This window comes from Protomyctophum bolini (genome assembly GCF_963924005.1).
Source record: "Protomyctophum bolini genome assembly, chromosome: 8".
Lineage (NCBI taxonomy): Eukaryota > Metazoa > Chordata > Actinopteri > Myctophiformes > Myctophidae > Protomyctophum > Protomyctophum bolini.
The window spans coordinates 37,096,352-37,384,709 of NC_137869.1; the positions used below are offsets into that span (position 1 = coordinate 37,096,352).

General features: G+C 43.5%; 6 protein-coding genes across 19 annotated transcripts; 3 read left to right on the forward strand and 3 right to left on the reverse strand.

The window, feature by feature from the left end:
• Positions 1-37,123: 37,123 nt before the first annotated feature.
• Positions 37,124-83,587, reverse strand: ect2 (epithelial cell transforming 2). 3 transcript variants are annotated; one of them, XM_080771117.1, is made up of 25 exons: positions 83,546-83,587; positions 81,418-81,585; positions 79,872-79,948; positions 76,973-77,071; positions 75,523-75,702; positions 74,086-74,175; positions 73,796-73,903; positions 72,546-72,619; positions 71,356-71,486; positions 69,621-69,736; positions 67,853-67,915; positions 67,006-67,228; positions 64,099-64,223; positions 61,445-61,564; positions 61,207-61,275; positions 58,830-58,940; positions 57,978-58,074; positions 57,140-57,221; positions 56,235-56,313; positions 54,733-54,852; positions 50,763-50,901; positions 49,264-49,418; positions 47,791-47,898; positions 45,451-45,579; positions 37,124-38,615 (listed from the first exon to the last, which is right to left on the reverse strand). In XM_080771117.1, exons 2-25 carry the CDS (start codon positions 81,548-81,550, stop codon positions 38,526-38,528), a joined length of 2,718 nt encoding a protein of 905 aa, XP_080627243.1. In that variant the 5' UTR covers positions 81,551-81,585; positions 83,546-83,587; the 3' UTR covers positions 37,124-38,525. The 3 variants fall into 3 exon arrangements, with proteins under 3 accessions (XP_080627243.1, XP_080627242.1, XP_080627244.1); XM_080771116.1 differs by having other exon boundaries at positions 83,233-83,562; XM_080771118.1 differs by lacking the exon at positions 76,973-77,071 and having other exon boundaries at positions 83,233-83,562.
• A 2,728-nt stretch (positions 83,588-86,315) lies between these two features.
• mcf2l2 (MCF.2 cell line derived transforming sequence-like 2) lies at positions 86,316-208,323 on the reverse strand (the record flags this gene model as incomplete). Of its 11 annotated transcripts, none has more annotated exons than XM_080771238.1 (33): positions 208,044-208,323; positions 182,864-182,947; positions 177,750-177,864; positions 175,690-175,780; positions 173,980-174,099; positions 171,224-171,340; positions 169,783-169,932; positions 168,136-168,260; positions 167,693-167,807; positions 164,873-164,992; positions 163,723-163,914; positions 162,406-162,597; positions 161,304-161,481; positions 160,723-160,826; positions 160,247-160,335; positions 132,503-132,569; positions 130,491-130,606; positions 126,360-126,429; positions 124,672-124,764; positions 124,041-124,133; positions 122,924-123,046; positions 121,218-121,298; positions 120,378-120,518; positions 118,849-118,941; positions 118,064-118,142; positions 112,088-112,133; positions 111,838-111,935; positions 101,597-101,671; positions 100,557-100,667; positions 99,840-99,949; positions 97,668-97,783; positions 91,272-91,357; positions 86,316-90,034 (listed from the first exon to the last, which is right to left on the reverse strand). In XM_080771238.1, the coding sequence occupies exons 1-33, from the start codon at positions 208,057-208,059 to the stop codon at positions 89,943-89,945; spliced, it is 3,498 nt and encodes a 1,165-aa protein (XP_080627364.1). In that variant the 5' UTR covers positions 208,060-208,323. The 11 variants fall into 11 exon arrangements, with proteins under 11 accessions (XP_080627364.1, XP_080627363.1, XP_080627362.1 ...); XM_080771237.1 differs by lacking the exon at positions 208,044-208,323 and adding an exon at positions 191,690-191,992 and having other exon boundaries at positions 173,986-174,099; XM_080771236.1 differs by lacking the exon at positions 208,044-208,323 and adding an exon at positions 191,690-191,992 and having other exon boundaries at positions 101,597-101,668.
• On the forward strand, positions 142,026-150,230 carry b3gnt5a (UDP-GlcNAc:betaGal beta-1,3-N-acetylglucosaminyltransferase 5a). The gene is made up of 2 exons (XM_080771245.1): positions 142,026-142,418; positions 148,188-150,230. Exon 2 carries the CDS (start codon positions 148,793-148,795, stop codon positions 149,984-149,986), a length of 1,194 nt encoding a protein of 397 aa, XP_080627371.1. The 5' UTR covers positions 142,026-142,418; positions 148,188-148,792; the 3' UTR covers positions 149,987-150,230.
• Positions 208,324-225,948: 17,625 nt separating the features above from the next.
• Positions 225,949-233,855, forward strand: rfc4 (replication factor C (activator 1) 4). The gene is made up of 11 exons (XM_080771151.1): positions 225,949-226,088; positions 226,897-227,035; positions 227,744-227,822; positions 228,538-228,617; positions 228,977-229,096; positions 229,322-229,465; positions 230,479-230,599; positions 230,729-230,854; positions 231,008-231,088; positions 231,271-231,384; positions 233,133-233,855. Exons 2-11 carry the CDS (start codon positions 226,920-226,922, stop codon positions 233,226-233,228), a joined length of 1,077 nt encoding a protein of 358 aa, XP_080627277.1. The 5' UTR covers positions 225,949-226,088; positions 226,897-226,919; the 3' UTR covers positions 233,229-233,855.
• A 614-nt stretch (positions 233,856-234,469) lies between these two features.
• LOC308319887 (eukaryotic initiation factor 4A-II-like) lies at positions 234,470-246,917 on the reverse strand. Its single transcript, XM_080770111.1, has 11 exons — positions 246,730-246,917; positions 246,109-246,169; positions 241,597-241,729; positions 241,257-241,408; positions 239,522-239,690; positions 238,189-238,298; positions 237,043-237,186; positions 236,557-236,694; positions 235,711-235,800; positions 235,486-235,565; positions 234,470-235,303 (listed from the first exon to the last, which is right to left on the reverse strand). Exons 1-11 carry the CDS (start codon positions 246,756-246,758, stop codon positions 235,159-235,161), a joined length of 1,251 nt encoding a protein of 416 aa, XP_080626237.1. The 5' UTR covers positions 246,759-246,917; the 3' UTR covers positions 234,470-235,158.
• A 1,175-nt stretch (positions 246,918-248,092) lies between these two features.
• On the forward strand, positions 248,093-265,872 carry cherp (calcium homeostasis endoplasmic reticulum protein). 2 transcript variants are annotated; one of them, XM_080769750.1, is made up of 20 exons: positions 248,093-248,237; positions 250,439-250,612; positions 252,580-252,618; positions 254,335-254,501; positions 254,771-254,908; positions 255,482-255,633; positions 255,757-255,868; positions 256,339-256,428; positions 256,823-257,057; positions 257,561-257,724; positions 259,043-259,291; positions 259,993-260,224; positions 260,753-260,994; positions 261,308-261,441; positions 261,976-262,062; positions 262,171-262,311; positions 262,652-262,864; positions 263,336-263,430; positions 263,595-263,792; positions 264,928-265,872. In XM_080769750.1, the coding sequence occupies exons 1-20, from the start codon at positions 248,213-248,215 to the stop codon at positions 264,963-264,965; spliced, it is 2,925 nt and encodes a 974-aa protein (XP_080625876.1). In that variant the 5' UTR covers positions 248,093-248,212; the 3' UTR covers positions 264,966-265,872. The 2 variants fall into 2 exon arrangements, with proteins under 2 accessions (XP_080625876.1, XP_080625875.1); XM_080769749.1 differs by having other exon boundaries at positions 256,823-257,087; positions 264,928-265,871.
• Positions 265,873-288,358: the final 22,486 nt, after the last annotated feature.

Consider the following 288,358-nt stretch of genomic DNA (forward strand, 5'->3'; position numbering starts at 1 on the left):
TTAGCCCGCATCACTTTCCCTAGCCTCGACGACCTTGCAGGTGTATACAAAGGCTAAGATTATGTAATTTAGATATCATATTATGTAGTTCTATAGTGTATACTTATAGTTTCATTGTATAGATATTTTACTGTTAGACGGATGTTGTTAAGCTTGTAATAATAATAAATAAGATACATAAAACATAATGCGATGAATATCATGCCATAATCAAACGCTTTGTGTGTGTTGAAATCAAATGTAACAATGTGCTTGAAAAATACACGAAGGCTTGAATATATTGTTTTTGGTAGCCTGAGAAACATGCATACTCTATCCTTCAGTTAGTAAGGCCGGCGGTCTATTCTTATTCATTTACTGGATTGGATTACTTGTCCAGTTGTGTTGTTTACTGGTGCACTGTTTTCTTGCATCATATGCAGTAAGTATATTGAGGCCGACTTGTGATTTTAATATTGACTGTGAATGAAACCGGAAACAAAGCTTCAAGCGGTTGTAACTTTAAACTAAAGTTTTGTAAGATGCTTGCATAAAGATTTAATTGACATATATGTGCCTTTTGTTTTGGATTTGCAACTATATGTTATTCATTTACAATTTGATTACTTGTCTCGTGTTGTCTGCTGGCGCACTTACATCATGCAGTATGTTTATTCATGATTGAGGCCGACTGCTGTCGCTATTGGACGGTCAATGACTTTATCACCTGGATGGATCCGCCTCCCTTTCTAATTGTTGATTGACCATGTCTGTGTTATAACTGCCTCCCCAGCTGGCCTGATGGAGGGGAAAGGAACTGGTTGGAATAACGTGTACCTTCCACGCTCTACGTCCAACCAGGGAAACTACCCCCTGCCAGGTGATATGAAGCGGCTTGGACTCCTCATGCATTGAAGGAAACGTGAGGTCAGTCCTCCCCCCCTATGTATAACAAATAGTCACCCATTAACAAAGGCTGCAAGTAGGCTACAATTAAAATATGCAGCAGCAGCACCAACAACAAACAAAGAAATACAAATATGTTGAGCATTATAATGTCTTCTGCATGCATATATTACCTTGTATTACTATTAACTATTAAATTAATTTACAATAATCATGGAGAACATTAAAATATTGGTAGGGTAGGGTACTATACTGGCCAATCTGGACTGGAGGGGCACAAATCCAAATGCCCCCCTGTAGAGACGGCACTGTAAGGACTCGTTTGTATTTGTACAGTTGTTCAGTATAGTAGTAACCAACAATGCAGCTGGAACGTTATCGCAACATAATGCAAATGTGAATGCATGCCATTCACTGATCATATGATCATATCAGTGGTACCTTGTATTGTGTGACACCAGCAGAGCTTGTAATATGAGAAAACAATTTCACTGAGTGGTCAGTCACTGATCCCGTTACATATTTAATTGGATTTTCAGTCCATTTGTACATTTATGACCTATTCATTTATTTAGTGTCACATCATTGTTTTGTTTTGTTTCAGTATAGCACAAGGTGACCTTATTGCAGAAAACAGGAAAGAAGCGTGACAGCATTGCATTAGACAGGATTTAAGTCCACTTATTCACAATGAATACACCGTTTCCTAGTCAGGCATGTTAGCATATAGCCTTGGATAGTTGGATGGCACCCGCCTTCTAATGAGAGCGCCAAATCTGTCTTGGAAGAGCCACCCATCGACTAATCTAATATACGGCCAGTCACTGCCATGCCTCACAGGTGAGGAGAACACATGACAAGACATGGTACTGGCAGCCGGAAATTGTAATACAACACATGAAAAGTATACAAGAGCACACACTGCGTAGCAACATGTGTCACAACAAGGCATTGTGAGCTTGTAAATTATAACTTTAGAAAAACAGGGATGCCATGCAGGCTTAATGTGGTTAACACATTTTTTATGAAGTTGTTAAACTGTGATATTATCAAACCCAAACATCAGATATTCTACATTTCACAAAAAAAAATGCATGTATTTCAGTCCAGGGAACCAGGGATAACCCATAGCCATAACTCCACTGGCGATAAAAATGAGGAGGGGGGTATCAAAAACTCTCCTGCACGCGCGTGCACACACACGCATGCAGCACACACGCACACACGCACGCACACACGCACGCAGCACGCACGGACAGGGCTGTTGGAGCTGCTGGCCGCACAAGGTGGTGAGGGAGTAATGCTCACTAGGGCTGTCAAACGATTACGAAGTTTTAATAATTAATCTCATTCGCATTTAAGGATATTTTCATTTGGAACCCATCAACAAATAAATGAGGAATGCACGCAAAAAAAATATATCAAATTCAATACTGTACAGTTTGATAGTCGAACATCTGTTTCAGGTTTTAAAATGAACAGTAGATTTTATAAATAAATTGTGAAACAACAGAGAAGGTAATATGAATGATGTTTCAAGTCGTCTTGACCTAGTCATAATAGGGAAAAGATCCCCTGGTACTCCTCAATCAGTGGCCTGCAGGCAAGTCACACCACAAAAACACAAATAAAACCCTTATTGGCTTTATTCTCTTTATCCTACTATAAATTATGCAAATCTCTGCGTGTGTGCAACAGTCCTTTGCATATCTCGAGAACCGTTCAACCAATGGACTTCGCATACTGCTGTGAATACCCAACAGAGTGTGGTGCCTGGTGTTTATTGTTGTTTATTAACGCGCTAACCATCCACCCATCTATCTTCAACCGCTTAGCCTGAATCGGGTCGCAGGGGCAACAGTTCCAGCAGAGACTGCAGATAGCTGCAGCCTTCCTTTCCTGAGAAACATTATTAACTCTTCCCAGTGGGACATGCAGCAAGGACCTTCCTAGGAAGACACCAGGGAGGCATCTGTAACATTTCAAATTAATCCAATTCTCCTTGTCATTCAAGCCTTTGTCCAGGTGGTTAGAGCCAGACAAATGGTGACTAGCAGCAGCTTTACAGGTGTCAATCACAATCACCTCTACGCCATGAACAAGACATGGCCTGCGCGCATGTGTGTGTGTGTGTGTGTGTGTGTGTGTGTGTGTGTGTGTGTGTGTGTGTGTGTGTGTGTGTGTGTGTAATTGTATGTTGCCTCCCTTTACCCCACATATATAAACTCTAAGTTCATCTCTTCATCACACATTCACTTTGATATTTTCTTACTTCCTCCTCTCTCTCTCTCTCTCTCTCTCGCTCTCTCTCTCTCTCTCTGATATGAAGGAGGGAGGTGCTGAAGCCAAAACAAGCTGGTAATTGCATCCCCGTTGGACGGGGGGAAAGAGGGACATTGGGAGGAAGAAAGGCGGGGAATGGAGATGGAGGTTAGGGATACTCAGGAGAGAGAGAGAGAATGAGAGAGAGAGATAGCACGAGAAGAAGTAGCAGAATGAAGAGAGAGAAATGGTGGGAGGGTTGGCTCCCAAACAGGCAATCAATCCATAACCTTCTGTACAAACTGCTTCACTCCGCTATAGATTACGAGCGGAATGGAAGATTTCTCTAGTCTCTGCCACTGAGTTCCTGCATGGTTTACACTGTTGGACTGGACAGGAACAGAGAGTGGATGAGTACATTCCAGGCAACCAGTATAGGGACTAGGGACCTACAGTAGGGACTAGGGACCTGCATGCAAGGTGCACTGAGTCTGCCCACAGTAGGGACCTTGGAGTGCCTTGGAGCCAAGAACAGTTGTTGACTGAAGCAGCTGCAGGGTCGATACTATAGCCTAGGTCCTACTCAGACAGAGGTCAAAGGTCCTACTCGGACAGGGGTCAAAGGTCCTACTCAGACAGGGGTCAAAGGTCCTACTCGGACAGGGGTCAAAGGTCCTACTCGGACAGGGGTCAATCGTTGGTCTTTGCCGTTGTTCTGCAGTTGTTATTCTTACTTTTTCACATTGCATTTTGGGAAGTCGGTCAACTGTGGCTCATTTTTCCACTCAGGATGTTTTAGTACACTCCAGAGTCCAGAATGGCCTGGCGGCGTCTCTTGTTCTTAGTAGAGGAGGGACCTAAACAATACGTTAGGATAACACTGTAGGGCTTGGCTAATGGCCTGCAAGGACAGACAGAACAAAATAGTTGAGTTTCTATCTTCTCTGGCATCTTGCTAGATTGGTATATAGACATAATCCTGACCTTGCCTTGCTAGGGCAGAGAAAACCCCCAGGATCTAGAACCATCCATGTGCTCTGCACTGTGGTCCAACACAGCTTGAATTCAAATTCTTGTTGATATAAGCCATATGATGCGGGATACGGTCTAGTGCTACTCTGCACCACTACAACACTATCATTATCTACTGTACATGCTGTGTTATTTTAATTGGTGGGCATTAGGCATCATGTGACCTCTCAAATAAGGTGTACTGTCCATCCATTAGTGCAGTTAACGTGCTATAGTACTTTACAACCAGGGGGGGGGGGCTTTATCACCCTCTGGTGGAGGCTTAGCCCCCCTAAGCCCCGTCTCCCCACAAACCTAGCCAGCCCCCTCATAATCCACCCCAGTCACAATTTTCTGGAGCCGTCGCTTATATTACAGTTGGGAATATCACAACCTTTTAAAATAGAATGTTATGTTTGTGGTGGCCTGGTGGGTGTATACCCAGTTTGTTTTGTCACAGTGCAATGCTTCAGGCTGTATTTTCACTCTGGGACTCTTAAGACATGAAACCAGCAGTAATGAAATGAAATTCCCCAACTCTAACCTAGAGTTTCACTAGATTCAGTGGACATGAACCAATCATCTGTATCTGTGTTCCTCTGACCATGTGCACCTAACTGCCAGTGTGTGCGTGCGTGCGTGCGTGCGTGCGTGTCTAGTCACTAGACTATAGAGGATGCTTTCTGTACTCTAATGTGTATACTGTAAAAGAAGCAATTAAGTGAATGTCACTGTGTGAACATGGTTCAATACTTTATGATTTAGGCTATCAAGTGCTAGCACTCATAACCTTTATTTAGATCTCAGAAGTACAACTGAGGGGCTGGCCCACTCACGCACGCATACTAGAGTGAAAGAGGAGTCATGCATTGTAGTAAATCTGGGACTCAGACTCGGTGGAGAAAGGATAGGGTAGCAGAGGGTGATGGCCGATTTTGTTGGAGGGAAAACAAGCTTTTTCACGGGCCCTCACTGAATGGATGTGTGCTGTCAGTCAGTGCGACTACTACTACTACACATACAGCTGTCTACAGGGTATACATGCAACAGACACACTCAAATAAAACACTTTCTCCTCTTGCCCTGCCTCTCTCTCTCTCTCTCTCTCTCTCTCTCTCTCTCTCTCTCTCTCTCTCTCTCTCTCTCTCTCTCTCTCTCTCTCATTAGCACAAAGTTACAAACATACCAGTGACTCAAGTGTGACATACTGTACAGACACTATCTCGTGCACATAAACAGCAGTGCATCTCGCAGCTCACATGGGACAGAGTAATATCCATAAGATAGGATATTACTCCTTCAAAAATCATGCAAATCGGTACACAGTATCTCTATAGTCATGTTTCCAAAGTTTGCAGGATAAAAAAAATGCCTCAATTATCCTCATCCACATTCATGATTTTATAATTTTGGTCTGACAACTCACAAAAAATCACACTCGTCACATGCTCAGCCAATCAAATCAACACAAAAGTAATTCCGGCCAATCACTTTTGGCATCTTCACTCTTCTGCCCTCACTTGTATCCTCAATATGTACTTTGCTCAGCCAATCAAATCATCGCTATGGGGTGATCATGCCAATCACAAGCCAATGTTTGTGTTCACACAAACACACAAAGCTGGGGATAAAAATAAATGAACTGAGCACAGCTCACACGTCAACCCGCGGGTTCAGCTCCACCGACCCCACCCACCGCAAAGTCATGAATATTCATAACAATCTATAGAAGACGAAGAAGACTCGCTTGTGTCTCAAAAGTTTGCACGTGTTTTACTCCTTTCCAATCTTGTAGGACGCTGCTTGACCCGACCGCGGGGCTGTGCTCCTTGTAGTGAGACGGGAACGGGGCCAGACCGCAGGGAATCAGCTCCCACTGGGGCCGACAGGCGCAAAACACCTGCTATCCTTTCATCTTCTCTCCACTGACTGCCCGTCTGCCACAGCTGTACCCCCAGCATTCTGACAAATGTGCAACCAACAAGAATCCGTCATCCGGGGAAATGCCCCCCACTGTGGTACTTACTGCAAAGTTACCCGTCGGCCGGTGAGAGTCAGACAGCGCCAGTCAATCAGAACAAAGTCCTCAAGAACTTCTTGGGGTGGGCTATAGTATATCCTATAGTACGGGCCCAGACGGTCTGGGCACCTATAGGCTGCTAAGCCAGCCTGACGGCGTGCCGACGGGTTCGACTCCCGATCCCGGCGGCCTTTGCCGTGTGTCTTCCCCCACCTCAGGTTGCTGATGTCTGAGGTGGGTGGGTCTTTCAGTACCTTCATGATGCTCAGTGACATCATAATGTTGCTGATGTCTGAGGTGGGTGGGTCTTTCAGTACCTTCATGATGCTCAGTGACATCATAATGTTGCTGATGTCTGAGGTGGGCGGGTCTTTCAGTACCTTCATGATGCTCAGTGACATCATAAGGTTGCTGATGTCTGAGGTGGGCGGGTCTTTCAGTACCTTCATGATGCTCAGTGACATCATAGAAGGTTGGTTTGTTTCCCTTCCCACATCCCTGTTTTTTTCTACAGGCAGGTATTAGAGTGAATTTCACCCGTGTTTTGTGATAAAGTGATACTACAAATACCATACACCCACATTTTTCTTTTACCTCAAGTTGCCATGTATTGCTGTACTTCAATATATTTAGACGAGAAATATTTCTTAGAGGAATTGTACAAAATTCCCTATAGTTATCTTTTGCCCTTTGTGTGCAGGCCTTTCAGGCACCTCGTAATTCTCCAGGACCTAGCTCATAGTTTGGTTCAGGCTCCTGTATGGGCACCCTCAGTTCAGGACCCCAAGTTGTTTACTGTGCATCTTACATGCATAGGCTACAGACAAACAGAAGCAAAAGAATGTGTTCTTGAAGAAGTAGGTTACAATATAAATGTATTTGCAAGATGTATGAGTTTATATACATATACTGTCCAAAGATCGTTTTTGTATGTTATTACCATGCTAAGTAGCTAATATTAGCTTCCTGATTCCCTGCTACATATACTGCCCAAAAAAGATCGTTTTTTGTATGTTATTACCATGCTAAGTTGCTTATTAGCTTCCTGATTCCCTGCTACATATACTGCCCCCAAAGATCGTTTTTTGTTAAGCTAATTACCATTCTATGTTGCTAACACTAGATTTCTGATTCCCTTAGCTCATGAGGCTCCATTTAAGCTAACTTTGAAACATGACTTGCATATGTCTGTAATTCCTTAGTATGTGTTTCAGTGTGCTAAAGTTACATTACTAGCCTGTTACCTATAGGGCCTCTATTGTTAATACCCAACTGTATTTATTCCATATGCCATATCTGTCATTTCTGTCACTATTTCAGATACCATTCACTTATGATCACCCTGCATGTCTGTACTAAACTAATAAACACCGTCAAAGTCATCCTTGTCCAAGCTCCCTGACCAGAGCCCTGTGGTGGGCATACGCATCAAACACCCTAAGCCTAGACAAGCTGCTATTTTTTACATGGTCCTTCGAACCCGGATGCTACACCTACCACAGCAAGATGGCAGAAGATGGTGACTCCAAAATGATACGCCAAACACCATCCCACCTACTACAGTACCAGGTAGACCTTCCCCATTACCAGCTGCTAAGCACCTCACAGCCGGTCTACCAGCTGCCAAGCACCCCACAGCCAGCCTACCAGCACCACCAGCTGGCAAGCACCCCACAGCCAGCCTACCAGCACCACCAGCTGGCAAGCACCCCACAGCCAGCCTACCAGCACCACCAGCTGGCAAGCACCCCACAGCCAGCCTACCAGCACCACCAGCTGGCAAGCACCCCACAGCCGGCCTACCAGCACCACCAGCTGGCAAGCACCTCACAGCGAGCCTACCAGCACCACCAGCTGGCAAGCACCCCACAGCCAGCCTACCAGCACCACCAGCTGCCAAGCACCTCACAGCCGGTCTACCAGCCGCCAAGCACCTCACAGCCGGTCTACCAGCTGCCAAGCACCTCACAGCCGGTCTACCAGCTGCCAAGCACCTCACAGCCGGTCTACCAGCCGCCAAGCACCTCACAGCCGGTCTACCAGCCGCCAAGCACCTCACAGCCGGTCTACCAGCCGCCAAGCACCCCACAGCCGGCCTACCAGCTGCCAAGCACCCCACAGCCGGCCTACCAGCACTACCAGCTGCCAAGCACCTCGCAGCCGGCCTACCAGCTGCCAAGCACCCCACAGCCGGCCTACCAGCACCACCAGCTGCCAAGCACCTCGCAGCCGGCCTACCAGCTGCCAAGCACCCCACAGCCAGCCTACCAGCACCACCAGCTGCCAAGCACCCCACAGCCAGCCTACCAGCACCACCAGCTGGCAAGCACCTCACAGCCAGCCTACCAGCACCACCAGCTGCCAAGCATCTACCAGCCGGCCTACCAGCCTCAAAGCGCCGCACAGCCGGCCTTCCAGCCGGCCTTCCAGCCGGCCTACCAGCCTCAAAGCGCTGCACAGCCGGCCTACCAGCACCACCAGCTGCCAAGCACCGCACAGCCGGCCTACCAGCCTCAAAGCGCCGCACAGCCGGCCTACCAGCCGGCCTACCAGCCTCAAAGCGCCGCACAGCCGGCCTACCAGCCGGCCTACCAGCCGGCCTACCAGCCGGCCTACCAGCCTCAAAGCGCCGCACAGCCGGCCTACCAGCCGCCAAGCACCGCACAGCCGGCCTACCAGCCAACAAACATCACTCCAGCTTACCAGGTAGACCTTCCCCACTCCTTGCTGCCACCCCCAGCCCCTACCAGCACAGCACTGATGAGGCCAATCAGTGGGCAAGCCGAGCTTGCCCCGACTGCAGACCAATACTCAGCTATGCCAAGGCACCCTATGCAACACCAGGCCACTGCTCCAATGCAACACCAGGCCACTGCTCCAATGCAACACCAGGCCACTGCTCCAATGCAACACCAGGCCACTGCTCAAATGCAACACCAGGCCACTGCTCCAATGCAACACCAGGCCACTGCTCCAATGCAACACCAGGCCACTGCTCCAACGCAATACCAGGCCACTGCATCAATGCAACACCAGGCCACTGCTCAAATGCAACACCAGGCCGCTGCATCAATGCAACACCAGGCCACTGCTCCAATGCAACACCAGGCCACTGCTCCTCTGCAATACCAGGCCACTGCTCCAATGCAACACCAGGCCACTGCTCAAATGCAACACCAGGCCACTGCTCCAATGCAATACCAGGCCACTGCATCAATGCAACACCAGGCCACTGCTCAAATGCAACACCAGGCCACTGCTCCAATGCAACACCAGGCCACTGCTCCAATGCAACACCAGGCCACTGCTCCAATGCAACACCAGGCCACTGCTCCAATGCAACACCAGGCCACTGCTCAAATGCAACACCAGGCCACTGCTCCAATGCAACACCAGGCCACTGCTCCAATGCAACACCAGGCCACTGCTCCAATGCAACACCAGGCCACTGCTCCAATGCAACACCAGGCCACTGCTCCAACGCAATACCAGGCCACTGCTCCAATGCAACACCAGGCCACTGCTCCAATGCAACACCAGGCCACTGCTCCAACGCAATACCAGGCCACTGCATCAATGCAACACCAGGCCACTGCTCAAATGCAACACCAGGCCACTGCATCAATGCAACACCAGGCCACTGCTCCTATGCAACACCAGGCCACTGCTCCAGCGTACCAGCCAACGCACGACACTCCAGCGTACCAGCTAACGCACCACACTCCAACATCACCAGCTTCCAGCCTCTACGCAGCCAGTATACCAGCTGCACCCAACGACAGCTTCAGCACCACAGTTTCTCCAGACCGACCCCTGCCTGAAATCAACCAGCTCACCTTGCGGGAGGCATCGGTCGAGGCAGTGTATCAGTCCCTTCACGGGGCGGCAGCGCCAGATGGGAAACTGCCTCGGCCAGACGACAGGGAAGCAGAGGCAGTCACCCTGAAGAGCTCCCCAAGAGACTGCTTCCCAGAGGAGGTCAGAACCTCATCAGATGTTGCCGACACAGACCCTGTGATACCCAATATGCTGCTCATGGGGCGGCGAGATGCTTCCTCGCCTCAGCATACTCCAGACTACGGCTATTATGAAGAGGACGGAGACAGCTAGAGGACTGATACCGATAGGGAATTTTTTGTTTTACATATTAGTCTTACTAATCTGGGGGCGGCTGTACAAAATTCCCTATAGTTATCTTTTGCCCTTTGTGTGCAGGCCTTTCAGGCACCTCGTAATTCTCCAGGACCTAGCTCATAGTTTGGTTCAGGCTCCTGTATGGGCACCCTCAGTTCAGGACCCCAAGTTGTTTACTGTGCATCTTACATGCATAGGCTACAGACAAACAGAAGCAAAAGAATGTGTTCTTGAAGAAGTAGGTTACAATATAAATGTATTTGCAAGATGTATGAGTTTATATACATATACTGTCCAAAGATCGTTTTTGTATGTTATTACCATGCTAAGTAGCTAATATTAGCTTCCTGATTCCCTGCTACATATACTGCCCAAAAAAGATCGTTTTTTGTATGTTATTACCATGCTAAGTTGCTTATTAGCTTCCTGATTCCCTGCTACATATACTGCCCCCAAAGATCGTTTTTTGTTAAGCTAATTACCATTCTATGTTGCTAACACTAGATTTCTGATTCCCTTAGCTCATGAGGCTCCATTTAAGCTAACTTTGAAACATGACTTGCATATGTCTGTAATTCCTTAGTATGTGTTTCAGTGTGCTAAAGTTACATTACTAGCCTGTTACCTATAGGGCCTCTATTGTTAATACCCAACTGTATTTATTCCATATGCCATATCTGTCATTTCTGTCACTATTTCAGATACCATTCACTTATGATCACCCTGCATGTCTGTACTAAACTAATAAACACCGTCAAAGTCATCCTTGTCCAAGCTCCCTGACCAGAGCCCTGTGGTGGGCATACGCATCAAACACCCTAAGCCTAGACAAGCTGCTATTTTTTACAGGAATATTTTACATGGTTTAGTGATGGTCTGACAAAATGAGGAAATCAGTGTTTTGTTTTGTTCACAGCACTGCACACCCTTGGTGGGTCATCTGCGACACACACACACACACACACACACACACACACCATGCTCGGAAAGTCATACAGAAATACAAGTGCGCGTATATGCACGCACGCACGTACGCACGCGGTCTCATTCCTGACACTATGGTCTGACCTTCTGTAGGCCTACTTTCAGTTTCAGTAGGCCTACATCAAAATACTATGTGCAATTACTGTTCATTTTCATGTGAAATTGACCGTAAGATATAATAATAGTTTGTCGTCATAGTGATGACAACAAGGTGCCTCAAAATGTTTGTCCAAGTGATAAACATGCCACACTGCTTTCTGTTGTGTTCACTGTCCAACGATTTGTGTCCATACAGTTACAATTTAGGCATTTAGCAGACGCTCTTAATCCAGAGTGATTTACAGTAAGCAAGAACAAAAACATGTTATATGTACATCATGATCAAATACATGAAAAATAGTCATCATGAATCATACTGTAAGGTCGTCGAGGCTAGGGCAAGTGCTACGGCAAGTGCTATGGGCTAAGATGGAGTCTGAAGAGGTGTGTTTTCAGACTACGGCGGAGGATTTGGAGTGAGTCTGCAGTTCTGATGGCATTGGGAAGTGCAGATCCATATGGAGCCAGAAGGGAGAAGAGTTTGGGACGTGTGGAGCGTTGTCCATATTAGCCCTCCTGCTCTGGTTTGCAGCATAATGATGTCATGACAGTCATTTTTCAGGGGTTCTCGACCCGTGGGTTATTCAGATACATTTCAGATGATATATTTCTCCCCCCCATTGCCCTGAAAGATGGAGGGAGTAGCCGTCGAGGAGACCATGCCTCCTGGTGGAGATTTGCCCTCTAAACTGAGTGCACTTTCTAGTTTTATTTTTACAATTTAGAAATAATCGCTTCTGAGACAGCCCTAATTAATGCTGTGCTTTGATAGCTCTCAGAACAAAGGACCAAAAAAAGTCTTTTTTTGTTGTTTATTAGAATACTATACTGTAAAATATCATGCATGTCTACATGAAATGACTAGACTAGTGGTCGTATTAGACTAGACATACAAAGCTAAAAGCAGGCTCATGTTTTTTTTCCCGTTCGTGATACTGAACATAATGTATGTAAAGGCTGCAAAAATGCAGCCCTTGGAGGTCAAGTCATGTGCCAAGCTATCACTGGCACATGTAGCCTCATCTCACGAAGACATGAAACATACTCTTACATTTCCTTCCCTTGCTCCTTTCCTCCTACGTATATCACCAAGTCTGAACTCTGTCTCTCTCCATCATTCATCCATACTATTCATCCCTATAGCTCTCGCTGCTCGTCCTCTAAGCCTTCCCTCTCATCTCGTTCTCCTCAAGACCATTGCTCTAGCCTGGCAAATATAAATGGACTTTCGACAGCCTCTCTCCCTCTCTGTCCTATTCACCCTTCTGTCCTCTCCCTTCCCCCCTCCTTCAATGACCCTTGGCTCCTTAACTGCTTGCTTGTTTAGATCCAAGGTCTCCAATTTTAACATATTATATGATAAGAAAATGCACTTTAACCTTTAAGTTATATAGACATTAACCGGTAGGGCTGTATGTGAGAATACATGGCCAACTCAGTAAAAGACAACTCTGCGTAAGTGTTGTTTCTGCTGTTGTTGCCGTTTGTTGTTACTGTTGTTTATGAGACCGAAGACAAATTTCCACATTGTGGACAATAAATGAATCTAAGATGCAACGTCCTTGACGCTTTAATGTCTGATTCAACGCAAGCAGTCTGAATGCACTAGGCGAGCAAAAACAGTGGTCGAGGCAGTCATATTATATAAGACTTCAAGCTTCCACGATCAATGGCTCAAGTCAGCAAAACATTCTTAAAACACAAATTATGCCTCTTTCCTACCATGGCAATTGCAGATACAACATAATGTTTCAGACAGTCCCTGCTCACTCAGTCACAGCCGACTGTGCGGTTTAATCTCTTTACCGTAGATAACAGATATTGGTATTATTGCAAATTTCAGATGAACACTCTTCAATGTCTTTATTTTTTAGGACTAAACGAAAACAATACAGGGTCGTTCTCGGAAATAAAAGTCCATAATCGTTTCATTCCATTGCCTCGTGAAAAAGATTGCCTCATTGTAAAGGATGACAAACATTTGGGCTATATCCAGCCTTCATCAGTGTGACTGTATTTCTGCCTCCATGCTTTAATTTGTTGAATTTTTCTTTTGTACAGCACTAACTAGAAAAAGTGCCCAGGTCTCCACCAGGAGGATAGGAGAGAGTGTGTGTGTGTGTGTGTGTGTGTGTGTGTGTGTGTGTGTGTGTGTGTGTGTGTGTGTGTGTCTCTGCCTCTGGCAGCTCTGGCATTCAGTGAGTGTGTGTGCAGAGTATGGCTGTGATCAAGCCAACGGTGCCAGAGATTAGCTATCCACAGACGGACGGACGGACGGACACACGGAGTGCAAAACATACTCTCTTCAGCATGGTGGAGACAATACGTGTTTAGAGCGCAGTGGCAGAGTTACGTTTATTTATATGAATACAATGTACTCCCCCTTCTGTATTCCTTTATCTACAGTATGCACCCTTATTATAAACATCTGAGTGTGTGAAATACACTTTTAGTACACATGCGATAAGGGTTTGATTGATCTGTATTCACACAGTCTTTATAGGGGTTGGTTGTGCATGCGTGCATCAATGTGGGAACTGTCTGGGAAGCAGCTAGCTCAATTCCTATGCATTTCTCATATTTATATCAGTAATCATAATCAGTAATCAACAACTCCATCACAAAAAGCATCAGTCCTGTCTCTATATATAGATGAATCCACAGAGGGGTGCCCTGGGTGCAGCCATTACTGAGGTGTACCATTAAGCTGATTAGCTACACCTGGCCTACAGGGCACTGCTCTGGGAGTTTTCTCAGCGGCCTCAAATGATAATGGTACACCAGTTGCTACTTAGAAGAAAAGCTTTTATTGACCCAGACGGGATCCTCAGCGGATCAAGGTCAGACGAAGCAGAACCAGACTCCAACCTATACTATAGTATATATGTATACTATAGTAGGCCAGGTGTAGCTAATCAGCTTAATGGTACACCTCAGTAATGGCTACGCCCAGGGCTACCCCTCTGTGCCCTGGGCGTACATGCAGATCCGACACACCAAAGGTCTGACATGCGGAAACAGCGGTCAGAACTAAAGCCTGCACCCTATCCAACATGCTAAAGCAATCTAAATATGTGCACCTACAGTATAAAGAACTCAAACCACAAAGAGGCTCCAACTGCTCACTGTAGAGATTCCATCATCTGCCCTACAGGTTAACGTTCTCCTTTGTACTCGGAATCGGGAAAACAGAGTCTGGTAGCCTCTATAGCCGTGCGACTTCACTACAAGAAACATTTGCCCGAGGATTCGGGCATGGCCTAACAGGCATCCATCTTCTGTTTCTAACAGTCAGCTGAAAACATCCCATTCTGCACGGCGCAGGCACGCGCCATGCCCCGTCTCGAAATGATGCTCGCATGGGCTGCTGTGAACCGTGTGAACCAGCTGGCTCAGACCCTCGTTGGCATGCATCCATGGTCCTTCAGAGCGGTCGATACGTGTAAGGGGGTGAGAGTGTGTGAGTTAACAGTGGGAGTAAGCCCTCGCTGTCACTCAAACACACACACACACACACACACACACGCGCAACACGCGCACGCCGCACTCACCGTGTCACTCACTCACTACATGGCTGCTACAGAATCATCGACCCAGTGGACAGCCATTGGCCACTCAGCAAGCCGTGTTCCCCCGGGACAGCCAATCGCACACTGCCGCATGGGTGGTATCGACAAGTTCTGATCTCTCTCTCTCTCTCTCTCTGTGTCTCTCTCTCTCTCTCTCTTTGGTTCTCTGGTCTCAAATGTAAGCAGAAATTGCCACGCTGTGCAATTCATCTACAATAATTGATGTAGACACACTGTTACGCCAACACTGACTTCTAACATTATCCAATTGGCATCATCATCTCCTGATATATAAGAAGTGTCACCTATGGAGCCAAATGTATAATACAGTACCTTGTGTCATGCCGCTGTCGCAAAAGCAGATGGACATTATAAGCTCTCAACACGTTGCATCGCAAGATTGTACATGTAGATACATTGTGCACTGTAATCAGGCTATAATACTGTGCACTCATGTCTCCTTCTACCCTTAATCTCAGTGTCGTCGTGATCACATTTGACTGACAGGCTGCCATAGTGCAGCCTCCAGCTTTTCACCAGAGGAGAAAAACTGCTTTGTTTTTGTTAATAGCACAGCCAGACTCTTTCTTCACATACTAACTAGACTAGAGCATGTCTGAAATAAATGTCTGAGCTGAAATCGACATGTAAATATGAAATCAATGCTAAAACATGTAGCTAGGTGGAATGTTATAGGATCCACAGAAGTGAACATTTCAATTTTCAAGCCTGTTTTCTCAACACTCCGTTTCTCTGCAAGTCAAGACATTACTCTATATAAGCCATATCTCCAAAACTGGTGGGTCAAACTGAACAACCAATGTCAATTTGATTCCCTGCTTTCATATGACACGGGGGGGGGGGGAAAGGAGAAAATGCAATGATTTACTGTTTATCAAGGTGGGTCACATTATGTGCTCTCTGAGAAAGGGTATTAGCTTTGTTAAAACCTCCCTCTATTTCCATCTCCATTTACTCTCTCTCTTTCTCCTCCACACTGTCTCTGTCTCTGTCTCGGTGTCTCTCTCTCTCTCTCTCTCTCTCTCTCTCTCTCTCACAGCCTCTCTGTCTCTCTCCCTTCCCTCATCCTCTATGTCTAGGTGCTATGGGATAGCGTTGACACCTTAGGAGATGTGTGCAATGTTGCGATCAGCAATATGGGCAAGCATTAATTTCACCGCTGAATAAATTAGTGGCGTTTTATTGAGTGGCGCGACGTGGGGGGGGGGGGGGGGGTTCTACGTTGGCATTGTTACCGTATTGGCATCTTAACCCATTCTGACCTGAGATCAGATTCATACGAGGTTTCCACTGGACACACACTGGGTCTGATCAACCCATTCTGAGCTGAGATCAGATTCTAAAAATGTCAAGTCGTTCTTCGATTTTTCAAAAATAGCAGACCTACAAGCTCGTAGCGCGCCACTCGGTGGCGCGCTATGAGCTTGTAGATCTGCTATTTTTCAATAGCTAAAGCATAACATGATGCCAACACCAAAACGGGTTCCCGTTCAGAATGGGTTAAAAAGATTAATTACGCCCAAGGTGCTTTCACAATTGGTAAACAATTATTATAATTCCGGAAGCTTCATGTATAATTAATGAACGGATTAACCCATTCTGACCGGGCACCCATTTTGGTGTTGGCATCATGTTATGCTTTAGCTATTGAAAAATAGCAGATCTACAAGCTCATATCGCGCCACCGAGTGGCGCGATACGAGCTTGTAGGTCTGCTATTTTTGAAAAATTCGAAGAACGACTGACATTTTTAGAATCTGATCGCAGGTCAGAATGGGTTAATCAGACCAGTGTGTGTCCCGTGGAAACCTCGTATGAATCTGATCTCAGGTCAGAATGGGTTAAATGGCTGATGCATGGCATCCGTTGGTTGCCTGGTTGAGTAAAATAACAGAACACAGTCTTGTGTAGGTTGGGAGAAGACTATTCAAATTATATTTACATCAAGTGCATTTTCAATTGTCGCGTGCGTGCGTGCGTGCGTGTATTTTCTATTTTCTATTATATATTACATTTTTGCTGCTTTTCTTTTCACCCGACAGGGGGAGCTTCCCTGGTTGGACGTACAGTAGCGCGTGGAGGAACGTCATTCCGACCAGTTCCTTTCCCCTCCATCAGGCGCCCGGGCTGGCCAGGGGGAGGCAGTATAGAGACCAGTTCCTTTCCCCTCCATCAGGCGCCCGGGCTAGCCATGGGGGAGGTATAGTTTAGAGACCAGGATTACTGCATGTTTTTGTGAGGGTACCTACCCTATAATAGGGGACACGGGGAGAACATGCAACCGCCACACAGAAAGGCCCTTTCGCCAACCCCGTCTCGGTTTTGGGGCACTAATGATGCAGAGGAGAGAACGCGCCCACAGCGTCCCCAGCGGGAATCGAACCCAGGACCTTCTAGCTGTGAAGCGACAGCACTACCGACTGTGCCACCGTGCCCCTCAGTTTGAGTTAAGTCATTGTTTGAGTTCCAGGTATATTCACCATGCAATGTTTTCTGGAACAGAACTACAGGCAGAATAGCACTGGACACAGCACACACTTGCACACTTGTCAAAGTGACCACCCAGTCGTGTCATTTGCCTAAGGTGGGTGGTTTATGTGAACCTATACACAGCATACAAATTACACCACAAGAGGGGAGATGTTATTTCTGTGTGGAGCGGACGTTCACTTGTCTTCAGTCTCTTCAGTGAGTGAGATATGTCTCTAAAATTGCTTTTTTTAAATTGAGAGAGAACTCGAGAGCGGTGACTTCAACAGATCTTTGACAAGGATGAAGAAAAGTTTCAGTTAAATAACGGCACCTATGAAATACTTTTTCTAATGCCTCTGCTTCTTTGAACGAGTAAGCAACCAATGGCCTAGAATATAGGTAAAACAAAAGGCACTATAATATTGAATTTAAATTCAATAAATTAGTAAATATTAATAAAAGTTGAATCAGCTAGGAGCCCCTTTGATATGAACAGGAGGAGGGGATTTGATTTGGGATTATACTTTCATGTATGTACTTTTGAAGGGTATTCATTCACCTTTGCGTGCCATAATGTCTCTAAAAATGAAATATCAAAGCCAGATCAGTATTTCATTTTTGCAGCTATGGACACCATCAGTTTTGTATGCATGAGCTTATGACATTCATTTCACATTTACCAGGGAGAATACTAGTGCTCTAGGGGCCGCAAGCCCGCAACGAAATAACACTTGATACGGATACGCAAATCACTGCAAGCCTGCATCAGTATAGTATTGTGATAATTTGCCCAAACGTGTAGATCAGGCATGTCAAACATACGGCCCGCGTACCTATAGCATGCACAACAGGAAGAAAAACAAAGCCAAGTGACAGCTGTGTACTTAAACATGCATGAGCATGCTTGCAGTCCGCGACTGCATGGTTGCACCGCTCTGGCCCTCATGAAGTCACATTTCGTCCACCCCCACCCCAAAATGAGTTCGACATCCCTGGTGTAGATTTTACAACTTTCAATAGACGTCCAAGCTGATCGAGGCTGAAAACCATGGCCGGAACAGTAAGGGTTCATAAGTTCCATGTTGGGCTGACCCCAGTAAAATCTGTCGCATGTCGCTGTAAAAAAACAACAAGAATGTAATTTGTGATAAAGCTGACCAACTCTTCTGTCTGACTGCATGGCCTTCAAAGTACAATGATAATGGGAACTGCACTGAGAACTCCATCGGACGTGTAATGTACAACATGTGTTGCATAACACAAGCATGCGTTTCAAACGCACAAATACAGACAGTCCTCGATCCACATACCACGACATAAGCAAACTGCATTGAGCACACTGACAATAAATGAACAGACATTGTATAACCAAGGGCCATGCAGCCTCCGCAGGCACCACCGTGAAAAGAACACCTTGTGCTATGGAAGACACAAGTGGCCGATTCATTTTCCATTATATCGTACTGTGTCTGACAGCGGCGTTGCGTAATGGAAAGCCATCTGTTATTAAGTACACGCACACGCGCCTACGCACACACACAATAACCAACCAATCGCAGAGTGAGTGGTGAGAGTGTGTAATAACTTTGTATGTTCATATTGCATCACTACATCACGTCTCCCTTTGAAGCGGCTTCACTGGGAACGCTGTTCTGATATTTCAGAATTCTGATATACAGAGTGTGAAACACTGCATTGCTAACGGAGGAAGCAAGTGCAATCAGACTTCTTCTCGAGCCCTCTCTCTCTCTCATGTGTGTGTGTGTGTGTGTGTGTGTGTGTGTGTGTGTGTGTGTGTGTGAGATTGTGTGAGATAAAGAAAACAGTAATAGTAAACTATACTTTTCCTTAGCTGCCTGGGCAGTCCGTGGCTCAGCGGACTGGTAATCCAGTCTGGCAGTGTGCCGCGGGTTCGACTCCCGATCCCGATGGCCTTTAATGCATGTCACCCCCCCCCCCCCATCTCTCTCCCCCATTTCCTGTCAGCCTACCGTCTGTCCCTCTATAAAAAAGGGCAAAAAACATAAAAAATAAAAAATCCCAAGCACAAAAGTGGAGAGTGAGGGTACTTCATGGGTACTTAAGCCTCTTTTCTCACCGTGGTCGCATTGAAGAGAAGGGTGCAGGCGGGAAGATGATGATGGTCATTTGAATGAATTCACAATCACACTCATTAAAGCTAATCTGCATGATATGATCAGATTCATTATTCTGGTTTCATTGCTTAACCATAGGGCACAGTCATGCGCTCCTATTTTGGGAATGTCATTATAGACGGGCATTTTGTCAAAAATAAAATAGTTGAACATTAGGCAGAAACAGCAGATCTAAAAACGATCAAAGCTTATCGATTGACTATTTTTTTGCAGAGATAGATGTTGTAGAGGCCGGGAAAGAAGGAGAATTATATACAACAGGATGTTTTGAGGAAGCAATCTGCTTGGTTGAAACTACTTTCTAGCCATGCTTAAACCAGGATAATGGAACAGCTATTCAAAACGTGCTTTTCTCACAGAGTGCGGTGGTTAGGCTAGCTAGTTTCTTGGGACATCGTATACATCTGTCATTGAAAAAAATATTATTTTTCAGTGATTATCTTAGTTTGAATTAAACTCTCGTGTAATATTGCTTAAGTATGAGCTAGCTATAGAGGCCATGCTGTATCTTACACCAGGGTGATCAGATCCAAACTGTTCATTTGAGGGACAGAAGTATCGATTGTGTGGGACAAGTTGGACGAGTTTCTTCTTGAGGGTCATAGAAATGCCAGTATACCAATAAGATGTACAGGCATAGTCAAATTGACATTGTACAAGAGCCCCAGCCAGGATCGTTAGGGTGTTTGTATCTAAAAGGCTAGATATTCTAGCAAAAAAAAATGTTCTTTGGCTTACCTTTGAAACTACTTTTTGTGCCATATTTTCTCCTGAAAGCTTGTTGTCACAGGGTCACAGGGTCGCTCAGGGTTTATCCTCTATACTAGGGAGCATGAATGCTCAGCAAGTTTCATGGTAATCCATCCTAGCGGCCATTCAATTTGGAGATGTATGCAAAGTGTAGCAATGACACTACAGGCGAATGGTTACTGGGTTCATCCTACAATTTGCAAATTAAATTATGAGATATATCTTGTGTAGAAGGCATAGAAGACATTTTCCCCGGAGGGTGGATCTACACTACAGTATGGTTACGGTTCATCATCCGTACATTTCCCGAAGGAAGGGATAGGGATACACTTTACAGAATTTATTGAATTAGAGTTAGAGTTTGAGTCTGTAGGATTAGTGGTGTGTGTGTGAGTGGATGTGTGTGAGAATGCTGAATGCAAAACAAAAGCATAGTCTAACACGTACATGGAAGGGTGTAGGAGAGTTATAAGCCTTGTCCGACCCACCAGACCGAAATCATGGGACAATAGATTAATCGTGTTATCAATTGAAATTGATGATGTCATTATGATGATAAAGACACATTTAATTACTTTGAGGAGCACAAGGCTCGTACTGTACGTGCCAATTGTGGTGAGTAAGTCGAACAGAAATGACATGCTGGCGTCGTGCAAATGTCTTCTAATCTATAGGTATTGATAATAAATGACGGCGAACCGCCCGGTTCATTTCCGGTTATATCCGTCGCCTAGCAACCTAGAACCAGTCATGCGTTGGCGAACAGCGGCATCTATCGTGAACCATTGAAAAGACCATTGGACGTTAAAAAGCCATCGACAATGAGAACATTGAGTGCGGGACAGTCTTTATAACAGAAAGGACAACACACCAGACAGAGATCAATGGCCCCCTTAGAAACCCAGCAAGAGCGAGGAGAAAATAGCGGTGATTAAACAGTTCAGTGAAATGAAAGATAGCATGGTCTGAAGTCTCAGAGTCACTGTTGGGAAATTGAGTTCTAAAAAGTCAAAAATGTCTCTGTGTGTGCGTGTACTGTACGTGTGTACATCTGAAATCCACGTATCTCGAGAACCGTTCGCCCCACCGACTTCAAATTCGACACACGTGTTCCACACCCCCACAGGGAGTGCAGTGCCTGGTGTCGAGTAGTTCAGACCCACGGTTGTCCAGAACCGCCACAAAAGGCCTCGGCCCGGGCGAGACTCCATATTTGGGCATGCCTAACAAAGAACATCACTTCTGACATCACTGCAAAGACTCCATATTTGGGCATGACACAAGACATAATATCTGGGTGGGGCCAGATTAATAGTAAGAGAGTGGCGACACTAGAGTTGACTCCCATTGTAACAATGGAATGCGGAAGTGCTCATTCTATCTCAATGGGATAGTTCCACTTCCAGCCATAGGAGCAATGTTTGGAACTATAGCCCATAGGCACCCGCTTTGCGGCGAGATCAAAGCGTGTAGCTATACTCTACACTCTGGGTGGGGCATGCATTTCCAACTTGCATCGTTCCACGTAGGCCAGTGCCCAACGGGCACCACTCTAGTTACCATAATTAGTCAACACCACCCAAAATAAAAGACCATGCAACATGCTAAGATTCTAAATGTCAAAGTAAAAGACCATGCAACATGCTAAGATTCTAAATGTCAAAGTAAAAGACCATGCAACATGCTAAGATTCTAAATGTCAAAGTAAAAGACCATGCAACATGCTAATATTCTAAATGTCAAAGTAGGCCTTTAACAGCTGTGCCATCATAACGTTTCTACTTTCTATACACTATCCAGCAGATCCAGCAACAGATTATCAATTCATCACATCTTTACAGCTATTTGGGCGGACAGCCAGACACTATGCAAGATACTGTAGTGCAGCCCATTCTGCCATTGTACAGTAAATTGTCCAGTACATCGAGATCATAGTAATGATCTCAAATCAATAATATTCTGAATACATTTATTATTGATTTTCATTTTATCTCAGCCAGCTCTGCTATTTGACACTATATATGCATAGATTTAATGGAAACTGTGTTGAGCTCACAACGCACTGTGAGCTTGTAGATCGGCTATTTTTCCATATCAAAATAAAATAATTTTGCTTGACCCCACTTTAAGTAAACACTGCACTCCAACAACAAACAAGGTGTGTGTGTGTGTGTGTGTGTGTGTGTGTGTGTGTGTGTGTGTGTGTGTGTGTGTGTGTGTGTGTGTGTGTCTTCGCTTACGTCTTGGCAATGGTGTTGTCAGAACAGGCCTATAATTAGGCTTTTGTCAAACAAATCCAGACAAATCAATCAAACTGTGCATCAATCGCTCGGCAAGAGAACGATTGAAGATGTTGGAAGATGTCCACGGTGCCCATTCATTCCGTAGATGTGTCTAATGACTGAAATGCATGGTTTCAACAAGGAATAAATAATTGGCGCCATTAGCATGTTAAACATGAGAGTCTAATATAGATTATTTAATGTTCGTCAGTAACCACTTTGTTGGCTCTTCTCAGTGTTTCCCCCGTTTTGCCTCATCTCCCTCCATTTTCTCGCCTCCACATCTCTGCTTCTCTCTTCTCGGCCTGCCCTGTTCAGATCCTTTGTCTATTCAGTCTCTATCTCTCCCTCCCTGTCCTTTGCTCGTCTGCCCCTGAAAGCAGGTCCTTATCACTTCACACTGGAATGAATGCATTCCAAGCTCATTTGTGCACAATCTGTGTCGCCCGGTACACAATAGAGCACACAATGCTACTTCACTCCACTCTGGAAAGTTTCTTGGAAGAGGCAATTACCGAAGAGGAGATTGGAGCAGGGCCAACACAGAGAGACACACAGAGAGAGAGAGAGAGAGAGAGAGAGAGAGAGAGAGAGAGAGAGAGAGAGAGGTCATAAAGGGATATGGCAGAGGAAGGTGACAGAGATGGAGATGAGATGGCAGGGAAGGAGAGAAATTAGGTGGTGGTGGTGGCGGTAGATGTGGGGAGTATAGTGTGAAAGACTTACATTAGTATATTATTTTACTTCAATAGAGGTAATCAAATATTCACGTCATGAGGCCTCGTGCTCTGATTACCAAGTCTCTGACAATCTTGATTTTTTACAGACAAGAAGTTCATTATGGTACGTTGCTGTTACTTTGTACAAAGGATGCATTAGCATGCAATTGTAACTCTTAATTGGCAATAATGGGTCTTCTGTGTAGGCCCTATGGCTCATTTCTGAGTCAGGACCGATTCATACTCCTATTTTAGAGCCGAATAAAAGTCGGTTCGGCTCTGTAGAGCCTACAATGTGACGTCATTTGAGGTTCGGGGGGGCGGGTACCGTCCTACTGTCGACTCTACTGAAAATTACTGACGAGCCGAAATCATTTCGACACTACAGCGCCGAAACAGCGGTAAAATAGGAGTATGAATCGGCCCTTACTCCAGAGAGCTTGTTCAGGGAACCTTATAAGACCATTGCTGTCCAAAGTGGGATGTGGACAGAGGATTTTGACGAGGTCTCACAGGTTTCTTGGTAACTTAATTTGACCAGTGTTGAGTCGGTCGTCCAGAACCACCTGATATGGACTGATAGGCCCTTTAGAAGAGATCATATTGCGTACTGCATCTGGAACCGCCTGACCAACTTCAATGCATGCTGCATATTCACAACCTGACTCGAGCCTTCGTGGCATTAAAGACATTAAATTAAGAATTCCAATCTTTTATTATGTGAGAAAATGGGCATGTAATTGTTTGATTGATCGTGATCATGATTGACATGCCCATTTTCTCACAAAATAAAAGCTTAGAATGTTTCATTTGATGCTTTTAGGACTTGTCTAAATAGAACAATACATACCGTAGAAATATTTTGAGTCTGTATTTTGTGAAATAAATGCATTGTTGAGAGTCTGAACAAGAGAAAGAGTAAAGAGTAAAATTATGTTATGACGATGTAATTCAGTATAATCTGTTTTGACAACAACAACTGAGAGGTTTATACAAAATGAGAAAGCTCGTTTTGGGAAATACAGCTTTTATGTTGCTCAGTGAAGGAAAATGATTGAATACATGTCGTCAGTCCATTATTATCAATCTGCATTTTGTGAATTAGTGACATTTAGCCATTCATTGTGACAACAGCATGATGAAACATTAGATGCTGATGCTGTTATTCACAGGAGCAGCATTATGCTTAGGTTTTGTTTGGTCATGCATGTGTAAAAGCCTTTTAATAGTCATGTATCTTCTTTACGACTAAATTACAGGATCTCTGTATAAAAGGCGGCTTAGTTATGACTGCAATGTCAAGGCCCTTTGCTTGAGGGCTGATATTTTATAAAAAGAATGTACCCGTCTGTCCGGATCTAATCTCGTACAGTCAAACACTTGCTCTAAAAGGATAGCCCCAATTTTGCCAAATTTATACAGAGTCGAGACACATGCTAATGAAGTTGTTCACTGTGGAACTCATTTGCATGTTCAAAACACGGTTCAACAGTTACAAATATGAGATGATGATAATGATGATGATCATCACAGTTCACGCTATGAATAAAGCATGAGCACATGAAATAAGCTCACGTCACAATGTCCATCGAACCCACGCAGGTATAAATTAAGTCTCAGGTTCGGCAATTGCCTCGTCTTTGTTCGTGTCTAAGCCAGAGTCATCACCACATCTAGTTAAATCAGAATAATCAATCAGCCCCTCCAGGACTCACACAATCAATAAGATATTAGCATCCTTCTGTCTCGTCTCTCACTAGCACGCCACACACACACACACACATTCTGAAGACAGGTGGTCTCACTTCATGCCTAGAAGAACACACTTCTGCAGGTCTCCACAGAGAACATTCTCAGAGTCAGAGGCTTCTATGCAACAGGAAGAAGCAGCCTACGTAGATGCTAAAGGCCTATTCATAGTCTGGATTTTCGGTGGTGAGGTGGTGAGGTGACCACCGGAGCTGGAATAACGTTGAGCGGTGGTGAGTAAAAACAGAGAGAAGGGCTGGGGCGGTGGCGGTGGTTTGCTCTTCACCGCGGCTCGTGACGTCATGTTGTAGTTCGGTGGTCACCTAACCACCGAAAATCCAGATTATATATGAGCCTCAAGGAACTACATTTCACAATTTATTTTGTACAAATTTCACTTTGTGTAGACTGTAGACTGCCAGGAAATGGAGAGAGAGAGAGAGAGATGGTGAGTGACACGCAGAAAAGGCAGTTGGTATCGGGACTTGAACCCGCAACACGCCGTCACGCTGCCTATATGGTGCCCAGGCCGCTACGCCGCGTAGATTAGTTCTCTAGAGATTCTAAAAAGATTATCAAATGGGGGTTGGTGGCCTAATGCTAATGCAATGCATATCAAACTGGCGGTCCTTGAAATGAAAAAGTTGTCGCCTGGTGCCAATGCACTGTGCCGATGACAGGTCAATCTGTCTGCTGCCTCTCTGCTTCCATCTTCACTAACTCCCCTTCCTGAGAGCTCTGACCTTTACCCACCCACTCATCTTCCAGAGTTTGATGCAAAGACACGAGCTAAGCAACAAACTCTGTCTGCCCGTAAGAGCCAAGCAGGTGGAAGAAACACTTTGTGTGTTGCTGATGGAACAGAACAATACTTCGCAGGGTGTTAAGAGCATTACAACGGAGTGTGTGCGCCGTGTGTGTTCAGCGTATAATAATAATAATACACTTTACACTTATAGAGCGCTTTTCAGAACAAAATTCACAAAGTGCTTTACATTGCATAGTATACAAAAGAGGCCTTTGATGGGATAAAACAACAACCAAACATCGTTAAATCATTGAACAGACAATAAATAAAATAACACCACATAATAAACTACAAACAGGCTATCTATGGGAAAGCCTGCGTAAAAAGGAAGGTTTTTAAAAGTGTTTTGAAGACAGCCACTGAGGTTGAGTCCCACAGGTTTTGGGGTAGGGCTGCGAAGGCCCTATCACCCCCATGGCAACGTGTTTTGTTTTAAGAGGAGTCAGTAGACCCCTGCCTGCCCATCTGAGGGTACGTGCAGGGTCGTGGGGCTGTAACATAGCTAAAAGGTAACTTGGGGCCAGCCCTCGCATGGCTTTAAAAGTATAGTCAATACAATCTTAAAATCAAATCTAAAAAGTACTGGCAACCAATAAAGAGAGGCCAGTACTGGGGTAATGTGTTCACACCTCCTATACCCATTCTTGGCGGGAACCCCTTTTGGTGTTTGAAGCATTATGTTATACAATAGCTATTGAAAAATAGCAGATCTACAAGCTACAAGCTGCCGCACTACAAGCTTGTAGGTCTGCTATTTTTGAAAAATCGTGAAAATGTGGCGCAAATCTTTGAATATATATTCTTTCAGAGCGAACGTTTTTAACTCAAAACTTTGTTTCTGGAGGGTCCCTGGCTGGAACAACACATTTTCAGATGGGGGTCGGAGGCCAAATACAGATCATTCTGGGGTTGAGAACGACTGACACATATAGAAACATGAGGTTTTTCAGAAAACGATCAGGATTTAGAAGACATTTTGTAGAATCGTCCTCGGGTCTAAATGGGTTAAAGTAGGGCAGAAAGTATAGTTGGTCAATACAACCTCAGTGCTTAGACTCTGTGTGCTTTATTTCACACAAGAGCTTCAGACTAGCACATGTTACCGTATATGTACAGTAAAATCTATTATTTTACAGCTGTCTCAAGTTCTCTCAACAGGTGAATCCATGTGGATTCTCACACACACACACACGCACACACGCACACACACACACACACACACACACACACACACACACACACAACCTAACTGGTTTCAATCTTCAATGTACTACGGAATAGATTGTACGTCTCAAAACTCAAACTCTGCTGCCTAGAGCAGCTCTCCAGGGCAGTCCCTGCGGGTGCGAGCCGCTGCCATTTAAAGAGCACATTGGATATGGATGGGTTTTCAACATGTGCACACTGCTTGCAATCGAAACCCATCCAAAATGTTCAACATGCGGTAGATGGAGTTGCTGGGGCACTAGAGTATTAAAACACATTATTTATTAATATTATTATTTTTGCCATGCTCAGAAATGGAGAGAGAGAGAGAGAGAGAGAAAGTTTACAGTGCAGTAACCTGCACTTATATACGAGAAATAAGAGAAACAATAAATGCTTGTTGTGTAAGAATGCTTTGAATACATTCATCCTTCATTTTGTCTCTATTCTCAAGCTCCACAGTATCAGTTCAGGTCATCCACATTTGGGGCTTCATGCGATCATGGAGCAGTCTGTCATTATTATAACCTATACTGAGAATGAGCATGTTATGAAGTTGATATATGTCAAGATACCACAGATGTCTATCTGTCTCTTGGACATAATTCCTTTCCAGAGCTTTTGTGTCTCCGCTATATGATATTCTATCACATTATAGTCTTTAATACCAACATTATCCATTATCTAACAAAAATGTTTTGCTGTGTACGAAAAATAATAAAAATCACACCCGTGTGAAGTGAGTGGTGCAAGAAATGAGAAGTTACCGTGTGGGGCTCCCTCTACTGTACTGTAATGTACTGTGTCACTGTACTGTACTGGCACACCCGAAATCATCATATATATATACAGTTAATATGTGCGTGTGTTTTAGGTTGCGCACAGGTGGTGAAGGCAGCCAGGCAGCCACACACATAAGGGAGTGGTTGCACCACTCAAAATAAAATGGTGACGTAATGACGATAGTAGTCATTATGTCATACGCTGGCACCGCACGGCACATACGCATCAAACAGTGACCAACGGAAACTATTAATGAGCCTTAAGGTCCTCCAGAACTCTGAGAGTGTACAAATGGAACCAACCAGACCCATACCAGGGCCCAGGACACCTCACCAGCACAGACACAAACACTGTTTGTTTACTCACTCAGTATGCCACTGTGCATACTGAAATACTGCCTCTATGCTTATTAGTTTGTGTGTTGCTTGGTGCTTTGTTTTAATAAAACTTGCCGTTTGATTTAGGTATGTTTCTTTTATGTGAAAGTTTCAACAAACGTCTCATGGGGTGTGACATTTATTTGTTCAGGGTCACTGGTTGGCGTACCTCCTGGCTGTGGCCTATGCTTACTAATTTATCAACTACAAGGTGAGAACATCATTCATTAACAATGATCCACATCTTCATTTATACACCTCTTTTATCTCATTTCCATTTACCAGTACCCAACTAATTTGCACTCCTCTTGCAAGCTACCCTTCTGTGCCTCTGTGCCCACAGTAGCCAAAAGTAAAAGAAAATATTGACAGGGAAAATAGAAATGCGTCAGAGAACGATCCACTATGACTCCTTCTCCACCGGTTGGTTCCCAATGGGAACCGGTTCAGTTCTTTTTGGTTCTTAGTCCATGAGCCAGAGCTCCCACTCCCCCTTAATAAAAGTTACAGGTATGCCATAATGAAAGTAATCCTTAATCATATTCAAGCTTTGGCACATAGAGTGTACAAATGGGGAGTGTACAAATGGAAACATTACTCAGAGTTAAGTTGACATTGATTTTACAATATTAAAATAAATAAATGTTGTAATAAATTGAGGTCCCAGATGGCATTAAATGGGGGTCAGTAGCCTATGCAACTGGGCATCCTTCAAATTAAAATGATGAGAATCACTGCCATATTTTTTGGGGTCTTGCCCTGAAAATGTCACACTCTCAAGAGTTAGAGATCTATAAGGGTCCATTTGGTTACCAACTCTCCATCATTTAGCTGGGGACCACCTGGAACCCCCTCAAGGACAACTGGTTGAAAACCACTGTTCTACATCTATTCTAAGCTTAATTAATTAATAAACATAAAACAAAAACAATTTTTCGCACGCACAGACTCGGCCTCCAGCCTGTACCCTGTCACAACTCACCACCAACAACAGCTTGAATCAAATCAGTATACTACACACACACACACACACACCATACAAGACAAGCAGCAGCTGCAGCAAAATAAATCCTACCTTGAGCAGTCTTCTTTGACTTCAACAGTTGACATAAAGATGATGTCCAGGGTAAAAACTCATAATAGAGAGATAGAGCCCCCCTCTCTCGGACAATAAGCCCCCCAGCGGTGTCTCCGTCCTCCGTATATGTGGCCTCGGTACTTCCCTCCCCTGCTGGGATGCTCCAGGTGTCATGTGGCAGTGACCGGTCAGCGTCATTCTCCCCTGCTGGGATGCTCCAGAGTCCAGGTGTCATGTGGCAGTGACCGGCCAGCGTCATTCTCCTATCTTCTCACTCACCCTTGACAGCCAGCCACCCGTGGTTGATGTTTTTTTTTTTATTGCACATAGAATTCACATTGGCCAGGGACTCGTGGATAAGAAGTTGAGCTTGATATGATGGGGGGGGGGGGGGGGGATTTTTCATACACTATGCCCTTCAGACTGAGCCCTCCATTTCCCACTTTTGTCACTTAAGTCTTGCGGAGGGAACCCAAAAGCAGAACAGCCAGCCAGCCAGGCAGGTAGTGATCAAAAACCCATGGTTGGGTGTTTTAATAAAAAGGTGAACAAAACAGCTAACACAAACTAACATGACAACAAACAGTGATCCAAGTGGGACTGACTTGGGACATGACTAATGTAATGAGGGGCAGCAGTGGCTGTGATAATGGCAGCCGATGGTCGGAGGCTCCAGGAAGTAGACAGGTCCACAAGTACATTTCAGGCATTTTATTTTCCTCCAAAAGTGCCTTCACAGTGCAAGCCGGCGACAAAGTACAAAAATAAATAACTTGAAAACTATAATACTCAGGAACTGTTACAGGCTTTTTCACCTTCAATGAGGCCCTGGCTCAGTCACAGCTCTCCCCTGATGTTGTCTCTACTAGCCTCAAGACATACTGAACTTCCTCACCTGCCTCTTAAACAGGTGGGACAAATCAAGCACAATCACAGTAATTGGTATCAATTATCTCACGCAAAGGCCAATCCAGGCCCATGAGTTGATCTACTGATTCACTTCTATACTTCTGTTCACATAAATACCATTCGATACATATTTCAGGCGCCAAACACATACAATGAAAAGTGAAAAATAAGAGGGAACAGTTTGGCACCCTCCAATCTAGAGAGGAGTGGCAGCACTGCAGAGGAGAGACATTGCATATTACGGTTGTAGCAAAAAATAGCCGATCTACTTGTAGATCAGCTATATGAAATCCTGAAATCATTTAAAATTCAGGATTAAATACATTTTGGAATTGGAATACTGAAAAGTATTTTAGTAATTAAAGCCGGTCACATTTGCATGATTGGAATTATAACGGCTGAAATAAATACTTTATCAGTATTCCAATATTAACCTGAGGGCCACATTAAGTGAAGGTGGGGGCAGGCAGTTGCCCATGCATGGTCTAGTGCTAGGGGCACGGGCTGCCCTGTGACAGTGACCGGATAGGTTCCCAGTTCGAACCCGGGTTCCCTCAGAGTTATAGGCCCCAATCCCAATTGCCTCCCTCAAGCCCTGAGCCCTGGACCCTCATTGCTGTAAGTGCTTGAGGGTGAGAGGCTGCAAGGGCTCCAAATTGTTGTGAAATAAATGGGACAGCACTTTGAAGATGAGTCCGCCATTCATGGCAGTTTGCATCACTTCATAAAAACTGTCCTTATTCACAGCCAGTGCCTACTGTACCTACATGCTTGGCCTATTTATACATGTCTATCACGTCTATTTTAGTATTTAAGCTGATCGTTTTCTTATTAGTTTCATAAATACACTTTCCTGTGTGATTTCCTGGGTTGTAATATTCATAATAATATTCATTATAAATTGCATTTCTATATTCTTTTACTTTGCTCATTAGTCATTTCTCATCATGTTTCCCTTATTATTGTTATTAAATATATAGCCTATCCTTCCATTCCGTCTCCCTTTGAGAACAGTGAGAAAGCACTATTGTGTTTGTTGACATTCTAACCACGATACATAACTAATTTGCATACATAAATGATTGACGTTCAGAGGATCCCCCTCATTCCCCTGGTAACGCTATGAACTTGTGGGTAATTTCTTTGCCAAAGTCAGCCAAAGTCAGCATCGATGCTGACTTTGGCAATGGGCACATAAAGGGGCGGGGCTGAGCCCTCACTGACTTACCGATTTCAAATGGGTCATCCCTCAAGCCCTCGCAGACTTCACATGAACGCGCAGCAAAGTCAGTGAGGGCTCATTGAGTCAGCAAGGGAGTGGACTGGGATTGGGCCTTGGAGACACTGAACCCCTAATTGCTCCTGATGTGCTGGTTGGTGCCTTGCATGGTTTCCACCGGCATCGTGTGTGTGAACACTGAATGAGTGAATGTAATGCACAATCTATGGAAAGCGCCTTGGATAAAGGCGCTTTATAAATGAACCATTTACCATGAGGGCTGATTACACATGAGATACACCTGGGGAAGACAATAACATACTGTATAACTATGAAATCTAGAACATGAACATAACACAGAACCACTAGACCTATATGCAGGCACAGTCTGACTGCTGCGTTGACTCGTAAGGGCCAGGTATTTAAAGTCGATTACTTCTTTCAGGGCATTGCCTCCTGTTGTCATTGGAGGTGGATGGTCTGTGAGTGGGTTATAGGTGATAACATTGGTTTTCCTGGCATTTATTATCACAAAAACAACCATGGAATGTGTGTATCCACTCTGCTACGCACGCACGCACACACACACACACACACACACGAGCGCACGCACACACACACAGACAGGAGGTAGAGCAGGTCGTCCAATGATCCATGGGGTTCGGCGGTTCGAATCCCGGCTCCTCCTGTCTAAATGTCGAAGTGTCCTTGGGCAAGACACTGAACCACAAATTGCACCCGATGTGATGGTACCTTGCATGGCTTCCACCGCAGTGTATGAATGGGTAAATGTAATGCACAATCTATGTAAAGCGCCTTGGATAAAGGCGCTATATAAATGCACCATTTACCACACACACACACACACACACACACACACACACAAACAAAATATTTCATATGCCAACAGATGTCTATGAGAGTTTTTCTTTAATCTAATGACCCGAAGTTAATTCTCCAGTACAGTATTTGTTCCGTCATTGTGAATAGCGCCCTTTCAAGTCCTTGACAGGTGAACGCTCACATCCAGCTCACGTGGACTGCTATAATTCTTTGCATAATTACCACTGAAAAGCAGCCTTTATCCTTTCTTGAACCAGAAAGCCTCAGTCATAACTGTCATTTCACTGAGGATGTTCATTCATTTCAGCCATTGAGCGGCTTAAGGTCCTGTAACCTGTGGTAAATACTGAGCCAACATCCAGGATTACACCGCATGAGGTTTAGTCACTTCATGCTACAAAGCTTATGTAAATAGACATCTGGTTATAGCCTCACGCTGAACACAGTGTCACCCCCGAGGGAAAATGCATCTCTTCCCTGCTTCTAATTCCTTGATGGGGACGGCAGTGGCTCAGGGGTAGAGTAGAGCGGCCGGTTTGATCCCGGGCTCCCCCAGAGCTGAACCCCCAATTGCACCAACCCCTGATGTGCATGTTTGGGCCCGGCATGGTTTCCTCCGCCTGTCCGCCATCGGTGTATGAATGTATGTGTGAATGGTTGAATGTGTACTGCACAATATATGTAAAGCGCATTGGATAAAAGCACTAAATGCATCATTTAGCATTTTGATGAAAATAAAAATAAACAATCCCATTTTCGGTCCATGTAGCAGGAGTGACTAGGCTACCCTCCCCTGTCAGATAAAGCTACAATAAACTTGTTTTTCCTTTTCAAAACAGAGTTATAAAGTGCCTTACAAAATGTTCAAGTAAATGAATACATCACTTAAAAAGAAAAAAAAATGAATTTGCATTCCATATGTAATTAATTTAGCCCTCTATTTGAAGTCAAACTTAAAAGAGTGATGCAGTGGAGAACCGAGGAGAATGGTGGCGTGTTGTCATCTCCCTGAGCAATGTGGGCTTATCAAGAAAACACCAGAACAGAGCTGTAATGTGCACATGTGCTCAAACAAACTATTGCTGTGCGTGTATGTGCGTGTGTGTGTGTGTGTGTGTGTGTGTGTGTGTGTGTGTGTGTGTGTGTGTGTGTGTATGTGTGTGTGTGTGTGTGTGTGTGTGTGTGCGTGCGTGCGTAATGTAAAATGTTGTGAGAAAAGGAATGAGAATGGAATGTCCCGGTCCTAGCATTACTATGGTAAAACATGTAAATAACCTTAGCTTCCTTCAGCCTTTGATGTCGTCTATTGTAAGTAAACACTCGGCTTAGGGTAAAGTCGATAGCATTTCTCACCTGTTAGTGGGCCATAAATAACAGGAATCCATTAATTGATTCAGCAGGCACAGCTTTGTTGCGAAGACGCTCCACTACTTGATGAGAATTCACTTTGCTCATGCCACAAACAGTATTCTTTTCGTATGTGTTGAGTTGCCACAGTTTTGTTTGAAATGCAATGAAACAAAAATCTAACATTCAGTCCAAACAAACCTATGATCCGAGTGGGCAGGGAGTTCAGTTGCAGAGGACGCCGTGTCTGTAGAGGGGGTGGCAACTTGACACCAGAGACTCACACAGACACTTTTTGATCTGTGTTTTCCATCGCAAAGGAGGTATTGGAAATTCAGAGGCTGTTCCTTCAACAATTGGAGGCGACTGACCACCAGTATGTGGCTGTGCAGTCAATGGGCAGACAGATAAAACACCAAAAGGGGTTCCCGCCCAAAATTGGTTAATATTGAGCTGCTGGTATTATTGCAGCATATTGTGTGTTCAGGTATTAGAAATGACTGACTCTGCGGGAGTCCACGCTCAACCACCACTCGCCAGAACACCAATTCATACGGGCACACACCCCAAAGTACTGTTCGTCTGCAAGGCACTGAACAGTGAACACTGCAGATTACATGCCTGCAAGAACGGCTCCCATTAGTATAATTTGCACGTGTCGAACACTAATTACACCAATCTGTAAATGGCCAAAGAGTTCTTCTGGCTGTGGGTTTGATTTGATTTGATATTTGCATCATTGCATGCCTTTTTACTTTTTATATCGTACCTCCAATTGTCTATAATAAAAGGTTTGAAACATAACTTGATCGTTTTGATTTGAGTGCTTATTTCATCGTCAAGTGATGACACTTTTTAGTTCATCCAAGACAACCCATGCGTGCACCAGCACTTCCATTGTTCAACGTCCTTTTAAATGGTGTCATCATTTCACTTTTCTAGCAAAAGGTATTTGCAATCAGAATCCTCTAGATTAGCACACCCCCTTCCCCAGCCCTTTTCAGAATTACAAGCAATTCGAAACCAATTATTGGTCTGGGTAGTTGTAAGTGCATTTTGCCTCTGGAGGGCACACATCATGAGAGAGATAGAGAGAATGTGTGTGTGTGTGTGTGTGTGTGTGTGTGTGTGTGTGTGTGGGGGGGGGGGGGGGGGGGGGCATGCCGTGTGGCTGTTGGGGCCCGGGGGGGGGTGTGGGGCTCAACTCCTATAAATCCGGAACTGTGTGCGTGTGTTTGTGCATGTGTGTGTGTGAGAGAGTTGAATCATTATCCTAAGAGTCAATGAAAGAAATTGTTTATGGTTGAAAAGTTACAAGGCAGTGGCCTGTTATACTGTCACTATGAGGCCTTTGTGGAAAGATGTGGGGTGAAGGTTCTTCTCTGGTCTACTGGGAGGAGTATGCATCAAAATGTCAAGCAGTGAAAAGTTAGCTGATAACGCAGGCAGTGCATTACATTACATTCACACACACACACACACACACACACACACACACACACACACACACACACACACACACACACACACACACACACACACACACACACACACACACACACACAGTATACCAAACATCACACGTAAAGTGACATTTCTCTGCTGCCGGGCCTTGGTAAATGCACATAGCAGTGAATATAGCCTCTGTATATTTGTCAGAAAGAAATATATTGAAGTACTTCAGTGACTAGATTTTGAAGATTCCAGTGGGTCAGCATTTGAACAGTACAGTAGGAGGCGCTTTGTTAACAAGCCAGGGGAAATGGTCAGTTTGGGTCAGAGCCTGGGGATAGGAATGAACTGCAAGAGCCTCAATTTCAGGCAATAATGGTGGTAGCTAAAGAGTCAGGATTTCTCTGGAATAAATCCAAAGTCCTAAAGAGACAACCCCCAAGAGAGCAGTGGGTCTGACTCTGAACTGATATTTCCACAGATGTGTTTCCCATTCACTGTCACGGAAGCCGTGTTTTACATATTTTTGCCATTAAAGAGCTGCTTCTGAGTTCCTAGGATCCTTTCACTTCAGGAAAGACTTTGTTATGCTCATCTGAAGATGGCAAATGTCTCTTTTCAAAGCGTTTATTTTTGGGCTTTTATGCCGTTATTGATAGGACAGTATAGGCTGACAGGAGAGACGGGGAGTACATCTCATGGGCTTAGATCAGATGTGACAGTCCAGCAACAGGCCTTGATCTGCTTGCACGAACAGTCCATCCTTCTCACCCCTGAAAAGCCCCTTGAGACACTTTGAAGTGGAGGCAAGAGAGTGAATGTCCTCTATGAGGAAGTGTCTTTTTAATGTGAATATTCCCTAGTTTGTCCCTCTACCGGCAGACTGGCTGCTTGGCACATCTGCGCCTTATCCAGGAGAACGAGAGAGAAATGGAGAGAAAGAGGGAGATTATCTCCTAGTCCTTTGAAGGGGTTGGATGTGAAGAGGACAAAACAGAGGCTCTTCTATACAGCCTGCTGCCATGACACAAATACTAATGCGGATCAAATTAACGGCACCCTATTCAAAACACACCTTGATCCAGTGTGGGTAAGTCATCTAGCACAGGGCTAGGTAAGGCGATTATACCCAAGCTAAGGGCAAAAGGACATTCTGCAGAGGTCTGGCTGTGCGGTGTGTGTGCACTCAGTATACAAAGCACCAGTGCCATATTATGCAGACTAATGTCTCATTGTCCAAAGGACAGCGACGTCATTCATTGTGACTGAGGCAGATTTAATAAGTCTAATAAACCAGTAAGACGCCAGAGGGCGAGAAGCGACCATCGATGTCGCGTGCACGCATCCGCCTCGTTGACGGAAGACTGCTGCGCGAGCACTGGCGCTTGGCATGGAGGGTCTGATCAACATGGAATGAATTCTGTACTGGCCATAAATATGGAGCATGTCTTGAGTGTACAGGGTTTGATGAGGTCAGATCAACATATGGAATGTCAGAACAGGTCACTCCGCTCCATACAGTATATGGAGAACCATAAACAACACACCGACAGGAAAAGCACGATTCCAGTTACAGTACCTGGTGGTGAATCCAGGTGAAAACTGTACTGTACGTTACTAGTTTAGCTTGCACCACATGCTGTATATATATATATTCCATGATAGCGTTCTCCCAAAGGCTGGTGTTAAGAGTCAGTTTGAGTAACAGTTTCTGATATGGGAGATAATGAAAAATTAATTCCTGAAGATGATCCTAGTGATCAAAATGTTGAATTAAGCAATATTATATTGCTTGTGTGGTTATGTGTGGTTTAACGTGATTATTGCCACGACAGTGATGCGGTCAGGAACGAGACGTAAAGCATATACAAGTGTGATATATATATATATATATAGCGAGATGTGTAACTTAGTAAAATACAATTTCATCCATAACAGAAGTGACAATATAAGAAATGGGTAAAAACATTATTCATCTTTGAGGTGCATTTATTAAAAGAAACTCCATGCAATAACGGGCAATTGGACATGACAGATGACAGACAAAAAGATATGTACATAAATACTGTAGCACAAAAATAAAAACAAATTAAAACATTTATTCCAGAGAATAAAGAATAAATATGCACTGTGATGCAGCTTAAACTAACAAAACGAACCCTACGGCCAAACAGAAAGACAGGAGAGAGAACATAAAGAGTGATATAAGACCATGGGTAGCTTTGTGTCACATCACCATCTCTAGCTAAACCTACATAAAACACAACAGGAGCTTTATAAAAGCTGAAACAAGAGATTAATTTGATTAATTTTAATTAGGAGAAAGTAAGTAAACCACTAAAATATATTATAAAATGTCAGTGAATATAATAATATACCCTCGCTAATTATTCTTGAGACGGTTAATAATTAAAACAAAAAGGCAAGGAACATTCAAGGCCAACATCGTAAATATATTCATATGTACACAGCAGAGCATCCTTCATTTGTTTAAGGAATAAACTTTGAATTGTACTTTAACTCCATTTTGTCTGACCAAAGCCTGGGTGAGCTGGCAAACCTTTTGAAATGACAATTCAATAAACTGGAAAACATTTGAGCAGAGGAGTGGAATATCTTCAAACACATGTCATACATGTTTTTTTTCTCTCATGTGAGAAATTAAGAGTACCAGAGTACAAGAAACGTGGTAGACATACATTCCAGTTGCTGCATTCCTTCAACAAAGACGAGCGCATCCTTCAATTTTATGTTGCATAAGATAAATTAACAGTACAGTGCAGTACCATTGCAGTGGGCTTGGCAAATGACTAAGCAGGAAAAACGTAGTGTGTTCATTTAACTCAATTCAAATAAAAAAAGGACCATTTGAACACCGAAAAGAGTTAAATTATCACTCAGGAATTTACCAAGTAGTGAAACGACAGTGGCACACCAGTTAAGACGTGGTCCATGTTTGAGACATGCTCCAAGTTGCCTATTAAAAGACAAAGATTAATAGATATTTTCCCTTCCACGTCACGGACAGCAAAGACAAATATGGACTAAGCCTCACATGATATGGGCTTAGATCTGACGTGCAACCATCATGTTTTGAGAGCTAAAACATGACCTCTCTGACACAGTCCAATATCAGCTTGACGCGACTTCCTTCAGTGCATTATTCCAGTATGGCCTAATGTCAGTTTGCCATAATTATCCGGATGTGGCTTCAACATACAGTACAGTACAGGCTAAATGATAATTTGCTATATCATACCGATATGGCTAGCTTCAATGCAATATTCTTATTCTAGTGTTCTGAGATTTTGCAAATCGACTGCAGTCCAGAGAAGCATGTACGATCCTGGCTGTCCTGCCCACTGCTGCTTGTCCACAGCAGTGAGGAGATCAGTAAAGATGGGTGGTGGATCGGCTGAATGTGTGGTACTTCCTCTCAAACATGGACGGTAAATTGACCATAGATGGTGAATGGATGGCCTGAATAAAATAGAGGGTGATAGAAGGAACAGTATAGAGGGGGTAAAGGAGAGGAAAAAAACAAAGGTAAACAAATAAGTAAATAGAATAAAGTAATTCTGAACCACCAGAAACTGTAGTTAGTATGTGATCGAGGTATTGAAAGAATCAAAAGATGTGAAAGAGGTTGACTCAGCCATGTGACGGTCCCACAACATATCTTGACTTTTCCAAGGTGAGCTTTTAAAAGCCTGTGCGAGATTGATTGTCAAGTAGGCTTCCCAGCAGACTGTCGAGTGTGCGTGAGAGGATGTGAGCATGAGCAATTTGTGAACACAAGGCCATTTTATGTGCTCCAGTCTTATTTTAATTAAGCAGCACGGCCTGGCCACACACGCACAGCCTCTGTGCTTTCAGAGCCAAACCTCCGCTGTGAACGAATCAAGAGAGTGCAACCTGTCTCAGGACAATTGCACTTGTACACAGCGGTTCTTTCTAAGAGACAGAAGCACTTTCTTTCTGCCCTCTGTTCTTGTTTTGGTTTGATTAATGAAATCCACTGAAAGGATCCTACACAAACTGTAATGGATATTTTAGAATGCCAACTACCGGTATATTATTCTGTATTTGTCAATGTCATTCAATGTGAGTCAGACACTCCTGCAGCTGTCAAACAGCTGACCTGACTTCCCCATGCTTACGGTCACTATGTCAGTGAATGTGTACTTGGTGTAACTATTTGTGTGTCGCCCTTATCTTTAGAATATATCCTTGTATGAACATTTAGTATAGCATCTCTGTTAACAGTTTGACGGCCGCCAATTGTTTAATCCAGGGTTCCACCGTGCGTAAAACGCTATACCCGACATTTGTTTAATGCGTTTAATTCGCCGTTTTTAAATAATTAAAAAGAAACGGCAGATTTATCTGGGACCTGGTGACGAGGCCGTCAGGTTATGACGACGAAACAGGAAATCAAGTCAACCTCTGGGCTGCTAGGGCTTCTAGGAAATTGAGCCCAATGCAAGTGGACGGGCCGTTTGTTTAGACTACAACTTGCTCTGCTCTGTGGTTTTGTATCGCATTGTCGGATTTTCGTGGTTGAAAGCTGCAAATACTTCAGCGTATGCTCTAAAGGTAATAAAACAATCTCGTCAGCGTGGAATATTTGATTAAATGGGTGGGCGGGTAAAGCGTTTTAATGCCGTCAAACTGTGGACTATAAGAACCCCTGAGAACAGGGTCGGGGAGCCTTGTGCCCGGAGGGGCTGCCGGAATAGGCAAGGAGGATTGTTCCTATGATCCGTTTCTTCTGCCTTCAACCTGAATGGACATTAAAATATCTCAGTAAGGCTACAGACTACAGAGATAATGTGAGGAGTGCTCTGTGAATGAGCAGATTAACACTGCGGATTTCCCTGGGAGGAGGTACAGGGTAAAGGGCAGCGCCGCAGCGCTGGTCAAAATGCTAAACATATGACCCTCATTACACACACTTGCCATAACAAGGCATGCTTGCTAATGCATGTTTGCTCATTCCAGCGTTTGTCTTTTAGAGAGTACTCCAGTGGCATTCTTTCTCTCAACACTAAAAGCTACACTCCTACGTCTACCTACCACGTTGTGTGGTTGTGGTGCAAATTAAGATCGGCCGGTCACAATGCTGTCACTGCATCCTTCCAGCATCAGCTTTATATGAGCTGTACATCAGACTTAAGTGACAGTCATTGCGGCAATGGTAGGTGACTGAGACCAACCGTGTCTCTCTGGGAAGCTGTGAAAGGCAGAGAACTTCAGCTCCGTGACCGTCACAAAGTAGATCGTGTCCGTTTTGACCAATAAAGTAAAGATGCTTTCGCTGGTGCCAGGACCAAATGCTGAAGGCTGTAGGCCTTGCCACCAGCAGAGATATCACTCATGGAAAGGCAGCCCATCCACACAAGGTGTACTCCTGCTTCTATTACAGCAGTGGAGGAGTCAGCCCATGCAGGGTGTCAGCTGGGTTCCTGGATAAAGTGCAAGGCTGACAGCTGAATGTTCATCCAGTCAGCCCCCCCCCCCCCCCCCCCTCCCCCTCGACACCCCTGCAGTGACAACAGTTAAGCCAAACATTATGCAGGTGGCCTAACACACCGAGTAAGGCGGTGACGCTGGAGAGACAACTGTTTTCGAGTGCAAGCCAAATACGATGACTTGGCTATGAAGTGACAAGAGCGAGTGTGGCATGTGTAACAGTGTGTGCCCGTCATGGCTGACTTCAGAGGACCCACGGGCCAGTGCCTCTGTAAGGCAGTGGTGAACAGCCATGTTCCTGGAGTTACACGGCCCTGCATGTTTTCGCCATCTCCCTGCTCCAACATGGCTGTTATTACCGCGTCATCAAGCCATTGACGAGCTTCAGCTGCTTGAAAATGAGGTAAAGGGGCTCGTTACAACGTAGCGCTGTGTGCCAATGGTTACAGGTACACTACATACTAGAGTAGAGTTGTTTAGCTGCTTTCCTAATTTGTGCACAGGACATCCCCTGCTTCCCAGCAAAGCTCGTCATTGTCAGAATCAGGAAAATGAATTGCTTGCATCATGTCAGACAGGGCAGGTTTAGGATTCAATCATTTTGGGAATGGTCAAATGGCTGATGTGTATATGGAGCATAGTTGTTGTAAGCGGTTAAGACGACAGATAACCATTAGTTAACCACAAACCCACACCCAAGACTAAGTGAGAAGCCAACTGCAGTTAAAAGGGGGCCTCAACAGGGAAGTGCACTTTAATAAAGCAGACAGTGACATTTTGGAGTTTAGTTTTGACAGTATTCTACACCAAAAATGTCAGAATGGGGGAAGTACAATAAATGACTAAAAAGCTAAAACATACATTGGTCCATTAAAATGTCTTGACATTCATAGTACCATACCATATGGAATGGTCAGAGGTACCTGTGCAGCACATTTTCCACCAGTAGCTTTAAGCACTTGGCAAAGATACAATGAGATCTTCAAAATGTCAAGGTATGCCCTTTATTACAATTATCCAGGGGAAAACCATGTGGTCAAAGACCTCCCAGGTGCAAAAAAGACTAGGCAGTGCACTCTAGTATTAACAGCAACCACCAACACCTTGTGGATACCCAGCCACCACTTGGTTTATACAAACGGCATAAACTTGACCTGTTCCAAATCAAGCCTTGAAATCTCCACCATAGAGTAATCTCAACTAACTAGACCCAACATGTTTTAATAAGCCTGGGATCAGTAGCAAGATTATACTGTACATTAATAATTTGGTTTGAGAATTTACACTGCTCTATTATTGCGATGGTTTAAGGATTTGATTTGGAACTAGCGAGTGCACCTAGGTGATGGCTACCATACAAAGTGGATTAGAACTTTACATGACTAAAATCTAATACCAAGCAATTCAAAGCTCAATTTGATATTTTAGTACTGTGGAGAGATTGGATCATGTAAATATTCTTTGTCCTTCCATAATACATTTTAGACTGTACTTTGTATCGGATGTTAGTTCATGTTTAGCACTCTGAATTGCTATAGCCAATAGATTTTATTTTTATTTCAATCAGTGCACTCCCAGTTGAACGTTGCTCATATTAAAGATATGCTCACGTCAGAATCCTGGCATGAGGCTGAGCTTCGCTGAGTGGCCTAGAGTCTAGTCTCCCTGCGGGGACTGGCCGGAGCTTTCTTGACAGGCTCAAAGCTCACTACAGGGATGCTTATCCCAGACGACTGTCTGCCCTTCGAGGAAGTAAAACTCTTGGGAGGAGGGTGGAGAAACAAGCTCTGGAGGGGTGGCGTGTTAGGGTGGAGAAGCGCTGTAGAAGATGGGAGTCTGAGGCTTACACTGGCAGAATGCATCGATTTTGGGCGAGGGTTGGCGGAGGTGGGGTTGGCCAGGTTACGGACGTAAGCTGTGTGATTGGGATGGGATGAAAAGGTAGCTGGTTGTTGGGCAGCAGGGGCTCTGGTACTACTGGGTCTGGGTGAATGGAGAATGGACTTGGGATGATCTGAGCTGGTGATAGATGAGTGATAGATGGAACGAGGGCGATGACCTGGTGACCTGGCATGGTCAGGTGTGGGGCTGTGGCGAGGGCCAGGACTGAGCATGGGGTTTGGGGACGGGCTGTCAGGGCCACGTTTACTGTGGCTAGGGCCAGGACTAAGCACAGGGTTTGGGGACGGGCTGTCAGGGGCACGTTTACAGACAGGGATCCTGGCTCTGACAGGAGGATGGTCCAAAGAGTTAGAGCGCTGCACCGCAGCACTGCTCTTGGTAGAATCATTCAGACTGAAGGTAGAGGCGGAGCGGGACATGATCTGGATTATGGAACAATAGATGCACACACACAAACACAGAGGGTACAGACATGTCATGAAGAGATGCACACACACACAAACACAGAGGGTACAGACATGTCATGAAGAGATGCACACACAAACACAGAGGGTACAGACATGTCATGGAGAGATGCACACACAAACACAGAGGGTACAGACATGTCATGAAGAGATGCACACACAAACACAGAGGGTACAGACATGTCATGAAGAGATGCACACACACAAACACAGAGGGTACAGACATGTCATGAAGAGATGCACACACAAACACAGAGGGTACAGACATGTCATGAAGCGATGCACACACACACACAAACACAGAGGGTACAGACATGTCATGAAGGGATGCACACACACAAACACAGAGGGTACAGACATGTCATGAAGAGATGCACACACACACACAAACAGAGGGTACAGACATGTCATGAAGAGATGCACACACACAAACACAGAGGGTACAGACATGTCATGAAGAGATGCGCACACACACACACACACACACACACACACACACAAACACAGAGGGTACAGACATGTCATGAAGAGATGCACACACAAACACAGCTTAAATGGTAAATGGTGCATTTATATTAGCGCCTTTATCCAAGGCGCTTTACATACTGTAGACTGTGCATTATATTCACAAATTCACAGTTCACACACACATTCATACAGCGATGGCGGCGGAAACCATGCAAGGCACCAACCAGCACATCAGGAGCAATTAGGGGTTCAGTGTCTTGCTCAAGGACACTTCGACACCAACTCTGGGGGAGCCCACAGGGTTCGAACTGGCAACCTTGCGGTTACCATCCAGCCACTCTACCCCTGAGCCACCGCCGCCCATCAGCTTAGATAGGGAATGCTCAAGAAGAAAATATATATCATTCTGGCAACCTGAAAAGAGGGAGGTTATGAAATAACTATTTTGAACATGATCATGATCAAGTGGACCTGTACAGTATTATGCTCTTTAACTGTCCCTCGTACAGGTTCTTATTATCGTACATTTGTGTGTTGTACAGAGACAGTCAGGTTACGGCTTCAAGTTTACATTAAATACGTTATTTCAACGTTATGGTTGAACAATCAATAATGAAAACAGTAATTATAGGCCTACTCTTGTATTCCCCTGAACTGCTGCAATTGAAATAGTCGATTTAATTTAGTCGAACACAAAAGAGCAGTGTAATCATTGTAGCCTGCCCTATGCAAGTCAACCAAGACAATAAAAATGACCTCATGCCATCACCACCATTTTAAGACATTACTCTCCAACCACCGGGCCAGTAAACCGGTAAATCTAATTAATTTAGCCTCTTAAAAAGAAGCTCCATGTTTGAGTGTTTCGTGGTAGTTAGAAATGATTAACTAATGCTTTGATGGAACGTGTGGATATACGCATACATAATGCACACGCAACCTAGATGTGGAATATTTTGGCAATATTGCACATTAACAGAAACGGGGATTGAATTAGCACTGAACACTGGCCTACACACAAGGCAAAATGGCCTACACACAGACAGCACAACTTGACATTTAGGATGTATTAGGGGGAAAGGTCAATTCAAAGCTGACTCACTTGTTTGTACGCATCATAACGCATGACTCATGAATCCACTCCAACAAAACAGTGGCAAAAAAAACGACGACAAACAGAACTAAGGGCCGATTCATACTCCTATTTTACTGCTGTTTCGGCGCTGTAGTGACGAAATTATTTCGGCTTGTCAGAAATTTTCAGTAGCACCGAAGAGCCGACTTAAGGACGGTTAAACCCCCCCCCCCCCCCCCCGAACCTCAATTGACGTCACATTGTAGGCTGTAGCCGAACAGTCTTTTATTCTGCTCTAAGGCCCCTAACTACATTGTTTGCCCAGCCTCATGGAACGCCAAAAGCTGCTTTCAACCAAACACATTTAAAACGTATGAAAAGCACTCGTCCATGGACTGATGCAGGGATCAATGGCTGGATGAGATTCAAGGGGATAAAAGGGACGGATGGGACAGAAAGGAAATGAAGACGGATGACGGGCAGATGGATCAACTAGCTTGCATTAATATGCACCTTATTGTTTCCAAATTCACAGCCAGATGGCCATGAGGGCCTCAGCGGTATATATTGATTGACGGGTGAACAAACAACTGAATTAGATTCTGTTCTAACAGGAGGAAAGAAAGTCAGCCACCATCTTGTCATATTATCATTTCGTAAAAAAATAAAAACCTTTAGCAAGGTGAGGAAAAAAAAGAAATGATTAGAAGATTATAACACGATGCCATAACAGGACCCCGGACGTTCTGTGTCAAGCGGATCTATGATAATCGGAAAGATGGATTTGTTCGTTTGTTAAACTACGTAGAGACTTATCTACGTATTTCAAGTTGATCAAATATGCTGCCTATATGTCAGATCGTGTTATTTTCAGTTACACAGACCGTTAACAAAGACAGATTACTTATTGAGAGAAAAAAATGAAATACTCAACGGTCAAAGTGGCGCTGCTGCCCACGCGGTGTTCAGACGTCAGCCTTGGGCTGTCTGGCGTGCTACCGGCCATGAACGCTCTCTGGAGAACCCGCTTCGGAGTCTTTGTGAAAGAGAACGCCCTCGTCACCTAGGAAGTAGAGCACACACACACACACACACTGTGAAAGAGAACACCCTCAAGTGTACAAATGGAACCAAATTTGGAGCCATTTGGTTCCATTTGTACACTCTCAGAGTTAAATTAACAGTGGTTTTACAATATAAATTGGGGGTCCCAGTCCCAGAGATAGAAATTACATTAAATGGGGGTCTGTAGACTAATGCCTTTAAATTAAACGGGTTGAAAAACACTGGTAGAGCTGTCAAAATCTTCTCTTATGGGGGGTCCCTGGCTGGGATATCTTTTTTTCAAATGGGGGTCCGCGGGCTCATCAGTGTCAATTTTGGGTTCCTTGACATGAAAAAGTTTGGGAACCGCTGACCTAGGAAGTAGAACACACACACACACCAGTCACCACTAGAGTAAGTCTATCACTAAGTAGTCTAGGAAAATTGGCCTCAGATCCTGTGCAGCAGTGGCGTGGCCCAGTGCGTTGCGTTTCAAATGAAATGCGAATCAAAAGACAGGGGCGGGTTCCACATGGAGTGGGCGCTACATATAAATAAGACGGAAGGGAAACAATTGCTCCTTGAGCGGTGGTGGCCTACTACAATTCAATTTGGAATTGGATTCCCTTCGGACTATTTTCATGGTATGCACAGTGCTTCAGACCGGAAAGGGGAGTGTCCGCTCAGATTCTGAGCGCAACGTACTTCCCTCACAGGGATACGTTCCTTTTTTCCCAGAAGTTCCTTTTTTCTCGCCCGCCTAGTGGCGAAAAATAAAACTTCTGGGAACTCAGATTAATCAATAAGAGCTTTGGCTTTGAAATTGTACCATTTTCCAAATGTACTTTGGCAAAGTACATTTAGCATTTCAAAAAGGTTCCAACTTTCCAATAGGCAAGCAAGTTCATTGGTATGGCATATATATATCTCACACATAATAACTTGCATTGCAACTGCTGCAGCTACGGCCAGCACTTCACAATTCTAGTTACCGCACTGTGCTTATTTACAAAAACATATCACTTCGTGTTGTTATACTGTACTGCTGCATATTCTGCATGACTGTCATTATTATCTTCGGACACAGGCCGAAGATAATAACGGCCGTTCTGATGTGTATAATATGCGAGATTGCTAACAACAGTCCTACTAGTATTTAACCCATTTAGGCCGGACGTCGTCAAAATTCTGACAGTTTTCTGAAAAACCTTGTTTCTGTAACATTTCATGTCAAGGACCCCAAAAACTACATGTAATTGGCCTCCGCCCCCCATCTAAAAATATGTTGTTCCAGGGACCTCCCCAGAAGCAAAGATTTGAGTTAAAATGTTCACTCTGTAATAATTATATATTCAAAGATTTGAGGCACATTTTCACGATTTTTCAAAAATAGCAGACCTACAGTACAAGCTCGTAGCGCGGAACTCGGTGCCGCACTAAGAGCTTGTAGATCTGCTATTTTTCAACAGCTAAAGAGGGGAGCTAAAAACACCAAGAGGGGTTCCCGCCCAAAAATGGGTTAAACTACTTATGGGAGACAACTCTGATATTATCATGTATTACTTGTGTTTGTGTCTATTCGGCTCTGCCAGCCAGCGGTGTACAGTCAAAATTAAAAACATTAACATTGCTGTTATTCTGTATATATCAGCAGTGCAGCACTCATAGAATGCCTCTTGTCCAACCTTTTATTTAACCAGAACTCTTCTCCCCTCTTCTAAATATAGTATAGCCGCAACATTTCTACACCGTTTTTCCCCTCACCATTTAGTAATTATGCCAATTATTGCCTCCCCACAGCTGTTGTACTCTAGCTACTGGCTCCCTGCCATGCAACGACCCCCCATTGGGTCGACGTTGCATCTCCGCGCTACTTGACACTGACAGCAGGTGACTGCCTGCCCATAGGAGTATGGACAGCAAACAAAGACCCCCCGCCCGCCCTTCCCAGCTTCCCTCCTCCATACACAGCCAATTGTGTTTTGTGTATTTCAAATGTTTGAAGGCAGCATAATCCGTATAATATCGGAATCGGTCAGAATGGGTATCGGCAGATCGTGCACCCCTAATTCAAACCGCTAGACTCCGTGGTGGTGGTGGTGGGCGTGACCCAGAGAACAAGCATTTTGAGCGATGAACACTGTAATGCTGACAGGTTGTAAAGAGATAAAGCACTGATTTGGCTCTAGCCTCCATCCGACTCCGACTGGCCCAACAGTTAGTTAGTTACCTTCTTGGAAGTCTTCTTGATGGCTCGGGAGGCTTTGCTCAAGGTGCTGTCCATATCCTTGGTGCTCACCTGCAGAGAGTCAGGATCCGTGCACTGGATAATGTCCTCCTGGGTTTGAACGAACACAAAGGAATACAATCATATACATGTGATCAGTCTTTATCAGCATAAGTATTGAATTCAATTCACATAGAAATAAATCAGCAGTTTGCTTTAGGAGAGATGTATTGTAGGGGATGTACAGTACACGTACTGTATATATACACACACACACAGTCTTTATTCCCTGCTCTCTAGCCTTCCCCTCCTCTCTGCAGTCAGTCCACTATTAACAAGCAGGGTCCTGACTCCTTGGTATTCACAGTGCAGCACTGACCCAGTGAAAACGGCATTAGGATTGCAGCTGTGTGCTGCCTGGCAGACCAGAGGCCAACATCGCCCCCTGCTGCCGACTCTACAGAGTACAACTGGTGGCCCAGTCGCTCACCTCCAGATCCTCTAGGCTGATGACGATCATGCTGCTCTTTAATTATGAACAGAATTATACGCGTCGGTCGAGACCACTCAATTACTGCTAAGCTCAGCCGGCCAATTACAACTTGGCTACCATAACTCTACGCCCACACACCCCCATCCTTTTTCCCTCAAGCCTCCACTCATTGACTTGGACTGGTCGGATTTAGAGGCAGCTCCAGTGCTACACGTGGCTAGGCTTCTTAATTCACTCCCAGGGAACTATTTTGTAATGAGACCTTCCCTGGGCTCAGGGAATGTGTGCCTTTGTAGTTGCTTTTTTTTTTTTTTTGGAAAGGTCTAAAACCGACGAAGGGTTACGAAGGGACCAAGGCCATACTTTTCTAGGAGGGCAGAATAATGCGTTCACTTATGCAACATTATGTTTCGTTTTGTTTGTGATTATATTGCTCCCACTTCCTACAGTAGTCCTACTTGGTACCATAGTATGCTCACATTCAGTAATATATTGAACACATACAATAGAAATTAAACATTTCCATTGTACTACTTTCCACTTTGATTTGTTTCCATCTAATAACACGAGACATACCTCACGGATATGCAGTAAACAAGCATTTATTTTAACACATTCTAGACAGGAACCCCTTTTGGTGTTTTAAGCATTATGTTATACTTTAGCTATTGAAAAATAGCAGATCTACAAGCTCATAGCGCAGCACAGAGCTACAAGCTTGTAGATCTGCTATTTTTGAAAATGTGTCGCAAATCTTTGAATATATATTATTTCAGAGTGAACGTTTTTAACTCAAATCTTTGCTTCCGGGGGGCCTGGAACGACATATTGGGGTTCGCGGCCAAATACAGATAATTCTGGGGGTCCTTGCCATGAAAAGGGTCGAGCACCGCCGACATAGAAACATGGGTTTTTCAGAAAACCGTTAAGATTTAGAATGGTCCTCAGGTCTAAGTGGGTTAAAGTGTGTATGAACCACTCACAGCGTCGGCCCTGCAGATGGTGTTGGCGACGCAGCGAGAGAGCGAGCGCAGCCAGGTGCTCTTGACCGTCTCCTCCGCGGTCAGCTGGAAGCTCACCAGCATGTTCTCCTGCTCGGTGGGAGGACGCACCAGCAGCGCAAACGCATTCACACAGTCTGGAGAATAGAGCAGAGAGAGCACAACAACACAGCTCATTTAACTCCCCAAGATTGCACATTTGGTTCCATTTTACCGTGCAGACACCACAATAGATAGAGAGAGATGCACAGGGGAAGCGGGTGGGAGGGAGGTGAGAGGGATAAAGAAAGAGATTGAGGGAGCGACAAAACCAGATGAAAACTGTGGTGCCAAGTGTGAGAGGGAAAAGCACAACATAAAGGATTAAAACAGGGAGAAAAGAAAGACTTGTTGGACAGTGAGAACACAGAGATGAGAAACAGAGGGACGCCAGCAGACGGAGACAGTCCATTGTTGTTTTTGTAATACAGTCTGTACAGAGATATAAAACGTTAAGCATCCCAAACATAAACATCTCTCTTCTGTCTCTGATAACACACTGTGCTTGCCATATTGGATTATTGTGTTCGCAAGAGGCTCCTTTCCCTGTGTGTATGTGTTACCGAGAGAGAGAGAGAGTGTGTGTGTGTGTGTGTGTGTGTGTGTGTGTGTGTGTGTGTGTGTGGGGGGGGGGGGATAGAGTAAGAATAAAAACGTCTGCACACCAATTTCAGCTGCCAATAACAAGTAAAGATTATTGGGAGATGAAATTGGTGTGCAGACCTTTCTATTCTTACACTGTTTGTGTGTTCCAAACACCCAGAGTGAACATTGACAGGGCGTGTTTGTCCCTGTCAAAGAGCTGGAGGTGCTGCAAACAGACAGTCACTGTTAACTGTGTCAGACACACACACACACACACCGCCCTCACTTGAAAACATGCATGCCCTCATGCGGTTATGAAGATGACTACCATCTGTGGGGGTGAGAGGTAGGTGTGTGTGCGTGCGAGTACGTTTGGGGTGTTGATTAAATGTTTGTGTATAGTCTGTGCGTGTGGTCTGTGCCTATGCGTGTCTGGGTCTGTGCCTGTGTGTTGTCTGTGTGTGTGGTTTGTGCCTGTACGGTCTGTCTGTGCGTGCGTTTGTGGTCTGTGCCTGTGTGTGGTCTGTGCCTGTGTGTGGTCTGTGCCTGTGTGTGGTCTGTGCCTGTGTGTGGTCTGTGCCTGTGTGTGGTCTGTGCCTGTGTGTGGTCTGTGCCTGTGTGTGGTCTGTGCCTGTGTGTAGTCTGTGCCTGTGTGTAGTCTGTGCCTGTGTGTAGTCTGTGCCTGTATGTAGTCTGTGCCTGTGTGTGTGCCTGTGTGTAGTCTGTGCCTGTGTGTAGTCTGTGTGTAGTCTGTGCCTGTATGTAGTCTGTGCCTGTGTGTGTGTGCCTGTGTGTAGTCTGTGCCTGTGTGTGGGCAGTCTGTGCCTATGCGTGTGGTCTGTGCGTTGTTGGTTTACCTTCGGTGTCCTGCAGGTCCAGTACTCTCCGGATCTGAGACAGAGGCCACAGTGCAATGTGTTTGAGGTGGGCTGGGGGTCTCGTCTGCCCCACTGGACTCTTAAACGTATTCAGCACCTTGTGACGTTTCCTGGCAATCTGCGCAGAAGCACAAACATGGATGGAGACGTCATGGTTCAGCTATAATATAGACACAGGAACATTACAAGTGCAAACAATAATCTAAGCACTAACTTCCAGGACTCCTAGGACTCGTTATCCTTACACAGTAAAACAGTCATTGTCAATTTAACGATTAAAACAATCTGCATTTAGAGTGTGTCCAACACTACTTTTGCAAAAACAGCTTATTATCTGGGCTCATCATAACGAGGTTTATATTTAATCTCTTAATTAGCCATGCGTGCCTTTTAGACACAACATGAATAAAGCCAATCAAGATGTGCCAGGTATATTGTTATTGGAACGGCGGAGGAGGAGAATCCAATGGATCTGCTCATGTGTGAAGGAACGAGCTACAGGAGGTGAAGCAGGGGTGGGAGGAGAAGTTCACCATTGTGTTCTTATACTAGGGACAGTCTTTAAAATTATAACTAATTAAACAAGGTTTAATTTGGGGGGAGGGGGGCGGGACGCACAACAGTAAGCATGATCGGTCTGTGTCTTAACCCATTCTGAACGGGAACCCATTTTGGGTGTTAGCATCATGTTATGCTTTAGCTATTGAAAAATAGCAGATCTACAAGCTCATAGCGCGCCACCGAGTGGCGCGCTACGAGCTTGTAGGTCTGCTATTTTTGAAAAATCGAAGAACGACTGACATTTTTAGAATCTGATCTCAGGTCAGAATGGGTTAATCAGACCAGCGTGTGTCCAGTGGAAACCTCGTATGAATCTGATCTCAGGTCAGAATGGGTTAACAGTAAGGCAGAGCGACATGCAAGTCTCAAGCGACCAATACGTGCTATTTCACTGTGTTTGGGTGAGACCGGGTTGCTCAAGCACACACACACACACACACACACCTCTCTGAGTTAGACCTACACTGAGGACACTATGAAGGAGAGATTTGTAGGAATTCAAAATGTACAAAGAAGTATATAAATGAAACATTACGTTGGCTCAGGCAGGGCACTGAAGTTGTGCGTGCATCAGCCCTGTTGACCCCCGTTTGACAGCTTATCAGCTGATCGTACTCGCCGACTCTCATTTACCAATTACCTTCAAATAAGTCAATGTATTTTCAAGCTGACACACTCACTCTGCTAATCACTCAAGTTACTGAAGTGGTATTAAGTTGCTGCAAATTCCCTCCACCGCCCCCAACCTCCTCTTGAGGTTATTGATTCACAGATGTGTGCAGGCTTTCTTTGAATTTAATGTATATGTGTGTGTGCGTGGGGGGACAATCTTCTCAACTGGCACAAGAAGCCCTGAAGTGCTTTTCATGGCCTCTTGGCTTCCTAAAGAAATGCACAATCTTAATATTACACCAACATCTCTTGCATGTTCCACAGCATATTCCTGTAGAAACATTTGCTAATGCTGCCTAAACCTAAATCCATTGATTGTCTTTGTTTTTTTTTAAAGACACTTTATGGGTGAAATGGCCCTTTAATGGTGGCCAATTACCTCATTCCTCATTCATGTAGAAATATTGGCACCACTCTTCCTACCGGGGTGTGTGTGTGTGTGTGTGTGTGTGTGTGTGTGTGTGTGTGTTCAGACTGTTCACATTCTGAGCTTGTAAATCTGCTATTTTCGGTGTACAACACCATGATATAGTGACGCATAAAGCATTACTTGGCATCGAATCAATGGAGTCTTCACAAGTGAAAGATCCCACTCATTAACGTCAGGATAATTAGCGTGTGCGCCGTGTGTTGTGTCTGAACGCTGAACCGTTATAAGTTAAAGACACACATACCATTGTTTATTGATAAAGTAGGTTAACCCATTCTGGGCGGGAACCCCTTTTGGTGTTTTAAAGCATTTGTTATACTTTAGCTATTGGAAAATAGCACCAAGTGCCTGTGTTTATGTTTTTAATAAACATTTCCATGGGAAAAGATGAGAATCGTCATCTCAATTCTTGTGGAGGAAAATCAAGATTCAAGAATTGTGTAGCACTAATAACGTGTGGATATGGCATGCCCTTCGTTTGCGACAGTGTGTATGTGTGTGCATGTGTGTGCGCGTTCCGTCCATGTGCCACACAGATAGAGCTCATTAGGAGGGGACACTGATGCTCCTGAATCATCCTCCAACCCCATCTCTTTCTTGAATGCTTATCCTGTTCCAATGCCAGCCTTTTGCTAATTAAGACGTACACAAACACACAACCTGTGTCAGCAACGACAAATTGTCCACATAAATTATTCACACTTTCTCTCTCTAACAAAGCCGTCGCCGCTGGATTTCCCCCTTTTAAAAGCATTTCAAGTCACCGAGATATTTATACTGAGCGAGTGGCAGAGGCAAACGAGGAGTGTTTAATGAAGTTTAGCCTTCTGGCTACATAGAATCGATTTTTAACACTTTGAGGGCTTTACTGTATATTAATTTATGAGGTATACCGATGCTGCCGGGATTGTTTAATTACCTTTGCGCCTTTGATCCATGAAAATCCGCTTGAAAACACACAAAAGCCACTTCCGTGATCCGGGTCACAGACAAAGAGCAAAGTGAGCTAAGATGGCCCCTACACCCTCGATCACTTTGCATTGGACTCAGTTTCCCAGAAGCCCTTGCAAGCCGGCGGTTGGTTGATTTCCGGTTACGTCATCATAACGCGTCCGCCTCGCCACCAGGTCCGTGACAAACACCAAAACACCAATATTTATTTAAAATTATTACAAAACGGCGAATTAAACACATAAAACAAAAAGCGGGTTTAGCGTATTACGCAGAGGGAGAACATGGATTAAATAGCTTCGTACACGGGTTATGCCGTTAAACTGTTAAGGTAGGTTAAGTGATATTCTTACTTCTTAGGTTTTAAAGTAACAAAGTTTTTTTGTTAAAAGGTTAATGAATATATGATAGTAATCATTGCTATAGTGTAGTGCTGCACGATTCTTTTCCGAATATTCAATCTCCATTTTCACGATTCTCATTTTTCCATGAAAATAATAATAAACACACGAGTAACTACTAACTAAAATGAATTGGACAGCCAACTAGTGCTTCACGATTCTTCACTAAATAAGATTGCATGGGTGTCTGTCTGAATCTAGATATTTTTTTTATTAATTGTGCAGCACTACTATAGTGTCTGTTCAATAACAGGGGTCTCTGCACTGTCTCTCCAGCTCTTTATAAATAATACAAACAGAAAATACTTTTTCCAGGTAGGCGACAACATTTCAGCCAATCAGGAGAAATTTGCCATATATATCAGCTTAATGTTTAGAGTGTTCGAGTTCCAATTTTGTCTGCTCATTTCTTCACTTACAATTCCACTTGTTTAATCTGTATCCTCCTGACTGAGTTCTCTATTCCTGTTTGGATAAAATTGGTATCCAGACCTGAAAATGCATTTTCTGTTCAATAAAAAGCTGGGGAGACATGGAGACTCACAATATAGAAGCTTTTTAACACTTAACACAAGCTTTTTAGAAAATCACTTACCCTACCTTTAACATAATTTAACCTACTCGGGAACATTATTCTAGAGAGGGAACACAGAATGGAGGTTACACCGATGAGGAAACAATCTGCAGGGTTTTTTATCCTCACTAGAGGTTGGGCTCACATCTAGACAGAGTCTATGTCACACTGCTCACACTGTTTATTTTCGGGGAATTCTAAACCCTCGCACGGCAGTGGGAAAATTGCTAGAGAGCAGTGGATGGATGGGTGTCCGCCTGTCCGGCAGGGCGTCAGTGAGAGAAATTTGGTCAACAAACATTGTCTTTATACACTTTATTTTAGCACCACTGTCCGTATGTGTGTTTGTGTTACCGTTACCTCAAGGCAGTCGTTGAACAGGAAGAGTGTAACTTGTTCTCCGCGGTCACACAGCTGGTCTCCCAAAGCGATGGTCTCCACACGGCACACCAGACTGCGATGAGAGGACAGCAGGTTGGCCTGCAGAAGAGAGAGAGAGAGAGAGTACATGGAATAAAAGCTGAATAAAATGTCATGACTGAAGGTTTCATGATGGATGTTTAGGTATTATCATTCTGAGCCAACCGGTTGAGGAAATCAGTTTGAGGCTTTTATGGCATTTCTGACACCATGACCGTAGGTTGCATTTACTACCAGTAAGACGCGCAAACGCGGGAAGCGAACGCAGCTGAGACCCTGCAGATCATGTCTTTCTGTCTGTGTGTCTGTCTGTCCCGCTGTTACTGTATATGTGGACCTGGACCCTTTTGTGCCGATATATGGAGCTGATGATGCAACACACTCCATATTTGGACGTATAGCGGGACAGACAGACAGACAGACACACACACACACACACACAGACAGACATGATCTGCTAGGTCTCATAGTAAGTGCTCACTGCGTTCGCAATTAAAACCTGCATCTCCCATCTGTTAGTCACGCCTCGTGACATCACACCTCCATATATGGTCACGCCTCGTGACATCACACCTCCATATATGGTCATGCTTCATGGCATCACGCCACCATATATGATCACACCTAATGACATCACACCTCCATATATGGTCACGCCTCATGGCATCATGCCACCATACTGTATATGATAACGCCTCGTGACATCACACCTCCATATATGGTCACTCATCTAACCCTGGATAACCATACATGGAGAAGACTGGATCATCACCTAGATCTGCATATATGGAGCCGGCCAGCAACTCTACATCTGACCTCAAACCTCAAAACCTTAGGCCTTAGATCTCCATATATGGAGCTGACCTGTTGTGACATTCCGTATGTTGATTCTTCCCCACCCGTCCTTCCTGTTCCAACACGCTCTATATATGGCCAGTACAGAATTCATTCCATATGTTGACCCCATTCCAAAGCACCAGCAGTCTGCCGTCACCCAGGCGGATACATGCACTTCTCAGTCAGTCACAGGGACTAACCTCCAATTCAACCCTTGATAAACAGATTCTCTTAAAAGCATCTAAAAACAGCAGTGCTCCAGAAAGAGTGTTTTCATGACAAAGTGCATCGTTGTTTACTTGTACGTTGGTCAACTTGCTTTCAGTCAAAGGATTTATTTAGAAGGAAAGAAATAACGCTTATTTTTGCAGAAAATAATGGAGGGGGACTTCAATATGGAACTTACAGAATATTGAAAATAAAGTTTCTCTATGTGGATGCAACTGCCTGTCAGACAAGAAGCAAAGTCTGTGAGCTTGGCCATGGCTATTTGCTCTCGAGTCTCCTGGAGTGAATGCTGCTTGACCTCAACTGGCTTAGAATTGCCCATATATGAATAGCCCAAACAATGTATACTCCAACAATCCAATAATGTTCTAACTTACAGGAACGCCGTCTACTTCATACACCACATCAAAGAACTGCTTCTGGCCTTCTGTCATCCTCCTGGCCTCATTGATGTGGCTGGGGAAAGAGAAAAGAAAATTAGGATGGAAGTGATGAAGTAAATATCACACCCGTGTGAAGTGAGGGGCGCTAATATTAAAGCCACTCAGTGGTTCCCAAAGTGGGGTCCAGGCACCCCCAGGGGTCCTTGGGAGAGTTCCAGGGGGTCCCCAGCTAAATGATAGTTTGGAACCAAATGGATCCTATAGAGAGAAATGCTATTTAAATGGGGTCATGACTAATGCATGTCAAACTGGGGGTCCTTGAAATTAAACGGGTTGAGAATCACTGCTAGAGCCGTAAAAATGTTCTTATATGGGGGTCCCTGGCATGTCTTTTCAAATGGGGGTCCGCGGGCTAATTAGTATCAATTTGGGGGTACTTGACATGAAAAAGTGCCAATCAAAGTGAATGTACTGGTCAATCACTGCGTGTCTTTTACGGGACTTGGCAAAACACAACTGTTTATTAGAAGCAAATAAACTATTGCCAAAAATAAATCTTAAAACTAAACTTCTGTGACACAACATTCATTCATATTTCACACATTTGTAGTGGGTGTTCTCCTCCGACTTTGCTGCCGTTTGGTGGAAATGCATTCTGGGATACTCGATTGTCCCAGGTTCACTTAAGTCACCTCCCAACGCAACAAATATACATCCATTCCAGGCATTTGGACTGAACTTGGCTAGATGCAAACTTTTGAAATAGTAATAGACAGTACTTCGCCTGTCACCGATGACATTTTCAGAGTACTCAAGTACAGTTATTGAGAAATGGCCATAGTAATAAATAACGCTAAACCATCAGCCAAGGCATCACAGATACGGTCACGGTAACTTACGTCAAGACTTCTTTGAGGGCATCGATGGCTTTCTCCAAAGATATCTTGTCTGGGTTGTCATCCGATGTGTGCTTTTTTATGTCTAATGTCGTGACGAGGGAGGGGGCAGATGAAGAGAGTGTAAGAGCAAAGGAGAGAGAAAGAAAGATGTGGTGAAGGAGGAAGAGAATAAAATTGAGTGGAGAAGTCAATAAAAGGAACAGATGAAGAGAGATTTTCTTATGACTGAATAATCAAAAGCCCACAAAATACTATAAATAAATATAATCGACAGAGCGCTGCAGCTTGCACGATGGGAAACAACCGATAGCGGGGTTAGGGCAAACGATCAATGGAGTTTTGCACCAGAGAAATGATAGGCCTCATTCACAATTATTCTTAACCACTTTTCAACCCATCTTCAATTATTGGTTGAAAAGTGGTCCTTTAAGAATAAAAAAATTGATGTTTTCTTACTTGAGATTCATTATTGGTTATGAACAGAATCTTCTGTGCGCACTAAAGAGCACTCTTACGCACATTTGACTGCCGACATGATGCAAAAATAATTGGATGCTGGGTTTTCTTCAATTCTACAGCTGTATAATATAGAAGTTTATAATAATTGTATCCTTTATAATATGTTTTAATACAGTTATCATTAGAGTTATCAACGGGTCGGAAATGTACGCACGCACTTAAAGAACATGTCATGCATCTCACTGGACTTTTCTTAGGAAATGTCTTGCGCACAATATTCTGCTCAACAAAAGGTTTGGATGTGTATGGTTACTTGTAAAATTATGGATGCATCTTTCTGTTAAGTCAGAAAAGAAAAGAAGGATTTTGTCTGTTTTACCATTGAGCAAGAGGTTCAAGCTCGGCAATCTCTGTACGGGTCTAATAAGAAGCTCGACTAAGGACTGTCTGCCACACTCCGGCTTGCTCTGGTTTATCTAGAAGGAGAAAAAGAGGGAGAGAAAGAGAACGGTGATACAAACACTGTGGCGGTGGATGATGATAACTAAGGCATGAAATTGCCACCAGCCAGATAATAGCTTTCCCCGTCAGTCAACTCCCTCTACTATGTTGGCTGGTAGTCAACCGGTGTTCAGACGATCATACAGCTGAACTGAATGGTTCGGAACTTTACGCCTTGTTCACTGGATTGAGATCCTAATAGTCTGCGAAGCCAGATGATCAAATATCTAAATCTACTGATATGTCGTCTGGTGACATCAAATTCAGTGAATGGGCTAAAAGTAGCTGTAAATCTATTTGGAAATTACAAAAATAACAGCTTCACAGAACCAATGAAAGACGCTGGGACAGAACTATTTCCCTTAGTATAATGTAGACTTGGGGTGATGTAAGTGCCATTGCTTGGCTTGAAGGCTTCAGAAGATTTGGGCTATATATTGTATGGACTGGCATAAATGTATGGTCTTTTTTACTCTAAATGTATGGCCATTGGACACGATTAACTTGTGTTGGAGAAAACTAATGCAATGTTTTGCTGATAAACTCCTTGTGTTGGCAAACATCCGTTTAAAGTGGCATAAGGGGGTGTAGATACTAGATAATGACGAGTGAACCGTTCTGTGAAAATGTTACCATGCTTGTCAAACACATGCATCAAACACATGCAGTTGTGCGGCTTGTGCCTTGTGCTCACGCATGCACACACATATACAGTACGTTCACATCCTACCTTGAGGAAAGCGTGGAAGCGTGGCTTCTGTCTTTCACACCTGACAATGGTTTCCTTGCTCGCTTCAAAAAAGTTAACAAAGGCCGGGTAACACCTGACCAGGTCTTTGGACTGGGGAGGAGAGAGAGAGAGAGAGTCAGTCAGAAGGAGAAAAGTGGGTTTCTTTTATGTGGTCCTCTGCACAGGAAAGGGATATCTAATCTTATACTTCCTAAAAGAGCGAGTTCACAGTCATCTGTTTTTGAATGAGGTCGTATCTTTTCTTATTCAGCCTAGCCCATCACTGGCCAGAAGAGACTAATCTTAGCCCACAGAGCATAGCAGTAACATTGTGAGGGTTAGAGACTCCGTTCCCTGTGTAGCTCAGTGAGAAGAGTGCCATATTCTACCTCCTGAGTTACATAATTGCACGTGATTTTGCCAGGTTTAGTTTTCTCTTTACATTTCGACTTAGGCCCGACGTCGAAATTATAAAAAAAGGTCTTCTAAATCCTGACAGTTTTCTGAAATACCTATGTTTCTATATCAGTGGTTCTCAAAATATTTATTGTCAAGGACCCCCAGAATTATCTGTATTTGGCCACTATTTTTCAAAAATAGCAGACCTACAAGCTCGTAGCGCGGCACTCATAATATGAGTGCCAATATTATTGGAATAACGTGTTCCTTCCACGCGCTACGTCCAACCAAGGAAACTCCCCCCCTGTCAGGTGTAAAGGAGCGACTTGGACACTCAGGCATGAAAGAAGCATGAGTTCAAGTCCGTTGCTCTCACCATGTCCCCCATATATGGGGACTAGGTTGGCGGAGGGTGTCTAGAGCCCAGGATCACATTAGATCATTCACACAGGGGTGAAAAATGGGTTACAAAATCGTGGGATAAAAGAAAAGCTAGAAGCAAAAGAGTTGGCTAAAAAAGGACTCATTAGTACGTCAACTGTCACATCACAGGCTCTGAACCACGTAAACAATAGCATCCATATTCTTGGCATGTCATAACAGATTGTATAAAAATAGCACATGTATAATGCATTGCATGCAACACATGGTGAGCTTGTAGATATAGATATATAATATAGCTATATTTTCAGCAAATAATTCTGGGTTTATGGAGAGAGAAGTACTACCGTAGCAGACAACCCGCAGCACTCCAGGTTCAAACAAAATCCTTAAAGGTGCAAGGCTCGAAAATATAAGGCCAGCACTCATTATATTGACTTTATTTACCTCCGAGACTGAAAACGTACATGTTTCGGGCTCTCAGGCCTCAGCGTTTGACAAACGCTGAGGAAGGAACAGACAGGCCGAAATGAGTGCTTCATCTTATCTCAACGTAAATTCAAAATGAACCTTTTTACACGCTGATCTGTTGTGCTGCATGCCCAGACCTCACCCCACAGCCCTTCATTTGATCTCTAGAGTCTAGTGCTATAATAATGCTACTGAGAAAAATAAGTTTGCCGAGGCTGGGCAAGATAAGTGTGAACAGCTTCCATTCTTGTGTCCTTCCTTAATAACAATGAACGGAAAAAAAAAAACTATGAGCTGTAGAGAGCTGCATCTTATGCCCAAGGAATGGATTCTACAGTTTTGCGTACAGCTGCAACCACGATGGACAGAGGTGAGTTGGGGTAAGGAAGATTGATGAGCAGGTTTTGGCCGCAGCAAAATAATGAACAAAAAGCATGTTTACATCCAATTACCTCTGGATTTCCTGTCCATCAGATGATAGGCTCTGTAAGGACTAAACTAAAGCCTTTATTGAAACAGCATTTGACATGAATTCTATTTTCTTTTGATTGGTCTCTAGCTGAATACAGCAGAATTGTATTTTATTTTCCACGTACGACACAATTCACTCTCAGTCGTGACTCAACTAAAAAAAGTAACACAAGAAAACAATGTAATGTATATTGTATATACATTTAAATAAAACACAATTGTTTAATTTAGTGATTGAAAACAAAAGTCCATCCAACTAGTTCACAACTAGTTCATCTTTGCATAATCTGAATATATCTCAAAGGGTATTTATTTTAATAGCTTTACCTTTAATTAACTGTCCACTCTCCAGCTTACTAGGTGCCTCCATTATCTATTTCATGGCCATTAATCTTTTTTTTTTCATTTCTCAACCAATTTGTGCATGCCAATTTCATAAAAGCTTCTTCATCTCGACTAGAAAGAAGATAAATAATTTGGTTCCTCAAAACCTCTCATGCTTTAAAGCTGGAACGTCACCAACTAATAATTTTTAACTTGCGCGTAAGCAAAATGGTGTACTAATTGATAAGAGGATAATTGCGATTAATGTGTATACATTACGCAGCTGGTGGCCATGTGAAGGTATGCTAGAGATGTCAATTAATTCACTCACATATTTCTGGATGATGTCTCCCACACTCCTATCCTCAGACCAGTCTGTCAGCATCTCCTCCAGGTCAGCCTGATGACGTTAACACAACATGTAAGAACAATACACATGTTAACCCCACACCATTACATTTGTACTAGATTCCTGTCAGCTCATGTTACTCCATCTACAAAGTTTCCTTTTCCGCACATAGATGTGACGAGCATGTGACAAATAAAACCTCTTGAATGCTGAAGTTTACCTTTATCTTAGAGTGAACCTCAAAGATGTCTGGGATACTGCCAAATATGGTTTTGATTTCCTCTGGCGCCAGGATAGGCCCACCCACCTGGCCCTCTTTCTCCAATGGAACCTTGAATAGCTAATAAAATAAAGGATAGTGATTGTTAATTCCTTGTATCAATTATGTTCGACAGGGTTCCACATCAGTCCAAAGGTACATCAAAATCAGACCCGTCACAAGTGAGCTGTACTGTACTGTACTGTACTGTACTGTACTGTACTGTACTGTACTGTACTGTACTGTACTGTACTGTACTGTACAAGCCCTCCTCCCTGGCCTGTGTGTGTCTGTGCAACAGTGACACTTGGTGAACCGACGCTATAACACTATTTCCGTGCTTGGACAGACCCAGGGAGACACATAGCTGTCTATAGGAGTGGTTGCACACCTCAAAAAATATATATACCTACAATGACAACAAACTGCCTCCCCCTCTTTCTGTCCTGTGCAGGCATAGTATGTTGCCGTTTAACGGACACAGGCTTTAACTGAACAGTGACTGTGTTGCACATGAACTTGTGGGCAAATCACAGTGTGCCATTTCTTCAGTGTGTCTCTCGCTCGCCCGACACCCTTGTCAACCCAACCTAAACTCTAAATACCATTCCATATAAGATTGGATTTGTTATAAAGGCATGTTCTGATGCAAGGGGGGAAAACTGTTTTATATGGTAATTAAGGAGATCTTTGGGGTCAATACCATTTCCCTTGAATGTGTTGAATTAAGAGAATAGCTGAAAGTTGATGTGCTCAATCGTTTGGTTTATAAAACTACAATAGTCATGGGGCAGTTCAAACATGAACATTTTTAATAATCAGCCTTTCGTTCTATTGAAGTCCATTTTTGAGTCGTCAGATTTTACTATAATGTTGTAATGAATATGAATTATATATCCCTATGCTGTAAAATGGGCCAGGTCAAATTATGGAATAGGAAGTGCTATGAAACAGACTCCTCTGTTGTTATGCCAAATACTCCACCAGGAAACTTTGCTTAATCAACATGACTTTGCTGCATTTGTCCTCATTAGACGCCAGCCATACAATACAATACAATAGAGGCTTATCGTTTTTGCCCTATATAAATGTGGTACTATGAAAAAGTCATTAGTGGTGTTTTCCGTTGATGAATGGTGTTTTCCGTTGATGAATGGAAGCTATCTTGAGATAGTAGAACAGTTTGAAGCTGAACGTTAATGGTGGTGTGTGGCTGGAAAGGTAGCCTGCTGGCTCAAGGCCCCCACAGAAAGCTGGGAACAGGAAACACACTCTCACACACACAATTTACAATTTAGCCATTTAGCAAGGTCGCGAATACAAGTGGCCAAAATTAGTTTTCTTCGACGGGTAGCTGGCATCTCCCTTAGAGATAGGGTGAGAAGTTCAGTCACACGAGAGAGTAGAACCGCTGCTCCTTCGCCTGGAAAGGAGCCAGCTGAGGTGGTTCGGGCATCTGGTTAGGATGACTCCCGGGCGTGTACACTATAGAGTGCTACTGTATGTAAAATGTTACCAAGTTAGGCTATGATAGTGTGAAGAGGTTTGTTTTCAGACTACGGTGGAAGATTAGGAGTGAGCCTGCAGTTATTAACACATGTTGTGCTTATAACCACGCCGCCAGGCAAGTAAAATTGACTGAGATTAGGGTTAGGTTTAGGTATAGTTTTACTGAAGTTAAGGTTAGGCTGTCAATCACAGCGACTGACCAATCAAAGCACGTCGACTGCACAACCAGTGTAGGCTTTGCTATGTCGCCGCACGAACAGCACTGAATAACCCATTACTGTATGTCACCACTCACCATAACCTGTGAGTAGCATATATTTAGACTTTAGCCAATCAACATCATGAAGTATTCCGTTCCCATTTTTCTGCAGTATCGTTTGATACTTTATTGTGAAGAAAATGTGTTCTATTGCATTGTATTGTTTGTTGCACCCACACACAAAACGTGTGAACTGAAATGAAAATGGGAATGTACTGTAGCCATTGCACATGCTTGTCATTCACAAATAAAAACTTGATATGGCCGATATAGTTTAGTAGGGTAAACTAAACTGTAATCATTCTATTCCAGGCTGGCCGTTTACAATTCTAGCGCAACCTTTGATAGGGACGCCAGGGTTCAAGTGGTTAAATAAACTGTCTGGATGACTGTAAAGGCAGAGCCGTGGAGACGGTGAAGGTGAAAGCAGTGAGAAAAGGCAATCCTCAAGAGGGCCTCAGGAAAAAAACCTGAAAGATACAGAGTGACAGAAAGGAATGTTGGAGGAGAGAGAGAGATAAGAAGTATAGAAGGCATGAGGAGGAGGAGGCAGATGTCGACATGTTCATGTGGGGCTGCAGCTAGAGGAGAGAAAGACATAGAAAAGTGGAGGAGGAAGAACTTTTAGAAGGGAGACGGTCAGGCAGGCCATTTTCTCCCTCACTGGTCAGCCGTCTGCCTCACCACTGGGAACGGATGATAAGACAGGACACGCACACACAACACACACACTTAATGACAGTAGCGTAGCCTGACACTGTTGTCATGGGCAACCAACTGGCCTACCTATGTGGCATGTGGTAAGAATGTTCAAACCTAACCGCCCACACACACACACGAGGCCCACCTGTAATATGGTGGACAGAATGTCGACGTAGTTGCTCTCTGTCTGATAGAGTTCCTTGGAGACCTGCCACCTGGCAGATTGCTTGACCGGTGCTGGAGTGGAACTCTTAGACGGCCTGGAACTCTCTGGAAGGACAGACGACGACAGGGAGGGGAAGATGGACAGAGACAACGTTGCATGGATTCAACAGCGTGCAGAAGAAAAAAAATAACGACAACGGGAAGAACAGCATCGTGTGAATGATATTGTTCTTACTTTGTCCTGACTGAACTAGTGAATGCAAACGTTTATAGCTGTATATCGTTAATGGAGGAGCCTGTCAAATCAGTTCTCTTCCTCACAGGGCATTGAGGTGCACGGTGAGATGGTGCAATAAAGTGCAATGGACTGTGTGTGTGTGTGTGTGTGGGGGGGGGGGCGGAGAGAAGCCAAGACCTGTGTGTCCTTTCTCATGAAAACCTGACATTACACAATTGACCTCATGTCTATTTACTTACGGTAGTTACTTTCCCACTGTGTCTGGCAGACTAATTTGTCTTGCACTGCCTATATTATGTCAACACTCACAGAGGGCAAATACAGCACGCCTACATTGCTTCCAAGATGGCACATTTCTACCCCAGATGGTTCCAAATTTGCATTTGGACATGCTTTGTGGTTAATTATCCAATGCTCCATAAAGAAGACAAGAGAATGCATCATCCCTCTGTGGTCCAAGTATTATATGGAGGAGAGAAATGAACCATCTAGGAAGTGTTGTGCCTCAGCAGGCAGAATGATTGACATGATCAAATTATAAATCAATTATAATTTTAATTTAAGCTGCAATGATCGGGAGAAATCTTACCCGTCAATATTTACCCGTCCTTTCCTTTGTTCTTATTGGCCATCAGATTAACGTTGCGTTTATACCTAAACTGAGTATTCCAATTTGTTTCTCACTCTATATAGCATTAGTGCCAGTGGATGCAACCACCTGTTGTGCACCCAGCCATCAAAGGTGAGGTTGATTGACGGGATCCAAACGTAATTCAGGTGGAGCATTAGTCCGACATGTGGGAACACATAGTTCAAAAATACATGGTAGGGATGTGGGCTACAACTGTGGCACCAATATCTACTTACAGTGGTTCCCAAACGGTGAGCAGAGACACACTGGTGCCGTCATGAGACCAGGTAAATCCAGGTGTGCCTTGAGATTATGATTTGCCCAAAATGTTTGAAAACCACTGATTTACTTCACAGTTTTCCACCGCGTACTTGATCTGTAAGTAACTATGGCTACTAGACAAGACCGCTAAAATAGCGGCAGCTTTGATGGATCTGACAACTGGAGCTTTTAATGCATCAGTAAATAAGCTTCCACTTCCTGTGGCAACTGAACAAGCAGTAGAGTTTCCCAAAGTCAGGGTCAGGGAACCAGTACGCATAGCAGTTACATGTACAGTATATATATGGAGTGGTATAGGGTCAGCTCAGCTCAGGCAGACAATATTTGATGAATGCTGCATTGCATTGTCGGGGTTATCTTTAATTGAAGTAGCCGCTGAAGTAAACATTGTTAACACAGTTATATGCCAGTCACCCACACCTACAGGAGTGAGGAACCGTGGGAAGTGCCCAGCGCTGCCTGTCAGAGCAGGCTGATTAGGGCACACTTCTCCCGCTAATGCAGTCGTCCGCTTGTCAGTGTTGGCCAGTGTGAGGTCTCTAATAAGGCCGTCTAGAGACCTGGCAATGTTGCACACCCACGATGTATGGCCAGTAGCCACTAAAAGTACATTCTTGATTCTTGCCTCGTCTGTTTCTTTGGCTCATTCGCTTATTATTTGGTTTATTATTAAAACATCTCTCCCATAAAAGAAGAAGGCTGTCTTTTATCAATCTCTCCTTCCTCACCACTGGTGAGGAAGGACAGCTTGGTAGAAGACAGCCTTCGTCCCCAGCCAGAACCTTGCATGTCTTTGCTGTGCTGAAGACATCAAGTAGTCGGCCCACTGGGACAGTGTTGCTCAGGTCTACCCGCCTCTATCTGACTGGGTTTCTAGACAATTCTCTCACCATCCTGTCCAATCTGCCACAGCCTTGCATGGAGACATCAAGCAGCAGGCTCATGGACAGCACACCATTGGTTTAGGAATATATATCAATATCGTGATATGGCATAAGTGTTGTCCTGTTTAATCACTTGAAAATGAGCAAATCTATAAGCTCAATGTGTTTTTGTTATCTTGTAGATCTGCAAATTTTGCCATTTAATTATCCTTAATTTAATCCTTAATTATCCTTAATTTTATAAAGAAACTAATATTACCGTCATAAAATACCATCATCATCACAATATCAATTGCGGTATTTGGTCAAACTTGGTCATATTGCGTTATTTTTTTAGAACCTCAGGTCTGAATGGGATGTATTAAAGTTTACCCATCTTCCACCACCTAATGTGTTCCTGAAACATCTCAGAATTAGGAGATGACAGCGAGTGCTCTCCATATCATCTTCCCCACCGTTCCTCCTCACTGGGCAGGACCCTACGTAGTTTATCTCATTGTATTGACCGTGTTATGCGTCACTGTCGACACATGTCAAGTAGAGGGCTTACGAGACCTCTCCACCCAGACCTCTCCCCAATTGCACACTCTCTGTCTCACCCCAATCTCTCCATCTCATTCCCACTTATCTATCAGGCCCCTGAATGTATTCAACATGTCAAGTAGTCCATCTCTCTCTCCCCTGCCCCCCCATCAACCCCTTACTTTCCCTCTGGGGTAGCCCTAGAAAGGCCTATAACTCTCCCTCTATCGGTTATATCTTATCTGCAAGGGTCTCCTGTCATGTGTCAGGGATGTCGGACGTGTGCAGTGTTGCAGAGCCCCGGGCGGTCTCAACCCTCCCCCTCCTTACCTGCCAGGCCCTTGCACGTGTCAGGGGTGTTGGAGATGTCCAGCAGGGACATGGACAGCGAGCGTTCTGCCGAGTGCCTCTTGGGCGGAGGGAAGGGAGACACCTCGGTGTCCTTGGTGAGCTGAGCCAGCGTGTCGCGCAGGCGCCGGCGCTTGCGGTTGCTGTTGGGCGTGTGGAGGGAGAGGAGGGACACGGCCTTCTTCATTGTGGGACTGTCGGCAGACTGAGTGAGGACAAGGAAGGGGCAGACAGATAGTGAGATACATTGAGAGAGAGAAAGAAACCTTGATTACCTATCATTCAAACTTCAACTACCGGTAATAAGAATGAAAATAAATAGACTCACTGAATTAATGCCAATTAATCAAGATCAGACAAACAGAACAATGTTCCGCGAATCAAGTCCTGCGTGCAGATGCAAGCAGCATACGCAGAGTGATCATACGGTCACTCTGCGGACTCCACCCACAGAGGAGATCAACACCACAGACCCCCTTCAGCAGCCCCCCCCCCCCCCCAAACATTGTTTTAATAATGGATTTGCGTAAATCACACAGGTGCCATATTTGGAATAAAAACGTCGTTTTTCGCTGAAAAGCTACACAAGAGAATTAATTTTAACTGGTGTAATTTCAGTTTCACTAAAGGTTTACTGTCCAATCTAATGGCAGACTAATGGCAACTTTGTACTGCTGCAACCCTAAATGGGGCTTCCCTGTAAAAGAGATCTTGTGTCTCGATTTCACCTGCATGAATAAAAGGTCGAAATAAATTGTATATCGGGGCATATCTTGGCACACACACACACACACACACACACACTAGATTGAATGGTTTGTGTACTAACCTTCTCATAGAAGTACATGGACTCATCAGCCCGGGCATCCATCTGAATGGTCCCCCAGAACCACTAGATCAGGCAGGGGAAAAAACATCATCTTAGTAATATCATGAAAGGGAAAAAATCAATATGCAAGGTTGTACAGGTAGTACACAGCCACAGGCAGGGCTCGACTCCATACTGTACTAGTGTACTCCGTACAGGGCTCGGTTAGTACTAGTTATCGAGTGGACTTTAATGAACGCAAAAGGAATCACGATCAGATGATTTATTTAACATTCTGCTTAAGTGAAAGACATTATGTTTTCCTGCTCCTCTCCATCTGTCTATAATACATCCTTGTAGTGAGACCTAAACCAATTACTTTGATACAGGTCTGTGTTGGTAAATGTCAAGATGGTACTCTGGTGATAATTAGGGTGTCAAGCGTCTCTACGGGCTGCAGTAACACTACTACAGTACTCTACTTCATCTGTACCGCGATGGCCTGCTGTCCGGATGATCACATCAAGTAGTTTGAAACGGAAATATTAATAGGGCAGGCAGTTCTTCAAAGGATTTTTTTTCCTCCAGAACATACATGTTGAACAGCCATGTTATTTGTCCTTAATTAATCTTCAGCTACAGTATAAACGACAGGAAAAAGGCAAGAAAATGATCATCTCTTTTAAACGAATTTAGGATGTGTCAAAGGAAAATAGCCATCCTAAAAGGACAAACAGTACACAGTCCAGTGAACTTGATGTCATGCAAATTATTATGCCCATTCATCACTGGAAAGTAAGAACACACTGAAATACGAAATAGTAACAGCACAGAGGCTAGAGATTCCACAGCTATTGCACCGTTAGTTTGGAAATAGTTAGAAACAAGATTTCATGTTGCAATTGAAGGCAATCAATTGCCTACCAAGCCCTCTGTGGCTTGGTAGGCAGCTCTTCCTTCAATGAATGCATAAATTAACTACAGATATTTTTATATACAGTATACAACATGTGACATTTCGTAAGGAAGTGAACTCTCAACTGCATCTAAAAGCCTGTTAGTACATGCTTTGTAGAGGAAAGTGACCCTCACTTCACACAGGTGATTTTTGTGGTCAACTAGGAAGGAAATAAACCTTTGTTTTTGTCAACTAGACGTTTATATAATGTAAAAAAGAAACAAGGTCAGCAGCAGCCACACTACCTTGGAGACTTTTCAGTAGAAGCCCATGGAACTGTTGGAACTCTCCCAAATATGTCCAAGATACATTATGCCAGTGGTTCCCAAAGCAGGGTCCAGGGAGCCCTAGGGGTCCTTGAGGGAGTTCCAGGGGGTCCCCAGCTAAATTATAGTTTGGAATCAAATGGACCCTTGAGGGTCTGTAACTCTGAGTGTATAAACGGAACCAAATGGTCCTGTTAGGGTCCATTTGTATATTGATTTTACGATATAAACTTGGGGAATCAGAGATAGAAATGCCATTAAAAAGGGGGCCGTAGCCTAATTCACATCAAACTAGGGGTCCTTGAAATTAAACGGGTTGAGAATCACTGCTATAGAGCCGTAAAAATCTTCTCTTATGGGGCTTTTCAGGCATGTCTTTTCAAATGGGGGTCCACGGGCTAATTAGTGTCAATTTGGGGGTCCTTGACATGAAATAGTTTGGGAACCACTGCATTATGCAATATTACTTTAATTCTATTTCCTACGATAGTCAGAAGAAATAATAAAAGTTTAGGGTGTGGGCTCTCTGGAACTAAATTCAAACATGACCATTAACATAGCATACCTCCTGTTTCACCACAAACAGTCTCGTGGAGGGAATGAAGGGAAGCTCCTTCACGGAGCACTCCTCCACCACCATGTGGGTACACTTCTCGTCACCAGCCTCGAGGTACCTCCCACCTAGCAGACACACAAAGATGCATGGATGAACAACAAACAGAATCAGATGTGTTAAAACAACACTGAAAGAATACCCTCAGACATACAGCATACACTGGACAGAAGCGGGAAGTCATCTTCTCGGCAGAAGAATAAAATGGTATCGGCCGAAATTTATTGCGCTACCAACAACAGAAGGATTATTATTATAATAACAAATTATGTAAAGCTGCCCAACTTACAACCACACGATTAAAAAAAATGATTATTCACTCAGTCACTGAAAAGAGAAGGCCTTGTGCAAAGATTATGTCAATAAAAGATTGACAACATTAAGCCTACAGTATATTACAGATATGCAATGAAAACTTTCAATGTTTTTGAGAGTAGATTAAAAGAGAGAAATGTAATTTATATTATAGACCCTGGTTATGAACATAGCCAGGGTTAAAGAAACTGACATTTTGATTGCGTTGTGGGGGATGCCCAGCATGGTGCAGCGACAAAAGGCTTTACCTTTAATACCTTTGGATTTGGATATTACAACTACAGACCACAAGTACATTAGCAATTATCCAGTTAGCCTGATAAGTGATAATCTTATTCAGTCTTTCTTAGGTCATAATGGGCATGAGCCAATTAACCCGATTTGATTGCATCGAGCTGTGAAAAAGATTTTTCAATGAGAAATTGAAACGTTGCCGACCTTTTTGGCCAGCCAAAAGACAAAGAAAACTTTGTCACACTATCAGCAACAGCTTATTTAAGTCATGTCTGGCAAGATGGAGATACTGGATAAAACAACACCCTCCTCACATACACCTTTAAAAACACAACTTCACATCACATCCATCTCCCCCGCCTGAATAAGTGGCACCCCTCCAAATAGAATTGACTAGCCTATTCACTGTAGCACTTGTTCCAAAACCTTTTAGCAAAGGCTCAGAAGAGACATGTGATGTCTCCCCAGACCCCAGGACCTAAACTAGCGAAAATAGCTGTTCTACAAGCAATTTTCCATTTTTTTTTAAATCCATGTTGAAATTCTTTTGAAAAAATGTTAGATTTTTTTTTGGGGGGGGGGGGGACATTTCTTTTAAATATTTTGAAATAATAAAAAACTAAATGTAGGAGAGTGGGGAAAAAAGGTTATATATTACTTGCGATACATACACATAGGTCCCAGACTGCACACTGCACCGCCATCATCATGGCACTTGAATAGTAAGCATGTTACAGTGACCGACGCTCAGCAGCGCAGCCATGGAGTGTCAGTGAGGAGGAACAGTGCTCAGTGCTCACCATGCTTCAGCGCCCTCACCTCCATGTTGGAGGAGACTGCAGTAGCCATGGCAGCCATGGAGTGTCCGTGAGGAGGAAGTGCTCAGCATAGATATTAAAAAATAGATGCCTCATTGGCCGCTGTCGTTCGTTGGAGCGGTGTGTGTCGAAGGAGGGGCGGAAGAATTTATCTTTTCCGGGACTTACAGACCAGAACATGCGCTCTGTGACGCATGCTCATGCTTCCGCGGGGCTTCGCAAAGGAATCTCGGGAATGTTTTGCCCTCCCTTGAGCACATATACGCTCCAGAGCCAGAAAGGGCGTCTACGTTTATAGGTCTATGGTGCTCAGTGCTCACCATGCTTCAGCGTCCTCTCCTCCATGTTGGCCTTCTCTTCGTCTGAGAAACCCAGGAAGCTCAGAACGCAGTCCTGGAACGGAGGCACCTTAAACTCCGTACGGAACTCTGGGTCTCCTGCGTGGAACGATCTGGTGGGGATAGGACGGATGCATGGAATAAAGGCCAAATAAAATCTCATGACTCAAAGGTTAATGATGGATGTTTAGGTATTATGATCATTCTAAACCCCATGTTCCTGCTGTTCTACACAGAGCCAACTGGTTATCTTTAACCAGTTCACAGTTTGAGGCTTTTTATATGGCATTTTTGACACCATTTGTGTTTATGGAAGATTCTGAATGTATTCTATTGCTAGTTTAACAACTTCAAATACCCCTTAATCTTAAAATAACCAGTAAGACACCCGAGTGTGAGAAGCGACATTGCCCTGAAAAGGCGAGGTCTGCCTCATTGACGGCAGACTGCTGGGCGAGCGCTGCCACATGGATTTAATTCTGTACTGGCCATATAAAGAGCATGTCTGGAGTGTAAAGGGTTTGATGAGGTCAGATCAACATTATGGAATGTCAATTCAGCTCCATACAGTATGGAGATCTAAGGGTGGTAGCAGGGACATTCTCTTGAGTGTACAGGGTTTGATGAGGGCCCAGGTAGGGTCGGACCTTCATTTTCAGCCTTGTTGAGAACTCTAGTTTTCGCCGGCTGCACTAATAACTTCAGGAATCATTTGATTCGTTGATTTGACCCCCCACTGGCCCCAGTCCAACCCATTGATGCTGAGTGCCAAGCAGGAAGGCATTGGGTCCCATTTTTAGTCTTTGGCCGGGTCATACCAAAGGCAGGCCCGTCTAGAGTTTGAATGGACAGGTGGGCCTGTTGAGAACTCTAGTTCTCTGCCGGGAATTAATAACTTTGGGGCAGGCCCGTCTAGAGTTTGAAATGTTAATGTAATCAATGAATAAGTCAAAAGGGAGACATCGAAGAGGAAGGTGCCCGACACTCTGACGGGAAATGCTCGATTCCATAGTTAAACTAATGACAGAAAATACAAGCTCACAAAACAGTATGCTTCCGCAGAAGCTCTTCTGTAGATTTATGCATATTATTTAATGTTAAGCTCCCTTGTGTAGTCTTAAGTCAAGTGTAGTGACATTTCAAACTAATGAAAATGCACAAGGTGGACTTACATATCATGCCTCTTCTCCCAGGCTTTAGAGATCCATGACTCCGTGAGGATAGGTCTCCCCATGACCACTGCCAGCTGAAAGAAATTAGAAGTGAAATGGAACACAGGGATGGAGAGACGGTAGAGAGGAACAGAGGGAAAGGGAAAAGATTGTAAACGAGGTGAAAACGGTGACCGGACAAGTCGCTGGGTAATAAGACGAGGACTGGAACATGGCAAAGAAATAAACAAACGCAAGCGACAACTCTAACAAGCGATAAACTAAACTCATTCCTGTCACAGTTCACAGTGCAAAAATCTCGCCAGTCTATTTCCATTACTTGTGGCTGCCGTGCGACTCATAATCACAGACAGGTACAGGTTTTACAGTTTTTACAGAAAAAGAAGGCTGTTGTCAACTTCAAACCGATGCTATTCCTGTTCATTTACAAATCGTATGGAAAATAGTTAGGACTGCCTGTCTAAAAAAAGCATTTCATTCCCCCGTCTAAAAAAAAGCATTTCATTCCCCGAGCTAAACCTTCACGGTTAATGATGCAGAGGCGGAAGTCAGAGATGTGTCGGCAAAGAGAACAAACTAAAAAAATCTGAAATCATTGTGTGGTAGAGACACTTAAGACAGTAGCTACTGTAGCACAAGATAATTGCGTTAAACGAAAGAGAATCAGTGAGAACATGAAAACGATCCATTTATCAATCTTTCTATCTGTGTCTGAGGCAGAACGAGAAACCGCCCGTCTAACCCATTTCTTTATAATACTATAATTAACCAAATGTCTGAATGTGTGTGTGTGTGTGTCACCGTCACTGCAGTAGCTCCTCACTGCCTGCACCAATCACTCCCACTTTTCACACAGGCATTGACCATAATAATATGGAGGGCGTAACGAAGCCCTTTTTTCGATTTTACACATTAATGATTAATAATGAATTTATTAGTGCATTACAAATGCGAAACGGGTAAGGGCTAGTACAATCCAACCGGGGACCTGAATTAGAACTTTCAGAGCCAGTGGCACAACACAATTGAAGCTGAAGTGCAGTGCTTGCAGCATCTCACAGACCCAATTTATCTCTTTTCTTTTACAATTTATCTCACAACTAAAGACTGCAGGGGAAATGCAAAATACCTATTGAATATATTACAACACACCTGTTTCATATGTAGTGATGCATGTCAAATTCCCTTTGTGTCATTATGAAAAGGCAGAACGCTGAACAAAAACGAACACCGTAAAGTGTGCACCAGACCTTGTATTTCTCGCCGTGAGTAGAGTGGGCGATGAGATGCGTGACCTTGGAGCTGAAGTCCTTCCGAATGCTCCCGCCCATGTGATGGACAACATTTACCAGCTTCCTCTACGGGAACACAGGAAGAATGACAAGCTCAGCACCAAAAGAAAACGATGTGCACCCAATAGCCACTTGATTAGTAGGACACTTTACCCAGTGGTTCTCAAAAGTTTTTATATCAAGGACATAAAATAATACACCGTCAGGGTTTTATAATTAACAGACTGTTGTGTCCAGGGTTAACTCACCAGGCGCTCTTTGTCTCTGAACCCGGTGAGGCACAGAGAAAGGTTGAGCATGCAGGTGGCGAACAGTGGGCGGGGGGAGAATGGTAGTGCCTGGTGGGGGGAACACAAAACAACAATGAATCAGTACAGGGACCAACAATCACAGGAGGGGGCAACAGTCTGTTCAGACCTGGGTGAGCCAGCCAGCAGCACAGCGTACAGTGTACTGCTGTACAATTAATCAAATTCAGACACCTGTGCAATCTCATTTTGTGAAGAATAAGTGCAGCAGTAGTTGGCTGTCCAATTCATTTAGGTTACTCTTATGATTCTGCTATGAGAGAGACTTCAAGAGGTTTACAGTAAGTCAGCATTTTGATGTTGTCTGTTTAAAGCCACAGTAGTTGGCTCCAGGTGCCACATTTTGAAAGTAGTAATGTTCAGCCGTCAACCACTGTAGACATTAGATGAATAGTTAAATAGTGTGAGAATCGTCATCTCAATTCTTGTGGAGGAACATGGAGATTCACATTTGAGCAAGAAGCAGTGCAGCACAAATAATACAGTGGCAACACTAAAACTAACTTTATTGTGCCTGGCCAGGCTAGGCTAGAGGGTGTAAAGCAAATAAACAGACCAGATAAATGGCCCGATATGGATGACAAACAGCAAAATGCATTAACATTGCTTCTCCCTGCCGTTATCAACAACAATACTTTGTAATGGTGCTTTATGCTGCAGTCACACTGTGTGTGTATGTGTGTGTGTGTGTGTGTGTGTGTGTGTGGGGGGGGGGGGGGGGGGTATTGATAAATGTGCACAGTGCTCTACGTCTTGTTGATAGCAGCATTGGACACAGGGCCTATTGCTCACTGAGGACATCAGTGTCGTATCTAAACCCTCTGTCAGACAGACAGCACAACAGAGACGGAGAGAGGCTGGGAATTCTCCGTCATCGTGACTTCCGATGGAGCGTTAGTTCGACATGCGGTCAGACTAGCGCTCGAACATGCGCTGCGGTTATGGTTAGGGTAGGGCAGGGCTGTCGGACAAATAATAGTGTCGGAAACTAAAGCCCACAGCCCCACACACGTTGGGAAGTTATGGGAACGATGCAAGTTGGTGTGGGAATTCAATGCATTCCCCACCCCGTTAATGCAATACTTGTTGTGCCCGTTTTGTCTGTTTATCTGAGGTGAATTGGTGTAGATTTGGCAAAAGCGAACAGCAACCTTCGACTGTTCACAGAATAGCTGCCTACAAATGGGCTAGTCGCACCATGTAGTGAGCTTGTAGATTGGCACTACTACTGAAACATTTGTTCTCCAATATATGGATTTGTTCAGTAATTTCTTACTGTAATCTTTTAATTTGTTTTTAATTCATGAAAGATGTTGCTTTTTTGAAAATGTTTTGAAATAACTAAAAACTAAATGCAGGAAACAAAACATAACCCACCTCTTCCTTGGAAGCACATTGTAGCAGCACAGGCGGTCCAATGATCCGCTTGTCCTGTTTATACAGGTCGCTGTAGTCAGGACACTCGAAGTCTGTGAGGACAAAAACGCTCTCGAACTGAACTGAGTCAGTTTGTCCAAAAAGCTCAATGTTGTCCGTCTTCATTTTTGCATTGATGTCCTGAAAACAAAATCCAGAACTAGTGATAAATGGAGATAAAAAATGTAAGAAAAGAGTGCAAACAAAGCTGCCTGCTTGCACACCACACCACGCGTCCATCGGTCACAAATAAAACACATACCGATCAGTATTTTAGCCACACACTGCAATGAGATTTTACTGGTGTCAGTGGAGTATTGGTGTCACAGACAAGTCACAAAAAGAATACACCTGTGCTTTGGCAAATACACATTTTCTTTAAGTTAAATTTGAGTCTACAACTGGCAGCTTGTTAAAGGAAGGTCCATAGGTTTTTTTCCTTATGTGTCATGAATGATAGTTTGATAATTGGTTGCATAATGAAGTCTGTACATACTGAATACATTGATACCCATCTGTTCACTCAACAGTAAGCTTCATTGCCAAAGTCCGAGTATTCTTTTAGTTTTGAGGAAAAAGGGGGGAAAGATAACACATGTACAATCACTCTTTTTTCCTCTCTCTCACTCACACAAACGCTGAAATTGGTCAATGCCTCATGCAACGATCAGAACTGTGCTCAGTGTGCTGAAAGAAGGCGTTAATCTGAAACAGTCTGTTCTGATTCAGAGTAACACAGTTGCTAGCCTTGAATCAATTACTTCAATAACAGGGCAGAAATTAAATTTAAACTACCAGGCAGCAATCCAACGGTGAAATTAAGTTACACATGCTACCTGTAAACTTGGTCATAAAACAAATTTACTTCTAGAAAATTAGCTCTGCCGGGCTACAGAGTGCAAAGACTTGATGCACATTGTAAAATGCATTGGACATGAAATGCAGACCATTAACCATTTAGAGATCACAAAGAAATGCAAGAGGAGAGGCAGCGATGGTCTGGTATGCACACACAAGTTAGAATCACATACATCTTAGCATCTATGTGGCTGTATGTTAAAAAGGAAAAGGACAATTCAAGCTTGTTAGATGCCTTCAGACCTTGCTATTATTTTCAGAACCCGTTCTCGTGAGGACCGCTTGTCCGGGACCGGGCTTCAAAATCTCTCACGTGGACCCATCTTAAGAGGTCTGACGGCATGGACATTTGAGTGCACCACTATTACCTTAATCACAGTGAGTCATTTACCCACAAATCCACACACCATCCGTGACGTGATCATGCACAGCGGGTGAGTGATTAAAACAGAGCGCTCTGGGTAAATTAGCAACATTTTCCCAGCGGTGGTCCCAACCCGGAATCAAGTCATTTGCCCAGACAGAAAAACAGACAGACAGGTAGGTACTGTACCATATTGACTATAGATTTTATAACCAAAGTCTGCTCGCCGTCCGGCTCGCCGCCTTTCTTTACCACCTCCATCTTTAGCACCTCCATCACTCTGACGGTCTGTAAAAACCAAGCAGCAGGAGCTAGTCATCAAATACTGGACTGAGAGAGACGGAAGGAGTAACAGTCAAGAGGAAGAAAGTGAAGTAAGGGGATGATGTGTATTTGACGGGGATGAAGAACAGGGGGAGGGTGGCATAGAAAGAGACGGGGGATGAGAGCCACTGAAACAGTGTAAGCCAAAGGGGTGGAACTGTAAGACTGAGTGGGAATAAAGAGTAGGGGCAGGGATAGATTGACGGCATTAAAAAGATCAGGACAGAGGGATAGAGCCAGTGACAAATGAACACATAACAGGGGAGGGATCTGTGGGCTGGGGTGGCGGAGAGACCAGACAGGGTTCAGGAGGGATAAACAGAAGAGAGAAGAGATCGGCAATTCGGCACCACCGCAATGGCCTGAAAGGCAGAGCAGAGAGGCTAGTCCTCTTTTTGTCCAAGCGATGGCTGGTCAATCTGGGGAACCGCTGACAGATCCGTCTGTGGATGTCTTTGTGGTTTGCATGCAGCAGCACTGCATATTGGCAATAAGAGATTGTTTTTTAACCCATTTTCGACTGAGGTCGATTAAAAAAAGGCTTCTAAAAAAAATCTGAAAAACCCATGTGTGCTCAACCTTTTTCATGTCAAGGACCCCCAGAATTATCTTATTGGGCCACGGACCCTCATCTCAAAATATGTAGTTCCATGGACCCCCCAGAAGCAAATATTTTAGTTAAAAATGTTTGCTCTAAAATATATATTCAATGATTTGCGCCACATTTTAACGAAAGTTAAATCTCCCAGAGATAATGTCTGCACTCACTCACACTAGCCCCCTCAAATAAAGTTCTGTTAACTTGCAACACTCTGCTCCTTTACAAATAATTTCTTCTTAAGTCAGTGCAGAGGTGAAGTTGGGGTGATAGAGACAAAAAAAAGTTGGCAACTAAAGATTTGGTTTGGTATTAGGTATTGCAACTGTCATGTACCTTTAGCTCTGTCAAAAATAGGGACCTTGGCCAGGCTACCCTAACAAACACTACAAAGAACTGATATGCAATTAAGCAAAATTACACAAGTCTTCTTTATCGTCATTAATGCACACCTGCGGTGCCGTAGGAAGCCTAACCATTAAAACTAAGATAATTGCCGGAAAGAAAATTCAATGACAGATGTAGCCACTACGACCACAAATATCGCAAGAAACTAGCTAGCCTAGCCACCGAGTCTGCTGTGCTTTGAGAGAAAAGCACGACTGAATTCTGTTTTGATTATCCGTGCTATCATCGTGGTTTAAGCACGACTAGAAAGCCGTTTCAACCAATCAGATTGCTTCCTCGAAACGACCTGTTGTATAATCAGAAATCCTCTAAAGCTAGAACTATCCTTATTCCTCCTAAAGTCTGGTTGGGTCTGGGTCTTGACATTTTTGCATTCACTTTTGAAATCACCCCCTTTAACAAAAAAAGGCCCATCTCTAACCAGCAGAGGAGAAATTCATAACCATGATTATATGAACGTAACGCCGGGGAGGTTCACCGACCAGCCACAGCCAGCATTTTGAAGAAGTACGGTAGCTACAATTGAAGTCAACTACAGTCTGGCAAGTTGCAAGGCTCCACGGGGTACAAAATATTACACCCAGTTTATCTCTACAAGGCAGGCAGGTGTGTGTGTGTGTGTGTGTGTGTGTGTGTCGGGGAGGAAGAGAATGTGCATTTTTCCCTTAGTTGAACAGCTCATTTAAATGTTTCATAGGTCATAAATTGTCCTCCAAAAGGACACAAATTCTAGTCTAGTCTTGAAGTCCCTATTTTGAGCTATACACAATTCAAGGATACGTCTCAAATAACCTTTTTCATGCTTTGGATAGTTTTAGTACTACTAATGTTTAAAGTATAAAGAAATTAAGCATCTGAATATTGAAATTACGCTTAACAGCATCATAATACTTGAATAATCAAAAATAAAACCTATAAAAAACAATATATATTGTGCATGTACATATGTGTTTTTGAAAGTGAAAACTGTATTCTGATCGTGGTCATTGATAGTGTTTGTTCACTAACAGGGGTCTCCTTCAGGTCTTTGGTAAAGAGAAAATACATTTTCAGGTAGTTATAAATTTCATTAAACCAGGAGACACGCGCACAAAGCTTATTTATCAGCTCCAGTTCCAATTTTGTCTGCTCATTTATTAGTTTCATCACTTCCAATTCCAATCATTTATAATGTATTGTGTACGAGTTATCTCTCGGATCTCTCCTGGTTGGATAAAATTGGTATCCAATAAAAAACTAAGTGGAAAAAATGAAAATACATTTTATTTTATTTTTTCAGGGAAACATTCATTATTGAACAAATACTCTGATTACCATTTGTAATATAGAGCCAGTTAACACATAATTAAAATATATCACTTAGCTTTAAAATGTTGTGGTATACCGCATTACTAGCAACAGAGAAGCAACAATGAAACACTGACTCAAAAGTGATCATGTTAAAACAACGAAAATATAAACCAAAACAAACGCTATATGATCTAACTGGGCCATAGCCGTGGCTTAGTGTCCTATTTCTCAAATCTAAAGGGATGTTTTTTTTTGTTCTCCTCAGATCAGCAGTGTCGACAAGGCCAGCATACAGAGGGAGGCATGCCACGTTAGGAAGGCAGTGGGCTACGGCCTGGGCCGGCATAGTGGTCCAGGCACCTTGTCTGGTAATACAGCATGACTGTGTCTCGGGTTCGAGTCCCGATCCCGACGAACTTTACCGTGTACCCCCCCCCCAATGGGCCACAGAGGAATAATGTTGCGTACCTGCATCGCTTTGACCAGCGCGTCATTGCGGCCTGCTTCTCCCACTAGCACCACCCTGGTCACTCTGGGCAGCAAATCTGAGAGAACAAGGGGGGAAGAGACAATTAAGCACAGAAAAGGTTTAGAACAAGGGACACACATCCAAAAGATGACAGAAGAACATGATAAAATACAATCCATATTCCATACACACATTTAATTTATTGGTTTACCACCGTGGTGACTTTGCATCGAAATGCTCAAAACATTACCTTGCTTGTAATGCAATAAATTAACTATGGGAGCATGATCCAGTGTGGTTTTTTTTCTAATTTTTTATCCCACGATTTTGTACATGTGAGCTTGTAGATCGGCTATTTTCACTATTTATTTATTTATTTTATTTTCGCCTTTGGTGACATGACCAAAATAGGGATATATTGAGTGTTGCAACCACTCCTATAGACAGCTATGTGTGTCCCTGGGTCTGTCTGTCCTAGCGTTTGTTCAGTGTCACTGTTGCACAGCCTAACACACAGGCCAGGGAGGCGGGCTTGTACAGTACAGTACCACTCACTTCAGATGGGTCTGATTTTTAATAGATTATCAATTAATGTATATAATTGATTTCGTTTTATTAACTGTTAGTTTTATTAACAACACATGTGATATGGCAGTGTTAAATGGAAAAGGGACAGTCAAGGCCAATGGAACCTATTAGACTAGGTCAATGGTTCTCAAACATTTTCGTTGCATTCGACGTTGATGCTTTATACAAATCAGTTTACATTCTCTGCGAATGAAACAAGTGTTGCGATTGGTCGGGAAAATATCGTATCCGGGGGAAATACATCCGCCGATAGCTTCTCTGCCTTACGCTGTGACCAGGCTTTTCTTTTTGCGGATAAGTAAGCCTGGGACCGAGGCTAGGAGCAGAGAGAAAGAGGAGGCTGGTGGCTGGTTGGCTGGAGTGGTAAATAAAGAGGCTGTGAAATTAGCTTCCCCTCTGGTGGATTCAGGATATAAGAAAAAAATATTTCTAGTTTAAGTTAGTCTGAAAAGCTGGCTACCACCAGCCAATGTGACGAGATGCATCAATATTCGGTCATTATGTGACATTGCTGCTGCTCATGTGGCCACCACCTGCCCTTCCCATTTAAACATTCAAACTGAAAGTTCAGGTCGAGTGGACTTTGTGTTATCCTTTTAGTCCAAACGTGTGAATGTACCTCATGCTGTTTGCATGCCTGTGTAATAAAGAATTCCATCAAGTGTCAGACTAGTAAGGGCAGGAAACAGCCTGTAGGAGAGAGACGACGCACCCTTCATTGATTAAAAACATTCTCTGCCTTAACGCTGACGGGACGCCCGGTGGCTCCAGTGGAGCTTCGGCGTGAGCATAAACAAAAAGTGAAAGGCAAGCGGCAAGACAAATGTTTGTTTGCACACTACTGCTACTGTGTATTCATTCATTCATAAACATATTCTACTGTTTTTCATGAAAGACAAAGAAATTGATCAAATTAGGGCAGAGGGAGAGAAATAGTAACAAGGCCAACAAGCTAACCTTCATTGTCCTCAGTTGCCAGGCCCAGAAACACTTGATCCTTGGTGGTTTCAGCATAGTTTGAGTCGTAGACCGAGGAATCCACCAGCAGACTCTGAGCTGTCCCCAAAGTCACTATGCTGCTGTCAGCCATGACAGGGACCAAAGGAAGGCACCAAACTGTCCAAACTATCAAAAGTTAGAGGGAAAGACACAGAGCACAGCATAAGGCAGAGAAAGGAGTAAGAAAGCATCACAACAACAGAGAGAAGGCAGATGGGTGAGAGAGAAACGGAGAGGAAAACTGTCAAACCGGAGGCGAGAAAAATAACTTTGCATGACAAAAAAAACAAAACAGAAATGTGGCCCGAGTCTGACAAATCAAGTGGAAAGAATTAGATTTTTTTTGCAGACTAAACAGAAACAAAACTTTGCCAAAGCTGCACAATATGCATATGGTAGTCAATTAATTCAATGTTTAACTAAACTTTCAATGCCCCTGCCTGTAGGTAAATCAAAAAGCAGGCAAGCAAAAGATCCCAACATGGTGCAGTTAACAGTTTAAGCCTAAATACATTTTCTCTAGCGTGAAAGTCATGCTAAAATCCAATCTAGCACTACAACCGTGCTAATTGGAAAGACATGTACAACTACACACACGCACAATAGAACACCACCAGAATTTACTTTTATTTCTGATACAGGTCTGTGTACGGTATTGAATTTTCCTCCAACAGAAAATATTCTACAGAATCTACACCTAGCTCTGGTCCATAGCTTAGAAGGCGTTCTCCTCCCATGGACCACAGCTATTCTGCACCACAGGGATTGATTGATTGATTAACAATACAATACAATACCAAATACCAAATAAAGCATTACACTTGTTTACAAGAGGGTCCACCTTGTTCAATTCATCATGACATGAGGAGGGAATAAGGGGGGGGGAAAAACATAGTCAGGGGGATTCAGATTTGATCTTGGGTAATGTCAAAAAGAGCAATATTCAATTTCCAGATGTTGATATTTTATTGAAATACGTGCTGCTTGATATTTCGAATTTGTCAGGGGATAGAAACGTCCCAAATGTGGAGTGTGTATTATGCAGTGTTGCGTTTAAACTGCAGTTTGGTGTGTGGAGTTGTGTTTTGTTGTGTACCAGGGACTGTCAGTGAGGCAGTACTCTGTTCCAACTTTGGGAGAGCTCAACATGATTGTGGCTGCATTGTTGTGGCTGCATTGTAGCTGGATTCTACTTGTCCTGTTCACTGTCACTCCAGGCGTTTTATTTCACCCTAACAATACAACAACACAAAACGAACCTCCAAAATAGATTACCTCATAGCTGGCCCTGCTTACCCGACCCAGCCAGCCTGTGCAACAGGTTTGTTATAGCAGCAATAAATCCTAACGTTCGTTCGGGTGTTCGTTGCGAAATACTTCTTGCATAAATTGTGTTTTTGATTGATTGAAATATGTATTAACAGTTTGCTTAATTACAGTACATTTCAATCACAACTCAATACAAAGACTGTTAACTGTGAGTGGACGACCCAATAAAGCATTACACTTGTTGACAAGAGGGTCCACCTTGTTCAATTCATCAAAGGGTAATTTGGTATTTAACAGTGTTTGCTGCTACATAAATTAATACAACTAAGTTGGTGTTGGTCGAATTCCAATAGTTTAGTTGTGTAAGATCTACGTTCCGTCCGATGTGTAAAACGTTAACCACGTTAGCACTGAGCTGCTAATGTTACTCTGACTGGCTGGTTCCAATGCTGCATTCATTCATTGCCACCGCCCGGTCATAATTGAAATAAAACACAAACTTACCAGAGTGTTTTGATGACCCGGTAGATAGATGGTATATCAAAACCTATTTATTTATTATTATAGCTACTCGATCTGGTGGTTGGTCAGCTAGCTGTCCAGCTAGCTAGCTAGCCAACAATGAGCTAATTATTAGCCAGAAAGTTCCTGTAATCCGTTCGCTGTCGAACTTACTCGAACGCTTGAGATGACTTTCCGTCAATGTACGATGTATGTATCCGCTAAAACCTTAGAGTAGAAACTCTAAGGCTAAAACTGACGTTCGAAATAAAAAGATATGTTTTGTTGACAGCTGGTTTGCTTGTTGTCGGCATACCTCAATGTCTTCTTCACTTCAGCCTGTATGTCTCTCCATCTGAATTCAAAAGCAAAGCAAACAACGCCAGCTGCGCTCTGATTGGACGGAACGTTCCACGGAAGCGCCACACTTCGCTCTGATTGGTCGGTTTATTCAAACCACGATGCATAAACATTAATAACATGCCAGCCAAGAAGAAAGAAAGAGAAGAGTTGAAGAATGATTTAATAGACCAAGCCCCGTATAGCATAATAATAATAATACATACATAAAAGTAGGCCTAGTAAGGAACTTTATTTCAGTGAAGGAGCAGGGAATAAAGTATTTTCAAGTGGTACATAAACAATACAATCACTTTATCACTATGATTATTCAATGTCCATGTCATCTCAAACAATGTCTGAGATGAAAGTACCGGTAATGTTTTATATATATATATATATATATATATATATATATATATATATATACATACATACAATTTGTATTATTATTATTTATTTTTTTATTAACAAGATCCGCCTGGGTGACAGCAGACTGCTGGGAGAGCACTGGCACTTTGGCATGGGGGCGTCAGATCAACATAATGATGGAATGAATTCTGTACTGGCCATGTATGGACCGTGTGTTGAGTTGAGTGCACAGGGTTTGAAGAGGTCAGATCAACATATGGAATGTCAGAACACAATATATGAAGATCACGACAGTGACCTCATCAAACCCTGGATAGCCCATACATGTAGAAGACTGGATCATCACCTAGATCTGCATATATGGAGCCGGCCAGCAACTCTACATCTAACCTCAAACCCTTAGATCTCCATATGACCTGTTCTGATATTCCATATGTTGATCCCTCCCCACCTGCCCTTCATCTTCAATGTCTCCCTTTTGACTAATACCTTGACTGATTCTAGACGTGCCCGCTGTTCTGAGTGACATACATTCCATATGTTCATCTGACCTCATTAAACCCTGTACACTCAATGATGTGTGATGTCACGAGGCATGACCATATATGGAGGCGTGATGACACGAGGCATGACCATATATGGAGGCTATATGGAGGCTTACGTGGGGTGAACTAACGGACGGATGGACAGGAGATGCAGGTTTAACTTTATACAGTATGTGTGCAAATGCATTTTTGTAAATAAAGACCTCATTGAATCAATCATTACGTGTTCAGGAATCTATATAGTCTACACACTAAGTAGATTGTATTAATCTTTCAAGTGAAGAACTCTTAACGGCTGTATGGAAACTAAATTAAGTCATTGTCACGGACACTAACATCACATAGGATGCAGAACTAATGTACAGCGTCTTAGAAATGTTCTCAGACTAGTAGATTTGATATGCTGTATATGAAAATGTGTGTGTGTGTGTGTGTGTGTGTGTGTGTGTGTGTGTGTGTGTGTGTGTGTGTGTGTGTTGTGTGCGTGCGTGCGTGCGTGCATGCGCCTGTTTTGATTTCTCATACTATGCTAATTCTGGTGTTCAGTTAGCCCAGCTGGTCCAGTTACATTTGATGTAAGTGTGACCTCATTTGGGTTCATAAAGCCCCTTGTCTAAATGTCTTGACACTGACTGACCATTTGTGACATCAACGTTGAATGAGACTTGGCTGGCCATGTCCGTGTCCATCGCTCACTGTAGCAGCAGTGTAGCTGTGGGCTGCAGCCTGGGCAGCAAGGTGTCCGTCTGGCACTCACTTACGCCTGGAACTAGAGAGGACGGTTCAGTCCACTGATGGAAGTAAGCACTGCCACCAAGAGTACGAGATGGCACAGAAACAAAGTCAAAGTGGATATCTCCCACTTGATGTGATGTTAAACGATACTTCCACTTTCCTTTCCCCCTGTGTGTTTGGCAGGAGAGCTTAAGTTCAGTGGCAGTATAGGCCAGGGTGCAGCGGAGGTGGTCAGAGGTGTGATGGAAACAATGACAGAACACATTACCGGGGATGTGATTGGGTCCTCAGCCTCTGAGGATATCTTGTTCAAATCTCCATCAGTAGTAATACAGTATGTGTGGCAACCTCTGCCAGCTTGGCGTTTCAGAGTTGAATCAAGCTGGCAGTTCAGACGCATGGGGACAAAACCATGCTGGCCTGTGATGGACATTTTCATCAAATTCCTATTTATGCCACAGACCTAAAATAATAGAAAATATTACAGGAATGCACATAGGCCTAGCCCTACATCTTTACCAGTATAAATGTGCACCTGTCAGACTAGATCATGGGAGGCAATTTGTCTTTGAAAGTATGAAACTTCGGTATTACTTAGTTTAAAAAACTAAAAAACGTGTTCAATAAAATCTGTACTGGAAAAGTACAATTTAATGGCAGGTGTAATTGAAAGACCCTGGTCATGGTTAAATTATGAGCCAGAGAAGCTGGTCCTAAAAAATGAGGAGTACTGTTCAGTCAGCAACTCTATAAATAAGACATCTTTAATTTAATAAAAAAGTTTGCTCATATTCATCTGTGTCACTGATGTCTGAGGCAGTGGAGAACCAATCTGGAGCATTTAAAACTTTATAACACACATTTCCTGTCTTTAAATTATGATTTAATCTGGGCACAGAGAGAAGCAGATAAAAAAGTTAGCACCAGTCACAGACAGAGTGAATATGCTTTAAGTCTAACATTAATAGCCTGTTCCTTCCCTTTGAAGGAGTATAGCAGAAGTGTGGTTGGAATTATGATGCAGCGGCACTGCTCCACCATACCTGAGCAGTGAGCAGCCATAGATCACTGACATAACACCAGAAATACGCCAAGGCCTTTCAAAATGCATGTATTTCATCACATACTCGAATGTACAGGAAGTCATTTACACTCATCACTTTGATGGCCTTGTCCACGGGAGGGAAAAAAAGCAGCAGTGAAGAATACAGTCTGTTTTTCCCCCTCCCCCATCTCTCTTTCAAATAATTACATTTCATTTTAATACAGCCTTAAATCATCATAAAACTAGCTGTGGCACGGCGAGGCTGGGATGCAGGGGGTGGTTGTGGCGAGGGGAGCTCAGTGGCAGCGTGTGAATTCACCGCCTGCTGGCGCAGACTTTAATAACGTCTCGTTTGAACGCCCTTCCTATTCTTGACACAGGGCTTGTCTGTGAGATATAGAACACAGCAAGGTGGTGAAACAAAGATCACTTTGTGTTTTGCTTTAGTTTTTTCTCAGTCTCCAAGCCTGTCTGTAGCTCTGAGCCTATAATGCTGAGGGTCCAATCTCGGTTTTCAGCTGATGGAAAAATTGACAATGTTTTCTCGCCATCTTGCAGACGCCCAACATTCACGACTTTGAATTCAATCTTTTTTAGACCTGAAAATGGTTGTCTTGTTATACATTAGAATATCAAAGAACACTAGTAGTATATTCTATTTGTTGAGGAGATAAGTATGGACCATACATCATTATTATATGGACTGACATGGCTGTCCCCCAGCCCTGAGTTTGAGAAATAAGGTCATATAATTCTGCTAAATGAGGACCTTTTACTCAAACTAAAGTATGCCTGTATGCAATCTGAAATATTCATGCTTTTTTTAAGTTGGGAAAACAGTGTCAAATGATATATTTAAAAAAGAAAATCAGTTTATGAATGCATATTATCACAATTAAAGAAGGTGAACTCTTATAAATATGTACATTACAATGATAGACTGTAGTTTATACACACTTAGTATACATTCTATAATATGAAACAATGGATGATTAAAAATGCAGTATGATGCGTAGAATAGAACTGTCTTTACAAAGATACAATCTGACTTTCATTTCCAATAAGATACACAAAATATACAACATGTTAAATGCTCAATGTGTCGTTGCAGTTCAAATGAGAAACGTCAATGTGTGTTATTTAGGAGACTGCTGTCTTCTGATACGGGCAATTTAAATTACAGCACCCTGGATTACAGTGAAAGTACACATTGATATGATCGGCGAATCAATAATCGTTTGGTGAAGCTCATACTAGTATACAAAGAGAGAAACAGGGCAACCATTTAAGCCCTGTTTTAAACATTGTGTACTGTGTGTGTCATGAAAACAGCCAATCTACAAGCTCACATTGTTTGTGTGCTTGTAAAAGTGTCATGTTATTAATTATTGCACATTTCTGCGAAAAGAAAGAAGAAAAATCATTAGAGACACCAGTTTGAAAGTGGTGATCTGACCAATGCTATCAGGATCTGGCGATGGAAAGCTTTCCGAGTAGCAAACTAGTAAGTTGTCTCAATACAGTGTAATTGCAGAAAGAGATGTGTAACCTAAAACGCTACAAATGGAACATGACTGATGTTTCTTATCATTTGACCTGCCTTCGAAAATAAGGTGCAATGCACAGAAAAGAGGCACATGTAAAAAAAAAAAGAAGGAAATATGTAAATATGCAGAAGATATACACAACACAGCAGTCATACAGGAATAGATCTTTACATGGCCGATCGTTCTAAAATACTGACAATAATGTCACATAAAAATGGTGCCGTTATGCAACATATTAATTTGAAATGATCTCTTCTTCCTCCCTTCCCTCCCTTCTGATCATCAAGAACCCATGATCTGATCTTTTCATTATAATTTCCTCTCACAAAGTGTGAAAACAATTCTGTTCACAAAAAAAAAATCTGCTGAGTTGGTGTTGAAAAAAACACCCCCTCATCACATATGAAACAGCTCCCTAACCCTTTTTAAACATAATGTCTGATATCAAGACTAGGCCTACATAAATATGACTCATGAAAGAAATGGTTTGTTTGCTCAATTGACATTTTCTAATGACAAAATGTGCTACAGTAGCTTCTTTTTCTAATATCTCTACAACCTCACCACTGGTTTGGGGTATTTTTGGTTGGAGTGGAAACGTCTCCCTGTTCACAATCAATCAGACTACATGTTTCTTAAAGAACTCAGCCACTACTTTGGATTCAGCAGGATGGCCCTAGCCTACAGTAGGAGTATGTAGTACGACAGTCACTTGTTCAAGCTAACAAATGCATCACATCAGCAAGCCATACCGTCATGTGATGGATTATGAAATAAGCTTTACACGTGGGTTTCAAGGTCAAAATACAATCAGTGTGACATATCTGTCTGTCAGTCAGTTGCGACAAAGAACAATAAACTAGGATCAGGTTGACTTGATGGAGACCAATCATCAGGACCGGTATACAGCTATACCACAATACTGTATTCATAGATGAACGTGAATCCTGAATATTATAGTTTAACTGCAAATGCCAAAAGGGGAAAAGAGCCTTTGCAACATGCCTATACACTCCAGACCATATAGGTTTGTATAATAAATCAGTTGCATAGTAGTTCTGCTGTGATCTTGTCAGGTGTTATTAGAGTATAAGTAATTAAGACGGGCGTGTTTGTGTGTGTTCAGGGATGAAACCTTTCCGCCTCTCCATTCAGGAGAGCTCACTGAGTGGGGTGAACGAACGTGCAGCAAAAGGAACCGCATGGGGTTTTGTTCTTGTAAAATAAAATTACCGGCGTGAAAGCAAAACTCATCTTTTAGCTAATTTTAGACCTCTGCATATGAAATGGTAACACTTCTGAGGATATAATTACAGGTATCTGTATTCGTGACATACCCCCTCGGTTCTGAGAACAGGTGTTACGTTGGTAACTATGTGAGGTACGTATGGCGTTATGACGGGGCCCATGAGAGACCTCGTCAGTGGCATGACAATCAGTATCTATCAAGTCATTTTGAATCGTCAGTAGTCTTAAAGTCGTCAGCAGCTGAAGCATGCCAGGGCAGAAACACACATCTCGTCTTAGCAGCATCAAAAGGCACCTCGCTGAGGCCTAGTTCCCTACCGGTATAGGATGTGTGCATTTAGTGTTATCCATCTCAGACACCATCTGATCTCTTCAGGCATAGAACGTAGCCACTCAGGCATAGCATGTGTAGTCCTTTGAATAAACTGAATGAATCACACGTGGGATCGGAAGATCTTCCTGTACGCCCGTGTCTGATTAAGTGCCATTTCTCCGTGCTAATACTCCATAGCTGGTTGGTACTTGTAGTTCTTTGATTGAATCATATATGGCTTTCCCACTGTGGAATTCAAGCATGTTTGGGTTCCAGCATTTTCCAGAGGGTCCGTAGAAAAGCTAAAACATATCAGTTGTGAAAAACTGCAGTTGAAAACAACAGTCAACCGTGTTTGCAGTCCATTGAGAAAGGGTAGTGTTGGAAAACTATCAAAGTTGGCTTTGTTTGTAGTCCAGTAGAAAAACAATAGTCCAACATGGACCATTAGAGTAAAAAGAACACTCCAATAGTTGGCCATGTTTACAGTTAAATAAAGAAATACAGTGGAAAAACCATAGTCAACCATGTTTGTCTTCCAACTCAGTTATCTACAATAGCATCCATGTTTATCTGCTGTCTTGAGACACATCACCCCAGGTGCTGGCTTCATTGTCATCTGAATCTGACAGCGCTGCTGTACACAAATCACTGAAGATATCTGCAACAAAAAATAAGAAACGTCAGAGTCTATAACAAACTCTAATTAGTACAATACAAGTAATATATGTTGCCAAGCAAATGGGCATGAAGACATACAGGCAAACTGTGGCATTCAAATAGTGTGTTTAAGGTGGGGTTGCACAGCCTGGCTGCAATGCCAATAAAACAACACAGACCAAACAATGCAGCTTTAATAGGAGTGTAAAACAAGGGCACATAATAGTGAGACATTCAATATCTGCAACAATATCAGTCAGTGGAGTGCATAAAGAATTATAGCGAAAGGCAGACTCGGGCAATCAAAAGTGAAAGGTAAAAGGGGCTGTTTGTAAATGGATTCCACTTAGCCAAAATATTGCAGTCAACTGCCAATGCATGGAACTCTGCCCCTCTTTAACATGAAAACATCTTAGAGAGGGAGAGAAAGGGAGGGTGAAAAGGAGAAAGAGTAAGACGGGACAATAGAGAGAAAGAGGAATAAGAATAAGGAGATTAAGTTAGGAGGAAAGAAAGGGATAAATAAATAAAGATACTACTAGTATTACAGAGGAACAGAGCTCCATAATAAAAAAATAAGAAGCCTGTGAATAAACACTTCCAAGGACCAGCTTTCAAGCTGATGTGGAAATGAGGAGATTAAGCAGAGAGGGATCAGAAAATACAGGGTGGCTGGAGTGAAACATTAAAGCGCGAGAACAGTATGGAGGAGTGAGAGAGAGAGAGAGAGAGAGAGAGAGAGAGCGAGGAACAAGGCTGGGAGCTAGGAGGTGATCGTGCTGCAGTGAGTGACATCATGCTCTGCTTATTCAACTCCACAGCCAAAAGCTTTTCCAGTCCCACCCGCTCTATCCTTCCATCCAGTCGAATCCATCCAACCCCACTCCCTCGCTCCCCAAGCAGCGGGTCCACCTAATCCCTCCGCGGCCCCCAGCCCAACTGCCATGAGGGAAGCGCAAACGAAGTTGAGGACACGATTTATAGATCGGCAAAAGTTTCATGCGATATGCTGACAGACACGTTACTATAGGACTATTTTCAACGGTGTCACGAAAACAGTTGAAAATACGGTGTTTTGTCTTTTCTTTTTTTTACTACGTGCCGCAAGAGACCTTTGCCACCAAAGCATGAACCGAGTGAGCGAGATGAGTGAGGGAGGGAGCGGTGGGTGAGAGTGAGTGAGTGCGCGGTAGCAAGGCTGCCAGACAGTGGTTAGTGAGGAATACCAGTGTTGTTACTTAAAGAGTGACCTCCTTCAGATGCTGTCTGCAGTATAGTGGGCGGGACCAGCCCTGTCTCCTCTGTTAATAGGTTCTTGACTAGCCTAGAACATACATGAAATGAAACAACATCGTTTTGGAGGGTCCTTATTACCGCTAGCGCAGAGAATGAGACAGAAATGCATGTACAGTATACGTGATGCGAGTGCGACCAAACTCAATGTGCTTATTATGAGACGTGAGTTCAGGTTCTCGCGCACACTCTCGTCTCTGCTTTATTTGTCATGAAATGATGGGTTTCCTAAAGCCGTTACAATTAAAACAGATAATTGATAGGAGTGTGAGTATGTATAGAGCACCGAAGTCCTGACGTCACTGTCAGTAGAGGGCGCCAGTCCACAGGTTTGTGTACTTTTTATTTGCATTGAAATCGCCATATAGGGGGATTTTAGATCTCTTCATATAAGAACGGTGTTTTCACTCATATGGTTATGAAGCATCGACTGAAGGTGGTAATGTACAAATATACCCAAAGAGTAACACAATAAGCACTAGAAATGAGTCAAACAAACCAGAGACTACATTTGGTGGGGTGGGGTGGCTGCAGCTGCCCGTCGCACAACAGAAACTGACATGTTAATTCATTTATTTTCCTTCTATTGATATTTAATGTTTCGTGGTTACTAGTCGAGTCGAATCACTGCCAGCTGAGCTTACGTCAACGAGGAATCTCAGGAACGCAAGGTGTTGACAGCTGGGCGTGATGTATATTAGCAGCGATATTGCTTTCATACCCTTGTAGTTTCAAGGCTTTTGCCACATTAATTCCATTTTCTCCAGAAACTGGCTGTATCAAATATGAATGGACATCATTAACGGCACACAGCCACCCCCCTGACAGAAAGGCCCCTATTATTTCAATGCAAATAAAAAAATACACGAACCTGTGGACCGGCGCACTCACTGAAAGTGACGTCAGACTTCGGTGCTCTATTGAAAATTCGTATTTATCTAAGGCTGTGGTTTTGAAAGAGGGGGATGCAAGGGAGACCAAGTGAAAAGGAGAGACGAAAATGTATAAATAAATAAAATAGCTTATTAAAAAAAGTTAAATTCATAACATTATTGTGCAAATGTTAACCCCTTTCTACCCGACTTCCCTGTTTTGGTCATGTCATTATTGAGTCGTCTTGCAAATTGAAATTCTTAACAAGCAATTTTCTAAACTACCCCAAACAGAATACATTTAAAGTTCTTATCTAACCTGCTGACTGCCGTCTGAAAAAAAAACAAAAAACATCCAGGCATAAGAGTAAGGCCTCATTCACACGTATCAAACACCAATCAAGAAAATGTTTGGTTGTTTTTTTACTTTTTTGGGCCACCACCACAATGCTTTTCCAATGGGAGTCACATGGTTTGATCTAACATTTGTGTTTGATTGCTGATTGCAGGGGGGAATCATCCCCCCTCATCAAACAAAAATGTTTGGTCAAACCATGTGGCTTCGTACACACATATCAGACGAACATGGTCTGTGCTGTCTGTGTTTCAATGCTTTTCCAATGGAAGTCACGTGGTTTGACCAAACAGTTGTGTGTGATGGGGGGAGGGGGGCAATCAAGTGTTTGGTCAAACCACTTTGACTTCCATTGGAAAAGCATTGGGGCGGCCATGAAACAGGCAGAGCACAGCACAGTTGTTCTTTATGTGTGTACGAAGCCTGTGACGCCCATTGGACCACCATTGTGGTGGCCCAAAAAAACGACCAAACACCTGCTTGATTGGTGTTTGATACGTGTGAATGAGTCCTAACGTACTTTACACACACCCACCATACTTTTTATAATCAGGACCTGACGACGGCAAGTGTAAATTATGTACTTTATTCTGGTGCGACAGCTTGCAATATCACGGATAATCAGTCTATTGTTTCTCATCAACTCTCACGATTCAACTTCAGACGTTTCTAGTTCTCTAGTGAGGAGCAGAGAGGCATTTTCTCAACTGGCACAAGTCATTTAGCAGAACTGGATCGAAGTTGGCAGAAACACGCACAGTCGCACACACACACACACACACACACACACACACAGTCACACACACAGTCACACACACACACACACACACACACACACACACACACACACACACACACACACACACACACACACACACACACACACACACACACACACACACACACACACACACACACACACACACACACACACACACACACAGCCCTGGACTGAAGCCAGACTATTGAAAATTTCAATTGAAGCTATTCAGTTCGCTGGGTGGGGAGGTTTCCATCTAAAAAAAAAACTCTTCTTCTCAGTTCCTTAAGAAGTTGGCTTTGTGGAGATAAAAAACTTTTTTTGCCAGACACTGAAGTCAGAGTGTTGCGAGCAAGTTCTTCATTCTATTCATATTCTGATGTATTCTGTTGGCAGGACACTGGTGCATGTGCTGAAGCCTTCTGGGGCCCTGATGCAAATATTCAGTAAATTGCCAGCGGCAAGCCCCACAGGGACAGACGGGAACAGCCAGGGACAGCGTGTTTTATGTGTCTGTCTGTCTGTGTGTGTGCGTGTGTGAGTGCATGCGTGCGTGCGTGCATGTATGTGTGATAGAGTGTATGTAATGGGTGTGAAACAAACACTTCCTAGGTGGAGCGTGCTCTTGGGAGCGATGTGTTAGCAGACGAATCAACACTTGGATGTGAAAATTTGTCAGCGGCGTCACAGATGCACACCATGGAAATAAGCAGGCCATTCACAAGTGCCCAGGAGATCTATCACATAACACTTGGCACCTGATTTGAATTTAAACACGCACAAAATTCTTCCGTATCCAATGCGGATGCAAAGTGCTATATACTACATATCGCTTCCCATCTATGACGAAAAACATGAATAAAGACGAAGAACTTATGCATTCCTCATCTTGCTCAAGCGAGGAAGAGGGCGACAGTGGGCTGGAGATGAGTGTGAGTGAGGTATTTTGTGCCAAAAATCCATAGATGAAGATGATGGAAGACAGTTTTTTAACACATGAAATATGTATGAGCTGATGAAAAATGAGGATATTCAAAGGATTTTTTTAAAAGTGCAGCTCTTATCTCACAGGGTATTAGTCACCACCAAATGCACTGAGAATGAAAGCAAAACACTCTCTCTCTCTCTCTCTCTCTCTCTCTCTCTCTATCTCTCTCCACCTTTTGTTTCCCTCTCTCTCTCAGCTGCCTTCATGGCTTCCAGAAGCCTATGCTTTCCTAGCAAGCCAATATTGCAGTGAATCGAAGGACGGGGAGGGAGATGGAGGAGCAATGAGTTGAATAAAACAGACCTATTTATCATTCATCCGAATGCATTGTGTTCTCATTGATCTGGAACTCCAGACTGTAGAACTTAGACCATTCTCTTCGCACTTTATGTCTTCCTTTCATTAATATCTCCCAGCGCTTTATCAGGGTAATGTTATGGTGAATGAAATTCTAATCCCAAATGAGGGGGGGGGGATTGAGCCTTTAATCGCTGCAGAGAGAGAGAGAGAGAGAGCAGCAGAGTTGTTATTTCGTTATACTAATTTCCCCTCTCAGGCTGCACTGATTAATGTGGGCCGGCCTCTACTGTACATGGACTGTAAACCAGGGAAGTTAATGCAAATGCACAAGGCCCACAGAGAGCGGTGGAGGCAGGCAAAGTGGAAGCTGCCGTGATAGATTTGTCATTTGGCAAATTGTCATCTTCTATTCCATATTCTGCTCAAGTTATAAAGTACGTGCTAAATAACTTATCTCAAGTATCGAATGTAAAAAAAAAAAAAGCATTCAAGTTTTAGGATGCAATTTGAACGCCTGGGAGTTCTATCTTGATGCATTCACATCAAATGGTTATATGTTAAAAGGTTTTGTTAGGCTGGCTCGCGGTGCACTGACAATGTGCATCTGATGGCCTATTTCTCCTGCCGGCTGGCTTGCATTGTGAAAATGATGTTGTGTATTTTGTTTTATGTGGGGACAGTGTTTGAAAATTAGCATTACTGCTAAATCCGGTGAATTACATATGGAAATAAATACACATTATGTAGGTTCATTAACACATCGGATCCGTATGACGAGTATACTGTCCTATGAATTAATAATATTAATCTGTCCTGTCTAAATACACAAATAAAGTAAAGTCATACTGTACTGTAACTACAATCCTTTAGTGAAGAAGTTGGGATACGTGAACTCCCGTATTGTAAGCTACCTTTTCAGGGAAAAATTACAATGTTTTGCTTTATGTTCTTTCTGCTTCATGGTAAAATCACTGTTCCTCCTCTGTGAGAGAGGAATAGTGATTTGCCATGCGTGTGACTGTGCAACAGAGGGATGCCGCTAATCAACGCAGCGCAACTTGCATGTATATCATTTTAATTTATCAGAATGACAGCTGGCGCAGTCATGGTGCTCTTTGAAAATGGTATGGTCTGCAGAGAAAGTACTATATATATATATTATATATATAATGTTATCTTAGGTTTACACAATGGAACGATTAAGGCATTTCAAAGAGCCTATGCAGTATGCAGGTGTTTAACTGGGAGCCTATTTGGAATTTTATTAGGTGTTCCAAGTAGTTAAGGGCATGGACTAAAGTGTCCAATTGACCTTGTTTGGACTTCCCAACTGCAGTACCGTTTAGTTTGTTGTCTTTTGAGAGCCTAATACCTCATTCACTGTAAATGAACTGAAAGAATGACATGGCCTTGTTTTCCACAGCTTTCTCACTGTGACGGGAATAGACTGTGGCCCAGTTTTAATGGAGGTTATTCCGTTTTTTAATGGAGGGTGATTGTGGCTGGGGCATTAATGGTGCTACTCCTCGTAATGATACAATAAATACATCAGATTTTTATAAATGTACACATAAATTGAAACCGCGCCAAAGAACAAAAACAGCAACTCCTCACAAACAATGCCATGTTAGAATGTCATTAAATGAGACATTAGACCAGTTCTGTCTGGATCCCCCCCCTCATTATTACTGATGATGAGTGAGACACATTTCACTTCATTAGACGGCCAACTGTGAGAATCAAATAAATGGGATTTAACAAGCTGAACTATCAATGGATAAATGCAGAATATAGTATACGAAGTTGGGTGGACAAAATAATACATTTAAATAACACATTTACTGCCAGATTTGAATGAATTCATATTCTTCCGCCACTGCCGGTGGTTTTTCACGCTGTGTTGAATGACAGACGATCGTCTTTTCTTTCACGCGGAAATTGAAATAAAGTTTGTAACCACGATCATCGGCTCCTCAGTTATGGGCCGTGAATAAAGCTCCTTTTGACCAAAAACGCAACCTGGGAAGAGAATCGGAGATATATGCTTTTTTTAATTTCCGGGTATATCGGTTTCCTAGCAAGCTGGAACAGTTCATACGTTTGGTCGAAGAGCGCGATCTAACGTAATCAATGAAAACCCTGAAATGAAGAGGTATATCTTCTCAATGGCAGTGAACCGTTGGATTTCAAATGATGAGATATCTCGTCAATGGCGTCAGTTTTTCACAGTATGTTGGTGTAATCTTCCGAACCAACACTACCAAGTACCAACTACAGTTTCTCAGAATCGGTCCTATAGTCAGCGTAAAACTGTGCTCCGATTGCTAGGAAGCTGTGCTTGAACAACATGCAGTATATGTCCAATGAAAATATACTGATATATATTCTTTTTATGGTGTGTGATGTGAAATGAGCTTTAGTCATATTCCATCATATTCAAGTGCTTTTGGAGAGAAACGAGTCATTTTCAGTAATAGGCATATAAAGGGGAGATGTGTGTGTCTGTGACTGTGCCCAGGTGATGGTGGCCGTTGATGCTCATCAAGGAAGGCAATTATGTTTCAAAAGTAATGCTACTTCTTTTGCAATGTAGTTAAAGATTTTTTTTTTTAAAGCTCGGGGGGGGGATAAATTATATATATTTAAAAAATAAATAAAAAATGTTTAAAATATCGTGAAAAATCGTATCGTGAACCTCATATCGTGATATGAATCGTATCGTGAGTTGAGTGAATCGTTACATGCCTATTTATTAGTGTTAATTCTTAACTTAATACGGTAACTAAATAGCCCTAATAGTCTAGCTAATGCATGGCAAGAATAAACAAGACACCTATACGAGTTACAGCAACAATGTCTTCATCGGGGCGACACAATGGTATTCCCACAGTTCCTATTGAACAAAGTATGACTAATGAGCAAATGGCAGCGTGCTTAATTGCCACTGTGAAGTGCAGCGCTATAGGCTGACATGGGGGAGTACCGAGTGGGGCGGGCCAATGGGGCCATGTTGATTGATCGACCTCCAGAACGGTGCAACGCTGCTGCGAGCCAATAGAAACTCACCAGTGTCCGTTCTCCGCCTCTTCCAGGAACTGCACGAGATCACCTGACTCCAGGGAGAGGTCCCTGGCCGCACGAGACTCGTAGGTCAGCTGCACGCGGAAACGACCACTGTCACCCTGCCAAGAGGGAAAAGAGTTTGAGTGTGCGTGTGTGTGTGTGTGTGTGTGTGTGTGTGCGTGCGTGCGTGCGTGCGTGTGTGTGTGTGTGTGTGTGTGCGTTGGAGCCAGAACGTGTGTTGTGTGTCTAATATGCCTGCTCGCTTTTGAGTGTGTGCGTGTGTGTGTGTCTCTGTGTGTGTGTGTGTGTGTGTGTGTGTGTGTGTGTGTGTGTGTGTGTGTGTGTGTGCGTTGGAGCCAGCACGTGTGTTGTGTGTCTAATATGCCTGCTCGCTTTTGAGTGTGTGTCTCTGTGTGTGTGTGTGTGTGTGTGTGTGTGTGTGTGTGTGTGTGTGTGTGTGTGTGTGTGTGTGCGTTGGAGCCAGCACGTGTGTTGTGTGTCCAATACGCCTGCTCCCTTAAAAAGCGTGCTCCCCAGCTCTATACATCACACAGATTATAATGGTGATGGAAACCCTGACGCGCCCAATAGACTCGCAGCGCGCCGTAATCCTCCTCTCCTCCGCTTCCTCCTCCTCCTCCCTCGTTCCTTTAAATGTCAAGTCGTCAGCGCGCTGCGCTAACGAGATGAGCGGTGCTGGGAAATAATTACTGCTGCTGCTAGAGGGTTCTTCCTTCAGAGGGATTGGACGAGGGATTTAACTCATTTAGACCCGAGGACCATTCTACTAATGTCTTCTGAATCCTGACAGTTTTCTGAAAAACCTCATGTTTCTGTCAGTCGTTCTTGGACCCCCCCCCCCAAAATATATGTAATTGGCTGCCGACCCCCATCTGAAAATATGTTGTTCCAGGGCCCCTACCAGAAGCAAATATTTTAGTTAAAAGTTAAAACGTTCACTTTGAAAGAATATATATTCAAAGATTTGCACCACATTTTCACGATATTTCAAAAATAGCGGACCTACAAGCTCGTAGCGCGGCACTCGGTGCCGCGCTATGAGCTTGTAGATCTGCTATTTTTAAGTATAACATAATGCTTAAAACACCAAAAAGGGGTTCCCGCCCAGAATGGATTAAGTTGGAACAAGAGGGGAGCGAGGGATGAGTGGACACGGAGGAGGGGATGGATGTTGAGCTGGTGGGAGAGAGGGAGGGCTTCTCCTTTGACATTCTATTTGATTTGAAATCCGTCTTGGGAGGACATCGGCCCCCTGAGAGATGCATCGTCTCACTTTAGAGGTGGTCCTTGATTTATGGCCGAGCACGGAGGTGGTGCAGCTCGGGTCAAGTCAAGTCAAACCATCAACTCAAACCATCAAGTCAAATCAAATCAAGTTAATTTCATTTTTTTTTACATACAAAGAAAACTCGATATGCTTCACATTAAAAAGACAACAAAGATGTTGACAAACTGATAAAAAAGCATTGGGGCATGGCATGGTTCCAATGTGGAATTAGGGGCTTGGCTCATCAGACTTATACCTCTTAAACCTTTATTACCGTTTCATTTATCCATATCTCATTTATTTTTGCAATATTGTCTGCATGGGCACGTACATATCCATATAATTTACACATTACATTTTCCGCCTAAATGTTATGAAACATATTTTTGGGGTTGTACTATACATTAAATGAATAGTTTTAATATAGATAACCTTCACACAAGCTCATCAGCACTCTACTTTCTCAAAAGCGCCCACAAGCAGCCTAATATACAGTATAGCATAGAACACTACTTGGAGACATGGCGACACACCTCAAAGTGCAGGGTCATCCATTTTTTTTTATCTATATAGGGATCGCCCTTGTTGTTTATTCATTCAATTATTCATTCAATTATTTCATGCATGTACTTTGTGTAATTGCATACTTTTCCGCTATGGTAGATAATTGTATAGAAAGGCCCAGCCAGGGACTGGGTCGTATTATACAATGCAACGGTTTGCAATGTTTTTTATAACTTGACACATAGTTTTTTTTTTGTATTGTCCCTGTCAAATAAACATGAATAAAATCAAACTATTGCTCTTTTTATAGTTTGGGTTTGGAACAAAACCTTCCAGCAGGAGTGGAATATGGAGCGCTGCTACTGTTAACCTGAGTTACCTACATTCTTATTGCTGCCTTCCTCTTCCGAGGAGTTGGAGAGCTCCTCGCCGCTGGAGGGGATGGTCTCAAAGTCCTCTGTGTCCATGGAAGGTAGACGTCGCTGGCTCCACCCTGGAGGAAGACAAAGCACATCATACAATTATGTTGGAAGTATTGCTTGCTGCTACAGTTATAGCAGCACACGGCTGGCTGCCACTTTACACCAGAGTGGATTTCCAAAAGGCGAGGCAAAGTGAACAGAATTTCAAGCTGGCGCGCTTGAATGCAAACGAAAAGTCACTTTGAGCTTTCTTTTTGAATGCATCAGCAAAACGTGAGCCATTTTTTACAACAGCGTATGTTGAAAAGAGTCCAAACAGACTCCCCGTTGCACGACTCATCAAAAATACTTCCAGGGAAAATTCCAAACACAGACGATCGAGTCTCAAAGAAAAGTTAAAGCGCTAACAACAGACTGCGTACAGAATGCACAAAAGAGAACACGTCTGCCCCTTTTGGTCTCCATTTGAACACAATTACAAAGAAGACTGTAGATCAAACAGAGCTGATTGTGCTATTATGATGTATTCCACACCAAACGCCAAACAATCAAATTACACTCCTTCAACTCACCAACTTTCAATTTCATTTTACAATCATGCAAACGAAAGAAAAACAAACAAGACGACACCAAATAGACAATCAATGTCTGTAATGAGGTTCCTCTCCTGGATGTTACCTGGTTGGGAGGTGGATCTTGGGACAGTAGCGTTGCTGCCGACAACAGCAGGGGTAGCACTAGCGATGCTTTGACGTTTCGCCACTGCGGCCATAGCACCACGCAACGTATCTGGGACGAGAGCAACACTCTGTTCATCGGTGCAATGCTCCACCATTACAACATCATCTCTACATACGTATCAGCGACAACAAACAGGCAATCGGGGGACGGCGAAACGAATCCACAATGCATTCCACACTGACACGAGCAGTTCAGTTTGACACATAGAGTAAAAAAAATAAAAATGAAATCAACCAGGGAGTCCGAGAGTTATAACGATCTAACTCAACTCAGCTCGGCATTCGGCAACACAAATAAACACACCAAAAGCCCACGTCTCAAACAACACAGACACGTCAAAATCCACGATTGACAGGCAGTCTGTGGTCCTTGTTACTCATGCTATGTTTGCATTAAACGCACATCACGTCACACGACGGAACACTACCTGTACAGCAAGAGCACAACAGAGCAGGCAACAGACACACATCGAAAACACACTGCGTGCTTATTGCTGAATGCTGATGTACAAATATAGTGCCAGTAGTGGAAAAAATACTTACTGCTATTTTTCAATAGCTAAAGTATAACATAATGCTTAAAACACAAAAAGGGGTTCCCGCCCAGAATGGGTCAAAAGAAGAGCTCGGCGTACCTAATATAAGAAAATGTACTAAAGTTGCTTTACACCACTGCTGAATGCTGATGCATTACAAATATAGTACGACATACACAAACATACACAGGAGCATGCACACTCACACAACTTACACACTCCCACTCACATCATGCCATTCACAATACTGTGTACTCGCAATACACCCACATACCGTACATGCAATAACATTAGCAAACAACACTGATGATCACCATTATACCAAAACAGCACATCTCGGGATTGATCAAGCCACAGAATGGAGGGCGAGCGAGCAAGCAAGCATGCAATGAGTCTGTGCATCATATACTGTAGTACTGTATATCTCTGCATGCCTCTGTACCTTCATAACCAAAGGGAGTTGGATCACTCTTTATCTCATGTCTCTTGGGCTTAACGCTAGAAGACAGGGGACCTGCTGAAGGAGATGCATGCAAGGACCCACATATATATCAGAGTTAGTGAGTTAGTTCATCAGAAGACAACGTTTTAAGAGGAAAACATGAACAGCATTGCAACTTAAAAACACCTAAGAGATCGTTGTTCGGTTCAGTATCGTCTAAATATGATACAAAACAAGGAAAAAGGGTGGGAAAATGGAGGGGCAAAAGGCATCACGAAACAAGTAAATAAAATCTTAGAACCAAAGATATATGTATGCACGGATACATCACAGACAAGTGGAGCAATGTGTTTATTTGGAGGTTTTAGGCAGCACAGTGAGTGCACTGTAGCAACAATAGCAATGAAATGCCCATTTATTCTATCTATACTTGCCAGCCCATATTCACTATAATATGTCCTTCTAATTCCTTCTCTTTCTTTCTTTCTTTCTTCGGTTAGAATGAGCATTTCATCTATATATTCTGACAGTGAATTGAACTTGCTTTGAATGTCACCCCATGTTCCAAATGTCAGCTTATCAACATTCCTATTTCGTTCTCTTTCTATTTAAAGAGAACAGTTATGTCTATTCAGCGGTGTGTGTGTGTGTGTGTGTGTGTGTGTGTGTGTGTGTGTGTGTGTTTTTTCTCTTCTTTCTGTTACATTGTTTAGCTTTTCGGCAAAGCCTTGATTTCCTCAACCCATCTCATACATTTTAAGTCAATAAATGACGAGGACTTAATGAGAAAATTGCTTCTCTCTCTCTCTCTCTCTCTCTCTCTCTCTCTCTCTCTCTCTCTCTCTCTCTCTCTCTCTCTCTCTCTCTCTCTCTCTCTCTCTCCTGAATTCAATTAATTTCTTTGTTGGCATGGCCATCCAAAGACAGCATTACAGAGACAGTGTTCCTAATAAAAAATGCCATATTAAAGCTATAGTGAAACGATTACATTTAAATGGTATTTCGACTAGTAATAGTATAAATTAAGCCTGTGATTTTTTTTCTGGTTTAAGAAACCAATTTCAAGGTTGTTTTTACGTTAGCCTGGAAACCATGCAGACAAATCTGCCATTGTAAAAAAGCTCTTGTGATTGGATTCTCTTGTGAGTTATGATTGGATTTCACTCCCTCCCGAGCGGTGAGGGACCAATCAGGAACCAGTATGCAAATATGGTGCCGGTTCCACACAGACAGATCCCAGACTATTATCTACGCAGGTGACATTAGTCTGGCCATGTCGGGCTAATTTTACGCGTTACATAAGTTCCAAATGAAGACAGCGAAAACGTGTGTGTGTGTGTGTGTGTGTGTGTGTGTGTGTGTGTGTGTGTGTGTGTGTGTGTGTGTGTGTGTGCATGTGCGTGCGTGCGCACAGATCCTCAATGAACTTAATAGAAGAATGTGAGAGGAAGGAAGGGGTAGACAAACAGACGGAGGTAGAGAGAGACCAACAGACAAGACAAAGGGATAAATTAAGGGAGGGGGGGGGGGGGCAGAGACCCCCCGGTACCTTTTGCACGTCGTGTGGCAAAGGAGGACGAGGAAGAGGAGGTGAGAGAGGAGGCAAGAGAGAAGCGACGCGAGACTGTCGTTTCCTTAGCAGCAGGTTCTGTAGCCAGCAGGTGTTTATAGGAGGAGAGAGAGAGAGAGAGACCCAGAGAAAGGGGGGGAGGAAGAGAGAGAGAGAGAGAGAGAGAGAGAGAGAGAGAGCAAGGGGATGGGTGAGGACAGGCACACGGAGCATATAAGAGTTAGGAACCAGAAGAAACCAGATCACTCAACAATGAATCAATCAATGTTCAGAGGAGAAGCTTATTGGTTGAGGACAGGAATGTGTCAGCAACTTTCTCTCTGTAAAAGTCACACTTGTGTAACTTCACTTCACAAGTGCCCAACCTAGACAGAGTAGTGCTTGAATCCAATCCATAGCCCAGCGATCTAACAGTCTAAGTATCGCTCTCATCGATTTGGGTCATAAGCAGCTCTGAGGAGGAGGCGGTGTCGCACGGAGGAGCATTGTTAAATGGGAAGTTTATTTATTTGGCAGGCAGCCATGACGAAGGCACCTGCCATTGACCGCCATTGATCTCCATCTGGTGGGGGACAGTGAAGGAGACGCTCGTATGAGTGTGTCCGCAGCTCTACAACCTGATGTAGAAATTGTCATAATTATTATGGTCACGTCGCTCGCTGAAAATGAAAGATTTTCAAGACAAAAATGAAACTTGTAAGTTGCATACTTACACATGCTACACATACTACACATGTATGCTGTTAGTTAGAGGGTATGCACATGCATAAAGTGAATGGCAAATCGAGTGGCAAAGTGAGTGGCAAAGTGAGTGGCAAAGTGACTTTAACGTCGACTTTTCTGTTTGGATGTATGGGCTGTCAAGGCCAGAAAGTAGTTTTTTGCCACTCAGTAGGCGTTCCTGCATAACGTCACGCGCATACCCTCTATTCCAGATAAAGACAATGTTGTGTTTGCCAGTGATTCATCACATTGTATTATGAAATGAAACAATAAAACTCAATGTTTCCCCGTGCCCGAGGCCTAACTATGCCCCCACACCACCCCTGGTGCTCTCTCATTGTCTCACTAAGGTTGGCTTGAAAACGGCCCTGACCACTACAACATAAGGTGGTGTCTGGAATCAAGGACGGTCCTCCTCCAAAAATGTTAATACGCTTCCAAAATGTCAAGATGGCTTGAATATTATAGTGGCTGACATTTAGCGCGGCACTGTGCTGGGGAATTTAGACCTGCTGTTCCCCAGCCCATGCAGATATCACCCCCCCTCTCTCTCTCTGTCTCCCTCTCTCTCCGTCTTACCTCTTCTCAATGTTCTGTCTCTTTCCTAAATTGCAGGTTCGGTGGCGAGGATTGGTCTCAAATAGACATTACTGACATACATAGAATAGATAAAGGCCTGAATGGGGAGGCGCGGAGGGCGGGAGACGAGACGTGGCCTTTATGTGGGTGACGCAGCGAGGTCAGCACGATGACAATGACAATGACACCGCCACGTATTGGAGGAAAGAGGAAAGAAGACACTGCCGCAGGAAGCACGGCTTCCAAGATACGGAGACGTGAAAGTCACCGGCCAAAAAACGACTTAAAACTAAATGAGAACGGTTTCTTTTTTTTTTGTAGGAGCGTTGAGATGACAGCGATCATTCTCGACGTGACAGAGGATAATTGATCTATACTGTGATTCTATGGTGAATGTGTCGAACGACGACAAAACTGACACGGATAGTGACGATGATGATGATGACAATGAAGAACCATGACGTTCATGGTGACGACCACAATAATGATGGTGTTGGTGATGAGGAAGATGACAGTGAGAACACTGGTGCCAATGGTAGAGATGAAGATGATGATGATGGGGGCACGCTGGCACAGTCTGTAGTGTAAATGATGATGATGGGGGCACGGTGGCACAGTCTGTGCTGTCGCCTCACAGCTAGAAGGTCCTGGGTTCGATTCCCGCTGGGGGGCGTGTTCTCTCCTCCGCGCCATCAGTGCCCATACCAGAGGCAGGGTTGGCGAAAGGGCCTTTCTGTGTGGAGTTTCTGTATGTTCTCCCCGTGTCCCCTAGGGTAGGTACCCTCACAAAAAACATGCAGTAATCCTGGTCTCTAAAACTACCTCCCCGTGGCCAGCCGGGGCGCCTGATGGAGGGGAAAGGAACTGGTCGGAATAACGTGTTCCTTCCACGCGATACGTTCGGCCGGAGAAACTACCCCCTGTCAGGTGAAAATGAGCAGCTTGGACTCCTCATGCATAGGAGGAAGCATGAGGTCAGTCCTCTGCCCTCCCCAGGTTGGCAGAGGAAGTGTAGCGCCCAGGAATACATTAGATAATTGACACTGGGTGGAAAAAACGGGTTGCAAAATCGTGGTATAAAAATGTAGAAAAAAAGAGAAGAAGAACATGATGATGATGATGATGATGATGATATAGACAGGGTTTTGAACGATGACCAAGACTGCAGCACTGCACGGTGGTGGCGTTGAGGCGTTACCTGCTTGAAGAGACCTCCTATTGGACAGTCCCTGCAAGGTGAAGCGCTTCCTAGCGTTAACGGCCGTGTTTCCGGCTGAAGCATCGGCTGAGAGAGGACAGGGAGAGAGGTTTAGTACAGGAGCAAATGAAAGGAAAGGTATTAGTAGCAGTGTGCTAAACAGAGCGAGGCACAACGATGAGCCACTTAACACAAAGGCCAAAATTGGAGAAGTTTGGTGTGTTGAAGAAAAAAATGGCTGGTTTAAAATGTAGTAGACCAGTGGTATAATGTTGGTGTCAGTAACGAAGGAGAACATGCTGTCCCCATACTGTATATCCTCAGGGACCAGTGAACATTCAATTGGTCCAGTATCACCGGACCGTACACTTCCACAGTGTAGTGTTGGAGATGTGAGTCATGTGTAAGACAAAGCCATGTTAGTCCGGTGCTCTCCCCAGGTTGGCAGAGGGAGTGTAGCGCCCAGGTTTACATTAGACAGATTGACACTGGGTGGAAAGAAATGGGCTACACAAATTGTGGGATAAAAATGTAGAGGAAAAAAAAAGAAAGAAAGAAAAATACACATTACTTTGTTGGTGTCATGCACCGAAAACAGACAATGATGTGAGCTTGTAGATCTGCTATTTTTGGTGTGCAACACCAAGGAACAGTCAAGTATACATCAAGTTCAAGGCAGGCCACCGAAAAAAAAACCTAAATATACAATGCTGTTCTAAGATGGGAAAAAAGAGAACCAGAGAGTATACCAATTATTCATTGGTTTAAACTTTTCATCTATCCATCCATCCATGAAACTTTTATTCCACCCAAATAGCCTGCGTATATCTGCCTCGCCTTCTGCAACTCCTCCCATCCCTAAGTTCTGGTGTGCTGGCGCTCTGAAAAATAATGGACTGGTTCTGCTCCATTTGTCTGTCTGTCTGTCTGCCTGCCTGCCTGCCCCTGCCTGCCTGCCTGCCTGCCTGCCTGCCTGCCTGCCTGCCTGCCTGCCTGCCTGCCTGCCTGCCTGCCTGCCTGCCTGCCTGCCTGCCTGCCTTAGATGGACTCGGTTGGTTCTTAGTTGGTCACTCAGCGTCCCCTGAATGCAACGACGGAATTAAACAGCCCTGAGACAGTTTAAAACAACAAAGGCTGCGTAGGCCGATATAATTGATGTTGCTATTGGAGCCGGTGAAAAGGAAAAAAAAAGACTCCCAGGAATAATTCAGGATTAGTTCAAAAACCCACAGTCTGCTGAAACAGCAAATTAATATGGGATTTCATTGTTACACCAAATTTGATGATTTATTGTATTCTCTGCAATCTCTTCGACCGGGCTCATCTTTGACAAGAGCTGCAATTTTAGACTTGTGAAGTGAAAGAACATGGAAATTCAGGCTAGACAAAAAGGTGAGAGGCAGGTTGAATGGCAGAGTGAATTTCATGGAGTCTGGAAGATTCAGACTTCGACTACACTGTCGACTTGTTAAAATGAAAACAGTGTTTGCACAAACACAGAGCTAACAAATGGCGCAACACTCTCTTAGCCAAAGGAACAGGGTGGATACACTGTACTTATTTGTGATTCTGGCTGACAGCTCCATAGGGATGTGGTTGGTTATGTCAGGACTCATCTGTGGGTCACGGACCAAGTTTTCCCATTTTCCCATCAAAACTATTGTCATTATGCCATTTTCCTGATTTCGCCACACACGTGTGTAATCTTAAAACCACATGCCTCCTCTGATACACATGGAATCTTAAAACCACATGCCTCCTCTGATACACATGGAATCTTAAAACCACATGCCTCCTCTGATACACATGGAATCGCCTGCCACTTATTCTCACCTGCCAGCAAAGAGCTACAATGGCAGGATGTAGCATTGTAGCACATGTGGAAGAACAATTCCTTTCCTTTCCCATTCCTTTTAGTGGACTATTAAGAACCTGTGCTGAAAAATGCACCCTGAACATCCTGTAGAGGAGTCGGTAGTGCAGTGATAAAGAATGGCCTCTTGGCTTCCCTCCTGCAAACATGGCCTATTGTGTTCGGTGAACTATATATGTGCTACGGAAGATTCAAACCAAATTTGACCCTGGCACTGACCCAAGCCCCTCAATGCCCCCTTTGGAAAAAATAATAAATGGTCCTAATCTGAGAGTTCCATGTCCATTTATAGACTTGCAACAAGTCAATAGTCTATCATTATGGGTTTGTCAGTGACAGTTTTCTCAAGATTGAATAACATTGAAAATGCCCTAACGTTAATAAAACGTACAATGTGAAGAAAGAGACAGGAAATGTGTGGACAGAGAGCAGTGCTACCCTTTTAAATTCCAAACTATCTGTTTAAAAAGTTGACGCTTGGGGCAACCTGATAGCAGAAAGTGGAGAGCATACATCGGCTCTGATGCCTGACAGCGAATCCGATGTTTGATTTCTGGGCTGGGAGGATCATTTGCTGCACATCATTCCCCTCATCTCTCTCCCCCTTATACCTGTCACTCTCTACTGACTTTTGAAGAAAAAAAAAGGCATAAAAATAAACAAAGTTGATGCCCCTGCTATTGCAGTCATGCATCTATATCGGGGTTCAGTGTCTCCTCCTCCCCGCAACGCAACGGGGGAAACAGGGTTTCCAGCTGTGTTGTCTATCAAAATGTGCTCCGCTAGAGCAGTGGTCCTCAAAGGCTTTCATGTCAAGGACCCGCAAATCGACATTTATAAGCCCACGCACGGACCTCCATTTGAAAGAATGACCCCCAGAAGAGAAGATTGTTACAGCTCTAGCAGTGATTCTCAACCATTTTAATTTCAAGGACCCCCAGTTCGATATGAGCACCCATTTAATGGCATTCATATCCCTGGGACCCCAGATGTTAATTGAGCAAATGGACCCGTTGCGATACAAACCCTGGGGTTCATTCGGTTCCTAACTATCTATAATTTAGCTGGGGGGACCCCCTGGAACTCCCTCAAGGACCCCTATAGGGATTCCCGGACCGCACTTTGAGAGCCAATGTGCTATAGAGCTAGTCCGTATAGCGGCTGAAAACGTCCCAAACGTCCCGGCGCATTCCGCCCACGCCTGGGCCCTTTAAATAAGCCTCTATATAGCCTCATAAGCTGAGGCCTTACTCTCTCCATGGTGGCCACATAATGTGTCAGCTGTGATTGATTTTCCTTCTGGGACGGTTGATGTATGCTCCTTTATGAGGAGTTTGTGTTTCAAGGACAGGCCTCGCCCCTCGGTCTCTCCTGCCCTGTGGCGGATTAGCTTTCTAACTGCCCATAATACCACCATCATCATCATTACCACGCCAACAGTAACACAGAGGACACGCAGGGAGCGTGGGTAGGAGAGAGACAGACAGAGAGACTTAGGGAAAAGTTCAGGGTGATGCAATGTGATGACACGGTCGGGGGAAGGCTGTGGAGAGAGAGAAGGAGAGAGCGAGCTATAGGGAGAGAGATCGAGAGGGACTGATCACCAGTCTACTATAACAGTGCAGGTCTTCAACCTTTTTCATATCAAGGCCCATTATGTTTTCAGCATTTGAGCCACGGACCACCATTTGATGACATTTAGACTTGCTGGCCCGTTGGATAGGATTTTGTCCATAATTCCATTATCCAATTATGCAGACTTCTTGTAAATTAATTAAATAATGCAGAATGTATGAACAATGATTTAACTCTTGAGAGCGTAAAAAAACCCCCAAAAAAACCTTACACGTCATTGTAAGGTTTTTTTCTCTCCATCATTTAGCTGGGGACCACCTGGAAACCCCTCAAGGACCACTGGTTGAAAACCACTGTACTATACTGTAAGTAGGCATATACTGTACTTTCTGTACCAATGGAAATTATATTTGTATTTGATTCCATGCTCAGGTTTTGGTCTTACTAAATTCCTACACCAAATAGGGCTGCAATGCATTTTTTGTAAGGACCGCAGGCGCAAAACCTATAAATGCAAATGGTGACTGATGGAGTTAGTTTAACAATGAACATGTCAATTGCAGAGCAATCGTCCCTCCAAGCTAAGGGATGTACTCTATGTTTGGTTCGCCTAACACCAGACTAGCTTGTGCTAAAAGAACTGGAAATTATCTCCATTTCAACAAAAAACGGTTATAGGCACAAAATAGGCCATGCAGTTGATCTACAACGGCTAGTTAGTTTTCAGGATGTAACATTTTAGTAAGGGGTGCTACGTGGTAATTGCTACCCTGTCACAATAAGCCATTTCATTGGCTCATACTAGGACAGAGTCTTAACATTACAGCGTTCCCACTGTAATATTAAGACTGCATCCTAGTATACGGCTCGCTCTGTCAACAACTTCACAACCTTACATCTCCTGGTACAAACATGGCAACCTCACGCCTCCAACATCCACGCTGCACAACATTAAAGGAATGTGGTGGAAAGGTGTGTACAGTATGTGATATTTAATGCATATGCATGAGTATGAGTGTACTGTACCTGTCTGATCAGTGAGAAGCACCATACAAACTGTGAGGTGTCTTGTGTGTGTGTGTGTGTGTGTGTGTGTGTGTGTGTGTGTGTGTGTGTGTGTGTGTGTGTATGGCGCTCCTTTCTTGCCGTGTGTGTGTGTGTGTGTGTGTGTGTGTGTGTGTGTGTGTGTGTGTGTGTGTGTGTGTGTGCGTGCGTGTGCTGCGTGCGTGCGTGTTAAACTTTTACATTTCAAGGACCTGTAAGGGTGCATTTGGAACCCCCATAAGGAACGAAGAAAGAAAGAAAGAAAGAAAGAAAGGCAGAAGAGGTGTTTTTCTTGGAGACTGTGGGAGTTGACTGAGGTGCACTCCTCTTGTCACCTTCACTCAGCCTTGGCTTCACACACACACGTCACACACACACACACACACACACACTCTCACTGCTACTCGCAGGGAAGCGGCACGAAGGAGCTCTTACTAGCGTGAAATCGCACCTGCTATCTCATCCGCCACTGTGGCAGCAAACCTGGTGTGTGTGTGTGTGTATGTGTGTGCGTGTATGTGTGTGCGTGTATGTGTGTGCGTGTATGTGTGTGTGTGTGTGTGTGTGTGTGTGTGTGTGTGTGCGCGCGCGCAATGCTGTGCACACGCGCACGAAATGCTGTGCACACTGCAGTGCACACTAACATAATGGTTCACGAATCAATGTTTGCAATGTGTGTGCGTCCAGCCGTCCAATGTGTCCGGCAGTACGTCTGTCTCTTCATATACCTTTCAATGCCAGTGAACACTGAAGGGTCAGCTGATATAAGGCCTATCTGTAAGGAACACATGACGGTCACAGATACAGCCTGTTGAGAGAGAACTGGACCACATGGTGCAGACCAGGGACGTGCAGAGAGTGTCAGAGGGGCAGGGGCTGAAATCCCGTAAGAGGGCACTTTTGAACAAAAATAAATAAATAGCGAAAATAGCAGATCTGTGTGTATACGATATACGGGGGGGGGGGGGGGGGGGAGCAATTCTCCTGAAGGCTGCCTTCCAGCATAGCATGGATAGGAGAGGAGTGGCATTTTGCATTTCTTTCACCATGTAGTTAAATGCTACATTCGTGGTCTGGAGAGGGCAGTTGTTTTATAGACGGCTAAAAGGGCAGGGGCTGAAGCCCCCTTTGATGTCTATGTGTGCACGCCCCTGGTGCAGACAGTAGAGCGTGCCAGAGAGGACCTGTGTCATTATGTCAACCTAGAGAGCCAGGTTCTTCTAGAGGTTCCATCCCAGTATAAGCCCATTTAACACTTCCAGTGTCGCCGGACTTTTTCAAAATAAAAGCCGCTAGAGCGCCCAGCAGATGAGACAGATTTTACTCTGAAAAGCCCCGGCCTTCCATTACCCCCCACCGGGAGGTATAATCTTCGTGCTGTCCCATCTAAAGTCTCTCTAGAAGCCTGTATATTCCAAATGAGATGCTTGGTTATGTCAGAAATGAGGACAGAATCATTTGGCACTACCATATATATAGATAAAATAACAAAGGTTTAATAGAATGGAATTGTTCAATTGTTTTTTGTTTTGTATCTTTCACCTTGTTTGGAAGTTATGGTGACGTGGTGAGAGTCATGGATTTTCAACCAAAATGCATCTATATAGAATCTATATAGATGCATTTTGGCGTTCATAGAGCTAAGAGATTTTTTCCCTTTAAAAAATGTGACCACTCACCTCTCTTCTGTCTCATGTTGGGGCTGGGATTGGCCCTCTTGAAACACGTCTCTGGGCTTGACGAATCAGACTGCCTCAGTGCCATCTTACGTACATTCCTATTGGAACAAACAGGCCGGCCATTGCCAATGAAAGGGTCAGAGTAGAAATATTTTGAAAAGGTTCATCATCTGTTATGATTATGAATGATGAACAAGCATTCATCAAGTACACTTTTTAAGTTTGCGTGAGGTTTAATTCAGTTCCTTGCCTCATGGGGCCACTATAGATGCTCTCAGAGATCTTCTGACTGGCTTCTGGGAACACATAAGAAAGGAGAAAAAAAAAAGATTAGATTGATAAGGTTATGTTTTCATTTCTTTGTTTTAAATTTTATTTCAATGGGTTACAAAGCAGTATTGGGTTTAGTGTCTTTCTCAATCTCTGGGATTCAAGACTTCAAGGGAAAGGCCATTCTGCTCAAAAGTAAAGTTTCTCGAGTGTCGTGTGATTTTGGTACAATCCATATCCAACGACAAGAATGTTTTAAAATGGCATTGATGTCTGAGTTACAAACAACTATGATCGGTTGACGATTTGGCATTCCACTTTGCACAACAACTTTCGAGTTTCGAGTGTCCAGAGTCCAGTCCAGACTATAATAATGACAGCATAGACACCAGAGAATTTCAATGACTAAAATATTACAGGCTTCAAAGCCTGTATACGCTGCTTTTATTGACCAGCAGCAGGAAATCAATTTGTGCCTCCGTAAAGAAGAGAAGACGAGGGAGAAATATATTCCCACCTCGACAGTTACAGTCTGGGATTTCAACTCATGTCTAAACAACGAGCTTCATAAATGAAACCTCAACAATATTTACCCCGGCTGAGGTTTCTGCTGCGCGAGAACAAATCCTCTGGAGGAGTTAAAATAAAGATAAGAGTAGACACTAAGGAACTACAAACCAAACCACAGAGCTAACAGTATACGTACACCTGAGATAGCAAGTTCTGTCAGTGATTTCGTTTGAAACCGTCTTGTGTAATACAGGCTCAGGAGGAGAAAAGCATTTGGCAGACGTAAAATATTCTATTCAGCTCAACAGCCATTTTTTTTTATGGAAAGGCTATTGAAATTCAGAATAGCTTCCAGGCTTTGCTTTCTCAGAAAGGAAATTCTGAAGTGAAAAGTGCATACAATGGGGCTGGGCCACATCAATAGAGCCTGCATAAAACACGACTACCTGGTGAAACAAACATGGTGGTTACTGTAAGTTATGCCACCTGGCCCAAAGAAAAAAAACACTTGCTCCTCTACAATGGAGTTAATTAATATAAAAAATAGTACTAATAAAACGGGGCGCTCTCGAGCTGATTTTGGTACACCTGGATATAGGTTAAACACAGACGGACACTGGTCCTAATGTGCTGCGTCAACACTCACAGTTTAGTCACGCCAGAAGGAGTATATGCACAGTTTGCGCATACTATCCAGACCAGTATTGCATACTATCCAGACCAGTAATGCATACTATCCAGACCAGTATTGCATACTATCCAGACCAGTATTGCATACTATCCAGACCACCAGTATTGCATACTATCCAGACCAGTATCGCATACTATCCAGACCAGTATCGCATACTATCCAGACCAGTATCGCATACTATCCAGACCAGTATCGCATACTATCCAGACCAGTATCGCATACTATCCAGACCAGTATCGCATACTATCCAGACCAGTATCCACTGTTTCTAACGCGAGTTTCCCCAGAGCTCCACTCAGACTGGAGTGCAGGGCCGGCCACGCAAGACCATACAGTGAGAGTAGTCTCGCGTTACCAGACTGTTGACTCTCGCAATTTCCAAAAACGGAAGAGCTGTCATGAGTAAGCGATAAAGCGGAAGTGATCGAGCCTCCTCCCCACTCCCGTCTTTACAGTCACGCAAATGTATTCTAATATAAATAGAAATCATCTAAGCATATATATAGCTTGTTGCTAAATACAAAAATAATATGTCATTTTCGTGAACGGAAATGGCAGCTTCCGTACTCAGCTCATGGGGGCTATAGTTCCAGACTCAATATAGCATTGGGAGATTGTGGAATAGTTGTCTGAGACTACAGTGAGAGGGACATGTCGAGCCCACAAGGACCTTTCTGCAGAAAGCAGTGGGAGGGACTGTGACTTGAGTGTTGAGTGCAGCACGTCATGCCAACAGCATATTCTATTGGTTCTACGGCGTGCATCAAGTGACCAGACTGTCAATGGGACCATCCATCCATTGTCTTTTGTTCCTTCATTCTTTGAATTTCCCTCCCTGGTTCATTACTGCTATAGAGCATCACTAGCTCCCTCTGTTCTTATCCTCTACTTCACTCTCACCTTGCCTTAAGTCCTTACCTTAATTCCATCTGTCCTATATAATACACACCATCACCATGACACCACTGTTTTTTTTCCACATCTCTCTCTCTCGCGCATGCACACGCGCACACGCACACACGCACACACACACACACACACACACACACACACACACACACACACACACACACACACACACACACACACACACACACACACTTCTTCTCTCTTCCCGACACTTTCAATCTACTTCTCCTTTTCCCAGACCAATTTAATTCCCTTTTGTCTTTCTCTCTTCACTTTCTCCGTCTCCTCCTTAAACACATGAGTCATGGGTATGAATCACAGACCAAACGCACGCACGCACACGCACACGCACACGCACACGCACACGCACACACACGCATGCATGTGCACGACGCAGAGTGGAACAGTGGCCGATTGATGCTTACTGGCAGAGAGATAGGATATAGAGATAGGATATACAGAGAGATAGATTATAAATATAGGATATACAGAGAGATAGGATATACAGAGATATGCCTGCATGCCAGAGAAGAAGAGAGGAGGAGAGAAAGAGAGATACACTATGGAGAGGACAAGGAGGGAGAGAAGAGGAGAGAGAGAGAGAGAGAGAGAGAGAGAGAGTGCTATTTCACTGTGTTTGGGTGAGATCGGGTTTGACATTATTTATACGATTATGTGCTATTGGGTTACAACTCGGATGGGGCTGAGTCTGCTCTACCGAACTTCGCAAAGTTCAATGCGGCAACTTGCTGCGCTTTAGGGCCGCTCGGTGGTGTCTCTCGTGGCTCAAGTTCGGTAGAGACGGCACCCCGCCTCCTTCACAGTCTATGGGGAGGATTTCAGTGTCATATGTACGGATTGTGGGTGTTTTCTACGTGTGTATGTACGGAAATGCCATTTCCGTACATACAGTACATACACATGCAAAGGGTTGTGCGAGGACAAGCAGGGAGAGGAGAGAGGATCGGGCAGAGAGAGAGAGAGAGAGAGAGAGAGATAGAGCAGGAGAGGCGAGGACAGGAAAAAGGAATGTACAGCAGTGGTTTTCAACCGTTTTCATTTCAAGGTCCATTATTTATTGGGCATTTGAGCCACGGACCGCCATTTGATGATATTTCGTCTCCCTCTCCCAGACACAAAACTAAAGAATATTTCGTTATCGTCGGATACAATTTTGTCCACAATTCCAGCGGTATTGATGTTGTGAATTAAGTTGTGCATTTCTTTGTAAATTAAGTAGCGCAATGCAGAGTTAAAGATCTATAGGGGTCCATTTGGTTACCAACTCTTCCGTCATTTAGCTGGGGACCACCCTGGAGGCTGGAACCCCCTCATGGACCACTGGTGGTCCCCGGACCGCTGCTTGCAAAAACCACTGAAGTACAGTATAGCAGAGTAGGATGGAATGAACATGAGGAATGTGAAACGTGGATAAGAAGACAGATTCAGCTGAGGGGAGATGTATGTATTTACCGCTACACATGTTAACGGCAGGTGTGCATAGTGCTGATATCCGCACCGCTACAGGGCTGAAGTGGTTGATGTACAGTATGTTTTGTAATAATAATCTATGTCTATGTCTATGTAATCTATCTATCTACGTAACTAATTTAAGTAACTAGTAACTCTATTATTGATTCAACGTTTCGACCACTAGTATCTTCTTCAGGAGTACTATTTTTTGAGGGGCGCTAGAGCGCCTCCTATGTCCAGCCTTGAGGGTTTGTGTATACAGTAAGGATTGTCTTAACACAAACATTGACTAGCATTGACAATGAATGCCCAGCTTTGAGTGTTTGTGCAAACACAAACATTGAAGACGAAGGTGAGGACGCAAATTGTGATTGGCCGGAATGAGATGATGTATGATGAATCATCATTCATTGAGATGTACAATTTACAATTTAGGCATTTGGCAGACGCTCTTAATCCTGAGCGATTTACATTAAGCAAGAACAAAAAGCATGGCAATACATCACATACAGTACATAAAAAGTAGAAACATGCGTAAGCTAAGAACGTAACAGTGGAATATCTATATAATGAAACTATACATGGTGATAAGAGCCAGAGTCATCTAGTAAGAGAGTGGCGACACTAGCGTCGATAACCATTGTAACAATGGAATGCTGCTCATTCTGCTCATTGAGTGCAACTAGCTCATTGGGATAGTTCCAATGTTTGGAACTACAGCCCATAGGCACCCGCTTTGCGGCGAGATCAAAGCGTGTCGCCCACTCTCTTACTATTCCACTCGGATAATAATGAATTAATGAATTGCATTTTTATAGCGCTTTTCCAAGTGCTCAAAGCGCTTTACAATGGTTCATTCATTCATACATTGGGAGGTGAAGCGACGAACAGTCGGCGCCAGCGTCCTCACTTCCCACATTCACACACCGATGGTGGCGAGCTCACATCGACCAACTCATTGGAGGCAATGTAGGGTTCAGTGTCTTGCCCAAGGACACTTCGACATGTGGACAGGAGGAGCCGGGATTCGAACCGCCGAACCAGGGATCATTGGACGACCTGCTCTACCTCCTGAGCCACAGCCGATAAGAGCGCCCCTCACTTCACACAGGGGGTGATTTTCTTCCTCCTGTTTGTCTGGGCATGCACTATCATCATCCTTTGCTCAACAGACCACGGTCAACAGGGCTTGTGTGTCGACACGCACATACCCAAAGCAAGCAAAGCCTTCTTCACAATACAAGCAGTTCTGAAGAGTGAACAACAACTGGCTACACTTGTCTCTGCATCCTATTAGCAAAGATTCTACCATAACATGGAGGAGGAAACGATTGATGGAATGCGATTAGAACGGAAATGATGCTTTTCGACATTCTCTGTGCCGTTCACACAAACATAATATATGGCAAATGCAATTCTCCTGACTTGACGGTTTGCACAATAGAATGCCAAGTGTGTCTCCAGACAGTGATGGTGGCTGCCTCCGAAATGTTGATAAATATGCGGGTGACGTGACAATTTCCATTGTGCAAACACAAAAGTCGGTTCCTAATATGGAAATTCTGCACACGAGGCGCAATAAATCAAGTATGTCTCCCCTCCCTCCTTTTTTCTTCTTCTTGCAATGTTTAGCCTGAGAGAATATTGTATTTTCCAATGCTAGGAATTAGCGCTCTGTGCAAGGTGAGGCCGCCGTTTTATGGAGCGTTTATGAATCGTGGTTCAACGTATGACAACTAGTACTGTATGACTAGTATTACAATGTTATTGTCTTTTTTATGTCCAATATATTTGTAGTTCATAAAGTTAACATAAATATACCTAAATGCATTTGAAATTGAATAACAAGGTTACTTTTCAGCTGGAATCCAATTCAAAAATAGCAAAAAGTAAACAAGCTACAAGCTGAAAACGGGTCGCAGTGCGACACGGTATATGTCCCAATGCCTATATGTTACAGATGGATTTACACAAGGTATGTCTCAATGCCTGTATGTTACAGATGGATTTACACAAATAACCTGCAGTAGAGAGACCATTATATTAGGTAAGAGATGAGATAAAGATAAAGTGTTCATACGAAAGTACACAGAAGGTGAGATATTATCGTTTAGGTGCGTGTGTGTGTGTGTGTGTGTGTGTGTGTGTGTGTGTGTGTGTGTGTGTGTGTGTGTGTGTGTGTGTGTGTGTGTGCGCGCGCGCGCCCACTATTCACATTAGAATTCACTGGGGCAGGCAATGCGATCAAGATGAAAGGAGGGAGAGGGAAATAGAGTGTGTGTGTGTGTGTGTGTGTGTGTGTGTGTGTGTGTGTGTGTGTGTGTGTGTGTGTGTGTGTGTGTGTGTGTGTGTGTGTGTGTGTGTGTGTGTTACCTCTGCATGCCTCAAGCTGGCCCGTAAGAACTTTCCGGATCTCAGACACCCACATGCTTTTCACATCCATAGAGGAAGCCTGTAGATGGATTAAACACCACACACACACACACACACACACACACACACACACACACACACACACACACACACACACACACACACACACACACACACACACACACACAAGTCAAACTCAGTGCATTGAGTGAACGCTCTAGTAATCAGTGCTATAAGGAACTCAGTTGGTCAGCTTTGTGGTGCAACACTGCCCTCCAGAGGATATGAGTAGAAATAAACCCTTATACCCGCACACACACACACACACACACACACACACACACACACACACACACACACACACACACACACACACACAGAAAGAGAAAAATCACACCAGTGTGAAGTGAGGGGCGCTCTTATCATCTTACAGCATCGATGAGCCAATAAGAGACCACTGTTTTTACCCTGACATACATACCAAAGATGGTCTAATAATGAAGATGGGCCAAATTCATTGGAGCCACTATAGGTCGAAAAGGTGCACAAAGCCTACAAATGGTCTCCTAAATATAGTAGGTGTGGTTTGCTTCTCCCCCCGACCACTGGATGATTGGGACCAGTATTTAGTTCAGTGACCATGGAGTTAAGGAATGGTTAAAGAAGCTGTGTTCACGTTCACTCTCCCATTGGTGTGGGGTGCGGGGTCCCCCGGGGGAATAAAGAAACTTTGTAAATGTATGTAATCTTGGTTACTTTCCAGCAGTGGAGGCAGTGCAGTATACCTGGATGATGTACACCTCTTCTCGCCCGTTGTACCACACCTCAAACTTCTTGATGTCTCCTTTGATGGTCTCTGTGATCCCCACGGCACTCATCTGGAAACACATTAAGCATTATGTTACACTTTAGCTATTGAAAAATAGCAGATCTACATAGCGCGGCACTCACTACATATAGGTCTGCTATTTTTGTGAAAATCGTGAAAATGTGGCGCAAGTCTTTGGATATATATTCTTTCCGAGCAAACGTTTTTAACTCAAATCTTTGCTTCTGGGTGAGCCAGTGAGCCTTATCTGTCTGAGTTACAGACCCATAATGGTCCATTTGGTTCCAAACTATCAGCTGGAGACCCCCTGGAACTCCCTCAAGTACCCCTAGGGGTCCCCGGGCCCCACTTTGGGAACCCATGCTGTATGTTGTACATATTTCTATGTGTCTGTCTGTAATAAACGCTAGAATGTGTCGCGCAAGACCGCCTGGTGTCGCCATGTTCTCGGTCCGTGCACGGCGCTGCGCGCATCTCAAATGAATCATCACTCACCAACCCCTGTTAGATGGAGACTGGCCCGACGGACCACTTGTGTGGTCAAACCAAAATCACAGCAGTGATGAGAGTTACCGATTAGAACAAAACAGGCATTCATACGTAGTATTGTATGCATATTGGTATGGCATGCATGCATACATACCCATACTTTGTACTTTGTACAAAGCGTCTTTAACAAAATGTATTTACTTATTTCGCTACTTTTTCCACTTCCACCCTCATCACTATGCCAGAGGTTTGCTCTGCAGCTGTATCTGTTCAAACAGAGATACGGCATGTCAGCAAGACACTGTTGGAAAAGAGAAGCCTTTGTTTATTTGCCATGAGAAACAGCTAATGCCGTTAGCCACCCATAATGCTTTTAGTTTGACTTAAACTGTGACACTATGCTGCGGCTCTGGAACTCGGCTTGTCACAAGGGATGAGCTGTTTGTTTGCTTGTTCGTCGTTTAGCCTGTGTTTTCTCTCTCTATCTCGTTCTGCTGCAGGCCCGCATCACGCATTTCTTCCGTGACTCAAACACTGCAGCAAAGTTCATGAAGTTCATAACGAAAAGAGTTTGTTTGAGCCATGTTTCCTCTCTAAACCAACGGTATACTTGTTATTTTCTCAAAAGCCGTTTAATCAGCCATTTCTGGTTTACCCTAAATCCTCAACATCATCACTATATCATATCAGTGATGATGTTGAGATTTAAAAAGAATTGTCACAGCTTTTGATTTATTTTTGGACGGGAAGTTGTGAATATACACAAACTGTACATGACAGGACAACTGTCCTGTCATCTATGTACAATTCACAACTTCCCGTTTCCTGCAGAGAAAGAGAGCGTGCGTGCGTGCGTGCGTCCGTGCGTGTGTTAATTTGTTTTGGAGATAAGATGTAAAGAATAACAGGGTTCCCTTGGGGTAATAATAATCACTGGTTCTTGTTGATCTACTCTGTTGATGTACACTTTAAAAGGGCCAGCTAGTTGTGACTGACCTTCAGGGAGTGCTTGAAGCTGTAGGACGGGGTCTTGTCGTGACCGTCTGTGGTCTCTTCTCGTTTCTTACAGAACAGCAGCATCTTGTTGTACAGGAACAGGTGTCTCTGCATGGGCTTAAACCTCGCCAGGTCCTTCACCTGAAGTCACCATGATGTCACCCCATCAATTAGTTAAGCAATAATTATTACACGAGAGGGTGTGCTTTACGGTGATTATCGGCGCGACAGTGATGCGGTCAGGATCGAGGCTTTAGCCGAGCTCCGCAAGCGTCACTGAAGTGACAATAATCACGGTAAAGCACACCCTCAAGTGTCATATTGCGAGTATACTGTTACTGATACCCTTAAAAAACGCGTCAACTCAATTTCACTGTAACTAAGAAATTCAATAACAATAATCTATATTTTTAATGCCAGATTTAGCCGCTTAGTCCGCAAATGTCCCATGCAAACTGCTAGCCTAGCCTCTATGCTGCTATGCAAGACTCAGCACAGCTGTTTTCTTTGGTGCTGATTAGGTGTGCCATCGTGCGCGTTTGAAGCATGGGTAGATGATGGCTATTTCAACCAATCTTCAACCGATTGCTTCCTCGAAATACCTATAATAATGTATCCATCTGTATACGGTCAAGTGTCATACAGAGTATTTCTACATTGCAGTATTGATACTTTGCGAGTACTTTTCCCACCACTGGCTGTGTGTGTGACTATGTACGTACAGTATGATTCTTGATGACTATGTATTTGATGTAATACCATGTTTTAATTGTTCTTGCTTACTGTAAATCACTCTGGATTAAGAGCGTCTGCTAAATGCTTGTAAATTGAAAGTCGTACCTTGCTGTGGCCTTTCTTATGGTCTGTCCACACGTTGAAAGAGCCCTGCATCAGTAGCTTCCCCAGCTCACTCAGATTTCCCTGTAGGAAAACACACGAACACGCGCGCGCGCACACACACACACACACACACACACACACACACACACACACACACACACACACACACACACACACACACACACACACACACACACACACACACACACACACACACACACACACACACGTCCATGTATGTTAGTTAGTGTAATGCTTTATGGTGTCGTCCACAGTTAACAGTTTTTGTATGAGTTGTGCTTGAAATATTCTGTGCTATAAATACAATCAATCAATCAGTCAGTCAGTCAATCAATCAATCAATCAATCAATCAATCAGCTCCACAGCCCTGCAGTTCATGTCTACATGGTTCATGTCTACGTTCATCCATGTTACGGACGGTACACCTTCTCCATCTGTTTGTAATTGTGCTAAATGACAGTTTAGATTCAGAGAGGTGAGGGGAAACAAGCCAAGAGGCAAAACAAAGAGACAGCTAACGATCGAGTGCTAACCCAAGATCACAGCTGGTGAAGTGGTGAAGCTCATCAGGCAGGACATTAGCACACAAAACGAGGGAGAGAAAGGTAGACAAGGTCCACTACAAAACACAAATAATACTCGTAGCTGCCAATACAAAATGTTTTATTTGTGGACACACAGAGACAAGACCAATGTTCTCGGACAGACTTGTTCAGGGTACTACTACAAAACACACCCCCATGTTAACACTTGAAGACACAACCTGTATTTCAACCATAGCATGTGGAAATACGGGAAGAAAAACAGAAAAACATGACAGTATAAACATAAACCAGGCCTCTCTAAATCACCAAAGTGACCCAGACCTTCAAAAGATTACACAAAATGTGTTCTTTCATCATCGAAATGGCACCTTCAGGGCATCCTGTGATACTATCAGTTGCTGACAGCTTCAAGCGAAGTTTATTTAATAGAAACAATCAGATTAAGCAAAGCTTCAGATATGCGTCGTTGACTGAATATATCGTCAAATACGCTTGAAAATGCAAGATAAAGTAGATCTTTTTTCCCCGGCATGTCAGCATACCGTCATTTCAATTACACCCAATCACTAAACTGGCAGATTAACTGTTTGAGATAGTCACACACCCAAACCTCTAATTTAATTATTTGGACAAATTAAATGCCTGATATATACACAAAAAGACGGGAAGTGGAATGAAATATTTATATTACTACAGGTAGTTTTTCTGACCAAGCAATTGGTTGAAATAGGCCGTGCTGAAATGATCATGATAGCACACCGAGCCGTTTTGAGAATGGATTAATGAATTATCATTAGTTATGCTGATTAGACTGTTTCGTCTAATCAGCATTAGTCAGAACACTGGCTTAGGTATGAAAAAATAAATAAATTCAAATGTCCCTCCTGTGTGCAATTCCAATGGGAGTCACATGGTTTGACCAAACATTTGTGTTTGATTGCCGATTGCTGCCCCGTCAAACACATGTGTTAGGTAAAACCATGTGACTCCCATTGGAAATGCATTGTGGCAGCCATTAAAACACAGACAGAGCACAGAACATTGGTTTGATACGTTTGAATGAGGCCAAACCACTAATACAGAGTAATGAGTGCCCTGATGCACATGGTGATCTTTTCGGTGGCATGTAGCCTACTGACCTCAAAGCCAGTGATGGCTATCTGGTGCATGGAGTCGTTGACCGACTTAACGATGTCCAGCATGGTGGCCAGAGCTTCCTCCAGCTCAACTGACCCCTCTCCCTTACTGCACTTTAACATCTCCTAGAGAGAGAGAGAGTTATGAGTTGTGGGACATTCTGAACAATGAGTACTTTATTCTACTTTTAGTATGTTAAAGTTTAAGTATATATACAGAGTATTTCTACATTGTGTGACAGTGTGTGTGTGTGTGTGTGTGTGTGTGTGTGTGTGTGTGTGTGTGTGTGTGTGTGTGTGTGTGTGTGTGTGTGTGTGTGCGTGCGTTTGGTGTTTGAATGGGGCGAGTTTAAAAAAATAAACATGGATGAGGAGGGGGGGGGGGGTGCTATTGTTGCGCAACTTTGCTTTTGAAAGGTGCTGGTACAAATAAAGGGAATTACTGCTATAATATAAATACCATCTATGTAAAGCATCTTGGTTAAAGGCGCTCTATTATAGCGCCTTTATCCAAGGCGCTTTACATAGGTTGTGCATTACATTCACCCATTCACACACACATGTACACACCGATGGCGGAGGAAACCATGCAACGCACCAACCTGCACATCGGGTGCAATTAAGGCAAAAACTCTGGACAGCAGAAGCCGACTGTTTGCACTTTGCAAGTCAAAACAGTCTGTATTTAAATGGTCTACTAATCCCGTTGTGAAGCGGCGCTCGCATCCTAATCACCACCACAACACCAGCTCCTTGTGCTCACTAAGCTACAAAATACTAACTTATCTTATTAGATGTTTAACTCTTGAGTAAAATTATTGTTAAACATCTGCATTACTTCATTTACAAGAACAGAAGTCTAGACATTATAATTTAGAACATGTTTGTCCTGTTATCACTCCTATGGGTAACACAAATACAGCATGAAAATTGTGGACAAAATCTTATCCAACGATAACAAAATATTCAAAGTTTTGGGTCTGAGAGGCTACATCTCATCAAATGGTGTTCCGTGGGTCAAATGCCAAAATGAATAATATGAGAAGGGCTGAAAACCACTGCTTTACGGTGTAAAGTTCAGGAGGCCTAGTAAGGAGTGTAAGTCACAGCCTGTACTTGCCTTGAGCATTAGCTGGTACTTGGTGATTCTCTGCACGGGCTTCAGGAGGTAGGCGTCCAGAGACAGCTTGTGGTCCAGCTTCTTCTGGCACTCCTGTGGTCATAAAAACCACACGTACACGTACAGTAAATACATTGCTAAAGCTACAACCGAGAAGTGTGAATGAAATGATATTTTAGCCAACACTTAATAGGGCAGACAGAGTAGGCCTAATACAATATACAGTAACTACATGTGCAGTGGTTGGATGTGGTTCTGTAGAGAGGTAGGGCCACTGCTGGTTGACCAGTGGTGTTGAAACACAGGGGCAAGCAGCAGTCCTTCTATCTTAGCTCAGTGGTCAGAACTTTGTCTTCCGCATGGGAGACCTGGGTTCCATTCACAAGAACGACATGAATCTTGTCACAGACTACTTTGGTTAGTCTGAAGCTTTCTTTCTTTCTTTCTTTTTCTTTTATTATATTTATTTATTATTGAATGTTACAGACGATTGATCCAAAAGCTGCCCAGATTCCACTGGTTCCTGGTGGTTTCACAGAAACCTCATATGTGTGTGCTTGCGTGAGTGTGCGCTTGCGTGAGTGTGTGCACGCGCGCGCGCGCGTGTGTGTGTGCGCGTGTGCATGTGTACCTGGAAGAAGAGACTGTCTCCACACTGTCTCCAGAGGACTTCAGAACGTGGTTTGTTCTGACAGTACTTCTCGTAGACCTGCAGTTCCTCTTTCTGACAGCAAACAAACAGAGGTGCTTAATAATAAGGACGACTGAAACTGAAACTGAAACTTTACAAACTGCCATCTTGTTTACAGTTGGCTGCTCCCAGGCTACACCATTTGATTTTAATAATAATAATAATAATGGATTTTATTTATAACGCACTTTATATTCGTGAGAGTATGTGCTACAGCAAACACATTTTATCCATTTGGCAACTCAGAGAGTGTACAATTGTCACCAAATCCATTTGATGACAATTGTACGGTCTTTGGGGATAAATTAACTTTCTAAAATGGATAGTGCCAATCCTTGATTGTCTCTGGCTGGTTTCTGTTCAGTAGACATGATTGATTGATGGTGTATCACACACACACGCACACGCACACACACACACACACACACACACACACACACACACACACACACACACACACACACACACACACACACACACACACACACACACACACACACACACACACACACACACACACACACACACACACACCGATGGCGGAGGAAACCATGCAAGGCACCAACCTGCACATCGGGAGCAATTAGGGCTTCAGAGTCTTGCTCAAGGACACCTCGACACTAACTCTTGGGGAGCTCGGGTTCGAACTGGAAACATTGCGTATCCATCCGGCCACTCTACCACTGAGCCACCGCCGCCCCAGGCTGGGCTTATTATGAAGAAGCTCAAATGAGATTGAGCTAAAACAGTGAAGTTTGTTTCTCTATTAGCGACATCTAGCACAAAGCCATCTCCATGGACTGGCTGAGTAAGCAGGCAGGCAGTGTTGTGGTGCATTAGAAGTGTCTTCATTTGTACGTCTCTATGATTTTCATTTTGGCACATTTTGTAATCCTTTTAGAAAAGCAATAAGCCAAGTGAAGTCTCAATTTAGCTCCGTATTATAATACCTGAGAGGCTGCGCCTCGCGTCTCCCTCTGTCCCTCAAGCCATTATAAAACACACGGTAAACTTAGACCTCTAGAGGCTCAGTGCGGGGAAATAATTTACTACTTAAAGTAACTTATGTTTTTTAGTTTGGTTTTTTTTTACGACCGGATAAGTACTGTACTTAAAAGTATTTAAGAGTAGTGGAAAGTAATTTAAGTACAATATTGACATATTTGTACTTTACTTGAGTATTTCCAATTTCCAATGTTTTCCACATTTCTACTTATTTGGAATACTTAAATTACTAGTTACTTTGTAGACTGTGATTATTATTACAAAACATACGTTAACCACTTCCCTAGATACATTTCGGCCATTTGAAAATAGTCGATCTACAACCTCTCAATGCGCCCCATCGCGACGCATTGTGAGCTTGTAGATCGGCTATTTACAAACTTGGACATGGCACATTCTGAATTTTGATGCCAATACTTTTTAAGTATTTCTACATTGCAGTATTGATACTTTTACTTAAGTAAAACATGTGAGTACTTTTTCCTCTACTGTAGAGCAGTGGTCCGGGGACCACCAGTGGTCCTTGAGGGGGTTCAAGGTGGTCCCCAGCATTCACTAAAGCAGAAAACCACTGATTTAGTGAATTCACTCTCTCTCTCTCTCTCTCTCTCTCTCTCTCTCACCCTCTTCAGGAAGCATGTCCCCACCAGCTCTGGTTTCTCTGCACAATTCTCCAGCTCCTTCAGAAATGTCCTGTGGATGCAAAAGGAACAACCATATTCATTTACAAATACCTTGATTTGACAATTATAGCCTAAATGCTCTTCGTTAAATTCGCCACAACTCTTCACACATTTTCAGTATAAGACATCAGTCAAGAGAATAACATGCATCACATGTGACACATGTGATGTCTCAATGTGCTTGTTCATCGTCACCGCCTTGAGGGATAATGTTGTCACAGAATTAGATCCTTCTGAAACCAGACTGAATGCACATAGAACGTTGCTGTTTGTGTGTGTGTGTGTGTGTGTGTGTGTGTGTGTGTGTGTGTGTGTGTGTGTGTGTGCGCTCACATTTAAGTATCTGCACGTGTGCATATAGTTACATGAATGCACCGTTTGTGCATGTACAGTATGAGACCAAGATCATTACGGAACAGACGCACGCACGCATGCACGCACTCACGCGCGCACCGCACGCACAGTAACCCTACACCAGCTATGAACTGTGATCGTAAGGCAGCCATGATACATGACCTACATGCATTGTACGTACAGGACAATAGTTTTCTATCACAGGACGCTGACGCCTGGGAACCATGCGGAGACCATGTAGTCGTATGCTGCGCTGCGGTCAGGACCTGCATGCAGAAGTAGCCTGCCTTACGGGACAACAACGCTCATAGGAGGCTGCTGTTGCCTCGGATATGTGACAACAACAACGCTGCCTCGGAGATATAAAGCCGATACGGTGAACTGTATAATGTATGATGCAGTACGGCTGTACAAAACAATGCACTGCATTATGTATGATGTATCCGTCTATGGGGACCTCTCCCCCGGGTGCCACTATGAAGTGGAGGTTTAGGTCCAGAGATTGATAGATTGACTGGTGATTTGTCGAGGCAGTACAACTCATGGGACCGGCTTAACCCATTCTGGGCGGGAACCACATTGTGATGACGGCTATTGCCGTTTTAGCCCAAGGAGTGCTCAACATATGCAAGTTAGCATCTGGCGGTTTCTACATGCTGGGGACCCATACTCAACATTTCTAACATAAAACTTTGGTGTACTCAACTCATGTCCGGGTTCACATTCTGGCAAGTGGACTATTATGCTTTAGCTATTGAGAAATAGCAGATCTACAAGCTCATACAAGCTTGTAGATGTGAAAGAAATCATTGAATATATATTCTTTCAGAGTGAACGTTTTTAACTCAAATCTGTGCTTCTGGGGGGGGGGGGGGGTCCCTGGAACAACAAATCTTCAGATGGGGGTCGCCGGCCAATTACATATATTTTTGGGGGTCCTTGACATGAAAATGTATGAGAACGACTGACATAGAAACATGGATTTTTATTTATTTTTGGAAGACATAATTTGTAGAATGGTCCTCAGGCCTAAATGGCTTAATACAACAGCATCGCCGGCCAGGTCCAAAGAGAGTCTCAATGATGCTTCCAAAGAGAAGCAACTTCAGCTTATTTTATTCTCATATTGTTGCTGTCTGTCTAGACCTGAATAATTGATATAGACTATCCTTTGGGATTGCTTCCATCTCACCTGCTGCACCAAACTAGAGAAAACCTAATTCATACGCTGCCACTCACTGAAAATAACAGATAACAGCTAACAATGTGAGACGATGCGTACAAAAAACTTGAGTATTCGTAATAGTAAGTAAGTACAGTACAGTACAGTACAGTACAGTACAGTACAGTACAGTACAGTACAGTACAGTACAGTAGCCGTGTGAACGGTTCCCAAGCCATGTGGCCCATAGGGGCAGGAGCCTATCTCCTAAGTCGGGACTTGATCACCCCGGCTGGGTCACCTGAGTGAGGGGTATGATGTTCGAGAGACCCGAAACCCTGATGACCTTGGGACACATCACTGAGGATACGTCCCAGTTGCATCCATGCGATGTATTTTCGTTCAGTACAGTACAGCACAGCACAGCACAGCACAGCACAGCACAGCACAGTACAGTACAGTACAGTACAGTACAGTACAGTACAGTACAGTACAGTACAGTACAGCACAGCACAGCACAGCACAGCACAGTACAGTACAGTACAGCACAGTACAGTACAGTACAGTACAGTACAGTACAGTACAGTACAGTACAGTACAGTACGTACTATTACACCGCCTGGACATAGCGCTAGTACGTCGCAGGGACTTGCGCCAAGTCCAGCCCTTGATGCTATTTAGGGCCAAGCCGGGAGGCATTGGGTCCCGTGTTTTTGTACTTTTTTGTAGTCTTTGGTACTGTCGGGAGGCCAGGGTTGGGATGCCGGGGTTTAATCCCCCCCCCCGGCCGGATCGCTGGGGGATTCTCAGGCCGGGCAACACTCTCTAACCACTAAGGCCACTGAGCTGGTCTGCAGCAGTGCAGCTTGGTAAAAAATAAATAAAATAAAAAAACACTGTGTAGATATACTTTAGTCCGACACATTCCGCTGGAGAACAGAGCAGCAGCACTACTACTAAATCTTGAACACACACAGTTTAACCCCTTATCTAATCGGGCAAGCCGGGAGATCTCAGATAGGGGAGTATTTACTGGTGGTGGTGGTGGTGGGAGGGGGAGGGGCGGTTTAGACACATACAAAGCATGGTATTTGTGTAGTGTTCCCCACGGGGCATTCATTCCCAACTATTAGGAGCAGTGTGTGCAGCCCCACGGGGCGCTCCGCTCAGGGACATTTCAACCACCGAGCACGGAGGAGGAGCCGCGGGTCCAACCGGCCGGGGAACCCTCTCCGGGTTCCCACACGACTGCTCCACCTCCTGAGACACTGAAGCCCCACATTCTATATACGTTCACACCATGGAGTTTCCATGTCTGCTTATTATAAGTGACTTTGGCCGTGTTTTTCTGCATAGTCGCTTCTAAATATTGGTAGTTGCGGGGTTGCGGTTTTCTAGTATAGTTGCTTATGTAGTCTTGTTTCCAAATGTTGTCTTAAACCAGTGATTCTCACACATTCAAGATGTTTTGTGCCAAGGACCCTGCATACCAGATTTGTGTCGTTAAAATGTTTCAAAAATATTCCACATTTGCCACATTTTTGTTGTTGAAAATAGCAGATCTACAAGCTCACATGCGACCCGTTGTGGGCTTGTAGATCTGCTATTTCCAAGAGCCTAGTGCAGTTGCTTCTTTTTGGGCTTATGTTTTCATAGACCTGGTTGCTTATTTGAGTTATTTCTCCCACAAAATATGGCACCGCTTCAACTGTCGACCACCCACAAACTGCCACTAATGCCAACTAACTGCCAACTGATCTACGTACATGCTGTAGATCAGCCTTTGGTACCATTGACAACTGAGAGGCTGTTCAGGGCATTTTCAATGGAGATAGGAATTGTGATAATGTGTGTGTTATCACTATAGCGGCACATAATGACAAAGGTTTGAATTAAAATATTTCAACAATATGGAAAATCAATCACTTCTTATTATAAAAGCATAATAGATGTCATGTCACTGTGCGATGTCATCACTTGTGTTGTATGTATGACATACACAGCGTGTGTGTGCGTGTGTGTGTGTGTGTGTGTGTGTGTGTGTGTGTGTGTGTGTGTGTGTGTGTGTGTGTGTGTGTGTGTGTGTGTGTGTGTCAAAGTGTGTAGCAACATAGGTATGTGCAGTATGTATGTAGCAACACTCAGCTATAATTATGTCACTGTGTGCTAGTTTTAGAATAAATGAATAAATGTGGAAATAAATCATTGACATGGTCATTCATTTCCTGAAAGGATAAGATTGATGATAGGAGAATTACAAGCAGCAGAACTAGTCTTGATCTTGCTCAGAGAGGTCCTCAGGCATTAGTTAAGGATCATTGCGGGAACTGATAAGACGTCTTCAATGCATTCCTTCATACAGATCATTTCTCTTCTGCAAAAGTTAGAAAGTCAAGTTGTGACATGAAACTCTTTGCAGCTGATTTTCTTTTTGTTTTTTAACCCCCGGGGGAAATTTGAAGGCCTGACACCACGTCTTGTCTGTCCTAAACCTGACATCAATCTCATTAGTTGTGTATCTGTAAAACGGTATGTGGCAGCCATGGGTCTCGTACTTATTGTGGAACTCATAGATCTCTGGCAGGTTTCCAAACAGCACGTCTCTCTTGTTCTCCAGCGAGGGGGGGATGAGATGGCTGAGCTCAGAGTTATCCAGCTCTGCAAAATAACCCTGGGGAGAGAGAGAGAGAGAGAGAGAGAGAGAGAGAAGAGAGATAAGTGCAGGGGGCGAGGCGGGCACGGCCAAAAGGGAGATGGGAATAATGCCTAATTTATGCATCGTCGTATTATAATGGCATCGTGGACTGAAAATAGCTGATCTGTAAGCTTACAACGCGTCACATCTGCAACGCGCTGTGAGCTTATAGATCGGCTTATAGATCGGCAGAGGGGTAGCAGAGGGAGGCAGAGGGGTAGCAGAGGGAGGCAGAGGGGTAGCAGAGGGAGGCAGAGGGGTAGCAGAGGGAGGCAGAGGGGTCAAAATGTGGGACAGTGGATTGAAAAAGAATTAAGGCACACATACCAGACTCTCAGTCATACATACCAGACTCTCAGTCATAAATAAAACAGCAGAACAGTCTCACTAATCATCCCCAATGCCTGGGTGGGTCTTGAAGACTGTCTGCAGCTCTGAGCTCTGTTATATAAACTCAATAGACCCCGTGTGAAAAAGACAGGCACCTGCAGGCAATAAGCATGAATTATGGAGTGCTGTGCACTGATGGCACACGTACTCCATTTCCTGTGATCAATACATCTATTTAGCAGGTGTGCAGTCGGTTAAACCTTTCTGTGGCCTCATCATAACCCAATAGCAAAACTGTCATGGATATTCAACCACCCACCAGGAATATTGGGTTCAAATTAAGTTCACATTATGAGTAATTAGAATTTATGGTGATGTATAGCATGGGGTGATTTGTAATTTGCAAGATGCAATGTTCCTACTAATGAATGGAAATCAATAGGGCTATTAATGTCTGGGATTCACCAACTAGAGCCTATTCTTATTAGGAATATCCCCAGGCTAAATCTCAGCAGTTTTAAAATATGGATCTAATGACAGATTTTGCCTTGATCTAATGACGCAGAGCCCCATGATTGAGCAGCGTGGTGTGCGTGGTATTTAGCCATTTTTAGAAGAAGAAATAAAAATATGGGTTTAATTACTTAGTATAAAGAAATGTCAATGTATTTTAAATCAGGGATTTTCAACTGATTATGAACCAGGGACCACCACCCTGACTGAGAATCAACCTGGGGACCATTGTTGTGTTCCCCTTAACAGCCATTATGTATTATTATATTGGTTATATTGGCACATTTCCTAATTATGGTGACTCAACCAGTCAATCCCGTACAGTGTGTGCAGGGCGTACACTTTCCCATACAAGTCAACTGAGGAAGTTCTTGACATCCAACTTTCCAGTAAATGACAACATTGACGTGTCAGTCACAGTCACCTATTTGTGCAAATAATGGCAGCATCGGAGCCCACAGTGTACGAGCGTTTCCGAGCGTATACTACTCGCCGCTCGGTACCTGCCCAAGTTTGAGTTGGATGTGCATGTTTTTGTACTTTTTTCATGTAACATTGACGTGTCATCATACGTCACCAGGTCATTTAGTGCACTCTGTTTCGCAACTGGGACACTGTAAATCTCTTGATTTATTATGGTCAGCCAATGAACCTTCAGCCTCCAGGAGCATCAACAGCAAGGCTTGTGTTAGCTTCGTGCATTATTGTTAATTTTCTCTTCAGTAGTAGCTTTGCGTGTTTGTGTGTGCACCACATTCGACATGACTTGATTGGCTGAACCCCACTCGTGACGTCATGTGGCAGCCAAGTCTATGGACTTTGTTTGCTTTAAACAGTCGTGTAGCAGCTACACTTGACACGAGTGTGCTTTTGTTTCCTTTTAAGTAAGACCGGTCATAGAGGTCATAAAGGTGGTTGACGCGTTTTTTTTGGAAAACTGATGGAGAAACGCCGCTAGAGATCCGATCGCGCTCGGTGTGTGGGGACCTTTAGTGTCCTTTCTAGATAACAGCCTGGGATATACTGTACCTCCATGATGCTCTGCAACTCCTCCACATACAGCCGTTCTGTTTCGATCAGCTCCGTCATGATATGTCTGCAAAGACAGAGGAGAGACAAGGGGGGGAGAGTTATGATGATATGTCTGCAAAGACAGAGGAGAGACAAGGGGGGGAGAGTTATGGAGACAAACAGGGATGTGTGGGAACAGAGACCGGTTCTGAATGATGAAGAATAACATAGAATATGATCAATTATGTTATTCAGCATGATTGCATTGGATTAGGAGGGCAAGCGTCCAGGGGATCTAATGAATCAGTGTCCACTTTCATGAACAGGAAATCTGTCTTGTGGGTATGACGCTCGAAATGAATGAGTGAAGACTTTTGCCTCATCATGTAAGAATTAAAGACATAATGTATCTAGATATTTCACTAAGGTTGGTTCACAGTCATGTTTTGGGCTAAAGTCAAAGGTGAAACTTTTTTTTTTCTTTTAGTTCAAAATAAATGCTGACAGTCACAAAAAAAAGTTTCTGCTTTTGGCCCACTTTAAGCCTGGCCCAACTGAGGTTCTTAGAATCATTATTTTACAGCAAAACAGGGTCCTGACCCTGTTTTGCTGTTTCCTAACCCACCTACTTTAACAGCCAGTTAAAGTAATATCAAAGAAATTTTACAGGAGCACTACTGAGAGCAGCCTGACCGGCCAGCACTGTGTGGTGAAGACAGACAAAGTCAAAATTGAGTTTCCAAAACCTGGACACTTATCTTCACCAGTCAGGGACACCACACACACACACACACACACACACACACACACACACACACCACACACACACAAACACCCCGGGCAAGCCACTACTATGTTTGAACCACTGCCTCTCGGGCAAATGGGTCTGGACAATTATACCATCCTGCACCAATACATTGGGGAACAGCTTCTTTTCCCAGAGCTGTGGCCTCAATCACACACCCCTCCCTGCCCGCACGCACGCACGCACGCACAGACGCGTAGTCATTCTTTCATTCATGTCAGTGTCACTCTCTGCAACGTCCTGGGTGGGTTACACCCAGTAAATGGCGCGAGGAGATGCATCTCACTCAGAATATGATCTCAGCACACAGAATCACATATGATTGATGTCAAAGTTGTCCTCTTGGACCCAATGTAACGAATGTATAAATTATGCTATCATCAAGAGGACATTGGCCTGTGAGCCATTTAGATTAATTGTGCCATTAGCCCTCGTTTATCAATCTAATGTAGACACCGGTGCCAATCCGAATGGAGAAATTGTCTCACGGCAGGGTTTATGTGCGATTTATGAAAAAACGTTGATGTAGGCCTTTACAAATTAGAATATTTGGACATGTTTTAAGTGAATATGTGGCTGCACATGTTAATAATGGCGGCGCGCAGCGGAGTTCTCCTTGTTCTCTCTTTGTTGTTGACCGGCAATATGGATTACTTTTCAACACGACAACAAACGATCACAACATTTTAAGGTGGATTTTTGTGAAACGGACGTACATGCAAGACCGGGCGATGCTTCAAAGGTTAGTGTAAATCCCCGCAGTGGCCCTTATATGACCTTAGAGGGGAAGCGTTAATTGCTAGTTGTGTCCAGACATGTCTGTATGGCACCACGAAACAAAAGAGAAGAAACCAGGCTGTGTCACACTTAGGAAATGAGAAAGAAGGAATATGAGAGCATGGCAAAAAGAAAACTGCAAAGCTGTCGCCTATTTTGGTCGGCTGTTATAAGCTGTCCATGTACAGTACATCTAAGTCTGCGTACTTGAACTTGAGATACAGTGTGCTTGATATGTATTGTGTACTGCCTGTGCCTGTACTGTAGCATACTTTATGGATAGGCTACGAGAGACATCACAGCGCTAGTAAGGTCAGCCATGCTGCATTAGTCATTATCATGTCACGTTTCTATGTCTCATATGTTGTGGTCACGTCATTATGATCCAGCACTATATATGTTCCTGTTTGTGTAATAAACTTTGTAAACCTTTAGCGTGATACTGTCTCGTATGGCGTTATTGTTCTCCCGGGCCCGCCGCCGCATGCAGTCGCCGTACCAAAGGAATACTTCAACTGGATTATCACACGCCACCCAGTCTGCACACACTACACCAGTCTGTCAGAACCAGACGAGGGTCCAGTTTAGAGATTACAACAGTCGGCCTCAGTTAAACATGTCTGTTCTAAAACAAAAGCCACATACTTCACTAATAGAGGGTTTGTATTGGATGTATGGGCTGTCAAGGCCACTCAGTAGGCGTTCCCACATAACTTCCGGGTATGATGATGATGTCACGCGCATACCCTCTATATAATCATTTACAGACTAGTAAACACTAAAACAGGCACGGTTTGCATTGCTCAGTTGCCTTGCTCTGGTGTAATGTTGCTGCCACTGCACTTATAAGAATAGATTCACCCATCACCACACCACCTGTTATTCTGGGACTTCTTTGATGTGCTACAGTAGATTCAGAAGACCTCCTATAGTGTTCTCCCTGTTCTTGTTATTCCTTTTTTTGCTTTGGGTACCGGAAAGCAGATCCATTAATTGCCAAACTAAATGAATTAATTATTGTTTAAGTACCGGTAGTTAGTTGATGCCCCTTTCCGAAGTGTACAAAAAGGTCAGTATATACTGTTCAATTGAGTGCAAAGGTTCTAGGGACTCGGGACTCGGGACTCGGGAGTACAATGGAGAGACCCAAAGCGCTCAACTAATGTTCTTGTGACAACATAGACGTCTTTTCCAGCTTCGAGGGCTTGTGTAAACACAAACATTGAAGACAAAAAAAAAGAGGGGAGTTGCACCACTCAGTTCACACGGGTGTGTTTTTTTTATTCTACTTGCACACATTTCGCAGTGCTTTCAGTTTTCCGTCTATCTATAAATGCTTTTCCTTTTTAGAGCATGGGAAAGGAAAGACAAGTCCATGTTCACTATGCGTTCCCTGTGAAGCAGCTACAGTAAGTGGAAGTTGGGGCTGCAGGCACAAAGCCGTACAGGGGGGGATTAACTGTCATTGAGGATGTTGGTTGGCGATGGTGACACAGGGTGACCTCATCACCCACTTCCACTCTGTGGCGGACGAGAGGAAGAGGGGACGCAATGCAGGCTCATTTTTGTACCTTCCCCAGCTCCTCGGAGAGAGGCCTTTCGTCAGCCCACCCCGAACTGCGCTGACACACTACAAAATTGGGCGAGTAGACGTAAAATTAATTTTTTGGATCACATGGGAGCCCGCTGCTCTTTTGGCAACACTACAGGTAGTAGATCTTGAGATTATATAATTGATGTGGGCATCCCATGACAGGTGGGCTGAGCTGATAACTGGGCCCTGAGCAGTTTGGAATTGGTGTGGACTCAATTTATTCATTGTCCTGCAGATATTATTGGAGATGGTGGTGGAGAGGGGATACTGTCCCTTGCACTAATTACCACATCCATGTTATTAAGCTCCATTCATAGCCAGTGAAAACTCCTGTCCTCATTCTTCCACGGAATCCTATAGGCCTTCTGGGTCAGGCCGGGTACAGTCAGAACCCATCAGGTGAATCCTATAGGCCTTCTGGGTCAGGCCGGGTACAGTCAGAACCCATCAGGTGAATCCTATAGGCCTTCTGGGTCAGGCCGGGTACAGTCAGAACCCATCAGGTGAATCCTATAGGCCTTCTGGGTCAGGCCGGGTACAGTCAGAACCCATCAGGTGAATCCTATAGGCCTTCTGGGTCAGGCCGGGTACAGTCAGAACCCATCAGGTGAATCCTATAGGCCTTCTGGGTCAGGCCGGGTACAGTCAGAACCCATCAGGTGAATCCTATAGGCCTTCTGGGTCAGGCCGGGTACAGTCAGAACCCATCAGGTGAATCCTATAGGCCTTCTGGGTCAGGCCGGGTACAGTCAGAACCCATCAGGTGAATCCTATAGGCCTTCTGGGTCAGGCCGGGTACAGTCAGAACCCATCAGGTGAATCCTATAGGCCTTCTGGGTCAGGCCGGGTACAGTCAGAACCCATCAGGTGCTCTGGGTGCGTGCATTGCAATCTAAATATTTCACAGGGACGCATAGGCTTGAATCCAGGCTGCTGATGCAGATGACAAAGAGCTGCGGTGGCCAGCAGTCCCCACCGGGGGACATACTGTATACCTACTGATGTTACACAGGGATCGGACACAGGATCCCCACTGCACCGTTTGCTCTCCGTCAGTTCAGGTCACAACAATGAGCCAGAGGGGGCGTCTGGCTGGCACAGACATGTCAGCCGAGGTATTAAGCAGCTGGCAGGGCTTTAATGTGTCACAGGCATTATACGGAGGACGTCAACAAAACATCTATTTTGGGGTTGTTATTGAGAGTGTTGTGCTGACATTGAATACATGTGGTATTAGACTATAGAGCAGTGCTAAACCACGTTGGAAACTTTGTGAAATGTGTCCTCCTCCAGAAGAGCATCCCTTAGTTACAGAACACACTTTCCCAACACAGCGGACTAATGAAATGTGATGGTAGTCAACTGGAAAGCCGGACACTGTGAGTGATGTTGCTTCTCTAAATAATCTCCTTGTTTCACTCTCCGATTCCTCCGCTAAGCACTTAATCGCTTCCTTCTCTCTTAACGATTTACAGTAATGTAGGCAATTAACGTAAGTATTGCTTTCTTTCTTTTTTTTTGCGAAGAGGAAGTAAACAGGCTTCCAATTTCCCGTGTCCATGGACTTAATAGCCATGCAGCCACAGTTTCCGTTTCATCATGGACATTTGGCTGCTATGGCAAATTGGCTCAGTCCATAGCCGAAAATGAGTAAAAAGATCATATATTGTCAAGAAAAATAAGTAGCGGTACATATTTAGCTGTTTATATTCTATAACTTAGAACACCGCCATTGAGTTGTCACCGATGTGTACCCAGATATTGTAGGCTATTATTATACTGGGAGAGCCCAAAATCGCCTATATGGTTCAGTCTGAGCAGACATGGTCAAAAGTGAGATCTTAAAAAACAAAACACACATCCTGCGTAGTTCAGTGCTTTGAGTACAGAGAGTATTCCATTAACACAATAAATGTTAAGAGGTTTAATTCCCACTGGAAGCATCCATTCTACAACTAACGGTACTTGTAAGGTGCTTTGTATAACAGTATATTAATTTTACAATACATCACCAGTTACCACTGCCAAACTGGGTGGGGGGGGGAGGATAAGACCTGTGTGAAGTCATAAAACACACCATCCTGGTCAATGCAAACATTTCCAGATGTTAATGGTCCTTTTAATGTGGCCATTTGTATGAGTTCGGAGGTTGTGGGCTTTATGTGGCATCACGATGTGCCCACAGGGACGTGCTGAGAGCTTGTTTGAGGAGCGCTATCCTTTTATAGGTCAATAAAGTCTCAAGTCAAACGCATCGGATGCTCCCCCATATGAGGAGCCGTCTGTCATATACGGTGCCACACGAAGAAAAAAAAGATATGGATTATTACGTCACACACTGCAGGGTCCGGCCCGGAGGGAGGGCATGAATGAGTGCGTGTGTGTGTGCATGGTGGAGGTGCACCCATTCGTTACCCTTTGTGTAAGTGTATATAAAAATGACTGATTTGGTAATACAGCCCATTTGATTTAGTGTGTGTGGCGTATACTATACGGTATGTATGTAAGTAAGTGTACATACATACATACATACATACACGTACATGTATGATTGCAAGTGATTTCATGGCACATGTCTTTATAAGTAATGCATGCGTTCATCGCATGCGCGTGTGAAAGCGTGTGGCACTGGCATCTTGACGCCGCATGTTCCGCGCAGGGAGAATGATGACTGATTGTTAAGATTGGTTTATGTCAAATTATCACAGATTCTGTTTAGATTAACAATACGTGGCCTAGTTCCCACCGAGCGCTCTATATACCGTCACTGTCACAGCTGTAGTTTACGACATTAAGCCATGGACTGCCCTGGGTGGTGCCTGACAAAGCCAATGCTGCCAAAGCAGAGAGAGAGAGAGAGAGAGAGAGAGAGAGAGAGAGAGAGAGAGAGAGAGAGAGAGAGAGAGAGAGAGAGAGAGAGACACACAGAGGAAAGGGACGCAGAGAGAGAGAGCAAGCAATAGAGCAGTGGTTTTCAACTGGTGGTCCGGGGACCACCAGTGGGCCTTGTGGGGGTTCCAGGTGGTCCCCAGCTAAATGATGGAGAGTTGATGACCATCCATTTGGTTTCATTTCTCTCTTACGGTACGACATCAATACAGCATGGAATTGTGGACAAAGCATTAACAAAATGGTTTGGTTCTGAGAGGCTAAATGCAGAATAAATATTGGAAGAAAGAGGAGCGGAGGGGGCCAAAGTGTTGAGAGAGAGAGAGGCAGCCAACCAGGCTGTAAGTGAACCACATCCTGCTAGAACTTTGTTTGAGCCAAGAATGTACACAGAAGCAGTGGGCAAGTTTTGCACGAGCACCTGACTATGTATGGTTGTTATCTGTAGCTGAGCCACGCACACGCACACACACACACACACACACGCACGCACGCACGCACGCACGCACGCACGCACGCACGCACGCACACAGCCACCCTACACCAGTGGTGGAAAGTACATTTTAATTTGAAGTACAATGTTGAGGTATTTGTGCTCTACTTGCAGTACGTACAATTTCCAATACTTTTACTTCTACTCCATTACATCTCAGACCCAAATATTGCACCTTTTACTGCCCTACATTATTTATGTGAAAACTTTAGTTACTAATTACTTTTTTTGACTATTATTACAAAACATTTTGTCCATTTGATTTTGAAGTTGTGTAAATTTGTGCCTCTGTGGGGGGTATTTATATGCAAATATCATGACCAATGGCATTGCAAGACTAAACAATGAACATCAATGATGTTTAGGTGAAAAAAGAACAGGAAAATATATATATATATTAATTAAGTAATCAATTCATATAAAAATGTTGACGAAAAGCTTGGGGCTTACAGGGTTAAGTACATTTTCGCACCAATGCGTTTGCACTTTTATACTCAAGTACATTTTCAATTCCGGACTTTTACTTGTAACAGAGGAGTTCTATTATTGCAGTATTGATTATTAAGTAAAAAACATTTTATATTATACATTTTCCACCACTGCCCTAGACTCTTTAACAGACTCTGGTTCCCGCTCTGAAAGTGAGTAGCAAAAAAAGACAAGGTATCTGGTAATTTGACCACTGCAGACAGACACGTAAATAATTCCTACTGGAAAACAAACCATGCAGTCAAAGCATGTTACTGTAGCTGCTGAGCATTAACGGCCATTCAAATGGCCATTCAAATGTGGCTCTGGGTGGGACCAAACGACCAATACCTTCATACCTGAATAGAGGGGTATGCGCATACACACAGTGAGTGGCAAAGTGAGTTTAACGTTGTTTATTACAATCAGATAGGAGTTTTCTGTTTGGATGTGTGGGCTGCCAAGGCCAGAAAGTAGTTTTTGGCAGGTTAGTAGTAGGCATTCCTGCATAACTTAGTAGGCATTCCCGCATAACTTGTGGGTACGATGATGATGTCACTCGCACACCCTCTATTGTAGTAGAAGTGAAAGCATCGTAAATTGTAAATACTCGTAAAAGTAAAGTACAAATTCCTCAAAATATTAGTTAAGTTTTATTATTATTAAAGTTTTCTTTATCCTTATCTAAACAATCCTTATCTAAACGGACACAGACACGTGCGTCTGTGTCGGTTTAGATAAGGCTTGAATCATGTGGGATTAAAAGCCATATAGCTTTTAACCACTTGAACCATTATTTTAAACTTTAGCCGTCAAAAAATAGCAGATCTACAAGCTCGTGGATGCTGCGCTACGAGCTTGTAGATCTGCTATTTTTTTTTTTAATCGTGAAAATTTGGCGCAAATCTTTATATATATTCTTTCACAGCAAATGTTTTTAACTCATATTTTTGCTTCTGGGGGGTTCTTTGAACAACATTTTCAGATGGTGGTCGGCGGCCAATTACATATATACGTTTTTGCTGTACTGTAGCCCGAGGCAAGACCGGTATGTCAGAGACTCCGCCTTGAGCCATCTAGCCTTTATATACGTCTATGGAGACCACATGTAGTCCAGTCCATGACATCACTGACACTTTGAAATAAGCGTTTCCGATTAAATATGACATAACTTCTGATTCCGCATAGCTTCTGCTTCTCAACTGCGTTTCAAGACCGTGGAAGAGATAGCTTGAGAGACTACAACCACACACAACATGCCGCAGTCATATAGATAATCATATGCACACATGAACACTGCACGTGATATCATATAACATACAGTACACGTGTGTCACACACACACACACACACACACACACACACACACACACACACACACACACACACACACACACACACACACACACACACACACACACACACACACACACACACACACACACACACACACACACACACACACAGAGACAACGGCCAGCGTTAATGGCTTTATTGCATAGGTTGTGTGGAGCACCTGATATGTGGCACATACACATTCCAAAGTCCCACCGTTGATTGCCCTTGAATAATGTTTTGCTCAAAAGGTGCTTGTTTCACCTGTGAAATTTCAGAAGAGAACCTGATTAAAACTATGAATCATATTGTTGCAAGTTCTGAGCCATTGTTAGTGTTCTATGATGTGGACACAACGCACAGCTGTGTTTGTTATCGTACGCCAGCCAGCCAAGGTAAATGTCAAACGTCCAAATGCCTTCCACTTAATACTGATACATCTTTCCCCTGATGCAGCCTTCTGAACGGCTTCTGTTTGTGTCCGACGGCATTAAAGATAAAAGATAAAGACTTTATTGTATCTATTATAATCTGTATTCATTTTAAATGCACTGTTGCACTCTGTATTTGTTTTGATTTTCTGTAAAGCACTTTGAATTGCCTTGTGTATGAAAGGTGCTATATAAATAAAATTGCCTTGCCTTGCCTACAAACAAAAGCCACTGAATGAACGACATGCTTAAGTCTGTGTTTGTCCCTAAGGTTTAACCCATTTTGGGGCGGTAATCCCTTTAGCTCTTGAAAAATACAAGCTCGAGCTTGTAGGTCTGCTATTTTTTTTTAATCGTGAAAATGTAGTGCAAATCTTGGAATATATTACATTCTTTCAGAGCGAACATTTTTAACTCAAATCTTTGCTTCTGACATTTCCTTGACATGAAAATGTTTGAGAACGACTAACACAGAAACATTTTTCAGAAAACTGTCATAATTTAGAAGACACTTGTAGAATCGGTCTCAGGTCAAAGTGGTTTAATAAGCCCAAAGTACCGTTATAGTGAGTACTATAATCACTATGCCAGTGGAAAAACCCCACAACCCTTCCCCCAGGCTGCCACCGCTGAGACGGACTCTTAAACTTCCCAGAAGAAGCCGAACCGACCACTCCCCTCTTCTCCTGTACTACAGCATAGCTGGATAACCAGCCACAGGAGGAAGGGCAGGATGGAGGGAGGGAGGGAGAGATGGAGAGGAGGTGGGGCTCGCGACACTGACAGGCAGGCCAAGGTACATGGGGTAGAATAGATCATAGGGGACCCTCCCTCTCAAGTAGAATGGTTCCTCCCAATTGTCACCTCCCTCCCTCCCTCCCTCCCTCTCTCTCTCTCTCTCTCTCTCCCTGGTAGTAGTAGACAGAAAGGGCAGAGTGCAACAGTTTGGAAACATGCTGTCCTCTGCCTGGCTGGTGCTGACATGAGGGAAACTAGTACTAAGAGATGATCAATGAGGAGGAGAAGCTTGGATTACAGTGACACAGATACTAGTGACCATTTACAGGAGAGATATGCGTTCAACAGAGTACAACATAACTGCCGTCTAATCATGTGGGATGGAACTGCGTGCAGCTTGGCAGGTAAGCGAGAAGCAACACGTGTGTGTGTGTGTGTGTGTGTGTGTGTGTGTGTGTGTGTGTGTGTGTGTGTGTGTGTGTGTGTGACTGTGTGACTGTGTGTGTGTGTGTGTGTGTGTGTGTGTGTGTGTGAGACTGTGTGTGTGTGTGTGTGTGTGTGTGTAAATGTTGGGCGGTGAAGGGAGAGGGGGACAGGGGAAGGTAGTGTGAGGATGATTAACACAGACAGGTAAACACTCCCTGAGCTCTGAGCACAGAGCTCCTCACTGTGCCTCTGTCGAACGGCTGTCAAGCCAGCAGCAGAATTCACACAAGCTTTTTACAGCCATATAGCCTCTGAGGCGATGTCAGCTAGCCCTGGACTCAGCACAGACATTATGAGTGGAGAGAGAGAGAGAGAAAGAGAGAGAGAGAGCAGGGCAAGAAAGAAGAGAGATAGGGACAACACCCTTTCATGAAACTAATCAGCAAATTCAATCTCTTGCGGTCTCCTGGCTATCTGCTGTTTCACCTACTCTTTAACTGGTTGCCAGAGGTACAATGTTTGCAATGTCTAGCGTGCAGTGGCCGGTCGCGTCTACAATTTAGCACCTAGAACGCAAAAATGTTAACTTCATTGCCACATGTGCTCGCTAAAACACAGCCCCTGCTGAAAGAGCTCAAATGCAAGACTGAATAACTTCATATCCAGTCTGGATGTCGAGTCATAAACTGTCAAATGTCCTTTTCTCAGAGTTATACAATAGACACTGCGTAAGTATGTGTGGTCTATTGATGAGCAATGATCATATCTTATTAAAAATAAAACTTCGTTCCTCTTCTGCTTGAGATTAACATACTGCACCTTATCGGTCTTTTTGCGTATAAGTATAAACTTAAGTGATTGGCCACAGGTGGAAGCCCAACTTATATAGTAAACCATAGTGTCAGTTAGACAATAAGACATACAGTATTTTGACATAAAGACACAAAAGTAGTGGACTGTATTTTTAAAATAGAACTGGAAGTTAGTTAAGGTCACAATATTTCATAATCTCTGGAAGTTAGTTAATTTCACAAGCTTTCACAATATCTTAACACTGTCTGTCTGTAAACTTCTACCCATATAAATGACAAAGATATTCTGCATTCCTTAAATATTTCAATACAAAGGCGTGATAAACTATAGGGATAACACCATTCAAATGATTGAGTGGAGTTGATTAAGTGATCGTATAATTTTACAAGTATTACTTTAACCTAATTAATGCATTCATATTGGTTAATTGAGCTCATTGTTTTCATTTTCCCTGATCCTCTCTTTCTAAAATATAGGCAACTTCTCTACAAAATCTGATCTAAGAATAACAGTCTTCTCACCTTTTTAACAAGGCATTTGCCTAGTTGGACGTTTAAGATGCCAAGTGTGTTTTTTTTTGTATAACCTTTAGGCTGTTTAGGTGATCACAGAATGAATTAATTGTTTTTATTCTCATTTTCCTTTTAAATATTTCTGCTTTGTAGCACTTCAAAAGTGCATTATAAATAAAATGTATTATTATTATTATTATTATGGGGTTTCTGGGACAAGATACACAATACAATCCTCATTCATCTATGTGTAACTCTTAACGGTGCACAAATGTGACACAATGGCCCTTGGAATCCATTTGGTTACATTTGTATGTCCGAGTGAAATCAAGTGATTAGAAGTAGATCAGAAAATGGAACATAGAAAGTGAACAAAGTGGCTGTTGGTGGTTTAATCTATAGTGGGCATTCCACCCACCAAGGCCACCTGGATCTGACACTTCTTCATTCAGATCAACAACAGAGAAGTGCTTATTCATAGTGTGACTGGTTGAAGATGAAGAACGCACGTTTATGTGGTTCTGGAATCCAATTTTTCTCTTATAGCACGGAACACACTAATTCAATCTGAGCACATTTTTGGTGTCTATAACAAAACGTTCTAAGCTTAAAAAAAAAGCCCTTGGGTATATTCACAATAAATCATGTAGGTCACATGGAACGCAGCCAGAAGGAAGGTACTGGAGCAAACGCAAATCTTCTGTGTCTGTCTATATGTACACTAGAGTGTGTGTGTGTGTGTGTGTGTGTGTGTGTGTGTGTGTGTGTGTGTGTGTGTGTGTGTGTGTGTGTGTGTGTGTGTGTGTGTGTGTGTGTGTGTGTGTGTGTGTGTGTGTGTGTGTGTGTGTGTGTGTGTGTGTGTGTGTGTGTGTGTGTGTGAGAGAGAGAGAGATGAATAGAAATGAATAGCACTCTTGATACATGTGCCTACAGTATGTAAACGGCCTAGTTTCGAACCCAGGTCTTCCGCACGGGGAACCAAACATCTACCGCTCACCCAAAAAAGGAAACTCTCCTTGTAAGGGGAAAGCACTCATTTTCAACATTTTACTATGTCATTAATATACCTTAGAGCTGTTGTTTGGAAATAATAATACAATCTGAAAAAAAAATCATTAACATGGCGAATCACATCTTGATGATGTCATCGAGATGTGATTTACCATGTTAATGATTTTTTTTCAGACCTCTAGTTCTAGGAAACACAGAAGGGGGGGGGGGGGACTTTTTATGACTTCCTCACAGCAGCTCTAAGGTATATTAATGACAGTAAAATGTTGAAAATGAGTGGAATGCCTATCCAGAGACAGCCTATCCAGAGACAGTCTATCCAGAGACAGCCTATCCAGAGACAGACAGCTAGTCAGTGGATGGTCTCAGTCTATCCAGAGACAGACAGCTAGTCAGTGGATGGTCTCAGTCTATCCAGAGACAGACAGCTAGTCAGTGGATGGTCTCAGTCTATCCAGAGACAGACAGCTAGCCAGTGGATGGTCTCAGTCTATCCAGAGACAGACAGCTAGTCAGTGGATGGTCTCAGTCTATCCAGAGACAGACAGCTAGTCAGTGGATGGTCTCAGTCTATCCAGAGACAGACAGCTAGTCAGTGGATGGTCTCAGCCTATCCAGAGACAGACAGCTAGTCAGTGGATGCAGGTCTCAGTCTGTCCAGAGACAGACAGCTAGCCAGTGGATGCAGGTCTCAGTCTGTCCAGAGACAGACAGCTAGCCAGTGGATGCAGGTCTCAGTCTGTCCAGAGACAGACAGCTAGCCAGTGGATGCAGGTCTCAGTCTGTCCAGAGACAGACAGCTAGCCAGTGGATGCAGGTCTCAGTCTATCCAGAGACAGACAGCTAGCCAGTGGATGCAGGTCTCAGTCTATCCAGAGACAGACAGCTAGCCAGTGGATGCAGGTCTCATGCCGCCTGTGGTCACAGGACACAGCTCTCCGCGGCAGGGCTTAGCAGCGTGTCAGTGCGGCCCATTGTTGGGTAACCCCCCATGTTCAGTGTAAAAGTATGCCGGGGGGAGAAAAAAAAGATGTGTTCAGCCCATTGTGTGACGTTTACACAGACATCAGCAACTTTCACCGTGAGGGTCTCTGCTGCCACATGAAAAGCCCCTCTATTATGATGCTTTGCGCTGGGTCTGCATTTACGTTAATCCAGCCTTAAAGTGAGTCAAACACGTGGAGAGGACATAGAAAACATGGTCGATAGGATGTTTATGTGTAGATGTAGTAGGGCCACACCAGGATATTGTGGTTGGGGGTAATATTATTTTGCACATCCAAAACCTAAAGCAGTGGCGGGCGATAGGCTCTGCTAGCAATAATATCTGGCCCCCGGACCAATGTTTTTGCAAATAATTTCAAATATCTGAATAAATAACGTAAATAATGTCCGATTGGTATAGCATATGGGTCCGGCACAAAACGACTGCCATTCCTATCTGCACCTGTAATATTTGACACAGGCACATCATAATAATACCACACGTTTATTTAACTTTTATAGTTACTATAGTTCTGATTGGATAAACATTGGTTTGTTGCATTTTTACAGTTCCTAAATTGACTGTGTTGCTGGCTCGCAATCTAACAACTTAAGACAGAAATTGGCCTAAGGCCACATTTATATTATGCCAATCCCTTGCCTAAAGCCTAATTTAACATGATAGATTGAGTTGTTAGCTTAAACATAATGTGTTATTTTAGATGAGACGGATAAATAAGGCTTAACCCTGGAACACAAACTGGGACCTCTACGAGCTTGGAATCCTTAAAAGACCTTTATTTGAATACACAATTATGATAGAATTGTTGATTCTAAACACAGACCTTATGTTATACTTACAATGTGTTTATATATTTTAGGGGGAGAAGATGGGCTAAATGTACGTTTTCACTGAGCAGTGTTACTGAACCACTGCTGCTGAATGAGTACATAGAAAAGAACACTGTAAATTCAATGTTCTACAGTAAAACACATAATTGAAAGTCTTCCACTGGCTATTTATTAGACCACTGGTTACATGGCTCATGAAGCATCGTAGTGTGTGGTCAGCACTCTGCAACTGCAGGGTAAACTGTCGCTAGCTTAAATCAAAAACAATCTGACAGAGTGGAGGAGGCACAAGGTCTGGGAAAGGGCCCAAGTCAGCTGTACTCATAACATTATTCTGTAACCACTAAAGGGTGGATTTAGGACTGCAAACAAGTGGCACCCCTTACGATCTGCCTTCACACAAATACATTTCTTTTCAATATCGAAAACTGTGTCAAATGGTATGCTGTGTGAGCGAGGGCTGGATGCAGGCCGGGCCTGTGACAAATAATGTCATATATCTGCTGTATATTGAGAGTCATGTCTCCTGCTCTTTTCCTGCCTTGCCTTGCACTTAACTTGAAAAATGCTGTATTGTTGTAGTTTGTTGTGTAAGCTGTTTTTCTGTGTACCTTTGTGTTTGTGTGTTTTTTTGTGTTCTTGGATTGAGAGAGAGAGAGAGAGAGAGAGGTGCGCCCACACGTGGGGTGTTTTCTGAACGTTTGAACAGATAGCTTATCGTTGATAAACAGAGTCACGCGGCTCCAAATGGGGCAGATAGCAGGTTTATCCGTTATTCCCCCCCGAGGGGCTGTTTCTCCGCCTAACTGGTCCGACAGCAGTCTAAAACAGTGGGCTATTTCAGGACAGTCAGCATGATCAGACATCACGTTCAGCTGTCCAGGGTTGTTGACACTTTAAACTAAAAGTGGACGGCAGCAATGTGACGGGTGACACCCCCCCCCCCCCCTGCAGGATCACAGTTACAAGATAGTTTGAATAGTCAAATAGTTTGAATAGTTTCTTCTCTGTGAGCACATTGGGTCTGCTGCAGGAGCCAAGATCATTTACTGTCCATGCCCTGCACGTTTAACTTTTCCCGTTTCTGTTGTTGTGGAGAAGAAACAGAGTAGACCATGCAAGACAATGCTTTTAATGTTTGTCGTCAAATGGGATAACATTTCATTAATACAATCAGTCATGGTCTATTGAACATTTCCAAATTCCTTGGTTTTCAACAGTCCAATAAGCTTTAGTAAACGTGGGCATCACTACGGATAGCCGAAGCATTTTGTCCTTTCTTGTAAAGTCCCACTCACTTTGCTCACTCTGGGTACACGTCCCCAGACCCGTCACTCGTTTAAGATGTTAGAATACATAACGGTCATCACTCTTTCTGCTCTATAAAGAAATGCTATGTATGTACGGTATGCCACAGAGACAAAGCTTTATCTGTGCTTGCCATCGCAATGACGTTAAGGTATTACTCCTCAAATGGACTGAGGTGCTATTCCACTTTAAAATGTTTAACCGACATATGAAACAAATCCCTAGCATCACAGTGCATCGTTCTCAATGTCTTTCTGTCTTCCACAGATCCAATGAGGTCTCACACCATCACGCCACCACCGGCAACGCACTGATGAGAGGCAGAGAAGGACTGGAGGAGGACAGACGGAGAGAGCAAATACAGAAGCAGAAGATACTTTTTGGGAAGTACTGTAAACTGGTTCTACGCGCGAGGAGGGACCAGTTTTTCAACTGAAGGACAGCACGAGTTGGGTTTTCCACTATTTCACTATGAGGGAACACAGGCTCTCACTGACAGAGTGGAGGAAGCTCAGTGACGGAGCCATACCTCTGCTGGAAAGTCTGACAAAGGCCTACTGGACTTGACAACAACAGAGCAAACACCATCACACAACGGGATGGATGGGAGCCTAGGGAGAGACCAGGACAATATGTGAGAGGAAATAGATAAGCTACTGTATAGGTAAGAAGAAGATAAAGTAAGGACATTACAGTCAGGAGAAGCAGAGCAGACGGAAAGGAGGGAAGGACATAGAATCGAAAAGAAAGCCCGACGAGAAGGAGAGAAGAGACTCGAACCAGCGGAATAAGAATAAAGCGACTGCGAGAACGGGGAAAAAGGGCAAGGTTATAATCGCAGCGGCGCCTGTGGCTCACCGGCGGCCGCAGCCATGTTCATTAACTTCCGCCGCATCCGCAAGTGTCAGTGCGTGCAGCTGCTGACCACCGGCCTGCTGCTGTGCATGGTGATGGTGTGCTGGGAGCAGCTGGACCACCACGTGGTGAGCCACGTGAGGTCCTACACCTACCGCTACCTGATCAACAGCTACGACTTCATCAACACCTCCCTCGCCATTAACCCCGACCCGCGCCACGGCCCCGCGGCGGAGGGCGACGGGGCCACGGCGGTGAGCCACCCTTACCTCATCAACCACGCGGACAAATGCGGGGCCGGCGGCAGCGGACGCCCGTGGGACGACGTGCTCCTGGTGCTGTTCGTGAAGTCGTCGCCGGAGAGCTTCGAGCGGCGCCAGGCGGTCCGGGACACGTGGGGCAACGAGACGTACGTCTGGCGGGAGGCGCGGGAGAGCGTGCGGGTGGTGTTCGCCCTGGGCGTGCACCCGGACGCGGAGCGCCGGGCCGCGGTGCAGAGGGCCCTCGTCCAGGAGGACTGGACGCACGGGGACCTGATCCAGCAGGACTTCGCGGACACCTTCCACAACCTGACCGCCAAGCTGATCCTGCAGTTCCACTGGACGCACAAGCACTGCCGCCACGCGCGCTTTTTCATGACGGCGGACGACGACATTTTCGTGCACATGCCCAACCTGGTCCGGTACCTGCGGGGTCTCCTGAGCACCGAGGCGGGGGCCAGGAACCTGTGGGTGGGGCACGTGCACCGGGGAGCGCCGCCCAACCGCCGCAGAGACAGCAAATACCACGTCCCGTACGAGCTGTACCCCTGGCCCTCCTACCCGGACTACACGGCGGGCGCGGGGTACGTGGTGTCGGGGGACGTGGCGGCCAAGATCTACCAGGCCACGCTGCGGCTCAACTCCTCCATGTACATCGACGACGTCTTCATGGGGATCTGCGCCAACGCCATGGGCGTCTACCCCGAGGAGCACGCGTACATTTCGGGCGAGGGCAAGGCCCCGTACCACCCGTGCATCTACAACCGCATGATCACGTCGCACGGGCACGCCAAGGACATACGCACGCTGTGGCGGGCGGCCACGGCTCCCGCGGTCCGCGGCCTGTCCTCGGGGTTCATCAACGGCGCCTACTGCACGGCAGTGAGAGTGATGCTGCTATGTCGGCCGTACTACCAGAACACATACTCTTGTCTGGCAGCTTTCAGGTGAACGGGATTGTCAAGAGACTACTTAATGAAAATATGTGATGTACTGCACATAATTTAAAAAAATATATACAAGCTGACAAAATAATAATAATACTCACACACACACAGACACAATCAACTGAGCCCAATATACATAGTGTTTTTTCATTATTATTTTTTTGCCCTCTGCTATAGTTCATTCAATGTTTGCTGCTGGTGTTGTGTGTTTGCCCTGTTGCAATAAAAGACTAAAGCCATTTTGTCGAGCACACAGAAGCACCTGCCCGTTCTTCACTCATGCGTGGAAACCACTATTTGTTTCTGGGGTGTACATCCGCTAAGCCTGTTCCATTTACATTTACAGGGTTAGGGTTATCAACCTATTATTTTGATGTTTTCACAACTTTACACAAACGTACACTACGCATGACTTCTTTAAGTGCTAACTGCAAAATAAATGAATCGCTAGGCAGAATACTTAATTTTGTAGTCTAGGCTATGGCTTGGCAGCAAATCAATATTATATTGTGATATGACAATAGATATCGTCTAGCAGTAGCAAATAATGTCTCATGGGGGGGCTGTGGGCAGTTCATACAACTCGTCCACCAGTGACATCATCGATGGCGGGGAATACAAACAGTAATAGAGAAACTGCAGGATTTCTCTTCCTGAAAAGTTGCGAAAATGGAAGCAATCGTTCATACAATAATACAAATTTTAATAAAATAAATCTGCCTAACGATGACGTCACTGGTGGACGGGTTTCTGAACTGCCCACAGCCCTCCTATGTGTCTGTCAGACTGAGTAGGAAAAAAATTGTTGTATTTTTTAATTAGTGAGGACCAATTATATGAAGATAAAGTGGTGAAGTGGTCCTTTAAGGGCTTACGTTCAAAATAACAAAACGTTATCATTTTTATCACAACATCGATAGAGGTAATATTTTGTTAAAACAAATATTAGATTTTGTCCACATCGCCCAGCTAAAAGCCTATAGTGTAACTGTAGTCACAGTTGCTCACTGACAAAAAGGCTGTGTATTATGTGACACATACAGCCTTTATCCAGAGCGAAATACAGTATGCATTCATGTTAAATCGAGTGCAGTCATTTTTGTTTAGGATTAGAAGTCCACTACATCATAAGTTCCTGACTATTGCAGCTTAACGCATTTAGACCTAAGGACGATCCTACAAATGTCTTCTAAATCCTGGCGGTTTTCTGAAAAAACCCATGTTTCTATATCGGTGGTTCTCAAACTATTTCATATCAAGGTGCCCCAGAATTGCATTTGGCCGATGACCCCCATCTGAAATATGTTGTTCCAGGGACCCCCCCAGAAGCAAAGATTTTAGTTAAAAACATTCACTCTGAAAGAATATATATTCAAAGATCTTTCAATAGCTAAAGTGGAACACAATGGCTTAAAAAACACCAAAAGGGGGTTCCCGCCCAGAATGGGTTAAAATCCAGTGTACTGTACACTCTTGCTATAAACCACTAATTGTGGAGAGAGATTCCTCAGTAATGATCGGTGCTGTGGTGAAGCAGACAGGACAACCCAACCAACCACAGGGTAATGAACACGTCTGGCAGATAGACGTTGTTGTTATTTCTAGGATATTCTCTCTCTCTCTCGTTAAGGGAATTAAGTCGAATACATTTAGAGGTAATTTGTAGAGAGACCGTCCCGACGACTATTCAGCCATGCAGTTCTGCACTGCTGACATTTCCATTTGGGTGGTCTTATAATAAAGCCATGTGGAGGGAGCTGATGAACGGGTTCAAGGTGTCCAAAAGCAGGAGCTCTGATTTCACTTCTCAGTTCCCCTCCAGCCAACGGTAGCAGACATACTTCCTCATGAGACATGAGCCTTAGTCTGCAGCAATGCCACATCCGGCATGACTTCACGGGTTAAATGATGCCAGATGATGGGAAAACGGTTCCGAATGCTCCCACAGAGGCAGGTTTATAGAGGCCGTGGGCCCTAGCTGTGGTTTGACTGACACCGGTTTCACATTTGAAACGGAAAAATACTCCGAGACAATACTCGTACCAACAGCAACAGCAACCAGTACCAACCTTTGACACAAAGAAAAGTTAATTTAATCATTTTGTGACAAGGCGGTATCCCTCAGCGACTTTCATTAGCCCAGCCTGAAGCTCGCAACGTGGAACGCGCCCCGCCGTGGCATGTTGTGTGAACTTGTAGATCTGCTATTTTCGCAAATTTGGAAATCTAGTGGAACATTTCTTGAAAATATTGGCTCTAATGACATGCCTAAAATAGGAACGCCAGTTGATACTTGAAGAAACTTTCAAGAAAGTGGAAAACAGACCATAAAAGATCATAGAGTTCCTTTTTTATTATTATTAAAATTTTCTTTTTACATTTGAACTACAGTACTTCAGCTGAGCTCAAACTGAGAGCCAGTCACTGTCGCAGGCAGATCAAAGTCCTTTGCCAATTGTGAATTCTGTACATGACTCAAAACCTTGCGAGCGTTACGTGCATTTCCAGTGGGAGTCTGTGGGACGGGTCACGGGTTGCATGTGTGTGTGTGAAGGGACTGAAGGCTCAGTGATTATTTTCTCAGTCATTGCATCCTGCTCTTTCATTGGCGCACGCACAGAATTATCTGATTTGGGGTGGCAATCTCACGGCTGAGGGAAATTACCTTCCCAAATACAAAGCCAGTTGAAATCCACTATATTTCCCTCTCTCCCTCTTTTCATCTTTATCAGACCCTGTCTGTCCCAGACCATTTTCTGAGCTCTAAGAATTTGCCAGTGAATTATAATGTGACTAGTAGCCACTATAGCCACGCATACACACGCATACTTTTGTATTTCCATACTCGTACATCAATATTTGCAATTTTATACCTTTTTGGGGTCATTTTGAACCCTAATCCTAAAGCCTGAGTTCTACCTAGTTGCACGCCAGTGTCACATACCAGAAATAGCCAATTCACATCAACAAGTGTCGTGTTGCGACGCATTGTGAGCTTGTAGATCAGCTATTTTATTTCACATATTGCTTTTTCTTCCCCTCTCAGCAGAGACTGGAGTACAGCCTGTGTGTTCTGAGGCACTCCATAATAATGCCTGGCGGTTACACACTAGAATCATCTTTGGGGAGAATTTGGCCTGTGAGGGCTGTCAAAAAATCTTCTCGTCTCTGCTATTGTTCTCCTCGCCTGCTCCCTATCTTAGTGCTTTCTCTCTGCCCCAGTCTGTCTCTCTCTCTTCCTCCCTCCACCTCTCTACTCTTTTTATCATTCTCCATACGTCTCTCTCTCTCTCTCTCTCTCTCTCTCTCTCTCTCTCTCTCTCCCTCCTCGTCTCTGTCACCCGTCCCTGAGTGTCTTCAGAAGCCTCTTTCTGCCTGTGCCTCACCGTTTCTCTGCTGTATCCACTTATATCCACTTATTTCTGTGGTCGGATGAAGAATGCTGAGACAGTCCAAATCACCAGCACCAGGCCAACTCGTCTAGCAGCATCATTCATGACCTTATGTGGAATTTGTTTACTGCTGCTGGTGTGTCCCCAGTCCTTGGTGCTCGTGTGGAAACGTTTCACTACTGGCCACGTGCCATGAGTTCAATTTAATTCAAGCTATGCAAAGTATGTGTAGACCATAATGCCCCTTAAGAATATACACAGTGTACTGTAAACGTGAACTGGTAAGATGTAAAAATGTACTCTGAAATCACTGAGGAAGCCCCTTAGTGATTTCAGAGTACATTTTTACATTTCCTCATAGCAACAACGTGCAAGACTTAAATTCTCATCTTTTGGTATGATTCACGTTATTTTCACATGCACAAGCACAGACACGCACACACACACACACACACACACACACACACACACACACACACACACACACACACACACACACACACACACAGTCACACACACACACAGTCACACACACACACACACACCACGCCATAAACCATATAAACCCACTTTAAATGACCCCATCCGGGGGGATGTGGTCTGTGCATCCGTTTATCATGTTGCCTCAAGTTACTCAGAGTACAAAACTGTTTCTCATTTGAGTTCAATGCAGATAGCATCTACTTCCTCCCTATATCGTTCATGCTGGTTCCAGTATTCCTTATAGCTCTCTCTAGCCTCATTACAGAATTTCAAAACCTGCCTTTTAAAACCAGTTTAGCTGCATAACCCGTTTTACACGCTATTTAATCCCCATGCGAAATACGCTATACCTGCTATTGGTTTTATGTGTTTAATTCGTCGTTTTGTAAAATAGCGGACCTGGTGACGAGGCCGTCGCGTTATGATGACGAAACCGGAAATCGACCCATGCTCTGGGCTTATTTCCATAAATTAAAAGAATAATAATAATAATAAGAAGAATTAAGAATTAGTGTGAGCGTTTAGAGCGGCTATTTTCACTAGTTTGAGGCAACTCCGCCACCTCTCATGGAACTCTCATGGAAGTAATTGACAATATATAAAGTTACAACACCAACTTTGATGAGGCTGTATTGCTTTGTTTAAAAAAATATAAGGTTTTCTTAATTTCCAGAAAAATGTACGGTATATTTTTTATTTCCTGAAAAGTTTACATTTTGGAGTTATGAGGTTTCCTCCCGACAGCAGAGATATGTGCTTTTGCTTTAGCCCATTGAGCCTCCAGAATGACAGCCTTTATTTGAACAACAGCTTCTAAATTGAATACCCAGGCAGGCCTCTTGTTAAACATTAGGTGTTCTTTATCTACCATATAGCTAACTAAATGACTAAGTGATTAGCTGCATGCCCTTCAGCCTTAGAGCCATCAATTCATCCCATGAGTATTCCTTCTGTTTTTGCCCCAACCGGGTGTCCGTTTGTTTGCAGAGTAAAATAATACGTGGCTGAATTCCACACTGATGTACAGTATGCGCATGTATGTACCGGTACTTAGACACCCAGGTGCAAACAGTTACAGCACCTGTGTCTGAACGTTGTCCGTCACAGCTAGCGCTAGCTCATGTTTCTGTATCAGTGGTGCTCAATACTTCATGTCAAGGACCCCAAACATGATAATTATGTAATTGGTTGTTCCAGGAATGTCTCAGAAGCAAAGATTTGAGTTAAAAATGTTCACTCTGAAAGAATATATATTCAAAGATTTGAGCCACATTTTCAAGATTAAAAAAAATAGCAGACCTACAAGCTCGGGTGGCTATGAGCTTGTAGATCTGCTATTTTTCAATAGCTAAAATTATAATGTTTAAGACATCAAAAGGGGTTCCCGCCCCAAAATGGGTAAATACTCAGATTAACTTTGTTTTCAAATATGATGCTTTGTATGGTCCCGTTGATATTAACCTTCAAGCAATATCTTTTTTAAAGATGCATAATTAGGGGCACGGTGGCACAGTTGGTAGTGCTGTCGCCTCACAGCTAGAAGGTCCTGGGTTCGATTCCCGCTCGGGGCACTGTGGGTGCTGGCGGCGTGTTTCCTCCTCCGCGTCATCAGTGCCCATACCCGAAGGCGGGGGTTGGCGAAAGGGCCTTTCTGTGTGGAGTTTGCATGTTCTCCCCGTGTCCCCTAGGGTAGGTACCCTCACAAAAACATGCAGTAATCCTGGTCTCTAAACTGCCTCCCCCTGGCCAGCCGGGGCGCCTGATGGAGGGGAAAGGAACTGGTTGGAATAACGTGTTCCTTCCACGCGCTACGTCCAACCAGGGAAACTCCCCCCTGTCAGGTGTAAAGGAGCAACTTGGACACTCAAGCATGAAGGAAGCATGAGTTAAGTCCGTTGCTCTCCCCAGGTTGGCGGAGGGTGTGTAGAGCCCAGGATCACAGTAGATGATTGACACAGGGGTGAAAAATGGGTTACAAAATCGTGGGATAAAAAATATATTTAAAAAAAAAGATGCATAATTTTCAGTCCTCATGAGAGGATTATTAACCCATTCTGGACGAGAATCCCTTTTGGTGTTTCAAGCATATACTTTAGCTGTTGAAAAATAGCAGATTTACAAGCTCATAGCTATTTTTGAAAAATCGTGAAAATGTGGTGCAAATCTTTGAATATATATTCTTTCAGAGCGAACATTTTTAAGTCAAATCTTTGCTACTGGGGGGGGGGAGGGGGGGGGGGTCCCCGGAACAACATATTTTGAGATGCGGGTTGGCGGCCAAACAGGGCCGGATTTAGCCAGCCCCACTAAGGTGGGCAGACAGAATTTGGGGTGTCAAACCCCCAAAATGCATAGAAAACTATATGCTATCATCATCAGTTCATCTATCTTCTCTTTGACCAACAGTATGCTAACCCAATTGCCCTTCCTGCCACTACCCTCTGCATTTACCCGGGCTTGGGACAACTTGTGCAACACAGGAAATGCTTTCTCGTATGTCTTCATGTGTTTAGACACAGTGGCCAGGTCTGTTTCGTTTGGACAACATAAGTTCCCTCTTCAGAGTTGCGTAGTCTGTTCCAGTTCCAGTAAGAGCATGCAAAGGCTCCAACAAGGTTGAGTCTAGAAATCTCTCAGAATAGGGTACAAGGCTTGATATGGTATGATATGATTATGATACTATTGACATACTTTTGACTCCACTATACCTTTCTAAGCCTTATATTTCAAATAGTGAAACTAGCAGATCAACAAACTTGCAGTTTATTTTTTAACGTCTACATTTTAATATAGACAGAGTTTTAAAGGCCTGCGCACTTACATTATTGTAAAAGAAAGCACTCCAGTACTTCAACTCACGTACACATTTGACAGATAATATTCCACTTGAGTCGTACTTTGACTCAAGTGCTGGGGTTGGTTTGTTGTTGTTGTTCATCCATGTCTATATATTTGTTATAGATTTCTCATTTGCCAAGATGACCAAGTTCTTTTTTCTTTCGTGCAACATGGTGCGACGGTAGGGGGTTAGGACACGTGCCAGTGTGGAGAAGGAACTCTCACATGAAGCTGAAGACACACCAATTACAAGGGCTGTCACATACAACTTGTGCAACACAGGAAATGCTTTCTCGTATGTCTTCATGTCAGGTCTGTTTCGTTTGGACAACATAAGTTGGCCAACATTGGCTTTGCAACAATGAGTTCCCTTTTCAGAGTTGCGTAGTCTGTTCCAGTTTCAGTAAGAGCATGCAAAGGCCAACAAGGTTGAGTCTATAGAAATCTCTCAGAATAGGGTACAAGGCTTGATATGGCTGTCATTAGGTCTAAATTCTTCTTTGAGAATCTGTTTTCCATCTCTGAAATGGCCCTGTCGAGGATGCTGAGCAAGGATCTTTTGAGAGACTGAGAGGGGGTGATGGTGGGGTTATCAGTATCTGTATAGCTGGAAGCCCTTCAAGGACCTCTGGGGTAGCCCCAAACCTCACTTTGACCGCATATTATTGCTTATAGCAGATTTAAGTAAAAGTAGCAATACTGCAACATATAACATATTCTGTTAGAACTAAAAGTGTGGAATTCAAAATGTACATAAGAAAAAATACAAAAGTATTGGCTTAAAAATGTACTTACAGTAGGCCTACCAAAAGTAAAAGTACTCATTGTGCAGAATGTCCCCTTTCCAGATGTATAATAATCTTTTGAAAATAGCAAATCTACAAGCTCACAATCCGTCGCAGGTTGTAGATTGGCTATTTTCAAATGCCCAAAATGTATATAGGGCTAAAGTGGGTAATGTATGTTTTGTAATAATAATCAAAATCTACAAAGTAACTAGTAACTACATTTTTCAAATAAATAGTGTGAGTAAAAGTACAATATATATATAGTACAAATAATCCTGCAGAGTCAGCTTTTGAATATTTTGTCTGGATCTCTGCAAGAACCATGCCGGCTTCATTTTGAATACCCTTAGATGTGTATGTACTGTAGCATTGTTATTCATGCTCTTAGCAGCTAGCTTCTTATCCTTCGCTAAGGTGTACTCAAATAATAAATACAAAAAAGACCAGAAGCAATGTCATCATGATCATCATCAGCATCGCTGTGGTGAGTGTGGTCACGTAAGGTTTCTTTTGTTCCACGGAGCCCCAACTCGTTAACACAGAGAAACTTAATAACATCTCCAATGCTTTTACCATAGTACCGGTTCTTTTCAAGTGCTGTTTTATCTCCTGTGTCTTTTCTTAACATTAAGAATAAGGTGGTTGTCATCACACCATTTTTACAAAGCTCTGTAGTCTGTACCCCTAAAAAGTAGTCAGCTAAATCCCTATCCTTGTCCAGAAGGGCTAAGATGGCAGTATCATCCGAGAATTTAATGATGTAATTGTTCGGGTTGCCACTTCTACACTCATTTGTACACAGAGTGAAAAGGACAGGTGAGCTAACGCAGCCCTGCAGGTCCGGTACTCAGGGTTCTGCGCTCTGACATAGTGCCATTCACAGTACACTGACCCTTTGTGTACGTTTAGAGACATGGACATTAACCCATTTAGGCCTGACGTCGAGAAAAAGAAAAAAAAACCTTGTTTCTGTATCAGTGGTGCTCAATATTTGTAATTGGCCTCCGCCCTCATCTGAAAATATGTTGTTCCAGGGACCTCCCCAGAAACAAAGATTTTAGTTAAAATGTTATAATAATATATATTCAAAGATTTGTAGGTCTGAAAAATAGCAGACCTACAAGGTCATAGCTTTGATCTCGCCGCAAAGCAGGTGCCTATGGGCTATAGTTCCAAACATTGCTCCTATGGCTGGAACCTGGAACTATCCCATTGAGATAGAATGAGCACTTCCGCATTCCATTGTTACAATGGGAGTCAGCGCTAGTGTCGCCACTCTTACTATAGTCAGATAATGTGAGAGATTCTGCTGGCAGCCTAAATGTCTCGGGCGTGCTTGTCTTTTAAAATTGTAATTGACCCCCTTTACTCCTTAATTTAGTTGTTATGCTAATTGATCCTGTCCCTGCTGTTGTATATCCTACTGCCAGTGAGCTAGGAGCCGCCACCGGGGAGACGCCTTCGTCCCACCCAACACTCCCTGCTGACAGGTACCGCCCCAGCCCGTAGGAATGTGTGCAATGACAATTAGCACCCTATACCTACTCCCAACTTTATTCAAAGATTTGTGCCACATTTTCACGATTTTTCTAAAATAGCAGCTCTACAAGCTCTGTGAGAGCTATGAGCTTGTAGATCTGCTATTTTTCAATACCCAAAATGGGTTAAGGTCCCTGAACCGCTTTATTAAGAGATGTGGCCGTATTGTGTTAAATGCTGAGCTGAAATCTACAAGAAGAAGGCGTGCATAGGCTTTGTTAAGTGTTTCAAAAGAAAATAGTCCAAGGCCAAGACTGCGTCCTCTATATACCCCTGTCGCTCCTATAAGCAAACTGAAAATCATCCAGTGAACAGCCAACCGCTGCCTTCAGCAGACTGATAATGATTTTCTCAGAACACTTCATGACTACTGAAGTCAGAGTAGTGACTGGGCATTGTTTTCTTTGCAGCCTATAATTCCTTTTTGGGAACAGGAATTATAATGGAGTCTTTCCAGGCGGACGGAACAGTACATGAGCAGCCGGCCACATACTGTATCCCCGTCTGGACCTGAAGCCTTCCGGGGGACATGTGTGCCAAAACATCCTCTGGACTTCACGTTGAGGTTGATCCACAGTGATTCCCAGATCACTGTGTGTGTGTGTGTGTGGGTACAGACTCTAGGGCAGCATTTTGTTCATGCAAGAAGTCAGCTGTTTAAAACCTTGCATAAAAAGTTGTTTAATTCGTTGGCCTTTTCCTTTTCATTCGAAACACAAAGGCCCTTCTTAGCTGGAGCCATGCTAGTCATGGCCTTCATAGATTCCCATGCCCGTGGCAAACATGTAATGACTTGACAAAAATGTCCACCACAATGACCCCTTGAACATGATGCGTTCATCCAGGAGACATACTAAGGTACTGTGGTTCTCAAGCTTTTCCATGTCAGTAAGTAGCCTTGCCGAGCGATGAGGCCCATAGGGCAGGAGCCTATCTCCTGTTTCTGTAGCGTGAGGCAGCTGGATGTACAAGTACACCCCCTGGACATGACGCTATAGTATGTCACAGGGACTTACCCCCAATCCAACCCTTGATGCTGAGTGTCAAGCAGGGAGGCACTGGGTCCCATTTGTATAGTCTTTGGTATGACCCGGCCGGGGATTGAACCCCGACCTCCCAGTCTCAGGGCGGACACTCTAACCACAAGGCCACTGAGCTTCCATGTCAAGGACCCCCAAATTGACCCCCTGGCCTCACTTTGAGAGCCTGTAGGCGTGTTCTTACCTGCGTCTGTTGGACAGCACCTCCTCCGTCTCATTGGACAGCACGACGTGGGCGGAGCCTCCTTGACTTGCCTCGTGCATTACCTCAATCTGGGACGACACACATGGTACAGTACATTACACTAGTGTTGTTTTTGGCAGCACATTTTAGTCATAGTCTCTTGAATAGTTTTCATTTAGTTTCAGTCACATTTTTGTCACCTGGATTTTTTTAATGTTAGTCTAAATATCGACTAAATATCATGAGATTTTAGTCGACTAAATCTACAGTTGATTTAGTCGACTAAAATGTATATTGGCTGGCCTTGACGCCGTCGTAATGACTGCTTTTACACTTGCTGAAATTACTGTTCTTACACATGCTGAAAATAGCAGCATCTACAAGCTCACAAAGCGTACAAGCTCACAATCAGCTCACAATCAGATCAGATCAATCAGAAGGCTGACAAAAGGTGAATTGTGTTGTGTTGTCGGTACCTTGATGCCTCCCTTGGCCTTGCGTATGATCTTCTTCTTGTTGGGGTCGGTTTCAGCCGGCTGCTTGTTGTTGTTGGAGCCGTCTGAAGCTCTGCGTGCCAGAGCTGAAGTGTGTAGGAAGAAGAAGAGCACAGAAGTTATGTTAAAATATTTTTTTAATGAAGCACCACTTGCCAGCTGTGCTTCTTGCGCTGTACTCCTTTTGATAATGTATTTCATTTAATTGCTTTAAAATCTTGTACTCGTCGCCTCTAACCTTTCTGTGAAACCTCACACTCAAATTCAAATGTATGTATTGCAAGTATAACTGACAATATATCACTTGAACTTAAAGTTCTGTCTTTCTCTCTCTCTCTCTCTCCTTCTGTGTCTTGTTTCATCGCCATCTTTCACACACACACACACACACACACACACACACACACACACACACACACACACACACACACACACACACACACACACACACACACACACACACACACACACACACACACACACACACACACACACACACACACACACACACACACACACACACACACACACACACGCCTTCCTCATTAGAACGTTGGACTCACGTTGCTGGGTCCTGGCAGGGTTCTTGAGCGAGGGTCGTTTGGGCGAGGACTCTGGCCGTGGAGCCACAGGCTGGACAGGCCTGGTCTGCTTGGCCGACAGCTTCTTCAGACTGACGTGGCGCTTCTCGAACATCTCCTGGACGTCCTCCAGCCTCTTCAGGGCCTTCAGGACGCCGGCCTGCCACCAAAACACACACACAGCCAATATGTTACATCTGAGGTACATCATCCATGCGTAAGAGCTCCCCAGGGCTTAAAGCCAAAAAGAATCCCAAGACTGAAAATTACTTTTTGCAAATCTGCACTGATCTCATTAAATAACCCCTATGAAATCCTCAGGACTGAAATCCGTCCCCAGGACTGAGAACTTTAAGCCCTGTCCCCAGAACAGTGGTTCTCCACCTATTCAGGCCGTGACCCCCAAACGGTTATCTTATTAGAAGTACTGGGGACGCCCAAAATAATCCTATTTGAACTGGGGACCCCCCAAAATAATCCTATTTGAACTGGAGACCCCCCAAAATAATCCTATTTGAACTGGAGACCCCCCAAAATAATCCTATTTGAACTGGGGACCCCCGAAAATAATCATTTTAGACTGGGGACGCCCCAAAATAATCATATTTGAACTGGGGACGCCCCAAAATAATCATATTTGAACTGGTGACGCCCCAAAATAATCATATTTGAACTGGGGACGCCCCAAAATAATCACATTTGAACTGGGGACCCCCCAAAATAATCATATTAGAATTGAGGACCACCCAAAATAATCATATTTGAACTGGGGACGCTCCAAAATAATCATATTTGAACTGGGGACCCCCCAAAATAATCATATTTGAATTGGGGACCCCCCAAAATAATCATATTTGAACTGGGGACCCCCCACCCTGATAAGCACTTGGAATGTAGGAGTTGGGGTATTCAATATTGTTCTCAGTTCCACAGATAAATATCGTGAAAATAGCCGATCTACAAGCTCAGATGAGCTTGTAGATTGGCTATTTTCACAATTGTTGCCTCTTATTGTAGCCTGATTGTCAGACTCTGAGAGCATCCAGCTCTTGATTGTCAGCCTCTTTGTGAGAGAGAGACATACCTTGACGTCCTCTGACAGCACCACTTCGTACTGGTTGTGGATGTTCCTGAGTTCAGTCAGCTTGTTCTGCTCGGCCGTCTCCAGGAAGCCATCGATGTCCGCCAGCGCCGACTCCGCCCCTTCCTGTGACTGACACTTGTCCACGGCTTGGGACGCCAGCAGATAGATGCCGGCCTCACACCACTGGTTCACCTGTACAGTAATTATACAACACATACAGTAATTAATAATTATACACACCACTGGTTCACCTGTACAGGTAGACATACAGTAATTAATAATTATACAACACACCACTGGTTCATCTGTACAGTAATTATACAACACACCACTGGTTCACCTGTACAGTAAATATACAACACACCACTGGTTCACCTGGTAGACAATCATAATTACACCACTGGTTCACCTGTACAGTAATTATACAACACACCACTGGTTCACCTGTACAGTAATTATACAACACACCACTGGTTCACCTGTACAGTAATTATACAACACACCACTGGTTCACCTGTACAGTAATTATACTACACACCACTGGTTCACCTGTACAGTAATTATACAACACACCACTGGTTCACCTGTACAGTAATTATACAACACACCACTGGTTCACCTGTACAGTAATTATACAACACACCACTGGTTCACCTGTACAGTAATTATACAACACACCACTGGTTCACCTGTACAGGTAGACATACAGTAATTAATAATTATACACACCACTGGTTCACCTGGTAGACATAATTACACCACTGGTTCACCTGGTAGACATAATTACACCACTGGTTCACCTGGTAGACATAATTACACCACTGGTTCACCTGTACAGGTAGACATAAATTATACAACAGAGAGAGCGAGAGAGAGAGTATGTTGTCTGCTAATTCCCCCACACAGTAACTCTCGACCGTTTTGGACGTGGGGCGGCTTGCCGGAACCGGGCCGTTGCACCACTCCGTTTACAAGGGTGTGATGTTCTACATTCGCCCAGCAAAGGTTTGCTCAGACAGCTCAGAAGACTGTTACAAGGGTTTATGGGTCTTTCAGAAGACTGTTACAAGGGTTTATGGGTCTTCCCTGATCAGGGAGACTTTGACACGTTGAGTTGGAGGAGCCGAGGATCAAAACCGCAACCTTCCAATTTACACGACGGCCTCCATCCATCCATCCATCCCTCCGTCCCTCCATCCCTCCCTACCCACCCGTCGATGGCTTTCCCCGAAGCACCCCAAAAGCCAGAGAGCGAAGCAGCGGTCCTGGCAGCACACACAAATCACAGAATCTCACCGACATCATGGCCTTCCTTACCTTGTCTATGCCTCTGTGTATCCGCAGCGACTTGGACAGGACGTCGGTCTTCTTCTTCACCTCGTTGCTGAAGTCGTCGCAGACACGCCGCAGCTCCACACACTTGGGTCGGATGGAGTCCACGGCATAGTGGTTGCTCTGGATCAGCTGGTCGCCGTGCAGCGCGTGAAGCTGGGCCTTCTCCAGGGTGGACTGGTGGGGAGACAACAGACCACAGGGTCAGTTCAACAATACGTTCTCCAGGGGTGGACTGGTGGGGAGACAACAGACCACAGGGTCAGTTCAACAATACGTTCTCCAGGGGTGGACTGGTGGGGAGACAACAGACCACAGGGTCAGTTCAACAATACGTTCTCCAGGGTGGACTGGTGGGGAGACAACAGACCACAGGGTCAGTTCAACAATACGTTCTCCAGGGGTGGACTGGTGGGGAGACAACAGACCACAGGGTCAGTTCAACAATACGTTCTCCAGGGTGGACTGGTGGGGAGACAACAGACCACAGGGTCAGTTCAACAATACGTTCTCCAGGGTGGACTGGTGGGGAGACAACAGACCACAGGGTCAGTTCAACAATACGTTCTCCAGGGGTGGACTGGTGGGGAGACAACAGACCACAGGGTCAGTTCAACAATACGTTCTCCAGGGTGGACTGGTGGGGAGACAACAGACCACAGGGTCAATTCAACAATAGTCTTTAGGCTGGTTGTGTTCCATTTGATATCCGTCTCCTATCACAGCACATTGTTGTAGCTCACTTCGCCCAACAGATTTGGGAGTTCATTGTCAGTAGTCATGTTTTCTAAATCTCAGTGGGTGATTGTGACTTCTGTGGGAATGTCTTGGTACAGTAGACAGGTGGTTAGGAAATGTAACTCAGTTTCCACTTCATGTTGTCTGCAGTGGGTGCATAGTCTGTCTTCTCTAGGGAGAAGTTCAACAATAGAACAGGGGGGGGGGGTAGGTGGTTCTAGCGGTGCATAAGAACAGAATAAAGAGGTTCATTACATTATTATTCAATACTGATGTATCAAACATATATTATATATCTATCCTTGAAATGAAACTTCAAATATGAATGAATGTGCTGCCGTGTGTGAGAGAGAGAGAGAATGTGCTGCTGTGTGTGAGAGAGAGAGATTATATGAACCTGTGCTTTCTCCTCCAAGGCCTTGAGTTCCTTGAGTAGACTTTCCACCCTCGCCACACAATCACCGATGTCTGAATGGCAGGTCAGACCATCCATTGACGCGTCTAGAGACACCTTCACCTGGTGATGTGAGAGAGAGAAATGGAGAGAGAGAGAGAGAGAGAGAGAGAGAGAGAGAGAGAGAGAGAGAGAGAGAGAGAGAGAGAAGGGATTTACATCGTGTGACTGAGTGGACGAAAAAAGGGAGACGTGTAAATGTAGGGGACGAAGGTATAGAGAATGAAAGTGAGACAGCGAGTATCAAAGGGCATACAGCAGGCAAACTGGTTAGGGGTGAGAGGGGCGAGGAGGAGTTTACATTACAGGTTTACAGCAGGTGTAAAGAAGTTGGTGAAGAGTTTGTGTTTGGGGCATTCGAGCACGGGGGAAAATGTGTATTTTTTTTATAAAATGTTATAGCGATTTATTTTTTTATTATTTACTATAGTCCTACTAGAAAACCCCAAGAAATGACATCTGGCCACAAAAGATCACAGGATCTACTGAACGTGTCAAACTGACATATTGAGCCTATAACACACAGTGTGACTTCCCCCCAGTAGGCTGCCTTCATATTCAGTAGATCCTGTGATCTGTTGTGTGGCCAGATGTCATTTCCTGGGGTCTATTAGGACTATAGTACATAATACAAAAATAAATCGCCATAATATTTTGTAAATAAAACCGTATTTAGCCCCATGTTCGAATGCCCCCGCCCCCCTGTCAAAAACAGCTAAAATCCCTAAAACGAAAGAAAGCAGCAAATGAAAAAAAACCGAACTAAACTAAAGTTGTCCTTGTTGACATGACGTTACAAGTGTCGGGCTGTTTTCGTTTTGTCCATAGACTTGGCAGATTTTTGGGGCGAATGAATGAGACAAACATTAAAAGTCCATAGACTTGCCCGCCACATGACGTCAAGTCTGAAAGCCAGACTTTGGAGAGCTTAGTGCCCCTCAAAAAGGGGCTGGGACAGAAAGGGAGGGAGAGCAAGGAGAAAATTAAAATAGAGGTGACCCGCGATAACAACAGCAGCTCCAACCAATCAGTCTCGCTTCAGTTCAAACGTGTTGGTGGTAGTTCATCATCGAGCACAGCACATTATTTAAAACATCACACAGAGAACTCACAGAGAACTTCAGGCAAAACTAGAGGGTGGCAAAAAAAAAAGATAAGGAAAGAAAGAGACACATTGACTGGCACATATGAATAAATTCATTAATTCGCCTGTGCCGAGTTCTTTCAGTCGTGTAAGCAAAATAAATTACCCCAGGTCTGTGAACCGCCTATGTTAGTAGTTGTTTTCTTTTGTCACCCGAAACATTCATTTTGTAACAGCGATCAGCGATGGGGCCGGCCTGGGATTAGAATCCCCAGATAAAAGCATGAAAGAAATACCTTTACATGGGGGGGGGGGGTCGTCATATCGCTCTGTTTACATCGCGCTAGCATTCCAGAGCTAACCAGATGCAGCCTTAATCAATAATATCAAAGATCCACAGGGATGTGTGACATGAGCGGGAAAAAGACAGAACCTCTAGCCGGGTTTGGGGGTAGAAGACTACTGAGTCATTATGAAATCATAGACTTTCTTCCTGTACACATGTCGGTTTAGAGTAGAACCATGAGGCCCGTTTCAAGCTTCTTCAGTTCCCTGAGATAATATCGGCACTGCTGTGGCTTCCTGACCACTTTGTTGAAGTGTTAGTCCCACTGGAGTTTCTCAGTGATGTGGAAAAAGAGGAATTCGGTCGTTGACCCTTTCCGCTGCTTTCTTCCCAGAGAGGACATTCATTCAGTACTGCTAGACCTACACACTTTCATTTTGAGTAGGCCATGCATCTTTCATTTGAGTATGCACACTGGAAGAAAGTCTATATGGCACAGCCAGTACCTTCTGCACAGAGAGGACATATTATAGTACCCAGACCCATCTAGCCATGCATCACATACTTTTCGCTTTGAGTGAGCACTTATCAACTGTCTGCTTTGAGTAGGAAGGCACACAGCAGGGAAGTGGTGCATGCGCTCATGGACGGGAAGGAAATGTATAAACCTCAGAGATTAGATATTTCTACTGACAACATACTAACTCTGCACTGCGAATGAAGTGGTTACTAATTTGTAGCTGAGGATTTTTGTCCATCCATCACACAATTTAGCGAGCTAGGTTGCTGCTAATAACAGGGCAAGTGGAACCTACTCCTTAGGCCTACTGTGCCTGCTTGCTTCTGCTTCTGCTGAAAGAAGCTTTAGTGGTCTTTGGAGGTTCAGAACATGTCTCCGAAGAACAATGACTCGACGGCTTCACTGTGTGTCACATCCATAAAGATGATTGACACCACAAATAGGAGACTGATTGCTCAACGATTCATTGTGGTTAAAGAGAGGCGTAGAAACACATTCGGCTGACTTCAATTCCAGCAGATCATGGCCATGAATATTATGCCAAACAAATAAGATGCTGCAGTAGACCGTGTGCATGTACATTTATTTGAAATATGTTGATTTATGTTTGTGAAAATATAATGGGAGAGGATCTTTCAAATAAATCATTCAATAATAATAAAAAAACATCTCGCTCCTGAACATCTTGCTCCTGCATGGGAGAGGATCTTTCAATAAATCACTCAATAATAAAAATAAAATAAAGTTATGGCTTTGAGAGACATTGATGTGGGGACACATGATGAAAGTGTTAAGCGGATCAAACAGATCTCCCTGTGGGACATTCATTCATCTACACTGTAATCTAACGGGACACGCGCTACACCCACCCACCTCTCTGAAGTCCTGCTCGAAGTGACGTAGCTGCAGACACTGCTCCAGCTTCAGATGGTGTTTAGACCAGAACTGCTCAAAGGCATTTTCTGTCTCATCCAGCTGGGCCAGGAGTCTATATACAGTATACCGCACACGCACGGATGCACGCACGCACGCACACACGCACACACGCACACACACACACACACACACACACACACACACACACACACACACACACACACACACACACACACACACACACAGTTTGAAGCTGCAATCTGAAATCCATTTGAATCAATACATTTTTTTATTTTGACCAATCTTTATGATATTGTAAGGGTGATTCACAAAGTGACTGACGTCTTGTAAGCTCAACTGTTCAACTCATCAACCACATTTTACTCTCAGCGTTAAATTATTTTGACTGTGTGTATGTACAATACTTAAATATAGATGACCTCTCCACTGTGGTCTGGTTCTCCATCTCATCTGGGTTGAGTTTGTGGCTCTCAGACTTGGAGGCCTGCTCCTTGATGCAGCCCAGCAGAGTGGTGCCTTGTTTCAACGCCAGCTTCAGTTCATCCTGGTCACGGCAGGGGGATATTAGTTGGCATCAATTACAGGGATATCTGAGCGTGTGCATGCGCGTGCGTAAAGTATGTAAAGTATTCAATTCAATTGCTTTATTGTAACTGTGGGTGAAATTATAATAGAGGAATAATTGAGGTGATATAGTGTCACATTTCAACCTATTGCACAATACAAAAGACAAGTCTAAAGAATATACAAAGTACAAAGTGTAACCCTAAGGTGAACGCGGTGCGGTGCAATCATCTGCCTCGGCGCGGTGGAGGAAATGCTCACAATAGATTAATTTCCTATAGAGATAAATTACATTTCATGGTGTGGCTCAGTTAACCTAACGTACAGTCTATAACTCTACTATAACTATACTTGGGAGAGATAAAGAGAGCTAGTGATAACTAGACTCGTACGTCACAGATACAGTAGGTGATTTACATTTATGTGGCAATTGTGGCATTTTATGTGCATGCTTTGTGTGAGTCACGTGTGAGTCATGCTGATGTCCTTGTGCATTGACGTGGGTGACAGACATAGGTGGGTGGGTGGGTGGGTGATGTTGACGTGGGTGTGTATATTACTGTGTCTTTATGTTATCATATCGTCGCTGTCAGACCATGTCGAACCTTGTTATCTCCATAATTCAACGTCTTATGTTTATGTCTTTTATGTTTACATGTTTTAGTGCACGTGTGAGTGCCAGGACACTATTAATAGACGACTCGTGAGAAAAAAAAGAATACCCGCATTAGCGATAGGCAACTAGCCTATAGCCACTTCCCCAAAATGTGCTGACCTCATCACATTTTTTGTGCTGATCCTCATCACATTTGTCATGATGTCTATGGCCGTTTTTTGTGCCAAACTAATGCTTGGAATGGATTCAGAATCATGAAACCCCCCTAGTTTGACATGTCACATGCTACTTAAAGCAAGGAGGAAAGGAAAGTTTGACATTTTTGACAATTTTGCCTGCCATAGGATGTTAATGGTAGGATCACAAGAAACCCCTATAAAATGTCCCAATATTGACAGCCGGTCAGCAAGTGGATTCATGAATATGAATATGTATATCGACAATATTTTAGGCCAATAAAAAAGACTATATACCAAATTTCCCACTTTAAACAAAAGAAGCCTGTCGGCTGCCGGACTAGGAGTTTCGGAGCCAGAAGGGAGAAGAGTTTGGGACGTGCTACCTTCAGCTTGTTGTGTTTGTCAGTGTGTGCGGTGAGCATGTGTTTGGTTGATACCTTCAGCTTGTTGTGTTTGTCAGTGTGTGCGGTGAGCATGTGTTTGGTTGATACCTTCAGCTTGTTGTGTTTGTCAGTGTGTGCGGTGAGCATGTGTTTGGTTGATACCTTCAGCTTGTTGTGTTTGTCGGTGTGTGTGGTGAGCATGTGTTTGGTTGATACCTTCAGCTTGTTGTGTTTGTCGGTGTGCGCGGTGAGCATGTGTTTGGTTGATACCTTCAGCTTGTTGTGTTTGTCAGTGTGTGCGGTGAGCATGTGTTTGGTTGATACCTTCAGCTTGTTGTGTTTGTCGGTGTGTGCGGTGAGCATGTCTTTGGTGCACTGGACGTCGTTGGGCAGCTCCGTCTCTGCCAGGTCTGTGCCGAACTTCTGCAACCACTGAGCCGTGCTCTTCACTGTCACCGCAAAGTTCTCTATGGCCTGCATGCGGAAGAGCAAACACACACACACACACACACAGACAGATCAAAACACATGCACACACCAAATACACACACACACACACACACACACACACACACGCTCGTACACACACACACACACACACACACACACACACACACACACACACACACACACACACAGACACATCGCACACAGACATTCCGATTTCTTTATTTGAGTCCACATTTATAAAATGGAGGCATGGCACTCATTCAGTCACCAGCCTCATCGTCCATTATAATATAATTTGATATAATATATAATGTTGTATTATACTAGAAGCGTGAATATATTTTGATTATGTGCTTTATTTGATACCTTGACAGGTTATGTGAGACTAAAAAAAAAAAGGTAGTGCATATGAAGAGAACTATGTCTATAAATTGATGATACTGTCAGGTTTTACTGAAGTAACTAAAAAACCAAAAACAAAAACAACGTATCTGACATTGTCAGATTAAAGCAAATTATAACAATGAATCCATATTAATGGTTCTAACACGTCTGTGGTTGGCATATTCTTTATTTATTCAAAGTCAGCTTTAGAGGTAAATCCATGTATTCATTTACTGCATGCTTATTCCTGTGTACACACACACACACACACACACACACACACACACACACACACACACACACACGCACACACAGACGAGGTACAGATAAGAACAGTATGAGGAAGTCAGTAGAATACCAAATGCTGACACACGCACACTGCAAACCCTATATGGAACAAACCACACACACACACACACACACACACACACACACACACACACACACACACACACACACACACACACACACACACACACACACACACACACACACACACACACACACACACACACACACACACACACACACACACACACACACACACACACACACACACACACACACACACACACACACACACACACACTACCAAACCATGCATGCACACAGATACAAAGTATCAGTTAGACACAGTCCGTCATTATCCCCCACCTGTTTGACCAAATGGGGAAGTGAAAGTGGAAACACCAACAGCTCGAAAGTGAAACTAGAAATATGCTGACACTAACTGTCAAAACTGAAAGTGCACTCAGGCAGGAAAGATCTGATGAAAAATCTGATGCCGTATGCTCAATATGGTAAAACATGGTCCACAGAGTCCACTGGGCCCTGAAAAGCTGGTAAGACATGTTCCACCACAGACACCCTGCCACTACTCACAGTGCGACTATATGGCAGTACTCCAGGTTTCCTCCCAGCCACTACTCACAGTGCGGTGGTGTATCCACTGACTATGGCAGTACTCCAGGTGTCCTCCCAGCTCACAGGTAAGCTGGCCTTTATCCACGTAGCCGTGCAGGTCTGATAACGAGTTCAGCATGACGATCTGAGAACATATTAAACAAAACACAGGAACTGTAGCAACTATCCTCTCCATCGGGATATAATCTAAAGGCTGGTGGGTTGGATTTGAGTGGGAATTATGTTCGGGAGTTTCGAGAGGCCATTATTCCTATAATGAATGCTTTGTTAAATCCATCTGGACTCGGAGTAACATTTTTGGCGTTACACAAATAAATCACCGTTAGTGAACTACGCCAAGTATATGTTAGATTCGTTTTCTTTGTTTAATTTAATTTTATTCACTTTTTTCTGTTCTGTCTTGGTCCTGTTAACTGTCTCGTCTTGTCTTTTTTAGTTTGGTTTTTCTGTTGTTTGCTTTCTGTTTCACCTATGCAAGCCATTCATATAGCTAGAAGGGTAGTCACAATAAGCTAAGGCTTCAGCTCCGAAAGGTAGAAACCACAGAACGGGAACCGACTTCAGCCTGAATTGCCACCTGGTGTTAACAGCATCTGTCACACACAGCAGGAGGCAAATACATGCATGCACACTATTATCCATGTACACACGAGGACTGAAAATGGAGAAGTGATGAGTGATATTTTTCACTCTCCAATTTCTCCTATAAAAGGTGTGGTTTTACTCTGCATGTAGCAAGTCTGTAGCAGATGGACAGACGGTGTGTCAGACCGACGTTGAAAACCACAAGGATGGACGTCGCGTACTGTATGACAGGATGTATGTCACGTACTGTATGACAGGACTCCGCAGAGAGATCATTTACACAATGGCTTATGGCACTAATGTATGCAGCACTTAGCAAGCTGCTTGACACCTATATCATATGATAATGATCTTCCAAGCGCTTTTTATATCCAAAACACGTACGCCTCCTTTACGACTATAGTTCACAGCTTCCAGTACGTTCCTGCTTTTCTCACTGCAAACTTCAGTGAAAAGATTTAACTTTCCTCGATGTTTGGCCGCCGTTAAGGTGTTTTTTTATGAATAATAATTATTTGAAAAATATTTTCTTTTCTTTTTCTTCTTCCGGGGGGCATGCACAAGACCTTTTCAGATGGGGGTCCGCAGGCCAAATACAATTCAATTTGGGGATCCTTGACATGAAAGCTTTGGAGAACTACTGCCTTAATGTCACAGGCTTAACTCCCAATCTCTCAAGACCCGCCTAGGTCCTACTAGGAACACCCCTGCTCCTCCATAGATAGACAATACGTGGAACCACGTCAGCTTCCCAGAATGGATTCGTTTTTACGTCCGGATACCCGGTCCAGGACAGTCTTCAGGAGACTTGGCTCAGCCAGGGCTGGACTGGGACAAAAATTCGGCCCGGTCATTTTCGCGTGAATTTGGCCCAGACCGGCCCACCATAACCAGCGCGCAGAAACTCTACCGCCCGCTCCGTCGAGGCACACACAAACAACATAAACAGAACAACATAAATGATACAAACCAACAGACAACTACACAACCCTTTGTAGAGGGTTTATTTGTCACTCACTGATACAGGTACAGTGAAATTATCATGATGGCACTGGTAGAATGGCAGCACGCCCGGACCTTTCCTGGTGGCCAGCCGCCTATTGGCCTGTCGCGGCCCACCGGGAATATGCCCGGTATGACCTGTGGCCAGTCCAGCCCTGGGCTCAGCTCTGAACCCAATTGATTTGGCGTTAGGAACCCGTTGCGACCGCATGGCCTTGCTGACGTCTAGGCGGAATTCCACTTTTGAACTAGACTTGAGGTTATGTTACTACGGTGAGCTTGTAGAAAACAAGGCAAGGGAGGTGGAATATTGGGATCGTTTACACAATGGCATGTACAGTAGAGTTCAACAAGCTGCTTGTACCTAAAATACGTTTGTCAAAAATAGGCAATCTATGTAGCCGTAACACTTTGAGAATATAATCTCTTATAATTAGTTAGTAGATAATTCACAAACTGTTAGTTAATGAGTTACTAATGACTTGTTAAATGCATGTTAATGGGTCACGATGCATTGTGAGCTTGTAGATCTGATGTCATGGTCATGGACTTTTACAGACACAGACAGATTTTTACATTTTTATCCCACGATTTTTGTAACCCATTTTCTTCACCCAGTGTCAATTGTCTAATGTAATCCTGGGCACTACAATCCCTCTGCCAACCTGGGGAGAGCAACGGACTGACCGCCATGCTTCCTGCCATGCATGAGGAGTCCAAGCCGCTTCTTTTCACCTGACAGCGGGGAGTTTCCCCAGTAAGCACGTAGCACGTGGAAGGAACACGTTATTCCAACCAGTTCCTTTCCCCTCCATCAGGTGCCCCAGCTGGCCAGGGGGAGGCAGTATAGAAGTATAGAGACGAGGATTACTGCCTGATTTTTTTGTGAGGGTACCTACCCAAGGGCACACAGGAGAACATGCAAACTCCACACAGAAAGGCCCCACCTCGGGTATGGGCACTGATGATGCTGAGGAGAGAACACGCCCCCGCCAGCGCCCACAGCGTCCCCAGCGGAAATAAAACCCAGGACCTTCTACGTAGCTGTGAGGCGACAGCGCCGTCCACTGCGCCACCGTGCCCCAGACAGGCCGACAGACAGAATGGTGTTGTCATGCAAACACCGCTGTAGATGAGAGGTGTGGTTTGACGTGTGGTTTAATGAAGCATGCTTACCGGTACCTTCATTTTAAAGTCATCTCTGTGGAGCTTAATGCCAATGTCAGCCAATGCCCTCTGGAAGAACCTGGAAGGCCTCAGAACCAGTACCAACTGCAGGTTTCCTGGGAACGCCCCCTGGGGCATGCACACACACACACGCACACGCACACGCACACAGACACACACACACACACACACACACACACACGGACACGCACACACACGGACACACGCACACGCACACGCACACGCACACACACACACACACACACACACACACACACACACACGGACACGGACACGCACACACACGGACACACGCACACACACACACACACACACACACACACACACACACACACACACACACACACACACACACACACACACACACACACACACACACACACACACGTCATTTACATCATTACACTGGGCCTAGTTCCTAATTTAATTACATGACACTGAGTGGGACCATTGTTCAGACCGGAATTTAAAATGACTATTTCAGGATCATATTGCGCTAACTGCGTGCATGTTACGTTCACTTGTACTGCCCTCTAGTGTTAAAAACACCTAAGTACTAGTTTATCCTTACAAGCCAAATTGTATCAGGAATGAATGATACAGATTGATATGTTTGTTACTGTGGCCCGGGTCGTCCTAGCGGTCCGGACACCTATAGGCTGGTAATACGGCAGGTTCGAGTCCCCCAGTCTCTCTCCCCGTTTCCTGTCAACCTACTGTATACCTACGTACCAATAAAGGCAAAAATATCTTAATAAATAAATACAAACTTTACTGTACCAAATCATTCTCAAGTCCGTTGCACACCAGACTGAATATAACACTTAAGAAAGTTTTGTTTGTTAAGCCTGTGTGATTGATTGTATAATGAGAATAAATACATTTAATGGCAAAAGCATGTGAGAGACAAAAATATATATTTGTTCTTTAGCAGCTATGCTGTTAGTGGCTTTGTTACTGGAGTCCTGGTGATATTAAAAGTCCAGGGTAGATCATACAGCCATTGTTGTATAGTTAAATTATTGTTAAAATCTCAGAGGCACGTTGGTTTGGAACCATTTATTTGTTTCTGTCTAGACTGTCACTGTTTTATTTGGTTATCAGGAGCCAGTTGCACCACCTCAGTTCAAACTTAGCCTAGTTATAGCTTAAATGGCTTTTAACTCAAGACTTTAGTGCATGACTAAAAAGCCATTTAAGCTATAACTAACTAGGCTAACTTAGTGCGAGGTGGTGCAACCCCCCTACTGTCAATAGTGTACTTGTTTTGTACACATCAGACAGATTGATGTCGCCGTTTGGCTATAAACCAAGATGCTTGCTTTATTTGCATTGGGGCCGTCTGCAGTTAGTTAGTTGCTGCGAGAGTGAGGTCTAGCCAACACCAACTCGGGATTCCTGGATCGCTGCCCTCCACAAATTCCTATCCAGCATCAGGTTCTTGAGCTCTGCAGTGTTGTCAGCCAAGCTGTCGCGCCGCAGCACGTCTACATATAGGTCGTGCGCTTCTTTCCCCTCCTGGCTTTGCCCTGGGTCGGCTCCCATAGAGTCAACTTACTTTGCCTCAAGTTCTGGGTGCCTGACGCAGTGCCCTGCCAGCCTCATCCTGCTCTCTCTGACTGTGTCCGTGACCCGTGGTATAGGTCCCCATAGACTAGGTCCACATCTCTGATGACCTATAGTACAGGCAGTACTTACAGCTATCCTGGAGAGAGAGGCCTTCACCGCGCTCCATTTGTCCCTCCGTCGGTCGATGATGATGACGAAACCGATGCTGGCTGCATCCAGGCTAGAGAAATGATGCAGTATTACATACAGATACATCCAGGCTAGAGAAATGATACAGTATTACATACAGATACATCCAGGCTAGAGAAATGATACAGTATTACATACAGATACATCCAGGCTAGAGAAATGATACAGTATTACATACAGATACATCCAGGCTAGAGAAATGATGCAGTATTACATACAGATACATCCAGGCTAGAGAAATGATACAGTATTACATACAGATACATCCAGGCTAGAGAAATGATACAGTATTACATACAGATACATCCAGGCTAGAGAAATGATACAGTATTACATACAGATACATCCAGGCTAGAGAAATGATACAGTATTACATACAGATACATCCAGGCTAGAGAAATGATACAGTATTACATACAGATACATCCAGGCTAGAGAAATTATACAGTAGACAATTTATTATTCCAGATATACTATTCATTCCACGATGTTGGGGAGGTTATTTTCAAAATGCAGTGGTGGAAAAAGTACTCAATTGTTTTACTTAAGTAAAAGTACCAATACTGCAATTTAGAAGTACTCCGTTGCAAGTAAAAGTACGGAATTGAAAATGTACTTGAGTAAAAGTACAAAAGTATCGGCATCAAAATGTACTTAAAGTACTAAAAGTAAAAGTATTCATATTGCAGAATGTCACATTTCACAAATTCAAAATGTGTAGAAAATCTATTGAAATCAATTTTCAAATGGCCGAAATGTATAGGGTTGAAGTGGTTACTGTATGTTTTCTAATCAAAATCGCCAAAGTAACTAGTAACTAAACTTTTCAAATAATTGTAGTGATTGTAGTGTAATACCTCAAAATTGTACTTAAGTACGGTAAAAGTACTACAGCAAAAGTACAAATTATACTAAATTAATCTGTAAGGGTCAATTTGCTTTTTTTGGCGGCTGCTCGCGCTGTCATCCTGTCGAGAGCGGGGAGGCGGGTGGGCACAGGGGCGGGGGGGAGTGCACGGCAACTGGTACGAGAATTAGTCACTGGCATCTCTGTCGGAGCAACTATGACTGTGTGTGGAACGGAACACCGACTCCTGCTGACTGATGTCTGAGGTCGCCTCCTATGGGCACAACAACAAAGGCAGCGGCAACAACAATGGACTGAGCTGAGACTGAAAGGGAAGACTGCGTGTCTCCATTCTGTGTCTCACTCTGTGTTACTTTTTATTTTTTTGCCATAGTATGAGTGCATTGTTGTCCATACTTTTAAAGCGGGGTTGCAGGTTTTACCATCTAAACTTAATGTCCATCCGAAACCATGTCCGACATATTAAATGGGTGCCATGTATGTATGTATACAGGGTACTCATAAGTAGGCATGACACAATAGTGGACTTGATATCAAAAGATATATCATCCATTTTCAGGTCAGCTACTCAATTTGGAGGAGTCATTGTTTCCTTTAATTATCCATGATTGATGTCTGCTGTGTCTGACAAGTATGTCAACTGTTTTGTTACATGAATGTTTCTGCCATCTACAGGCACTTTGTAACTGGCTGTTTTCCTATTATCTGACTGTATACTGGCGGTGTTCATGACATTCTTGTACTTCTGTGTATGTGGACATCAATACAGTATTTTTTACATTGTGGTGTATATTGTTATGCTATAGTTCTCTGCACTGATCCTGTGGTCCATTGTCCCCGTCCTATACTCCTACACTCTGACTCTGACGCATGTCGGGACAACAGGCAAGTCATGTTTAGTCTTCTGGTACTGATGTGTCAGCGATCCTCCTCAGGGACTTCAAATCTCAACCCTGTCTGTCTGACTGAATGATAGATGGTCACACTACTGGTGGAGCCAATTCTAAATACCGGAGGCTCGGGTTTCTACCAGAGTCAGTACGTTTAAACTGACCTCTTCAACGACTGTTACAACACACCTCAGTCGTGTGTGTGTGTGTGTGTGTGTGTGTGTGTGTGTGTGTGCGTGTACCTGGGGATGCTGGTCAGGTAGGTGACCACGTTAAGGAAGTCCTCGTCGGGCAGGTCGCTGAAGCCTGAATACTCAGGAAAGGTGATGATCGGAGCGCCATCTTTTCCTCGCCCTCCTGCGACACACACACGGAGACACTTATGTCTACAATCCTTGAAATGTACTGTTCTTCTTTTGGTGTTTTAAGCCGTATGTTATACTTTAGCTATTGAAAAAGTGCAGATCTACAAGCTCATAGCGTGGCACCGAGTGCCACGCTACAAGCTTGTAGATCTGCTATTTTTGAAGAAGAAAAAATGAAATGTGGTGCAAATCTTTGAATATACATTCTTCTTTCAGAGCGAATGTTTTTTAACTCAATTCTTTGCTTCTGAGGGGTTCCTCTTCCTGGAATAACATATTTTCAGATGGGGGTCGGCGGCCAAATTACATATCATTTTTGGGGTCCTTGACATGAAACTTTGAGAACATAGACAATAGACATAGAAACATAATTATGTTTCAGTATGTTTCAGAAAACTGAACCGTCATGATTTAGAAGACATTTTTTTAAATGTATTACATTTAGGCTACATAAGGCATATAATTCATAAAATGTAATATTAAAATGTATTTTCACAGAATCAAAGGTTTTATGGTCATGATTCACCAGGATCCTGGATGGCTGGATTCTAGAGTCTTGATTGATAATATTTTTGCAAATCTCTATGGGGAGTTTTCAGTGGATCAAGAAAAGCACAGCCACTGCTATGCTTTAGAGACTAGATTAGATCATCTGCAATCCAGATTTTGAGAAGGACTTCATCTCATCTAGTTTCATTTCCATTTAAATTACTTTCCGCTTAGGTTAATTTTTCCGTTGTAAGTTAGGTTGTGTTTAAATTGTAAGGCTGTAATTGACTATTTTCTGAGCGATAATCCTATCAATTAAGTACGATTGTTTTATTGCAATCTAATCAGTATTTAGGTTGTCATAATTATGGGTTACTTATGAAGATCTACTACAGCATATTGGTTGAATTAGACCAAGTAACTTAACCCACCCTACTTTATATAATGCAAAACTACAGTATATATGATGCTAATCTTGCCTAATGACTAAATAAACCCAGTGCTCATTTCTCTGTCACATACAAAACAGAACAATGATTTTTGCTCTACCCTTCCTTCCCAAAAACATCCACTAGATGGCAGCATTGGGTTAAATATAGAATGCTCCAAAGGCTGTTTTGAGGTAACTTGCTTTCATATTTATTTATTACACTGCACTATTGGTGTTTGTTTCCTCAATCAAATCGATGGACGGTTATGCAAAGATAATTGTGGCGATTATGTGTCATAATAATTGTAACAGTCTTGTTGTACACACTGACACAGTGTAGGCTGCACAAACCCATATACCGGTAGGCCTGACATCTAAATTTAAAAAAAGTCTTCTAAATCCTGACAGTTTTCTGAAATACCTGTGTTTCTATATCAGTGGTGCTATGTCAAGGACCCCAAAAATTATATGTAATTGGCCACCGACCCCCATCTGAAAATATGTTATTCCAGGAACCCCTCAGAAGCAAAGAGTTGAGTTAAAAACATTCGCTCTGAAAGAACATATTCAAAGATTTGCATCACATTTTCACGATTTTTCAATAGCTAAAGCATGACATAATGCTTAAAACACCAAATGGACCCTTATAGATCTTTAACTCTTGAAACTCAAAATGAAACCAAGGTTTTATTTTGCGCTCTCAAATTATTGTTAAAAACATCTGCACTACTTAATTTACAAGAAGTCCACACAATTAGAGAATGTATAGTAGAACTGTTATTTTGATCGGATCGGACATCAATGTTCATGCTCATGGAATTGTGGACAAAATCTTATCCAACGACAACAAAATATTCTTTAGTTTTGGTTCTGAGAGGTTAAATGTGACATCAAATGGTGGTCCACTTTTGGACAAAAATAGAGAAAATAGCAGATCTACAGGCTCACAGCGCGTCGCGCTGCAACGCGTTGAGAGCTTGTAGATCAGCTATTTTCGGGGCGCAAACCCAGCACTCTTTAGCTAGTGGAGATGCGGTGTAGTGACATGGATTTCTAAACAAATTTGTTCAACGCAAAATACTGTGTTCAAGTTCAGGAGACTGAACAAAAAAAAACTATTCTCCTGAATGCTGCCTTCAGGCATGGCATGGAAAAAGAGTGGCATGTGGCATTTCTTTCACCATAGCCTGAATGCTGCATTCATGGTCTGGAGAGGGCAGTTGTTTTACAGACGGGTAAAAGGGCAGGGGCTGAAGCCCCCTTTGATGTCTATGTGTGCACGTCCCACATATGTGTCATAGCAGGCTGTGTGTCATATTGACCTATACAGCTGACTGGTCCATATGTCACTGTAATGTGACTCTAATCCGTCCCACATGGAGAGCTGGTGCATTATTAGACCAACATCACTGGAACAATATGAAGACTGCAGTGCAATAAACATACGTATACAGTAATGCAAAAGGTATGGAAGAATAAGAAATAATCCGACCCAAATTAAATTCTCCACAAGAGAATTTCAAGCTGTCACGTTATTTCGACTGTTTCCAAACAAAACAGTTAGAATGTCACAGACTCTAATTTAGACGTCGTCAATACAAAGGACCACAATGGAAACAAGGCCCTGGGCTTTTCTGTGTTATTCTTTTAGCATGTAACCTTTGATTGACTGTACTGTCTACCTGTACTGTTAATAAGCAAGTTAATAAAGGATAAATCAATCAATCGATCAATCGTACGACGTTCAGTGTCACATGCTGAAAATAACAGCTTGAAGACCTGCTTTTTTTCTGCACAGAATACATCAGGCTTTATGTCGTATGAAGAAAATACAAATACAGAGATATCCAGGCTGACATAGAGCCACATCTCAGTGAGAACAACTTCACCCACACAGGCTTTTTTTCTTCTCCCCACAGTAAAACTTTTATAACTTTAACTTTTAGAGGCCAGCCTTGCTGAGACAAGGGTTTCTGGGGTGCTTATAGTTATATTTTGCCAGTGTGAGAACGGTCAGATTCTCTGTGGTTTAAATGACAGAATGACAGGACTCCCTTAAGAATAGACTCCACCGCTGCCATATACTGTAGCAGGCCACACTGCCACGACACATCTGGAACAGCCACTGGCATTTTCAACTCAACTACCAGTCTGTCTGACTGTCATCGTCCAGCAGAAGAAAACAAAGAAAAAAACAGTATATGCAATTTTGGTTGAGCCTAATCTGACAGAATGATAATTGATGCCGATATTTGTTTATTATACCAATACCTCCTCATTGCTGACTGGCTGAAAACAAACGATTCATACAATAATGCATTCATATGATTATGAATGGATGTTGGATAAGCATTTCCTGCTGTAGTGATTGATTTAATGTTTGTCTGTACCCTTATATTGGCTTATATACCCTTATAAGGACTCTGATACTGATATTACAGTACGTGTCGTGTATTTTAAGGACTCTTATATTATTTTGTATTAGTTATTTGTATCTACACGGACAGGGGAAGGTGTCTCACTCACGGACACTATACATGTGACACTTTCGTTCCCTAAACACAAAAACACGTCCGTTGAGCTGTCTGCTTTGCAGCGTACCATGCCCAGTGTGCCAACTATGTCATGAATAAAAAGCGCTGGGAGTGCTGGCATTCTCTTTTTAGAGACTTAATGTAAAGTTACTGTCCCGACCGACCGCGCACCTGGTAAGAATGCTGACAGAGAGATGTAGACGAGACCTTAAAGGTATATTCAGTGATTTCACTCAAAAAACCTTAGGTTTCGTTTTTGGCTGGGACCTAAGCCTTTCATCCAATCAGGATAGAGAGCCAAAAACGAGGTTTTTTGACCCCCAGGGGTTAACTGGGGACAGGGAGGAACTCCTTATATGGTCAGCACACTCTATAGTAGAGAGGATTATCACAACAAAACAAAAAAAGAAGTGATATTTGAATGAAGTGAAATCACTGAATATACCTTTAAAGAAGTAGACTCCAGACACGGATACAGCACTGCTGGTTTTCTCATGGAAATTGACTGGCGATAATCTGATCGGAGGCATTTTATGAGCAACGATTGCAAACAAAACTGTCGATTAGCAGCTGAACAATAGCATTATTTGATGTCAGAGTAAAAGCCCAGCAGTGACTCTGAGATGACGTGGGATTCACTATCTACCAGTCTGCCAGGAAACACCTCGTCTGATTAGAAATGACATCATGATGATTAATGCAACGCGTTAAGTACAGGTGTGCCCACGCCACGCACGCACGTCTGTGCTAAGTTCTGCTGTTACTGTAAGCGCGGAACTCTCATAAACAATGACACATTTCCTCATAATTGGCTTATCTGTTCTGCAGTAGGTCACATCATTGTGTGATATCTCTTAGTATTAATAAGAAGAAGGAAGAGCCGTGTTGCTCATATCCCGTTCCTCCGTTGCAGTCGTGAAATACACAGACAGCACCGCCTCATAAAAGTCACGGTTAAACTCCAGGTATAGAAGTGAATTGCCTCTTCTGTCTCTGCTCGATAATCGATACCTTTAACCACTATATACCTGCAGGCGTAAATGCTTTGTTGACTGGAGTCCCAGTTGGTATGGAGTGCAATTTATCAAATGCCAAAAGTCATCTTGCTGACACATTTTTAATTATTGCAAAGTGTCAATCTGTATTCTGTGTGGGCAAACATTTGTGTACATTCCATTCCATGTCTCTCCTCCCTTTACATTCCTGCAAGGTATAAAACTGTTCTACTCGGATATGAGAATGATATAAAGTGTGTTTAACATCAACACTAAAGTGCCGCGCTATGAGCTTGTAGATCTGCAAAAAAAATGCGAAAATGTGGCACAAATCATTGAATATATATTCTTTCAGAGCAACCGTTTTTAACTCATATCTTTGCTTCTGGGGGGTGGGTGGGCGGTCCCTGGAACAACATATTTTCAGATGGGGGTCGGCTGCCAATTACATATAATTTTTGGGGTCCTATAGTGTGAGAACCACCGACATACAGTATAGAAACATGTTTTTTTTCCCAGACAACTGGCTGTGTGTTTACGTACCTGAGAGCATGGCAAACTGGCGATGCAGTTGCTCTATGATGTCGACCGCCAGCAGGGGCCTGATCTCCTGCTGCATAATCTCATCTAAGACAGGACACAAAGGAGAACGCGTTAAGAAGACACAGGCAGACACAAACACACACACACACACACACACACGCACACACGTACGTCTGAGAGGAGGCGGCACACAACACGCAGATGGACACAACACGTTATATCATGTCCTGCTGGCTGCATAATCCACTTAGCACAAGAACAGAGCACGGCTGGCTATAGATGTAGACGGACGTCGTAGACCGACTGACTGAGCCCAGAGAAAAGCATGAACCAAGTGTTTGAAGACTGACTCAGTGTTTCACCCAAAGTACACATGGTGACTATAGGACGTCCACACACTACACAGACTGCAGAAACATGTCAATCTAACCAGTCAATCTAAGATTTAAAAAGGAGCGTGACCCGAAATAAATTGCAATATTAATCGTTCAAGGTTTTTTTATGATCCTTAGGGTAATCCAAATAACATATTAAAAATATGTGCAAGTGGCCAATATAGCCACTTGCACAAGTGCACCTCATCACATTTTTGTGAAGACGGCTATGGCCATTTTTTTTAGCCCAAGGAGTGTTTGTCGTGCAAAACCAATTCAACTATGTTATTTGGATGATAAGGATCATAAAAAAAAAACCTTGAATGATTACTATTGCAATTTATTTTGGGTCATATCCTAGATTGACTGGCCTACTGTTCACTCACACCACTAAAGGAATATCAATCAAAGCATTATGGGTAATTCACAGCAGCCATTTTGACAGATAAAGACAGCTGGAGGTATAGTAAGGTTAATTGCGGGTTATGTTTCATTTAGGTGTTTCTGTGTGTCAGCATGACACACATAAAGGAAAAACAGCACCCTTTTATTGCATGTTTTTTGTTTTTTTCTCCTTTATTTACCCAGGGTAGTAGCTGAGGTAGTGCTCATTTTCAGCAACGCCCTGCACATAGAAACACACACACACACACACACACACACACACACACACACACTGGGAGCTGACCAGTACAACCTCAGTCTTATATATACTGTTGGTCACCTTGCTCAAGGGCACTTCAGCGGTGTTGGGTGAGTGATGACCAATCACTTCCAGACCCAGATTTTTCCTTCCCGTCTGGGGAAATCAAACCGGCAACCTTTCGGCAAAAAGGGGCGCTCCTCTAACCTGCTACTGGAGCAGGAGCAGTCCAGGAGCTAGCCCACAGAAACACTCACACACACCCACATTTAATGGTATTACCTTCAGCTGTGCACCCTGTAAGGGTCTTCTACACTAACGTTGTGCTGAAATGCCAAGCTGAGCACCAGTCAACATAAACTACCTCCTTGCATCGTATCACAGTAATTCTCCTTGAATATTACTGTTACTTACACGCTGTTTGCATAGTCAAAGTGGAAGATATACAGTAGTACCCTGAGTCCAAAAGAGTGTGTTGGACGCATAGCTTAATCACGGTGCGTTGTGTGCTATTGTGTGCTATTTTTTGTCACGGTCGGTCACACATATACAGTTATTTGTGCCCCAAGAAGGGGAACATAGCCAAGGCATGCCGAGGTGTGTCGAACGCGCCAATTACCCATGTTGCCTTGCGGGTTTGTGTGCAGTGCATGCCAGGTTGGCTCACTGAAGGAAAACTACAGGCGAAAAGCCTGCCAAGTGGTGTCAACGTAACACCTCCTTCCTATTGGTTGATGCCCGGTCAAACTTCACCAATGTTGAACTCCACCAAAGACAAACAAAAGGAAAGCAAGGCATGTCGCTTGGCTTCTTATATCTGCGTGACAAAGTGGGGTCCGGGAGATCGAGATTTGGCCAAAGATGGAATGTGAGCGCACGGGACGTGTCTGTTTATGACATCTGCTGTACAGTATGTGTGGTGATGTCACACATACTGTACACTAGTACTGCGCCCATAAATCAGGCTTAAAAGTCCAACGAGCACAGAAAGACTTCAGGGGAAGGCGATGCCATTGAGGAAAACACTGCCTTGTATACAGTGGGACCAGTCATGGGCTGTAGCTGTACACCCTATATTCTCTGCCCTTTTCCAACGGGGCCTTTGACGTATGGGCAACTATAGACCGAGACATGTTCAGTGTGTGTGTGTGTGTGTGTGTGTGTTCAATAAGCCCTACCCTGCTTTAACGATTATTGGGTCGATGATATGGCCCCCGAAGCTGTAACCAACAGTGAACAATCCCTGCTCTTGTCTGAGAATAAAGACAGCCATTAACAACACAGACTATACAGCTCATTACCGAGAGAACAAGATGCCCTGCTGGGGGGGGGGTGGCAGGGCAGAAATAGACAGAGACGGAAGGAAGAGAGAAAGACAGAAAAAGTTGTGTTGGGAAGATAAGAGGAGCAGGAATAGATCGAGCTAGAGAGGGAGAGAGAGACAAACCAGAATACAGAGGTATTTAATGCTGCCGTCTGCTCTGCCTTATCATGGATAGTATTGACACAGAAACCGTCACAATAATAGCACTGCTTCCGCCACACTGGCATGGGAAAGGAGGAAAGGCCTCTGAGACAGCATTTTAGACCACGTGAGTGACACAGATAATGCAACAATACCATGAAAACAAATCATTTCCACCATCATCACACAGGTAAAATATCCACGTTACCAGACAGTTTAGATAGAAGTATCGACTGTGTGATGGGCCTCTATATGGTCTCGGATTGCAGATGAGCTTATCTGACTGATGCTGTATGTCTTTGACAGTGCACACACGCTGTATCTGTATCTATGGTTTAGTTTTATTTATTGTATCCCCTGTCCCTGCGGACTGAAATATGTTGGGAAAAGCATAAACGATCAGGGTTTATCTCATACTGTAGAGTGCATTTCAATGATGTTCATCATGGCATGTCTCCATTATGCATGTGTGCGTGCGTGCTTGCATGTGAGTGAGTCTTTTTTTTTCTTTTTTTTTAAGATATTTCTTTGCGGCTTACGCCTTTTATTTGTTTTTTTGAAGGGACAGACAGTAGGCTGACAGGAAACGGGAGAGAGATGGGGGGAGACATGCAGTAAAGGCCGTGTCGGGCTCGGGAGTCGTACCCGCGGCACACTGCGACTGGATTACCAGTCGGGTGCCCAGACGGTTACGCCACCGCCTGGGCCGTGTGAGTGAGTCTTGATAGTGTGAGCTGTATTACATCCAATATCAAAATTAGTACCTGGGCCGCGTGAGTGAGTACAACTACTAGTGAGTACAACTACAGCATTTGGACAGGACTGCTCAGTACATACTGTACACCGCTCACAGATGCGCACACGCACATACACACGCACACACACACACACACACACGCACACGCACACGCACACGCACACGCACACGCACACGCACACGCACACGCACACACACACACAGCGGAAGCTTAAGCTGCGCCAGGAGCCTGTTGTTAGTGCGCTTATCTCTATCCTGACAGAAGCGCCGATATCTCACAGGAGCATCAGGTTGTAATAAGAGCAGCACATTAAATAAAAGAGCAGGTATATATGTACTAAACACACGACGACGACGACGCACACAATGCAACAAGAAGAAGGATATGGCCATTTGATGTCCAGGCAGGAACACACCCCGTCCATACATACAGTTACAGTACCAGAAGAAGTTATGCAACAGGCCTGCATACTGTCTGCAGCCCCCATATCTCCAGCTGGGAGGATGTTCTGTATTGTTGAGACATCAAAGCAGAGAGGTGTGGTGCGGTACGTGCACTGTGCAGACATAATGTATGGCCTCGTTCACACAGTGTTTTACTTTAGAACTTTAGAACACGCTGCATGGGGCCAGGCGGCCCGCTGCGGTGCTGTGGCCTGAGATCCAGGAAGGACTATATATGGGCGTCACCGGAGGCTCCTCAATGGAGACACGTTGACGGGCGGCGCGGACCGACAGAATCGTATCAAAATGACGACAAAGTATACTTTAGTTTTGGGCTCTGAGAGGCTAAATCTCATCAAATGGTGGACCTTGATATGAAAAAGGTTGAAAACCACTGCCCTACAAACATAGAAACCAGTACTGTACTTGTTTTCTGCTCCATAGCTGGGAGGCCCACAAGGGGGCGCTAGGCAAGGAGCTTTCAAAGATCTTCTGAAGATATTCGGAATCTTCCAAAGCAATATTGCATTTACATGTCAGAGACTTTTGAAGTTGATTTATATCTTCGCCCATGAAGCTTTCAGAAGGTTCCCCTTCAATGACCATAATCATCATCATCTCAGACATTTTTGACTGATCTGAAACATTTTCTGAATATGAATTTAAGCACATGCTACTACTTCAGACATGCTAGTGTTAATACTGACAAACAAGATGTTGTACGTGGCACGGCATGCCTAAAGTAAAATGAAACACGTCCTTTTTGACACATGGAGAAGCTCTGTGGAAAACAGAGAGATGCAGGCTGCAGTGGCCCAGGATAGGAGTAGCAAATCTATTTATCTATTTTAGTCATAGTTTTCTGAATAAAATTCAATTTATTTTTAGCCACATTTTTGTCATCTGAATATGTTTTTGTGTTAGTCTAGTTTTACTCGATTAATTTTACAGATGATTGAATCGACTAAAATATATTTTGGCAGGCCTTGATGGCGACTTGGTTGCCTGCTGAAAATTGCAGATCTATAAGCTCACAACGCGTCACAGAGCTGTGACACCAAGGATAAAATGACATCTGAATCTCTTCTCGACTATAGTCCCTCCCTAACATTTTTGTCTAGTTTTTATTTATTCACGAAATTGTCAATATATTTAGTCTTAGTTTTAGTCATAATCTAATCACGTATTTATTTATTTTTAGTTTGTTCCTCAGTGAAGTGACAGTTTTCTGACCCATGTTTCTATGTCAGTGGTTCTCAAACATTTTCATGTCAAGGACCCCCAAGATTATATGTAATTGACCGCCGACCCCCATCTCAAAACATGTTGTTCCAGGGACCCCCCCAGAAACAAAGATTTGAGTTAAAAACATTCGCTCTGAAAGAATATATATTCAAAGATACAGGATACATTTTCACGATTTTTCAGGCACTCGGTGCCACACTATGAGCTTGTAGATCTGCTATTTTTCAATAGCTAAAAGTATAACATAATGCTTAAAACACCAAAAGGGGTTGAAGGGTTTTAAGTGTCCTTGAGCCAGACAACTGAACCCCCCTAACACTGCATCCGTACAGTACTTGGATGTGCTCCGTGTTGCACACTGAAAATATCCGATCTACAAGCATAATGTGACGCATTGTGACCTTGTAAATATATATATATATCTTCAGTGCGCAGCGCCGCCGTGTGCAACTAAGCATAAAATACCCAAATATGCCTTGCAGGATTACCTCATCGTAAAGCGCTTTGCAAAAACAAAGCTATAAATATAATTCTAGGTCATTTACCATTCACTGAAGTGCACTGCAGGGCTCACGGAATCTGTGGATTTAATACCTCAGTTAGATTCCTACCTGGATTGAGCTCAGCTGTGCTGCAAAACAGAATGGTTGGTTCTCTGCCAAGTAGTGCCAGGTGGCAGAGGTTCATGTTGCTACAGTAACATAGAGAGGGTATTCTCTCTCTCTCTCTCTCTCTCGTATAGGATTATACAAGTATACACTTAGGGTTAGGGTTAGGACAAGTGTACACTTTGCTCTAAATGTACGTATTAAGCAGAGGTCAATCAGAGGTTGCAGAATGGCAGCAACCATAACTGACTAGATGCACTTTATTGACTAGTTGCACTTTATCAAGGGAATGTGTGCAATATCTCAGTTTTTTTATGTTGGTGTGTTTCATGGTGTTTTTCTTCTCCTTCTGTGAATGTGTATGTGATTTGTCGCCAAGACAGATTTCTCCTTAGGGAGACAAATAAAGACAACCAGCTTGAACCTAAGAGGTATATGAATGCATCTGGCATTAGATAATCTCAATACATTAAATCCCTAACCTTGGGAAGTAAAGAATCAGCGACCTAATAGCATTGTCCATTATTGTCCCAGTCCTACACTCTGACCTGACAGGCAAGGGACAACAGGGACAACAGGCCAGCCATGTATAGTCTAGTCTTCTCTTCTGGTACTAATGTGTCAGCGATCCTCCTCAGGGACTTGAAATCTCAACCCTGTCTGTCTGACTGAATGATAGATGGTCACACTACTGATGAAGAAGCCAATTCTAAATACTGGAGGGTCGACCTCTTCAACCCGTGTTACAAGAGACCTCAGTCATTGGTGTGTGTGTGTGTGTGTGTGTGTGTGTGTGTGTGTGTGTGTGTGTGTGTACGTGCGCGTGTGCGTGCGTGTGTTTGTTGTGAATTTCGGTGGGCCTGTGTCTGTCTGTTTGACATTGATTACCAATGGCAAGCACTTGAGCATGGCATTAAGAAACACACAAACCAGTTTCTGGTATTGCAGTGGACGCAACAACTAAACAACAGAGCAAATCCCTCCTCAGTCGATCTCAGACTGTTATATGGTTTGTTCTGAACGAAGAACACAACACAATGACAATCCAGCATGCCATATCATCCAACTAAACCCCACCAGTTATTTCATATAGCAACAGCTCCCAGATAAGGGAAGCCGTTTAGGCCAGAAATGCATAGTCAACTCGCACATGCATGTATACTTCTCTTGCATGTACATATTGGTACTTCACTTGCACATACGTACATGCATATCTCACATTCAGTGAAGTATTTATATATGTGCGAATGAAGTATGTATGTATATGTGTAAATGAAATATATATGTATGTGCAAGTGAAGTACCTAAATGTATGTACTGTATGTGCAAGTGAAGTATGCATGTATTGTATGTGCGAGTTGACTATGCATTTCTGGCCTAAACGGCTTCCCATATAAACGTCTTCCCATACCAGGAACACCTTCTACTGTACATTCAACCATGCCTGGAACTGCTTCAAGTCTCCTCGGGACATAAAACCACGGGCGAACATCTAAGGAGAGGACTGGCCGTGTCCACAATGATGTCCTCTGTCCCGTTTCCACATGTGCTGCTAACAAATAAACTCAACCGACCGCAGCTCTTTAAGAGTGAGAGGAAATGCTTGGTGGAATAAGTCACAGCTAGTGATACAGTACGTTGTAATGGAAGAGCGGGGAAATGGAAACATGTCTACGGTAGCCTGGCAGCAGAGTGGCTGACGACAACAAACCTGTGTGTGTGTGTGTGTGTGTGCGTGCGTGCGTGCGTGCGTGCGTGCGTGCGTGCGTGCGTGTTCCAAAGTCAGAGGGACAATGGAGGAGTGTTTTGTTTCACACAGAGAGAGGAGAAATAAACTATCAGAGAGACACAAGTACGATTGTGTACCCTTAGCGTGCGTCTTTGAGAGCCACCCACTGCTATAAAGAGTGATGTTGTGTGTGAAGCAGCGGATAGTGGATATAAAGTCAACTGTAGAAGCAACAGGAGTAAATAGCAGGGCTCAGTGTATAGCCTTTACAGTTACTGCTACTACAAAGAGCCCTGTGAGAGGATGGAGCACAGGTAGTAAGCAGTGGCGCCGCTACAGGGGGGGCATTGTACACCCCGTAACTGTCACTACCTGTAGGGCCTTCTTATCAGCCACAGTGCAGTTTCCCTGTGTGTGCGTGTGTGTGTGTGTGTGTGTGTGTGCACACGTGTGACAAAATGAACGTGTGAACGCCACAGCTGTTAGTGCATCATGACCAATCAGATGATATGCCAGCTGTGTAAAGACACCCTCATGGGCAGCAGATACAAAGCCAGGCAGCCAAACGTCTTCTTTAGTTACACAGACATACACACACCCTTCAAGTAGACACCAATCATAAGATCCAGTGACAGAGACACCACCTCTGGCTGAGCCACAGCAGAGCAGAACTGTTTGTCTCAAGATGCCAAACTAGTGTCCATCCATTCCACAGCGCTGAGGAGCACAACTTTGTTCGAAGCCTGATCCTGAACTTTGACCCATATCAGGGACACACCTGGATTGGACTGAGTGATGCTCAACAGGACGGTGTGTGGATGTGGTCCAAAGTGAGCTACACCTCGTGGAATGACACTCCAGATGGCGCTGGAAATGACAACTGTGTGGATACGAACTGTAGAACTAAATGGTGTGACACGACGTTCTCGTATACCTTTCCTTCAGTTTGTGCACTTCGTACGGTCTGTCCCTAATGAGTGAATAATTGTCTCGTTCAACCTGCTGACTTGTACTGGGTCTCCATAATAAAAGTGCATTAAACATATTCTGGTGTTTACTGGTGACATCCATTTCAGTGTGTCTCTATTGTGAAGAACATTCATAGGCATTCATACTGTAATAGATTCTATTAGCAGTGATGGGAAATCCAACTGCATTAGTTACTTGAGAGTCAAAGTCACTAACACAGTTCATACATAGAGTGAATGGAAAGTGGTGACAGAGCAACAAGGGCAATCAGCAGAGGGAACTGTGATGTACCATTCAGCAGTGTGTTTAGTGAAACAGTATTTTCTGTTAGAGCCTCCCATCACTGGGATATAGTCTCCCTACCAAAGTAAGAGAGACCACCAACTATGTGTGGGCTCCCTGCAGCAGCAGCGGGCATATTCTACACTGTTTCTATATTATTATTCTCCTCAAAAGTTTGGCGCCTAACTAATCCTACATATTCCTCTATACTGGGGAGAGAGGACACAGGAGGAATGACGCATGCTTCCGTAAAGTCACTGCGGCCGCAATGTTTACACTACATATATTTGAGTGTGTGTGTGTGTGTTACCTATGACATGCTTGACTCCCTTCATCCTAAATCCTCTCCGCTATGAACGCACGGCACAGAAAGACAAGGAGAAAGTGTAATCCAGATGAAATGGCCTCACATCCATCCAGACCAATAAGGAACAACAAGCGTCCGCCAGTAGAACCACTCTGTCCAGAACAGACGCTTCATCATTAACACGTCTCCATAGAAGGAGAGCACAAGACTATGGCTTTTCTCTCTCTGTCTCCTTCACCCTCCTCCCACGCACACGCACACGCACACGCACACACACACACATGTACACACACACAAGTTTCTCACACATACACACAAAGCTTCTCACACACATACACACAAAGTTTCTCAGAGGCTTCAGACTTTTTTCTCATAGTTTCCTTGCTCAGTGTCACAACACAAACACATGCATACAGCTGAGGCAGAGATTCAGCGTGCGTGCGTGCATGCGTGCGTGTGTGTGCGTGCATCTGTGGTCAGTTTTTCCAGCTCCAGCTGTAGTGAAACACCCCTCTGCTCTGCCATGAGGAGCTCTATCAGCCAATCAGGAGCCATGGTAGGAGGGGACAGTGAGAGAAGGTAGAAACTAATGTGTATGTGTGTCCGTGTGTGTCCGTGTGCGTGCGTGCGTGCCTGCGTGCGTGCCTGCGTGCATGTGAAATGCGAAATGCATATAAAGTCACATTTTCACACTTCTACTTCCAATATTGCACAGCTGTGTGTATGTTCCGGTCTCCAGCTTGGGATATAAAACATCAACCACTGAACCGTGTGACCTCCCCTAGGAAACCCCATCCCCCAATGTCACCATGCACCGGATGGCAGGGACTCCCGCATGGGAAACCAAACACCTACACCGCTCATCCCAAGGGGAATCCTCTCTTTGGCCAAGACAACTATATATGAGGCTTCTGGGTGTCAGACAGGACAACTCTCCCTCCTTCCTTCTGGGTGTCAGACAGGGCTACTCTCCCTCCTTCCTTCTCTTCACCTCCCCCTCCTCCTCCTCCTCCTCCATCCGCCCCTCTTTTCTCCTTGCTATATTATGCATCCTCGTCTCCCTTTTATCCTGTTGACATCTCTTGTCCTCTCTTGCTGTCCCTTCCCATCTCCCCGTCTCGTCTGCACTCTCTCCTATCCTATCTCCTTCTTGTCACTCTCCTATAGGGCCCTCTCCAATGTACTCTGCCTGTCTGTTCTCTTGCACTGCTATCTGCCCCATCCTTCCTCTTCCTTCTCTGCTCATTTTTTTGTATTATCTCTCCACCAATTCCTCTCCCCTGTTCCATCCAATGTTCCTTCTTACCCACTCCTCTCTTCTTTGCCTGTACCTTCGTTTAAAACAAAGTCCATCTCATGTCACTTCTGTTCTGTTCTTAGTGGGTGAATGCTTTGTGCAATGTCACAACAGAGACGGAATGGTCTGTCAACACACCCGCAGACACACTCTCGTATCAACACGCACGCACACTCACGCACGCACGGACACACACACGCATGCACACACGCACGCACACACGTGACACCTTCATCTGGGAATATTGTAGTGTTTATGCTCGGGCAGGAAGTAGGTCCCAAAACACAGTTGACAAATCTGCGGGCTATTGTATGAATGACAATGTGTGACAGTGTGTGTGTGTGCGCGTGTGTGCGTGTGTGTGACTGTGTGTGTGTGTGTCTTTTTTTATACATTCTCATTGTATGCAGGGTTTGAGTGAATGAGGTCTCGTGTTGTTTGACATGTGAGACATCAAACAATGGTCGTACGAACAAAGACAATTAAAGCATTGTGATCCAACACAACATCCAGCGGTATATTATTTCATATAGGCTCCGGGCACATCGTTCCACTCGACCCAGGCAGGCATAAGAGGGATTCCATGAGTGACATCAATAGACCACACAATGACTGCTGCTGCAAATGCAGTGCATGGTGGAAAAAGTACTCAATTGTTGTACTCAAGTAAAAGTACGAATACTGCAATTTAGAAGTACTTCGTTACACGTAAAAGTACAGAATTGAAAATGTACTTGAGTAAAAGTACAAAAGCATCAGCATCAAAATGTACTTAAAGTAGTAAAAGTAAAAAGTACTCATATTGCAGAATGTCCCATGCCCCCAAGTTCAAAATGTGTACAAAATCTATTGAAAATAGCAGATATACAAGCTTACAATGTGTCACAACGCGACTCATTGTGAGCTTATAGATCTGCTATTTTCAAATTGCCGTTTCTTGGTTGGACAAAAATCCTTTCCCTCCATCCACTATACCATTGGAAAATATATTTCTAGTTGAATAGTTTGTGCCCAAGTGAGTGTCAAATTACTACAATTATTATTATATTTATTAGCCCAAATAGTCAAGCCATGTTAAAAAAGCAGGTGTCGCTAATCAAACAAATCAAAGTAATGCAGAGGGCTTTTGTGCAGACATGATCTTATTGACCCAGGTGTTCATTACTGTAGTTCTCTGAGTCAGTCATGGTAAAAATAACATCAGTACAGTACAGACATACAGTACGGTATAATCCATTGTGCATGGCTCACTGAACAATGGGCTAAAGGTTCAGTAACTTGCGGGGCAGGGCGAGCATGTGGATTTCTCATCCTGTCAGATTTTCCGCTATAAGCAGAACATTTCCTACAGTATCTGTCTCTACCTGTTCTATCTGTGCGTGTTTCATAGACAGAATGCAATGCCTTGCTCTCTCTGCCATGCCGGTGTTGTGGGTTAAAGTTTAAATACTTGGCAGGTCAGCGGCAGTTTATACCTCTGTCACATTCATACACACATGGATGCACATTGCACACAAGCACACAGACAGGTATTTGGCAGGTGTAAATAATTCACCTCAGTTTAACTGTAATTATTCTAACTAGAGCGGTGCCAGTTGGGCACCCACAGTTATTATGTCTTTGTTTGGTGGTGTGGAACGTGTGTGTCAAAATTTGAAGTCGGCGGGGCGAACGGATCTTGAGTTATGTGGACTACAGTATACGTACACACAGAGACGTGGTGCATTTATACAAATATGGTTGGACACACCGTCAACAATGTCCTAGTAACAAGAGAGGCTCTTAGTGAAGATAGACAGTAATAAGGGTGAGAGAGAGAAGGGGAGAGACATGCAGCAAAGGTCTCGAACATGCGACGGGCCAAAGCCTATATGTGGCACGCGCCTGGACCACCGAGCCAGCAGGCGCCCTAGATCGGTTACTTTTAAATGTTCTATTTTTGATGTAGTTTTTCAACTTGATTAGAATTGATTGATTTGTACTATTTGACACAATGTCCCAACTATCAGTCAAAATATCAACAATGTGGAGTCTAAGGACTACATTTTTGTCACCACTAAACCCCTTATCCCTAAACTTCTTTGCCTTTTTTTTTTACTATTTTGAAAAACATTTTTGAATAGTTCAACTAGCCAATCTACATTGACACGTTGTGAGCTTGTAGACTGGCCATTTTAACTATTCAAAAATGCAAAAAATTGTAAAAAAAGAAACTCAAATAAGTTTAGGGATAAAGGGTTTAGCGCGGGCGGTGATGAAAATAGAGCCCCTATAGTCTAAAATCGGGATCAGCATGATCGGACCCAATAGAAATGTAGCATCGGTTGGGCTTTAGCCTAGCCTGATTATCAGACTGTAGCTTTCTAAGAGATGCAGTCCACTAAGAGAGTGGACGGGGTCTTTGGGCTGGATCCAGGCTAGCTCTAGCCTCTAGTTGTAGCATATATGGACCAGGTTTTGCTTGGAAAAGTGTTTAAATCAACGTGTTCACTCTATGATGTTCAGGATAATAGTTCATAATCCCTTACTCAGAAGAAATTGTTTATACATACCTGTGTCCTGCCAAAGAACACCCATATGGGTATGAATAAACAGAATAGTTATATTACCAATGGGAACTATAAGCTTCGGCTAAAATGAATAGGATAAAGTGTGCCCTGGCTTGCTTGCTTGCTTAGCAGATCATATCTGATCGTGGGTAACAGGATATGATTTTATATGTGTGTGTGTGTAGTGTGTACCAGTTTAACAACAGAATACTTTTGTAGATACGAAACAAGATATTGGCCTGCATTTTGTGAAAAGCTCCTCACAGGGGGTATTAACTTTCTGGTATCTCTCCCCTGGTGTCTGGGTCTCCCTTGCCTCTATACTGCTGGCAGCAGCCATCTAGACCTCCCACACAGACAACAGACCGGTGTCGATGAGGCCTTCATCAGGACAGACCTGTCCTGATGACAATTGTCTGTCCTGATGAAGGTCTAATCGACCGAAACGTCGACCTCATAAAGAGCAACATTTTGGCAAGTGTCTGACAGTGTACGGGACCTTTTCTTTGTTTTTCAAAGATACCCCTTTTGATAGTTAAGTTTTGACATACCCAAAATAGGGATTTATTTATTTATTTATTTGAATCAAAGTTATTAAATCGATTAGTTTAGGCATTAGCGAGGGTGTGATGGCCCTTTTCTTTTCTAACTATACCATTACCAAGACATCTTCTGAAACATTTTATTCAAGAGCACACAAGAATAGAAAGATACTACTGGAAAAGCAACAATGTGTGCAGCAGTTTGGAATCCTGGAAGTCTTAAAATATCAAATTGACAAGTTAGATGTTTTTAGCCCAATTTGCCCAAATAATTACTAGTGGAACAAATTCACTTACAAGAACATTCTCTGTAACAGTGCCGGTGGGGAAAAGCCTCTCCTTACTATCAATGGGTCCACAGTGCTGTTCTGTTTGGTGGGTACATGTGATTGTAAAACACTGAGGTCTGAAGATCCTATGACCTGCGCCAACAGCGATATCACACACACACACACACACACACACACACACACACACACACACACACACACACACACACACACACACACACACACACACACACACACACACACACACACACACACACACACACACACACACACACACACACACACACACACACACACACACACACACACACACACACACACACACACACACACACACACACACACACACACGATAAGAGGTGTGCTCTGTAGAGCACAACAAATCTCCACCAGAATAATGAATTAATGAATTGCATTTTTATAGCGCTTTTCCAAGTGCTCAAAGCTCTTTACAATGGTTCATTCATTCATACATTGGGAGGTATGACTTCAGTGAAATTAAAACCTTGATAGCCACGAAACAGTAATTGCAGCATGTGATAATAACCACCAGTTTTATATTGTCCCTATCGTCATATGTAACCAAAGGAAGACGATATCGTCCTGTAACCTGCATATAAGCGCTCTTACCCTGAGAGCGGTTTTGAGGAGTTTGTTGTATACACAAGTTTCTACATGAAACAGAAAAGTAAAAGTTATAAACTAGGAGCATTTTCCATTTTTCAGTTTCCTGTACCTTTCTCGCTCAACTACAGGGCATTTTAACTTACAACTGCACAAACACCACACAATGGAGCACAATCAAATCACTGATTTTTAATGGAGGACCGATCAAGAGAGATAAATACTATACAGTGAGAAACCAGCGGCTGCATGGTTTTCTTTGAGAAGTTCATAAAAGAGAGACAGAGGGTGAGAGGGAGAGAGAGGTATAACAAGGGGGGGGGTGTTGCATGAAGTAGGCCAGACATTTCCAGCTCTCCCCTTGTCCCTTGGGGAGTAATAACCAGCAACTGTCTGATAAACCAACCAACATGTGGGCAGCAGCAGTCGGGAGAAACAGCATTTCAAAACACTTTTCTTTGCTCTACAGCAGGGATATTCAATTGGCGGCCCGCGGGCCACATGTGGCCCGCGGAGCGCCTCCTTGTGGCCCCTGGAAGAATTTTGAAAAAAAAAAAAAACCTTTTTTTTTTTTTTTTTTGAGAATAATAATAGGGCTAATAAGAGTTACAGGTATGGTGTGTGTGATATTAAATGTGAGATTACCATAAGGACAGTAATCATTAAAGGACCACTTTTAAACCTATCTTCATATAATAGGTCCTCACTAATAATCATGATAAAATGACACGTTTTTTTCTACTCGGTCTGTGTCACATAGGAGGGCTGTGGGCAGTTCAGAAACCCACCCAACAGTGACATCAATGGAGAATCCAAGCTAATAGAAACTGCAGGCTTTCTAGTCCTGAAAAGTTGCGAAAATGGAAGCCATCATTCTCACAATAATAAACCCTGTTAGGGTCCATTTGGTTCCATTTGTACACTCTCAGAGTTACAGACCCATAAGGGTCCATTTGATTCCAAACCATTTCCCTGGGGACCCCCTGGAACTGCCTCAAGGACCCTGGGGGTCCCCGGACCCCGAACCCCACTTTGGAATCACTGCTCTATGTAATGTTTGTGTGTGTGTGTGTGTGTGTGTGTGTCCGTCCAGCTGATGGTCGTTAATGTCAAAGCAATGCTGTTTATGTACTGTCAAATAGGTCTAGGCCTACATCTATTCTAAGGTGGCATATACCTGTATAGGCATATTACCCTGCTCATTACTGTTCGGAAATATACATAAATCTTCGTGTTTGAGCACAAAAAGCATTTTGAGAACCCACAAATTTCCGCGCTTCGCGCGCACACTGTGCGGCCCCCCACACACAATCATTCTACAGTTGTGGCCCCCGGCCTAATCTAATTGAATACCCCTGCTCTACAGTCTACACAGTATATGTAGTTTATGTACCAAATTAATGTACCCAAAGTGACCTACTGTATAGGCACGCACGCACGCACGCACGCACACACACACACACACACACACACACACACACACACACACACACACACACACACACACACACACACACACACACACACACACACACACACACACACACACACACACACACACACACACACACACACACACACACACACACACACACACACACACACACACACACACACACACACACACACACACACACACACACACACACACACACACACACACACACACACACACACGTAGGCATGCAAGCATTGATTTTCTTCCGAAATCTCAGGCAACGACGGTGTACAACACTATTTGAGAAGTACTTTGCTCAAAACAATGTGACACTATACTGTAGCTACCGTCCACTGGCTAGACTAGACCAAACACCATGCAGAGGAATGCCACGCACACCAAAGTATGTAGTGGTGGCACCGGCCCGCACGGCAAAATATTCCAAAAGACAAGTCGTTCAAGAGACAAATATGTGGCCGCACGCACTGGCAGTCAAATGCCAATATTGTCTTATGGACGCAGAGGAGTGAAAGCCAACATTTCGGCAGCTATACTGCCTTCTTCAGGGTATATGGACTACTAGACCCAACAACATCTAACTAGAAAAAGTCCTCAGCAGTCCTGTGTGCTCAAAACCAGGGGTGGGCAACTTTGACGATGGAGAGGGTCACTATATTTCCACACTCACTCCAGAGGGCCCCTATAGTTCCACACTCACTCCAGAGGGCCACTATAATGTAGTTCCACACTCACTCCAGAGGGCAGCTATATTTCCACACTCACCCCAGAGGGCCCCTATAGTTCCACACTCACTCCAGAGGGCCCCTATAGTTCCACACTCACTCCAGAGGGCCACTATAGTTCCACACTCACTCTAGAGGGCCACTATACTGTAGTTCCACACTCACTCCAGAGGGCCACTATACTGTAGTTCCACACTCACTCCAGAGGGCAGCTATAGTTCCACACTCACCCCAGAGGGCAGCTATATTTCCACACTCACCCCAGAGGGCAGCTATATTTCCACACTCACCCCAGAGGGCCCCTATAGTTCCACACTCACTCCAGAGGGCCCCTATAGTTCCACACTCACTCCAGAGGGCCACTATAGTTCCACACTCACTCTAGAGGGCCACTATACTGTAGTTCCACACTCACTCCAGAGGGCCACTATACTGTAGTTCCACACTCACTCCAGAGGGCAGCTATAGTTCCACACTCACCCCAGAGGGCCCCTATAGTTCCACACTCACTCCAGAGGGCCACTATACTGTAGTTCCACACTCACTCCAGAGGGCAGCTATATTTCCACACTCACCCCAGAGGGCCCCTATAGTTCCACACTCACTCCAGAGGGCCCCTATAGTTCCACACTCACTCCAGAGGGCCACTATAGTTCCACACTCACTCTAGAGGGCCACTATACTGTAGTTCCACACTCACTCCAGAGGGCCACTATACTGTAGTTCCACACTCACTCCAGAGGGCAGCTATATTTCCACACTCACCCCAGAGGGCCACTATAGTTCCACACTCACTCCAGAGGGCCACTATACTGTAGTTCCACACTCACTCCAGAGGGCCACTATAGTTCCACACTCATTCCAGAGGGCAGCTATATTTCCACACTCACCCCAGAGGGCCCCTATAGTTACACACTCACTCCAGACTCAGGGCCACTATTATTTCCACACTCACTCCAGAGGGCCACTAGATTTACACACTCATTCCTGAGGGCCACTATATTTCCACACTCGCCACATTGCATATTACTGTCATAGCAAAAATAGCCGATCTGTACGCGCATTTTGGGATCAGCTATTTTTGCTATATTTTAATTGTAATTTGTATTTAATTCCAAGTGCATTTAGTTATAGTTACAATAACATTTTAATACTAGTCATTAAGCTACAAAATATAGACTGAAGTGATTAAAGCGGGTCATGAAATCAATATTATATAGTATTCTGATATTAACCTGCGGGCCGCATTAGGTGATGGTGGGGGCCGCACACACGCACACACACACGCGCACACGCGCACACGCACACACGCACACATGCACACACACACACTGTAAACAGCTTGTGTTATTTTTGGGTAGTCGTCCTCATGCGGTCCAGGGGAAGGGGGCTTCCTATTGGTTCTCAGGAAGAAGGCGTCAGTGAGAGAGAGAGGACAATCAGAGGATGTGTATCGACAGGAACATTCAACCGCTGATAACAGGGCCCAACATACACGTGCGCACGTGCACGCACACGCACACGCACACACACACACTCACACACACACACAGACACACACACACACACACGCGCTCACACACACCTTCACGACCAACATCATTATCATTATCACTTCACGCCCCGTGTGACCAACAGGCATGGACTTGACAACCATAATGTCTCCTAAAAAACACAGAACACATGCTAAATACTGTAATACTCTCACACACACACAAACACTGGTCTCTATAATTATTATCCTTCCACAGAGGTTGTGTGCATACATACAGTACGTAACCTTTGTTAGTATGAACCTAAACATGCACAGGCTTGACCACTGTAGTCATAGGGGTTGACAGAGGCATGTGCAGACTGCAGACCCAAGCAGATTACAGGGACGTATTATCCTTTACCAAGAAAAACTCCCTATAGAATGTAGTATACTGTACATGCAGCCAGTAGTGTAAGCCAGGAGATCCACTGTTGCCCCATGTATATTTACAGTATTATAATGTTTTGCTCTGAGGGCCGCTAGCATAATGGCTTTTGAAATTACATCATATGGCGGCCAAGTCTATGGACTTTGTTGTTTGTTTGTTGTTTAGAGCACGTTTAACAACGATCCTCTGCAAGCCAACTCTATATGGACTTTGTTTATGGCACTAAATGATGACATGAGATGACACACACACACACACACACACACACACGCACACACACACACACACACACACACACACACACACACACACACACACACACACACACACACACACACACACACACACACACACACACACACACACACACACACACACACACACACACACACCTGGTAGTCTGCCTGGCACAAATCACTTCCACAGCTTTCCTGAGCGGAATTCCAAGAAGTATTTAACTGTTAATTGGACGGCAGGGAATGCTAGCTGCTTCATTCAAACCACAGTGATGAGGGCTGCAACTATCAGTGCACTCTTTGTACACCCTTCATTTCATTGTCTAAGTATTTGTATACTCTGTGCAGTGACAATAAATTGAATCTAAACTAATCTAATCTATCCATTATGCTGTACCGCTTATAAGCCCTATTTTATAGTTTGTCAATTTGATGATTGATGATTGATGATTGAATCAATGTGCTCTCAATGCACTTTGAACAACAGAACAAGGCGCCTGTCATTCATATAAAATAATCTGCAGTTGTCCTCTGATATTGGAACACATGGTTAGAGTTTCTATTTTAAGACGTTTTTTTCCACCCTCTTCTCTATCACCCTTTCTGGTATGTTGGTGCCCGCTGCTGCAGGGGAGATTTCATCTCTTATCTGGACACAGCTGGAATGGAACCAGACAGTCAACATTGGAACCCACACAGCTGAATACGACAAAGCTACTGTATTTGATTCCAATCTATTGACCAAAAAAATGTCTTTGACTTCAATGAATATCATGGAAAGGACTGGGAGTCCATAATGGCTTCTTCTATGACTATGCGTTGATAAACAACACCAACAGAGTCAAAAAGCCATCACTAAAATGATAAGGGTTCATCCTCCAGGGATGATGAATGTGTAATATAAATTACATTTTGAGATATCTTCCAAGTAGACATTTTGTCCTGAGGCGTGCGTGATGAAGGTGCACACAGCACATTCCATGGAAACTAAGGCCGGCCAGCCAGTAGCTGATAACCTGTTCAAAGAGTTGGACGGATCAGACCGCGGCTGACCGACATTGCCATCCTAGTATAAAGTAAAATGTATAGTTTCTCGTGCCAAGAATGGCTGTTTTGGGTTTTTTTCTGGCCCGGGTAACATCTGTGCCACTTCTAAACAGTGATTGTTGAGCACTATAGCTGGGCTGCAGCACATATACAGCTGGTGCTGATTCAGTTCAAAGACTCCTCTTGAGCTTTGGCCTCAGCTCACCTCTGGCCTCCTGTGTAGCCCCATGCATGCAGTAGTAATGGCAACAAGCTCCTTTGGTCAGTCTACAGTATGTTGTCTCTTAAACAACAGGTTATGATATTTCCACAAACTAACTCATAAACAATTGGGTAGCCCTATCCCAGTACATGTGTACACACACTAACACAGTGAATGTGTACTGTATAGACACATTTTAGGAACATGGTTTTGATGTGTCTTGGATTAGTACATTTTGACCCAAAGGTTCCAAGATTGCCATGAGACAGATTGAGCATAGTAAACAAAACATACTTCATTTATACAGTATGTGTGCCTCTGCCTGCACTGTCTGCAAGGCTGTTCATTCTCACTAAAGACGCTATAAAAAGATGTGTAAATGAATGTGAATACACCACAGCTTCTGGAGTATAGGTCATGTTCAGACACCATCACTCTTATGCAGCAAGGGAGCATATAGGCAGGGAGAGACAGGTATACAGGCAAATCTTTTGCATACTGTAGTAGGTAAAGTACAGTAAACATGTTGCTAAACATAGTGATGAGACTATGAAATGAGCTCTGGAGTGGTTTAAATCCCGAGCCGGTTGGGTAGCACCTGTCAGCGGGGAATGCTTCATGGGACGAGTAGAGCGTTTCCGCTACTGTACATCCTCCCGGTGGGGGCTCCTCATTGGCAGGTGAGCCAGTATATAGGCTACGAAAGCAGTGGGTAGTTGATTTGACCCCCCAATCCAACCCATTGATGCTGAGTGCCAAGCAGGGAGGCATTGGTTCCCATTTACTACAGTCTTTGATATGACCCGGCCGGGGATCGAACCCCCGACCTCCCAGTTTCAGGGCAGACACTCTAACCACAAGGGCCACTGTCTGTAGGAAGTCATGGTCCTCCCTCTGTCTGTCTACTGTTACCGTTACCACCACTTCACTTCACGCAAAGGTTTATGTTGCATCCCAGAGGGAAACAAAACAAGCACATATACAGTACACACTCTGTTTACATTTCACGATCAAAGTCTGTGTCTACGATCTGCGTTCCACTTCCAGCTGCGCTTCAACAGCACTGTCGTCTGACAAGCAACCCCGAAGGAACCAACAACAATTCACTGCAACAGTACCACAGGATGAGGTCGGCCACATTACAGAACGCAGCGCTGGCCGTCGCTCACCATTGTTTCTCTGTCATTATATACTGGATGCTACAGCATATCATAATGTATTTTAAACTGGACTACAGCAGTTCTAGTTCAAAATAAGCATAAGCTAACAGATTCTTAACTCATTGTTTGCATACATTCAAAAGAATGTAAGATGTATGTTTCCAATATAGGGTATAATGCACGTGACATCATCATTATACCCGGACGTAATGCGGGAACGACTTTCTGGCCTTGACAGCCCATACATCCTATCGGATTGCATTAAACGACATTAAACTCAACTCTTTGCCACTCAATTTTCCATTCACTTTAAATGCATGTGAATACCCTCTATCATTTCCTTCAAGTCCACATTCCTATCTAATATAAAACACTTTATGCCACTCTTATATAAAATGTGCTGTGTGATGTGAGTTAGGTTACATTTCGTTTCAAGAGGTCTTCACTAACAGCAACACAGATGGTGAATGTGCTTCATATTCACCTTCAACACCTCCCCTTTCTCTATAGATTATTTTCCTTCTCTCTCTCTCTCTCTCGCAGACATTACTTCTCGGTTGCTGAATTACAGTAAGAATGAGATCACATGGTCACACGTGTGTCTAATTTGCTATTTTTGCTATTCGGTGTATAGAACTAGAAGGACGTCATTTATCTAGGGTGGTCTAGACAGGACGAAATGACTATAGGCTGGGAAAGGTGGCTCTGAATGGACATGGAGGACACAACAACAACAACAACATACTTCTTCTTCTCCCCGCCTCCTGACACACCCTGAGGAGGTGGTGGTAGGACTCCATCTCTGCAGGTGAGATCCGTACGGTTGAGTAGGCTGCGTGTGCAGCTTTCCCACAATAGAGACAGCACGATGGAAGGGTGCCATTCCGAGGCCCGCCCATAGAAGCCATCCTGTCACGAGTCACAGGCAGCGACCCAGTGTCCATGATTCATCCGAGCATTCATTCCATCCATCTGTCTTTTGATATTGAGAATAACTGATATATTTAGCTGGAAGTATATAAGTATGACTGGCTTTCCTGATCTCCTACCTCATCAACAGCTCTGTGCAGCTCTACGCAGCAGCAACTGAACAGGAGAGAGAGAAACTGCTAAACATGCAGTAGACAGACAGACAGACAGACAGACAGGGATTGGAAGAGATTCAAACAGACAGCAGGAATGTCAGCCTCTCAGTCTCTCAGAGGTGTTCCTTTCTCTGTCTGCCATGCAGGCCTATAGCTGTCTCTGATCTGTCTGACCCTTTCTCCATCCGTCTCTGTCCAACGGTCTCGCTCTTGGACGTCCTCTTCCAGAATTCCGTTCCGGTCACTAAGAAAGTCTGCATGTGCCCCTCACTTTCCCCACAGAAACGTGCCTTTCAGACACACACACATACACACGACCCCATTGTGCTGTTACCCCTCCAGGCATTCCTTTGCCGTTGTTCTTGCATGTGTCCCTACAGAGCCAGCAAGGTGCCTAGCTATAGGCTCTATTACCTCTATCTCTCTGTCCTCTCTCTCCGTCATAATCTATCTACGTATAGACAACAAGCCTATTAGACTACTTACCCCCCCTCCCCTCCCTTGTGTGTCAAACAAGTGACTCCGTCTCAGTGAGTCCCTCAGGTGGCTAATTTTACCACCGTCAACAGTATCTAATTTCTGAAAAAATGTGGTAAAACCTTCCATTCTTCATTAGAAACCTTAGCTGCCACTGCTCCTATAGCTTTGTCAAAACATAAAACATAAAGAAAACAAAGGAGACATGCGGCTGTGGCTCAGTTAAAGTGGCCGTTTGGTTCAATCCCTGATCTTCCCGACATTGAAACCCTATTCTGCTTCCAACGAGGGTGTTACTTTGCATGGTTGCCTTCTGCACAGTGTGTGGATGAGTGAGCGTATAACACACTCTGGATAAAGGCGCTATAGAAATGCTGACCATTTAGAGTGATGAGTAGCAGAGAGAGCTTGTAATGGTATGGTGTGCATTGTTGTCATTTACTACTAGACACAAACTATTTGAAGTATTTGCAGCGGTGGCAACAGCTAGGCGGCCCATATGGGCCATAACTTCCCACCAGCGATTCAATATCTATGCCTGATATTCCCTCTCAACATGGATAAAAGCATTCTTCAGGTGGGGCTAGTTTCTCTTTGAAGATGTGAGACAATCAGATATCAAATGACTTAGAAAATGAATGGCCTGCAGGCTCAAACTAAATTGCCAAACTCTGATTTACACTTCGACAACAGATTATTACTTTTTGTAATGACATGATTTGTCTCATACTTTAGTTTCTGTTTTTTCATGCTGCAAAATGATGGAATATAATTGGTTGTTTGTTTTATTTTTCTAAGGAGAGCATGCAGTTCATTCACCTTCTATTTTAGACGCATTGAATCAATTCATTAACAACATTGAGACTGTGGTAAACCTGAGAGGGACGCTGAGTATGGCAACACAGGAAACTGCACTCTGGCAAAATTCCTTGTCAAACCAGCAGACAGACATGTGGTTTCTGAGGCAGACGCCGTAACTACTACAAAATATACGGGCACGATACTGAGTGTTGACATGAAAGCAGCATAATAGATCGCAGCTGTTCATATGCATGCATCCCCTTGTCCTTCTCATAAACATTTTTTGCGCTGTAATAAAAGCGATTAAAGCCAGCAGTAAACAGGATTAGATGTTTTAGTCGGTCTTGACATGGAATGGTGTGCATGTAAACACGACAGACCCTCCTCATCAAGGCTTTATTACGGGGCACAACAGTAAATCAAACTAATCGATTTAATCCACTATAAAAAATAACCTAGTTTAATAAAATAATCATCAAATGCATCAATGCGTTGTGAGCTTGTAGTAGATTGTCAATTTTCTATATTTTTGTACAACACCGTTGCACAACAACACAGTATGAAAAAGGGCTTACGGAGTTAATCGGTCTAAATTTAGTCAATTAAATAAAATTATGGAAGAGGGGAGCGACCGACAAATGAAGGGGATTAACAATGAACAGTCTAATATATAATATTAAGATTATACGATAAGATTTTGACGTTTTTGTGCACATGAACAAATAAGTAAATTCACTGAGTTACAGATTAGAATCAAACAAACTCGCAATAAAAAAGTGGAGACAATAAATGGGCCTGTTTGACAGAAAGCTTTGTGCGTACGGTACACAATCAGCTCTCTGTCCATATTGTCTGCTTTAGCTGTCAACACTTCATCAGGGCTATCAGTGACCCAAAGCCTCCTTCCGACACAAAGATGGAAATAGCACAGACAGTATATACTATATATATAATAGGATAGAATGAATGTTGATGATGCCACTCATGCCAGTACTACAAAGGAAGCTAATGAAGGTGATGAAAGAGATGGCCCACACACTGTTATGGAGACTGTAGAGTAGACAAATACAGGATAGGTGGGCACACTCAGAGTAAAATTGGCTATTTTTGTCCTAAATGTTAAAAAAAACCGATATATATATTTTGTATAGTAATAAATGTTATAGCAAGTAATGTAAAGCATACATGATGTGAACATGCACGGTGCATTATAATACTTAATACTTGTTTATGCCCCAAAATGACTGGATATATAGATAGAGGTTTATTTGTAGCTAATTTGTAGGAAATGTAGAAATGTTTGACCTTACCTTAAATGTCAAATGTTCTAATCATGTATACTTTAGTTAAAAACATTTTTTTTACATTTTGAATTTGACATCAAGGTGCCTGTGATGTCCCTATAGTGCCCACCTATACATGACACGTGTTATCAAATTAAATTATTGCTGTGTATAGATTGCTTGAAACCCATACTGTACGCATGCTGTAGTTTTTCGACGCTGTCACTGTCGGCATGCAGACTAGGGGGTTTCATAGCATATGAATGTGTTTTAGTTTAGTTTAGTTTATCTGATCATCCTCACAGCAACAGCACCAACACAAATATACATTACATAAAGAAAGCTGTTACATCATTCGAGGTGATCAAAAGGTGTGGGGGAGCGGGGTGGGGGACTACATGTTTTGTAATGTATGTATATATACTTTTTATCCTTTTTTTTTTTACATTGTATGAAGTGTGCTCTATGAATCCCAGTGTCCTGTACTGGCAAAGTAAGAGTGCCTTAACTCAATATATAACGTAACATCTCAAATCTATAACACCTATAAAACAACGGCAGCTGCTTAAAATGAGCATACATGTTATATTCATGAAAATACTGAACACATGTCCTTTTACATACTGTACAAATGAGCAGTGCATGATAAAGAGACACTTACACATAACGGATCCCATGGTGCTGCCTTCCAGACAGACAGACAGACAGACAGACAGCGCTGCGTGGGTCCAAAACAATCCACGGGCTGATCCACGCGGCTAAAGGAATGTCCACTCTGTCACGCACGGCGGCATAACAGTCACACACTCACTCACTCACACACAAAGCATGCAAACACACAATTAAATCCACGAAAACAGCCATCCACGACTCCAAGACTCCTTGAACTCCCACACCATTGCCTGGCTGTCGGACAACTCAACTCTGTGCCTTTGTTTGAGTGTGTGTGTGACTGTGTGTGTGTGTGAGTGAGCGTGTGTGTGTGTGTGTGTGTGGGGAGGGGAGGGGGGGTGATCTGTGTGCGACTGAGTGTGTGAGTGAGAGAGAGGGGGGGGGATGCAATTGGGGGCGTTTCTGATGGAGAACGTGTGTCTGTCTGTGCATGAGTGTGAGACAAGAAAGGGCGCGCTCATGCGCATAATGTGTGTGTGTGTGTGTGTGTGTGTGTGTGTGTGTGTGTGTGTGTGTGTGTGTGCGCGCGTGCGTGTGCGTGTGTTCACGCCTGTGTGACCGTGTGTGTGTGTGTGTGCGTGCGCGTGAGAGTGAGTTCTAGCCTTGTGACCAGTTGAGCAGCTCAGTCAGACCTTGCCACAGTTCACACAAATCCCCTCAACAATGCCTCTGGGGGGGACGGACTTCCCTTTCCTACATCTTCCTCCCTTACTCCCACCTTTCCTCTCCTTCTCATCCCTCGGCCTCTCCCCTCCTACATTTAGCCCTCTCCTTCGCTCCTATATATCTTTTGGCTCTTTCAAGTTTTATTCTGTGCTATAATACAGTGTATGCTCCAGAGAGAAACAGGAGAGGCGTATAAAGGGAAATACCGCGCAAGCTTTTAAACGGGTCTGAGCCACACATGGTGGTGGTTCCTTTGATGGCATTCCCTCTTTCTCTGTTCTTTCACTCTCGTCCTCCATTTCTCCCTGAACCGCTGGTTCTCAACGCTGCGTCCGGGGACCCCCAGGGCCTCTTGGCAGAGTTCCAAGGGGTCCTCCCCAGCTAAATGACAAGTTATATTTAGGAACCAAATGGACACTTACAGGTCTGTAACGCTGAGAGTGTACAAATTCAATTTGTACATTCTCAGAGTTACCGGTAAATGCACTATTTTTTTGTACATGTTTCTACTCCTCTATAAGGTCTCTGGTGGCCTCTGGGAAAAATGTGAAATGTTTTTTATGCATTTAATTATTCCTATATCATTAATCTTTTTTTTCAATCTTATCTGTAGGAACAAGCCGTGAGGATATGAGTTCCAGTTGTGACTTGCACTGAGGCTGCTGTCTCCGTTCCGTGGGGAATTCATGTGCTTCAAGCATCTCCTTGCCTCCACTCCTCATCTCCATTGGTTCCCCACCTCTTTATACTGAAGTACCACCTCAGAAAATAGGGACTTTAAGCAACGGCGTTTTTCAGGACGGCTACGCTAGGCGGAAGTATACGACGGCTATGACGCAATCGCCGTAGCTGTCAAAATTGTAAAAGCAAACAGCCGTTCCCATCCATTTTGGGTTCCCATGGTGACGTGTCTATATGCAGCATGTGTCAGCATGTGTCAAACATAAACACAAGTCTAATATCTGGCTCTCCAAAATACAGGAGCCTATACAGTACCTGCCCTATTTGTTAATGCTGCTGCTCTGACAAAACTCTGTCTAATCACTAATCAGCACTACTGATGATATTTCTACTGTCATTACTGTAATCCGTTCTCAAATCTTCTATTAGCGGCTCGGTATGCTGTCATGCTCATTGGCTGGAGAGCCTATTTCAATCAGAAGAACTACCTGTAGTAATATAAATATTTCATTCCACTTTTGAATCGCGCCTAAATGTCATCAAATGGTGGTCCGTGGCTCAAAGGCTGAATAAATAATGGACCTTGATGTGAAACCACTGCTCTATAGGAGCCAGGAGAGGGAAACCTCGCCCCTCCTCCTCCTGCTCTTCCATAACTTACACAAGCCAGTGTGACCTGCGTCAGAGAGCAGAGCTATGACTGAAAATAGAGCCTCTTCCGCAATAAATCACCATTCCTTATTGTTGATCTTTGTGCGTGTGTGTGTGCGTGCGTGGTGCTGTAAAGTCATGAGTGTTCATTACATTTTATGTGGATTTGAGTGTGTATGGCCGAGACTGAGATGAGGATGGGATACACAGTATAAACGCACGCACGGATGCACGCACGCACGAACGCACCTCTTCAGACTTTCTCCATTATACTGTATCTGCTCACCGGTTGACTTACTACTGTACCTTATACGCAATCTTATTACAGGGCTCTAGTAATAATTGTAAAGGTTATACATTGATTGAGCCCTGCTATTTATTCCTGTTGCTTCTACAGTTGACTTTATATCCATTATCCACTATCCGCTGCTTCACACAACATCACTCTTTATAGCAGTGGCTTCATAGCAGTGGCGGGGGTTCCGGGGGGGGGTCAGACTCTCTCTCTCTTTCAAAGCCACGCTATAAAAATACCTGGTAAATGAGAGCAGCAATATCCACACACCGAATGGCTCCTAACTATGGCAGGCCTATGACAGATTCAGTCCCATCGTACGCCAGAGATGAAGTAGTTGCACTACACAGCCTCTGGAAATATTTGCAAAACAGCTGGCAATGTTTTTAAAGACCTCTCTTTCGCATTCTAATTCCACATAGGTCTAAAAAAGCCGTTAATTGTCTCCATGACCTGCCCCTGGTTTCTTTAGTCTCTAGAGTACATGTGTTTTTGGTAAAAGGCTTTCTGCAAGAGGAGAGAGAGAGAAAGGGAACCAATAGCACATTTTAAAACCACACACCATCGTAAGCAGCAAAACACACATCCCAGACGCATTTTAACATCGTTTTCACTTACACATCACACAACATTTGGCCGTGGAAGCATTATAAATCAGTTGATATAAATGAAAATAAATTGAATGATACATAATGGTGCGTGAGGAGGATTCCCGAGCTCTTTGATTCAAGTCATCCACTGAGATGAAGCTTTTTTTTTAATCTGTGGGGTGAGAGACTGAACGCATTGATGAAGGGTGGGAAGCAGAGTGCTCAGAATGAGGTGGAGTCCCTTTGAGCATCATGTCATGTCATAAACAACTGTTACACAACTAATAAACGCAAGTGAAAACATCACAACTAGGGAGATCTCAAGTAAATACAGCGCGTTTAGGAAAAGACACAATAAATGAGGAAACTATAGCTTTAGTTTCTTGTAAATAACTGAAAACAACAAGGAAAACCTTGTGTTGGATATACAGTACAGTGTTGATTTCATCGACTGCCTTTTTCCACTGACGAAAACTAAATGGAAACTAAATAAAAACTGAGCTATGATGACTAAAACTAAGACTAAATATACTGACAATTTCGTCATCAAAGAAAAACTAGACTCAAATGTTAGGAAGGGACTAAGTGGACAAGAGGACCACTATAAGTCATTTTACAATTAGTTGCATGCTGAAAATAGTCGACCTACAAGCTCACAACACAACGACGGCATCAAGGCCCGCCAAAATACATTTTGTTCAACTAAATCAGCTGTAGATTTAGTCGACTAAAATCTTATATTTAGTCGACTAAAACTAGACTTAACACTAAAACATTCCAGGTGACTAAAATGTGACTAAAACTAAATGAAAACTACTCAAAAAACTACTAAAACTAAAAGAATCAAAATTTGCTGCCAAAAACAACACTGGTTGGCTATCTGATCTGTACATGCTCAATATCAGGTGCAGGGAGGAGGCTTACATCAGAGCTGACATCACTGAGGGCCTTGGCCAGCTCTATTCTCTGTTCTAAACAGGACGCAGACCAAATAAAACACTTATTTAAAGACACAAGCCTGTTATGATCCAGACAAACTCTCCTTCCTGTCCTACTGTCTCTTGTCACCCACGTGACACGTCCCACCTACCTCTAATACGCCATCGTCTTCAATCAACCTTCTGTGTTGATTCATAAATAATAGTGAAGTACAGCGCTTAGAAACATGCTTTCAGCACGATGTGAATAATTGACCGTGCACTTTGTAGATTGGCTATTTCCGCCATCCGTCATACAACGAGAGCTTAAGTGGTTAATGATCAGTATGTTCCCACAAGAAGATAGCTAATGAGGGCAGCTGCTGTTGTGTTCTGGTTTGTGTTCAGTCACAGTCTGATCATGTCACTAGACAACTGCTGTGATTTCAATAAGCACCTAATCTCAGAAACATCCCATGGAGAAAAACAAAACTAATCAGAGAAAAAGCCTGGGAGATTTAACTGCTTCACATGAAAATTATTATTGCCATTCCAATGCAATATCTTTGAAATGCTACAAAGGATGGTATACGCATTCTAATTGGTCTAACTATCTGGTAAATTATGTGAAATATCAGCGCTTTTAGCGCATGTATGCAGAAATACTGTAGTATACATGTGTGAACAGCATGATGTTTCTAACTGCTAAGCCAGAACTGGACTATGGGTTATTAGGCAACATGCAATATGCACATTAATTATGAAGGAATAATAACCTTCTGGTCACAAGCAACCACTGACCTTAAAGGAGAGGATAATATATTTCCTGACAGAGATATTTCTATACTCTTTCTGCCTCTGTGTTCTACTGAAACTGCTGTGTAGAGTATAAGGAAAGACATAAGATTGTCTGCACATGACCCAGAGACCTATTGAGACTGCAGCACTGCAAAACAAATAAAATTAGATTCAGAGTTTCGGAGAGAAATCTGCAGTGCTATGCCTATTGATCCTGTCTTTTGTCTACTGTGTACAAAGAGACGCCTCCATTTCTTCGAGCACAAGGTGTCTGATTGATTGAAGTATTTATTAACAACTCAACTCAATACAAACACTGTTAACTGTGAGTGGACGACCCAATAAAGCATTATACACTTGTTTACACGAGGGTCCACCTTGTACAATTCACGTGATCTCCTTCCCAAAGAACACTAAAGATAGATGTACACACACACACACACTGTACGCTGCACTGTAAAAGTGTACATGTACACGTCAGGTATGTGGTTCACTTCAAACATATTACTGACACTCAGCAGTTGCTTACATATTGCAGTGTACTCAGCGTATGTGCGTGCATCATGTGTGCAAGCGCGCAGGCATGCACAATAAAGCACAGCTAGGGTCAGTGGGTTCAAGTGGACAGCGAATGGAGGAGGAGAATAGAGCGCCGCAGTCCCGCCCCCTACCAGGGCTCAGGAAATGATTCCCCGTTAATTTTCCTCATAGACATTTAGAAAAGTATTTATTTAAAGATGTTTTAAGCCTCGTACAAAGCCAACTCGAGTTGTGACAAATCGTGACAACAAACACAATTTTTCGGGCCGAACAAATTAACACTTTTTTGTTGTTTTTCTTCTTTGTAATTATTTGTTTGGTCCAAAATATTGTGTTTGTTTGTCATGATTTGTCTCAACTCGAGTTGGCTTTGTACAACGCTTATTAGGTCTTTAAATAATTACTTTTTGAAACGTCTATGGGGAAAATGCATGAAAGGGGGCGACGCTCTATAGAGGCAGTTTCATATGTTTCCTCACCGTGTGTCCTTGGCCTGCCTCTCCTGCTTCTCCCCAGACAGACACAGCCATAAATCATAATAACACTGACTTCAAAATAATTGCACAGTACTTCTTGCCACTCCAGAGCACTTAAAAGGAGAGAGAAATCTTTAGGGGCACCCTCCTCGTTGATCACAGAGCATAAGAGCCACATAAAAACACCTATAGCAGTCGTTCCTGCAGCCCACACGTGGTTGAATCTGACCTCGACCTGCTTCTCTTTAGTGCATGGCATTCTCTCTCTCTCTCTCTCTTGCCTTTCCAGTCTCTAAAATAAAGCATACATTTATTTATAAAAAGGTATTACCGGACCTACCGGTAAGTCTTAAACAATGCTTTTTTATTACCCCAACTACATCGGGCTTGTCTGAGACATCTCCCTATATTTGGCCCGAGCCGACCTAGGGCATATATAGGAGGGGCTAGCGCCCCTCAAGACGGTTGATAATCACTGGCCTATAGTGGAAACTGCTGCCTGACATGGTGACCTTCATCACTGCAGCGGTTCAAGAGATTGACTGCTTGTCTAAATGCCACTCTTCACTGCATCAGAAACCCCCTTGACCGTTGTGTGGTATTTCTGAGACAGTCTAGCCCTTTTTACTATCCTGAGAAAATGAGTTCTCCTCAACTAGAATTCCTTCTTTGGCCCAAGTGGGTCCGTCGTGCGCTATTGTTCTATTGTATTTACTGCCGTACAGGGAGCAGCCCTCATGGCTGGTCCAGTGGAGAGAGAGAGAGAGAGAGAGAGAGCAGCGAGCTGGTGAGACTCTGGTCAGCTGGGCTCATGTCCAATAAAACGGAGAGAAAGCCGAGAGAAAGAACAAGACAAACACTTTCCGAAGGATATGGAGAGAGACCCACTCCCCTCCATGAACCCTCTCTCACGTAACGGAGACAGGAAGAGGAAGAGGAGAGAGAATACACGGCTCTGAGCCTCTGACGTTCACAGCAACAAAGCCTAGTGGGGTTCTGGGTATAAGAAAACACCCGGCCCCCGAGCGGCCGTAGGGCCTGTCACACACCTCTGGAGTTATGGAGGGCATTGTGTTTGTGTTGTGGACATACTTGTTGGGACGTATGTATATAGTACGCTCCGATGGAAAGACCTGAAAATAACACCTACTATCATTAGCCCTATAGTCTTGACATGCAGGAAAACATGTGTTATATGTGTTATACTGGAATATTGTCGCTGGCAGGCAGAAACCTTTCTCCATATTTCATCTTTTTATGGATTTTTTTTATACTTTTTTAATTTTATACTTAAAGTGGCACAATGTAACCTTTTTTATTAATAATTTTGTCGAATCTGTATGGTATAGAGTATATTATGTTAATACACAACTTATACAAGTTTCTCGTATTTTGTCTCCTTGCTCTAATATTGAGACATTTATATTGCGTCACAAAGGTCATGTCTCACCTAGCCCATTCTGCAGGACAGAAACCCCTTTTGGTGTTTTAAGCATTATGTTATACTTTAGCTATTGAAAAATAGCAGATCTACAAGCTCATCATAGCGTGGCACCGAGTGCCACGCTATGATGAGCTTGTGCCTTCGACCTCAGTACAAAATGGGCACAGGATCTGACATGAATTTGACAATCGTGAAGATTCAATTTATCCAACATTTTCACTAGCACAGGAAACACCTTCAAATCCGAGGTAGAAGACGAAAGTTATACATAGTGCAGCTTTTCTTCATATGACAGTATCATGAAAAAGTATCGACAATAAAAGATCTACAAGTTCACAATGAAACACACCATAGCACGTAGATTTTGAGAAGATTTACCTGATGACATGCACAATATAGTTGGATCGAAAGTGTCTGTGGGTTTTATAAACATTTAACCAATGAAAAGTATTAACAAGAGTGTGTGACTAAATGAAAACTATATTGGATCCATTGGAATACAGGTTCTTACAATGCACTTTCAAAAATAAAGGAAAGGGTTCATTTTCAAAAAGTTAGATGTTATTGAGGGGAGCTAGCCCCACCTGACAGATGTTATTGAGGGGAGCTAGCCCCACCTGACAGATGTTATTGAGGGGAGCTAGCCCCACCTGACAGATGTTATTGAGGGTAGCTAGCCCCACCTAACAGATGTTATTGAGGGGAGCTAGCCCCACCTGACAGATGTTATTGAGGGGAGCTAGCCCCACCTGACAGATGTTATTGAGGGGAGCTAGCCCTTCCAGATGTTATTGAGGGGAGCTAGCCCTTCCAGATGTTATTGAGGGGAGCTAGCCCTTCCAGATGTTATTGAGGGGAGCTAGCCCTTCTAATGCATGGCTTTGTCATATGGCAGCCATGTCTATAGACTTTTAATGGGGGTTCGCCAATTTATTTTGCGGGGTCCCCAAATGTTTTTTTGGGGGGGGGTTTTGCAACAAGGGGTGCACGCGCCACATTGTGGGAACCACTGAGAGAGTTGCGTCAATGAGGGGGCAGAAAACAGCGCCGGCCATGTGGTTCATGTAACTGGAAATATAGTGGCAATTAAACGCTCATTGACTCCAGGGCACTGCATGTATTCCGTAAACTTCCGGTTCAGGACTACAGTATGTCACTATTCGCCAATAGAAGTATGTTGTAGAAGACCTGGCCCAATGAAGTGAAGGGAGCTCTCTATTATAAGGCTCGGGTTTATCTACTATATATATACATATATATATACTATATACTTATATACTGAGTGTGGTAGACATCTACTGTACATGTATCTATCGCCATGGATTGAATCTTTATGGTTGTGCCCTGTTGTATCAAGCGAAGATTTCGTCGACATGATGTAACCAGTGAACCAGGAAGTGAACAGGAAGGAAGCCATCTGTACACAGCTGTCTGGGACAAGGATGAGCTGGAAAGGCTAGGACCGCTGACCTTCCCATTGTTCACCCCGCAGGTTTGGTATTTCTCTTTGTACAGGAGGGCAGAACATAATCTTAACCCCTGTGTCTACTTTTAAGTTCTCAGTGTACTGCTGTGTCAACTATACTGCCAGAAATTATACGAAAGAAGATGCACACGTTCCTATAGCTGTTGTACTAACAGAACTGCAGATGAGTTATTACTTGCGCAAGCAGAGCGCACAGGTACTGTAATCGGATGCGTATGCCGGTCGTATGTCGGTGGTGTCCGTCAGCCAATCAGGGATTGGCTGATGACGTAACTCGTTTGGTGATCGGCTGGGTATGTATGTATGCCGGGGTAAGAATGGTGGTCCCTTATTGGCTGTTGACGGTGATGTAACTAAGGTACGTTTCAAGGTTGGTATAAGATCAATAACGGGTCTAAAGGATTAAGAACAGCAGTTTTAATAGTTAGTTAGTAGCAGTACTTGCATGCTCTGCTTGCGCACAAGTAGGCCATGTATGGCCTACATGTGTGCAAGGTGCAAGTTGGCACCTCGACAGAGTGCATTTCTAGTTTCAGTCTGTGCCAAGAGCTACTGTACAAAGGTCTACGTATAAAATAAATGTAATCAATCTGTCCACATGGCCATGTTTATGTTATTGCATGTGTTTGTTTTCTGACAAACTAACAGAAGATCATTTTAAACCTAAAAATCATCATGACGTAGAATAGACACTAAGCCGAGTTGCTCAGACACTATGGCGTAAAATTCTCCATTCAATGGGAATTTAATGTTTGTGTAGGATGGAAATCTACACTAATAGCTGAATATATGGGCTAGCGCCCCTCAAATTGGGCAAAATAGTCACCTTTATTGGCATGCAGCAACTGAATGAGTTCCAAGTGCTTTTCTATTGTATTGCGACTGAGGAATGTGTTCCGCTAACAGTAAGTTCATAGAAGTGTTACAACAGAAACACATTTTGAACACGTGCCAGTCATTTAGCCAACTGGGAACTCGTATAAGCAAAAGACAAAATTGCTTTTGTACCGCAGTTTGCTGAAAGGCGTATAACAGAATTTATGCCTCCCATTATCACCTACAGGCATCATTGGCCACAAGATAATGAGCTACTATAGTACCCGTTAGACTGGAAATTATAAAGTATGCAAAGTTTTTATTTAAGTAATAATTGCGACCTCGCATTTACTAGTCAGTCAGTCAGTCAGTCAGTCAGTCAGTCAGTCAGTCAATCAGTCAGTCAGTCTCGTGACATCACATGTCATCAATATTAAGCCCATATAATATTGGCCAGCAACTCTACATCTGAAGACACTACAGTGACTACACTCTATAGACATCTGAAGACACTGCCGCTGCCACCCTTAGATCTCCATATATGGAGCTGACCTGTTCTGACATTCCATATATTAATCTGACGTACCTCATCAAACCCTGTATACCAATGCATATTCTAAAGCCATGCATTGGAGGGGCTAGTTCTCCTCAACTATTTGTGCACACATACCAACCATGCAAATGAGAACATGACACACACGCACACACACACACACACACACACACACACACACACACACACACACACACACACACACACACATATTATAGTACTAGAGACTATGAATTTTACATAGATTCCCCACATCTGTTGAAAATATGCTTAGTACTTGAAGCCAACATACTGCACCGATTACCCAAACATGTTAATGCATTTTCCAGCCCACTTTCTTCTCTCTCTCTCTCTGTCTCTCTCCCCCACCCAAATCCCCCCCCCCCCCCCCCCCCCTCCCTCCCTTTCAGTGGGTGTGGGTGTATGTTTGTGGGAGAATCCATATTAACCATATGGTAAATAGTTGTAAATGCACTGTAAGGTATGGCAAAAAATGTAAACATTTCCCTTTAAACATGAACAAATCGTACACACTGTGGTGGTTGGTTACATTAATTGTACCCATGCATGCCTGCAGTCAGTCAGTCAGTCATTCTGTCAGATGCATTATTGTTTGTCCAAGTGGCTGGCATAATCCTCTTATTAGTCCCATTAGAAACGGATGACTGGCCGCAACGCCGCAGCTGCCCTTCATTCACTCTGTCAGTCAACTCTGGTACAGCGTACCAACCGGGGCTATAGAGGAGAGGGAATAATTACAGTTCAACCATACAGTATTTAAGCCCCCCTTTCAGCACATATTCATGTATTAACCCATTTCGACATGAGAAAAGATTCTATAAAAATGCCTTCTAAATCCTGACAGTTTTCTGAAAAACCTCATGTTTCATGTTTCAGTTATCAGTGGTGCTCAATATTTCATGCCAAGGACCCCAAAAATTATATGTAATTGGCCACCGCCCCATCCATCTGAAAATATGTAAAGATTTGAGTTAAAATGTTGGCTCTGAAAGAATATATAATTATATATTCAAACATTTGCGACACATTTTCACGATTTTTCAAGAATAGCCGACCTACAAGCTCCTAGCTACGAATATATTCCTTCTACTGCAACGCTCTCTATCTCTATCTCTCTCTTTTTCTCTCTATAAACTTTTCACAACATGTTCTGCAACTTACTATAAATACTCCATTTACATTATGTTCAGTCAAACTGAGGAAATGGGTCTGTTGTCCTTATTAATATTCTATATGCCTAGCGCGTCCATATGGAGCATATATGTCTGAACAATTTCCCTGTGGACACAAGAGGCATTGTTCCTCTTCTGTGTTCCATCGGTTACCAGGGGCGACAAAACACAGCAACACTCTGCTTCCAGCCGCACTATAGGACCTGACCTTCTCCGCTGGAAACTCCTAGGGTCACCCATGAACCCCGCACAACACACCCTCCTTTGATGGGGGTCCACGCAGGCTTAGGAGCAAAGGGGAGGCTCGGTTCAAAGAAGGTTAAACTGAACAAGAATACTATTGTCCCTCCCAGCAATGAGCTCTGATCTATTGCTGTGTCAGCGCTAATCACCCAATTTTGAAGCTGACATCCATGAAGCTGCATGCAACGATGGATTATGCATTACTGTGGGACACGGATGTGATGGACGGACGGTAAAATTACTCATATTATACTGTATCCATTTTGTTTGTGTGTTCTTATGTCATCGGCTGCCGATAGCGGATGACTCACATCGTTGTCAGGTTTCACTTTAGTAATAGAGGTGGTCTCTCTGGGAGCCAGGGTTCGAACTGGGAACCTTTTGTTTCCCATGCAGCCTCTATACCTCTTGAGCCACTGCCATCCTTATTCAGACACAGGGCAATAGTATAGTTGGCACTTCTATACACATGGGAGAAATTGGCAATGACTAAATTGGGGAAGGGGATAACATTATTATTATTATTATTATATAATCGGTGTATACTGTATGCTGACTCAGGATAAGAAGAATCCTGAGTAAGACTTTCCATTACTGAATATCCTCAGTATGCTTATCTTGCTTCTTTACTTCCGTATTCCCCCAGCTGTAATGTTATTTGACTGTTTCCAGGCAAACTCTGATTCCATCTGTTATTTCCCTGAGGGAACTCAGGCTCTGCAGATTAACTGCAGAGCCTGAGTTTAAACTCTGTCATCAAACGATGAAGTCCTGAAGCAAGCTCACAATGCAACGTGTTTGTAAATCTGCTTTACATATAGATTGTGCATTACATTCACACACACACACACACACACACACACACACACACACACACACACACACACACACACACACACACACACACACACACACACACACACACACACACACACACACACATTCATACACCGATGAAACCATGCAAGGCATTCACCCATTCACACACACACACACACACACACACACACACACACACACACACACACACACACACACACACACAGCACATCAGGAGCAATTAGGGGTTCAGTGTCTTGCTCATGGACACTTTGACACTAACTCTGGGGGAGCTCTGGGGGTTTGAACTGGCAACCTGAGCCACCGCTGCCCCGGTCACCAGATGGCTACCCTCTTGCAGAGCCATGTTGTAAAAACAATGAAACTATAGAAATAAGCTAGAAATGTGTGTGCGTGTGCGTGTGTGTGTGTGTGTGTGTGTGTGTGTGTACGCGCTGCATACTTGAAACGGGGAGAGCTTCCCACAATGTGTCTTCAGTGATTATGGATATTGCAAGGAGAATGGACGTCAAATTAGATCAATTATTATACCTCACATCATGTCACCCTATCAACAACACTCTCCATTCAACATGACAACTGACGTTCCAACAAGACAATGAAACGGACCTCTTATATTCAATAGAGTGACCAGAATGCAAGTGTATCCAAGTCCTCTACCTCAAACAACCTTGAGAATTGAAAGGTATGCATTAGAGATCAATATATTCCCTTATATGCATTTATTTAGCTGTGCTGGTGTTCTACAGAAAGGACATGATCGCAACTGCTGGTGAAATAAAAGCAGACCCTGCAGCTTTCCTGCGGTATAGTTGAGAGACAGAAACATGGGCAAGCAGTTCAGTGAGTGAACAAGTGAGCACCCTGCTGGCGCAATAACAGCATTCTTTTTTGGCCCCAAATGTGTTAGACTGACAGAAGGTGTAAAACAGGCAGAGGGATGAATAATGGAAAAGTCAAGTGAGAAAATGTGATTCAGAAAGAGATACAGAAAGAGGAGAAGGACTTACATGTATACTATTAGCAAGAAACTGAATGAAAAGCAGGGATATAAAGTACTGTATTAGTATAACCCACGTCTTGTAAATAAATTGTGTCACTTTTCGTACATTAACAGATACCTGGAATTTGTCTTCTTGCATTTAACCCATCCTAACCGCAGTCTGTTTGAAATGCTGCCGCATGGAAAACGTTTTCGCCGTCTCAAAGCCACTGAATGACAGACTGCAAAAAAGCTTCTTCCCCCGAACAATCAGATACATGAACGAACTGATAAGAACAAAACACTACCCCCCCCCCCCCCCCCTCGCCCTCCTCTTGCACTATCATGCTCAAATTGCACCGTTCTAAACAAAATTTGCTGTATATCTATATGGAACATGACCTACTGTGAAGCTGTTCACAAAAGGTTTACCTAACTTTGCTACTACAGGGAAAACATGCACATGTACTGTACTTTTTTTACTCTTTTATTGCTCTTGGACTCTTTATTCTTAGTTTTTTTTTAATGTTACTCTATCTATGTGTAATGACCGGGATTTGAACTCAGGCCTCCTGCGTGAAAGTCCAACATCTTAACCACTAGACCAAAGGGATATCCCTCTGGACCAGAGGATATATTAGACATTTGAGACCATCAGGCAGAGGCTCTGAGCCACTCTGCTACACTCACCTCCCTTTTGACCTCCTCCCACAGGGAAACCTGATCCAGGTCACAGCACCAATGTAATGCCCAGGATTCGAACTCAGGCCTCCCACGTGAAAGTCCAACATCTTAACCACTAGACCAAAGGGATATCCCTCTGGACCAGAGGAGATAATATACTTTTGAGGCTATCAGGCAGAGGCTCTGAGCCACTCTGATACATATGCTGCTGCATTGTCTGAAGGAAGACAAACTCAAATAAGTTTTACTCCTAAGTATCTGTACACAAGATGTAACAATAAAGTACAACCTTGAACCTTTAACCTCTATTGAAAATCGCCCATTTGGGTTCACTCACTGTCTTGCTTAATGACACTAAGCCAGAAGGTCCGACCGGGAACCCTCCGCTTGCCAAACGCTCTATTTCTATTTCTACTTTAACAGAGTACCATGGCCTGCAATGAATCAAACCGGGCGTGCTCGGCTCACAGAGGCTGATGCAGTTGCTATGGCAATCTGCTGCACACGGTGCCCCCTCCCCCCTCTGCGACGCAGGAAGAGCAATGATGGAGGCAGCTCTGTGACAATCTCCAGCGTGGCACAATAACCTACTTCCCAGCTCTGCCTGGAAAGACCCGTATACGCTGAATACTAATGATCAGGAAGAAGGGAGAGGAGAGATGTTGGGACGAGGGGAATGGGGCGGATGGAGACAGCGGAAGATGAGGAGAGATGGGAGCACAGGAAAAGAGTACAAGAGATGAAGGACAGAGGGAGGGTAATAAGATTAGATTAGATACCATTAAGTAGCGGGGAAAGAGGGAGAAGAGGAAAGGGGGCATTAGAAACACAGGAGATAAGGAGAGAGGGAATGGATGGAGGAAAGGAAAAATGCTGAGATGAGAAAAATAGAGCGATCGGGGCAAAGAAAGTAAGGGAATGAAAGAAAAATGGGAGAGGGGGACAGGACATTTTATTTAAATACAAGAAAAAAGCAGAGGAAATTAGATGCCTGGAAGAGAAGAGAAAGAGAGCTAAAGAGAAGAATACCAGACATAGCACGATGGAGACGGAAGTGAAAAATGTACAGTATAGAAATGCACTGCTTGTTCTCTCTGCTGCAGCTTAGCATAGTGATAGTAGTAGTAATGACTAACAATGTACAGTACAGATTTACAAGATCATCAGATCAAATAAATGTTTTTTGTAATTACCATTCATAAGTGTGCCTTTAGAGAGACAGCATTTACATCATAAATGGCAAGGATCCATTTTCAAATGAAATTACTGAAACATAAACAAATATAAAATCCCAGCATAACGGAGAAATTTGCAGAACCTAAAGGTAATTTCATTACATATTCACCGGTGTTCTATATATGTGTCACAACAAGGTCACCGGTGTACCTCGTGCCACCACCTGGTTACTACGATGAAGATCTGAGAAGACCACTGCAAAGCAGACATCTAATACTATCTGAGGATGGTAGACACCCGCGCCAGGTGTCCCTTCTTTCTCCTAGGATGGTAGCCAGAAAAGATACCTTAACTTTATGCTGATAGATAGCATACTCATGCCTGCCCATGTGGAGCATATAGCCCTCCACATATCACTATTCAGGACGGACCATGGTGCTGAGGAGAGAAATGATGTGACTTTGACAATGTCCTGTGAAACACCGTCCACTAAACACCCACACACGCAGGAATGCAAGTATGCGCACACAATCACACACACAATCACACACACACACACACACACCAATCAAACTGTAACTATTGCGTCGCTAAACCACCAACAGAGAAAGATTCGCTATGCAATGAACTGTATGATTTCCCAGTATAGTAACCGCTCTGTGGAAACAATTAACAAACCGTATCCGCATAATCCGGCTAAACATTTTAATGTGATCTTTAGAGGAAAAATACATAAAGAAAAGCAGGGCAGAGAGGATGAGGTGACTAAGTCATGGATGTGGGTGGGCAGGTGTCAGGTGACTTACCGATATGTGTGATGACACACTCCACCCTCTGAAGCAGCTCCTGGACCGACATCTCGTCTTCTCTCAGCCAGCACAGCATCTCAGGGTGTGTGTGTTGCATCCGCTCTGCCAGCGCGCGCTCTCTCTCTCTCACTCACTCGCTCTACCCCGTCCTCCACCACGCCTCCTTCCTGGTCTCCTCTCCGCTTCGATCAATATTATTATTTCCCCTTCTGTCTCTTCGTTCATTCACTTCTATTCTTTCCAGTTCACTTTTAGTATTGTCTCTGTTCTTCACTTCCCTTTTTTCTGTTAATTTGAATATTTGTATTGTCTTTTACTATTCTTCTTTCCCTTATCTTGTGTCCTACGTCACATCTATTCCTAGTGGAGGATTCTTTGCAGATCCAAATAAACACAATCAAGCGTCACCACTCCCAATTAGCCAGCACTGCAGACAGGCAGTCAATCAATACGTCAGTCAGTAAATAGCCAATCAGTCAACCACAGCCAGTCTGCCAGTCCGCCAGCCAGATAGCCAGCCAGGCAGGCAGGCAGGCAGGCAGGCAGGCAGGCAGGCAGGCAGGCAGGCAGGCAGTCAGTCAGTCAGTCAGTCAGTATGTCAGGCAGGCAGGCAGGCAGGCAGGCAGGCAGGCAGGCATGTAGTCAGTCAGGCAGGCAGGCAGGCAGGCAATACTCTCCATGATGCTGCCAGAAATTGGCTATATTCCATCCAGTTCCATCCAAAATACACCTTTTTACAAAGACAAACTCCACAGGCAATATTTGAGCTCAAACGATCCAAACAAAAATGGTTGCTTCTCCACAAATGGGAAATGTATAATAAAAAGCTGCTGCTGCTGCTGTTGTTGTTTGTGTGTGTCAGTCATTAACACACCAGGGGAGACTCCTCTCTCTGGCTCAGGGAGGGAGGAGGAGGGTACCACTGTCTCTTAGATGATGCTCTGTTTGTTCTGATAGAGGAGCTGAGTCATATAACCAGGAAATGAATCACAGGGCCTTTATACCTGCCTGGGGGGAGGGGGAGAGAGACAGAGAGACAGAGAGACAGAGAGAGAGAGAGAGAGAGAGAGAGAGAGAGAGAGAGAGAGAGAGAGAGAGAGAGAGAGAGAGAGAGAAAGTAGGAGAGAGAGGGGGGGGGGTTAATAGGCCTTAGTGACAAAACCTGGTGCATGGAGCCAAATTGTTAGTGGAATGGGATTTTTGATAGTGGAATTATTCCAGTTCAATTGAAAACATATCATTTTACACAAAGACTGAGTTAATGAGAGGTAATGTCATATCACCATGGTTAGAAACTAGAACGTATCAGGCCAGTTTAGCCTACTGTTGTAAACAATGTTGTAAATCAGCAATTATCATTCTACACAATAACACAAACTTATGACCAGTAATGTTGGAGTCAATTGTGGTCAATTGACTCAATTGCCATGGAAAACATACACTGAATGCAACCACCACCACTGTTATATTATTTTCACGGCGACCCACCTGGCGCACAATGACACATACCACCAGGCAGACAGAGACCTTTTTCCTCTTCTTCTTGTTGTTATGATTCGAATCGTCAATATTATCAGTCAGAGGCCATTCTGGTGATTCTGTTCCGCATTTTTGACGCGAGCGAGACGAGGAGGAGGACATTATCATCTTATATTACCCCTGGGACCACCACCATTAGCCGAGAGAGAGAGGGAGAGGAGACATCTGCGCCCCCAGCCCAGCCCACTGAGCCCAGCCCCAATGGCTGGCCCAGCCTGCGTTCTAAATGCAACGCATTAGAGCTATGGTCCTATGGACCAGAGCTAGTCTGCTCCGTATAAAGTCAGAAAGAACACTTTACACAAGCGGCAAGCCTGTTTCGAATTGCAGCCGTCCGTAGGTGCCTTTTGACTTGAGAGCGGTTAATTGGCTTCATCTCTTTATATTTATTCGCATTTTAATAATTCTGTGGAGATAACATGTAGAACGCGGCGCGTTCAGTATGTGGCGGCAGAGGTGGCGGTAATGCACCTTACTTTGAGAAGAAGAAGAAGGCGGAAGCGGAAGCGGTCTTCCCCGGCGGCAGGGCGCGAAATCACTGTTCAGTTTCACATGTCAACAACAACAGTGCATTCAGTGTTGGAGATATTTGACTGATCTATTAACAGATTATTATTATTATTATTAGCATTGCGGCTTGCCTTCATTATTGTCGGTAAGTAGAGTCCGTCTTTTACGTGTCTTCTAAAGTTTAGAATCCAAACTAAAGTGTAATGCTTACCGGTATTTGGGTCGTCCACTCACAGTTAACAGTCTTTGTATTGATTGAGTTTGTGCTTGAAATGTACTGTAATTCTGCAAACTGTTAATACATATTTCAATCAATCAATAGTAGGCTACAGTGCTATAGTAGGCTGTTATTATGTTGACTCGTTATTTCCTACTATTTTATGATTGATCATGTACAAATTGACATGTCAACTAGATAAAATACATCTACGAGAGTCTTGGACTAGGCTATTCTGACGCGATGCAGTGCGTCTTATGACAGCCAAACTGCTGGTGAAATGAAACAATCATCAAATTCATTCCACCATTTCCATGGCACTCTGCAGACTTTCAGCAGCCTGAAATACGAAATACGAATACATATTATTCTACTATACTTGCACAGAACCAATAGTGTCATTGTTATACAGTGGTGGAAAGTAACTAAGTACATTTACTTAAAAGTACTGTACGTATTTACAATTTTGAGGTATTCTTTTCTTTACTTTGTCAACTGTTCATTACTTTGACTTCTACTCCACCACATTTCAGAGACAAATATTGTACTTTTACTCTCCACTACATTTATTTGACATTTTTGGTTAGTACCAAGTTACTTTACTTTGTATATTTTGGGTTATTATTACAAAACATATATATATATGTATATAACATCCAATTTTGTGGAGGGGTCCTGCTGACCTGTAGTTGTTACTGTTATCCTGATCTAAAACACCTGCTTTTGGTTGTTTTAGTTGCTCCCCTCTAGACCGAAGTCATGCAGGCGTTTTTAAAAGGAGCATCTGCCCAAGCTACTAAACCTCAGAAAGACAAGACAATAGCAGGGACCAGCACAGAGAAGAAAGCCAAGCCTGTACCCTGGGTGGAGAAATAGTAAGTGTGAAAATAACTTAACAGTGCCTATATTAGCTGCAATTTGCAATTGAATCTAGAGTTGCAATACCCTCCATTGACTCCCCACTCATCCAATTTGCTTTTGTGATCTGCTTGTATTAAACGACGTTAAACTCACCAACATTGCAGCTGTAGGGCAAGCTTGAATTATCCTCTTTCAATCTGCCAAGCGTTTGTTTCATAAAAATCCACCGTAGACATGTTATGAGCTACTTTCTGTCAAGAAATCCTCTGCAGGTGATTGGAGTTTAGAAGCACTCGTTTTTATTAACGGGTCGTGCTGCTGCCTCCTGCATTATGTGCAAATGCAGGTGGTACGCAGGGCCATTCAGTCAACGAGTGCTTCCAAAGTCCAACACTTAGAAAAATAATCACTTGCACATACTTTCTTGACAGAAAGTAGCTCATAACATGTCTACGGTAGATTTTACAAGCAGATCGCAAAAGCAAATTGAATGAGTGGGGAGTCAATGGAGGGTATTGGGACTCTAGATTCATCCCATTATTAAAAAAATCTAGAGTTGCAAATCGCGGCTATGCCTATATATAGCCACTGTTGCATTTCTTAGGCACTGCTATGTAGTATGCTTATGATACATTTATTCATCATTGAAACTATTGCTGTTGGAACATGAATGTTGTTATATTGTTATTGCTGACAGACCTTATTTGTGCTCATTATTCCAGCAGGCCAAAGTGTGTGGATGATGTGGCGTATCAGGAAGAGGTGATAGCAGTACTGAAGAAGTCACTGGAAGGGGCAGATGTAAGTTTTTATTCTACTCTGGCTATATAGTGGTCAGCTTAGCAGATATCTAACATGATGTGATTCCATGAAAGAAAGACCCAGGAGACTGGAGTGTAGTATAGGCCTTTTAGTGACTTTGTAAAACTGTGAACATAAAACATAAACATACAACTTACATTCAATACATAAACAACATACTGAAGCAGTCTTAAACTCATAATGCACCAGTAAAATATGAAAGTATGCATTTGCATATTACATACATTCAAATTAAACTTACAGTTTTAGACCTTCAAAGTCCACAAAAGCTGAAAAGTAGTAAGCTTGGAAATTTCAGCTTGAATTGTTTGTGCTGTCAATAGTGTTTGTCATGTGCTGTCTGAAACACACTGGGCTGACTACAGCAAGACAGGAGCAAAGCACTAAATGCAATTCAACATTCCACCACAAGGTGTCATAGAAAACAAACATGCACTGGGGAGTGGGGACAGAACAATTTTGAAATGTTCCTTTCATGTACATGATGATCCACACAATAACCAATTGGTTCCACTTTAGTTTACTTTAGGATCAGTGTTTATTGAATGTTTCTTGATGGCGTGGGGAAGCATTTCAACAGCTTAACGGTTTGAGTGACAATTTGACATCCATAGTTAGTTAGGCTGGCCACGTCAACTAATATAATTTATGGGGGTGTGTGACGTGTGTGTGTGTGTGTGTGTTGTAATTCCAGCTACCAAATCTACTTTTCTATGGCCCTCCTGGTACAGGGAAGACCTCTACCATCCTAGCAGCTGCCAGAGAACTCTATGGGTGAGGACTGTTGTGACACTTGTTTCTGTTGTGTCGTGCACTTGCTCTACAAATAAAGAAATCACACTTGTGTGAAGTGAGGGCCGCCTTTGGGGGAAGGCACAAAGTCTATTTGGCTACCATGATGTCACAGGGAGGCATGAATAAGACAGACATAACAAGTCCATAGACTTGGTTATCACGTGACGTCACAGGGGAAAGCCAGAAGTTAGAGGGCCTAGCGCCCCACAAAAAGGTTGAAATAATCTCAGATGTTTTATATTGTCCTAATCCCGAGTGGTGGAGCTGGATTGGTCTGTACATGTACAGTATGTCTTTGTGCTTATCCATGAGTCCACTCCTCTGTCCTTCCACTCCAGTCCAGAACTTTACAAACAGAGGGTGCTGGAGTTGAATGCGTCTGACGAACGAGGGATCCAGGTGGTCAGAGAGAAGGTCAAGAGGTTCGCTCAGCTCACTGTGGCCGGGAGACGCACAGAGTAAGTATCCAATATGCCATAATCATTTCTAAGAGGAAATGTAGCGGAATTCAGTAAAAAATAATTGCTTAAGTCTAATTGGTTGAAAACACGTCTGTTTTAAATCAAATACTGTGTGTGAATAATCAAAATGACCATTTGCATCCTTGCACTCAACAATTGAATATTTATTTTGTTAGCTGTTGCAGCCATGAATATTTATGTTTATATTGTTATGTTTTCCAGCGGAAAGCCATGCCCTCCATTCAAGATCATCATCCTGGATGAGGCTGACTCCATGACAGGTGCTGCCCAGGCGTGTCTGAGACGAACCATGGAGAAGGAGACGCGTACCACACGCTTCTGTCTCATCTGCAACTATGTTAGCAGGTAGGCTAACACCTGCTGCTGCCTCTTCTGTTACTATGTTAGCAGGTAGGCTAACACCTGCTGCTGCCTCTTCTGTAACTATGTTAGCAGGTAGGCTAACACCTGCTGCTGCCTCTTCTGTAACTATGTTAGCAGGTAGGCTAACACCCGGTCCTGCCTCTTCTGTTACTATGTTAGCAGGTAGGCTATGCTACCACAATGCCCACACCTGCGTTTGAATCATTTATCGGTCAACATCAAGGACTGGTGATGATGGACGGGGCCAACAGTTCATAGCCATGAATGGGCCTGAAATATCAATAAATCTGCAATCCGTAACAAGACTTGGTACTGCCTGAAGCTTATGAAGTGATATAGTTCCCTTGATATTTCCCCAATATCTTTCCTCTTGGCCAAGTGGTAGATGATACCGTCTCCCATGAGCATGGATTAAAGTTCTCAGTCGCCACGACTGATTTCAGTCATTTGGATTCTGGACATGCCAGCATTTCTTCTATTTAAGCATAAGCGAATAAGCCAAAGTAGTGTATTCTAGAATACACTATACTTTTGCTTATTTGAAGATTTGCGCATTTCAAGTGCATCTTCCATAAAACCCTATGGTCTCGGATATCTCATATAAAAGCAAAGGTTAAAGCCTGCTGCCTCAGTCTGTGAATACTTCATCTGATTGGCAGTATGTCACAGTAGGAACAATATTACTAAAACATAATTTAATTGACATATTGTGTTCATTGTTTAGGAAATGGTGCTAGTAGTGTGGGGGTAGTTGTGAGATTTAATTTTGCTTTAATTCATGCATGCAGGATTTGAAACTCGGGTATGACATAAAACATACAGATTGCACCTCTAAACTATACAGTTGTCATAATGGACACTCATCATAGCAGGTCAATTATCAGACCCTACCACTAGACTACAGTGCTGATAGCCACACATGCAGCACGGCACGCACACGCAGCCTACTCTGTGTTACTGTGGCTAACCATGGTGTGTCTCCGTATGGTTCTTAGGATCATTGAGCCACTGACCTCCAGATGTTCCAAGTTCCGTTTTAAACCTCTAGCCAATAAGATCCAAGAAGAGCGCCTGCTGGACATCTGTCAGAAGGAGAACCTTAAATACTCCACAGAGGTAACCGAGGGCAGACTGCAGGATGTACAACAAGAGATTAATATTGTCCTTGTACTCGAATATTTAAAAAGCTTTAGGTACCTACATGTAATAATTCAGGGGCAGCTGCTGACTACCTTTCTCTTCCAGGCAATAGCAGCATTGGTGAAAGTTTCGGACGGTGACCTACGAAAAGCAATCACCTTCCTCCAGAGTGCAGCTCGTCTCAACATGGAGAAGGAGATCACAGAGAGTGCTATTATCGAGATAGCTGGGGTGGGTGAGATCCACTTCTGTAGTACTACTGTGTGTAGTCACTAGCCTCTTAACGTGTGTTATCATACTTATCTGTCTGTAAACTTGTGTTTTTAGTTACATATGCCAAATTCAATCGATTTATTAATATTTATTATTTTTTCTTTGTCTTAGGTAGTCCCTCCCAAGATGATTGACAATTTGTTACAGATCTGTTACAAGGGAACGTTTGAGAAGCTAGAGATTGCTGTGAAGGCAAGTACCCAGACATGGTGGTCTATTCCTAACTAACAAGGGAACGCCAGTGAAATTAATGTCATTCCTGTGGTGGAGATTGAGCCAAATTATATTCATGAAAATTAACAGCTCGTCTGCTTCCATTTCCCTCTCTTTACTTATTTATACTGTATCTTTTCACCTCTTCCACGGTGCGACAGAATATGGTGGATGAAGGCTATGCAGCCAGTCAAATCCTGATTCAACTCCATGAGCAGTTCATAGGTGAAGACCTTAACGACAAGCAGAAGTCGGCCGTCGCAGAAAAGATGGCGGTAGGTATTTTGATGTCTGGACGTACTTCTGTCTGCGAGTTTTAGCGATCCTTCAGGACATTTGTGGGAGCCCCCGCAAAGTGCTGAATATTTTTTAACTTAACTATTGTATGGACTTGAGATCGAGGCAGTGAGTATTCTGGTCAAAACTACAGTGCAAAAATTGACTAAATGTCCAGGTAAATGAGAAAAAGAGGTTGCACATCAGCAATCGTTTTCAGTGGAGCGCTAGACCCAAAATCCTGTATACTGTACATAAAAAAAGTAGGTAGCACATCCAACATTTTTAATAAATTGAGGACAAAGTACTGTACTCACTTTTTGTTTTGGCGCACACCAAAAAGGAACCCTTACGCGTTTCGGCTATGAGCCTTCACATGCTCTGATGAATAAGTCCAGGTGTTGGTCCAAAGATATATACAGTATTGTCAGTACAAATATAGTGTCCATGTAATTAAATTACCTTTACTGAACATAATTATTCTCACATTTTAATATGGCTATAAAGGAAATACTGGTCCTGACTCCATAACCCATCCAGACATGGGTTACCTTACCAAGCTGTGCCAATGTGTGCCACTGACAACTCAGTTTGTGGTGGACCTGGCAATGTCCACATTTTGGTCACATTTTCTTGCCTTATTTAGTCACAAATGCAGTGAGGTTTTCCTCGGAACGGATCATCCATATTTCTCTGTCCTGGAAATGTACGACTCTGCTTAAATTTTGACTCTGGTTCAATTTTATTTCCCATGTAAGACCACTCGTCAACTAGCTTCTCTTGTTCTGTACGTACAGTCAGCGAATACCATGAAGGCAATTCATGATGGGCTGCAAAAACTATTTCCATTTAGAAGGCTTTGATGGGGATTAAGTAAAACAATTGTTAAGGCTTTAGCGTAGCATATCAATTATATCGGATATCGTTCATCTGGTGGGCTGCTTCCCTGTAACTGAATCGTTAATTGGTTAGCATTGCCCTCATTCTTTTGCACATGGATTAAAGTTATCAGTCGTCACGATTTGATTTCAGTCATTTGTATTCTCGAGATGCCAGCATTTCTTCTAGTTAAGCATAAGTGAATAAGCCAATTCTACAAGTTCTCAATGTGTCTGTGTCACATTGAGCACTTGTGGAATAGGCTACTTTGGCTTATTTTAAGATAAGAGCATTTCAAATGGTCAAACTAAAAAAAGAAAGGACTCCAGCACACTGTCTTCAAATGCAGTGAAAACCTTTTAGGGAACCAGCAACATTTTGGCCTATACGGCCTTCATCAAGCTATCAGTATCTTTGTGATAAAGATGGCCTGATGAAGGCTGTATAGGCCGAAACATTGCTTGTTCCCTAATAAACTATTTCACTGCATTTGAAGACATGCATGCATTCTTTTTCAGTGCGTCCGGCACGTGACTGTCTTCCTACTACGCACCTGTCACTTGTAGATGTGCAAAAGCCTTGCTTTTTAAATGGTCAAACTATCATTATGTGCAGAAGCATCTTCCATAAAACCCTATGGTCGGATATTTCATATAAAAGCAGACATTAAAGCCTCAGTCTATGACTTCTTCAACTGATTGGCAGTCATGTGTAAAATCGGCAGGAACAATATTCCAAAAACATCATAATGTAATTTACACATTTTGTTAATTGTTTAGGAAACGGCGCTATTGTGGGGGCACACTGTTCCAGTCATGAGATTTGATTTTGCTTTAATCCGTGTTTGCATCTTTCACGCTGTTTCCAGGTGGTTGATAAGTGCCTAGCAGATGGAGCTGATGAGTACCTGCAGATACTGAGCCTGTGTTCTGTCATCATGCAGCAGGCCTCCCAGAACAACTAGTACTACTCTCTCCCGTCTCTCTTGACTGAACCAACATCACATTTACACCGTTGCCTGTTATCAAACATCACACGTGTGTTGTAGTCAGGGACGCCCACTGTGGCTGCCGCATGACGTCGCTGCTTAAAGAAAATATTTAAAGTCCATAGACTTGGCTGCCACATGATGTCAAGTCATGTGCTGTTTTTTTTGTTCATGTTTTCCCATATACCTGGCTGCCATATGATGTAATGATTCTTAAAGCCAGACGTTGTCAAAGACCTACTTTGATTCCATCATAAACAGTGGTGTTACATCTTCTTAATGTATATACTGTACACATTATTGATACAAAAAATAAACGGAACAAAGTTGTATGCCACAGTGCTTCTTCAACTAGAACTGGTATCACAAGCTGCAAAGCTTGTTAGCTAGCTAATTGGCACCGGCCATTTTCTTTGAGCAGTACTTACCAGATTGTGTTTTTTCATACATGACCTAAATGTTTAAACATCTCCCTATCAGCCTTCTGATCTGTGATAAATCCAGTGTGTCTGTACTCTTTCATGCAACCGTTGGACCAACCAGTCATTTGTACACTATTTTGTATTTTTGGACGGTAGCCTATTAAATTGTTTCTACGATGTCGATGTTGTTCCTCTTGTCAGTTTTAAGCAAATCATCCACATTTAGGGTTTAAATCCATTTTAAAAGTTTTGATCAGAAATGACTGATGCATGCTCATAACAGGTAGTCGTTCAAAACGTTTCTTTTCAAAAAGTTTACATTTTCCCCCATCTTCCTGTCTGTTAGGTCAAGCAGTGTTGGGCTAGCTGTACTGTAGCTATTCAGGTAGTTGTAATTTAACTACCAAAAATACTAAAATAGCATAGTTGCACTCCTATATTTGTGTACGTTGTCATTTATGTGAACAATTTGTCACCTTAGGTTATACACGGACTAGAGAAAATAAAATTATATTTAACTTCACATTAGACATAGCCTAAAGCAGTGGTTCACAAATTGATTTTGGGGTCTGACTTTTATCTAAGTTTGGATAGGTTCATTTGTGCTGTAAACCCTCCATGCCTAATCAAAGTCTAAATTAATTGCAATCTCTAACCAGCCTATTTATCATGTCCATGCCCATGATACCAACACCAACAATACAAGGAGGGAAGAGTGTGAATTGTGTGTTTTTAGAATGTAGTCGCATTAGAAACCTCATTGACATTCTGAGACAGGAAAGAGAAACAAGTAACCACATTACATTATTGTTTTTATTTTCAAACCCAGCCAATACAATTCAAGGAGCTTATATTTTTGTGGAGCCGCCTGTCACAGATAAATACTCGGTCCCCATTTGTTTGGAAAAGAGATTAAATAGGCTGTATACATTGCACACAAAACAAAAGTATCAATGAAGAAGTGCTGATATATAAGGGGTCACTTTTGCTTCTGACCCCTTTTTTTAATAACCATAAATATGTCGGCTTCACATAATCTGCTGACTTTACGCAGCACTTGTATCTTTTAGTCCATAAGTAAGCTATCAAATGATAGAGAATGTCTACTATATGTGCCTCTATTGGCCTAGGAAAAGAATACATAACAGAGAACCAACAGTGTGAACCCATCACCAATATAAATGAGTCCTATTCCCTTGAATCCCTTCTGTAATAAACCTGAAGATTGAGACTCAGAACAACCACACATTTATCGTCACACCTTCACCAGAGCTTGCGACGATCAGTCGCTAGCTTTGCTTTACAATATGCTAGACAATATCTGGAAATTTCCGATCCTCTTCCCAGCATTTCAGACAAAAAGAGATTCAATAAGTTGCTTCCAATAAGATTAAGCACAATGCTCGTGTAATAATTCTGCTAAATTGTGGGTGCCGCATTAAAAAATGGAACCAAAAATAAGCAACTAGCTCTGGAGTGGACATCTAAATCAGATCGGCTACGTTCATCGGCATCTCCTCAACGGATGTGTTGTAAAAGGTCTCGATGTCACGTAGTGTCCGCTGATCGTCCTCGGTGATAAAGTTGATGGCAACTCCCTTCCTACCAAAACGGCCGCCACGTCCAATTCTGTCATGAAAGGGAGGTAAATGGTGCATTTATATAGCACCTTTATCCAAGAGGAACATACATATACACACACATAACGTACAAATAACCATAATGTGGTTCTAATTCAAACTATCGTAGGTGATAGAAATGTAGGTTATTATTCATAATGGAATTAATGTATACATTTGATTTCACCTCACCTGTGGATATAATTCTCTCGGTTTGTGGGGAGGTCATAGTTAATGACCAAAGACACTTGCTGCACGTCAATCCCACGAGCCTGCACACAAACCAAATAAATCATTAGGACTGCTGCTGGAAATATTATCTCCTTCTGACTCCTAATGACGTTTAAAATGCAGAGAAACGTATACGTATATGTGTATGTTTGTGTGTATGTGAAGTTGAACCCAGCAGAAGTGTACCAGCAGATCAGTAGTGATAAGGACTCTGCTGGATCCGGATCTGAACTCTCTCATTATCACATCTCTCTCCTTCTGCTCCATGTCTCCATGCTGAAAATACAGCATCATTTGTTTACTCACTTTAGTTTAATATGTGCTCCTCTATAGAGCGTCGCAGACTATCAGTCTCGGCTCCTGGCAAATCATGACAATAAACCGAACAAATAATTAGAAGAAAAACTAAAAAGTGTAGAAGTGTTCTTCTTTATGTTCAGTCCAAAAACTGTGTTTATTGCCATGATTTGTCAGAAGCCGAGTTGTCTTTGTCCGAGGTCTTAAAGGTCTTTAAATAAATACTTTCTGAAACGTCTATGGGAAAAATGAAGGGGAAATTCAGTTCAGGGATGCACCGAAAGGGAAATTCTTGGCCGAAACCGAATACCGAATATATGAAACAGTTGGCCGAAATAATTTTATATATCTTTTTTCCTACCATTGCTGTCATGGCCATACCTTAAAGCTACCTGATTTATGGCAAAAAAAATGGTTATGGCTAAACTTAACTTAAATAATAATCACTATTATGGGTCCATAAAATATTTATTCAGCTCTTTTGAATGCAGGGACTGCAATGCTCTATAGCTCCGTGGTTGGCGCTAGGCACAGACACTGGCGGGGAGCAAACAGACATCATTAATTGATATTGAAACAATGTGTAATTTAACAAACAAAAAAAGGAATCTTCACCAAATCTCTTCTCAGAAAATAGCCCATCTATCTTGTGTTCATCGAATTTTCACATTTTATGACATGCCTAGAATAGGCACTAAGAATAAGGAGTAAGGTGCACTTTGTTAAATCATTCACCAGTGCAGAGACGGTAAAGTCCCTGGCGTGCATCTTCTCTGTCAGCCAGTCCACCTTCCTGCGAGTGTTGAGGAAGATCACAGCCTGGGTGATGGTCAACGTTTCATACAGATCACACAGAGTGTCCAGCTTCCAATCCTGGTGTAGGAGGGAGGGAAGTTACTAACTGCCTGCCAGATTGATCTGGCAATTTGATGTAGTAATACAGGCATCATCACGCTGGCCAGACTAGACTGATGAGGCCCAATTCAAGAAAGAATGACTTTAGCAGAGTGCTTTCAGGACAGAGACTGTTGTCCGTCCCAAGTCCAAAGTATCATATTATCTCCCCCAAACATCTATATACTGTGTGTATATACATATATATGTGTGTGTGTGTGTGTGTGTGTGTGTGTGTGTGTGTGTGTGTGTGTGTGTGTGTGTTGTTCTTTAAAAACCTCCTCCACCATCCTCCACTCCCTCCTCGCTTCCTCTATAATTTCTCACCTCCTTGTCGACGTTGATGTAGAACTGCTTGATTCCCTCCAGAGTGAGTTCTTCCTTCTTGACAAGGATCTGAATCGGATCTCTCATGAACTTCTTGGTCACCTCCAGCACCTCAGCAGGCATTGTGGCTGACAACAGCACCACCTAGAGGACAGCCACAGGATTTATCAGGACTGTTAAAGAACTGCTAAGGAGGAAATTTTTTGCCTTTCTGGGCAATTCTGTCAACGTGTGTTGCCGGTATGTAGGATCCATAGCTGTGTATGCATTTCGTTTTACAATGACACATGGGCATAAAATATATATTTTTCTAAATTAAAGTCAAATTAAATTAAAGTCAAATTGTGTGATGTGGCAAATAAAATAAAATAAAATGTAAAGCTGAGTACCCAGCTTGCAATCAGTACAGAATCCACATGTTCATTCCAGCTCTACGTTTCCATATTGGTCGGGCTCTACATTGTAAAACACTACTAATTGAGTCTAGCACTCAAGTTTGACAATTCATACTGTGTAGAATACTCCTCTTGTCTGAGACAGTCCAATACAAAGTGTCTAATCAACTACTTCCCAAAACCACATGCTAACCTGCAAACACATTCAGATGAAATAGCTTTCTGACATCACCAGCTCTAGCCTCTAGTCAACTGGGCTGGTTTCTGTCTTTGGGAGAGAAACACTGACTAGACGTTACTTTAGAATAGCAATGTGATGGTTAAAAACATTTGCCGCATTCTCAAATAAAAAGACAGCAACAGCTTATGAATACAACTCATGGGCATGCCTTAATCTCAATTTGATATTGTACATTGACAGCTTGTTGTGGAAGCAAACAACAAAAGAATTAAGAACACCATGGGTTGGCGGCTGGCCCATGCTCGTTTCTTTATTTATCCATGAACAATCAACACAATGGCACATGGCAGAAGACAGCATAAGAAAGAGTGGCAGTGCCAACTCTGTCCAAACACAAAGCCCCAAATGAGCGCCATGCACATTACTGAAATCCAGGACCGCCTTTTCAATTGGAAATGCAAACAATATCATGCACCCACGGACAAAGCCCATTTCCCCCATCCAATAAACAGGTTGAAAAAGTGAGGTAAAATAAAGGAAAATCCAACTTGAGTGAAAAATCAAACTCACTTGGATGCTGGTTGGCAATTTTTGAAAGATTTCATAGATCTGATCCTTGAATCCTCGACTCAACATCTCATCGGCTTCATCCAAGACAAACATCTTGATCCGCTTAGGAGCTGAGCAATAGAATGAGAGGAAACCATTGTTGGTAACCAGCTGCACTGCATTTAGGATGTGTGGTCACAGTAACTAGTCTAGTCTTATACGCGACATACTAAATCCAACACGGGTTGTGCTTATAACCACGCCCCCCCGGGCAAGTTACATTTACTGAGGTTAAGGTTAGGGTTAGATCTAGGTATAGTTTTACTGAGGTTAAGGTGAGGTTTAGGCTGTCAGTGTCAATCACAGCGACTCAGTTCATCAGTACACCATGCACTGTACTTCCTTCACCACTCCAGCTGGTACAATAACTAACAGTTGATTACTTTGCAGGGATCCTACTTTTGTTAGGATTGTTTGTTTATTAGGTTTTTCTTTAAGCAGTTTCCCCCCCAAAATACTGGCATATAATAGGTGTGTCATTATCATTATTGTTAGGGAGTTGTTCAAGTGCAAATGAGTACAGGGCTGGTCTAGAGGACTGCTGCCCCTATTACCCATTACCTAATCGATTCCAACAATTTTCTCATCTGTTTTGAGAGTTGAGTATATTAATTTTGCATGCCTTTAAAGGTTCCCTTTCTCTATGATCCACAGAAACCTAACCCTACGTTCGAACTAATGTTACTCCTTTACAACAGTTTGGCAGGAGACCTCAAGTATCCATCCGTTCACAACTTTAGTATTTGCTTTGACAAAAATCACACCTGTGTGAAGCATAAATGGGCATAAAAAGAAAACATGAAGACGATGACAGGCAATCTCTCAACACGTCTTCCACAAGCACATTCTTGGCACTGATGTGAGTCCGCCGCAAGGACAGAGTAGATTACCCAGATAATCTGTAAAACGGTAAACAAAGACATGCATCCTCAAAGCTTTATCTTTTAGGTAATGGTGTTTGGCGATCTGGTGGATCTGACATCGGCCGACACATCGCCTAATTTCACAGTATCGCCAGGAAAGATTAAAGATTATTATTATCTTTTCGGGCGACGTTCCTCCGCCCACTTTTCGACTATCGGCCATTTGCCTGCTATTTTGACTAAGCAAATCATATACCACAATGGCATTACACTTACAGTATATTAACTTCTATACTGTATGTTTATGTGTGTGTGTGTGTGTGTGTGTGTGTGTGTGTGTGTGTGTGTGTGTGTGTGTGTGTGTGTGTGTGTGTGTGTGTGTGTGTGTGTGTGCATGCGTGTGCGTGCAGTTGAATTGGTTGTGTACTTACAGAGGAACCTCCTGTTAAGCATATCAAAGACTCTCCCAGGTGTGCCGACAATGATATGCGGCGCCTCGGCCTGAAGTTTCTGCATCTCGTTGCGGACGTTGGTTCCTCCGATGCAGGCGTGGCATGTTGCTCCCATGTAGTCACCCAGCGCCAGGATCACCTTCTGAATCTGTGATATAAAGTAACAAACAATGTAAACATGTTTACGTTAGGGGAGTAACGTTAATTTTTTTCAAAATGCAATGTTCGGTTCAATACGATACAGACATATTACAAATATATACAAACATGTTTTTAAAGAGCATATTGTTTTATTATTTGGCGCACTATGAGCTTGTAGATCTGATATTTTTCAATAGCTAAATATATATAACATAATGCTTAGTTAAAACACCAAAAGGGGTTCCCGTCCAGAATGTGTTAAACGCAACTTTCAAGTTAAATTTTGGATGGAAAGTGAGGAGTATTGCCTGCTGCAGACAGCAGTGAACAAACATGGTCTGTCACAGTCTCAGCATGACCAGACACACGCATGGCGTGCAGCCGAGTGCGCAGATCCTCGCAGAACAGACGCATTGGGTGACAAATATGTTCATTTTAACTTGCTGTGTGCCGTGCATGCACCCACACTTTATTGTTGATCATGTGTGAGGTGATGAAAGCATTTGTTATCACATTGGTGGGTCAGGAAATAAGTCACAGATTCGTTACTCAGTTTACATTTATAGAGGAACATTTTTGAATGGCAATATCAACATCCAAAGCATATTCAAATGATATTCGAGTCCCGAATATCTTCGTTCTGACAGTCCTAGCAAATTGCCTGCAAGTCTTTATCACACTTTTTCTACCCTCACTCTCTGCCTCACTTTCTCTTTCTCTCTCTCTCTCTCTCTCTCTCTCTCTCTCTCTCGGGTATACATGCTGACCAAATTCTTTTTACGGTTCCTCGCACTATTTTTAGGGGCAAATGCTCTCCCTTTCTAAGCTCTGCTGCTGATTCAACATACTCAAACTGATCATCTGACGTGGCTAATGTAATGGCTGACTATCGCAAGTCAGGCAAACTATAATGATTGCCTGATGACAGTGTCAGTGACACCTTGGTCTATATAGAGGCCTTTAGTTTAGAGAGACCATCTGTTGTGCTATTACCTGTGTGCCTGACAGTACGTTTTAACAGCTGTTAAAACGTACTGTGACGGAGTGATTCTGTGGCCTACCCGCTGTGCCAGCTCCCTGATAGGAGCGAGGACCAGGGCCTAACGGAGTGATTCTGTGGCCTACCTGCTGTGCCAGCTCCCTGGTAGGAGCGAGGACCAGGGCCTAACGGAGTGATTCTGTGGCCTACCCGCTGTGCCAGCTCCCTGGTAGGAGCGAGGACCAGGGCCTAACGGAGTGATTCTGTGGCCTACCCGCTGTGCCAGCTCCCTGGTAGGAGCGAGGACCAGGGCCTAACGGAGTGATTCTGTGGCCTACCCGCTGTGCCAGCTCCCTGGTAGGAGCGAGGACCAGGGCCTAACAGAGTGATTCTGTGGCCTACCCGCTGTGCCAGCTCCCTGGTAGGAGCGAGGACCAGGGCCTAACGGAGTGATTCTGTGGCCTACCCGCTGTGCCAGCTCCCTGGTAGGAGCGAGGACCAGGGCCTAACAGAGTGATTCTGTGGCCTACCCGCTGTGCCAGCTCCCTGGTAGGAGCGAGGACCAGGGCCTAACAGAGTGATTCTGTGGCCTACCTGCTGTGCCAGCTCCCTGGTAGGAGCGAGGACCAGGGCCTGCGTGTAGGACTCCTTGTCCTTGTCAGTGATGTCCACCTGCTGCAGAATGGAGATGGCGAATGTCGCCGTCTTCCCTGTTCCTGATTGGGCCTGGGCAATGACATCATAGCCTTGGGAGTAGAGTGGGGGAATGGAATAGAGCAACAATCACAGTGGGTGTGGATAATTGCTCCCATTGCAAGTTTAGGTTAATACTGCATCAGTTCATTCTTCACTACTCACAAACTTGCTTTTTTGGAGTTCCAACAGAATGCTCTGTGCTGTGCAATTGTACAATGTATTGTACATGTTTCTTTACCTTTAATGCATGGAATGATAGCCCTTTGCTGGATGGCCGATGGCTTCTCAAAACCGTACGCGTAGATACCTCTGAGAAGAGTCTCCCTCAGGTTCATGTCATCAAAGTTGTCTGTGATCTCAGTCCAGTTGCTCTGAAAAATACAAATATACACAGAATGTTAAGTCCAGTGACCAAAAATCTGTTCACATTTGAATTCAATATCAAACCTTATGTATGATTCATACATATTTGAGTTACAAGTCCATTTGGTTACATTTGTACAGTCTGAGAGATTTGACGGTGTATATTTAAGTTGTAGAACAGGATAGGCACTTGATACTGTATCAAGTCCAGTGTCTTTCTGTACAGTTGTTTCAGAGGCTGAAAATCCATTTTCAACTTTATATTGCACTTCATCTACATAACCCCAACATTTAATTGTTAAAAATCAATTAGGGACCAATTACATTTCCTTAATTGTAGATTTGTTTTTGTGTTTTATTTCTGCTTATGTCTTAATTGCTGATTTTGTGTGTGTAATCTCGGCAGCTTTGCAAATGAGGGTGAACCTCAATGCTCTTTTCGAGAATAAATAAAGGTTTCAATCAATTTCACCTTTTTTCATATGAATAATTTTTGCATCTACTGCCACACTACAAGTTGTGTCCAACATTGCAATTAGTAAAGGTCTAATTTGTGGCGATGTTTCTTTCCGCCCATATGCAACCAGATGTAGTGTCTGGCTAACTTCTGTCTAACTCTTGCACATTTACATGGATGTGAACTACTGTACTCACATACTTACAGGCTGGAATGGCTTAGGGTTGACGACAGAGTACAGCATCTTGCAGGGCGTTCCAAAATGTGGAACGCCCTACCAACAGTCATTAAGACATGCAAATCCCTTGACTCCTTCAAAACTGCTCTCAAAGGGCACCTACTGTACGGATGGCTGCAATTCGAAACTGGCCCCCGTAAAATCTGAATCTGAATCCCCCACCCACCCCTTTTTCTCGTCACTCACTGTATATGTTTTTTTCCCCTTTTTACCTCCTCTATGATGATTTCCTGCTTTGACTATATAGTTGTGTATATTTGTAAGTCTCTTAATGTTTTGATGAATTGAAAATGGACCCTATTGTAAACAACTGTAATGCTTTATGGTGTGAATACTGTATTCATAATATTCTTTCATAGAATAATATTCGACAGTTCTTTACCTGAGTTGCTTTAAATTTCTCAATTTTAGGTAATTTATTTGAGTGTATTTGGTTATATTTCTACACTCAAAGAGTTTAACATTATAGTTTAACATCACAGCTATTTATTCAATAGCTGATTGCAATTTTCTTACAGTATGCTATAAGAGTGTCTTTAAAATGTAAAATTTGTAAACATATAGAAGGAATTGGAGTAACAGACAGTTATAGATTTCACAGTTACACATAACCATAAGTCACCAAAATAGATACATAAAAAAAAGAAAAAGCAAGACTTTTGACTCTGATGCACATTTTTTATTTATTCTACAACTGTTTCTGGTTGGATGACCATGAAAGACTTGAATTGTGTTTTAATAAAGGTATTTTCTTTTTGGCAGATTTCATATGCAAGGCTTGGGGAAAAAGACAGAATGTTCTGTATGAGTTTTTATTTTATTTTATTGTACATCTATGCAATGATGAAATGATTTATATGTTGTGTCCTGTAAGTCCATGTGGGTTGCATGGGCACCTTTGGTGCATGACACAGAAATAAATAATCTATCTATCGATCTCTGCATCAGGCGCCACTAAAGTTTTCAGCCAGAGCCTTCTTTAGAGCTCTGATTAAGGCTTCATTTGTATTTTTTGGAGTGCCATTTCATTCCACTTCATTTGGTTTGTTTCTATACTTCTGCCACTGACTTGTAGCTGACCATAGATATAAAAACCTAGATGCCTCATTGGCCGCTGCAGTTCATTGGAACGACGGAACGGCGGAAGTCAAGCGGAAGTGCAGAAGGCACGCTGGGTAGCTGCCACTCAAGTGACTACTGGCCAATCACAGCGCGTCTTTTCCTGGACTTCAATCAATTCAATCCAAAGGAGCTTCATTGGCATGAGAAAACAAACGTTTACATTGCCTCTGATTGGCCTACCGAACGTCCCATTCTGTGACGCACGCGGAAACTTGGCAAGCTTCCGCGAACAGCGTGCGTCACAGAAGCTTGCCTATAATGAATTATAATGAATTGCATTTTTATAGCGCTTTTCCAAGTGCTCAAAGCGCTTTACAATGGTTCATTCATTCATACATTGGGAACAGCGGCAAACAGTCGACGCCAGCGTCCTCACTTCGCACATTCACACACCAATGGTGGCGAGCTCACACCGACCAACTCATTGGAGGCAATGTAGATGCCTCCTCTGGAGATACAGACGCCCCAGAGCCGAAGGAGTCTACCTTTCTATGTCTATAGCTGACGACCCACAGCCAAGGAGGCAATCAGAGGAGTCACCCCTGGGCCACATCCTGGTGCGTTACTAGGACAAATAAAGAGGATAGAGCACGGAGGTGCGGCCCGGTCTCCTGCGGGAGGTTTGCACATGTGCAGTGTAAACAGGAACTGCGATGATGGAGTGTTCCAGCTAGGAGGTGATAGAGGTGCATGAGAGTTGCTGACCCTGAACTGAAATAATAAAAAGGATATCACAAAAACAAGTACAAAGTTGATTTTGTTTTTATTTTAAAAAGTATATCAATTTCATAACTGTGGAATTTATTTTGTGTATAACAGACTGAAAGATAAAGGACAAGTACATTTATTAAATGTTAATATTTTTGTATATTTTCTTTTGTGGATTTTCCATGTTAGTACATGTGTCAAACTTTTATTTTTGTGAAATGACAAAGGAACATGGATACTGTTCATTCAAGTGCTGTGGATGATATAAAACATTTGAAAAGGGAAGGGTGACTGCTGTTTAATTCTCAACTGTTCTGGATCTCATTATTTACATCACAAGTTATGAGCTTTCTATCTAGCACCTCTGCTGGAACACTCCATCATCGCAGTTCCTGTTTACACTGAGCATGTGCAAACCTCCCGCAGGAGACCGGGCCACACCTCCGTGCTTTATCCTCTTTATTTGTCCTATAGGTGCATTATAGTGGTGTTTGTCAAGCCCAGGGGCAGTATAGGACTAGGATACGATAAACCTTTATTGATCCCCGGAGAGATATTCAGTGTCATGGTAGCAACAATAGTGAGAAACATTATGAGAGGTAATAGGTTAGAGTAAGAATCAAGCACCAGAACAAGATAAAGTAGAAATAGTGCTCCTCCTCTGAGCACAGGTCTCCGGCTCTCCGCCAGGTCAGGTAGGTTATTGTGGCCTCCTGGTGGGCGTTGTAATAGGCCAATGTGAAAAGGGTGCCATTTCTTCTTACACCTTTGATGGCAGTTGGACGTTCAAATTCACGATTTGAGGCATTTTGTTCCAAAAATGTGTTTTGCAAAAAATCCACCAGCTGGTAGCGCTTTAGCAGACCAATGTTATAGCGTGGGATTTATTCCTCTGCCTAATAGCAATGTGCGTGCGACATTTCACGTAAATTGCAAGCTGCGTTCATGATTTGACTTGAGGCATTTTGTTCAAAACGAGCCAATCCCGCAAACTTTGGAGGCCAATCTTAGCCAATCGGGATGGAATATGGAAAATCTGATAGATCCGTCTTGATCACATGACTATAGACTAGAGATAGTGTGTACCGATTTGCATGACATACGGAAACAATCTGTGAGTAAGTGCTATTATAACAGGCCATTCTGAAAATCTGGGGCAGAGATTCAGAATTGGCATCCAGGGGGAGGGTGTGTGCTGACTGTGCACAGTTTCGTAGCGACCGGGCCAGATTAGCTGGTAACAGACGGAACACACACGGACGGACGGACACGTGCAAAAACATATTCTCCGCCAAGCTATCGTCTGCCGGAGACAATAATAATAACATTTAAAAAGCTAATAGGTCCATGACAATGTTGTTACAGTCATATACAGTATATATAACACACACACACACACACACACACACACACACACACACACACACACACACACACACACACACACACACACACACACACACACACACACTGAGGATCTACAGCCCTTCAACAGGGAGTATCTGTATGAAAATATGAACATAAGTACAGGATGGAATAAGCAATAACAGGTTTGTGCAGGTGTGTGCTCTACTTCAGAAAATGACCCTACATTCTAAGCAGAAGGTGTACAGTATGTGTGTTTAAGTCCCAGACAGTTGCAGTTGCATAACTGGTTTCATATACCAAAGCGCTGAGAGGAGTACAACATTACATGGTTTATGATATTTTTAAAAAAAAAGGGAAATTACATTATATATTATAATGAATTTGTAGTTATATATTATTTTGTATATCAATATAATTTTAAACATCCACATTTTTACATTTGGCATATCATGTTTACATGAGTGTATGTTGTTGTGGTGGTGGTGGTGCCTCACCTCAATGACACCATCAGGCTCCATCCCATCGGGGCCTCCATCATGGTCTCTGTCTTTAGAGCTTCCAGGACAAACAAGGACAAGTGGCATAAGGTTTGGACACATACAGCACATTGCAGGGCTGCAGGCCACAGTGGCTCATGCATTCCTTAGCAGCCATTATAGAAGCTCTCAAAACGATGCAAACACGACACCAATAAGTGACAGTTCGGATCCTACCACAGCCCCCCCAAAAATACCATGACCTAACACAGTATACTGTATAATGTAGACAGATGTGTAAATACACTTCTACAAAGGCAGAACAAAGAGATTCAGTTCAGTACATTTCTCTAAATTCATTAAGCTTTTAGTTTTCATATTTTCTATGAGAACCAGGACTAAAATGTCAACTGGCGTTAAGGAGATGACAAGCAGATGCAGTACGCACTGCATTAACAAGCTGTACGCAATATGTTATTGCCTGGGCTGCCTGGCTGCTGTCCATGATTCGTGTAAAATAAAAACACCGTTTTGTGCATGCACGTTATGGCCACAGCACAGTACTATAGTATGTTTCACTGTGTTAGTATTAATGCAAACAAACGCATGTGTGAATTATGATGTGTTGTTTTTATTTACCTGTTGTAATCCGCAGAATCGCTTGACATGGTCCGACCGAAGCTACAGAGCCCGATTTAAAAGGGAAGCACATCCTTCTCTCTCTTTCTCTCTCTCTCACGCACGCACGCGCGTACGCACACACAAACGCACACACACGCACGCGCGCGCACGCAGGCACTTCAGCCCGACCAGCCGGAACTACGGTTTCCGGTAAACAAAGGCGTATTATAACCCATAACAAATAACAAACAACACACAGCTCGAAAACACTTCTATTTGGGTGGACGGGGGAAATCCGTTGTTTTTAATTGCAGCCCAAAAATGCTGACGGAATAAGAACCACCCAGTTTGTCTGTGTATGTATGAGAACTACATGCCGTGGCGGAGGGATATTGCAGTAAAATAGGACAGGGAATAAAGCATAAAGCTGTGAAGGGGTTTCCTAAAACTCAAACCATGCAGGGGCAGTCAGAATAGACTCAGAGTCAGAATATTAAATGATGCCCCTAGAATTGCTCCACGCTAGTGTGGTAAGACTGACTATTATTATGTAAGTGTACATTACATCGCTATATGTACAGATAATAATAGTATAATAACAGTATAGTTGCCTAATATAACAATAACTACATTAAAGGCAGTAATAGCTTCTGTCTAATACACATTTCTGAAATGTGGTGTTGTAGCCAGCTGTATGTGGAGTTGTGGACCTTAATGTGCATTAACTTGTAATAATGTATTATAGGCCTACAGTTTATTTCTCATATTATTGGTTTATCTCACATAAATAAATTAATACATAGCTAGACTAGAACCAAAGCATTATACATTCTAAAAGTCTGTGCATATGATAGGGAGGCATGAGGCATCGTTTGACTTTTAATTTATTTTCTTTAATCGATATAAATCGGCATACTAATTTGAGATTCGAGGGGGTCCGTGCATATCCACTGATATTACAAGCCGTGCATATCCACGGCTTCTCCATGCATGCCCGTGCATGCCTATTCCCACTATAGGCTGAGGAAGAAATATCACTTGACAGTTTTCAAATCAGCCTCAGAAAACACCAGGCATGGTGAACCAAATGTAAAAGAATATTGTAACATATGTTTAGCATGGGTCTTTCGCAGGGTCGTTACAATATATAATTCAGCTAGATCCACATATATGAGTACTGTACTAGTCATACTATAATATACTACACATAGCCTATAGCCCTATACGATCTATGAACACAACACACCTTTGCAAAAAAAGAAAAAAGAAAATAACAACATTCGTTCTCCTCCTGACCACAGGCGGCGCTCATCATCGCGATCGAGTCGCAACTTTCGCAAAACAGTAACACTTCCGGGGTACTAGTACATTATTCATTTTTGGAAATGGTGGAAATATTTTCAGGGCCAATATTTAAATTTCAATCACACAACTTACATTTATAATATTAATTTGCGGAGTTTGTTGACGTTCAGCGGGTTCGCTGTGACTGCAGACCAACATGGATATCCCCACAGCCCCAGAAGGTGAGCTTTGTTTTTAACATTCCCATTGAGCGTTAGCTTTATAGCTAGCCGTCCTGCTAGCTGGCTGCAAGCAACAGTGGATGTGTGCGTGCAGCTATTTCAGCTAACTGGCTAATAATGGCTATCATGCAATCCATTCATTGGCTGATTGATTGAAAATGTTATTAACAGTATGTAGAATGGGTACATTTCAAACGAAAGCATGAAGTCAATACAAAAACTGTTACTGTAACAGTGGACGAGACACCACAAAAGCAATACAATTGTTTACAACAGGGTCCACCATTTTCAATTCATCAGAAGTTTCAAAACATTTAGAGACGTACAGATATACACTTCTATCACATACATCTGTGGTTTTTCAACCCGTTTTCATATCACAGGGGTCCATTATTTATTCTGCATTTGAGCCACGCGCGGACCACTATTTTGATGTAGCCTCTCGGACCAAAAACTAAAGAATATGTTGTAATCGTTTGATAAGATGCTGGATTGATGTGGGTACCATTAGAAGAGATAAAACAGGCAAACGTTGATCAAAATGTAAATTCTTCTACATTCTCTAATTGTGTAGACTTCTTGTAAATTAACTGTAATGCTGATGTTTAACAATAATAGTGTAAATTTCTGTAAAATGAAACCAAATGGACCCTCTCTCTCAAGACTTAAAGATGGGGTCCATTTGATTACCAACTCTCCATCATAGCTGGAGACCACATTGGGAACTCCCTCAAGGCTCCAGAGTCCAGACCTCCCAAAACAAACTGGTCAGGCTCCTACTTGGCGTCTTGGCCTCACCCCTGCCCACTTTGACAGGCTGGAATGGCTTAGGGTCGACGAAAGAGTACAGCATCTTGCAATGGGTCTGGTCCACAAGATTCGATACACCACCAAGATACCCATGTACCTGTCTAAATACTTCCTTAATGTTAACGAAGTCCACACCCACAACACCAGAGGGAGTGCAACAAACCATGTACAACGCAGATTCGGCACAAACCAAGGGACTAAATGATTTTCGCTCCTATGCCACCAAAATGTGGAACGCCCTACCAACAGTCATTAAGATATGTGAATCCCTTGACTCCTTCAAAACCGCTCTCAAAGGGCAACCTACGGACGGACGGCTGCAATTCGAGCTGGCCCCCGTTAAATCGGAATCCCCCCCCCCCCCCCTTTGTTTTCCCCCTGTTTCTTTTCCCTTTTTACCTCCTTTATGATGAATTCCTGTTCTGTTCTTTGGCTATATAAGTGTCTATTTGTACGTCTCTAAATGTTTTGATGAATTGAACAAGGTGGACCCTCTTGTAAACAAGTGTAATGCTTTATTGGGTCGTCCACTCACAGTTAACAGTCTTTTGTATTGAGTTGTGCTTGAAATGTACTGTAATTCTGCAAACTGTTAATACATATTTAAATCAATCAATCAAAGGACCACTGGTTGAAAACCACTGACATTATGAGTCTGACATACATTATTTGGTTCAGCAACGCGCCAGATACATATACATGTAACCATAGACTTTGTTGATCACAACTCGTCAGTCACTGCGCGAAGCATTGATTGAGAGGCTTTTTCAGTGCACGTCAAGACACTGTGCAATTAGCCTCGGATCGAGTCTGACTTTAGCTTTCATATCATTATGCAACTGTCAAAATCCATCTATGGTGGTCTTGATCCTCTAGACTCTAGAGTTCGCTTTTTCCAGGTGGCAGCATTCCACTCACCACTCATTCATTGCCATTCTAGTTTTGCCCCCTGTTTCCCATTATTTCCACTAATTTCCTCTTATGTTACTATTATGTTAAATAGAAATGTAAAATGCATAATGAACCTCCAGTTTAGCTCTCATGCTCACCTGGACTCTTCTGTACGAGACAAAACAAGCTTATGTAAAAAGTAAAATAAACGGTCACCACACTTTATCACAACAGTAATGTAAATTAAACACAATGTTTGTTTTTTGTTAAAAATTGTGTGTGTGTGTGTGTGTGTGTGTGTGTGGTGTGTGATAATGTACTATAAAGTAATACTGTAAAGTACTGTACAGTCTGTACACTATAAACTACACTAGACTGGTGCCGTTTAGAGGGCCTAAGTAAAAACTGACTGCTAGGTAAAAGGATAGTTGGAGTACAGCCATTTGAGATCATTGTGCCTGTCTTTTTCCAATATGTTTTGTTTGTTTTCCTCTGTGCAGATCAAGAGCTGAGGAATGTCATTGATAAGCTGGCCCAGTTCGTGGCTCGGAATGGGCCAGAGTTTGAGAAGATGACGATGGAGAAACAGAAGGACAACCCAAAGTTCTCATTTCTCTTTGGAGGGGAATACTTTGGTTACTACAAGTGCAAGCTTGTTTTTGCGCAACAGCAGCGTATGTAGTCAAAAAGAAAGTCTGTCCCCAAAACTGTATTCACATAACAATGATCTTGGAGAGTTCAGTCAGTGTTGGTATAATGAATAATAATTATCTCCCAAAGCTAATTCCGAATCACTCGCTCATCCCCTGGGTTGCAGAAGCAATTTCTCTATGGAGATTATAACTATCTCTCCGCAATATTGTCAGGGAGGTGGCACTGTATCGTTTACGATAGTAAGTCAGTCACTATTATTTGATTACAGTCTTGTTTCTGCCAAAATTTTAATTAATTAAGCGGTAGTGACATTAGCATTTAGTTGATTTTTCATATCCATATGAGTGAAACCGCCAGGATCATTTGTTTATTTTTGGAACAATTCTTATTCTTATATAGAAAAAATGGGATGGGATGGGAATTCAGAATGGGGGAAAACAACACGACCCAGGTAGGATGTTCATTAATCTAGACCAGGGGTTCCCAAACCCCAAACCAGGGGTGCCTGCACGGCACGCACCCCTTGTGGTGCGTGACATGAGAAGGGTAATGCAGGTTATTTAGCACAAACAGCAAAATCCGATAAAACACTGTTGTAAAGAGATGTATAGAGCAGCTGCAGGAGTATACAGCAGCTGCATGTCTCAGTGCAGTGACATTCTGTGATTATTTGCCATAATCATTTTCGGCCAATTTGCGTTGGGGTGTGCGTCAGCTAGGTTAGGGGGGTGCACAGCCAAAAAGGTTTGGGGATCGCTGATCTAGACTGAACTGTCCAAACATATGCAAATTCAGTTTCAGCGTGTTAAGTATTTTTATGGTATTACAATTACAAATGCATTTCTATTCATACTTTTTCTCCTTCCATCTAGCACAGCACACCAGCTGTAGCAGCGCGTGTGACATGACATATTACTAATACGCTTCCACTTTCTTCTGCAGCTGAATAACAGCCTCAAGCTACTGTGTGTTGCAAGCAATTTATTTCACCACAGGACCAAATGGAGCATGCCAGAGCCAAAGGGAAACTAACTTAATTTAAACTGCATCGAACAACGGTGTTATTTTCCAAAACTAACAGCTCTACAAGCTAATGATGTGTTGCATAACTTGTAGATCTGTAGAGAAGCCTTCAAGATTGAAGGATCTGGTCCTAGTCCTATCTGACCTGGTTGTGGTAAGTAGGCTATTGTTAGCCTACTTTCCACAACTAATTGTTAAAAGGTTTCACATGGCTTCTCCTGTCTGTTTTCTCTATAACAGATTCCAGCATTGCCTGAACAATATGGGATTGGATGTGCTATGCGTAAAGGCCTTTTTTTTCTCCTTTTCCAACCAAGGTTCAGGTTTTAGGTTGTTATTAGAGAAAGTAAAAGATGTGTTCATTTTTTTTTCTTTTGGGGCGTGGGGGCATTCAAAGTCAAACCGATCTTTTGTGGCCAGATCAGATGTAATTTTGGGCAGTCTAGTAGTAGGACTATAATAAAGTAATCACCGTAGAATTGTGTAAAAGACATATTTAGCCACTTGTTTGAATTCCCCCGTCCCCTCTGTCAAAAATAGCTAATACCGCTAAAACGGTAACATCTTTTATTTTCTCTAATAACCGTCCTAAAACATGAACGTTGGTTGAAAAGAAAAACAAAGTTGTCCTTTAAACAGGCAGCTATCCTCAAATTAGACAAAGTTAGCTAAGCTTGCTCTGTCTGGGGATAATGAAAAGCTAGTGGAAGGAGGAATACTATGTGCACACACAGACACCCAAGCAGACTGTTATAGGTGCAAAACTAGGACAACAATGTGGAGAAAGAAACGAGGATTGTGGGACGAAAAAGAAAAACACCCTTAAAACAACCTGTGCTTAGATATCCATAAAGAAATCCTTGCTAAGCTTTCAGTTTATGTACTGTGACTGATAATGATCTGATGACCAATCCTGCTACTCATGTAATGCCACTGAAATGCATTAAAGTTTTCTTCTCTCTAGATCCCTCTGCCCACGATTGTGAGGAATATAAGCCAGAAGGTATTTATTGGGAACCAGTTTTCACACATGAATTTGAATGACACTTGGAAAGTCACAGTGTGTTTTATGCACATATTTTCTGGACATTATCACACCTGTGCCTTAAAGATTTGTATTTAGCAAATGTTTTGTTGCATTCATGTTTGAATAAATCTTTGAGAGGGGTATATATTCTTTTGACCTGATGGAATATATCTTGGGTGTTAGAGGTGCTCCGATTTTTGGGACTGATCACTGATTGTTTTTCTCACGATCGGCCGATATACCGAACTTGGGGAAAATGTGACTATTTCCAAAATTATTATATATGTCAAAACCCACGTCAAACTATTCCTGTGTGTGGATGAAGGGGAGAATGTTTAAGCCTGTCACAAAGATGCAAAACGACATTATACTAACACATCTGATTTACTTTTATAAATTGCTGATCACCGATCGAGTCATTTGGAGTGAAAATCGATCGATCGGAGCACCTCTATTGGGGATATCTTCTCAATTCTGCTGCTAAAAAATTGCTATTGCACTGAATGGCTCATTGCGTGATGACTCAGAGTGTGATCCCAGTGCTGAGCCAAGACAAGGGAGCCTGGTGACCTTTCTTTAAGCAAGGCTGTGTTGTTTGAGTCATCGTAATCTGATTAGTTTCTTGTTGCTTCGGACACAGTATCGCTGTAGTTACGGGCTGCGCGATTTAGATAATATGAATGCGTTGCGTGTATGTATACCCCTTACCTTACTGTTTATCGTGGCTTGACCTCAGGAGTTTTCTCTGCTTGCTAATCTTAAAATACATACATTCGACCGACCAACTTCAAATTCGGCACACGTGTTGCAGACGACCCCAGGCAGTTGAGTGTACGGCATGAAATTGGTTGAATAGGCTGTTGTCCAGAACTACCAATCCGACTCATACGCCCATGGGCTGTGGCCCAAGTGAGCCAATTGAGTAATGCATGTGTTTGGTCCGACAGTCTGAAAGGCATTAGTCCGACACCCTACCCAAAACCCAAAGTTTTAACCCCGCCGCGTGTTAGTTCTAACCGGCATGCATGTCGGGAGCGACGGTGTTGTTGCACTAATGCCTGTCGGACTGTTGGTGTATCTAACCAACGTGTGCTCCTCCCGGCAACCCCAGCCTAAGCTTTCTATGGCAAATTCCCCACATCTTCCATTCGATTGGTTAGTCAGTCCACTTTTAACATGGGCACAAAAGGGACACAGACAAACGGACGGTTACAATGGCTACTTGGTATGACCGGTAAATTGCACAACTGGGTGGGGCATGCATTACATTAATCGTAACATTCCCTATTTGCGTCGTTCCAAAATAGGCTGGTACTCAACACTGTTGAGTACCAGCCTATTTTGAACTAGACCGGTGCCTGTTGAGTCAACAGAACCTGAATCTTATCAGTTGGAAGCTGCAGTAGCATGTCCCTTTTTTTGTAATTGTGCAGCCCAGCAGTTGACTGTTTTAATTATTTACTGGATGTGAAGATGCATGCATGTATACATTTATCTTAAATCAGTATTCTGGCTTTGCTCCTGGAAATGCCTTCCACTTACCCTATGTAAGTTTACTTGAAGCTGCTTGTGGGCATTTGACAAGACAACATGGATTATACCATAACATAATCGTATATCATCTACGATGATTGCATATTCTTATGTGATAAGAATATGCCAGACTAAGCCTGCCCTACTGCTGTTTTTCAGACATGTACATTCCAGGGGCTAAAGACGTGGTTGATGTCCCTCCACCAATGCCCATTATTGCTACGCCCACAATCCAGCCGCCTGCAGCTCCTTCCATTGATGAGCTCGTCCAGCAGAGCGAATGGAACCTTCAGCAACAAGAACAACACCTGCTCACTCTCAGACAGGTAGAGCAGACGTCCTCCCACCGACTATTGGCTCACGGATTTTAATGTCTCTCAACATACCTGGGAATCATACAGCGTTTCAAGCTGTATGTCGTAACAAATGGATGCTTGTCAGACTTTAAACATCATATTAACAAAACATATGTACTGTTGACAGAATAGATCACATTCTTGCAAGCAGTGAAATGTGACCCACATAAGCAAACGGTTGATATGAGGACTTTGATTTATTTATTGATTGGGTTATATTGCCTCTTGATGTCCTGTAGGAGCAAGTGACAGCAGCTATAGCTCTGGCCATGGATCAGCAGACACAGAAACTGCTGTTGGAAACGGGACTGGACGTCACAGAGTTTGACAACCTGCTGCAACCCATCATAGACACCTGTACCAAAGACGCCATCTCTGTAAGCCCACAATAGATATTGACTCATTTACAGACAACGTTGCCATCTAGTGGCTGAAAAGGAACTCACAGATTTGCTACCAGTTCACTTCAACTGCACGGTTTTAGTTTGAAAACCAGTTTTACCCGGAAACTGCGAGTCAGGATGTCAAAAGCTGCTATGTAACGTGTCCTGCGAATGTTATTTAATTCACCCAAAACATACATTTTGTAACCGAGGATCATATTGTTTAGACTTTATAGAAATGAGCCACAAATCAAGCTTGTTTTGAGACAAAAATAATCTGAGATATTACTAGATTACTAGAGAATCTAGATGCAGCTGCACGACATGAGACTAATTCATTCTAATTAACGACAGAGAGAGAGAGATAGAGGAGTGTGTGTGTACGTGTACGTGTGTGTGTGCGTCAATTTAAATTCAGAAATCAGCAGAGAGTGATCAACATTTGTGCTACTCTATGCCAAATTGAAGTGGACTCAGACCCAGACTTTCTTTTCTCCTCGGAAATAAAAATGTCTGGGTTTCCGAGGCTAATCAATATGTGACGCATGCATGTCTGTCTGATCTCAGGGTGGGAAAAACTGGATGTTCACCAACGCCAAGGCGCCGCCACACTGCGAGTTGATGACGACACACCTTCGCAACCGCATTACCGCTGACTCTGCGCACTTTGAGCTCCGCTTGCATCTCATCTATCTGACAAATGATGTCCTCCATCACTGGTAAATTCATTCAGAAACATCTTTGATTTCTCTCAATCACTGGAATCAAACGGAATAGCTGTGTGTTTTCTATTTTCTTGCATAATTATGTTGTAATGAGTGTTCTGTGATATGCCCTTCCAGCCAACGGAAGCAGCAAAGGGACTTGCTGGCAGCGCTGCAGAAGGTGGTGGTGCCTATCTACTGTACCAGTTTCCTGGCCGTGGAGGAAGACAAGCAACAAAAGATCACCAGGGTAACTCCATAGACCAGTGGTTTTCAATCAGTGGTGCAGTGTTGTTTTCGTCAACGAAAAATGTTCGTTGACTACCTTTTTTCACTGACTAAAACTAAATGAAAACTAAGCTATGATGACTAAAACTATGACTAAATATATTGACAATTCCGTCAAATTTATGCCATAGACAATCGCATAATCGCCACGGTTCAAATTCGGCTGGAGACCAACTTGTCGTGTGCCGGCATCTGTCCTCCACAGCAGTCTCACTGTGAACTGTTTTAAAGTTTTTAACTGTTTTTAACTGGATGCAGCTTGCTCAGTGCGTTCTACTATTTGTATTGTCTTAATTGAAAACACTCTCCACAATGGGGAAAACGATAGAAAATGGCACAGTGTAACTAAAGTCAATGTACTGTAGAGCCAATTGCGTTCTATTCGTAACTGTGTTCCCTTGCTTTCAATTCTCTCTCTTTTTCTTCCTATAGTTGCTGCAGCTTTGGGAGAAGAATGGCTACTTTGATGACGTGACAATTCAACAGCTCCAGAGCCCAGCGCTGGGCCTGGGCCAGTACCAGGTGAGAGAAACTACTCACTTTCAACACTTCTGATGCCTAGGAGGTCCACAGACTCCACACACGTCTTATCGAATAAAACCACGGGTGTTAAGGACATGTGGGCACGTCTTAAATTGCTAAAATATTTTTTGGGGAAAACCGCCGTTGCTAGGCAGCGCCTTGCTCAGCCCCTCCCGACCTGTTTGACTTCATGATGCGTCTCGGTTACAATATTATCGCTTCTAAAGGGAGATCAGATGAAGTCCCCGGAAAAAGGGAAGGCGGGCATTTTCAGCTTGGCACTCTAGCGCCTTTATTCTGAAATATTCAGCGGCACCATAAGCGTTAAAGTAAACATGGTAAAGAACCCAGTTATAGTATAGCATCTCTCTCTCTGTGTGTCTTTCCCCTCTAGGCATCTCTGATAACAGAGTATGCAGCGGTGGTGCAGCCTGTGCAGCTGGCCTTCCAGCAGCAGATCCAGGTGTTGAAGACTCAGCACGAGGAGTTTGTGGCCACCCTTAAGCAGCAGCAGCAGCAGGCCGCCGTGGCGGCAGCGGCAGCAGCGCAGGCCGCCGCTGTGGAACAGCTCGCTGCTGCCGCCGCCGCCGCAGAGGCCGAGAAGCCGGCGCCCGTGACCTCGCAAGCCGGTGAGAACACGCAGAGCAGCATGGATTATGGTATGCTATGGATTTTTATAGAGCAGTGATTTTCAACCAGGGTTCCTCGAGTGGGGGGGGGGGGGGTTCCGGGTGGTCCACAGCTAAATGATGGAGAGTTGGTAACCAAATGGACCCTTATAGATGCTTTAACTCTTGAGAGTTTCATCACAGGGAGACTCTTTAGACTCTCAAAGAGTTTAATTATTGTAGTTAAACATCTGCATTACTTAATTTGTGTGTTGGGTCTGAGAGGCTAAATCTCATCAAATGGTGGTCTGTGGCTCAAATGCTGAATTAATAATAATTAATAATTAATCAATAATTTTGATATGAAAAGGGTTGAAAACCACTTATTTAGAGAATGCACAGCCCTGGTATGGATTGTGATATTTGTGGTGAGGAACGTACCACCCGTTTCGTTGAATTCCACATCCTGTTTGTTTCTGATCGTGTGTGTGTGTGTTGTGTTTTGCGTTGTGTGCTGTGAGCAGGAGATGTGAAGGCCTCCATGTCAGTCCCTCCTCCAGGAGAGTACGACGGGGGTTCATCTAGACAGCAGGATCCCAGCAACACCAGTGGCCCCCCAGACATCCCTTCCTCTAAGCCCAACTGGTATGACCCCCAGCACATGGGACCTTGGAATCCAAACCAGCCGGTGAGTCACTTTGTGACGCAGAAGTGTCTTGACTCTTGTGACCTCCATTAACGGTAGGGGTGCAACGGTTTTCAACCGAAAACCGAACCGTTCGGTTCCACATACACGGTTCAATGCGCTCTAATGAACCGCGCTATTTCGGTTTGCATTAATTAATTTATTACAGCTGCGAAGAATGTATTTCTCGGTCACACACTGGCCTACTTAGAAGTCTAGCACTCTATCGGTCACACACCGTCCTACTAAGAAGTCTAGCACTCTTTCGGTCACAGAAGTGTAGCACTCTGTCGGCCCACCCCCTACACACACACACACACACACAGAGAGAGAGAGACGGCATGATGAGGAGAATCCAGCACTCGTCTTTAAACGTCGTTCTTGGAATAATTATTGATCGTCATACACAGAGACACACACAGCGGAGTAACCTCGCGCCAACAGGCTTCTAAGCACGGTCGTTGTAAGTTTGTTCAGATCTGATTCTGCATCTGCACTCGCTGTTTGAGTGCTAATTAAGAGGGAGAGTGAGAGCAAAAACAACCCGCAGCAGGACGATCATTCCGTCAGAAAAGTACCAACAAAATACTCCCATGTCCAATCCATGACTGTAGATAGAAGCCCTTCTTCTAATAATATAAGCATAATATCCTTAAATCCTCATGTAGACTTATTGTAAACTTTTGTAGGCTATTTTTCTGAGACACGACGCATTCACTGTGAATGACTCCCCTCCCAGGAGACACTCTCCTCTCCTCTTTCCTGCATGTGCTTAATGCCCCGTGTGAGCGCATAGGTGCATTTATTTCCCCTTGAAAATAATGATGAGGCACATTAAAATAGCAATATGAGGTTTTTTCCCCCCTTTAAAATAATGAAAAGGCAGAAATGCCTAATAAAATAATATATGCTAAAAAAAGAGAAGAAAAGAAAATGCTATAAATAAACTTTTTTGAGTGGTGCAAGCCACTGCCTGGCTGGCTGGCTGGGTATGAGCATGAAAACAGCGTGGTTGTTTTTCACCACCTGTGCACAACCTAACACACACGCACATTATTAACTGTATATATGATGATTTCGTGTGTGCCAGTACAGTGACACTAGTACAGTACAGTACAGTAGAGGGTACAGTAGGGCGCGTTCCTGGGGATCACTTCACAAGGGGGTATTTTTTTTTACTGTACCGAAACCGAACCGAAACCGTGGCCCCCATACCGAGGTTCGAACCGAACCGTGGTCTAACTGAACCGTTGCACCCCTAATTAACGGAGTCGGTCTCCTCTGACCCTGCCTACCCCAATAATTGTTTCCCCCTCCTCAGCCTCCAAATTTTGACCCCAACCAGCCTCCCCCTGGCTGCCCGCCCTGGAACAGCCACGAGGGCATGTGGAACGACCAGAGGGACCCAGGGAACTGGAGGGGAGGCCCGCCCGGGGAAGGTCCCTGGAGTGGGCCCGGTGGTGGTTCCGACCAGGGTCCCCCGTCCTGGAACTCTCAGTATGACCAGCCTCCGTGGGGGGACCAGCCCCCACCCTGGGGCCAGAGGGAACCTCCTTTCCCCCCTCGCATGGCAAGTGGCGGATGTTTGGCGTGGCTTGTTCTGCCCTACTTTAACCCATTAAAACCAGAATCTACAAAATGTCTTCTAAATCATGACAGTTTGCTGAAAAATCTATAATGTTTCTATATGAGTATGTCAAGGAACCCCAGAAATGATATGTAATTGGACGCCCATTTGAAAATATGTTGTTCCAGGGACCCAGAAGCAAAGCTTTGAGTTAAAAACGTTCTCTGTGAAAGAATATATATTCAAATATTTGCACCACATTTTCATGATTTAAAAAAAAATAGCAGATCTACAGGTTCATAGTGCGGCACCGAGTGCCGCACTACGAGCTTGTAGATCTGCTATTTTAATCAATAGCTAAAGTATAACGTAATGCTTAAAACACCAAAAGGGGTCCATTTACTGTTACATGTACTTGATTTGGCACGCTGGACGGTGCAGCATAATGTTTGGTGTGCAAAGACAGTGGACAAAATGTGAACATTTTAATGTCATAATATTATTTGCCACAGTGCAACTCACTGCCGGCTCTTATTTCATTTAATTTATGTTGTATTGGACAGTCAACCTCAGTCTCACACTCATCCAAAAATGAATGTATTGATCTTTGGTGAGATCAATAAATGTGATACTTTGTGGTTAAAAAGAAACAATTAGTGAATACGTATTTAGTTTTTTTTAACTCTCGCCTCCTCTCATCACAGAGGCCTCCCCACTTCAGAGGGCCCTTCCCTCCCCACGGGCAGCCCCCTCCCTTCAACCAGCCCCCTCCGCCGCCTCACTTTGGAGGTGGTGGTGGCGGTGGTGGACGCTTTCCACCGCGCTTCATGCAAGACGACTTCCCTCCCAGACACCACTTTGACCGGCCGCCGTACCCTCCGCACGGCCGCTTCGACTATGGTGACGGGGGATATCCCGGAGGCGACGGGGAAGTTGGCAAGTGGAACTTTTTTTTTTCTTTTCTCTTAAATTGGAAATGTATGTCCCTATATAGCTTATGCAATTTATATTTCCATGTCGGGGGTCATGGCGCTAGGTCAGGAGGTAACAGCGGGTGCATGGCCAAAACGTTTTGTGAACTTAGAGTATATTTTAATAGAGACGGCACCAGATTTCTCTTCCCATTCACTTGCATTAAGTTGCTCAAAAGCGCATGAGGCGATTTCACTCCTCCTTCCAGGTAGGAACAGAGTGCATTCTGGGATTGATTGGGCCAAACTCATGAACGCGCTGGCCGTTGACCATCATTGCACGCGTTCAGCGTTCACGTGTCATCATGAACGTGCGCAATGATAGTCAACGGACCAGCGCGTTCACCGTTCATGTGTTTGGACCAGCGCTGCAATACCAAATTCGCCACTATGTCCATTTCGCTCCAGGGTCTCTATTAATATATACTTTTAAGAGTGTTACTTGCTGTAATTATTATTATTAAATATTTTAACGTCCCCCCCCTCCTTTTAGACATGGGGCCTCCTCCCCACCACCATCAAAACCAGAGGCTTCCTCCTCCGGGCATGGGCCCAGACCATCCTCCCTGGGGTGGGAACCAGCACCAGGACTTTGGCCCACCTCCCCATGGCTTCAATGGCCAGTCGCCCCACATGCGTCACCGACCGCAGCCCCCCGTCCACGACGACCCCAGTCTGGTGCCCAACGTCCCCTACTTTGACCTGCCGGCCGGCCTCATGGCTCCGCTGGTTAAAGTAAGCCAGTTGCACTGTGTTGTTTTAGCAGCAAATTTCGATTTTAGTCTTCTGAATACTTTTCCTTTTAGTCACCTGGAATGTTTTTGTGTTAGTCTATCATACGATTTTAGTCGACTAAATCTACAGGTGATTTAGTCGACTAAAATGTATTTTGGCGGGCCTTGATGCCGTCGTAATGGCTGATTTTACACTTGCTGTAAATAGCTGATCTACAAGTAGATTTAAATCTGGTATATAATCGATAAACTAATAACCAGTGTGTGTTTTGTAGCTCGTGTTGATGTCTTCTGTACTCTTCCCCGTTGCTCAGCTTGAGGATAACGACTACAAGTCCTTAGATCCTAAAGACATCAGACTTCCCCCCCCCATGCCCCCCAGTGACAGGCTGCTAGCTGCAGTGGAGGCCTTCTACAGTCCCCCGTCCCACGACCGGCCCCGCAACAGGTACATATGGACTTCATCCAAATGATGTGTAATTCAACATATCGTTGCTGTCGGGAGGATTTTCTTTTGTATAAATCAGTGCTATTGAACACTCTTTGTCTGTGTGTTGTTTTGAAAATATTGAACCAATGAAAAGTAGTAAAAAAGTGCTTTGGACAAAACCACTTAACTCCATTTGACCCTCAAACTGTCTGCTAAAGCAACTAACTCCACCACCTCTCCCCCTCTCATGGAAGTCATTGACAATATAGAAAGTCACAACACTAACTTTGATGAGGCAGTATTGCATTGTTTTAAAAATATAAGGTTTTCTTAATTTCCTGAAAAATTAGCATTTTGGAGTTGGGTGGTTTCCTCCCAACAGCATATGCAATATACTGGATTAGTTATAGAAAGCAGAATATACATATAGGGCATTTTGACCACAGCTGAGCTGATTCCCGTAATTAGTTTAGTATCGCGCTAGCCAAGCAAAGTGTTGTGTTGGACAAGCAGGCTTAAAGCTACCTTGGATTTCCACCCCTCTCTCCTCAGTGAGGGCTGGGAGCAGAATGGCCTGTATGAATTCTTCAGAGCCAAGATGAGAGCCAGAAGGAAAAAGGGACAAGAGAAGCGTAACAGGTAACTCGATATTTGTACGCGCATGCCACACGCATACATTTAAATCTGTATCCCTGGGACGCAACAATTCTGTGTTTTTGTTGATCTCAATGCTGCTTCTCTCTCCAGCGGGCGTAGTCGGTCCAGGAGTCGTTCTCGTAGCAGAGGAAGGTCCTCCTCTCGGTCCAGCTCTCGCTCTTCCAAGTCCTCCAGGTCACGGTCGCGATCCTCTCGCTCGCGCAGCCGATCACGCTCCTACTCTCGATCCAGGTCATTACACACACACACACACACACACACACACACACACACGATGCTGCATGCATGCTATTTGAGGGACTCTTGCATATAAAGGTTCCTTATAGTCCCATGGGTGCTTAGTAGTTAGTACAGTATTGGTGACCCCAGTGGTATAGGAGCCCCCACCACTGCAGCCTGCTTTACCCACTGAGCTACACAAGGTTGTAATCCCTAACCACTGCATTGTTGGTGCTATGATCTCCCTATTTAGCTCCATTCAGTGAATGGCAAAATATGATGTACTGTACAAAAACAAATCTGAAATAATGCTTGCAAACATTTTACTTGCTGTCTGTCTTTATCTCTTTAGGTCCAGGAGTAGATCCAGATCATCTCGTAGTCACTCACGTTCAAGATCCCGTTCCCGTAGTCGCTCGCCCTCCAAGAGCCGCAGAGCCAAGTCAAGTCAGGAGCCAGGTCGCGGTCAGGAGCCAAGTCGCGGTCAGGAGCCAAGTCGCGGTCAGGAGCCAAGTCGCGGTCAGGAGCCAAGTCGTGGAGCAAAGTCACGTAGCTCATCTCCTCCGTAAGTCTCTGTCATGTCACTCCCTCTCTCTCTTTTTCTCATATGATTCATGTTCTCATTCCCCTCTTCATTTTCCATCTCCCATCTTCCTCTCCATAACTTTGTTCACCTTACTTCCTGATTCTCAACTTTGCAAGCTTAAATGATCAAGTGTCTGCTAGGGTGTTATATGATGCCTACATGTAATATGCACAAAACATCTTTTGTGCTAAAAATGTGTGCACACGTCCTCAATACAAACGTGGGGTGCTAAGGACGTGTATAGGCGTCTTTAGGTCCTTTTTAATGATATAAAACAGGATCGCTGTAAACACCTCCCGTTGCTAGGCAACACCTTGTTCAACGCTCCTGGACCTGTTTTTCGCATGCGTGCAGCCATTAACGTCATTGTTTAAGGCCGACAAAACTTGCTATTATCTTACTATCGTAAGTGTTAAGTAGTGACCAGTTCTGTTTCATGTCTCACTTCAGCACCACATCAGGACTTGGCGCAGCGCCCCCTAAGCTTCCTCTTGATTCCAGACTTGGGGAGGAAAATAGAGGCCACCAGCTCCTCATGAAGATGGGTATGCCCTTTGTGTGTTCTGTGCATCGTATTACCTCATATCATGAGGATTCTCTTATTTGTTTCCACACGCCTTCACCGCACTTTTGCTGCATGTGCTGCTGTTTTGATCGGATCCCCATGTCTCCCTGTCTTGTCCTGTGTGTGTGTGTGTGTTGTCTGTAGGTTGGAGTGGTTCTGGTGGTCTGGGGGCGAAGGAGCAGGGCATTCAGGACCCCATCAAGGGGGGAGACATCAGGGACAAGTGGGACCAGTATAAAGGAGTCGGGGTATCACTAGACGACCCCTATGAGAACTACCGCAGGAACAAGAGCTACAACTTTGTGGCCCGCATGAAAGCCCGGGAGGAAGGTGTAGCACCGGGTAAGACAGCTTTGCCTTTTAGGCCTACCTTTACACGGGGCAACGGTCTGTAGAGAAAGAACGGCAAAGTCCTGTTGCGTTCTCCCTTTTTATTCTGCGTGATTTAACATGCTGTAGTGTGCAATGCCAGGTGGCTAGGTGCCTGACGCACTGCCAGGTAGACCAGGCATGCCCGTTTACATGGAGAGCGTTTTCAAAGATTCCACTCTGGAAGGGGTTTTCACTTGGTTGCGTTTTCATCCCCGATAGCGCCGTTGCCGTCTATAAACGGAAGGTGGTTGCAAGCAACCATTGAAGTGAACCAATTGAATCACTTGCATTGACTTGCGTTGACATGTGGCGACATGCAACAGGACATATCACACTGTGATGAACGCTAAAACCGTTTGTGCCTCGACCCATTGGTGTGGTTTGAGCTTTGTGTGCTTGTGTGATGATAGAGCTAATCTTGCAAACTGCTGGAACGATCAGTGCCAAATGTCTTTTTCACACTGACAGAGTATCTCCATTAAGTTACCTTTTTCCCCCCACACATATGACTTATGTTTTTAGAAATATTTACCATCAACTTTAAATTCATAGTGGTCAGTGGACCTCCGATCGGGCTGAAAAACGTGGCCATGGTCATGCATCATAGATGACTCACATGCTGCCCACTTGTAGTCTGAGATCCACATTGGAGCCATGTCGTTCCCATGTCGTTCCCAAGATCCACATGATTAGATTTGTTTTATTATTAAATATGAATTTAAAATGTATCTAATCTTGACCTTAAAGTTCATTATCTGAATTATTTTGTATTTTTGTGGCCATTAAAAATAGTTTCTCCCTTTTTAGTGCTTTAACTAATCCGTTATTCCTTACTTTCTGTACTTACTGTTAAGTTTGGTTGCCAATGCAATGTTTTTGTTTACATAGAGATGTATTTACAACTAAATCATGTGAAATGTATATGTAGGTTTATTACAGACGTGTATGATTAATAAGACCTGTGCTTTGAGTTTAAAGATCAAAGGTCAAAACTATTCAGAAATGACTATTATATTGATTTCATGGATGTCAATGATCCTATCTGTATAATAACAAAATTACTTTAAAACATGTGACCGTAATAATGCCTTCTCTTTTGCTGCAGTGACTCGGGAACCTACGGAGGCTCCTCCTGCAGAGTGATGTCATCAACATGTGTCAAGCCACACCCCTTCGCCAGGATCCATATTTCTTTCACTGTCAATTTTGGAACAAAACACCAGCGCTCCTCTCATTCTTTGAAACCTCGTTTGATTTGTTTGATAAGGACGTTTGTTCAATTAGACTTCTAGTCTTGTGCTCTATGCGGGCTTAAGGAGTCTCCCCAAACAAGGTGGATTCATTTTAATCTCATTTTTTAACATGAGCATGTCTGAGTCAGGCAGTGAAACGTTTTGATGTTCACTTGGCATTAAGTACTGCAAATTAAATACCATTCATAATAATAGAATGTAGTGTATTGTACACATAAGACAAAAGAAAAACACAGCAGCACTCCTTGCTACGTGTTGGGCATAGATCTTTCTTTTTTCTTGTTCACAACAGACTCCCTAACCCTATTTTAAAAGGGTTTTAATCTCTGTTTTCCTGTCACTTTTCACGTTGTTCCATTATGAGAAACATTTGGTATCACAAATGAAGGGGCTAGGCTGACATGTCTTAGTTTGAATGTCTCTTTTTACAGTGCAGATAATAATTGTGATACTGTTTCATGTAATTTCTTCTCGTGACATGAAAGTATTTTAGTTGTAGTACTCTGCTTTTGTAAATATATATAAAAAACAAACAAATCCCAGACAACAAAATACTCATAAAGGATTTTTTTTTATTTGTTTAGGTTTCCTGTCACAAAACCACACAATGCAGAACAATAAAGGAATTTAAACACCTTGAAAGATGTGTTTCTTCCTTGAAATCCTATAAATAAAACATCTAACTGTTTTGTTTTTGTCTAGCAAGCTCTTTACATAGTGTATCAATTCAACCAATCTCTCAACAAAGCAACATATTAGTAGTTGCATATTCTTTTCCATTTCTATTTTGATGTTTGATGATTTTGAAGTTGCTGCTGGTGTAATAAATGCCTACCAGGTGGTGACCTGGTGGGTCAAATCATGTAGCATGTTGGCCAGGGCCAGCCTTGCACACATGCAGAGTAGCCCACATGACATTTGTTTTCCCAATCGGACATGAAGAATGTCAGGAAAACGTTGGAAGTGCTTGTGGATGTGTTTGACAATATTAATTGTCATCCCCTTAAATAATGAATATATCATTTTGCATTGTCACAATTACTACAATTTATATTTATTGGACATTTTGACCAAAATATCTTCAAATAGCTGATGGATTGAAAAACCTTCAAGGATCGCTGGGGGTCCCCGGACCCCACTTTGAGAACCACTGCTTTTCAATTTCAACTCAACCATCCATTGCATGGTAGAAACATGGACATAATCTAAAGCTCATACAATAGGCCTACAAGTATGCACACAATCAAATTCCAAATAAATTAGATGATGTGGTAAACAAAGGACTACTTTCTCTGTCGGAGGTCTAATGATGCGGACTGATACACATCACACAGTGCTGTCTGAGTCAATGGTGTGACCAGACAACTCCCCGGCCCTTACCGTCAGTTGGCGCACTTTTCATTCATTTCCTGATTGAGTCAGAGGAACACCTGTGTCATCTGAACGCAACGCAAACCCTTCAGCGTCAAGAGGTGGGTGTTTCTGTAATGTATTATTTACAGTAACTTTTATATAAAAGTAACATTGTACAGTAACATATAGTATAGGCAGCAAGTTAGCTCCGTTTGGAACCTCAATATCTACGCTTTAGCTCCGAGAAGCATATATTGAGGTTCCAAACGGAGCTAGCAGCAAGACACATTTTGTTTTGTTGGTGTCCTGGCACTGTCCACACTCTTTGAATATTGTGTGTGTGTGTGTGTGTGTGTGTGTGTGTGTGTGTGTGTGTGTACACACATGTGGGTGTACTGTGTAGGCCTACTTTATAATACACGTGCATATATGTTTATCTATACACATGTGCAAACGTACTGTAGCCTACAGTACAGCGTGTACACAAAGTGTGTGCGTGTGCGCGCGCGCGCGTGTGTGTACACATGTGGGTGTACTGTGTAGGCCTACTTTATAATACACGTGCATATATGTTTATGTATGCACATGTGCAAACGTACTGTAGCCTACAGTACAGCGTGTACACAAAGTGTGCGTGTGTGTGTGTGTGTGTGTGTGTGTACACATGTGGGTGTACTGTGTAGGCCTACTTTATAATACACGTGCATATATGTTTATCTATGCACATGTGCAAACACTGTAGCCTACAGTACAGCGTGTACACAAAGTGTGTGTGTGTGTGTGTGTGCGTGTGCGCGTGTGTGCGCGTGCCTGGTTCACATTCACAATCCAATATTAATCATTTGGGAACCAATATTTCTGCATACATTCTAATACTAGGATAATATTCATAGACTATAGCCTAAGGGGGGAAAAAATGTTACTCCAAATTTTAGCTCTGCACTCCATAAGGTCATAACATTGTTTTCTGTACAGTAGGGCCTCCGTTTATACAATTTACAAATGGAGTTCTACTAATGAAAGAGGGGGAATGTGCATTTCAGTGTTGATTTGACAACATCACCATCAAAACAGACATATTAACTCTGAACTCCAGAATCTTGCATGTCACTTTTTATAATGATGATGGACTACTTTATTAGTTATTTTGTCTTTCGGCCTATCTACTACTGACTGATTAGTACCGGCTCAGCTACAATTATTTTAATCTGTTTAACGCTATAGGGTCAGTCAACCTGCCAGTTATGTTCAATTTAATTTATTTATTTTTACCTATGAAACCTCATTATTTTCAATGTATCTGTTCCCTCCCTCGCACAGGGTGGAATGGAGGGGTACCTGATGAGTGATGATGAGACTGAGAGCCCACTTTGGCCTGCCCGGTGTCGAGGCAGAGCACAAGGAAGACGAGCCTTTTATCAGTGTCAAGTTTGAGATCCCCTACTTCACCACCACCACTTCTGGTATGCTCTGCTGGGCCAGGGTGCTGCTCATTCTAAACAATGATTCAGTCCATCCATATTCAGTGTTCCGTTTCAAAGAAACAACTAGACCTACAATCTCTCGCTGCACTTCTGTTACATTCCTATAGGTCACTAAATGTTCCATCCAGCCACTTCATAAACCTGCCTATATGACATCATCGATGGGGACTCAAAGCTAATCGAAACAACAGCCATGCTCTCCCTAGAAGGTTAGCACGCTGTTCTTGCATTAATAAAAAGTAAATTCAATTGGAATTGGAGAAAAGAAAAGTCCAAACCTGTCTACCGATGATGTCACTGGTAGGCCAGGCCTAGAGCCATAGAGTAAGACATTGAGGGGGTTCATGGTTCATGTAACTCGTTTGTCAACTCCAACATTCCGTAAACGTCCGGTTTCAGGCCTTTGTCACTATTCGCCAATAGAAGTCTATGTAGAAGAGTTGGACTGGCCCCATGAAGTGAACAGAGTTGTCGTAACTCTGTCTTACGCTATGGCTCTGACCAGGCCTACCGAATCAACCCCTCCGAGGGCCCTGCCGCTACACCAAACCAAAATGTCCCATGTGAAGCGTGCGCACATGTGATTCGCGTGCGTGTGTAACAAAATCTAGAACGACACCTTTTGCGTTCGCGAGCCCAGTGAATGTACCCACGTGCGTTCAGCACACCGCCAGCACTATCGCCACCGCTCCCATAGAGTTATAAGGCTGCTCCCATAGAGTTATAAGGCTGCTCCCATAGAGTTATAAGGCTGCTCCCAATCTCCATAGAGTTATATAAGCCTGCTCCCATAGAGTTATAAGTCTGCTCCCAATCTCCATAGTTCTATAAGCCTGCTCCCATAGAGTTATAAGGCTGCTCCCATAGAGTTATAAGGCTGCTCCCAATCTCCATAGAGTTATAAGGCTGCTCCCATAGAGTTATAAGGCTGCTCCCATAGAGTACAGACAGAAATGGTGCCATCCTAATATGAGCATTTGTACGGACCAAATATTTGAAGAGAAGTTGTAAATGAGTAAGTGGTCCTTTAATACAGACTATTGACTAAATTAATACAGACCTTTTGAATCAGTATCTGTTGTCGTTATTATCGAATGATCACATCGGTCACAGCATTCCTCGCTAATTTTCTAAGAAATCCCTGTTTTCATGCCTCTGCCAGCAACAGCTGTTCACTTTGCACGTGCTGTGCGACATACTTACGTCCAATCCGTCCGTCGCAACGTTGTGAACGCGATATCTCTGGAACATCTTGAGGGAATTCCTTCAAAATTCTGCGCAAACATCCACTTGGACTCGAGCATTAACTGATTTGATTATGGTGATCAAAGGTGACAGTCTACTGTGACCTCACGGCCATCTCATTCTCATGATCGCGCGTCTCAGGAACACCTGGGTGGAATTACATTACATCTGGCACAAACATCCACTTGGATTTAAGCATGATCCCATTAGAATGTGGTGGTCAAAAGGTCAAAGTCACTGTGACCCCACAACACAGGTTTCATTTGTCATTCAATATAGTGACAACTTCATTTATGCCAAAAGATTAACTTATTATTATTATTTTTACTTGCATTAAATTCCTTAATCGTCACCATACTTTATTGTCTTGACAGACATGGCATACACGCAATGTTCTGGTTTATTACTAGTTTGGCCAGCCTAGTGAAAGATATATACAGTACTGGGGAATCCATCATTATTTTATGTGTGTGTGTGTGTGCGTGCGTGCGTGCGTGCATGCGTGCGTGCGTGCGTGCGTGTGTGTGTGTGTGTGTGTGTGTGTGTGTGTGTGTGTGTGTGTGTGTGTGTGTGTGTGTGTGTGTGTGTGTGTGTGTGTGTGTGTGTGTGTGTGTGTGTGTGTGTGTGTGTGTGTGTGTGTGTGTGTGTGTGTGTGTGTGTGCGCGCGCGCGCGTGTGTGCGTGGTCAAATCGTGGTCAAGTCTTTGCGTTATTGTTCCCATATTCTTCTTAGTTTTTTTGCTATATACAGTATGAAAGACACAGCTGTAAACCCTGTGTAGTGTTACAGTGTATGTCATTTACTAATTACATTTCTATTTTTCTGTTTCCTCTCCCATGGTGGTAAGGAGGACCTGTCTGATGAGAGCCCACTTTGGCCTGCGCGGTGTCGAGGCAGAGGACAAGGACCCTCCTAGCAGTGTCAATTTGAGATCCCCTCTTCTGGTATCCAGGTACGGGCACTGCTTATTATAACAAAAGATGATTCAGTCCAAATCCAGCGTTCCATTTAATACAATGAATCAAATTTGAAACGCATGTAAAAGAGACCTCACAATCCAGTCTACACTTCTGTTACATTCCTATAGACCACTGTAAATGTTCCAATCCAGTTCCAGGTCAGTTCCATTGTTATCCAGTAGGGGGTGGTGTTGTCTAGTGTAATTGCCTCTGTGGCGATCATTAGTGCCGTAGGGTGGTGCTGTTCTAAATTAAGTAGATGGAAAGCAGCAACAGCACATGCTGCAGTTATATCGTAACCTCTCAGATGGCCCACCTAAGTGTTTTTTATGACCAGCACATGTTCACCAATAAAGATTATTGTGGGGTCTTTGAGAGTCGTCAAACCTACAATCTTTATGTTAAATCCACCATTGGCAACTCCACCACACAAAGCTCTCTATATACAGTATATGGCCCTGTTATAACACAAAACAAAAGAAAAAAGTTTAATATCACACACACAGATTAGTGTTTCCTAACTTAATCCAAACTTTTTGTATTTTGATTTTATTAACATGAAAGGGTAAAAAAGTGAGGATATTTTGATGACCATGCTGTGTGAAAACACAGTACGGTCCTTAATGTAAAGTCATACAGAACTGATGTAAAGCAGCAGTGGGTCTCAAACCTTTTCATGTCAACTGTCAAGGACCCCCACATTGACACGTATTAGCCCGCAGACCCCAATTTGAAAATATATGCCATGCAGGGACCCCCATAAGAGAAGATTTATACGGCTCTAGCAGTGATTTTCAACCATTTTAATTTCAAGGACCCCCAGATTTACATGCATTAGAACTCGGAACCCCATTTAATGGCATTTCTAATTTGTAAAACCAATGTTAATTTAACTCTGAGAAGTTAACAAACGGAAATGGTTCCATTTGTACACTCTCAGAGTTACAGACCCATGCGGGTCCATTTGGTTACTAACTGTCCATTTAGCTGGGGACCCCCGGGAACTCCCTCAAGGACCCCTGGGGGTCCACGGACCCCACTTTGAGAACCACTGATGTAAGGAAGTATATGATCAGTCAAAGTCTAAACGAGATCATTGGTAGTGCATGTGTGGAAGTGTGCCAGCCAGGGCGATAGCCAGCCAGGTGTAAACAGAGGAAGGAACCTTCCAGAAGTGGAAGGTTCACTTCAGCACAGGGAGAGAAGGGATTTCACAACTCGCAGAGCGAGGGAGTGAGAACGGTTACAACCACACACAAGCATTTCATTGGAACCCATGAAAGTGTCCCGTACAGTCAGACACAAAACAGATAATGCTGTAAATGATTCATATAACCCCTTCAAGGGGGGAACACAGGATGTTTGAGTGTTAATATTTTACATTTAGATTTTTTCTTTTTTTGGAAGGATGCCCATGAGAATAATAATTGGCAGGGAAAACTCTGAAAGCTCCTCAGGGGTGTAAGAAAAGTGGTTGTGACGTCTGAGTTGAGGGAGCCGATAAATGTTTTGGAAGTTTAGTACAGTTCCCTATACCAGCGGTAATAACGCTTTACAAGTTAACCCCGGCAGGTAGCGATGTGTCCACAGGGCCACTCCTTGCTAAGAGTGGAGAAACGGTTATATTCATATGGCCTACAATACACATTTAGAATATTGTAATGAAATACAAATGCAATGCTTTTGTGGGGATCCAGGGCGTCTCCTTTGACTATGTCTGTAGTTGTAGTTGTAGTGTTGCCCTTGTTGTTAATTTGAACGAAAAGGAAATTACGGTAAAGGTGGTTTCACACTGGTGCGTTTCTGTGTTTTGCGGATCCGAAAGCAGTAGGCTATCACTAGCTGTCAGCCTGTCACCAACATAACATCCCACTAGACAGCTGCGGAAAACTGATAAAATGTCAGAAAAAAAAAACTATACGGACGAAATATTCTGCGGCAGTGTTCAAACGTGATTGACCTTAAGTGAGGTAGATGGTTTTTTTTTTTTTACGTCCTCCGAAATTCACTCTGATATTCGGCCAAAAAAACGCAACAGTGTGCAAACACCTTTAGTGACCCAGGATATAGGGCCCCGATTTAGCCAAGATATCTTCTATAGTCATCCAGTCCCATGTACTATACATTTGAAAACGGACGGAAGAACGCAAAGGGTTTCATACTGTATGGTTGAGCATTTCTATTCGCAGTTCTATTTAGTAAGTGGGGTGTTCCTCAGAGGAAAACAACTGTACGAGCGATGGACTGCAGGGTATGACATCACTACTGTGAAACAGCTGTAAAAGTGTATAGGCTTTTGGTTATGAAGTGGGATCTGTGTTGAGAGTAACTTCATGTAACCACTTTACACCTGGAGCCCCCATTTTGGGCATGACAGAATTTTGACATTATAACACATTTGCTAATTGTAGCTTAACTACAAGCTCACAATCCATCACATTGTGAAATGTTTTGAGCTTGTAGAGCGTCTATTTTCAAATATAGGGCTTAAATGCTATGGTCAGAATATAAATCTTTTTGGTGCCATGCTCTTACGGGCCAAGTATGATTTTTAGTCTCTGAGTTTGGCGACCTGGGCACAGATAACAGGACTGCCATTGTCTTTCTGTGGCTTTCGAACAGATTGTAAAGAAATCCTACGGACTCCCTCAATGATTACGGGGGCCGCAGAATGGCAACCAACAGGACACACATTGTCAAACCAAAGATAGTAGAGAAGCCTTCAATTAGGCCCAGCATTTTCATCATTATCATGAGCCACTCTTCAAACCCCATGCAGTTCCACTTCTAACCCCGGCCACACTCACTTCAGTGGCTCAGCCTCAAGTAATGGCACTTTGTAAAGACAGAGAGACAAGAGCAGAAGCGGGTGGCAAGAAGCCGCAGCCTGCTCAGAATAGCTCCGTAGACTTGGATCAATGGAGACATCATTAGAGAGATGCTACCATTAGCTGCTGCGAGGGCTGCTATTACTTGCAGCTAGCTAGTGATGAGGAGCCATTATGTGGCCTGAGGCAAGACCCCCAAGGTCCTTACTGGTACCGCACACACACAGACGCACGCACACATGCACGCACAAACACACACACCTCTTTGCCTGTGGTGTGTTCGTAGATCGTTTGAACTCCGCCAGGACCCCCGTGGTTGAACCAGCAGATATAGACCACTGTGAAGCTGCACACACACACACACACACACACACACACACACACACACACACACACACACACACACACACACACACACACACACTACTGCACTCATGCCACAGAGATCTGGTAGCAACTCCTGAGTGAGGGAAGCATTTAGGCAGGCTGTACTTATTAAAGGGAGCATGCCATTTAACTATGTGGGGAGAGGGGCGTAAGTGTGTGTGTGTGTGTGTGTGTGTGTGTGTGTGTGTGTGTGTGTGTGTGTGTGTGTGTCATGTGCACGCAGTGAGTAAGTAAATGTTTCTAGGTATAAAGATCAGTCTCTCCTTAGTTTTATTTGATGTTGATTTGATTTGATTTGATTAGCCATCAAGCAAGAAAAACACGTTACATCATGTTAAATGATAATGTAAAAATGTTAAAAAGCGTACAAAAAAACACAATACAGTCTTCCAACTTATTTTCATTGTGGTCCCTGGTCTGGGACAAACGTTAAATCAATAAATGACACAATCAAGAGCTACACTGCCTACATCATAAATACATGTGATCTCATTGCTAATATAGTTAAACAATAAACACGATACTATTCTGCAACATTTATTAAAAGCCATGCTTTGACCCTTATCTTTAAAAGTAGATGGCTGCTGATGCTCTTTATATTCAGGGGTAGTGAGTTCTAGCTTACTGCTCCTCCAAATCTAAACGTTTTCCCATTTCAGTGGTGAACGTGGGTCATGTCTGCTGTGCTGGCTCTGGTAAGATGGGAATGAACTTCACTGAGCTTCTGAAAAAGTTTACAAAGGTACTCAGGGGTGCTGTTGATATACGTTGATATACGCTATGCACTTTGTTCAGTTTGAACTGACCTGACCACTAAAGGGAGCCAACCCAACTCCTGAAAGAGCATTTTACCAACATGGTCCCTTGCAGACAGCCCGAAACCAGTCTGACCAGCTTGTTCTGACCAGGAGAGACCTGTAGCTTATCCTTTAGGGCTTTATTGGTAAGACCACCATACCATGAGCCAATGGCATAGTCGAAACAACATAAAAACCAGGAAGTGTGCTAATGAGCAAAGACTAGCCGGGTCCAAATGCCATTATGATGAATTTAGGCTATTTTGTATTTACCCTCAATGTGCCCCCAACCAGCACACACACACACACACACACACACACACACACACACACACACACACACACACACACACACACACACTTGGACACAAGCTCAATACGATGCAGGCAGTTATATTTTTGTCCTCTAAAACAGAAGAACCCACATAGTAAGTTTCTTAATTATACAGGGCAGTATATCAGAGAGTGTATCAAGGGGCTATTACCCATGCATGCATACACATTACAGTACACATACATGCAGCCACCATCCACAAATGGGGGCAGATGTGCAATAAGCCTCCCCCATGCACCCCCCACCCTCAGCCACAGCCCTCAACGATAGAAAAGGCAAGTTCACCACAGGAGCGGTTTAAGTTTCGCGTACAGTGTGTGATTATGTGTGCGCACGTATGAGTGTTTTTTATTGCTTGCTGAAAGTACGTTTGAAGCCACATCAGGACCCATCCATTCATCTGTTCATCTGTTCATCTAGGAAATTGTTCCCATTTCCCCACCGACTCCTCTGTGCACTTACAGTATAGTACGCCACCATGCGCAGTGACTGGGTTTGCATGCTCATGCTTTGAGATGCGTGTTTCAGTCTTTGACTCGGTATCACCGAGTTCATCGTATTCATTTTCAAGAGTTTTATTTTTTTGACCTTCTAAAAATCTCAATAGTTAACGGGTCTAAGACTCAGAGCAGCAGTCGTACCCAGACAGCAGCAGAGAGCTTTAGGACTCAGAGCAGCACAAGTAGGCCATACATGGCCTACTTTTGTGTGCAAGGCGCAAGTTGGCATCTCAAGAGAGTGCATTTCTAGTTTCACTTTTCATTTGGTGATGCCTCATTATTTGTGGTGAGAAATTTCAGTGTGGAACTGTGGACGTACTCATAAGCAGCGGTTTAAAATGAGTATGAATGAATCACAAAAATCACACACTCCCGGCATCTCAATGCATCTGCATTGGGCCTGAACGAGTTAGCATAATCCTCTCCTGATGTAAACCTTAAGCAGATGCCTTATAGGTGTAACATAATGAAAAGGCACAGACTCTTCAGACGGTACGTGTTCAGCCATTAGACACTGAAACAAGTGTGTCATTGTTCCTTGGCTGATAGAGCTCATGGATTAGTAGTGTTTCTGTTTCAGCGTCGTCTTGGCCAGATCTCTGTAGAGACAATCAAAGGCATGTTGACAGGCAGAGCTCCACTAGCTTCCTATAAACTCAACTTCTGTCTTCACAAGTCTTTTGCTTTCTTAGGGATCATATAATCATCTCATCACTCACTTGTCTTTCTATTTTTATTCAAATATTTTAACTCAGTTGCATAAAACTCATTGTGAATTGTTTGTTTTTGTGTGTCTGTACTTGTTGTGAGTGTGTGTGTGTGAGAGAGAGCATGAGTCTGCTCTAGCGCTCCACCTATTCGTGTGCATATCTGTGTCTGTGTGTAATGTGTGTGCGTGCGCGTGTCTTTTTCAATGCCCACGATCCGTTGCGGCATAAAAACAACTACAAATCATCACACACTCTTTTCAGTGGTAGTCAGCCGATTGACGCCACTCTCGGTGCACCTTGTCGACTCCAACCAAGTACACGCTGACTTATGTATTCTGGCATCTGGACGGTGTATCAAGGTGTTTCCTGATTGGGCCTGGCATATGGACGGTGTATCCAGGTGTTCCCTGATTGGGTCTGTATTTGTCAGAACCGCTGACAGATTTACATACTCTGAGTTAAAGATGTGACACTACATCCCTCCTCTCTATGCCATGGCCCCTGTATACTAATATACCGGATAAAAGAAACTCTCAGGGACATTAATATTCCAAGCTTTAAATCGTGTACAAAATGTATAACAAAATGGACCCATATGAGGGTGGACATAATATGAGCACCGGGGGTTTTACTGTGCACCCCTCTCTGTGTAGCGACGTTGTCTTTTTCTGTCACAAACCCATATAACCTGCGTGGCGGCTCTAATTCAGATAGTAAGAGTGACAGATGTGCGTTTCTTTCTGCACATCTGGCTGCAAGGCCCTGGCTGTCGCTTTGAGGCACAGTTGAACGCAGGCCAGATCAGGCTCAGTCCCTTCAAACCCATGCAGGCCCAGACACCCTGTATCTCTGAAGTGCCTTCTGTGTCTACTGGTCCTTGTGAAATTCAAGTCAACACATGACTTATTTATGGATGTGACACTTGACACAGTCAAACTCGAAACATATTCCAAGAGAGGTCCAGTGATGCGGTTGTACTGACACATGCACGCGCACGTGAACGCACGCGCACGCACACACACACACACACACACACACACACACACACACACACACACACACACACACAGATCACTCGTCTGAATGTTATACGATATGATACTCTATACTGTCCCCCTAGGAATTTCAGCCAAGGCTACAGCAACATGCAGACAACATTTATTATCTGCTCATTCAGCTCTTGGTACAATAGTTTAAATCTCACAATGACATTGATGCCACGTTCTTCTCCTACACTAGGTTTCTAAGTCGGCCTAAAGGCCGACTTTGAAACCTAATGTCACCAACTAATTGGACTTCCTCTTTCTTTCTTTGTCCTTCGTTTTGCATGTGCGTTTCTAGACGTTCAGTGCCGAGATGGATGTTTCCCCTTGTGTTAAAGAGCGTTCCCCAGGGCTGAAAATCATCTGCCTCCATATGGAACGGATAAAAAAAATATCAACTATATTTATGTGATATGTTAGGACCGTCGGAGTACCGGGGCCATTTATACACATTGTCACATCACTCCCCACTGCCATAACTTCCTGACCGAACCAGTTTCAGTGTTTTATCTTTGGTCCCCCCCTTCTTCTAAGCAAGTTGGCTTCATTGTCCTTCGTGTAACTGCTGACATTTCTTTGGCAAGAGAATCTTCTCTTACAGGCTTTTTTTTTTCTTGGTGGAGTTTTAGAATGCACAATTTCCTTTTCACCCAACATCCCCTATCTCTGGTTTCCGTATATGTATCTTTTGTTTTTGACTGTTGTTCCGTTTCCTTTGGTGTTTTATTCTATCTCTCTCTCTCTGTCTCTTTTTTAAATGTTAAAGATGTTTCTCTAGCTTCTTTTCCTCTGAGACTGTGCCTTTCCCTTATGTTTAAGCGACCTTGACTATTTTCACTTTTGTTGGCTTTGGTGTAATTGGTGACGTTTTCAAGGGACAGAGCTTTTGCATGGAGATGATGGAGGTCTAGATTAGGGCCTCCCAACCCTTTTCAGCTTGAGACCAAAAGAGAACATTTCAAAACCAAAAAATACACTATGAATGAATCTCTTAACACCTAAAACAATAGTTGCATCTTAACATGTTGCGAGCTTGCCGATTTGTTATTTTGACTTCTAAATTTCTAAATGTTTTTTTTGTCTTCTTCTCCCCTGCCAAAAGAACGTTACGCTACCCAAAATGGAACCCTGTGTTTGGGAAACAGGGTCTAAAGCAGCGGTTCCTAAACCTTTTAGCTGAAAAAGATATATTTTGAAATGAGAAAAGGGAGATATCTTTACTCACAAACCATAACAAATTATGGATGGGTCCCGACCCACTGTTTGGGAAAGCAGACTGGTCTAGAGACAGGTTCTACACACCCATGGGCTGTTTACTCTGTGCTCACACTGAAATATGCAGATTGTGGTTTGGTGCATCTTTGGTATAAAAATAAAAATCTGTTATCGATTATTATGCAATTGGTGGCTGTATATCCATCTGAGGGTTGAATGCATTTGGCTGTTCAGTTTTGGATTTAGCAAGAGGACACCAGATACATTTCCCAGCATATTGAGAAGTACCACTTCCTCCTGTTGGTTTATTCATATCCGGAGACTCTTCACCACTTCTTCATACATATGAGTTCTGCCCTTTCACTCTCTGTGGGAAAATACTCTGCAGTTCCTGTTGGCATGAATGTGCACTGTGCTCGTTGCACAACGCAATAAAACCATTCGAAGTTGAAATACACAAATTGCAGAAATGTGCACTGCTCATGCAGTTTGGACAAACACACACACACACACACACACACACGCAATGGGAAACACATTTGTAGCGTAATGGTACTATGTTCCCCCGTGTTAGTATTCAGATGTGATTCTCTAAACCGTAAAAATGGTTACAATCCACAAAGGTTAATGCAATGATTGCCAGGACTTTGCAGCAGGCCCTCGTAAATGTATAGGAAACACAGGGGAGTTAGAAGTTATGGGAGCTTTGCTGTGTTGAACGTGACCCTATCATTTTGTCTTCCTTTTTCGACAGGTGCGTTACAGTGCCTCCGAGATCATCGATGGGAACTGGCTACCACCACGCTCTGCCCCGGGTCAGGGACACCACGCGGAACGGAGGTAAGGAGATACGCGCACAGCGCACGCACTCTCTCTCTCTCTCTGTCAAACACTTGTTTCCCCTCCTCTTCGTATTGCGTATAGGTTTATCATCGCCGCAGCCACTCTGGGTCAGTATAATATTGCCAACCACATGGATGGAGTATCATTGTTTGACATTGTTTTGACTCTAAACATCTGTGCCAGTGATAATGGTGCGGTTACTGGCAGCTCTCGAGGACTTCCTTATCACTGGAGGCCCGCCCCTTCTAAGCCCTGATTGGCAGGAAGGAAGCAGACAGGCAATAAGCGTTGTTCTTGGCTTAGGTACTCGATTGCTGCTGTCACACACACACACACACACACACACACACACACACACACACACACACACACACACACACACACACACACACACACACACACACACACTTTGTGTACACGCTGTACTGTACAGTACGTTTGCACATGTGCATACATAAACATATGCACGTGTATTATAAAGTACACCCACATGTGTACACACACACACACACACACACACACACACACACACACACACACACACACACACACACACACACACACACTCATCATTGGACGCACAGTAAGAGCAGCTCCCCCGTTGTTAATTTATCCAGATGTGTCTCTGAGAGTTTCCAAAGGGGTCCGTAAGGGTCCCCAAGTCCACTCTCCGGGTGAAACCAACACTGTTGATTTTCCTGTGGGTTTTGTCTCGGGGTCTATTAATTGCTCCTTGTATCAGGCAGAGGAAGACATTACTCTGAGTACAAGGACATGTTTTTTTTCTTTTTTTACTGCGGGCGACTTTGTTTGGATTTGCGAGGAAAGCGGAGAGGGTGGTGCTGCACTGAGTCAGCCTATTGTGTCTCCGTTGGACATGTCAGACTGCAGGGCAAAGGTCAAGGGTCAGTGTTGTTGATGGTGGGGCCTGACGTGGGTCAGCGAGTGAACGGGATGAGGGATCACGTCAACTTTGAATGATTTCATATAATAGTCCATATAATAGCCTGTGTATATATGCCTCGGGTCATGACTGGTAGTTTATGGAGAATTCCTCCTCGTGATGGAGTGAATGGAGTGGTTTTAGAATCAGCCAAACCTGTCCCCTCTTAAGCCAGCCAAAACAAACGCCTCAATATTTCAAGTAGTATTTCAGGCACAGCAACGTGCGGCCTGAAAAACAGCGCTCGAGCTCTATAGTTTATCTCACAAAGTCATTTAAGTGAACTTGGAACCGACTCGACAGTCAAATTCATCTATACTTCATGTCTGACTCCATGTAATTCACTCCTAATATGATGAAAAACGGACTGAAATTATTCTCCTAATAATATCTGTTGAGTCGAGAGCCATATCATTAAGCATGGCTGCCTAAATCCCTGAAGAAGCGGCCAGCTCCATTTGTTGTGTGTGTGTGGTTATTTAACTATATATAGTCGGGCCATTGGCCAATCTTTTTTTCTTCGCCACATGCTGAAGTAGTTAAAAGAAAATGATGCTGCAACTCTTGACATTGATACAATCTTTTGCAAGACTTCAGGAAAGGATAATAACGTTAAGAGAAAAATAAAACACAGGAGGGGGAAAAGGTCTGAAACTCCGCCGGGAGTAAAAAGAGAGAGAGTGAACGAGAGGCAAACCTGACAAGGAGAGCAGGATAGATCCATGGAATGAAGGAGAACGAGGGTTTTCCCTAGAGAAGCCTTTTTCCTGGTGGTGCCATTGTAGCACTAGCAAGTGCACCCATTATTTCACTTGACAATTACATTTCAATAACTGCTATAGTAGTTTTAAGAATAGATTGAATATGCTATGTTGGCTATTAAGGTTGTCGGTAGAATGTGTGCATCCACAGCAAGGCTTCCCAGCAAGCCAAATTACGTCATGATAACGTAATAATGACGTCCTGCAGTGACTCCGGTGACGTTCAGGACTAGGCCAGATCACAGCCCATTATGGGGATGGTCTTTACGTCATTTCCAGGACGTCTTCACCAGATTAATAATATAGCTTATTCTGGGCCAGATCTGACTAGTTATGATGTGACTTAAGTTGATCTGGCCTCGATCAGACTCTCTCTGATTCATCCAGGGACGTCCGTCTTAGTGGGTCAAATCTATGTTGGTTTAAATCAGGTGATATTCTGGGCCAGATCTGACTAGTCTTGGTTTGACTTGATTTGCCTCAATCGAGACGTCACTAATTCGTCCAGGTCCTGACCGTGCTTGCTGGGTTATCTCAGGTTATGTACTTTGACAGCGTGCACGGTGATCAAGTATAGGAAAACATTTAGACGTGCTAAGCTATTGGAACCTAATCAGAAGCCATAATCCAGGATGAGGCTTGGCATTCATACAATCACAACACCACACATTCAAGCACGAAGTATAATAGAGCGGCCTTTCACACTTTCACTCATACAGTACGGGCCAGGACAACACATCCACATTTAACGAGCAGAGAGAGAGAGAGAGAGAGAGAGGGAAGGAGAGGGAAGGAGAGGGAAGGAGAGAGAGAGAGGGAGGGAGAGAGAGAGAGAGAGAGAGAGAGAGAGAGAGAGAGAGAGGGAAGGAGAGGGAAGGAGAGAGAGAGAGAGAGAGAGAGGGAGGGGGAGGGAGAGAGAGAGAGAGAGAGAGAGAGAGAGCGAGGGAGAGTCTGTAAAGCACAGTAAGGCCTCTCCAGTCTTTCCTGCCAGCAATTATGACCTATCTGTAGCTCATAGGTCAGTGAATGACGACTGTAGGCGAGCCCACAGGGAACCCACGTGCGTAGCCCCTGCACGGCCGCGCACGGCCCCGCTCCTAAATGTTTATGTTACCTTTTCGTCTTGGGGCCGCTGCCAGAGCGCACGGCCAAGGAATGATTTAGGAATGCTCACACATGTGAGAAGGGGAATTCTGTGGGCTGATAGAGACTCACGGGATGAATAGGATACATAGCATTTTGTGTGCGTGTGTGTGTGTGTGTGTGTGTGTGTGTGTGTGTGTTCACACACTCTTCCTCTTTCTCTCTCTCTCTCTCCCTCCCTCTTTCTCTGGCTTAAAGTACTCGATAAGATCTAGTAAAATAGGCACGGAGCGAGTCTGCTCGATGACTTATGTCTTGAATATTATGCGGCCCATAGATTTCATACTGTGGAGGTCAGGGCTTTCAGAGTGGGTGGATTCCACTGGACACGTTACAGCTCTGCAGATGGCCATGGCTATAAGCGTTGTTAATATGAAAGAGATGTTTAGAGACCCAGGGTTATTATTACTGGAGAAAGGTGCCAACATGTTGTTTTATTTTATGGTACTTTCCTGTACTTATACAGTAATTACTTTTTGTGCTCACAAACTTTGCCGGTCTGTGAACAGTTGAACGCACAGGTTGTGACTTGTGACTCGTTGCAAACTCATTGCAAACACATGACAAAAGCTTTTGTTTGTCATTTTAAATATGCTTCCCTTGTCAGACAGTATACCTCTCTCTGATATATTGTATGTATAGCCTATTTCCTCAAAACCATCTGTAATATTTGATCTGTATACAATGTCTAAAAATGACAATTCCCTGAAAGCTTAAAATGTAGTCTCATTGTGAAAATCTTCTTCTGAATACAATGCACACACTCCGCTGTCAAGATAAGTAGTTATACTCAACAGAAATATCCATAATCACAGGAGTGTAATGATCCCTGTGTTTATCCTGTTGCCTGAGAGCCTTAGATGGTAACATCAGTGCTTTGGAAGCCTTAAAGTCCTTACGCATGGATCGCTTATTTTGTGCAATTAATCTGCATTAATTTAAACTGCTGTTTGTGTCATGTTGTGTACTGTACATCCACACAATATTGCGCAGTGATGATGAAGTGATGTAATTATGTTTGGTAATGTTGAGTCTTGGTCTTTTCACTGCAAATAAAAGCATCAACCACAACTTGTATAAATGACTCATCGCCAAATTAATAATTTGATCCTAAATATTTGCCGACCCATTTTCGGATAATCTATTCATCACGCTCATGGCTGTAAGGATCTTTGTGCTTTACGAATACAAACAACAAACCTTTAGGAATTTATTTCATTTACATTTGTTTTAGTTTGTCAGTAGACACCTTTATACAGTTGTAGAAAGTACATTTACTTAATTACTGTACTTAAGTAACATTTTGAGGATTCTTTTACTTTACTTGACTATTTCGAATTTCCAGTACTGTACCCATTCTGAACGGGAACCCATTTGGTGTTTTAAGCATTATGTTATGCTTTAGCTATTGAAAAATAGCAGGTCTACAAGCTCATAGCACGGCACCGATGTGCCGCGCTATGAGCTTGTAGGTCTGCTATTTTTGAAAAATCGTGAAAATGTTGCGCAAATCTTTCTTTCAGAGCGAACGTTTTTAGCTCAAATCTTTGCTTCTGGGGGGTCCCTGAAACAACATATTTTCAGATGGGGGTCGGTGGCCAATTACATATAATTGTTTGGGTCCTTGACATGAAATATTGAGCACCACTGATTCCGAAAACTGTCAGGATTTAGAAGACATTTAAAAAAAATTGACGTCAGGCCTAAATGGGTTTCTACTCCACTACATCTCAGAGGAAAATACGCTATTGTACTTTTACTCCACTACATTTTTGGTTGTTGGAAACTTTAGTTACTAGTTACTTTGTAGATTTAGATTAGGCCTATTATTACAAAACATTCATTAACCACTCCAGCCCTATATACCATTTGGCCATTTGAAAATAGCAGATTGTGAGCTTGTAGATCTGCTATTTAAAAAAAAGAGTTCATATAAAAGTGTTATATATACATTTGAAAACTTGAAATGAGACATTCTGCATAATTGGCACTTTTCCTTGTGGTCCATTTTGATGCTTTTACTCAAGTAGCCTACATTTTGAATTTCAGACTTTTATTGCAAAACAAAGTATTTTTATACTCTTACTTAAGCAAAACGATTGAGTACTTTTTCCCACCACTGCACAAAGAACTAGCGTTACCTGCACATGTCTAGTCATCTGTAATAGCGATTTTAATCCCGTGCAAATCTACCATGGCTCCAGCACTGTCTCCATGCACGGTCTGCTGGGGAGAACAGGTCCTCTCCAGCTACACTCGTCCAGTCATTATGCACAACGTGCTTGTATTTTAGACACAAAACCTGCTTCGTTGCACTTTTCCTGCGAGAAAAAAGTGATAAAAGTGGAAGCGTGCAGCATGGTTACATACAGTAATAGTATTAGCTGCATATGGAGCTGATGTGTTATTTATATATACTGTACCTACCTATAGCTTGTTAGATCGTTGTTGGGGATTCGAGTCGTTATCGGAGAAACGTGTTGTCTGAATGAAATCCAAATGAATGTTTTATTTTGTATGTGACGTCAGTGGTGTGCAGTGCCGGTACTTTCCACCATGAGGAAGTAGTGTTGATTTCGTCGACTAATACGAAGACGAAAAATGTTCGCCGACTACCTTTTTTCACTGACTAAAACTAAATGAAAACTAAGCTATGATGACTAAAAAACTATGACTAAATATAATAAAAACTACACTAAAATGTTAGGAAGGGACTATTGGCAATTTAATCCAGTATAAGTAATTTTACACTTGGTTGCATGCTGAAAATAGCAGATCTACAAGCTTGTAGATCGGCTATTTTCAGCAAGTGTAAAATCAGTCATTACGACGGCATCAAGGCCAAAATTGCTGCCCAAAAACAACACTTGTGAGGAAGGTTCAATTGAGGCATCTGTGGAAAATAAAAATGGTTATAGAGACACAATCACACAATCAGGCTCACACTTTTACCTGCACGGCTAATTCCAGTTGTTTTATCCATGAATGCGTAGCTTGTGTTTCATTCCAGCAGTTCAAACAACAACAGGGACCCTCAGAGTTGAGATATACACAAGCTAATTATTTCCATCATGTTATTCTTAGGATCAAAGAGCAGAACAGGATATAATCTGTCGGTGGAAACCCTGCAGCACATTTAAGATCGCATCACCGCTAATTATCAACCGGGATTGACAAGGTGTTAAAAGACGATACCTCCTCATATGCCTTCTCTCTTCTCGGTTGCCAAGTTTGTTTTGGATGGCGTGTAGTGGAATGCCGAAGGCCTGAACGCAACACTGGGATAACCTTCCGTTTCTCCTAGAGGGGAATACTCTTCTGTTTCACTGCCTTCACACGTTAGCACTCTCTTCAATGCCAGAAAGCAGCAAACGAAGTGAGCAGATGTTTGCATTGGGTGTCGAATTTATGCTAGCAAGACAAAAATGTTTTTTTTACTTGAATTGCGAAGTTAACTATGGAATCGTGCATTTCCCGTCAGTGTGCCGTGCATTTCCCGTGTGTCGGGCACCATATATGGTGCCCAGGTCTCGTGACATCATGTGACATCAACAGGGATGGAGATTTGGAGACCCTGATGTCATAGTAAATGAGACCTGCTGTCGCAGTTAAGCCCATATATGGAGATCCCTGATGTCAATATTGGCCAGCAACTCTACATCTGACCTGAAACCTCAAACCCTTAGATCTCCTGTTCTGACATTCCATTATGTTGATCCTTCACCATCAATCCTTCCTCTTCGATGTCTCCCTTTTGACTTATACAGTACCTGTACATTCAAATTTCAAACTCTAGACGGGCCTGCCCCAAAGTTATTAGTGCAGCCATGCCTGGCAGCCGGCGAAAACTAGAGTTCTCAACAGGCCCAAAAATGAAGGCCTGGCCCTACCTGGGCCCTCATCAAACCCTGTACACTCAAGAGAATGTCCATGCTACCACCCTTAGATCTCCATGTATGGAGCGGAGTGACCTGTTCTGACATTCCATATGTTGATCTGACCTAATCTAACCCTGTACATTCAAGACATGCTCCTTATATGGCCACTACAGAGTTCATTCCATGTTGATCTGACCTCCATGCCAAAGCACCAGTGCTCGCCCAGCAGTCTGCGGCCAACGAGGCGGATGCGTGCCTCGCCCTTTAGGGCTTAGGTCGCTTCTCGCCCTCAGGCGTCTTACTGGGATTACAAACCTATAGTGAAATCAGTGGTGGAAAGTAAAAAATAATTCACGTTGCGGCGTTAAGAGTATGAGTTTCATGACGTTCAGACTATGTTTTTTTTTGGTAAGTCTCCCATTGGCTTAGAGGCAGCCTAGAGGCAGGCAGGCAGCCAATCATGAAAGTGTGTCTACTACAGTCTCTAGTAGAGCGTCGCAGTCCCGCCTCCTGTCATGACGACGCCAGGACCAGGAAATAATTTCCAATGCATTTGACATTTCAAAAGGTTTTTATTTAAAGACCTTTAAAGAAGCCAACTCGAGTCGCGGAACAAAGCCAACTCTTGTCGTGACAAATCATGACAACAAACACAATATGTTACAAAAGAAGAAAAACAACAAAAAAAGTGTTGTAACCTGCCGTTTTTTTCTAATTATTTGTTCGGCCCAAAACATTGTGTTTATTGTCATGATTTGTCACGACAAGAGTTGGCTTTGTCCGCGGCGTAAACGTCTTTAAATAAATTCATTTTGAAAAGTCTATGAGGAAAATGAACGGGAATTCTTTTCCGGGTCTCTCGAGGGGGGCGGGACTGCGACGCGATGCAGAGGTAGGTGAACATGTAGTCCAGGCACTTTTCAAGCACCTGGCCAGAAAGATTTTACATCACTGTTAAGGTCTTTTCATTTACGGCTTGCTCCATTCCCTCTTCATGCTAGTGAAACGTTAAGCTAAAACCTGAACGCACTTATCACTTGAATCACCAGACAATGCAGTGGTCTAGAGGGACCAACTGAACAGCTTTGTCAAATTTACTGCGAGGGCCTCCAGCTTTGATGTGGCTCAGCCCCCTAATGGGCCGGGGTACTGCTAGTGATGGCACGTGGCAGACAGTGGCGTGTGTGTGTGTGTGTGTGTGTGTGTGTGTGTGTGTGTGTGTGTGTGTGTGTGTGTGTGTGTGTGTGTGTGCGTGTGCGTGTGGTGTGACATGGTGACGCCACCCCTATGAACCTGTGGTGTGGCTTCACCCCTGAACTATTGAGACTCAGTTGTGGCCCACGGAAGCGTGTGGCATGTCATACTGTGTGTGTGTGCGTGTGCGTGTGCGCATGTGTAGTTGTGAGTGACAATTCCCAGACCAGAAGTTTGACTCAGCACTGCGTGTATACCAGTTATCATGTGGCTGTATGTGCTATGTGCACATACAGTATGTATTAATATTGACTTGAATTGGGGAAGAAAACGTAGTCTTCGCTCGCACAAGAACATACACACACACACACGCTCGTGCGCGCGTCTGTATACTGCACACACACGACTGTGTGCTTATAGAGCGAGGGGGAGAGAGAGGGGCGCGTAATGGTAGTTGTGTTAAATTAAAGACCTCCCGTGAGGTTTTGCAGTTGAAGGACCCCCCCTTTTAAAACACCAACCTACCAATTACCAGCACCCATCAGCCCTACCCATCTATTACCACATCCAGAAGAGAAGTGCATGGGGGGACCTCAGCTCGCCTGTCTTCCTCTCCTCTCCTTTCATGTTCCCTCGTGCTCCAAAGCCCTGTATAGGAAACCCGCCGCTGTGTTTGATGGTTAGAGGACACGCCGTTAATGCTGCGTGTGGTTGGAGGAGGGGTTGGAGGAGGGGGTTTGAGTCCATTCATTGTCTGGCCCAGTGAAGTGTGTACGGCACGCTACACTGCAATTAGAAATAGACGAGCAGTCTGACTGGGGGTGTCCTAGCCGACCGACAGGCCAGGGCATATACCACACGTGAACGTATACGTCATGGGTTCGAATCCAGTTCAAGACCCCCCCCCCCCCCCCCCTATAATTCCTGTTACACTCAGGGTGGTGTGTGGTGGACTTTGAAGTTCAAAATTTAAACAAGTGTTTGTGACGGATTTTAAGGGTTTTAATGAGATGACTTTAGTCCTAATGTTGCTGAAATGTCCTGAAGATTAATGGCATGCAGGCCGCTGGCGACTGAGTGTCCCCAACTTATACTGTATATACTGTATACAGTATATATATTAATGTGAATTACTTTCCCTACATAGCCTATTGTCCTATAGCACATTTTCGTATTTGGCCTAGTTTCTATTTATTTCTGTTTTCCAGAACCTACCAAGAATTTGAGTTTATAAAAAGTATACAGACTGAATTAAAGCACATTCTTGGCAACAGCAATGTTATGTTTTGCATTTCACACTTCACGATTGACTGATTCGAGCAAATCATTTATTCCATGTTTGCCTGATAGACGTTCAACAAACACGAGAGCAGTGTTTCAGCTCAGTGATTGAAAGTAAGGGATTTGGTTAATTACAAAGAAATGCATTTGTGATCCAACTTTTATGAAAAAAATAAAATAAAAGAAAGGGCTTTTCAGTTGACATGTTTCAGTTGACATAAGGAGTGTGTGTGTGTGTGTGTGTGTGTGTGTGTGTGTGTGTGTGTGTGTGTGTGTGTGTGCATGCATGTGCGTCGTGCGTGTGCATGCATGTGTGTGACTGCAACAACAGTATGTGGTATCTGGCATGCAACAGCCCACGCTTAACAGAATTTGGCAGGTAATT

Excerpts from the sequence above, each read along its gene's own strand:
- LOC308319887 (XM_080770111.1), bottom strand. The coding sequence starts at position 246,758 with ATGTCAAGCGATTCTGCGGATTACAACAG. Across the intron at positions 241,409-241,596 it reads TATCATTCCATGCATTAAAG|GCTATGATGTCATTGCCCAG; the intron begins GTAAAGAAACAT and ends TCTACTCCCAAG. Across the intron at positions 235,801-236,556 it reads ACTTTACCGTCTCTGCACTG|CATGGAGACATGGAGCAGAA; the intron begins GTGAATGATTTA and ends CTGTATTTTCAG.
- rfc4 (XM_080771151.1), top strand. The coding sequence starts at position 226,920 with ATGCAGGCGTTTTTAAAAGGAGCATCTGCCCAAGCTACTAAACCTCAG. Across the intron at positions 229,097-229,321 it reads GTGGCCGGGAGACGCACAGA|CGGAAAGCCATGCCCTCCAT; the intron begins GTAAGTATCCAA and ends TATGTTTTCCAG. Across the intron at positions 230,855-231,007 it reads CTATTATCGAGATAGCTGGG|GTAGTCCCTCCCAAGATGAT; the intron begins GTGGGTGAGATC and ends TCTTTGTCTTAG.
- b3gnt5a (XM_080771245.1), top strand. The coding sequence starts at position 148,793 with ATGTTCATTAACTTCCGCCGCATCCGCAAGTGTCAGTGCGTGCAGCTG.
- ect2 (XM_080771117.1), bottom strand. The coding sequence starts at position 81,550 with ATGGCTGACAGCAGCATAGTGACTTTGGGGACAGCTCAGAGTCTGCTG. Across the intron at positions 72,620-73,795 it reads CTCACGGCGAGAAATACAAG|CTGGCAGTGGTCATGGGGAG; the intron begins GTCTGGTGCACA and ends AATTTCTTTCAG. Across the intron at positions 58,075-58,829 it reads GCTTCCACGCTTTCCTCAAG|ATAAACCAGAGCAAGCCGGA; the intron begins GTAGGATGTGAA and ends TTCTCCTTCTAG.
- cherp (XM_080769749.1), top strand. The coding sequence starts at position 248,213 with ATGGATATCCCCACAGCCCCAGAAG. Across the intron at positions 256,429-256,822 it reads TGGGCCTGGGCCAGTACCAG|GCATCTCTGATAACAGAGTA; the intron begins GTGAGAGAAACT and ends TTTCCCCTCTAG. Across the intron at positions 261,442-261,975 it reads CACGACCGGCCCCGCAACAG|TGAGGGCTGGGAGCAGAATG; the intron begins GTACATATGGAC and ends CTCTCTCCTCAG.